This window comes from Rhinolophus hipposideros (assembly GCF_964194185.1).
Source record: "Rhinolophus hipposideros genome assembly, chromosome: 22".
NCBI lineage: Eukaryota > Metazoa > Chordata > Mammalia > Chiroptera > Rhinolophidae > Rhinolophus > Rhinolophus hipposideros.
The window spans coordinates 12,547,266-12,792,903 of record NC_138068.1 but is presented as its reverse complement, the minus strand read 5'-3'; the positions used below and the strand labels follow the sequence as shown (position 1 = coordinate 12,792,903).

The window sequence follows — 245,638 nt, the reverse complement described above, 5'->3', positions numbered from 1 at the left end:
CTGTTAAACAGTCTCTTAAGGAAGATGGGTCACTCAACTGCAGGACTCTAGTTTCATTAAGCCAGTTATGCAAGTTTGGGGCCAGAGTTGAATTGCTTGTTGCCACAAGGAGCCTTCCTTCTTAGCTCCACCTTCATACATCACCCAGTCTCTCTTCTAAACAAATGTTGAGCAAACATATGTTTAAAAGCAAAAAGAGACACTGAATTGTTAGCTGCTTTGGGCACCTACACATCTCAGGCAGGCAAGGTGTGAGGGAAAGGGGTAGTCAGATAGCAAGTGGTCCTGGCAAGAATGCAGCAGATGCCCAAACCTAGAGGAACCAGGAAATCAGGTAGATCACCAAGGTGGGAACTTGGGAATGGGGACCAAGGACAAAGCCCTCCTGTAGGAACTGTGGCCCATGCATGATAGAACAGGACTTCTTGAATTGGACCAGAATTGGGTACTGGTCCAATTATTGAAGCACCGGCACATGTCCCAACAGAAAAAAAAATGACAAAAGACATGACCAGGCAAATTTCCAAATGAAGAAAAACAAATGGCCAACATACAAAAAAGAAAATGTTCAACCTCGTTAGAAAGCAAAACAATAATAAGGGATTTATTTTTTTCCCTATCTGATTGGCAAGGTTTATTTTTCTTTTCCTTCTCCTTGTTCTCTCTCTCTCTCTCTCTCTCTCTCTCTCTCTCTCTCTCTCTCTCTCTCTCTCTCTCTCCCTCCCCCTCTCTCTTTCTCTCTCTCTCTCTCCCTTCTTCCCTCCCTCACACTCATTTATAAGAGAGTGCTGAGAGGGTACTCTCACACACAGCTGGTAGTCCCGTGAATTGGCACAGCTTATCTGGAGGGTGATTTGGCAGACTGTATTTAAAACCCTAAAGACAAGCACTGTTTTTGATCCAGCAATTCTACTTCTAGGAATTTTTCCTAAGGAAATAATTAGAAGTGACCACACAGATGAATAATAACAGCATAACATTTACTGGGTGTTCACTCTGTGCCAGGTAATATGCTAAGCACTTTACACTTCACTCATTTAGTCCTTACAGCAACATACAATGAAATGAATATTAGTGTGCCCGTTTTCAGGTGGGGAAACTGAGGCTCAAAGAGGTGTTGTAAGTTGCACAAGTTCCAACAACTGGTAAGTGACAGGTTAGGGCTCAAACCCTGGTCTCTATAAATCCATCTCCGTGCTCTGAACTACGGTGCTATAGAACCCTCTGGAAACTGAAAAAATGATGCTCCACATCGTACTGTTTAAAATAGCAAAAATTCAGAAATAACTTTAATGTGCAAAAACTGAGGGATAATTAAATAAATCATATAGAATCATATGGTAAAATACATAGCCATTAAAAATAACTTTTGAAAGAATAATGATATGGGGAAATAGCCATGATATATTAATTTTAAAAGACACGACATAAAACAGTTACGTCCCATTTTAATTTTAAAAATGCATCTATGCCATTTTTACAAAGTTCAAAACTAGGAAAGACTAGTTGATGGTGATCAAGATTTTGGGGGGTGGTCATCAATTTGGAAACCTGTTGGGGTGTTCTAGAAATGTTCTAGATCTTATTCTGGGTTGTAGTCACATCGGTGTCTTCAAACATAAAAAATAATCCAGTGTGTAGTTAAAATTTATGTGCTTTATAGAAGTTTATCTATCTCACTAAAAAAAAAAAAAATACATAGAAAAAGTCCTGGAGGAAAAGAACAGAAAAATATTAGCAGTGATTGTTGCTACTTATAATGTTCATTTTAGTCTTCACACTATTCTGTATTTCCTTTTCTTTCTTTTGTAACAATGAGCCCATATTATCTTCATAATTAGGACAAAATAATGCCAAGTTCATTACAGTGCCGAGCTCTGCTTGGAAGGAAAAGCTGAGTGAGATGCCCTGAGGTGTCTGGCCTGGGATGAACTAGAAGCAACTCCCTTAAGACAAATTCCTCTGACTTTAAAATCCTGCTGGGCAGGTGCTACACGAAGCCATCTTTCTGCTGCCAGTCAGATGTCTGCTGCTCACTGGCAATGATCAGGTCTCCAGAGAGGACATTGACTGTGAATCAGAAGCCATTTCTGACAGCAGTAAGCCATCTCTGCCTCCTCTGTCTTTTAAAGGGATAGCTTCTGCCCAGGTAAGGGAAGCAGGTTTGGGCCACCTTGACTCTTTCCATTTTATGTCTGAACCAGGGAAGTGGAGAAATTAGGGCGTGCAAGCCAGGTTTCTAGAGATCCCTGCCTCAGCTCACCCCGACAATGAAATCCTGCCAACCAAGAGGTGGATTAAAAGAATTTAAGTATAAAGAAGCTTTGGAGCTTTGCGCAGTGGCAGTATCGTAGCCAATGAGGTTTATCTGAGGCGCGATTATTGCTAATTAAAAGAAGCTTTGATATATAAGATTGCTGTAAATATCAAATGTATTTAAATATAAAACAAGAAAATATAACTGTAAGAATAAGCAGTTAGTTATTCCTTTCTTCCTTACTAAGAAATAACAATTGGGGGAAGGGGAGGGGGCGGGCGACAAATGTGTCTAGTAAAAAACAAATCCCACTTTTTCTAGCCTCTGCTGCAGCTTGGGGTTACAATAACGTAGCTATGGCCAATGATATATAGACTAGGAATTTGTGGAAAGCTTTCCTTTCTTATTAGAATCATTTTCTTGTTCTTCCTTGGTGGAACAAGAACGTGATGGCTGGAGTATAAGCAGCTGTTTTGCAATCATGAGGAAAACTCCAGAAGAACTGCAGTGAACACAATCCTGACATCCTTGAGGTACTAAACAAGGTGACAGCAACTGCCTAACTCTTCACTGCTTTTTAAGCTACTGTACATTTAGGTTTCCTGTAACCCATGACTAAAAGCAATCTTTCACTGATTCACCCAACAGTGTAAAAATATAACAGAGCAGGATGGTTAGGGAGAAGAGATGGGAAAAAGCATAGTGGTACAAATGTTTCATTGCAGATAGTCACCATCTAAAATTTAAATATATGATTAAAAGTGAGACGGCTGCAACCTCTTGATTTTTTCCTGAGGGAATCTTTGAGGAGCTAATATCATTTTTGGTGGAAGGATAGCTATCTAACATTCAGAAATTCTTTACTTTCAATTTGAAAAATTCTGTGAGATCCAAGTAAACTAAATACCTTTCAAAATTTAAGAAGAATATTACAATATGAAATAATTAAAATTATTTCTGACTATTCGTATAGATGCATTGAAAGATGTTTGGCATGACATTCATCTCATTTGAATTGTGTGAAATTCAGGCTTTTTTGTTTGTTTTTGTTTTTAAACTCTTAAAAGATATTGAAATGATTGTAGAGTCACAGAAAAGTTGAAAGATAGTACAAAAGTACTCGATAGTACAAAAGTACTCTCTTTTTACCCTTCACCAAACTTCCTCTAATGTTAACATTCCTCTAGTGTTACATAAGCATGGAACATTTATCAACATAAAGAAATTAATTTGGTAATTGGTATACTATTCACTACACTACAGATTTCATTCTGATTTTCCAATTTTTCCACTGATATCTTTTTTTCTGTTCCCGTTTCCATATCAGGACACCACATTGCTTTTAGATGATATGCCTGCTTAGTCTCCTCTGGCTTATGACAGTTTCTCGGTCTTCTCTTTTGTAATCTTGACACTTTCAAAGAGTAGTAGTCAGATATTTTGTAGAATATCCCTCAATTTTGGCTTGTTTGATGTTTTCTCATGCCTAGACTGAGGTTAGAGGTTTGCGGGAAGAAGACCATAGGAGTGATGTGTTCTCATCACATCATATCAGGGGCACATGATATCAGCATGACTTATCGTTGGTGATGTTGACCTTGATCACTTGACCTTTTTTACTTACTTTCTTTTTTACTTGACTTTCTTTTTTACTTACCATTATGTACTTTTCCACAGTGATTTAATTCCTATAATGAGCATGTGAAAACAGTGAATCTGGAAGTGCTTCGTAAGCCGAAGAACTCCACAAATGTGAGGGTTAAATTTTTTATTTGAAAGAGAGAATTGATGTCCAAGGCTTGGCTGGAAGAGGGAAGAGAAGATAAGTATAGCTACCACATCAATGTTTAATTGGCCTGGAGGCTAGCCAGAATGGCAGGGAGAGATAGAGATGACTTTGAGATTTATGTAACTGCTAGCAGAGCAAAGAATTAGGGTATCATCGAGATATTTTTAATGTAATTGATTTCCCCTTACCCTATAGCCCTGGATGAGACTGGAGGCCACCCCAGTAGTTAACTTGGAGATGACGTAACAGAGGAGAACTGATTCTGCTCAAAAGCTAGTGGGCATGGAGACACTAACTAAGCACCATTTGTGTCCAGGTGCTTCACCTCATTCATTTAATCTTCATAATGCTGCTAACCAAGTATGATCATCTCCATTTCACAGATGGGGACATTGAGACTCAGAGAAGTGAAGTGACTTGCCCAAAGCCTCTGCCAGTTAAGCTTCCTTCAGGCAATGTATTGGGTGGGCACAGGGGAGTCACTGCTCGAGCCTAGATTTCTGTGACATCAAACCTACACTATGTGTCTTCCACGTCACACCACCTGCTGCCCAGAAGAACTGTGAGTGAGTAGAGGAATTCCAGTCATGGGGAAAGCTGATTAGCTTTGGCGACTATCCCCTACCCATAAGGTTTCTCATATTCTTCACAATCTCTCTCTCTCCTCATTGATGAGAGTCACCCGGCATGAAACCCCAGGTTTGGGACCACACTGCCCTCTGAATGCCTTAGACAACTACCCTCTGCAATCAGAATCAGACAGGGTCGAGGGCACAGGATAGCTGGGACAATGTCCCCCCCACCCCTCCTTGTCTGGATGTCAGTATGCAGAGAAAAGCCAAGAAAGAGATGGAGAGGAGAGGGGAGAGGGGCAAGTGGAGAGGAAGAGGAAGAGGAGAGAGAAACAGCTTGGTTTCGGGTATCAGACTCTTCTTCCAATCAGCCCTATGGGCCAGCCCATTTCACACCCCTCCTAAGGATGGATTTCAGCCAATGGAGAATTTTTGATCAAAGCTCGTTCAAGTTTGATTTCTACAACTTGAAACTTACATATCCACATGAGCACATTCTACTTGCTCCAGTTTTTCCTCCCACGTAGTGTCACCGTGCCTGTGATTTTTGTCTTTCTAGGCCCCCAGATCTGCTTCCTGAGTAGTTATAACTACAGGCCCTGGAATCTGAAGCTGGGGGCAGTCAAATTCCAATTCCTCCACCAACAAGCGAAGTAGCCTTGAGCAAGCACTTTAACTCCTTGAACTTGTTCAATCTGATGAAAAGGGCTGATAATATTCTTTCAAGGGGTATTACAAGAATTACACAAGATAATGTATGTAGCACAAATGCTTAGTACAACACAAATTTAATTTCGCATTCAATAAATGGTAACTATGATCGTTAGCATTATTCAGCTCTCCTTGCCAACTGACCAAAATTTATTGATTTCTGAAGTCCATGAGACATCTACTGGCCTAAGCCGCCAGGCCACATAATTCATGTGCCACTGGTAGCCTGTGGATAAGTCTCCCGAGGGTAGGAGTCTGTCTCAGCTCCTCAAGTTATAACTTAGGGTTAGAATTCCAACAAAGGTTTTGAATTGTATGGTGGCCTGTGCCCAGTAGTAGACTGGTAAATATTTAACAACCAGAGCTCCAAAACAAACAAACAACAACAACAAAATGTTTTGCCAGTTTCCATGGTGCAAATACTTCCATCATGGCAGATTTCAAGCTATCAAGGTGACGTGACTGAACACAAAGTTGGGAAGAATGTGTGCAACGGGTCCTTATGAGCTAGAGCTGGCCCTGTGCAGGTGGAATTTCCCCAAGAAGGGAATACGATCAGGAAAAGCATTCTAAAACATGTCTCCTAGAGCAGCGACTAAAGTGGTGGTAGTGTGCGTTAGATTTGGTCTCCCTGAAGCAAAGTCTGAAATGGGATTATTGCACGAGTGAGTTATTGAGGGATTTCTCAGGTGAAACCTGCTAGGGGATGAATGAAGCAGACTAGGACAGGGGAGAAAGCTAGGTAAAAAAACAAAAAGACATTGTGCTGAGCTCTAGCCTCAGCCTGATCCCCCAGAGAGCTCTGGAGCTGAATACGACCACAGGGTTGTCCCCGCATGAGGCAAAGAGGTGGGGGATTTATATATCCCAGGTCGTCATTGGGTGCAGGCTGCGTTCCGGGCTGTAAATTCCTAGGCATTTCCTGGCAAAGAAGTTCCTTTGGCTGAGGGTAGTTCTCAGGAGACAGGAGTAGCTGTGACCTGTGAGTGACCCACTGTCACAGCAGCCGGGGGCATCAGTGTACCAGCCTGGAGAAGGGCCTCCATCCGGTGGGAGTCCAGTATCATTGACTAGGTAGTGATAACAATGCTGAGAATGTTTAGAGTGAAAATAATGGAGATGGGGATGCTTGAAGTGGTAACAGTGATGGTGGGTCCACAGCTGCCTGCAACATTGGGCTTGGTTGGTTTACGGGTGGTAGTTGGCGGCCTGGTGGGGATGGTGGTCGTGTGGCGGTGTTGTGGTGGTGGTGGTAGCTGGGGGCACGGTGATGTTGGTGTTTCTGAGGGTGATGATGAATACGGCGAAGGTGCTGGTTATCGAGGAACCAAGGATACCAAAGACCCTATTTCTTCAAGGTGTGTCTCTTTGTTTTATGCTTTGTATCCCCACAACTGCCCTGGGGAATGAAACCACTTAGAATTTCATCTTGTTAAGACTGGTGAATGAAAACATAACTGAGTTGAAATACATTTATTTCACCAGTGATGTCCTCCCGTGTGTATTTTTTTAAAAAACAATACACACATTCCCCAGGGCTGTCATTTACTCTATATGCCACTATGTCACGCATGGTTCACTGTGAAATGTTGTAGGGGCGTGGTGACTTCAGACTTCTTAACCCATCCAACAGATGAGCAGAGTTTAGCACCCCAACATTAGGTCAGGAAGTTCTGGAGGTTGCTGGAATGGATCCATCCTGCGCTCAATGTGGGATTGTTGTTTTCAGCTAAGCGCCTTGCTCGGGAGATGAGGGCAGAGTGACTGTGACGTGATGTAAGAAGGTCAGCGTGCTGGTGGGGAGTGTGTCAGGGGAAGAGACTGTAGAGTCCCTCTGTTTATCTATCTCAGTGTCTCCTAGCTGTCCCCCTCCCTCACCGCTCTCCCCAGAGCGAGGCGGTGAAGCAGGAGGGGTTGTTCCCCGCCACCCCAAGGACCTATCACATTCTCTTTGCAACAAAATAGCTCTCTACCTAAAAGGTATTGTGGGACAAATATAAAGTTCATTCACTCATTCAATAAGTATGAACTGAGCATCAACGATGAGCCATGCCTTGGTCTAGGGGCTGAGGATATAACCGTGGGGGGAAGACAAAAATCCCTTCCCTCAAGAGCTTCTATTCTCATGGGTTTAAGCATGTCTCATTCTCACCACACACAAATGAAAAAACTGAGACTTGCAGAGGTAAGTTGACTTGAAGACAGATAGTGAAGAACAGAGCTAAACTTTTAAATGAGTTTAGCCAGCGCCCCTTGACCGATTGTATACGATCTGCAGTGGACATATTTTTTTGTTTTGTTTTTGCCACCCAACATCCTCTTGCCATTCTTCTGGTACTTGAACCTTTGGGTCGCTTCAGGAAAACCACTCTTCCCAATACCATCTAGAGACACTCAGTCAAGGCACGCTGTCCTCCTTTAACTGTGGACTCATGACCCAAGCTATGTCATCACAGTGCTGCTACCCAGACCTCCTGGAACTATGGTGCCCTTTGTGTCCGACTTGGTTTTTCAGCCTGGCCTGCAATTCTGTGAGCCATATCCTATTCTTCCCCAATATTAGGTTTTTTCTCCCGTTATAGAGTCCGTTTCTGTTGCACACAATCAAATAACCAGTTTAACACGTGGTCACTCCAACCTCTGGCACTCAAGCAAGTTTTGTTATCTGCTAACTAGGAGGTATAACACCCACCTTGCAGGAGGCAGGCGAGAAGGTCTTGTTTCCTTGAGCCAGGCCTTGCCAACATCCCTGGTTTCTAGCGCCTTCTTCAGACACTCACTCAATTCCCTTCTCCCAGGAGAAGCTTCCCCATTGTTCACTGGGGCTGGCAGACATGCGGGTGCTGCACACTCAGCAGAAGCAGTGCAGGCGCCTGAGCTATATTTGAGCTTCCCTGAGAACACACAGACGCAGCCTCCTGTGCTCTGGCTGGCCAAGGAGAGTGTAATTAATGGTACTCTTCTTCCGAGCATGGACAGAACAGGTGATGGCTCAGCAAGTTCAGAATCACAGCCATGCCAGTCCCTCCTCCCCCCACGTCTATTTTTGGCTCACCACAGGTGCTTATTAAGGCCACATGTCAGGGCTACAGGGCAGACAAGAGACTTTTCTTGGAGAACTTGTCAGTTAGGATTGCATGGCGTTGCATATAACCTAAACCTAACCAAATACAGCTTTATTTTCCTCATATAACGAGAAGTCTAGGGGTAGGCAGTCCAGGCTGGTACAGAAACTCAAAGAAATCATCAAGGACTGAAGCTGTTTCTATCTTCCTGCTCGGCTATCCCTAGCAGGTCGCTTTCACCCTCATAGTCCCAAGATGGCTGTTCCACTTCCGGAAATCTCACCTGCATTCCAGGTGAGAATGAAAGCAAAGACAATGAGGAAAGTCAGGTGCCTGCTGAGTTCCCCCACCCCTTTGTATGAGGAAGACAACCGATTCCCAGGAAGCCCCATTCAAATTTCCACTTACATCTCGTTGGTCAGGACTGGGTCAGAAAACCACCCCTAGCTGCAAAGGATGTAGGGAGATATTTTTCAACTGGGCATATTTTATCCAAATGAAATTGGGATTCTGTTATTGAGTGAGAAGTGGACAATAGATACTGGTTAAGCAATTAGTAGTGTCTGATGCTAAAGGTGAGATGGGGAATAAATTATTGGAAAGGAAGCCATTGAGGGGCTGAGGCCGAGGGTCTCAGAAATACAAGAGATGGACTAGTCTCCAAAGCCCTAATGTGGAAAGTTAAGAAAGGGCAGGAGGGTGGCCGTAGAGTTATTCACACCCCACCATCATCCTCACTGTGATGTATAGACAAAACCAGGAGCAACGTAAATATGTCCCTTAAAGACGGAATTGACCTCCAAAGCACGTGAAGGTAGATGGGATTATCAAAAAGAGTCAACATTTCTGGTTTTTAAATCCCACGTATGCCAAATAGTGACTCTGTGACCGTGGGCAAATCATTTAACTTCTCTGGGCTTCTCAATTTTGTCAACTATAAAACAGGGATGACGTGTTGCATAGTTTTTATGTGGCTCAAGCAAGACTCTATGCATACGTTTTACATTATAGGCATCCAACAAACGGGAGTTAATATTGGTTTAAGTCCCTCATTTTCAAAATGGTGACAATGAAGCCCAGAGAGGGGAGGGAAGATGACCTAAGTCACACAGCCAGAGAGGGGCAGAGCTGGGACCAGACCAGCCTTTTTGACTTCCAACCTGGGCGTGTTCCATTTCACTACTGCCTCTCCCTGTTAAAAAAAATAAAACGTATTAACTTTCACCGAGGTGTAAAATTAGGTCTAAGTAAGTGGAACAAAGTAGCTGGCTCAGAATTTTTTTTTTTAACTGTGAACAAAGTGTTTTCAGATGCTTGAGGATGCCAAAAATTACTCAGAAAAGGTAGAGGAATCCTGGTGTGTGTGCTCCTTCTGGTGAATTCTGGTGTTTGTTATGATTATTGTGATTGGTATTTATCGAGCACCCTACCTGTGTGTCTGACATAATGCTGAAGGCCGCATCTAATGGCAAGAGCACTGTGTTAATTTTCTATCGATGCTGTCACAAGTTAACACAAATTTAGCAGCTTAAAACAACACAAAAGTATTCTCTTTCCGTCCTAGAGGTCAGAAGCCCTACAACCAAGGTGTCAGCAGGGCTGTGCTCCTTTTGGGGGCTCCATGGGAAAATCCATTTGCTTGCCTTTTTCCAGCTTCTAGTGGCTGCCCACATTTCTTGGCTCATGGCCCCTTCCTCCATCTTCAAAGCCAGCAGCATAACATCCTCAAATCTCTCTCTCTGTCTTTCTCTCTCTCTCTCTCCTGTGATTTTGTTGTCACAGCTCCTTTTCAGACTCTGCCTCTCCTGCCTCCCTCTTTCACTTATAAGGACCTTGTGATTATATTGAGCCCACCTGGATAATCCAGGATAATCTGCCCATCTCAAAACCCTAACTTATTCGCATCTGCAAAGTCCCTTAAGGTAACATTCACAGGTTCTGGGGGTTTGGGGTGGGCCATTATTCTATCTACCACAAACATTTATTACATACCTGGCACTGCTGTGAATTCATGTAACTCCCCGTTACAAACCTATGAGGTAGATGCCATTGCTTTGTCCGTTATCAGATGACAAGCTGTAGTTTTGCATTGCTGCCTATAACAAATCACCACAAACCCACTAATTCCCTCTTGCCGTGAAACTATAAACAACATATATGTTGTTTATAGTTCTGAAGCTTAGACGATCTATTTTCTGAGCTAAAATCTGGTTGTCAGCAGAGGAGCACCCCTTTCCGGTGGCGTAAGGGAAAATCCACTTACTTAACATTTCCAGCTTCTAGGGACCACTTGCATTCCTTGGCAAGTGGCCCCTTCATCTACAAAGCCATCAACAAGGAGCCAAGTTCTTCTCACATCACGTCACTCTGACCACTCTTCTGTGGTCACATCTCTCTGCTTCTCCCCTTCTGACTCCCTGTTCTACTTTTAAGGGCCCTTGTGATTATATTGGACTTACCTAGAAAACACAGGCTACTTTCCCTATCTTGAAGTCACCTGATTGGCAACCTTAATTCCATCTGCAACTTTAATTCCCTCTTGCCGTGAAACCTAGCATAGTCACAGGTTCAGGATTGGGTTGTGGACATTTTGCGGGGAGGCGCATTATTGTGTCTACCTCAGAAGCCAAGGCCCAGAGAGGCTAAGTAATTTGCCCAAAGTCATATGGCTAGAAAAGAGCAGAGCCAGACTCTAAATGTAGGATTCCCACACTGTTAACCATTGTACCACACTTCCCTATCTCGTTTTCCTTTCTCAGCAACTCTCTGGCGAGGTAGGTAGTATGATTACTACGTGCAGTTTTATAAATGAAAACACCACGACTCCTAGGGATGATATGACTTGCCCCAAATTCACACAGCTAGTGGAAAGAGAGGAGCCAGCTTTGCCAGACCCTGCTGAGAGAAGCACCCAAAACAAAAGAAAGCAAGCAATGGGCTGATGTGAGCTTGTGATTACCATCCTTACACCAAGATTTCAAATATTTTTCTTCAACCCAGCTATCCACTGCTGTATTGCCAGGGCCTGGCCCATAGCAGGGCCCTCAGTAAACATTCTTATTAATATGAATGAATGCAGACATGCGTGAATGGTTCCAACCTCAAGAGCCTTATCAATGAACTTCAGAATAAACAAATGCTATTAACTTATGTTTACGTATTGGGGCTCTTGATGATATTTCAACTGAGCAAAAGGCTTTCACAGATATGAAGATTGAGCAATATGGGGTCCGCCATGGTTTCTAGACTTCACTGGTCTTCAGAATTGAAAGGGACGTTTGTTCAAAATACCAATAGCCAGTGCCTACCCTCAGAGATTCTCACTCAGTTGATCTCAGGAGGAGTCTAGACATCAGTATTTTTTAAAGCTCTTCAGGTGATTCTAATGTGCCTCCATGGTTGAAATTTATAGCCCTGAACCTCCTAAAACAGAATCTGAAACACTGGTTCTCAACTCTGGTGGCTTTTGAAAATACTGTTGTATTTTGTTGTATTTGATGTTGGGGCCCCACCCCCAGAGATTTTTGTGTAATTAGACTGGGGGAAGGCCTGGGCATTCGATTTTTCATTTCAGTTATTATACTTTGCAGCAGGATTTCTATTTTAGTTCCTTTTTATCATTTCTATCACTTTTGATAGAATATCTCTTTTGGTGGAATATTGATATACTCATTCTATTCATACATTGTTTTTCTGATTTCTTTTCGTTCTTTATCCATGGTTTCCTTTGGTTCGCTGAGCATATTTAAGACAGTTGATTTAGTCTTTGGCTAGTAAGTCCAGTGTCAGGGCTTCTTCAGGGATAGTTTCTGTCAGTTTATTTTGTTCTTTTGACTGGACCACACCTGCCTGTTTCTTTGTGTGCCTTGTGATTATTTTTTTCTGAGAACTGGACATTTAAATATTATAATGCGTTAACTGGAAATCAGATTCTTCTTTTTGCCAAGGGTTTGCTGATCTTGATTGCTGAAGGGTGCAGTCATCCGTTTGTTTAAAGATTTTTCCAAACTATTTTACAAAGAGTGTATTCCTTGTCATATGTAGTCACTTAAGTCTCTGTTCCTTTAGCTCATGTTCAACCAGGTTTCCTTGAACACCAGGAACTAAAAACAAAACCAACCAACCAAACAAACAAAAACATAGCTTTCAGTATTTGCAGATTGGCTCTGTGCGGGGGAATGCCTTCAACACTTAGCCAGGCTGTTTACAATTCTGCCTTAGACTGCACTCCCTGTTTGCACTGAACTGTTTTAAGTTGCTTTTTTCTTGATTTAGCCTTCACTTGGTTGCTGTAAACCTTGACGGTCTTTCCAGAGTTCTGACAATATTGGTTCTGAATGTTTCTGCTTATTTTTTCAATATTTCCATGGAGAAGCTGAGAGCACTTTGTCTTAGCAGCAGTTTGGGCTGCGATGACAGAAATACCATGGCCTGGGTGTTATAAACAACAGGAATTTATTTCTCACAGTTCTGAGGGCTGGAAGTCCAAGATCAGGGTGCTAGCATGGTTGGGTTCTGGTGAGAACCTACTTCCAGATTGCAGATTGCCACCTTCTTGGAATCTCACGTGGCAGAGAGCAGAAAGAAGAAGCAAGCCATCTTACTACTCTCATAAGAGGACTAATCCCATTCATGAGGGCTCGGCTGTCATGACCTCATTTAATCTTAATTACCTCCTCAAAGCCCCACCCCATAATATTATCACATGGGGAGGGAGGTTAGGTTTTAACATATAAATTTCAGGACACAAATATTCAGTCCACCACACACCTATTCAGCCATTTTGTTTTTTAAAAGCTTCCTTGGTGATACTAACGTGTAACCAAGGTTGATATCCACTACGCTGGGAATGAAACCTTGGCATCACTGCTTCCAGCAAGCTCCTCAGGTAATTCTGAGGTAGCCAATCCAAGCTTCAGGAGCCCAGGGAGTAAATAAATCCTGGGACTGGCCTCAGGAAGTCCACCTTCTCTCACCTTCCTCTGGTTCCTGGGAGCCAGACAGGATGAAGAATTTCACTCTTTGTGTAAGTGGCTCTCCATCACCCACTACCCCATATGGACATGCCTAGTGGTGAGTTGCTGCATTTGGGGTTAATGAGAGGAATTGGCTCACTGTTCCCATTTGCCTCACAAAGGACTCAGACCGGAAATAAAGCAAGGAGCCCAGGATGTGCCAGATTCCCCATCTCTGAGTGTGACAGTTCAACTGAAGTTTTTCAGCAATCGATCTCTGTTGAGACTTGGCATGTGGGTCCCCTGCCCCCAACCTAGAATCCCCTGAAGTCGCTAAGACTTCAGCTATAATACAAGGTTATAAGCTTTCCGGTCAGTGCTACTGAAAAGATGAAGTCTTCTCAGTCCAGGTGAACCCCAGGGTTTGCCCCCTCATAGAGATGATGAGGTCCTTGAAGAGTAAGTAGCTCTGGAATGACCAAGAGATTTCTTCCCCTCTCACCAGGTGTGATCATGGACAAGACGTTAATTATCAGAGTGTCAGTTTCCTTACCTGTATGGTAATGATTACCTGCCTCAGTTCTTATTATTGCCGTGGAAAATACATATAATGTATTATTTGTAAAAGAATAAAAATGAAACAAATAATACATGTGTAGTTTGATCCTGTTTTTGTTAAAAACTATGTGTATGTCTTTATACACATACTTATCTTTGTATACGTTTATGTGTATGGATGAATATTGATATGTATACCCATACAGTGCTGTGGGGACAAAGCCCCCAAAAAACAGTTTCCAGGCTCTCGGCCTCACATAGAAAGGTGCTGGCTCGGGTAGTAAATGGCCATCAACTGTGATCAGATGGCCAGCAGCTGTGGCTAGTTGGCCGTCAGCTGTAACCCGTAGGCCATTGGCCACTAATATAACGGCTGTGGCTACGCTAGCAGAAAGGAATGGGGGCTAGCAAGAAGATGGTGGCTGGCAAGCGCGGACTGCTGTTAGGCAGATTATGTAGATCCTGCTTCCTGTGTCTCCAGCCCAGCCGCCAGGGAGAATATATTGGTTTAACTCCCCTATCTATGGCTCCGTGGGTGTTCCTTTTTGGCCTTACCGTGTCCTGCGTTCTTGGGCGGGGAGTGGTAGCTGAGACCCTGCACGACAAATGGCGCAGCGAGCAGGGTCCCCCGCGTGACAAGTGCTATCTGAAACAACATTCACTAAACAGGTAGTGGAACCAGAGGTGATTTTTGCTGTCCTCTTTGTACTTCTCTAACTTGTTGATGATGTGAATGTACTGTTTTTACAAAAGAAAGCTGACGTTTTGGGTCAAGAGGGCTGATTAAGTGCATCTGTTTATCTCTCCTCCCTCCAAATAGCCCACTGAAATGACAAAAGGAGCATTTCAAAGTCCTAATCAAAGCTATCAAAATAATAATACCTAGTCTTAGATTTAGAAAGTCTAAAATCAGGCACATAGTGCTTGATGAGTATTATCTCTATTCCCATGCACTTTTAGCTCTAAGAGAACATTGATACAGGGGGTTTTAACCCTTATTGGACCATGCGCCCCTTTGCAGTCTGATGAGTCTATGGACCTCTTCTCAGCATAATATTTTTAAATAAACAAACTTCCACACATAGGATTACAAATGAAATCATTTATATCAAAATGCAGTTATCAAAATATTTAAAAAACAAATCTGTCATATAGTAACATATGGGATTCTATATTAGACAATTTAGCAGCATGTCTAATAACTACCATAATTTCAAAGTCATGATGAGCACAAATGATATTTTGAGATAACTTCAATAGCACTGTGAGAGGAAAATATCTGGTTTCTAGTGGTGATGAAGCCACAGGAACTACTAAAACTACTGTAGTTTGTCGCTTGTGTTCATAAGTGAAGGAAGTGCTGGTTTTAGGTTGAACTTAGGGGAAATCCACACCATTTTTCTCATCCAACTTCATGGCCCTCCAAATTTAATAAAACATGTGTTTTTATAGAGTTTGCCTAAACCTGTTTATCTGTTTGTTTGGTTTCCTTCTCATTCGCATCTTTCCTCAAATGTTTGACTAAATTAGACTACAGTTTATTGGAAGCCAGGTGCCCATGAGGAGACCTTGTTAACTATGAGCTTCGGCATGACTCTCCATTAGGGAACCCCCAGTGTATCTTTAGGTCTTTCCTCCTGAGCCGGTCAAATTCTCCAGAGAAGTTTCTTCTAGCTTCTTTTTAGGAGTGTGTAATCCTCCCTGCCAGCATTCTGGAGTCTAGGTTGGGGGGAAAAACCTGAGAGGAGGAGGCTGAGCAAGATATCTCAGGCATCTACGTAAACTGTCACTTAATCCCTCTGCTTTCGGGATGATGCCCCACCTTGGGGATGATGTGTGGTGTTTCCCAGTTCCCACCTGTTATTGCCACAGCTGCACCATCCAATAGAGCAGCCTCTGCCACATACAGCTGTTTAAATTTAAGTGAATTGAATTAAATGAGAGTATTTCAGTTTGCTTAACAACTACATTTCTTAGTATCAATGACTACGTGGACATACCTGTTTGCCACATCAGTCCCACAAGCTGGGTAAACGTAATTTCACCTCTGAGAAAAGATATCAGCCCCTATGCCTGTGTAGAATCCATTAATCAATTAATTAAACTTTCAGGTCCTTAGTTGCACTAGCCATATTGCAAGCGCTCAATAGCCACATGGAGCTAGTGGTCAGCTACTATATGGGACAGTGCATGACATTTCTGTCATTGCCAAAAGTGCCATTGAACAGCACTGCATAGAGCAGAGGTTGGCAATTTTTTTTCTGTGCGAGGCCAGATAGTAAATATGTTTGGCTTTGCCCGCCATATGGTCACCATTACATCTACTCAGCTATGTCATTACAGCATGAAAGCAGCCGTAGACAATACCTGGAGCACGCATTGGAATACGTGGGGTGAGTGTGTTCCAACCAAACTTCAGCTGACACTGACATGTGAATTTCATGTCATTTGCATGGATCATAAAATATTTTTCTTTTCATTTTTTTCCCCAACCGTTTGGGAATGTAAAACTATTCTTAGCTTACAGATTTGGCCCTGGACCATAGCTCATTGACCTCTGTCTTACTGCTTTGTCTTTAAAAAATACCTCTGTGCTGTTGTTAGAGTAGGTTCAGAGAAGAAGCAGAGGCGAAAGTGAGCGGTCTTATTTGTTTTTGTTTTTTAAATACCTAGAAGTCTCATTATCTGTTCAGGGCCTGTCTTCTCCCTACAGCTTAAAATCCATGAGAGCACCGAGCCCCATCTCTCTTCCTCCCTATTCCACCGCTAGCATCCTGCACAATGCTTGACATGTAATAAGCTTAGTCAATATTGCTGAATGATCAAATGCTCACCAAGCCACCTTCCTTGTATAATTTGACTTTCCACTGAGCTCTGCCTTCAGGAAAGAATGTGATGACCATGCTGACGAGAGTATTCCAGTTTGCTTACCAATTACGTTTCTTCTTATCAGTGACTACGTGGACATACCGGTTTGCCACATCAGTCCCAGGAGCTTGGTAAATGTAATTTCAGCACTGAGAGAAGACATCAACCCCTACGCCTGTGTAGAATCAAACAAATCTTGGTTACAGAAGCATACGTCTCGATTGAATGTGGTAAGAAGACTTACAGAGAGGAGAAGTGATCTGGCAAAAACAAAGTACTTGGACATTTTCAATGCTGGGGTGACATTGCCTGCTCAGCAAGATAAGGAAGAGAAGGTTACAGAATGTTCACGTTGCCATGACTCTAGGAGGATAATATGCCAAGGGCATTCTTGGAAACCAATCAGATGGGGCAAAAGCCACAGGTTAGAGTAAAACTATACATGCCCCCAAACTCCTAGCAGGTGACAGGAGAAAACCTTGGGTATGGTGATGACTTTTTAGGTACAACACCAAAGGCATGATCCATGAAAGAAATCATTGATAAGCCGGACTTTAGTAACATGAAAAACTTCCCAACACACAATGGGAAGAGAATGAGAAGACAAGCTACATACAAACTGGGAGAAAATATTTGCGAAAGACACATCTGATAAAGGCCTATTATCCAAAACACACAAAGAACTCTTAAAACTCAGCAATAAGAAAACAAACACTCCGATTAAAACATGGGTCAAAGACCTGAGCAGACACCTCACCAAAGAAGATACAGAGACGGCAAATAAGCACATGAAAATATGTTCTACATCATATGTCATCGGGGAAATGCAAATTAAATGCAATGAGATACCACCACACAACTATCAGAACAGCCCAATTCCAAAACACTGACACCACCAAAAAGATGGGAATGATGTGGAACAAAAGAAATTTTCCTTCATTGTCAAATATGGTGTCTGAAGAAAATGTTCCTCTTACTTGGTGGTTTCCCACCTCCCAGTCTGCTCCAAATCAGATCCTATGACTAGAGATTCCCTGGTTAATTGATATATGACCTGTTTCTGTGGCGTGAGTCTAGCAGAGGTAAGATAAATATATGAAAGTGAGGGACAATGAGCTACACAGACGTAATAAACAACTGGACCAAGCCCAGCTACAGGTGGGGACACGTGACCTGGTCTTATCCACAGCTACATGAGGACCAGAATGAGCTCCTGACCTCCAGCCCAGAAGCGGTGGCTAAAACTTGTCTTTTCATCCTTTTGGTCTTCTACCTCAGAATCCTAACTGCATTTGGCTCTGGACAGAGAGAAAAGAGAGAGCCATTCGGGAGGCATTGAAACATTTCTTCCTGTGCAAATCGTTTCTTTCTGTGTTGGCAAGTCCAAGGTGTTCTAACAGAGGTCAAAAGTATTTATTTTCTTTAATACTCTCAGGATGAGAGTGAGACACAGAGGAAGCGGAGCCAGAGATGGGAAAAGAGAAAGGGGTGTGTTGCCAAATTTAATAGCTGAAAGAGCTTCTTGTTATCATAGGAAATGGTTGTCTTTGACCACTGAAACCACCTCTGGTTTGCTATCAAAAACAGCAGAAATTACAAGGAAGGAATAATGAGAAATCGTTGGACAGATAGATGGTGTGGTCAAGGCCATGGTGTTGTATCTGGCCCTGCCCATCTCCCCCTGGTCCCCACTTCCACGTGACACTTGAGCTTTGCCAGTCGGCTGAGTTCCTGACCACTGAACTCCCTGTACTCTTCCCTCTGACTGGACTGCCTGACCCCAGTTTCTTGGCCTGCTGAGTCCTCCTCTAGGACTCAGATCAGGTGTCATCTCCTCCCCAGGCCCCGCTGTGCTCCTGTGCACTCCTCACATCACGTCTTTCTGTCTTGGCATTGATCAAGCTGTGTTGAAATCTCCCAGATGCCCATCTGTCTCTCCCATTGGACTGGAGACCATCTACTGGACCCTTGGGTTCAGATCTGGCGTTCAGACAGAATCATGCTTTATTTGGTCTGCAGCACTTGGGCTCACATGGTGTTTTTCAATTTTTGCATTCATGGCCAAAAATTAAAAATCAAGAGATTTCACATAAAAATCCAGATTTCTGGCTTTCCTTACCAAATTAGAAATCCAGCAACATGCATGCACTTTTCCAACCTTGTGGCAGAGCAGAGCCTGGCTCTTCCATTTCTCCACAGTCCCCACCATGTCCTATTGTCTCTGCAAGAAAACCTCGTATCAGAGCCATTTGTTAGAACTCTTGCAGTATTGTTTTTTTCTCACAGTGGACTAAAGGAGAGAGTGAAATATTTACATCACCAGACTAGACCCTGTGGGCACCTGGGCTTTCCACCCATGCACTAGGTTGGGAGCTCATTGAAAACAAACATGGTGCTTTATTCATCTCTGTGGCTCCAACAGCAAACACAGAGCCTCGCTCCGAGTAGGTCCCCCATAAATGCTAGTTAGGATTATGAATGTCATTATTGCTTTCAGAAAAGAACCTCTTTCTAAATTCTTTCTTCCCTTTAGTCTTCCAGTCAACAAATATTTGCTGAGTTCATCTGTGTGTTCACTTTCCTGAATTGGTGTTCTCTTTAGCTCTGGAATCCTGGATCCTCTTGCAACCCCTAAATAATCAAAGCCTCTCTTCAGATTGCCGGTTTGGGTACCTCTTATAAAATCTTGCTCTTAGCAATGACATAAAAGAAGATCATAAAGAACCATTGGTAGTGATGGTATTACTAATAGCAATAAGTAGTTATCATTTATGGAGACCGTCCCATGTACCAGGAACTCAACATACATTTCCTCATTCAAGCTTTACAACAACCCTGTGAGGTGTCATTTGTCCTCGTATTAGTCAGGACTGTTAGTTGCAAGTAGAAAAAACAAAATAACCAATTCTCAAAATGGCTTAAGCCAAAAGGTTTATATGACTGAAAAATCAGATCTAGCATTCATTAAGCCACTATGTGGCTAGCTGACACAGTTATAAGAATTGTCATTCCTTTAATCTTCTAAACACTTTGAGAAAAGTACTAATAGTAGTTCCGTTTCACAGATGGGAAAACTTGAGTGCTGAGATTTCAATAATTTTACTATAGTCATCAAGCTAATCATGTCATTCTTTTTTTCTTTCCCAACATCTGAACCCCTTTTCTGTTTAAGGGCGTTGCCTACTTTATTAGACTCCTTGGAACCTGGAGTTCAGTTTCCACAGAGAAGGCAGAAAATATCAAATGTTGACTTCCCAGCCTCCTTTGCGTCTTAGACAAGAGCACGTCTTATAAGCTCTGCCCCCTAGCTTCTGGCTCAAGATAAACCATGGTAACAATTGATGAGTATATTTGCAGACTTCTCTCCAAGTAAACATAATCACACACACACACACACACACACACACACACACACACACACACACCCCTATATAGAAATCCTGCTCTTAACTCCCATTTTAAGGGACAATTCATTGGACAATTCAATGGTAGCATTTTGGGCACCAGAGATTGATTGTTGAGGGAGAGAGGGATCCTCCCACCCATGGAGGGAGCCCTTCTTGGCACCCCCCAAAATTGCCCCACTGAGGTGACCTTCAGGTAAGTTCATTCCCCCACAGGTCTGAAGTGGGTGTGAGAAGGTTGGGGTGGGCACCTGCAGTCCCTACCATACAAATAGACTTCGACTGAGCCCTGGGCTCATGGCTTCCAGGAAGCACTGCTGGCCTACTTGCAAAGCTGAGGGACCTGCAGTCACTTCTGTCTGGAGCTCCTGAATCCAGGCCAGCTAGCCCCGTCCTCTCCAAGCCCTTCAACACCTCCTTGATGGACTTCTTTCTTCTTTCTCCTACTCGGCAATTTTAACCAGCCCGAGGACCAACTGCTCTGCCCTCATATACATAGCCTCTGGGAAGGACGGTGGATGGTTCCTGGGGAAGCACCTTGGCTTTCTTCCTGACTCAGTCGGTCAAATTAAGCTTCTTCCGCTTTATTAAAGCAGGCTCCTTCGAGAATACGAGTTGGCACCAACCCAGAACTAGTGGCTAAGACTTATCTTTCCATCTCAATTCGGCTTTCCAGCAGCGTCTTGGAGTTTTATGTGTTTTCTTTTTTTATTAGCCACCATCAGGTTTTAGAAGGGATTTAAAGCTGCCTTTTGACTGGAGTTAAGTGCTCAGTAAGCATTTGTTGAAGAAAAGATGAAAGAATAAATGACAGAATAGTCAGCACTTGGTTAATGGTTGATGGAGAATCAAATGAAATAAAGCATGTGAAACTGATGTAAACAGTGAAAATTAACTGAGCCTCACAAGACTGCAGCCTTGTCCGCTGGCGCCATCTTCTGGAAATAAGTTAGCACAACAGGTCTGCTTTAGTGAGGCATGGGGACACTGGCTTCCGGAAATGCCAGCAAAGAGCTGTTAGAAGCGGTGCTAAGGGTTTTATGGTGCTAAGGGTTTTATATGCATTATTTCTCTTTCTTCTCACTGTAACTAGAAGAGACAAATACTATTATCATTACATCTTTAGATATTAAAAATCTGAGGTTTATAGAGACTTATAGTGGATTTATATTGTCTAAGGCCACACAGCTAGTGGGTATTTAGGATAAGACTCAAACCCAGTTCTGTCTCATTTCGGAGCCTATTGTGGGTTGGGTTCCCCAGGAATCAGATTTCAACATGGAGTATGCACACAGGAAGTTTATTGTTTATTGCGGAGTGCTCTCAGGATCACAGGCAGAAGGGAAAACTCAAATTGCAATGCAGTCAGGCATTTTTTTCAGCATCAGTGGCAGAGACCACTAAATGTCCCCTAATAAATGTCTCCCTTTCTTCCACAAAGCAACAAGAAACTCCGGGATCCCAAAAACCATCAGAAAACAGGGCTATAAAATCTGTGCCATCCCCAAAAAGGTGACACTAATGTCTATTAGATATGGCCATGAGGATACTGGACAAGGAAAAGTCTCCCTGAGGGAAGAACCAGGGGTCATGGAGCTTAGAGGACAGGGACACTCCTTCTAGAAAGCAGGACAACTCACCTGCCAGAGAAGGATGTATGTCCTTCTGGACTTTGAATAGTATTTAGAGGTCATCTCCCTTGTACTAGGCACATGGTCCCTTAAATCAATGCCAATTTTCCCAATCTCCCTATAGCCAAGTATGGCCATGTAACTGAGTTCTGTCCAATAGGACACAAATCAAATAATCACAGAGCAGATTCTAGAAACTTCGTTAAGAGATAGCCAGGTTGCACCCCATACCTCCACCTTTCCCCCGCCGGTCTCTTCCTCCTTCCTTCTGACTTGGATGCAGTTGTAATGGCAGGAGTTAGAGCAGCCATTTTGGAACATGAGGTGAGCTTAGAAATGGCAGCTATATCGAACAAAGCAACACCATGAAAAGAGCCTAACTCCCAGAAAACTTCACGGCACAAATGACCAAATCAGCCCAAACTTCTTATCTACAACTTTTACAGGAGAGGGAAAACAAAGGAACTTTTAATGTGTTAAAGTCACTGATATTTGGCATCTCTGTTATTCACAGACAAACCTAACCCTAATTGATACAGCATCCAACTATTGACAATTCATAGTCCCTACATTTAATTAGAAGGAAAGATACCTTTCTTTTTTGTTGTTGTTACAGTTAGTGAAACAATATCACTTTAAAATTTAGTTTGGAAATTATTCAGTGTGCTGGGGGTTAGAAAAAACTAAATTGGAGTTAGAAGATCCAAGTTCTAAAACCAGCATTGTTGACGATGAACTGTGTGACCTTTGCCATATTTCCCTCACCGGTAAAATAAGGAGGTTGGAAAAGGAAATATAATAATCAATAAACACAGGCAAAGATGCTTACCTTCACTAATAATAAGAGAAATGCATATTAAAACAAGCAGATACAATTTCACACCAATCAGACTGGCAAAATCAAAAATCCAGGTATTGATGTGGGTATAGAGAAAACAGTTTTCACACAATGCTAGTGGAAATGTAATTTGGCACAGCCAATGTAAATTACCCATCAGTGTAAAGCTGGAAAATGTGCATATCTTGTGATCCAGTAGTTCAACTTCTAAATGTACACCATACAGACACTCTGGCTAGTGTGTCTCATGAAATACTCCAGGATGTTTATTGCAGCTTAGAGAAAACAACCTATAATCTCAATGTGTATTGTAGAAATAAATTAGATAAGTACATTGTGGTACATTCAGGCAATGGAGTATATCACAACAGTGAAAATGAACCACATCTGTGAGTATGTTTAGTTCTTGAGAACCTAGGTTGAATAATAAAAGCAAAGTACACAATGATACATACAACAAGATGGCATTCACATAAAAATTTTTAAACCCACAAAGCAGTTCTATGCTCTGTTCATGGATATATACACATGTGGTAAAAGTATTAAAATATGGTAGGAAAAGATACATAACCAATCCATGATGGTGGTCCCTCTGGGAGAACAAACTAGGAAAGGATATCAAAGTGATTTCGACTTTATCTACAATGTTCTCTTTCTTTACTTTTAAAGTTAGAAGCAAAAATGAAATGTTTTTGTATGTTTAAACTTTTGAATGTATAAATAAAAATGAGAGTTGGAATACAGTGATATCTAAGGTCTTATTTAGCCCTAAATTTTTATATACAAAACATACGAAGCATGGTACGAGATAAAGAATGGAGTTCAAATCCCAGATCAGTTGGATGTCTTTCAGTTCACACACACACACACACACACACAAACCCCACTACGAACTAACAAGTGTCTGAAGCAAAAAGGAATTCATTGGCTCATGTTACCGAACAGTCACGAGTGACCTCAGGTAAGGCTTGATCCAGGACTCAAAAGATGCCACCAGATCCATTTCTTGGCTCATCCTCTCCACTGGCCCCCAATATAATGGCACAATGGCTGAATCAGTATCTGGCTTTTACATCTTCCCACCACTGAACCCTGGGAAGAAGAGACAATCTGTGTCCCGACATTATCAGTCGAAGTCCTCACTAATAATCAGGGCAACACAAATTGAAAATGCACTTAAGTACGATTTTTTTGCTTAAGGTCTTGGCACATAATTAAGTCATTTCCAGGATTGTGGGCGGGAGAGGGGTGCTCCTCCAGATTGGTTCTTTCCTCTCCACCTCCTGTGTCCCAAGAGGCAGGCCTGCCTGGGTTACATCAACAGGCTCCTTGGCCCTCTGTCATCTGGGGGAGGTCAGCCCAGTAGGAGACTGAAGAGAAAAGAGTGATTTGAGGCCTGTATTCTTGGCTCCTTCCAATGGGGCCACACTGGGCTGGCTTTGCCCATCCCTTTCCACATCACTGTTCTCCTCCTTGTTCTACTAACTGCTCTCTCCTCTCGTTCCTTCAGGCCCAGGGGAGTAACAGCCCCACTGTTACCAGCCCTGGGGTACTGCACTGTTTTGTGTAAACAGTCCTGTTATTAAACTCTCTTTAAAATTCTCCTAATGAGTGAGCCACACTGGGATACGGAGAGAAAAACTGGCCTAATTCCTTGGGAGAGCTATTCATCAGCCAATCCACTACTCTGTACCCACCCTAGAGAAACACTTGCACATATGCACAAGGGGCAAGTAAGGAATATTGGCTACACCCTTGTTTGCAATAATAAAAAATTAGAAACAATTTAATTTTTTTTCAAATAGGGAAATAGCTAGTAAATAAGCTATAGTACACCCGTGTTATGGCATAGTATGTAGCTGTTTAGAAAGGAAATGGATGTATTTGTATAACATGGAAAGACTTCGAAGACATATTTTTTGCTTGAAGAAAGTAAGGTTCAGGACTGTAATAAATTATACACTAATGATGTTTATATCCATAGTTTTATGCACTCTTCAAAACTTTAGACAAAAGCTCACTGCCCCTCCCTATGATTTTCATTCACCAAAGAAACATGAAACTGACATGAAACTTGCAAGCAGAAGTTTTAAGAGATCCCACTATTCCGTTTTTCCCCTCTGTTATGAGATTAGCATACTCTGCTTGCTTTTTCCACCTGTGCCCAGAGATACAGCTGAAGCCAACCCATGACAAACATGTAAGGAAATAAACCTTTGTTGTTGTAAGTCACTGAGATTTTAAGAATGTTTGTTATCACAGCATAACCTAATGCTCGCTTCTATGTAATTGATACTTGGTTACTTTCTGGGGAGGAGAAATGGTCTTGGTGGGGTGGTGATCACAGGGGACTTTAGTTTTTATCTTTAATAGTTTAGTTTTCTTACAATTAAAATATATTCATGCATCACTATGTAATAAAAACGCATTATTTAAAATGAATACAGCAGGCTGTTTTCTTACTTAAATGCTAAAAAATATCATTCTTAAAATACACACACACAAACACCCAATAAATTCATGGTTCTTTTTGCCCAGCTGGCACTCTGAAGAAAGAGACTGGAGGTGAATAGCTGTATGCACTTTCCAAAGCTAGAGGAAGTACTGGAGCATGACAACGCTGTGCCACTTTCTCTACAGGTAGAAATCTGCAAAGCCTAGACACACTGTGAAACTTATTTCTGGTTCAGCTATCACGAAACAGAAATACAGATTCATCTTTTGTTTTTACATTAATAATATCTACCTTTCAAATGACCTCATTTATATGAAAACAAAGGTGATTATATAGCCAAAATTCAATTCAGTGAGTTTGGAGAATGCTGGTCTCCTTGACACAGCTTACCCTTGTCTGGCAAAATTAGTGAGAACTATGGGAGCTCTTTTTCTGATACACCAATAGACCTCTCTGAGTCAGGATTTCAGCCTTTGTTCCATTAAAATGAAAAGCCAAAATTGGTTGGATGGATATCAAAAACCTCACGCAGGTTGACATGTCATAGGCTACCCTTCAATTTCAACTTCTTATTCAATCCAAACAGCAACCCTCTTGTCTTTGAACTTGACTTTGGCGCCAAAGGTCAGTGGCCAGATTCCCCGGTCCAGTGCCCAGTCCCCAGCTTCGTGTGATCAGGAAGCTATGGTGCTGCAACAGGAGGTGCAGTAGTAACTCTGACCTCTCAATCACAGCTATGGTGACTTTGAAACAAAGTCCCACCTGATTTAGGCAATTCTAGCTCTTCTAAAGAGTCCGCAAGCACCTAATTCCCTTTATTAAATCCTGTTCTGCTTGAAATACCTAGAGTGGTTTCTGCTTCTGTCTCCTGCACAGAACTCTGACAAATACAAGTTGGAAGACAATGTTCAGAAAGTAAAACCAAACACAAAAAGATTTAACAAAAATAAGAGAGAGGAAGGAAAAAACAGTATAATTAGAAAAATCATTCCAAGAGCTCAGATATCTGAATAACTGGGGTTCCAGAAAATGAAGACAAAGAAAATAGTGAGGTGAAGGAAAGAAATCTTCATGGAAATAAGCCACAAAAATATCCCAGAACTGAAAGAAATAGGTTTTCAGATTAAAAGAGCCCATTAGTGACAATTAGATATTATATGCCTCCTGGTATGAAGCAATAGGAAACATAGTCCCACCTGTAAAATTTTCTTGCCGAAAATTAAGCCAAAATCTAATCAAGTCTTTAGATATAACTACCAGTTTCTAGGACATTCAAAGGATAGGGTCACATTTTTAAAACTGCAAGAAACCAAATAGCCAAATTCAGACTGTGATAAGATAATTTACCCAATTTCTTCAACAAATCAATCACATAAAGAAAAAAGGAGGAAGCGTAACTGTGATGGATTAAAAGACATTTATGAGATTTAGCAACTAAATGCAATGCGTAGAGCTTATTTGCATCCTGATTTAAATAAACCAATGTAAAAAGTAATTTTTAAGACAATTAGGGAAAATCAAACCTGGACCATGTATTATAAGATAATAAGGAATTGTTAATTTCCTTAAATGTGATCGTGGAATTGTGGTTATTTTTAAAAAATTCTTACCTGTTAGAGCTACATATTCAATGATATAATGTCTGGAATTTGCTGTAAAATACTCCTAAAAAAAAGTGCAAAAGATAAATAGTAAAATAAAGCTGGGTGATGGGTACATGGAGTTCATTGTACTATTCTCTCTAATTTTGAGTTTGTTTGAAAATTGTCATAATAAAAAGCAAAAGAGAGGAAGAAAGAAGGGAAGAAGGAAGGAAGGAAGGAAGGAAGGAAGGAAGGAAGGAAGGAAGGAAGGAAGGTAGGAAGGAAGGTAGGAAGAAAGGAAGGAAGGAAAGAAGGGAAGGGAAGGGAAGGGAAGGGAAGGGAAGGGAAGGGAAGGGAAGGGAAGGGAAAGGAAGGGAGAAGAGGAAGGAGGGAGTGGGGAAAGAAGGACAAACTGTGGTACATTCATACAATGCAATAATATTCAGTGACAAAAAAAACAAGCTCTTAAACAATAAAGATATGGAGGAATCTTAAATCACATTGCTTTAAATCAGTAAAGGCTATAAACTGTATGATTCCAACCATACAACATCTGGAAAAGGCAAAACAAAGACAGTGTAAACGAAAAGTCACTGCCAAGGGTGAGGGGGTGAGGGCTGAATAGTGGAAGCACACAAGATTTTTAGCACAGTGAATCTGTTCTATATGATACTGTAACGGTAGGCGCCTGACATTGTCTATTTGTCAAAATCCATAGAATAGAATAAACCCTATTGTAAACTATGGACTAATTATTAATATTAGTTTATCAATTGTAACTAATGTACACTAATGTAAGATGTTAATGGCAGGGGAATCTGTGGGTGGGGACAGGTTGAGTCTATGGGAACTCTGCCATCGGGTTAATTCTTCTGTAAACCTAAAACTGCTCTAAAAAAATCGTCCACTAAATTAAAAAAAAAATTCATTATGGAATCCAAAGCTTAACTATCACCTCTTTCAGGAAGTCCTGCCTGCTCCCCCACCACATTCCCAAGATGGGTTAGGTGCCCTTCTCCCAGGCTCCCATAATACCCTGGGCATATATATTCCTATGGCTGAATCTGCCACATTGTATGTTAGTATCTCTTTGTGTCTCTGTCGGTTAATAGCTGTGGTTTGTTGACCAATGGCCTAGAATGCAGAAATGGTGAAAGCAGCTTATCCATGCAACCCGTTAGCAGGCACCCAGGGATGCCTGGCAAAGGGCACTTCTGTTCCCTCAGCACCCTGTTGATGTCGTCTGTGGTGTAACCATCATGAGCCCTGTGACCCACTAGGCTATTTTCTGGATGGGGGCATAAGGCACAGTCCTGTTACATGAAGGCTTATTTCAACCTGATCAGTCTCTGGATTACTGACCTTTGGTTTGCCAAAGATAGATCCCCATGGGGACGTTTTTGAACTGGGGAACTTTTCTGGGGTTCAAGCCATCCTGTGGTTTTGATGTCACATTCGTGCTGTTTACATTACACAACGCTCGAGCTTGCTCAAGTTAAAAGGTGGTATAGCACAGGAGTGGCAGGCACAAACACCTATATGACAGACAACATGAATGAGGAAAGCAGACTTGGTCAGGAGGGGACCCTGGCAACTTCGAAAAGTCCATGTCTGACCTAGAGTAGGCAGCCACACTCCTTGGCTTCAGCAAACTGTTCCCACACACAAATGTTGCTAGACAAGGCAGAGATGCACATTTTTGTTCACACAAAAATCTGTCTTTACAGACTTGGCAACTAACACACGATTTAGGAATACTGGACCTTATCTTGGGAGAAGGAATCATCCAGTTGAATTAGTTGAATTTTATGATGGGGGAGAAAGAGCAGGAAAAGGGTACAGGGTAAGGGCAATCTCTGGAGAACACTGATTGTCGCACTCATGGGGCCTACCAATTGTCTTCTAGGTCTGTCTGACTAATCACCGGAGGATTTAAGCCAGAAAGGAGCAGGATTAGAATGGCATTTTAAAAAGATCACTTTGGCAGTTGATGGAGGCAGGGCTCAGGGTAAGGTGATGAGCTAGAAGTCTATCATTAAGGTGAGTCGGGGTAAAGAAGAGATGACAAAGGCGTATTCACTTTGTTTTTTCTCCTACCAGAGTGTAAATTCCAAGACAGCAGGGCCCCGTCTTGTTCTTGCTGTGTCTCCAACAATCAGCACACAGCCTGCTCAATACACATTGAAAGAATGAATGAAAGGGAGGGCATGCAGGTGAGAGGCATTTCGAAGAACTGTGTTTAAGACTCAACTGCCTTGGGAGAAACAGATAAACGTTGATGACGGTGAGTGCGGTCCTGCGAGTGGGGGGCTGTGGAGGCCTGTTTCCTTCCCTTCAATTTCCTCTAGGAGCTTGAAAGGGGGGTATTCAATTCCGAGACTATAAACACAGGCTTAAAAAAAAGGAAAAAGACCTTCGATCCTCACGGCCTCTTCAGTCCAAACAAGAGGAAATGATAAGTACCTTGAAGGATTGAAGAGAGGATTAAGCAAAAATTTAGGAATGAGCGATTTCGGTCCATCCCCTAGATCCAGTATTTCCAAAGGACAGAGCAAAAGGGGACTGACCTCCACCTCTAACCCCACGGCGATTACTTCTAGGGTGGGGTGGGAACCCATGACCTCGGAATCTTTGGGCCTGGCCCTCTCGTGTTTTAGCCTAAACAGAGCGGGCCTCACGCCCGCCCTACCCCAAACCTCGCCCAGTCTTCCTCGTTCCAGCGCATCCCAGTTCTTGACCCTCCCCCCAGCCGCCCCCTCTCCTCCTACCTCCCCTTTCCGCTCCCCCGCCCCCATTTCCGTCCCCCACCGCCCGCCCCCTCCTTGCTCGGAGCCCGGGCTCCCCGCCCTCCGGCGGCAGCCGCGTCCAGGTCCCCTGCTCCGCCGCCTCCACCCTCTGTCAGCGCCCCTCTCGCGCGGCCGGGGCAACCCCGTGCCCCGCTCGCCCAATGAGGAGAAGGCGCAGGGGCGGGGCGGGGCTCGGGACGGAGCGGAAGTGGTGACCGGAGCGGAAGTGGAGCTGCCGCCACCGCCGCCGCCGATTCCGGAGCCGGGGTGCCTGCTGCCGCCGCCACTGCAGCTGCCGCCGCCGCTGCCGCCGCCGCCGCCGCTTGAGGAGTGGGCCTGGGAAGAAAGCGGTCACCGCGCTCGGAGCTCCTGTCGCAAGCGTCTTTGCCCCCTGCAGTCCTCCCACGGTGAGTGCGGCGCGGGGTCCGCCCGTGGCCCCCGGGGCTCAAGGCCAAGGCTCCCCCCCACCCCGGCGGCGGCGACGACGACCCGGGCGACCCCGCGGGTGGGCTTCTAGGTAGCGCGCACGGCCTTGTAGGCCCCGCGCGGCCGCCTGCGGCGCGGGCCTGGTCTCGCCGCGGCCCCTCCCTATTTCCGGGGCCGGGCCCTTCGCTCTCGGAGAGGCCCGGGCCGCCCTCGCCGCCTGCGGCCCTGCCCGGCGGGCGGGGTGCGGCTCCGTACCGGGCGGGAATGCACTTCCAGCCGCGGACCTCAGGCCCTCCCTCACTGCCCAGTTTCGATCCCCGCGCGACCCCTCCCTGCTGCTCGGGCGCGGAGATCCGACCTTTTCAGCCCTGTCATCCCTGCTTAGGACTTTCCGGCTTCCAACAATTAAAATTGAACCAAAGGCGGACGAGTTCTCGAGGCCCAGTGCTCCTGCTTCACCCCGCCTGGATGGGGAAGGGGTTTAACCTTGGCAGAGAGCAGAAAGAAAACCCCCTCCCACTTTGCAGGAAAGCCATTTCTTTCATCATCCTTCGCTGGTTTGGGAGCCTGGCAGAATCCGAGATTCCCTGGGAAGTCTAGGGTTGAGGTTTGAATCAAGAAAATGCATTTGTTGGAACCGGTGACTGAGTCAGGCCGGATCCCCAGGGGAAAAAAAAAATGTAAAAGGCTGAGTATCGAGTATTTTCCCACGGTATCTACCGTCATTGATGCCAGTGTCTTTTTGTGTCCTCGCCCCAAATTCCCTCATGCTGTGTGTTAGTATGTTTTTAGGACTGAAATTTGCCCTGATGGCCTCCCTGGTGGTGGGGAAGGGTAGGAGTGATTTGGGCCCCTTTTCTACCTAAGATGAGTACATCTTTGTCTATTGCAAATGGAGAACTCGGTTGCAATGGGGTTTTCAAAGGTGGCGGTATTGGTAAGACAATTTGCCAACCTTTCTGTAAAAATCCATGTCTCTTGTCCTTGCTGTCACTGCTTTTCACTTTGGTACGGCTAGATAGCGAGCATCAGGCTCTGGTTTTACTTGCTACGTGTGGGAGATGGAATTTGGAAAGATGATATTATGAACACGGCAAATTAGGTGGCAACAAGAGCCTGAACAGAAAGACGAAGTATTTGTAAGAATATAAAAATGGTCTGCATTTCTCATTGTCTTCAGTCGTTCATATGAAACCACACACAAGCAGTTTATAGAACAGGACACATGGTTACGCAGCTTTTTGCTTTTTCCTGTTAGAAATGTATAAGTGCTATTTAGTTCGTAGTGATTTTTCTCCTTGAACACTTGCAGTGAACCCCATTTCTTATTTAGGAATTGTATCTCAGTTCCCTGAGCCCTCATTTTTCTTGGCTCTATGTCCTTAGCAGCACACAAGATGGTGAGAGTAAAATCTGTCAGTGTTACTGGACCCAAATTAGAATTTTATGGATAGTCTTCAAAATAGAAGGCTAATAATCCAGTAGCAAATGCTGAATTATTTTCCTGGCCCCTCCTTTCGATGAGATAAGAAACCATTCACCCATCTTACAGATGGAGTCTTTATGAGAAGTGAGGTGATTTGGCCTGGACCACACACACCTGGTTTTCAGACTGAATATCTTCATTCATCAGTAGTAAATATTTATGGACTGTCAGTCCCTGGAGTATGGTATGGCTCCTACCCTGTAATCTTCTGGACGTTTCCCATGATGCAGTGCTTGTGTTATGTTGAAGCCATTTTAGAACTGGATCTCTGGATCAGGGAGGCAACCTCCATAAAACCAGGCTGAGCAAATTCCCATGATGCTAGTTCCCAAGGCAGAATCTCCAGATTTTTGGGCCACTGCAAAAAGTGCGTTTTGCCCATTTGGCTGTGGATATAGAAGCAGAAAGAGCACTAGACTTGGAGTCAGATCAATTTGATTCGGGTCTGGCCTGCAGCATTTTCTAGCTGTGTGATTTTGAGCATGCTGCCTAATCTCTGGTTCTTGCTTTCTTTATCTTTATTGTATGAGGCCTTTTTACAAACTGTAAATTGTTAAATTCAAGCTTTTGATTTTGTTTTTTAATCACAGAGTTCACTATTAATGGCTTTGTTTTTTCCTCCAGTTGCATTCTGATGAGACCCAACTCCTCTGTGTACGCAATTTGCTTTTTTTAAAAAATGACATAGTAGTATTATAGAACCTGATTTTGTGTATAGCATCTCTAGTCTTTCTGAGCCCATTTTCTCATGCAAATGGTAATAGTCTTTAATGTATTCTTGTGGGAAACTCAATAATTAAATAAGGATCTGGGCTGTACAATAGGTGTTGTGTAAAGGTTATTTGACCATATAAATGAATATACATATACATGTATAGATAAGATATGTGTATATATACTATATAGTATGAACACATATACAATCTATCCATTTGTGATTTATTCACCAACTGATGAGATTGCATCAAGCAATTAGTTTATAATAATAGCTACCACTTATGTTGCTCACTATGTGCCAAGCTGTGTTCTAAATACTTTACACATATTAATAATCCTTCATAACTAGCAATGATAGGTACGTACTGTTGGCCCCATTTTATAGATGAAGAAACCAAAGCACAGAGAAGTTAAATAATTTTCTTAGGGATATACACACACAGCAACGGTAAGTGCTGGAATCAGGAATCAAACGCAGGCAGTCTGGCTCTAAAGATAGATTTCTACTCGTAGTAAAACAACACGTGTATATCTTTTGTGTTAACATTATTTCATCCTTATTTTTTCTTTACATGTGTCTTTTTAAAATAAATGTGTTTGAACAGGAATTTTGGCTATTTTTGAAAATGATATAATGTAATTTATTGGGGGAGAAAATATATACATTCTGGTTTGTAGGGATACTACTTATGAAAGACCCAGGTTTTCTAATATTTGCTTCATACTAGGGAGAAAGTTCTTCACTTACTTTATGGCACGCTTTTTGATTTCTCCAATCCTAGGTTCTTCATCTAATAGGATTTAGTCAGGACCACCGTTATTAATTATTACTTATCATACTACCTTTTATGTGGAGTTTTAGATTATATTATGTTAGGGAGGAGGCGATAAGGAATATGTGTGTCTACATAAGGGGAGAGAAAATTCTAAATTCTAGCATCCTATTATGCTGCCTGCTCTTTTAGTGGCATCAAACTAAGCGGTTTTCCTTTAAATGAGGATCAGTACCTTAGAATGAACTAAAAAAATTTACTTGTAAAGGAACTTTTAAGGTTCCTACATTTTTCTAGGGAGAGGTGACAATTCATACTAAGAATTGTCATACTAAGTAGAGGGCAAGAAATTAATTGTATAATAGCAACTTTTAAGGTTTAGAACTATCTTGGTCTCCACATGAATATGGTCCTGGTAGTCATATATATGTCATGATGGAGAAACTAACACAGTTGGATTCGCAGGGAATTTTTCTAAGGGGAATACTTCGGAAGGAATTACTTTGTACTTTGTGATGTGTATGCTCAAAGCCAATCATCTTACTGCTTTGTCTGCTAAAAGATCTCATGTAGGTATCATTGTATATTTGTAATACTTACAATGATGAAATTGATTGGTGGCCCCAAGAGAACAAGTCATTCCCAGCTGACTTTAAGTCAGTGAGATGACTTATTTTTAATCTGGCCATTCCTCTATTATGTAACTTTGTGCCTGTACTGGTTAGTTTATTTTATTGTTTTCCTTAAGAGACCCAACAATAAAAGTTATTTCTGAATGGCCTTGACCAGGACAGAACTTGGAGGCGACAATAAAGTAGTTGTGAGCCTTGGCCATTGTTACTGTTTGTCCGCAAACCTTACCTTAAAGCTTGTTTGGCAGTCCAGTGAGTTTTGGGCATATGCTGTTTTTAACTGCTTGATTTGATTTTGGTTTTTAAAGCTAGATAAATAAAGGCCAGTTCTCAAACCTCACTGTAATAACTTGATAGAGCTTCAAAAAAAATTGTCCATTCTGTTTTTTCCTGAGTAAGCATTGAGACTCATAATTACTCTTTAGGAATAGTGAGTGCTGCAAAGAGCGTGTATCAGATATACCTGTGTGACCCTGGGCAAGTTACTCTTGGCATCTATAAAAGGGGACAACGATACCTACGTCATAGGGTGCTCAGGATTAAGTGAGTGGATATAAACCCTTAAGTGCCTTGCACATTTAGGCAGACCATAAGTGGTGGATTTTTGTTGTTACTAAACCATTCAGCCAGCATGACTTTTCGTATAGCTAACTGATTGGACTTTTGAATAGAGGAGATGGACAGAAAGTATTCCATGGGCTTGTTGAAGCTCTGTTTGAATCTGTAAATAAAACAATTGGTAGCTGAGAAAACGTTAGTCAAAAAGTATGGTGTTGTCTCCTGCTTGGGGCTGAGGTGGCTTTTTTAAAAATAATAAAAAGCAACAAATGAACACACAATTCATAGATACAGACAACAGTATGGTGGTTACCAGAGGGGAAGAGGAGCGGGGGTAAGATGAAGAGAGGAAAGGGGGTCAAGTACATGGTGACAGAAGGACACTAGACTTTGGGTGGTGGGCACACAATGGAATATACAGATGGTATATTATAAAAGTGCACACCTGAAACTTATGTAATGTTATTAACCAAGGTTATCACAGTAAATTTAATTTTTAAAAAAGAATGAAAGTAGTGTAAGACACCATATAAATGTAGACTATTTTATAGGCCAGGTGTGGTCTGTTTACTTCTATCCACGTAGGAAATAACAGCCTATTCACTTCCTTAAAAATGTGCATCAGTTGATGGAACAGGTTCATATTCAGCGTGGCAGGCATTGTGCTACATGAGGGGAGCCCACCGATAAGTCTGGGCTCCTCCCCGAAGCTCACAATCCAGTGTGGGAGCCGACAAAGGCCTTTACCGTAAACTGTGATAAGTGCTCATTTAGAACTAGGCATAGGTAAGTTAACATGTGCCTTTTAAAAGTCTTAAATTTGAAGAAAGCTATCTGGATTGAAAAGAAATGAGGTAGGTAGTAAGTGTCCCTTCACTGGCTGACCATTTGTTTGTTAGACGTGTGTGGAATATACTGCGGCCGCGTTGACTGCTTTTACAGTGTGCAGAGGCTGTGCTGCTAAATGTTTTGCATTGTGAACAAAAGTTTGTTCCTTACAAGAACCTTAAGTAGATTTGTCTATTTAATGCATAAGAAGACAGACAGAGATGAGGTAACCTATGGAGTTGGGGTGTGGTACTGGTAAGTTGGTCTGGGTCACTCCCATTATGTTGGTAGGCCCAAAGCTTTTGAACCCCCTTCATGAGGTAGACCAATTGGGCTGTCTTGATTGATCAGAATTAGCCTATTGTCTTTTTAGATTGATCACGTAAAGCCAAGAGATCAATTTATTGTCCTATCTGCTATTGATTCACATTGTGTGACCTTGAGCATATCACTTACCACCTCCATAGTTTTCGCTTTAAATTGGGCTAATTGGACATAACAATGATAGTCAACAACTGATGTGAAGGACGGAAGGGATTTCAGATCGAAGTACAGTTTCCCTCCACAATTCCAGTTCTCTGGACATCAGCGCTGGTGACTTTGTATTTCAGACATGCTGTGTTTTATTTTCTAACAAAAGAGCCTGCAAATGTTTGAATGGAATTAAGTTTATCACAGGACTTTGAATTTTATGTGTGGAATGGCACAGACATTTTTAGAGTGGGTGTTTTTCAGTGAGTAGTTTTCTTTAAGAGCCAGGAGTTCTTTTTCTGGGTAACACCCACTAACCACCTGGTCCCACTGACTTCCGCAGTCCCGCCTGCAGTAGCTGGGCACCTGTTTGTCCTTCAGCAGAGTGACTCCAGAACCGTAACTTAGACTTTATGGTGCTATGAGTGCTCTCTCTGGAATGGTACATCTGTGACACCTATTCAGAATTTACTACCAATTCCTCAACCGATGGGGACTCTTGAGACTAGATTTCTAAGATGTTCCTATCAGTTTCCTTGCTCCAGATTGATAACTGTTCTCATTTCTTTATCCACCTTGGCCTTTGATTTCTGTTTCATCTAGAGAAACATACACGCACTTTATTCATCCACTGTTTCCTGTGTCTACACAGTACATGGAGTTCCCTCTTTCTCTCCTATGTATACACCCCCACCCCCAACCAGTGAAGCCAGTCAGGACCCAGTCACATTTAAACTAAACCTGTTCCCTCAAATTCTAGCTGGTTACTTCTCCAAGAAGCTTTGTAACCCTTAGCTGTCTTCTCGTGTTCCTACCATGGAACTCCTCTCAATAACTAATCAAGAGGCCTTGGAAATACTGGTAGTGTTTTCATTTACAGTTATTTCAACATGCATTGAATCACATACATTACACTTGGGGAACTAGTTTAAGGATATTTAAATATTAGGAGCCTTTACTCTGATCAGCACTACCTAGCCATTTTATGTATAGCATCTTTGAGGAAACCGGAAGTTCAGGAACGTTATTTTAAAAATACCTAATTTACTTTTTAGAAGCTGAGATTTATTGTGTGTAGGACTTTCCTAATAACAGGTCCCAATCATATGTGTTTTATATTAGAGCTTTGGTAGTGCTGACATGTGATAATAGAATCCTCATTTTAAACTTCTAACAAATTATTAAACTCAAATTGAGGGTGTTTTTTTCCTTGAAAACAAAACATACGTGAAAGTTAATACTTCTAAAAAGCCACAGGTGTCATTATCAACGTTTTTCTTCCTTTGCAATGCTTTTTAAGGAAAATATGGATTCACGATGGCTAGTCTTTTATTTTCTAATTTTTCCTTATCCTTGGATGTCTGCTTCTGGCCACTGGGAAATGACCTCTCAGGATTTTGATCCTGACTAGAAAAATACTCCTTAGGCAAAGAATTGAGAAGGAGGTGCTAGGTTGTTTCATAGATGCTCTCATTTCAGCATTTACTGTCGGATTTAGGGTTTTATTTATTTGAAGGAAATCCTATTAATTCATTGGTATCTGTAGAATTACTCTTCTTAATGTTCTTTCTTTAGGAGACATTTAACAAAAATGAAATATTGTTATTCAGCTTTTTCCTCCTTTCTGTATCTTTAAGAAATACTTCTCTGACATTAAATCTCTTCTTTTGATGGCCATGTAATCTTGGGCCATTTCTCTCTTTTAACCACCCCACTGTTGGATATTCAGATTGTCCTCCATAAAGTGCTGCCTCTCGAGGCCTTCAGCAGCTGGACAGCCATGATAATGTGGCTGTGCTAGAGAATTCCTGTCCTGGGGCATGTCGGCGTCTTCCTGAGTTATGCCGGGCACAAGGAAGTCCCTTGGCCCACTGCAGGTAGACTTCCAGGCCTCTAATAAAATCGTCTCCTCCGGTATCTTGGTTGTGCTGCTAGTGCCAGGGCTGGTGATGAGACTGCAGCCTCTTACAGCTTTTTAAGAGGCAAATAAAACCTCTTGCCAGTGTTTATCTTGGTGACACTTGGGTTCAAAGTTTCAGAACTAAGTCCTGATTATAAACCATCACTACTTGGCATCTCCAGAAAATTCAACTAGGAACTAAGGAATACTGTTAACATTTATGTACATTTTGAAGACATTGAAGGGTAGAGTCTTATCTAGGAACTTAACAACATATCCACCTCCTATACAGGATTAATCTAGACTTGGCTTTTCCTTCTCCTGGCTTGTATATATTTTTTTTAAAACCCAAGCTCACATTTTGTGGGCTAAAACAGGGATATGTAGATAATGCGAGAGGACTAATAGTAATTCAGATTTGTTTTGCACTATGCATTTTTTTTAAACAAATTTCCTTATTTACTATTCTTTAATTTCCTGTCCCTCTTGACAGCACCTCTTCTGAGGGAGATGCTGTTGTCTACAATTTATAGGTTGGTTGGAAGACTGAGATCGCGCACACGCGTGCTGTTGTAATGGCAGGTCTTACACATTGTCGGGTTGCCTTTCTGGCCAAGTAGCCTGTGTTCTTTCTCCCAGTGATGATTTGTTGAAAAAAATCATAGATGCTTATTTGACTGGCTCAGCTTTAGGCATTACATGAGAAACAAATGTAAAGCTTTCCTTTGAGAACATGTACGTGTGAAACTGTTTGCAAAATGGTATACTACTCATCATCTGCACCATAGAGCACATAGAACGTGGGCGTAAAGATGCCCTAGACTGGGTAGTAGGCTCCAAGTATATTTGGATTCGTAGGCAGGGTAGATAAGTGGGGGCTTGGGGTATTCAGGGAATGCCTTCTAGCCCTGGATGGATGGATGGAGGTTTCATAGGCAGGAAGTAAAAAGGAGACCAATCTAAATGAAGGGTACTATAGTAATCCCCCCTTATGCTTGGGGGACATGTTCCAAGGTGCTGCTGTAGATTCCTGAAACTGCAGATAGTACTGAACCCTATATGTACTGTTTTTCCTATACATGCATACCTATGATAGTTTAATTTATAAATTAGGCACAATAAGAAATTAATAACAGTAACTAATAATAAAATAGAGCTATTATAACAATATGCTGTAATAAAAGTTATGTGAATGTAGTCTCTGATAACCTAATAACCAAGATGGCTACTAAGTGACGAGCGGACAGGGAGACCGCAGTTGACCGTGGGTAACTGAAACCGTGGAAAGCAAAACCGCAGATGAGGGAGGGCTACTGTACAGAAGCAATTTTATAGGGTATTCAGTGGTGTCCAGCCTGGGAGAAAGATTCATGTTGGAGAATAGTGGATGAGAAAACGCAACAGGTCTGGTCGGGAGGAGCCAAGATACGAAGGACTTTAAAAGCCAGGTAGAATTTAGACTTGATAGAGTAGCCAAAAGAGAGGCATTGAAAGTTACTGAGTAAGGGTGGAGGCACGACTAAGTAATTTTGAAGTAGGGTTCCAAAAGTACAAGGAATAATGAGGATTTAATGTGCTGATGAAGAATCGGTGCTTTGAATTATTTGAGAAGAGAGAACTCTACCAAAGTGGCAGTTTTACTAGTCTTTTCATTTTGGGATCTGTTCATTCACTCAGCAAATGTTTTTATTCATACCTATTATGTGTAAGGTGCTTTGGGAGATATGCCCTAAAGTTTATGGTGTAGTAAGGGATTTAAGGGATATGTACAAATAATTTTAGTACTGAAGACGTGATAAAACCTTAAGATAGGTGTAGATGCTTTGTGAGAATGTTTTCAAACCTTAAGATAGGTATAGATGCTTTGTGAGAATGCTTTCAGCTTAGAGTAGCTCTGTCCAATAGAATGCGAGTCACATGTATTATAAATTTTTCTGGTAGCTAACGTTTAAAAAGTAAAAAGAAACAAGTGAAATCAATTTTAATAATTTTTAAAAATTTAACTCCACATAGCCAAATATCACAGTTCAAACATGGGGCATTAGCCACGTGTGGCTAGTGGCTGTCTAATATTAGACAGCTCAGGCGTAGCAGCTTAAGAAAGGCTTCATGCAGGGGATGGTATTTGAGCTGTGCTTGGAAAGAATTTTGTATGCAGAGCAGATGGGAAAAGACATTCCAGGTAGAGGGAGTGGTTTAGTAAGCCGACACACTAAGACAGAAAAGCATACTTTATATGTAAGAAGACTGTTTCGACTGAGGTACTTACTTGTGAAAGGCATGTTTGGGGAATAGTCTGGGAAGGTAGGTAGGAAAGCTTTCACTGACAGGAGGAAACCTGACTGTTACTGGCAGTAGGGGACATTAAAAATCTTTGAACAGGAAGTGACTTGGTCAGAGCTTTAAGAGTGGGTCTGATAGCAAAGGCATGAAGGGGGCTAAAGATAATGAGAGACTGAGCAGTGGAACCAGGGAAAGATCATGCATGGGAAGTTTATTGTAGATGTAGAAATCGGAACAATTTAATTTCTCCGTTGTCTGCTGCCTTCCGCCAAACTGCTGGGTGTTGTGTAACCCATTTCCTGTTGAAATCGGTCTAGCTGCTTCAAAATCTATGTTATATAAGTCAAAAGTTATGTAAGCAGTAGGCATCAGGACACTTAGCTGTGGCTCTTGCTTGCTTGGTGTGCGTGCGTGCGTGCTTGCGTGCGTGCGTGCGTGCGTGCGTGCGTGCGTGTGTGTGTGTTTTAAACAAATGGATATTTTTCTAGGCATGTATTCAGTCCTACCATATCATGATGGTCCTCAGTCTCCAAGAGTTCTTGCAGTGATCCCAGAGAAGCTGCAAATATTGTTAGTTGGCCCCAAACCAAAAAGGTCACATTTTCTTTTGAGAAATAGGGCGTGTACATTTGGGAGGTCCCAAGGAGTGGTCAGGATTCTTCTGAGAGGTATGATTTAGCTTTTAATGTTTGGGAAGGGGAGGAGGCGGGGGGTGTCTGAGTTGGGGGGCGGGGGGGTCTAGTAGGGCCAAAGTTTCATGGCATCCTTGAGCAGTGTTGGTCCTTTGTACTTACTACTCTTTTATAATACTGCCTGGGTGGCTTAGCTCTGAATTGGCTTTTGGCCAGTACTTTCTTAATTGGAATCTTTCCTATGTAGAGTTGGACAGGTGCTCCTTTATGAACTTTGGAGTGGACCACCAAATGACTGCTAACTTTTAATTAGTTTACAGACTGGAAAATTGGCTTCTTTCTGCTTCTCACTTTTAGGAACAATGAAGTAGGGTTATTCAATGATGGAGATGGTGTTCTGATCTGAAAGACTTTATGGTCAAGAAAGTTAGACCATACTGACAAGGTGGATGATTTTATGATGATGAATAGTATATTTTTGACGTGCTTATTATTAGAATAGAGCTTCAGTTGCCTTAGTGGAGAATAAGAAAACTACTAACTCTCCATGGGCTGCTGTCAGGAATAAATCACCTAATCTACATAAAGACGCTTTGAAATTCACAACGTTATATGCAAATACCAAGCACTAATTTTGTACTTGGTGTATGCTGCGAAAGATATGAGTGTATTCAACACTTAAGCTCTCAGAGGTTAAGTTATTTGACCAAGGTTATACCGCATGTAAGTAGCAGAGCTGGTGCTAGGTAGAGCTGAATCTGCCTGCCCTGCATTTATGCTATAGTATGTTCTTGTAACAAAGTTAGCAAACTGCAGAAGATACGGTAAAAAGAGCGACTTGTAGGTGCCTCCTGCTGGACGAGCACTGCCACATGAAACATTTAGTCATATCTTTTAAGATGGATTGAAGCAATTAAGATGTTTTGCCATTTACCATGGGACAAAACCAGATAATTCTTGAAAAAAGTAAAGGCACGTATTTAGCATAAGTATCTAAAGAAATACTCAGAGATAATGTGGATGCCTGATCATGGCATTGTACACCAGAAGCTAAACATTAATGAATGCCAACTATAATTTTATATATATAATGTGATGGCTCGGTGTGAGGTCGGAGGGATAATGGATGGGGGGGAAGGGGGTTCACAGTGTGAGGGATATAAATGATGAACGTCTAAGTATTACCTTGTCTTGTACACCTGAAACTAATAAAAAAAAAGAAGGAAGGAAGGAAGGAAGGAAAAATAGTTAGGAAGCAGTGTGTATATTGAGGAGGCAGATTCGGGAAGTGGAAGAAAACAGAAAGCTCTAGAGGCAGATTTGAGCTTGGTTTCCTGGCTCTATCAGAGCCTGTCAGTGTTGCCCGGGGCACATTCCTTGCCTTTGCTGAACCTCCATATCTTCACCTCAGAAAAAGGAGGAAGGGACTGGTGTGAACATACCTACCCTGTAGGACTGTTGGGAAAATGAATTGCCCAAAATAATAAAAAAGACCTTGGCAAAGAACCAAAGTACCTAATCCTACAGGTATTCCTGGTCGGTTGCTGTGGAGGGCCTCTGGAAATAGATGTTTCACATGGAGGCATGTTTCTATCCCGGTGGTTTGGAAGATTCACACGTGCATTTCCTGGGCCCTGAAGCCTGACATTTGCTTTCTCCTTTTTCTCTTCCTCCCATTCTAGGGAATGACCATGGATAAAAGTGAGCTGGTACAGAAAGCCAAACTCGCCGAGCAGGCTGAGCGCTATGATGACATGGCTGCAGCCATGAAGGCAGTCACGGAGCAGGGCCACGAACTCTCCAATGAAGAGAGAAATCTGCTCTCCGTCGCCTACAAGAACGTGGTAGGCGCCCGCCGTTCCTCCTGGCGTGTCATCTCCAGCATTGAACAGAAAACAGAGAGGAATGAGAAGAAGCAGCAGATGGGCAAAGAATACCGTGAGAAGATAGAGGCAGAACTGCAGGACATCTGCAACGACGTTCTGGTGAGAGGCCAGTGTTTCCCTTCAAACACTGATTTCCAGATAGTCGTAATTTAATGGACAAATGCAGACTCTCAGAGCGCCTAGGAGAGGGAGGTGTCTGATACACTGGAAAGCTGCAAACCACTTGCAGCTAGTGTTTAAGCATCTGATGTGCTTTTTCTCACCTCTTACTTGAGCAGAGGTTGCTTATCACTTACGGAGTACTTTCCTCTCCCTTCAAAAAGACCTGTGAAAAACAGGAACGTTTAGTCAACATCCCTCCATCTGTAGAAATTGAGTCCATCCGGGTAGGTAGGATTTAGACCGGTGCAGCTGCAGGTAGGCTACTTTATATATTCGTCTGAATGATGATGTCATCTCCAGTGGGAACAGGAGCAGAAGGCTGAACTGCCTTACATCCTCCGCAGTCATTCCCGCACAGTAGAGTCCTGGTTTTGTCTGAGAGTTAGCCACGTTGGTCCGTTCGGGCCTGCGTTCCAAAGGCAAATCAACAGTGGTTTGGGGATCCTCCTTCCTGGTGTATAGAAGCCTCAGTCAGGTAATCCATTCCTACCTGCTTTCACTCTGGCCACCATCTTGGGTTGGAGGGAAGGGGTGCATGTCCTAGAGCAACTCATGATCCTGTTGTGTTTCCCTCACGTCCTGAGCCCACTGGGAACTTTCTTTTTCTTCCAGGTGAAATCAGGTAAAAATGAACGGTGAGGGCTGCTTTGAAGGGAAAAGGAATTCACTCTTGTGGATCTCTCTCCTCCCCTGCTGGGTTGCCTCTCCGAATTACTATCCATGACACCTTTCTTTTGAAAACCTGTGCAAAGCTTATCAGCCATCAGACAGTCTCCTCAGACCTAACCCATAAGGAGTTACACCCTGTCTGTCTGCCAAGGATGTTAAAATGACTACTGCCCTCGCATCTCCTCACTTTGATTGATGAAATCCCCTTATAACTAAGCTTTTGCACTGAGCTGCTCTTTTTGTTAAACTCATGGTGTAAGATGTCATGGCTAAATCTGGTGCCTGTTGGTAATTTGGGGGTTTGTTAATGGTGCACTAATTCCTGAATGTTAGGTACATCTGGTATTCAGATGAAGTATGGCATGCATTCCAAGGGCAAGAAAGTTCCATAATTCCTGAGAATGCAGACCAGCTTTTAAGAGTATCTGAAAGAATGTGAAGAAAAGCATGGTACTTACTGCCTCTTAACCAGTTTTTCAGGATGCCACATTCTAAAACAACTCTTCGAAAATATTGCTCTGTATACGAAGCTTGGACTCCTTCAGAACTGCTTTTGTTGTAAGCATAAATGTTTAAAGGAATTTATTATTAATAATAGTAGTAGCTACTTTCTGAGTGCTTACTACGTGCCAGGCAACATGTTAAACACTTTATGTACGTGAGCTCATTTCTCCTCATAACTACCCTAAAACGATGGCTATTATGCTTCCCTGTTGGAGAGCTGAGGAAACTGAGGCTCAAGGTCATGAGGTCATTTGTCTGGGGTCATACAGATAGTGAGCGGTAGAGGAGGGATTTCTACCCATGTCTGATTGATTCTAAATTTAAATTTTTTTGCAGTGTTGCTCTATTATTACCCTTTTCCTCCAAAAATGGAAAAAAGTTTTCTTTTTCTCTAATAGAAGTATTAGGTTGATGCAAAAGCAATTGCGGTTTTTGCAATTATTTTTAAACCGTTTAAACCACAATTACTTTTGCACCACCCTAATAACAAAAGTTAATCTTTTTTTAAAGGGAAAGGCAGAAGAGTATAAATAAGAATCATTTCTAATCCGATCACCTAGAGAACCATTAACATAGTGGTAAATATCCTTCCAGACTTTTCCCTTACATATTTTTGTGCATGTACACATGTATATTTCAATATTAAAATAGGATTCATGTGGTATTTATAATCTGCATTCTTTTTTTCACTCACACTTTTAAGAACTTTTCCATGTTATCAGTGTAGGTCTGCATCGTCATTTTTAAGGCTTGTGTGGCTTTACTTTAATCAACCCCTTATGGATGGTCAAAGTGATTTTTATCAGAAGAAAACAGGCATCTGCTCTTATGACCCGGGCTAAAAACCACATAAAAGCTTTGGATGAAAAATAGGTGTTTTTTAAATCTTCAAAAAAAAATTAGAAGTGGTAGTGTCTATCTTGAATCTCAAACATAGTTTTAACATCTTGTAAATAATATTTCCAGATTCTTAACAGAATGTGAATCATTTTTTAGGAGCTGTTGGACAAATATCTTATTCCCAATGCTACACAACCAGAAAGTAAGGTGTTCTACTTGAAAATGAAAGGCGATTATTTTAGATATCTTTCTGAGGTGGCATCTGGAGACAATAAACAAAGTAAGTAACATTCTTGTAAAAAAGAAATTTGACCAGTAGTGGAGCCAGTCTTCCTTCCTAATAATTTTAACAGTTTTTGCTTTGTCTGTTCATCATAGACACTAACCTCACAGTGCTCAGAATCTAAAAGACCACAGCATTGTGCTTACCTGGGTGCAGACGGGCTCATGGGGGCTGACACATCAGAATGTAAGGGGACGATAGGGAGGGCATGAAAAGGCTGGTGCAGTAGTGCATTTAAAGAGATTTTATCTTGAGGATTATGTGAGGGTCTCTTTTGAGAGGTGAAACTTGAAAAAGTTTGATAGCATGAAACTTCCATAGTAAATACTGAGGCATGTCTTTTATCACATACATGTATTACTGTGATGGTGATAATTATAGCTATGCTTTATTAAGTGCCTGCTACGTGCCACGTATTGTAGAGTTTCCTCCATTCACACACAACCCTAGGAGTTTACATTTTTCTACTAAGGAAACCAAGGCTCACGGAGGGTTTCACTTATTCCAAGCGACACACCTAGTGAATAGAGTTAGGAATTCAAGTTTGGATCTCAAGTCCATGATCTTTCTACTACAGCATATTGTTTTCCATGTTCTATCTTGTTTAAGGTTATTTCTGTATTTCTTAATTGCTTTATAGACTTTGTTTTCGCCCAAAGCATTTAATATAGTACTTGGCTTAGAACAAACATTTAACAAATGATTGGTAAGCAAATGGTGGAAACAGTGACCCCCTCATTTGATAGGTCATTTAGTCCAGCCTAGCTTGGTAAAACAATTTAATAGCGGTCCCGTGTATGATGTAGCCTATGAAAGAACCCAACCTTTAATGTTTTTTTATCTTTTAGCCACTGTGTCGAACTCCCAGCAGGCTTACCAGGAAGCATTTGAAATTAGTAAGAAAGAAATGCAGCCGACACACCCAATTCGACTTGGCCTGGCACTGAATTTCTCAGTCTTTTACTATGAGATTCTTAACTCTCCTGAGAAGGCTTGCAGCCTGGCAAAAACGGTGAGAAACACCCCCAGTGGTTTCTGATCCTAGTAAAACAGTGTTTGTGCTTTTTAATTAACTTCTTTTTGTTATCTGAATATTACTCATTGTCTTGGACTTTTTTGAAGATTTTCTGGGGATAGGAGTATATCTTTTATGAAATAAATGCAGACCTATTACTTTTGATTTCTTCTCAACACCTCCTAATTTTTATTTTTGTGGTTTGATTACTGTTTTTAGGGGTGGTGGTGGAAAATTCAGGGTGAAGGTAGTTTGTTGTTTCTTGTTGAACTTTGGGCTGTAGGCTCCGTGATACATTTATTGTGTTCCTGATACCACGATTTGAAGTGGTGGCTGTGGAAATGAAAGAAATAGGACCATGTTTTCTTCGTGTTCTGGGTTACCTCCGAATTTTTTGGTAACCCAGCTGCGCTTTTTTACATGTGTTTGTAGTCATTCCACATGCACACTTTCACTTAAAATTCTTTTAATTTGGAAAAAGTGTGTGAAATGAATTCTCAAAGTTCTATCACTTTATCAGATTTAGTGGTGTGAATGTCTGTTCTCCCTTTTTCCTTTGTATAACCTTTTGAGTTAGTTTTTTAAAAAAAAAATTACTAGAAATGTCTTTGGTAATTTAAAAATTACATGAATTTGCCTAGAACGAATGGGCTGTATTAACAGTAATGCCTGCTGACATACTAGGTGAAGTTCTTATCTGGGAATTTTTGACACTGTTGGTTGGTGCTTTATAAACATTTACTATATGATTGCTGAAACAACTGGCAAACGAGATAATACTGTATAGGAGTACTGTATGGGAAGTATAGGAGTACTGGATAGGAAGAGAAATGATTTTCACTTGTTAACAGAAAAAAAATGGGCCTAACTTGGTTCAAAGAACCTGTGACTTCTTTGCTAACGGCTCTTTGTTGTAGGCATTTGATGAAGCAATTGCTGAATTGGACACACTGAATGAAGAGTCCTACAAAGACAGCACCCTGATCATGCAGTTGCTTAGGGACAATCTCACTGTAAGTATGACTGATTTCAGTGACTGCTTTTGGAGGGTTTATGGTCTGCTCACCTACCTAATAATCCATGATTACCCAAGGCTCAAGAGGGGATTTGTGCCTTGTAAATACGTTCAAATTTTCAGTTGTTAAATTGGTTCTAAATGAGTGCTAAAATTTCGACCTTTGTAGCCCTCACTATCTGCAGTAATAAAGGAGGAATTTTAAACAGTTGAGTGAGTTAAGATGCTACAGACCGGGTCACCTCCCTGAGTAAGTTTCAGTAGCCCTCCTCTGATTATAGCTCTGTTTTTCTCTTGCAGCTGTGGACGTCGGAAAACCAGGGAGATGAAGGAGATGCTGGGGAGGGAGAGAACTAATGTCAGTCGTGCTTCGTGATCTGTTCAGTGTCACTCTGTACCCTCCACATACGTCCCTTTGTGCGATAAAAAAAAAAAAAGAATCGTACGTTGACTTTCGATTTTTCACAGCCTCAGCCTAGCAAAAATGGTCCATGGGATAAACAGCTGGTATTTGTATTTCAAACTCAGATTGGTCACATAAATGCCACGGCATTCTGAAGGTTTGATTTTTGATTAACATTGACAGGATTACTGTGTGTTTAATTTTAAAAAAAAAAAAACTGAACACTGTGATTATTGGGTTTTGTAATTAAGCAGAACTCTCACTGGTAGAAAAAAAAAGACCTGAATTACATGTACCTTTTTGGAAAGTTTAATCTGATATCAAAACAGTCACTGAAATACAGCTCATTGTAAAGTTGTACAGAAAGTTATAGATTATATTGAGGTGCTGGGACTTGGAGTAAGACACCTATCATTTCGCATTCGAGTTTGATGGTAATTCACAGTCATTCTGCCTGTTGTTCGGGGCTTATAGACACTTGACCAGTCCGGGCTGTTGCCACTCCAAAGTTCATGACCGCAGATGTCCATAGTGTCTTCCTCTGAGGAAACTCGAAGCCTGAAATTGAAATTCTTTGTTTCAGATAACTGGGTTATGGTACCATGAGAAGGTCCAGTGCTCACTTAACATAGGTGACTGAAACCCCTTTCCTTCAGCAATGTGTTACTGATTTGTGACTTGTGCTTCAGTAGTGGAATTTGTTTTCTTTGTAACCACGAGCTAAAGAAGAAAAAAGGCCGTGTAACTTATGAATGACCTTATCTGTCTCCTGGGTGATCCCTTTAAGGATACTGTTCTGCAGAGATTGTCCTTCACGTGAGGAGTACTCAAGTCTTTGGGGTCTTCTAGCTCGGGGCTTTTAAATTTTGAAATCTGAAGATTCTTTCCCACTGTCATTTTTGACTATTTGGTTTTTTCTTCCCTCTTTAAATTTCTGTCCTTCTGCTTCTTTGCACTTTTTTTTGTTCTGACTTTTATCTTTGTCTTTTGTCCACAGTTGAATACTATATGGGCAGGGATAGGGGGCCTGGAGGGAGTGAGGCGTGAAGTTGGTGAGCACTTTGGTGAGCAGGCATAGTTTCAGAGTTAAGAAGAGCTTCCAGCACCATAGCTCTGCCTTCCTCCAGTTCTCAGCCCGGTTGTTGCTCTTCAGTCATACCAAGACCTGAATCCAAAAAGTAGTTTTAAATATCCATGACTTCTCCCTGTACTGCAGCCAGCCCTGATAATGCTTGTTAGCACCTGTCACCAGAGCTCCCAACCGTACTCATCCAGCCAAGTTCACAGACGTGTTTAAACAAGCCCCTATTATGCAGGGAAGTTGCATGAACACTGCAATGGGAAGAATCAAGAATACCCAGGCCTACCAGTCTCACAGTAGCCTACCCTCCCTTTAACATTCCACGTAGCTGTAGTGTCCATCTGTTTGTCCATCTGCTGAAATGAGAATAAAAAAACATTCATGCACTGATGAAAACAAACCAAAAAAAGAAAAAAAAAATCCCTCCTTTCTAGCTGAACAAATGTGCAGTTAAATACTTGGCGCTTGAAAACGCAGTAGTGAATGTGGAACGAGCCTGTCTGTATATCTGGTAGCTCTTTCTTGCTTTGTTTTTCCTTACCAGTATTCTGCCTCACGTTTGCTTCTGTGGTGGTTATATTGCCTAGCAAGCACACCCATGGTTGTGAAAATAGTATAGCAAAAAAAGAAAAATCCCCAGTTATTGATGTGCTAGATTTGTGTATGTCTTTTAAACAGTTCTAGTTTCCACCTTACACGGAATAATCAGGAATAAGTGTACAAATTCAAACGTGAAATAAAAAATTTTATCAGTTAGTTGCCTGTGAATTGATGTGTGGCACCATCTCTATCACTACAGCCAGAACTAGCTAACTTTTTTGATTACACTTACTTTTCGGCTCTACTCTTTAAAAGTAGGCAACAGCTTTGTGTCAGCCTTTAGAACCAGAAGTGTCCTAAAGGGGAAGACATTACCATTAATTAACACAGAGCCTATCCACCTTCCACAACAAAGCATCCAGGTGTTAGGGCTTCTTTTGGGGCCTCGAAGATTTGGTCCAGTTATTTTGCATCCCATTTAAGTCGCGTTCCTCACCCCATTCTCCTTTTTAAACCCAGAGATGTAACCAAGTCAGAGATGGTTGGATAAGGCCTGGTCATCTCCAAGGTTATGCCAGTCTCTCATCTATCCCAGTACTTTATGGCAGTCTACAGCACTTTCATGGGATTTGTTCCTTTCTAAAAATGTCCACACTTCCACAAAGAAAAAAATCAGGATGGGGGGTATTTTTTTTTTTTTTACCCCAAGATTAAAATTGGTGCTTTCTTGCTACTGTCAGCTGGGCAATGAGACTAGTTCCTGCTCCTGGTTCCAGAGCTGCTCCACCTATTGAAGTCTCACCCAACCAAAGGGCAGTGGGAACCTACCTGCTTTGTTGCAGCAAGAAACAGTTCCTGAGAGGCACGTGAAGTACATCGCACAATGTATTGGAATTCACAAATGGCTACACCACCCATTGAGGCTGCAAACGCACAGGGGACTTGCTGCTCAGCTTGGGGCCACTGCCAAGACCTTCCTTCTGTTAGGTCCCCCTGTTCCCATAGAGGCTAGGTCACAACTAACTAGGTGAACCTTCCCGGTGGTGTGCAGGTGGACTGGATTTGTTATGGGAAAGGTTGGCAGGAAATGTCCCCCAGAAAGGTCTCCATATAAGAGCCAGGGCCAAGGAAGGCCTTGGTGGGCTCCAATGCTCACATACAGCCTTCAGCCCCAACTCACCCGGTACTAGAAGGGTGCCACTGGCTCCCGGCTGTCTCAATGAGAAAAAGACACCTTTCAGGTGGCTTGGTGCACAAGCTTTGAAACTGGTCATCTGCCTCCGAATTCTCCCGCTTTTATGTGAAACACACAGGATACAGCATTGTCTAATGCTCGCGAAGAGGAAGTTTACAGAGAAGGGAAGCGGGCCCAGAAAGGCAGTGACATTAGGGATTATTTAGAGCCCAAGTCTCCTGCCAGAGCTCCACCGCATCCCCGCGGCCCTACCCCAGGCCAGGTGAGGGCTCTCCCCGCATCCCAAGGCGGGGTCAGATGCCGCCCACCTGAGGCTTCTAGAACGCTGAGGGACACAGGTGAGGAGCAGGGAGGGGCCCTAGCTTCGGCAATTGGCCCGCGGGGCGGCGGGGGCGGTAAAGGGAGGGGCGGCTGGCCCCCGGGAGGCAGAGCCCCGCGCCCCCTGCGCGCCCACCGCTGCCTTGCTCCCGCCGGGGTGACGCACGCGGGCGCCGAGCGCGGGGCCGCGTTGCGGGCCCCTTGTTACCCCCTCCGCCGCCCACCATGAACCCCAGCGGCTCCGGCTTCCCGCTCGCCTCGCTCTACGTAGGTGACTTGCACCCCGACGTGACGGAAGCCATGCTCTACGAGAAATTCTCGCCTGCGGGCCCCATCCTGTCCATCCGCGTGTGCCGCGACGTGGCCACCCGCCGCTCGCTGGGCTATGCGTACATCAACTTCCAGCAGCCAGCCGACGGTGAGCCGCGGGGAGGGGGGACCGTAGCCGACAGCATCTCGACCATACGCACTTTCATCTCTGGCTGCATCTTCCATTTTGCAGCCAAGGAAACAGGCTCAGAGATACAGGGCATTGGAAGGGACCCTGCCCCCCGAGGCTTCTAGGGGCAGAAAGTAAGCAGTTAGTGTGCGCCTGCTGTATTTTTTACTAGTGCTCCATTTTGCAGAGGGGAGGTATTAAGGCTGAGTGAAAACAGGCCAACCTGGGATTAGAAAGCCAGCAGCTGTGTGACTTTGAGCAAACTATGTAACCATTCTGAGCTTCAGTTGCCTATGGAAAAAAGGGGGACCAGACCTTCCTGATAGAGTGGTTGGGAGGATGAGAAATTCAAAGCACCTGGTGAGGAAGATACCTGAGGTGACACAGGTGATGAGTGTGGGGAAGCCGGGAGAGCTGGGCCTGGGGCTCTGGCCTTTCCCGGCAGCCTGACAGGTCTGCACCAGGGACCTTCCCCTTGGGGAGCCCCGAAAAGCCACCTCCACTCCAGACTCCACAACCCGTTTCTCTGAGCTGATAGGGTTGGCTAGAGCTTGCCAGAGGGGTATGTCCACACTTGTGTTGAGAGTGGAGAGGATGAAGGTTAAGAGCACTGGGTTTGGCTCAATCTCTGCCACTAGGGTGTGAGTTTGAGGAATGGGGCTAAGGCTTATTCCCCAGTAGCATGGAAGAAAGGGAGAACTGTGTCTATGAACTGTCTCCAGAACATTGTAAAGGTTCAATGAGTGAGAACCTAAGAAAAGAAATAGTAGCTATAGCCTTGGGGTGTAAGACTAGAAACAACCCGAAAAGGCCCGACCTGCCAAATCCAAAAGAGGGCGTCCTTACTCTGGGTCTCCTGAGTGGATGGGGTAGGGAGGTTCCCTGAGCTGGGAGTTTGCTGGGTTGTTTCTGCCTGTTTCCCAGCGGGTGACGGAGCTGGATTCCAGGGAGACTTCCGCTTTGCTCTGCTTTACCCAACCACTGCCACTTCCTTCGTCCTCCAAGCCCTGCGTGATCTGACCTTTTGCAGACTTCATAAATGGGGAAGCTGAACTCCCGAGAGGTTTTGCCCCTGGGTGTTCATGGCAGGACTAGATGGAAAACCCAGACTTCTTGAAATGTGCTCCACTGAGGTCTGCACGGTTCCCCTCCATGTCTCAACCTAGGGGATTCCCTGAAGCAGGGGACAGCATATTACCTGGGAGGGGACAGGCTGTAGCAATGGCAGGAGGACCGGCATAGGCTACTGTTTTCAGACACACCGTGTTTGCCAAACACCTGTTTTGTGCCTGGCACAAAGGACAAGGTACTTTGCATATCTTATTTACTTTTCAGCCTATCTGACAACCTGGAGGTCGATGGTATTATCTCCCTTTGTTAGATGTGGAAGGGTGGGTCATGTTCTCATCATTCCTACTTTATAGGTGAAGAAACCAACTCGGAGAGGTGATGTGATGTTCATCTTCCCACCAAACCCTACTACCGTGTTTCCCCGAAAATAAGACTGGGTCTTATATTAATTTTTGCTCCAGAAGACGCATTAGGGCTTGTTCAGGGGATGTCATCCTGAAAAATCATGCGAGGGCTTATTTTCCAGTTAAGTCTTACGTTTCGGGGAAACATGGTACCTGGGAGCAAATCTCAACTCTGTTGCTCAGCACCTCTGAGCTTTAATTTCCTCAAACTGCCACCACCATTTGTCACAGGGACCCTTCTTTACATTTTTATCTACTCAGTGTGCTTTGGAGACCACGGTAGACCCGGCTCTGCCACTGATCTTTCACCTTTCTGAGCCTCAGTTTTCCCTTCTGTAAAATGGGGATAGGAAACCATGCTCACATAGCTACGGTGAAAAGTTGAATGAGATCCTAACTGGAAAGTGGGAGGAGTACCATACACATTAATTCTTCTTGTCCCTCCTGAGCCTTCAGGCTCTTATCTCCAATGAGACCCACAGACTGGCTCTTTTTTTGGGAGGGACTCCCTATTAAGCACCTTGGGGCTTAGGGAAAGAAAGTCCCCTTACCTTGTTCCTTTCGCACCTCTTCCTGTCCAGCGGAGCGGGCACTGGACACAATGAACTTTGAAGTGATGAAAGGCCAGCCCATCCGCATCATGTGGTCCCAGCGAGACCCAGGACTTCGCAAGTCGGGTGTGGGCAATATCTTCATCAAGAACCTGGAGGATTCCATTGACAACAAGGCCTTATATGACACCTTCTCCACCTTTGGGAACATCCTCTCTTGCAAGGTGGGTGTGCCTCTTGGAGGGGCCTGTGTCAAATACCTGTGTGGTAGAGGGGTATCAAGTGGCACCTCACTTTATAATTTACAAGGTCTTTTGAGTTCAGCTCCAGGTTCAACAAGCACCTGAATGGAAGTTATTCTTTCAGCTGCATCCTCATAGACCTGTCAGAAGTCATCTGTATACCAGTCAGCACTTGCTGTGTAACCACCCCAAACCTAGTCATTGTCAATAACCACCATTACAGTGGTACCTCGGTTTTCAAACATAGTCCATGAGTTCTGAAGCGTTTGAAAACAGCCGACAGCTAAGCCTCAGAATCTTGCACTCAGCGGAAGCCGTGTGACATGTTCGACTTCTGAGGCATGTTCGAAAACCGAAGCATTTACTTTCGGGTTTACGGCGTTCATAAACCAAAATGTTCATCAATGGAGACGTTCGAAAACCAAAGTACCACTGTATTTAGTTTATAATTCTGCAGTTGGTGATTTGGGCTGAGTTTAGCTGGGCAGTTCTTTTGGTCTTGGCTGGGCTCCTTCATATACCCACTGAGAGCTGGATGGCTCTGTTTCTAGGCAGTGGTTGGCTGTCAGCTGGAACATCTCAGCTTTCCCCCCCTGTGGTCTTTCACCCTCCAGTAGATGAGCCCAGGCTAGTGTCACGGGAAGGGCAGGGGCGCAAGAGACAGAGTGGAAGCTCACCAAGCCTCTTGAGATCAAAGCTCGGGACTAGCATGCTGTCACTTCCGCTGCATTCTCCTGGCCAAAGCAAGTCACAAAACCAGCCCAAAATCAGAGCTGGAGGACAGTAGAAATTATGGGATAAAGGGTGTGTGGCTATAGGAAGGCCGTTAATTGAGGTCATCGTGAAAACCAGTACTGACACCTTGTTTTTAAGATTTCTCGTCCTAGAATGGATGTTCCATAAGAGTAGTGATCTTATTCACCCTTGTGTCCCAGTACGTCGAATAGATGTGACACATAGTAGGTGCTCAATAAATATTTGTTGAACAAATGGCTGTATTATAATTTAAGAAGGGGGGGTCTGGTCATTTCCCTGACTTTTTAGGCAAGGATCTTGAGATTCAGAGGTTATACAGCAGGTCAGTTGGTCCTGACAGAAGGCTGAACCCTCGGTGTTTTGCCTCTAGATTTTATCTGTTGTATAGACGAGACCTGTGTTCAGTTTGAGGACTCTATCCCTCCTTTCTGTGTGATCTTAAACAAGTGGATTGACCTCTCTGAGCTTTCGTTTCCCATCTCTAACATGGAGCTGTTGTGTGCTATAGGATTGTCTTTCCCAGGCACAGAGCAAGCACTCAGCTATTGCTTCATATCTTGTCATTCTTTTCTGCCTGAACCCTCTGTTGAATGCTCTCCCTGTCCTTTTTCCTGATGGCCCAGGTGGTGTGTGATGATCACGGCTCCCGAGGCTTTGGCTTTGTCCATTTTGAGACCCACGAGGCCGCACAGCAGGCCATCGGCACCATGAACGGGATGCTGCTCAACAACCGTAAAGTGTGAGTGTTGTGGTGTGGGGGTGGGGCCGAGGCTGAAGGGACAGAATCATGGCATCACCAACTGGGAACTGACGCTACCCACCACCGTGTGACGGGCACCTGGCACTGAGCAGCAGCCAGTCTTCTTTCTGACAGCACGATCTCGGAGGAGTGGCTCAATCTCTCAGGGACTCCCTTTCTTCAAGTAAAAATGGGGCTGTTCCTATGCGTTTGAGGATAGTTCTGAGTAATAAGTGATGATTCTGAAATTCTAGCAGGAACAGCTAATGGCCAAATCACCAGTGATTTCCTGTCTTCCAGCCTTCTCGGCATGGCTAGGAATTTTTTTTTCTTAAGCCTTTGTGTTGTTTCCTGGGATTTTTGGGTGGGGAGGAAAGTATGCTTAGCCAGCTATCTTCATACATTTAAGTTTGGCATCATCCCCACTTCACAGATGGAAAAATTGAGACACAGGTGCTGGAGAGAATCTGCTCTGACAGTTTCCCTTGCCCAGTTTTGCTTCTGCCCATCAAACGGCCTATACCCATGCCCCATGTGGAGTGAGGCTTTGGGCTGGGAGATTCAGTGAGAGTCATTCTGTCCAAGGTTTCTCAGGGGAGGTTCCTGTCAATGAAATTGAACCTTTGCAGGCTTTTCCCAATGCTCAGAAGGATGCTATCTTTGTTACCTGACATTTGTCCAAGTTACCTTTGCCACTCAGTTTTCTTCCATTTTTAGGGCCAGCTAAACGTGCTATAGATACCATCACGTTTTCTTGTGCTTAGTTTTGTTTTGTTAATTGAGGATACTTTCCTAGATGTGTTGACATGACCTTGGAAATTACAATTTTTAAAATTGTATTTTAAAAAATACACTTTATTGTATTAAGTGACTTCAGTCCCTCCCCACATAGCAAGGCTGGCATGGATCATGTCTGGTTCTCTCACCACTGCTTCCCCAAGGAACCCAGTAGTGTTAAATGAATAACCAAATCCTTGTGGTGTGAGTTTGATCCCCAGTTTTAGAGGAATGAACACTGAGGCTCAGAGAGGTTAAGTAACTTGCCCAGGGTCCCACAGCTAGGCAACTGCAGAGCAAGGGTTCAAGTGTGGCTCCCAAGTTAATGCTCTTGAGAATCTCTTGTGCACTCAGCTGCCTGGTGTCTGGTAGGAGTTCCCTGTGCTTTTGCTGCACGAATGAAGTCGACTTGATGCTAGAACATCAAATCTTGGGTGTGGGAGGTGGTCAGTCCTTGGATGTGTTCCATCTAAGAAGTATTGCCCTGCCCCGTCTCCCGATGAGGGATACAGAGGCCTGGAGACCAGCAGCCGTTGACCGCAATGACCCAGGGCTACTGGATGGGCTGGCGTTGGGATGGGGATGGCTGATGGCTGGCAGCTGCCTACCCTGTCGGTGTGTCCACAGCTTCGTTGGCCACTTCAAGTCCCGACAGGAGCGGGAGGCCGAGCTGGGGGCTCGGGCCATGGAGTTCACCAACATCTATGTGAAGAACTTCCAAGTGGATGTGGACGAGCAGCGCCTGCAGGAGCTCTTCTCTCAGTTTGGTGGGCGTGTTTCCCGCGGGAGTTGGGGGTCACTTGCTCTTCTACTTCCTGGTCGTGCTGGCCGGGAGGAGGGGCCCTCCTTGGACTTCCTGAAGACTTGTGGGAAGGGAGGGGACCATCTTGGGGGATTCCCAAACTCCCCTTTGAGCCAGCTCGGTCCTTCCCAGGGAAGATGCTGAGTGTGAAGGTGATGAGAGATGACAGCGGCAACTCCCGGGGCTTTGGCTTTGTCAACTTTGAGAAGCATGAGGAAGCCCAGAAGGTAGGCGCCTTCCCATGGCCCTGTTTCATGGAGAAGGTACTGAGCCAGGACTAGGAAGAAGGGAGATGAGGGGCAGAGGGCTCCAGGTGCCGGCAGAGGGAAAGGAAGCCCCTCCCCAGCCTGGGCCCACACGAGCCAGGGCCCTTCCTGCTTGGACTGTGGGCAGAACGCTTCAGGCTCCTTCCAAGACCTGAGGCCGGCCTCTTTGCATAGATTCTTGCCCCATGGGAGGGAGAAGGGGCCTCCCAGACAGCCACTAGGCTCTTCTTGAATTGATGGTGGGATTGAGACCAGGGAGGGAAAGTGCTATGCTGTTTCTTCCTTCCAGGCTTTTGCAAATGCTGTTTTTCTCCAAACACTTCCCTTTCCCTACTCTTTAGACCAGTGTTGTCCAATAGAAATTTAACGAGAGCCACAGGTGTGATATAAAATTTTCCAGTAGCCACATTACAAAGGGTAAAAAAGAAATGGAAATGAATGTTAATAATATATTCAATGTAACATATTCAATTTATAGTCACTACCATGTGTATTCAATATAAAAATTGAGATTTTTACATTCCCTCTTTTTGTTCTTAATTCTTTGAAATCTGGTACTGACAGCACAAATCAGACTAGCCATATTTCAAGTGTTCAATACATGGTGACAAGTAACTACCATATTGGACAGTGTAGCTTTAGACTCTTCAGTGTCTGGCCTTTGGGTCTCAGCTTATCCTTGACCTCCTTCAGGAAGCCACCTCTTCCCGTCTTCACCTGCTTAGGACGAGGTGCCCCTTCTGCCTGTCTCCATCATTAGCACAGATCTCCGTGGGTAGAACTGAGGGTAGAAACTGGGTCTCATTTCACATGAAGTCTCCAGTATTGTACTTGCCATTAGGTACCAATTACATATTTGCTAAACAAGTGACTAGCACAAGGTCACACAAGTAGTGACCAAGCTGGAATAATAATGTCATATTCGGTCTTCCACCGTAAAGCTCTTTCCATGGCTGCTGCCCCATTGAGATCACTGAACAAAGAGCCCTGCTCATTGGGGATTCTGGTTGGACGCCTGGATCCTGGTGCCATCTTCATAGCAGCTACTTCTCACTGAGCAGTTACCATGGGTCAGGGACTGTGCTGAGGGGTTGTGCATACATTCTCATCTACCCCCAGCAGTGTGAGCTCTACGGCTGTTATTAGCTTGCACGGGTTAGCTAGTAGGCGAGATCCCTGGGATTAGAACCAGCTCTTTCTGACTCTGAAGTTTTGTTCTTAAATATACAGCTCCTTCAAAAGGTAACTTCTTGTGTGTCCTTGGACAGTGCTACCCTCGCTCTAGGCTTTGGTTTCCCCAACTGGGAAATAACAAGTTGGGGTAGATGGGTGAAGCTGCAGGGGTCCATTAACTCCAAGGTCTTAGAGATTTTGGTAATGACCTTTCACTGATATAGAACAGGCAGTTCCTGAGTCCCTGAGTATATTTTTATGTATTTACACATATTTGCATATTTCGGTAGGGAAGCAAAATTCCTCATTATGTGGAAGTATTTACTAATGAGCTGACTACTTAAAGTCAGTTCCCTTCAAATGTTTCTCCTCACTAACACCATTGTCTAATCCTAACCATTGAATCGATACACACAAGTCTGCCTTTGCTGATTTTTGTGGATAAGTCAGTGCTAATTCAGTTCAGCATAAATGGATGGTAGAGAGAAGTCACACATCTTGTAGAAGATGTAGGATTTCGTGCAATCAAAGCCACTGACAATTTGCAGTCCGGCAGGCTTAGACCAGTTAACTGAAAAGAAAAATCAATGGTGAAGACGCAAATTTTTCTAAAACTAAAGCCCTCCACCGTTAACAAAAGGGTTCTTTGTGCTGTGAAATTCAACATGAAGGGAAGGATCTGGGTTATGCTGTTATGCCGTTTTGAAAGAATTATGCCTGCTGGTTTGTTCAAATAGTCAGTGTGTAGTTAATTAGAACCTAATTGTTAAATATGGGAAACTGCAAATTTCCATTTCACTTTTAAAAATAGAGACAAAATCAATTTCTAAATTGTTTACGCTGAAATTTTGTCCCAAGTTTTTTAACAAGTGGATTCACTTTAAATGGCCTTTACCGTGATACTAATTATCCTCAGCTAATGAGTCCGGCCTGGCTGGCAGGAGGCCTCCTCTAGGCCTAGGAGATAGGACTGGAGGTCAAGGCTAAGGCCGGCCAGGGCCTCATGGGCTGGTTACCAAGCTCTCACTCCCTTTCCTGCACAGGCTGTGATGGACATGAATGGGAAGGAGGTGAGCGGGCGGCTGCTCTATGTGGGCCGGGCCCAGAAGCGGAGGGAACGGCAGAATGAGCTGAAGCGCAGGTTCGAGCAGATAAAGATGAAACAGGACCGGCTGAACCGTTACCAGGTAAGGGGCAGCCTTCTGGTGCCAGCTGCTTCTATGTGTGAAGGGCCCTGGATGTGACTTCTTCCTCTAGCAGTCCCATTTCTGGCAAGCTGGCTTTAGGGATTGTGGGAGCTCGAGCTTCCAGGTGATGGGCATGCTGAGTGATTGGTGGGGTGCATGGGTGCTGTGGGAGACTGAGAACTGGAAGCTTGGGGGCCAGGGCTTCCATTGCCCCATCGGCCCTTCCCCAGCCCCCAAGGCAACGTGGAGCTTGGAAGGGAAGGCACGTCTAGCAGTATCCTTTCCTTGTAGGGTGTGAACCTGTATGTAAAGAACCTGGATGATTCCATTGATGAAGAGAAACTAAGGAAAGAGTTCTCTCCCTATGGAGTGATCACCAGTGCCAAGGTGAGAACCGGGGTACCTACAGGGGATAGCCTTCTGCTCCCATCCTCTCACTGCCCACACACCCCTCCCTGCCCCGTGGCTTGCAGGGAGTTGGTCCTGAGCTACTCCTTTTCTTTTGGAGTTTTTGGAGGCTAGGTCGGACCCCATTGTAGCTTGTTGTCCATCTGCATCTTGGCCTGGGCTGGAGGGAAAGAGGGTAGACATGCAGTCCCAGTCACACTGCTGGATTTATTGGGGCTCACTGTAACCTTGGTTCATGCAATAAGCATTTATTGAGTGCCTACTGTATGCCAGATTCCAGAAATTCATGTCTCACAATTTCCATTGACCTTTGTTGTCTGACCTTGGCCAATGATATAACCCTTTCTGGGCCTCAGTTTCCCCATATGAAAAATGAGAGGGTCGGGCTGCACCATTCTTCCTGTGTTTTTCCCCGTTGACTGAGCGCCTACCTTGTGCACAGCCCTCCTAGCACCTGAGATGTGATGATTGACTGTTCTACTCAGTTGTTCTGTGACCTTGAGCGGATGTTCTCTGAGCCTCGTATATAAGATGAGGGTGTTGGGCTCACTGGATGGTTATCAACCCTGACTTCACTTTAAAATCCCCTAGGGAGCTCTTAAAAACACCCAAATCAGACAAACTGAATGTAGGTCTCTGAGGGTATTTTTAAAAGCTCCCCCAGAGGATTTTAAGATGACCCAGTGTTCTTTCCATAGTTAAGCACCTGTTGTTTCACCAAGCCCTTTGGGAAGCATATAGGAACAAGTCAGATGTGGTCCTTGCCCTTGAGTAGCTTACGGTCTAGTGAGGAAGTCAGATGCATTGCTAACTCAACTCTATTTTAAGGCATGTGTGGGGCAGGGAGGGAGTAAGTACTAGAGGCAGAGTTGTGGTAGCTCGGTGGAACAGGAAGGAGAGCTTCCTGTAAGAAGTGGCAGTGAGCACCATTTGATTTGGCTGTGAGGAGATAATGGAGCAGCAGGAGGGATTGAGGAACTTTCCAGAGATTGGTGTGGGTGATGGACTGGGGACCTGCATATGGGAGATGACGGTTGTGTTCTTAGGAAGTGGCCTAGAAATTCTTTTGCCTATCGACTCCAACTTTAAATGTCTTTCAGGGAGCCTGGTGTCTGGGGAAGAGGTTCTAACAACTTTTTGAGTCGAGCTTTTAAAAAATGTGACAGAAAGCCTGTGGGGCATGTAAATTAAGCACCAGTAAACTTTATTAAGCGTCATTAAAAGGCTATGGGCCCTCTTTCCCAGCTAATGCATACTTGTTGCAGTATTGTGGTTGAAAGATGGGATTTCAGAGTTAATCAGAACTACGCCTAAATCCCAGTCCTGCCTCTAACTAGCTGTAGAACCTGAGGGAAGTGGCTTTGCCTTGTGGACCCTGTTTGCCCATCTGTAAAATGGGAGTAACCTTCCCTATCTCTAAAGGTGTCCTGAAAACTGAAGAGCCTGCATGTAGAGCACCTGCCCACACTAAGCAGTGAAGTCATGATCTAATTATTCACACACATTACACATAATTTCAGGAGATTCACCAGCCTCCTTGAGGGCTGCTTGAATGAAGAGAATTGTAAAAATTTGGATAGCTTAGGCTTGAGGCACAACTATCTTGTTAATTGATTTTATATAAGTTTATATATATTTACATAATTGAATATATTATTTCTTAGTATATGAAATAGTGATTATGAAAATTAAATGAGTTAATGTATATAAAGTGCTTATAATACTATCAAGTTCATATAGCAAGCTCTGTGTCAGTGTCACTTGTACTAATTTTATTTTTTTACTACCTAATGTCAGTTCTTAAGACAATATTGTGCCAAGACAATTTGGCTACCTGACGAAGCCCATGGACTCCTTCTGAGACTATTTTTAAATGCATAAAGGAACATTCATAGGATTACAAAAAATTATAATGAAATAATTATCACAATGCTAAGGTGACAGCAGTATGTGCAGTAAACTATAAGATCTAGTGAAGTAGCAATTTAGCATAAATGATATTTTGAGATCAATAATTAATGTGATATGAAAATATTTTATTTCTCTTCCTGACAAAGGCACAAGCATGGCTAATACTATGGTATTTATTGTTGCCCATATTCAAAATAGAAGGAAATGTTAATGTGAAAATACAGATGCCATTTTTCCCCATCCAGGTTCACAGACCCCCTGAACCCGACCCAGGGACATCCCTGCAGATCCATGAACTCTCAGGTTAGGGCAGCAAAGTGTTGTTGGAAAATCTCTGATGTGTACATGGGCTCTAATAGGGTAGATTTAAAGGTTATCTCGCTCGTGGAGTGGCTGAGCCAGGCCAATGTCTTGACCCTAAAAAAAGGTTAAGAACCTTAAATGTAATATGGATTGGATCCTGGAAAAAGAATATTATTGTGTTTCCCCGAAAAGAAGACCTAGCCGGACAATCAACTCTAATGCGTCTTTTGGAGCAAAACTTAATATAAGACCCGGTCTTATTTTACTATAAGACTGGGTTTAGTATAATTTAATATAAGACTGAGTGTTATATTAATTTTTGCTCCAAAAGATGCATTAGAGCTAATGGTCCGGTTAGGTCATATTTTCAGGGAAACATAGTAGTAGCAAAACTAGTGAAATCTAAGTGAAATGTACAGTTTAGTTAATAGCATTGTAGTTAATAGCAAATAGTTAATAATATTGTCCCAACGTTCCTATTGTAGTTTTGACAAATGTCCCATGTTAATTTAACATTAGGGCAAGCTGGGTGAAAGATACATAGCAGTGCTGTACTACTTTTTCAACTTTTCCATAAATCTAAAGCCATCCTTCAATAAAAAGGTTTTTAATAAAAAGGCTAAGAACCTTTTCCCCAGACTCCTAAAGAACTTGGTGTAGAGCCTTGCAGGGGCAATGGGGGTTTACCAGAATAGTGCATTGGGTTGGAGTTCTGGCTGATACAAGATCCCCTGATTAGGTGACCCTGGAGAAGTCACTCATTTTTTTTATAAGAAAGACGTTTACTTTTTCTAAAAAGAAAATTAACAGGAATAAAGCACCAAAAATAGAAATTCAAATTATTTTCGTATTCCTTACAAATCTAACTCTTTATTGGAATCTCTAGGAAACATAGTTTAGAACATCTTTTTATGTCCCTAATTCACAATGAACTGGAGAATTGTATGAGGAGTTTAATAAAACCCAAGGAGTCGTGGAATGCAGATTGTTTTTTTTATCATGGTGACCTCTGCTGAAATGTTTATGATTGTGGTCCTGGCCCAAGAACCTTCCTGTTCTTAGAATTACTAATCCTGGACTACCATCTCACTTCATGACAGCCCCTCCGAGGAAGGTACATCCATTTAATTAATTGAAGCCAGCTTTCCATCACAGCTTAAGAAAATCTTTTCCAGAAGAAACTTGAGAGATAAAAATATATTCTGAAATGCATCTGGTCTCCCTAACTCTGGGGAATGGTCTATTCAACATGAGCCGTTCTCAGTCAGCAAGTGGACTATCTTGAAACAAATCACTCTTGCGCACCACTTTCTTCACCTATAAAGTAGGAGTCACAGTTAAAGTGAGGAGTGTCAAGTATCTGGCATGCGGTGGGCCTCAGTAAATGTGGGGGTGACAGGACACCCTCGAGGAAAACCTCGGCGGGTTTGTCCTGGGCCTGCGCAGGGCCAGGCTGGGCCCCGGGGAGGAGGGGAGTACGGCCCCAGGAATCTTCCTTCTCCACCCCCAGCAGCCCTTGTCTTGTCTTGCTTTTAGGTGATGACAGAGGGTGGCCACAGCAAAGGGTTTGGCTTTGTGTGTTTTTCCTCTCCAGAAGAGGCGACGAAGGCCGTGACAGAAATGAACGGGCGCATCGTCGGCACCAAGCCGCTGTACGTGGCGCTGGCCCAGCGCAAAGAAGAGCGGAAGGCCATCTTGACCAACCAGTACATGCAGCGCCTCTCCACCGTGCGGGCCCTGCGCGGCCCCCTCCTGGGCTGCTGGAAGGAGCCCACCAGCTACTTCCTGCCCGCCGTGCCCCAGGTGAGGGCTTGCCAGCAACCCCCACCGCACTCTGTCCCTGAAAGCCTGCTGGAGCAGGAAGATAGAGCTTCCCAGGCAGACATAGGTTTCTAACCTGCTTCTGCCAGAACAGCAGGTGGTTTTAACCCTGTCTCTGACAGGGTTAATAGTGTCGCTGTCCAAGAGTGCTTCCCGACCTGAGCGATTTGTGAGTGTTATGCTGAAAACGATTCTCTATGGTCAAATAAGTTTGGGAAATACTACAATAAATCAAAGACGCCTAGGTTTCTTTCCCATATACATTGTTCTACCCTAATATGCCAGTATGCATTCTGACTTGCCCAAACTGGCAGTATGTAGTGTTCCCCCAACTTAAATAGTAGATTTTGGGGGGTGTTTGCTCACCTCTCTCCTGGGTGTTAATGTGCTGAGTGGCATGGTTGGAAAAACGAGCTCATGTGCCCTAGAGGAAGAAGAAAGATGTCAGCCGTTAAAGGCTGCTAGGATAGGAAAATTCCTGCTCTTTTCAAAAGTTGTTTAAGCTGGCACAATTTACAGGAAGATGTGTCACCATGTTATTCAGGTCACTGGGCTACTAGCTCGGATAATAAGGGGCAAGCATTGAACCTGAGTTTTGTCCTGAAGTATTCAGGGCTAATGGACATCCTGACATGGAAGACAGGCCTTCATCCCAGCTTTGTGGGTCTTTGCTAACCAGTCCCCTAGAAGGGACAGTGGAGTTCCTGCAGGGATGTCCTTGAAAAGATGCAACTTCTTACTTCCCCTGCTGTAACCCCCCACTCTGGGTCTTCTCCCTCACAGCCTCCAGCCCAGGCTGCGTACTATGGCTCTGGCCCACCTGTGCAGCCTGCGCCCAGGTGGATGGCCCAACCACCTAGATCCTTGTGTGAGTGACCCAGCCCCTTCCGCCCTCAGTCTGACCAATGAGTGTGAGCCCCGTGTGTAGCGTAGTAGTTAAAGAACATGAGCTTTGGGGTCAAACCTGGCTCTGTCACTTCCCTAGGTGTTAATTGGGGCAGGTCACTTCACCTCTCTGAGCCTCAGTGTTGTCTTCTGAATGGGGGCCTGAATGAGACCTGTAAAGCAGCAAGCACAGTGCTGAGCCTGTAAAAGACTCGCAGTGTAGCCATTATCGGCAGTTAGCTCCAAAGGTTTGTCTGATTTGTGACTGAAAATTCTTGCAAAGCTGAGAAAATGAAACGGCTTCGGCTGTACTACTGGTGAATGGCCCTTCTCTAAGAGTGACGTTCACCTGACTTTAAACTGTTTGGGGGGACGAAGGTGTGCAGTTATGGTGCCTGTGCCTCTTGGGGCTCTGGGGAGACGTGAGTTGGTTTGTAATAGCAGATTTCCACGCCCCCGCTCCCCCCCTGGAGTTCTGGGTCTGCCTGGCTAGGTGAATTCACTCATCTCTCAGCTATGAATGCTCTGGTTCCCTTCCCATCCCTAAACTCACCCTGGACCCTTCAGGGTGCGGTGTGCCACTCTGATGATCATACTCTCTGCCCTGTTCCTGCCAACTTTTCTCTCTCCATGTGCTCTATGCCACAAGCCGCCTACCCTCCAGCTGCCTCAATGGCCCAGCCACCGGCCATGTCTCGGCACCCCCTGTCCCACGTCAGCAGTGTCCGACAGGTCTCCACCCAGGTGTCACACCAGGTGCCTCATGCTCGAAGAGTTGGTGAGTTTGGGCAGGGCCAGGAGGAATGGGGGCAGGGCTTGTTGCTGGGTTGGGCTAGCGGGGAGTCAGAGCTGGCGTCCCCAGTGATGAGCTTGCCACTCACCCTCAATGGAGAGCACAGCTGGTGTCAGAGGCCGTGTGGGCTCGAGTCCCACAGACCCACTTCCTGGGGCTAACTCATCTTGTGGCCTTGCTAAGTACTGTATCAGATCGCGTCATCTTTAAAATAGGAATGAAAACAGCATTTCCGTTTTGTTGTGTCGGGGAATGAGATCATACCTGCCAGGGCTTAGCACCGGGTCTGAACTGAGTAGGTTCAAAGCAGCAGCTGTGAACAACAGCATAGGTTTGGACCGTGGGCAAGAATGTCTGTGTCTTCATTCGGCAAATGTTTGCACATCTATGTGCTGGCACCATACCCAGTGCTGGGGATTCTATGTAACCGCTCGTCTTGATGCTTTATGGCTTTAGGTTGCTGCTAGGCCCTAACGTGCCGGTTTATTTCTTACAGCCAACATTGGTACCCAGACCACCAGACCTGGTGGGGCGGGATGCTGTACGCCAGGCAAGCCTCTCCTGACACACAGATATCCCTCGGCAATGCCCAGTACCCATGGGGTAAGGCTGGACCAGCTGCCATCTTAGTCTGGGCTCCAGAAGGCCTGGCTAAGGCATTAGAGCTCTCTGGGCCTTAGTTTTCTCTTCTTGGTTTGTAAAGTTTCATTTATGAACGTGTACAATCAACATGTTTTTCCCCCTTACTAATAGAAGGGGGGAAAGGGCCAGGGTCGTGTTCTTTATGAACCGTGATTTGCTTTGCTTGGGTTATTAACACGAATAATCTGGATCTCCTCTTTATGTGTTGAGCAGCAAGGATGCCATTCATCTGCAAAACAGAACCGAAAATATCTACTGCGATTAAATTTAAAGGCTGTATGACCTCCCTGCCCCTGCCCAAAAGTCTCCATCTCAGCATTTTCATCTCCTGTGTAGAATTTCAGTGTGTATACTGCCAACTATTTCTTGCCAAATGAACAAGAGTCGTCTTTGAACAGCAAAATGCTTTTAAAGTTACCAAGATGTGAAAGGGTCAGAAGTATGCTGGAGAAGTGGCCATAAAAGCTACTTGAGCAGAAGTGCTTTATTTGGCACAAAATGATTAGGATGGTGTGGCTTCGTTTGGCCGCACACATTGGGGGCCTTTAGATTCCGAGCGCCATGGGCAACATTTCTCTTCGAGTGTAACTTTGTCGTCTAGTCCATCGTGCCGTGCCCTTGTTAGGGACTGTCCCACCAGATCATCCATACCTTGTCCCCTGCTCCCCCCTCTTCCAGAGCCTTCCTGGAGGCCTAAGCTCACCTGACAGGGTTAAGTGTTTCAAGACCTTGACCATCCGTGGCGGTTAAGGGATGTGTCCCTGGCATCATGTGCAGGTCCAGGAGTCTGCTGTGCGCGTCCCCGGACATGAGCCCCTGACCGCGTCCATGCTGGCTGCAGCACCATTGCATGAGCAAAAGCAGATGATTGGTGAGTGGCCGGTTCCCCTACTCTGGAGCAGGAGGAAGGGCGCTGAGAGCTGGCTAGCCTGGTGGGAAACCCCGAGTGGAGGTCAGATGTTACGACAAGGTCCAGCTCTGCCACTGACCAAACAGCTGGGTGACCTTGCCCAAGTTGTCTCTGCATTCTAGGCCCCGTTCATCTTGAAATGAAACCAGGTGTTCCCAAGGTTACTTCAGCTCCATTGTTCTGACTTGGAGTTAGGCTGGGAGAGACCCCAGAGATGGGGAGATCAGGGGTTAGAGTGAGAGTATGAAGGGTATGGTGTTGAGTTTCTGCTGGGACGTGGCCCGTAAGGTGGGTATTGCAGTTCTCACCCCTCCCCTGAATGGGAAGAAGCTGTCAGCACATTTCATCAGCTTCCCAGTAGAGCCCATTGGAGGTGGGAAATGTGCATCGAGAAAACAAATGTTGCCCACTGGACCCTGAATTCCAGTTCCTCTCCATCCCCAATGGCTGACAGGCCCTGCTCCAGGGTGCCACCAACTTGAATGAATGAACAAGGTTGCTAGTGGTGGGCAGGTTCTTTTCTTCGTGGCCACTGAGGTCTCCTGACCCTTCTCTGTAGGCCCCCATTGCTACCAACCCATTGTCTCCTCAGCTCGCTAGGGGTTTTGCCACTTTACGACTTACCCCTCAAAGAAAAATTTACCAGTGGGCTTAATAGAGGCAGGAGGTTCTGTTAACAGTTCCCTGTAAACACCTTTGCTTTCATCGTGGGAAGACATGTCCCGCTCCCACTTAGGACACCCCAGCACCCCATCCTGGCTAGACCCTCCACGCATTGCTGAGATGGGCTGGCCCCCAACACTAGGCCTGTCACTAGCAGTACCTGATGGTGGAAGGTGAATTTCTCTGATGTATTTGGCTCCCCAAAGTCAAGTCCAGCATTATCATAGCCTGTCTAGAATTTCTGTGCGTCTCCTTGGAATTGTTTCTTGCCAAATGAACAAGAGGAGTCTTATAAACAGCACCCACCTTCATCCGCCCCTGTGCAGACTCCTTCCTGGGTAGTATCAAATTTGATTCTGCAGACTGGCCTCCAAAGCGGCGTTTACTATTACTATGCCCATGTCTCGGTCGGGGACAGAGGCTCCTGGTAAGATTAAGTAACACAGCCTGGGAGGAGCAGTTCTGGGAAGCCACCCAGATGTGTCACTGCTCCGTTCCACAGTAGCACCCCCGGGATGCTGGGGCATCAGCCAGGTGTGTGCATAAGCCATCAGAGGCTGTTCCATACAGGTGAGCGTCTCTATCCCCTCATCCACGGCGTCCACACCCAGCTGGCTGGCAAGATCACGGGCATGCTGCTGGAGATCGACAACTCGGAGCTGCTACTCATGCTGGAGTCTCCAGAGTCCCTCAGTGCCAAGGTGGGCTGGAGCCTGGGTGGCAGGAGGAGGGCTAAGCACAGAGCTGCCTCCTGTGTGAGCTAGCAGGCCGCCGCTTGGACCAAGTTTATCTTCTTAGTCCCAGCTGGTCCTGGGGAATCTTGGGGCGGGACAGAGTGGTGCTCTGCAGCTCCCTGGCGAGGTTTCGGCACAAGGAGCTGTGTTGATTCGGTACAAGGTTTTCCCGGCTGGCCAGCACTGTACATCTGTCTTGAGAAGGTGACCGTGGGTTTCTGTCAGGGGAGCTTACAAGCAGCAGTCAGACGAGGGCTCTGTGGAGACGCTGTGGAGGGAGATTTCTTAGATCTGGTGTGCCGAGGCACGTCAGGGCTCTCTGGGAACCCTGCTGGGGCAGCTGCCTACGCCCCTCCCACTGTGTCCCACAGGTAGAAGAGGCTTTGGTGGTGTTGCAGGCTCACCAGGTCACGGAGCAGACGACAGTGAACGTGCCTGAAGCCAGGTGGGTGGATGGGGGTGGGAGGAACGGTGACAGAAGTAGCTGAGCCCAGGAACTGTAAAGAACTGGGCAGGGACTGGCATCCAATCAGTGAGAACTACGTTGTCACTGGCTTTCTCTGATGCCCCAAGGAGGAGTTGGGGGGAAGCTGTGAGGACCAAAGGAGAGACAAGCTGTGTGGCTGGGACGGGTGTAGACTGTTGTACAAAGTGAAGGTGGCGTTCCCTTGCCCGCTGCCCTGCCGGGCCTCAAACAGAATAAGGTGGGCTTCCCCTGGGTACTGCCTGCCTCAAGGCCTGGCGTGGTCTAGTCTCCCTTCTTAGTTGAAGACCAGGTGTCTGCCATACTTCAGAAACATTCATTTTTACCCTTTCACCCCCAGAAAGTGGACTCCTCACTCCCTTGGCTGATGAGAACGGCGTGTCCTGCGCTTGGCTCTAAGGCCCTATGAACCGTAACTTATTTCCCAGGCAGGCTGTACCTGTACCAGAGCTCCGTCTGTAGAATGAAGGCTGGCCAGCCAGCCAGCCCGTTACCTTTTGCTTTGTGCATTAAAAGTGCTGCAAACTCTGGCTTGTCTCTCAGGAGGCCTTCTTGTGTGAGGGAAGTGGGACTGGGTTGGGGCTTCGGCTGCAGGGAACAGAAACCCAAACCAGGGGACAGCAGCACAGAACTGTCGGGAACCCAGCAAGACTGTGATAGCCCCCGAGGAGCAGCCACCCCCCCCCCAAACAAACCCTGCAGTGCAGGTAAACGCAATGTGCTGGGCTGCCTGGCGGGGTTTGTGTGACGTAATGAAAGAACCCTCGTAGAAACACTTTCGGTACCTTCTTGGGTCATGACTCTCCTCCCCTACAGGGAGGGAGAAGCCCTTCAAGTTGTGCCAGTCTCACTTTCTGTTTTTGTTAGTAAATCAAGATACTTGCCTTTTAGACCTCGAGAGGAGAAAAGGGCGTGAGTCGTGACTGGATGTCACCACTAAACCCGCCTTAAGTCAGGTAAGAGCCATGCCTGCTTAACAGGGGGCAACTGAAAGGGCACAGCTCCCCGCTTTGAAATGGTCCCGTCCACACGCACGGAGCTTGTCTGTGGCCTCACACCCGCTTCCGCTCAGAGGCCTGATTGCTCAGCAGAGACAACTCCTCCAGAGATTGGAAGCTGCGTGCTAACAGCTTGCTGCTGCTCAGCCCTGTATGTGACGGGGAGAAGGGGCGGAGGAAACCCCGACTGCCACGCTTTACGGAGTCATCACACTTCTACTCCATTAAGGGGAAACTAACTGAACTGGGAGGCGGCCCTGAGTGTGGCTGATCCTGAAGCACTCCGTGTTTTGGGAACTGGAGTGGCACTTTCTGATCCCTGTGCTCACCCTGTCCTCCCAGCTAAACGCCCACGTTAGGACTCAGTTCAAGCTTCACTTCATCAGGGACCCATTTCCCTTCATGGGGTCACATCTTCCCAGGTAGGCAGGGAAAGCATTGTGTGACTTGAAACACTTAAGCCAGTGGCAGTTTCACACCTGTTCCTGGATTAGCTCATTAACATCTGGCCATCCCCCTGGACTGGCAGTCCTCTGAGCAGGGACCGTATCTGTTCATTCACTGTTTCCCTCGTGCTGCACATGGGGCCTGGCCCAAGCAGACATGTTGGTAAATTTGTTTGGTCAATAGATGAATGCTCAATAAGCGGTGGCCTTTGTTGCTGCAAAATTCCAAATACAAAGCTGAAAAAGCATCAAGTACAACAGATATTTATATAGAAGAAAAGACGTTTAATATAATCACTTAAACACAGCTCAACAAAATCGGAATCAGTTCAGTTCAAATTAACTTCGTATAACAATGAGCCAAGAAGTCCGGAGGGGACCACTTTTGGGGCCGAAAGACAAGCCCCTGCCCAGAATGGAAGGAGACTCCAAGGAGACCTTTCGCCTATCCCACCCACCTTCAGGACGAGCGGCCACACCTCTGGGCTCTCGAAACAGCTTAGGCACCTACCCCTACGCGGGAGGCAGCACAGCCACAAAGCCCAAGGGTCAGGGTTCTGCACCCCCGCCCAAGTGGGGCCCGGCCAAAGGGGCTGCAGCTCAGAACACACAGGACAATGCCAAGGACAGCGCAGGAACGGCAGCCCTGAGAGCCAGCTCAACAGGCTGCTTTGGGTGGTGGTGGGCCAGGGTTTTCTAGTCCTGTGGCCCCCCTTTCCCTACTCCCAGCTCAGTTTGCAATGAACCAGTGAGGGGGCTGTTGAAGTCTGAGGGGCAGCATGCAGTCTGGAGCATGCGTGGGGCAGGGGCAGCCAGCCAAGTGCTCTGCTGACAGGCACTCATTTGTGATCCGCTAGCTGTTCGAGGCAGGGGCAATGGAGAACAGGGCTTCAGCTCTAGCAGGAAACCTTTCCAGCAAAACAATGTCTGGTTTTTGGCTACACTGAGCTTCATTTGAACAAACACAAGCCTCATAAGGGGGTGGAAGGCCATCATCTCTGAGGGGCAGAGGCGGCGCCTCAGAGCTCAGTCCGGGGCATTCTGGGTGCCAGGAACAGGCACAGAGGAAAGTTGTCGGACAGAGGTTTCCTGCTGCTCTTTGGGGTTTTAGTTTAAGTTCTGGTTAACTTCCTGCTGCAACTTCTGTGCAGGGCCGTTCCTGGGCTCAATTTGCAGGAGGCTGTTGATGTCTGCAAAGCTGGATTTATAGTCCTAATAGAAGAGAGAAGGGTGTGGGGTGGTGCTGTGAGGTTAGATCAAAGGGGGGGTGGGGACGGATGCTGAGACAACAGGGTTTTCTAAGCCCAGCATGTAGGCCTGCCCCAAGCTACCCTGGGCCCTCGGATGACACCAGAGTGTGGCAGACACCACCTCACCCTGACTACGCTCTAGAAGTGCCATCACAGGCACAAATGTCTATAGCTTAGTTGACTTTCGGTTGGGATCTTTTTACCTTGAGTGCCTTGTAGGCCTGAGCCCGTCTGTAAAATGCCTTCACGTTTTTTCCATCCAGCTTGAGGGCTTCTGTGCAATCCTTCACCGCTTCCTTGTACTGCTTCAGGACCAAATAGCAGAGTGCCCTGATGGGAGAAGACCGTTGCAGAGGTTTGTCACTTCTAAGGGGACACCCAGGGCAATGAGGTAGTTTGAGGAGTGATCCTAATTCGCCAAATACCTACTCTGCACACCTGACACCTTCAATGCTCACGACAACCCTAGCCCACTTACAGGTGATCACACTGGCTCAGAGGAGTGATGCGACGTGCTCAAGGGGCAGATTGGGGACTCCACCTGGGTTCTTATAAAGATGGTTCTTATAAAGATGGAGAAAGCCACAATGGATGGGAAATTCAGTTTTGTGTAAAGTTGTCAGTCTCCTAAATTTGTAAATCCAATGTCACCACAATCAAAAGCCCAACAAGATACTTTTTGGAATTTGTCAAAATGATCCTAAGGTTTAGCTAGAAGAGCCAACCTGGGAAGATAGCCAGGGATGCTCTGATTAAGGACGAGGAAAAGACCAGCCCTGTAAGATATTATAAAGCAACAGTAATTAAAACAGTGCAGCACAGACATATTTGCATGAAAAATAGTACTGAAACAAAACATCGCCCCCACATGTGGTAAATAACCAGGAAGACGGGTTAATAGAGGTCTCCAGCAGCCCGAGGTTAGCAAGGCCAGGCGGCCCAGAGGAGTTAGAAGGGGGTGCTGCACAAACATGGCACAGGCTGCAGTTATTTTCCAACTGTTAGCCTGGCAGACGGAGGCACCCTGCTCCAATCAGCCAGGAAAGCCCAGGTCCAAAATGGAAGCCTGACAACGGAGAGCTCTTTTCTACTCATGAGGCAGTAAGCCCTCGTGAACTGATACGAGACTAGTCTGTTTTTATACCACCCCATGTGAACGTGGCGTTTGCTTAAGTTTCACTGTAGAAATGCTACCAGTTAACTTCAGTAAGCTGCCCCAGACCCTAACTGTTATCTGATTCAGTGGATGAACCATATTTCCTTACTAAAGTCTGAAACACATTTTATCCTAAGAGTTTTAGATAAGGAACAGTGAGCATGTTATAGATCCAAGATTTCAGATCTAAAAGGTAACATGTGGTAGGGAAGGAGAAACAGATTGATAACATTTTATAAGAAATGTTTGGATCAGATAGGGTCCCTTGCTGAACATTTCAAGCTTCTGACAGTGAAACAAGCAAAGATCTCACTGGAGCCAGGTTCCAGTTCTGTCTCCACCATTTAGTGGCTGGGTGAGCTGTGGCAAAGCCCCTCCCTCACTGTCAGGGGACCACTAACAGCAGCTCCTGGTGCAGGGCGTCCTATGGCACCACACGTCTAAGCCCTCAGGCCAGGCTGTGCCCATCTCGCTCCCAAGCCAGGCGATTACTCCACACCCTGGGTTCTGCCCTGTGCTCTCAGACACAGTGCCAGTTTCTAACAAGAGGGTCTTGGACAAGCTATGGGGTGGGAGCAAAAGAAGATGGAGAGGCTACGAGACTTGTGTTGAGGTTGTGTCTGTGTAGCAAGCACACTTCTTTTACTGACATCGTCTGCTGATTTGGGTGGTTAATGAAAATTCGGGTGAGGCGGGAGGGCTAACAAAGCCCAGACTCCCCTTTGGCATCCCTCAGTTTCTGTCCCCTTAAGAGAGCAAATGCCACTGGCAACACCTGCCTCGCAGTGACCAAAACGAGTGTGAGTTTGTGTTCTGAGCTCTACCACTGACTAAATGCTAGGGGTGTAGAGCCCATCACAGTCCAAGAGAAGGCTACGGAACGTAATACCATCGTCCTGAAATCCCCAGGCCAGCAGCTGAGGGGAAGGTACCTGTTGCTGTACGTGGCGGATTCCAGGTTACTAAACGAGAGGCTTTCACTGTACTTCTCAATAGCTTTCTTATGGTTTCCCTTCTTTACAAGCTCATTGCCTTCTTCCTTCAGAACTCTGGCTCTCTCCACATCCTCAGCAGAAGGCACTAGATGCAAATTCAGAAGAGGGAAAAACCATGGAGCAGGTGCCGATGGAGATCAATGAGGTCTCTTTGGAGTCGTAATAATACACACGTGATAAAAAGCAGCCTGGGTTCTATCCTTGCCACTTAGTAGCTGGAAGGTCTGTGTGACCTACCTAGTCCGTTGGACCTCGATTTCCTCACCAATATGATGGGGGCAACACCTACTCTCCACAAGGCTACTGTGAATGAAATCTGAGAGTGCACGAGAAACTACAGAACCCCTTCTGAATTTAAAGCAGGGGAATAAGTATTTAAATAAACAAGCATCTGTTAAAGACAGGGTGTAGCTCCTGGGCTTTCAGAAAAGGGCAGAAGAGTCTACCATTCCTCCTGGCTGTTTTGGTCTGAGCCTGTGGGTACCACCTTCACCGGACACGTGCGGCCATGCCCCAGCTTTCCAGGAGATGGGAGATGAAATCCAAGCCGACCAACCTGGCCTTCTGCCCCAATTAGCTGTTCCAGCCCCAGCTCCTGTATCACCTGCTTTTTTAATTTTTAAAAACATCTTTATAAAATACTAAATATTTATGACAAGGGTAAGGTTTTAGGAGTAAAACTAACACCCTTGACTTCATCCCTCACCTCAAGAAACAACATTTACTAGGGCCCTTGAAGCTCTGTGGGTCCCTCCCCAAATCCATCCACCCCTGGAGGAAACCATTATCCCCACTTCTGTGCGCCCTTCTTTTTGTTTTTGATTGTTTATACCACAGTGTCTATAAACCATTTGTTTACTCTGTTTCTGAACTTCATGTAAAGGGATAAACAGTTCTATGTATTCTTCCAAGACCTGTTTTTCCCCCCTCAAAATTAGATTCCTGAGATTGCTCTGTGTTAATGCATGTACCTGTAATTCATTCAACCTCCTGCTGCCATACAATTGATTTTTCCATTCTCCTACTTGTGGAGACTTATTTCGTTTTGTTTTTTGCCATTATAAACATTCTGCTATGAGCATTCTTGTACATGTGTTCTTGTGCACACGTGCGTGAGTTTCTCTGCAAGAGCCGGTGGGCTGCAGTGCAGTGTGTACAGCTTCAGCTTTACCCCAGCTCTGTAACACCGTACTCTGCAGCCGTGCTCACTTCCGCTGTTCTGCAGCAACACTCCACGCATTCATTCAACAACACTCTCCACTCTGCCAATAATTCCCATCCCTCTCCTTTCCCATCTGAAGAACTCACCCTTTAAGGCCCAGCTCAACCTGTCACCTCCACTGCCACCTCCGTGAGCCTTTCCCCGACTCCCCCAAGCACACTTAAATCAATTCCTATTCTGAACTCCCCGAAAACTATAAAGACTCTAAAGCACTTGTTCTTCCTCCTGTATTTTGAAATGCTGTTTATGTGTCTCAGTCTCTCGTTAAAACAGTGCATCCTGAGGGCCAAGACTGCCCATCTTGTCTGTGTCACACTGCTTAGCACAGGGCCTGGAATACACGGCTCAGTGACTCTGAAGGAATGATGTGAACGCCGGGTGCACTGAAGCCACCTAGTTCATTAGCACCCCCACATTTTCACTCTGGGGAAGAGCGGGGTACACTGACCAAGCTCCCACAAACCTATGGTCAGATAGGTTTCCTCCTGGGAATGGAAGTAACTTCTGCCCTCGCCTAGCGCCATGCAAGGCTGCAGGCCTGACCCTCCTGCACGGCCTGTCCCCTACACCTGGCTTGCTGGGCTGGGACAATTCTCCTGGAACATTATAAGAGCCAGCGAGACCCTGCCTCTGTTTTACCGTCAGGTGGACAGTTTCCTGTGTAGGGCCACTTGGCTTTGATCTCCCTTCTTATTTCTCTTCTTTCAGGGACTCATACGTGTGCGTGTTCCTGGGGAAGCATCACCCGCTGGCTGTGCGGGTGGGGCTGATGGCTTAGGGCTGAGCTAATCACAAAATCTCAGCCCCTCATCACAGTGACTAGTTCAGAGAATGGCCTGTGACCAAAGAGGCCAGAATAAACAGAAAATATGTGAGCTATGGATTTGGGGGAAAGAAACCCTCTCGGACAAAAGAAGTTTTTCTCTTCCTCTAGGTCATGAGGTGTGGTACATGCATGAGACCTGGAACTACTACAGCCATTTTACTGTTAGGAGGAAAAGCTGCCCAAAGACAAAGCTGACAAACACCAGAGAAGAGCGCTGAGAGAAATACAGAGAAGTGGAGTCAGAACCTGAGAATATAGTTAGCTGCTGCATCAAATCTTGCCTGAACCTGAACTCTGGACTTTTCAGTTGTATGAGCCAATAAAACTCTTTATTATTTTTACCACAGTGAGTTTTCTATTCTTGCAAGCAAAACGTCCAAAATGATACATCCCAAATGCTGTCAGAAAAGAGAAGGGAACCAACACCATGTACCTATGTGCCAGGCTGGGGATTCACCTGTGTTACTCAGTCCTTACAGTTGTGGGGTAGATTTTCTCACCACCCTCATTATGGAGTTGAGGAGACAGTCTCTAAGAGGCTAAGTAAGACCTTTTTAAGATATTTTCATAACTCAGCGTAAACGAGGACAAGTTTTACAGGATTACTCTAGAGAGAGTGGCTAGAGAAACTGCCCAACACTGAGTAGGAAGTCACAGCTTACCTCTGCTCTTTGTACTTCTGGTTTCTTTGGATTTGCTTTTAGCTGTCTCCTTGTGGTTTTCCGGAGGCAAGGAATTCCACCTCTTCTGAGCTGAAACAGGTACCAAGGGGATGGAGGGCAGCTTCAGGCGCCACTCGGGCCCAAGTGAATCCATGAGCGCTCTGGTCATCCTGGAAAGGAAGGCAGGATAGCAGGGATGTTTCCGGCTGGGACAAGATGGTCCTCCTCTTATAAACAAAAAGGAGGTGTATGAGAGCCAGTTATCTTCCTTGGTTTGGACCATCTCTTTATATCCTCCGGACACGCAGCAGGAAAGGAACAGGAGTCGGCCACCCATAAAAGTCTTCTCACATCAGCCACCATCATAGTTCCTCCTGCTTGGCCCTCCCTGGTCACACTATGTTAACTTCAAAGTAATGCTCTGTTGTTTGTGAAGGGTATTTCAACCTTACCTTACCCCCGAAGGACCACACAGCCCCCAAGAGAGGACAATGCTTTATATTAACAGAGCTATCATACAAGACCATGCAAGCATCTCACATTTGATTAATGCTGAGAGTTTTTAAAAAAGTAAATCTTACGTCATTCTCAAATTTGAAAATCCTTCAATGGTTCCCATTTCCCGAGGCTAGCAGAGCCCGAGATCTGGTCCCCTCCTACCTCTCCATCTTTATCAGATGCCACCTTCCCTCCTGATCCTATGTTTAAAGCCTTTGCACATGCTTTGTCCTCTACCCAAAACAATCTGGTCCACTTCCCAGCCTCCCTTCCCTCCTTCCAGGCCCAGCTAACTTGCTTAAAATGCTGCTCAGTGACCGTGTCTGTTCTGTTAACTGGTCCCCAGCCCTGCACATCATTACCTGGCACCCACAATAAGTGTGTGTCGAATGAGTGAATAAAGCCCACTGTATACTTTTTCTGCTTTTACAACCCTGCTCCTATGATACCAGAATGAAAACACAAGGGTACCACTACAATTCAGTGTCTGAGCCCCCAAAGCTGTATTTCTAATCTGCCCAGCGATTTCAAACCTCGACCCTCCTCAACTCTGCTCCTAACCCTCCCCCTTTTCAGAGCAAACTTCCTCAAACTCCAAATACAAACCCACCTGCATGGGCACCCAACTGTCATTCAGGGTCTCAGCTCCCGCCCCCCACACAAGAACGCAGGATATGTTGAGGCCAAAAAGGAACAACAACAGAGCCCTAGATAGGGGCATCATACCACTATAGTCTCGAAGGTGGCTGGTCAAGACACAAAAGCAAACATCCGCCTGCACCCCAACAAGGGGTCTTCCTGCACCACAGTCTCGCTGGCGGCTGGGCAAGACAGGAAGCAAACACTCCCACCCCAGTTCCACTGCATGGTGGCATGTTCCCAAACAGTCAAGTGGTCCACCAAATCGGATGGAAGGCCATTCCCCATAATCTACAGTCATTCATCAAGGCTGTGAGTTGGCCTCACAATGTGAGCCCACTCCACGGGGCGAGGGCTCCAAGTCCTCCCCAACCTGGGGGTGAGGGACGACCTTGACCTCACCCGCATCTTCCACCAATGACTCAGCGTTTCCTCCTGGGACCACAAGTCCCGCACCTGCTGCCTCAACAAGCACTTCCCAGCTCACATGGCCGCAACGACCTTCGCTTTCTCCGGCCTATTGTGGTTGGAGAACCATCCACGTCTTCCCACCCCTCCATGGGGGTCCAGCTCTCCGGCAGCTGCTCCTCCAGATCTTCCTGAGACTGAGTGTTCATATGCACAAACTGCTCCACCGCCCTTTGGAGACCCTGGCTGACGCCATATGCTGCTTGCGAAGCTGAGCTTTCACGCATATAAACTGCTCCATTACCCCTTTGAAAATTCTGGCCAGCACCACATCCTGCTCGCTGCGCCACGTGTCTTTCAGAGTCTCAGCTCCCGCTCCCCACACCAGAACGCAGGATATGGTGAGGCCAAAAAGGAACAACAGAGCACCACTATATTCTCAATGGCGGCTGGTGGAGACACAAAAGCAAACATCTGCCAGTACCCCTATAGGGGGTCTTCCTGCACCCCAGTCTCGCTGGTGGCTGGGTGAGACATAGTAAGTAGGATCCACATGATCCACAATCCGCTATCCACGCTTGCTAACCCCACTTGCTAGCCGCAATCTGCCAACCAACCAACCAACCAAAGCCCTCGCCAGCGCAGCAGCGGCAGTTATATCAGTGGCTAATGGCTAACCGGTTACAACTGACGGCCAACTAGTCACAGCTGACGGCCATCTACTACCCGAGCCAGTACCTTTCCACATGAGGCCAAGAGCCTGGAAACTGCTCTCCGGGGCTCTGTCCCCACACCAACCCTTCCTATTTCTCTCGTCACAACAGAAGAGCTAACAAGGACCTCATCTCTTCCTGCTTCTCAGGAACCACACTCAGCGGGCATCTTCCTCTCTAATATCTTCAGCGTTTCTCTCTGCTAACTCCAACTATCAGCATTTAACTCTTTCTTCACTTAATAAAACCCACCTGGACATCCCTCTGCCATCACAGCTACACTGCTCTGCGTCCCCACAGCCAGACTTCCTGAACCCAATGCCATCTGGCTTCTGACCCCACTAAACTGCTTCCATCAGAATCATCAGGGACTTCATTCCTGAATGCTTAGTCTACCGGCACACCTGACATGAATGACGTATTCAGCTTTCTGGAAACATTCCTTCCCTTGTGACACTAACTGCTTCAAGTTTCCTCCTGTCACTCCAGCCGTTGTTCCTCTGAAGGTCCTTCCACTGCTGGAATTTCTCAAAGCTCCATCCTCTTCCCCCTATACACGGCTGTGGGGTTCTTCTTTTCTCCCACAACCTTAATTCACCTCTATGCTGATGACCTTTAAATTTGTATGTCTGACCTGTATTTTCCCCTTTGCTCCAAACTTAAGTGAATACCTGCTGCCTTCCTTACATCTTTAGTCTCATGTCCCACAATCACCTCCAACTCAACATGTCAACCACCTGGATGTCTTCTATTCTTCCCTCTCACCACCCCACAACCACCAAAACCTATTGAAATACTACCTACAGGTCCCCTGAAGTGGTCCCACTCTTTCCACTATCTTCACCGTCTCTTCTGGGTTACTGCATGCCCCCGTCCTATTCTGTTCTCTTTCAAGTCATTCTTCAACATGGCAGCCAGTGAATGAGCTGCTCTCTCAAATCTGCTCATGTTGCTCCCCTTTCACGATGCCTCACTGTCTTCAGATAAGTCCAAGCCCCTGAAAAGCAGGCCCCGCACGACCTGGCCTCACTACCTGTCCTGAGCTGAGCTGAGCTCCTCACTTACAGCACCATATGAAATGGACCCCTCACAATTTCTGTAACACATCACACTCGCTCACTCTTGCCCAGGCTGCCCTTTGTCCTTGCTGGTCTTTGGCCCCGATCTCTAGTCATCTCTCTCCACTCACCTCCCCTGCAAGCCCTCTCTGGCCTCCCCCTAGCTGGTTTGGGGCCTCCTGTCTGTCCTCATAGCCCCCCCCAGCTGGTTTGGGGCCTCCTGTCTGTCCTCATAGCCCCCCCAGCTGGTTTGGGGCCTCCTGTCTGTCCTCACAGCCCCCCCAGCTGGTTAGGGGCCTCCTGTCTGTCCTCAAAGCCCCCGGAGCTGCCTCCTAGCACAGCACTCATCCTTTGCAGTGTGCCTGCCTATGACTGACTGGTGTTCTCCACGAGACCAGGAGCTCTGTCAGGGCAGGAAGACATATGTCTCAGTTATCAGACCAGGCCCTAGGGCAAAGTCTGGTACGTAAGGGGCAGATAGAAACTAAAAGGAGGCAGAGAGAGAACACGTGAAGCCAGAAAGGGTGCACTAAAGACATACCAGGAAGTCCTGCTAAGGGTTGGCTATTAGTGTGGTGTTTGGCTTTCTAGCAGCCCATGCAAGGAGGGGAAACATGGGGCATCCATGAGATAAAAACAAACAACTGCTCAGAAGACCAGCGAGAAACGTTATCCGAGGGGCCTTGTGAAGGGGTCGCAGTACAATCCACTGAAACACATCCAGAAACAATATCCCTACAGCCTCGTGTCCCAGCTGCTTGTGCCTGAGTCTTCCTTTCCCCAATCTAGTTAGCTCTTGGAAGCAAGTAGGATTAGTATCTCTTTTATTTCTATAGTCCCCCTAAATCTGGCACAATACCTTTCACAGAGCTCGATAAATTACTATGTGTAAATGCATTTAAGCATTAATGAATGCACATTAAGCACATTTAGGCAACAAACAAACAAACAAAAAGCAACCAACTCAGTAATCCTGAGCCCTTGAACACCTGCTAAATATGACAGCAAATTCTCTTTCCACACTTTTGCTACATGCTCATGAGGAGTTCCTAAGCCTAGACCAAAGGGATCCCACCAGAAGATGACCAAAGCAATGGTCCCATGTCAATGAAGTGAAGGAAGGCAGCGTTCCAGAGGGACTGCCCGTAGTGACTCAGGCTCACCTGTTGAGGCCTTCCAAGGCTGATGTCACACTGCCATCAACCTGCAGCGCGGTCTTGTAGTCGACGTAGGCCTGGGGATACTTCTCCAGAGCCTCGTAGGCCGATGCTCGCCGCAGCAAGGGCTTTATGCCGAAAGGAACTAAGGCCAGAGCTCTAGAACAGGAGGCAGAAATGTCACCTGGCTTTTAAATCACCAGGGTTCCCCCCACGGCTCCTTCCAAGTCGGGTCAGCTACAGTATTCAGGATATAGGAGGTCATTTTTAGCAGACACTACTAAAAATGTCAAGCCTTAGAAGTGCGACTTTTCGACTTAGATTGAAGTGGAGAAGGGAAAGAGGGCAGAAAACCACGGATAATATAAAATCTGAGTGTACGTGCACCAATTTTCAGTTGCAATCCTCTCAAAATCAAGACAAAGTGCCTTGTAGCTTTCATGCTTCTTTGTGTTTCTACTTGTGGCCTGGTGGGAATAACAAACAGGCTCTGGAGTCAGATGGAGTGTTGTTTGAATCCCACCCCTGCCACTAACCATGTGACCCCACGCAAGTCACTCTACCACTTCAACCTTCTGCGACCCAGTTCTAGCCTGGGAAGAATGGTAAACTTTCCCTATAGAATGGCTATGAGCCCTCCAGGAAGGAAACCTAGCACAGGGCCTGGTACAAATCAACTTAGCACTGGCTCCAAGAGCATGCGCACCTCTCTTCTCTCCCATCTATGCCCAGGGCATGCATGACTCTAAGGCAGTGTCACAGGATATCAGATCTGAGAATATATTAAGGTATGTGAGCTAGTTTAGCAATGATGAAAGAAGGCTGTATCAAACTGGCTTGAAGAAGAAGTATGACAAACTGTTTTAAACGTTCCCTACATCTGGTCAGTGATGGATACCATTTTCTCCTTTCTCCTTTCCTGGCTATCTATTAAGCTCTATCCCTCTTTCTTTCCCTCTCTCCTTTCCTTTCACACACATCCACCCCAGAAGAAACCTGGGCATGCCAGTCACTAGTCTGCAACTCTCCCTCATCTCCAGGCCCCAAATCTCACAAGGACTTCAAGGCCTTTCCCTAACTGCCCATCCTACTTCATTTACAGCAGCAGAGCCACGACTCCAAAAACACAAGGCAGGGGCCACAAAGACAAATTAGAGCATCCTGTTTCAGTGACTCGGTGACAGTGACACTGCCTAGTATCTGTCACATATGTAACTGGTGGGATCAGTCCAAAGAAACACCAGGCCAGATAAACTCCTCTTCCGAGCCTCGTGAGCACCCCAAAGTTACCCTCGACTACTTACGACGTGCAATCTTTGATGCAATCTCCGCAGTTTCCATCTTTTAAGTGGCACGCTGCTCGGTTGGAGTAGAGAACACTTTCTTCTTCAGGGTCCGAAGAACCTGCCCAGGTGGAAGCAGAAAGCATGAGACTGACAGGTTGGGAAATGGATGCCTCGGGTCACCAGGGTACATTCACCCTCTGAGCTCTCTGGGCTTTGGTAAAAGGTAGCCGAGATGACTGTAACTTGATCAGAATTGCTGGTCTGATGGGCTGGTAAGTTTGTCATTAGTACATGGGAGTGAGAACACCAAGCATCTACTCATTCATTCACTCCACCAGGAAACTTGGTACCAGGCAAAAGATAAACATGAAATAGCTGACTTCTGCCTCAAAGAAATCCACTCTGTAATTACTTGTGTGTATGTGTGTTAATTTTATTACAAAAAGCATGTAAACCCAATAAAGAAAAATAAAAAGGTAAGAAAAATATGACAAATGGACTGAACAAGTGCTGTAGGACAATAAAAGACAAGAGACTAAATTCTACCTGGTCAAATCAGAGGACTGTGCCACGGAAAAGTCCTCTGGATCTGACAGGACTACAGAGAACGTAATCAGGGGAAGGACTCATGCTCCCCAAGGGGGAGAATTATCAGACATTTTTCTAAAGGCAGAGTAACTCAGGAATTTCAAAGCTCAAGTCCTTTATTCTGGCCACCATGATTTACATTTCAAAAAATAATTTTCAACCACTGCATACCCACTGGCAAGGGCCATGAGGAAAAAAAAAAGGAAACTATCAAGTGTTGACCCAGTTATTCCACTCCTACCATTTTTCCCCCAAAATAAGACACAGCCATGCCATCAGCTCCAATGTGTCTTTCGGAGCAAAACTTCATAAAAAACCCTGTAGTGTAGTGTAGTGTATTATATTATATTATATTATATAATATAAGACCGGGTCTTACATTAAAACAAGATCGGATCTTATATTAATTTTTGCTCCAAAAGACACATTAGAGCTGATGGCATGGCTATGTCTTATTTTCGGGGAAACACAGTCGGTGTGAAACATACAGAAAACAGATATTCAATATCCATCACTAGACTGAGCATACGTTATACTTGTTTCCAACCTTTTTCATTTTTGATATAATTGAAGCTCCACTCATCCCCATCCTTTTCCCTTTGCTCGGTCCCCAGGCCCCCAGATGTCACTGCAATCCTAAAGTTGGTATGTAACATGCTCATGCACGTTTGTCTACCTTTTGCTATGTATGTATTCACACCTAACATATCATTCTATATCTTTAAAAGCTTTTCCTAAATGACACCTTATTGCGTATTTTTCTGCAACTTAATTTTTTCACTAAATATCATGTTACCATATTGATGCATATCTTTCATTCAATACCAACAATAACAAACAATAACTTTTTTTTTCTTATTTTGCCAGACCCTGAATGAGACAGCAAGGTACAGAGATAAATACAAATATATCCTTGCCCCTAAGGAACAAGTACAAGTACTTAAAACTTGGAATCCATCTCAAGTCCCCAGGGCATGCATGCTCAGCAGCAGCAGTGATGTTGCGGAAAGGGCATCAGACAGAACCTACAATCCAGCCTGTGATCCCACACAAGTTACCCAATCCCTCTGGTCTCATGTGCTCACCTATCACATAACGATATCACTTCACAGACTTACTGGAAGGGTTCATTGTGTTAGGTTGCTCCCTGCTCTGCTTTCAAGATCAGGAAAACTGATCAGAGAAATCAAGGGACTTGCCCATATATTATCTAGAAAAGGATGAGAACCAAACTCTGGATCCCTACTAAATCCAGATACTAGGCCACCTCTTCTAGTGACCCAGAATAAATCCATACAAAAGCACAAGTTTTTCCAGGCCAGCTGGGGTAGAATGAAAGAAAAAGGCAGAAATATCAGTATCTCAGTGACGTCAAGTGAGGCTGAGATGAGCAGGTAGAGTGTTCTAGAAAAAAGGAGGCAAGAGTAGCTTAAAACTGCAAAAGTTCGAACAAAACAGACTAATTTCGAGAAAATTGGGGAAAGTCTAGCAAAAAGATTAAAAGCTTGGACTAGGGAAACAGACTCATATTCAAATCTTGCCTGTTACATGTGTTCATTGTGAAACCCCAGGGTAGGTAATTTAACTCTTCTGGACTCATCCATAAAGTGTCTTAGTTACAGGTTAGTATGAAGATAAAAAGGGATAATGCCTAGCACACCGTAAAGCACTCAACAAATGCTAGCTGAGAAAATGAAAGAGAAGGAAGGCAAAGGGAAATAGGTACTACAGAGAAGGGATTCCAATGAGGGCTAAGACAATTTGCAGAAGAGGTGGAGAAAGGACTGTGGTTGGTTGAAATGAGCTGGAGGCTGGAAGAACTGGTACTCCTGTTTAAAGCTCTCCAGGAGCTTCCCATCAGGGAATAAAACCCAAACTCCTTACGATACCGCCTATTGTGTAAAATGTCTACACAGTAAGGTTCTGCCTGTGTAACTGAGCTCAAGTCTTACTACTCTCTCCACTGGCTCACTATTCTTGGCTCCTGGAACACATGCTTATTCCTTCTAGGTGCCTTTATGTAGGCATACCCAGGAGACACTGAGGGTTCGGTTCCAGACAAGTATTAATAGTAACCTTTTTGCTGGAGGGTCTTGTCTTCCATTTGTAAAAAAGACACAACACCTGTGAAGCACAATAAAGAAAAGTCCAATAAAACGAGGTACGCCTGTAATTACAGTTCCCACCACCTGGAATGCTCAGCACCTAAACTTTGTGCAGTTGGCTTCTTCTCATTATTCAGACACCACCTCAAATGTCACCTCTTCAAAGAAGTGATCCTTGACCTCCCATTCTAAAGGAGCTCCCTAGTCAACTCTGTCCCATCACCATATTTGTCTTCTATATAGCCCTAATCATTATCGGACAGGTCTTGTTTACTAGCTTAAGATCCATGCCTGCCCACCCCCCAGCCCCCCCAAAAAACAAGAATGTACAATCCTTGAGAGAAAGGACCTTCTCTGTCTTGTTATATAATCAATACAATCAGGTGATCAACAAATACTAATTTAATTGAAGACGAATAGTTGTGAAGGAGGGTTGAGTATATCCTCGGGGATCAGAATGAAGCCTGAATAACAGGACATTTAAAAGCAGGCCGCTCACACCTATCAGGACAGCCATTATCAAAAAAACAGAAGATAAGTGCTGGTGAGAATGCTGAGAAGTTGGAACCTTTGTGCACTGCCAGCGGGAATGTAAAATGGTGCAACTATGAAAAACAGTATGGAGGGTCCCCCCAAAATTAAAACTAGAACTACCGTCTGATCCAGCAATCCCACTTCTGGGTATACATCCCAAAGAATTCAATCCAGGATCATCACAGCATTATTCACAACAGCTAAGAGGTGGAAGCATACAAATGTCCATCGATGATAAATGGATTTAAAAAGTGGCCTATCCATACAATGGAACATGATGCAGCCTTAAAAAGGAAATCCTGCCACAGGATACAATCCAGCCTGTGATCCCAGGAATTACAATGTCCTCAAGGGTGCTGCTACGCGAAACAAGCCAACCACAAGAGACAAACCCTGTATCATCTCACTCATTTTGCCGTGTCTAAAGTGGTCAAAAGTACAGACACAAAAACTAGGAAGCTGGATACCAAGGGCTGGAAGGGGAGGGGATTGGTGTTTAGTGGGTGTTGCGTTTCAGTGTTTCAAGACGAAAAAGTTCTCGAGATCTGTTACACAACAAGGCCAAAACCCTTGACAGTAAAAGTGCTCAACTCAGCACTTAAAAATGGTTAACATGGTCAATTTAACGTTGTGTTTTTTCACCATACCAAAAAATAATGATGAAACACCTCTTAACATGGAACTACGTTTCTGGTACGTCATTAAGTGAAAAAGAACGAATAATAAAACCATATTACGATTTCTTTTTTAAAGGCAGGAAGCAAGGGCCAAGGAAGTTCCTCGTAAGATGCCACATGGGCGGGAAGGGTGGTGGAAGCGCCTGGAGGGACGGTGGGCCACGGGGAAAGGAAGCCCCCGGAACCGAGGGGCAGAGCGAGGTCTGAGCTGTTCGGCTGGGGGGGTGGGAGGCGGGGAGACGAGAGAGAAGCAGCCCTGGCGGAGAAAAGGAGGGCCAGGGTCGTACCTTGCGCCTGCGCCACTCGCAGCGCGCGGCTGTAGAAGGTGGCAGCCTCGGCGAACTGGCCGTTGCGGAAGCTCTGGTTGCCGGCGGCGCGGAGCCCCTCCACAGAGTTGGAAAGTTTGGGGGCCATCCCGGGACCGGCCGGCAAATGGGGGGCGCGTCCGTTCCCGCCGCCGAGTCTTGCGGAAAGGCGTCCGGGCGGAAGCACAAGCTGCGAGTACTGGGTCCGACGGCCAAACTGACCCGGAGGAGGGACGCAGGTGGGCGGGGTTGAGGCCGCCGCGAATCAGTGGGCCGCAGCGCCGGGCCCTCGGCGCGTGCGCAGTTTGGCGTACTCGCTTCGGAAGGGCACTACCCCTGTGGGGCGGCCCGGGCGCCGTGGTGGGTTGTAACGCTCTGCGTGAAACAAAGAGGCGAAGTCCCTGCTTCCTCGGCGCTCACGTTCTGTTGTATTCTAGTGGGACCTGAAAGGCAATTCACTCATCAGCAAGTGAAGAGGATAACCTCAGAATGTTATTAGTGCTATAAGGAAAATAAAACACTACAAAGGGACCCCGTGGGGACTCTTTTAGATAAGGAGGATCGGGAAAGCATCCGAGGGACTAACAGCTGAGACCCGAGATTTAGGCAACGCCGTTGCAGAGAGGGATAGCGAACGCAAAGGCACTGCCACCTGTACACATTAATCCGTTTCTGTTTCTCTTGCTTCCTAACCTTTGTTTATGCTCTTCTCTCTTGGAATTATTTTTCAGTTTCCCTTGCCTTATCCTGACTCAACTCAAATATCTTATCTACAAACCTTTCTTGACACTCCTCCCCTCTTCCACTATGTGGACTTGTTCCCCCGGGTTTATCCCTAATTTAGCGCTTATCACTCTGAATGTCAAAGACTGAGCCGGCGCCTCTCAAGAAGCCTCAGCATCTCCGTCTGAGAAATGGGGGACCGGGACCGAGGCAGAGACGGGTTGTGGGCCTGGAGACCGAGTGTTTTGGGCAAAGAGCGTCGCAACGAGACAGCATCATGGAGTCTCGAACCTGACTGGGGACACAGGGTAGGAGCCTTCTGGACTCCACAGTTCCGGGTCCGCGCCCTGGTTGGCCACGTGACTCCGGCCCTCACCACGTGATCTAGGCCGGCTCCTCGCGGCCCTGCCCAGCTCCCCGCGCCTCACACCGCTTCCGGTATGGGCGGAAAGCGGAAGTGTGGGAGGGTCTGCTGGGCGGGCTCAGGGAGGTCCCGGGGGAGGATGGATCAGTGAGCGGGTCTGGGCGGCTGCTGGCAGCGCCATGGAGACCGTGCAGCTGAGGAACCCGCCGCGCCGGTGAGGGGCCACTGGCTAAGAGGAACGGGGTTAGGGAGGGAAAGGCAGGGGGCAGACACCTGTGTGCGAGCCCCGCCGAGGGGAGGGAACTACGGGGCGGGCGATCCGGCTGATGGGGCACCTGCTGAATAGGGGACCTCTGGCGGCTGGTGGTCCGACGGAGGGGAGCAGAGGGGCGCGGAGGGGGATAAAGGTGCGTCTGCTTAGGGAGAGCGCTTGCTGTGAGGGGGCATCCTCGGGGAAGGGGGCATCACTGAAGGGAGCAGCTGCTGAGGAAGGCGGGGACAAGTGCGAGAGAGCACCTGCTGCGGGCTGGGGCCCCTGGGGGAGGCTGTCCTGGGGCCTCGCTGGGATGGGGGAATGTGGAAGCAGGGTGAGAACCTCAGGGGTCCGAGGGACGGGTCTGGACGAGCAGAGAGGCAGGCTGGGTGCACTTCGTGAGGGAGGGAGCCCCACCCGTGGGGCACAGCGTGGGGGGGACCTGCTGTGGGGAGAGGAGAGCTTTGCTCCGAAGGCAGCAGGTGTGCCACGAAAAGGTAAAGGTCTAGCAAGGGAAGGGTGTGTGAGGGAGCATGGAGGAAAATGTTTTGGTCGTGACCCCACTCTAGCCTGAATGACAGACGGCGTCTTTTCATTCCTGATGTCTGGCGTCTTCCTTTTTTATTTATTTATTTTTTTTGACGTCTTTTGGAAGGTAGATCAGGAAATAAGAATATTTTTAAATGGGCAAGTTGAGGCCCAGAGAGTTGAGACACGCTCCTGTGTGTTGCCTTTTTCGCTCTCGCAATGGGTCCTGAGACCCGGGCCAGACTGTGCGCTTTGCAGGCCTCGCTTCTTGTGCTGACTATCACCTCCAGATCCTCCAGCTGCCTGGCATTGTTTTAAGTCAAGCTCAGGGAGGTGGCTGAGCCGAGGAAGTCTGCACTCCTGAGTCGGTGGCAGTTGTGTCATTGATTTGTTCCATGGACACGAAGCTCTGTGTCACGCTGCCACATCTGGAGAAAAATAGTTGATACGCAGGGAAGTCATGCTTCTCCGAGGTGCAGGGTAGTTAGTTAGCTTCTCTTTCACTGAGACCTCACTTCCTGCAGCAGAAGGAGCGCTGAAGTAGGAAGTGTTTAGTGTGTGGACTGCGGGGCAGTAGAGAGATGAAGGGAAGGGACTGGCAGCCTGGGCTGCACGCTTGGGGTGTGTTAGACGTGCACAAACGCTGCAGAAGGCAAGTAGCTGGTCAGGATGGGCTCATAATTCACCCTCCTGTAGTGTGCAGAGGCTGAAATAATAATGATTATTACACTCACACCGCACTGACTGCATGCCGGACGCTGTCCTCGGTGCTTTCCATGTCTCCTGTTGAACCACATGGAATTGTTGATATTGACCATTTTTGACCTATAACAGTGGTAATTTCACACGATTCAACTTACACATTTGATCCTCACAACACTACTATGAGGTGGTTATTTCTGGATGTATATTACCCGTGATAAAACTGAGACACAGAAAGGTTAGTGATTTGCTGGAGGTCCCACAGTTAGTAAGTAGCAAAGCTGGGGTTTTAATCCAGGCAGTGTGGTCCAGAGTCCATGCTCTTCACTGCATGGTTCTGATGCCTCTCTGGAAGTCTCCCTATTTCTCAGGGCCTGTATATGTTAGCGAAGATTTGCTATCGCACCATAATGAGCCAATTATAAATGTACACTGGTTATAGTTCTTAATGAAATAATGTTCATTCTTGCTCCGTGGTTTTGGTTTACTTGAAAAGAGAATTAGACATCTGAGTTTTGTTTCTTCCTTTGCCTCGTGTTGTATAATCTTGTGCAAAAGAGTGAACTTTTTTGCTTTTGACACTGATTCCTGTGTCTTTTAGATTTAAAAAAAAAATGTGTTAAATGTGCAAGAGAAGAGCCATGGCAGGGCCGAATTCTTGAATGATGGGTGCTTTCCTGGCCTCATAACTAGCGGACTGCCTAGTTTGCAGCAACGATAATACAAACGATAACTTTATCATCGTTTGTATTAGTTTCTTAGGAGTGCCATGTCACTTTCACAGACTGGGTAACTTAAACAATAGAAATTTATTTTCTCACGGTTCTGGAGGCTGGAAGTCTGAGATCAAGGTATCAGCAAGGTTGTTTCTTTTGAGGCCTGTCTACTTGTTTTGTAGATGGCTGTCTCCTTCCTGTGTCTTCACAGGGTCTTTCCTCTGTGTATGTCTGTGTCCTCATCTTTTACAAGGACTCTAGTCATATTGTATTAGAGCTCACATGACCCCATTTCACCTTAATTACTTCTTTAAAGGTCCTATCTCCAAATACATTCACATTCTGAGGTACTGGGGGTTAGGACTTCAACATGTGAATTTGAAGGGAACACATTCATTTTATTACCATTAAAAGAACTTCATCAATTTATCTTACGTATTTGTTGTAACCCATGTCAAGTTCTGTGTGGAAAGAGGGATAGGTATACGTAAATAAAATGCACCTTACTAGAGTTCTCAGATGGGAGAAAGAAGTTTGAGATGTAGCCAAACCTGTGAGTGACTATTTCATACGTACCCTTATTTGTGTTTGGAAAGGTACAGGTGTCTTTTCAGCGATTCAGCTGGCATGTGTTTCCAGCAAGGGATAGCAATCCCAATGCAGGAAATGCTCTTTGTGTTCACGAGTTTGACATTTGTGTGTGACTAAGTGAGTGATGATAGATTAAAGTTTATGGCTTACGTAGGAGCTTATAATTTTTAAAAGTGAGTTGCCATTAGATAATAGTGGGGCGGAAGATGTAGAGTGCATTTCTGGGATGCCGGCCGTCCACGTGGTCATCTGACTTAGGAGAGGAGCATTGCCGGTATTTGGTCCATGGAGGCTTGTGCTGGCCAGACCTGTCCGTTTATGGTCCGTTTATGAGTGAGCGCAAGCGAAGAAACTGCTTAGGACCTGGGAGAAGTCCCAGCCAACAGAGCTGAATTGTCACATTCTGGCTGTCAATGGTTAGAGCGCTTCTTCCATGAAGACTCATGGTATAAAATATCACTAAGTCACTTACTAAAAGATTTTTTTTAGAAATCTTATTTGTTGATAATCCAGGAATACTTTCTAAGGTATAATTCTCTTTTATTTTGAAAATCCACAAAGATTGCTGATAAAGGTTTATGATTCCCATCGTTATATTTGTTAATCCATTTAGCGAATACTTATTGGCCAATCTCTGTCCAGAGATAAAAAGATCCCTTAAGCCCGGACCAAAAACAAATGAAAAAGCACTTAGATTGTTTTAAAGAAGTATCGGAGCAGCCGTAGAGTTTGACTTGTCAAAATATTATCAGAGGCTTGCAGCTGTCTCTCTCATGGCAGTGGCAGTTTCCTTTGTTACGCTGTGGTCTCTATGTAATTGAAATAGTGAGTTTTGTTTTTTGTAAACCACAAAGTCAACACTTGGAAGGAACACATTTGGTCTTTCTTTATATAAGCTGTTTATAAAACTTTAATTATACTTGAGGAATGGGGTATTGTCCATTGTTTATATAGTTATAAATTTGGTGCTTCACCAAAAAGGAAAAAAAACACCTGATTTATGGGATGTCCTTCTAACTTCTGAGTTCATAGAAATTTCACTTCTGAAGTTTAAGAGTAGTTTCACTTCAACCCTTTTTGTTTTGAAGCTGGGAGTTTTTATGATGTCATTGGAATTTAATTTTTAGGACCTTTTAATTTTGAAAGGTCAGTGTAGTCGTTTTGTTATGTTAATTTTCAAGTTATACCAGTTATTGATATGGAACAATTCTCCATTTCTCTAGTACATAGTCTTTGATATTTAGAAAGCTCTGTAAGATTGTCTATTTGATATCAGCGTTTATTGGTAGATACACTTGATGGGTTTAGAGTTTTGTTTTTGTCTTCTGGTTTTGCTATTTTCTCTAGGAAGGTACACATTTGTGTGTGTGTCTGTGTGTTTTTTAAATTCAAGTGTGTTTTTTTTAAATTGGTATTGTTCAACTAGTTTAAACCTTTTTCTTTACAAAGAAATCTCCAGTGTGACTACTTCCATATTTCACCATTTCCTGAGCACTTTTCTTTGTTGTCCTTTGTAGTTTCAGGAAGCCATTGTGTAGAAGATACATTCAAATATTTTTTAGCAGCTCCTTCTTTAAACCCATTAATAATTTTCAAAGGTCTCGGAGTTTTTAAAAAATATTGTTAGTTTATAACCTCCCATGTTTGTTATCGTTGTCTAGCATAGTCAGAAAAATCTGGATTATCTAGCAGGTTGTAAGCAGCCGTATATCTTTGATTTTTGGGACTAGTCAGAGGTACGTGGCTGCTTGTGGGAGAGACTTAGTGATACTATTTGAAACTCCCAGCTGCCTACTTATTTTCACTTTTGATCATGTTTAGCATATACTTCCCACTTTCTGTTTCTGTGATACCTATGGAATCTCTGTGTTTTGACCTAATTACCAAAATCTTGCTCATGGAGAGCAGGGCTCTTCTATGTCTTCCTTGGCCTCCGGTTTAAGACTATGTTTCAATTCCTAGGTAACTTTACATTAAACCTCTTTTCTGAAGAGATAGACCATTTTCATTCATAGAATCTCAAGATTTAAATGGATTTTAAAGGTTACATCTAATGCTTGAATCCACTCTACGGCCTTTCAGCCGCATGATGATTCCCTTTCTGTTTAAATACTCCAGTGACGGGGATCTCGGGACTTCTTAAGGCATGTAAACCATTTTAGAACTATTTTATTGTTAGAAAATTCTTAAATCTGTTGAACTGAAGCTTGCCTCTTATGGCTGTCTACCGTCGGGTTCCAATTTTGCTCATCAGAATGACCCAGGACACATGTGATACTTCATGGGACAACCCTTCAGCTTCGTTTAAAAGTCTCTTAGCTTACCTTTGTTGTTGTTTACTAGGGAAGACTTTGTAGAGATATTCCTAAGATGCTAATTTTAAAATAATGGATTTTGTGTTCTAGTTGCTAGCAAGTAAAATGTAATTTTTGTTTATACTCATTCACAGGCAGCTGAAAAAGTTGGATGAAGATAGTTTAACTAAACAACCAGAAGAGGTGTTTGATGTCTTAGAGAAACTTGGAGAAGGGTGAGTGTACATAAGATATAGGTAAACCAGGAGGCCCTAGTCTTTTCCACCCACCACACTAGAAGGCTATGAGTATGAACCTTTCTCATGGCAATAATTTGCTAACCTAGGAGAGGAAAGGGGAATATTGCATACCAGCATTGCTCTGGGTGGGGTGGAAGGTAAATCTACAGCTTGAAATGCCCTTTCTCTCTGCCTCCCAGTCACTATTATAGACAGATTTAGTGATTCCTCATCTTTTTAACACCGAGGACATCTATTTTTTTTCTCTTGTAGAAACCATGGTTTGCGTATTTTTTTTTCTACTTCACAGCACTAATTAGTTTATAATTTTAAATTTTTATTAGTCAAACATTTTTATTTGCAGTCCCTAGCTTCTCATTAATATGCAGTAAGTGTGGCTTCAATAAAAAAAAACAACAGTGGGATGCAGCGTTTTAGTTAGTTAGTACAACATTTTGAAATACAGTAAATAAATCAAGGACTATTACCATGTTTTCCGGAAAATAAAACCGGGTCTTATGCTAATTTTTGCTCCAAAAGAGCATTAGGGCTTATGTTCAAGGGATGTCATCCTGAAAAATCATGCTAGGGCTTGTTTTCCGGATAGGTCTTATTTTGGGGGAAACACGGTACTACCTTCATAGCTTCTTAAGAGATCCAAAATCCCAGGCTGGGAACAAGTAGACTTCTTTTTGTTTATTTATTTATTTTTACCCCGCTCCCCAGTAAACTTGAAACACAGATTTGTGAATGAGTTTATAAAGTATTGATTAAATGATGTTAAGTAATAACCAGTGGCCATCACTGATTTTCATGGTGCAATAAAGGTTACATCATAATTTTTTGTACTTTTACATATCCTTTTAATTTAATCCCTGTGTGTTTATTTATTCTTAACTGAGACATTGAAATATTAGGGACACTCTTTCTTAAGTTTTTGTTGTTCATTTTTGAATAGGTAATCAATTCATATTCAGAATTTAAAAAAGCATAAAAGTACATACAATGAAAAAAATCCCTACCTCTACCTCTTAGTCACCCAGAAGCAACCAGTATAGCAGGTTTTTATCCTTCAGAGATAGTTTGCAGAGATCAGCAAATTATGTGGGTGTGTGTGTGTATGTGTATTTTTTTAATCTCTTGGGAGTACTTCTGGTTCAAGAGAAGACCTGAAATATTAACTTTAAAAAATGTCTATTGTCTAGTTAGTACATGCTCTTTAAAATCAGGTCTTAAATGTCATTGGATTATTTTGGGGTTTAGTGTTATTTATACCTAATACAGATCAATGATAATGTTAAACCCAGTCCTGGATTACATGGAATAGGTTTTTTTTCATGGATTACCTCCTGTGAACAACATTAGTCATCATCTTTTTGTAAGTTGGAAAAATACTCTTTGGAGTCAAGCAAGACATCCAGCAGAGAGGGGAAGTAAAAGATGACACCATCTGTGCTGCTTAAAAACAACTGCAAGATGAACCTGAAGACTGCAAGTTGATTTGGCGTCATGAGAGGTAGGGGAAAACGACCATCCCTGTACATCTCTTGCCTGACATTTTCAGCTCTAGCTTGGGATCCTTGCTGTTTTCCTCTAGGATATGAGTCTACAGCCCTAAATCTAACAATACTCACAGGTTACACTTTGAATAAGATAGAGAGTGGTAGACATAACTGACTATGAAACTTAACTTGTTTCTTTCATGTCTTAATAGAAATGTGTTTCAGTAGAAAAGGCATTGACTCTGAAGTCAGGCAGACCTGCGTGAAAGCCCTTGCTCTAATGTTTATTAGTCATAATAAATGATTAAGCTGGAGCCAATTGCTTGATATTTTGAAGCTTCACAAGCCTCAGCTATAAAGTGGGGATATTAGGAGGATCCCCCTCGTAGTCTTATGTCAAGTGTTACATGAGATAATGGGGGTGAAGTACTTAGTACAGTGCTTGTCACATAGTAAGTGCTCAGTAAGTGGCAATTTGTATTATTTTTTAACTATCAACTGAAGCATTTTTTTCAGACCTCATGTCAAATCAAAATTAAATCTTAAGTCTTCAGGTTGGTTTAGGTGTTCTTGAAGGGAACTCTGTTTGGGTTGATTGGATTTGGGGAATGTCAAAAGAAAACTACAGACTGTATCAGGACATATAATAATATAAGGAAAAATTAAGCTAATTTGATTATTTTTAATTGTGTTTTAGATCTGTGGATATCTTCATCTGTGGAAATTTCCCTATAAAGATACTACCAGCAAGAAAACACTTCAGATCTTTCTGAATCCCGTGTTATTACCATATTGTTCTTTTAAGGGATACCACAAATGCTTGGATTTCTATCGTCATGGTTGAATGAAACTGAACAAGCCTCATTGAGCAAAATCCTGAAGGAAGACCTTAACTGCACGTACTTTCTAAACACAAACTGCCATGCCATCCTTAAATTGTTCTGGAAAATGAGTGGACTGTGAACTCTCACTGACTTATACTTTGTGAAATGAGTTCTGGCTGAAGGACTGGATTGGATTCTAGAGGCTGCAGTCATTCTGCATTTTCAGGAGATTGTGTAGATCTGTGGAAGAATAGAGCTAAAGCTCCAGACCATGATTGGACAGCACTTGGAAAGTGTTTTGAGTCAGAACCTAGTGCCTTTTTCCTTCTATTGTACTTAAGGTTTTACACATTGACTCGCATAAGTGTTTATCATAGGATAATAACAAAAACACCGTGGTTTCATAGCTAGCGAGTGATAATGTTAAGACTAGTTCCTGGTTCATTTGCCCTCAGATACTGTATTATTTCTGTTTTTCTGTATTGATTCTTGTCTTGTATGGCTCGTGGGAGACACCTACTTCCCCATCATCTTGGGTCTCTGCCAGTTAAAATTCATAGAGTCACTTAGTTTTTATGGTGGGGAATCAGGTCCTAAAGAGCACAATTGCCAAAGCCTTGTGAATCCTCTCTAGACTCCTGTGAGTGCAGTAGGTGGAATCATGAATCTTCATTGCTCACAGGAGCTATCGGAGTTTTCTTTGCTATCAAGATAGCAGAAGGAGGCATGGAGAGTATTCTGGTCAAGATTGCTGAGTGAGTGTATGCAGAGACCTCTCCTTTCCAGTTCAAATACGTAAGAATAATGAATGAAAATTAATTTTTTAAATATAAGGTACCATAGCCAGCTATGGACCAGGGATAGAAAAATGGTCTGTTAAAATAAGATGAGGGTATAGCATGCCGGTCCCTGTCAGAAGATTGCAGGTGGGTTTCCTATATGAAGTTGTGGGCTGGGACGAGGCTCCACATCTATGAACCAAAGTTGAAATACATTTGCCTGATCACCACTAGGAAGTATCATTTGCCTGTGGCCTGGGGAAAAGGGGAGGTGCTCGTCTGACAATAGGAACCAGGCCTGGACTGCATTCAGATATGGTATCTTGAGGGGCAAAACCCCCAAACTCCTACTACGAGATCTTGTTTCAGTTGTATGCGTACAGCTTAGATGACTGGGCTGAGAGAACCATGAAACCATCATGACATCATGGAAAGCTCATGACAGGGAGCTTTATGTAGAGGAAAAGAATGCAAGACCAAAGGAAATCCACTGCCATGAGGTCATCAGCAGACCTAACAAATGCGAGAATGCACATCCAGTGGAAATGATGGAGCAAGCTGAAAAGGAATTTAACATTTGTGTTTGTTAATGATTTTCAAAAACATAAAAGGAGGGAATAACATCCTTACAAGAAGAACACCATATTATTAAGATGAAGTTAGCCCCGTGAAAAATAAAAACTCGGGAAACTTGACAATGAAAACTACACTTATTGAGAAGTTCTCAAAGCCCATTGAATTGGATAAACAGTAAACTAAACAAGCTGAAAAGAGAATTTGTGAATTGAAAGATAGAAATGAGACCGGTCACAAAATACATGACAGAGAAATACAGTGTTGGAAACCAGGAAGACAGCATGGATTGAAGAGGCTCAATACAGGTCCGATGGGAATTCTAGGAGATATTAGAAGAGATAGGAAATAAAGAGATAATGCTGAGAATTTTCCAGACTTGACGAAAGACATGCCTTCAGATTGAAGTTTATGAAGTACCAAATAAATCGAATCCTAGTTAAATTATAGTCAAAGTGTAGAATGGCAAGGATAAAGTGGAAATCTTAAAAGCTATACAAAGGGAGATTACCTGTGAAAAATGACAATCTGATGATAGCTTACTTCTGAGCAACGGTAGAAGCTGGAAAACTGCAGTAAAAATGCTGAGGAAAAGATTTTGTCAAAGAAGAAGTCTATATCCAGCAAAATTCACTCTGGGATGAAAATAACATAAAGACATTTTCCCACGTGTGGGAATTAGTGCATCAAGAATAACTTTGGATGAAAGAGACAATACCCAAGTGACAGTGGCTAACCAATAAGGGCGTTTAGTAACTAAGTAATAATAAAGGTGGGTTGAGAGACTCCAGAAAGTTATTGGTCTTGATGATGGCTTATCATTTGTGTAATTCTCAGAGTCTCAAGATGGGTGCACTAGTTTCAAGTGCCATGCCTCACATAGCAGTAACCAAAGCAGGAAAGGAAGTGGCAGGTATACTTCTCTGTTATCTGGGAAGAAAGTCTTTCCCAGAAACCCTTCAGCAGAATTCCCCTCAAATTTCATTGGCTAGAACAGCTTACAGCTAGTTCAGTCACTGGCAGAAGGCAATAGGATAGGATTACTGTGGCTGGCTTAGACCTCCATGCTTTATCCCCTGGGACCAAGTTTTCGCTGCCCTAACAAATTAGAGGGTTATCTTAGCAAGGAAGAAGGGACAGTGCTTGGGTCTTCTACACATAGTCAGCAGTTGCCTTTCTCTGGCAAGAAAAAAGTGTTCTGAAACATTTAAGGATCGTTATGTACTAGTTTTGCCAATATAAAGAATTGTGATGCTGTCGAAATTTTTCATGTGCTCTGCGTAGACTTTTCGAAAACGTTTTGTTATTTTCACATCGAAATGATTCTTGAGCATCATTTTGGCAGCTAGAGCACTCGCTACTTTGCTACATTAAGTGGCACTGTTATTTTAATTTCATCTTACCAAGACAGTATGAAGAAACAGGTGTGTTTGGGAAACATGAAAGACACTTTATTCATTACTATTTCACTGACAGCCATCCAAGATTTCAATGAAGATACAGTCTGTAAGATGATGATACCTCATTTGACCATCGCAATTGTCATATAGTTTGTATTGTCATTTTACAGATGAGAAAATTGAGGCACAGCAGGGTTAATAATATGTCTGTAAATGACAGCTAATCTGCAGTCATGGCAGGACTCAAATCCTAGGTCTTTAGATTCTAAGTCTAATGCTCTTTCAGCCCCGAAATTGAATGGATACATATGCTCTTTATTTATTTTGATAATAAACTCTTAAGGGAACATGAAATAAAAGGTAAAAAGAATTTGTATGTGTTCTGTTCACTTGATACTAGCATTTACAGGGGCTTAGATTTTTCATTTGTTTCCATACTATTTTAAGTATTGCGAGTAAGAGGAGCAAGGACTGAAAGACCTTGTGGGACTGGAATGCAAGAAAACAAAGACCTCCACTTTTGTGCCCCAGTAAGGATACGGAGAGAGCACAGGCTTTGTATGTAGACACACCTGGATTTAAATCCTGGACCGACCATTTACTTATTACTTCTGTGACCCTTGGGCAAGTCGTGTGACCTCTCTGAGCCTTTTCGCATTTCCCCGTGAAAGAAGGATAATGAGCCCTTCTTTGTTTTTTGTGAGGATGAACTGAGATGCACAGTTTCTGGCAGACCTCAGGTATGCAGTGCATGGTAGCTACTATGATACTGATTTTTATTTCCTACTAACATACTCAGTACAATTTAAATATGAGGTTTTTAAGATGTCATGTTGTGGTTCTCTTAATGACAGTTTTTTTCCAAAAGCACTTTAGCTATCTCAGTTTTGCAAGTGTAGCTAAGTCTACATATATATGAGGCACGTCGGATGTCAGAACTGTGAGTTTCTTGTGTTTTTACAACACTTTATCCTTTGGCTTGCATTGACTTTATAAATGTTCTCCTTCCCCCAATTATAGGTCCTATGGCAGCGTATACAAAGCTATTCATAAAGAGACCGGTCAGATTGTGGCTATTAAGCAAGTTCCTGTGGAATCAGACCTGCAGGAGATAATCAAAGAAATCTCTATAATGCAGCAATGTGACAGGTAAAGGCATGTGGTGTTCCTTTGGGGAGAACATGGGTTTGAATTTGCTGTGATTATGTAGAGTTGGACGCCTCGAGTTGCTTTTATTTACACATTTCATAGAAGGGAGAGTTTAGTGGAATCACTATGCATGTTCTTTTCAGAAAAAATGCATGATGAAAATGTTTGAGTGTTTTAGTGGCTAAACTTTTACAGTTTCTATTTCTGTATAGTTTTTTGTTTCGTTTTGTTTTGTTTTTAATAAGCCCTTTTCAAAATTAGGAAGAAGAGACAAAGTGGTTGGTGCTGGCTTTTTTTTTTTTTTTTTGATAATGATCTCTTACTTCCTATTGAGAAAACATTTCTACAGAGACAGCTAAGAAGAGGTAATTCAAATGCTTTTAGCTTTAGAAACCTTCGAATATCCAATAGATCTGTAAAAAGAGAATAGTTACTTAGGTATTACTGTTCGTTCACATTTTAAAGAAATTATTCAAGCTAAGAGTAGTGAAGTGTTTTCATTTTGAGGAACTAAGATTTGTCAAATGCTGTAGCAGGAAGTCAGGCCAGCAGGCGACCGCAGAAAAGCACGTGGTTTGCTCTGAAATTCCGTGACAACATGAGTGGTCAGTGATGAAGCAGGCTGCCCCAGTGTCATTTAGATTTGAGAACATTTAATGGCAGCTCTGGGGAGTTGAAAGGAGAATGAGAAAATCTAGCATGTGAAGCTGCATTCATTCTTCTGAAGCTCTTTTGGTCAGCGGACCAAGTTAGTACCTCCTATTTGTAAAGCTTCAACATTAAGGCAGGTGGGGCTACGTACAAGGACGTGTGCTCAGGAGCCCTGGGGCCTCACACACTGAATGCAGGCATGTTTTTCTCCCTCCCTCCTTCTCTTTTGTTCTCTGTAAGTTGGTGGTTGCTCTCAATGTGGTAAAACTCCCGTATTTCATGATTGGATTGACCAGAGGAAGGTAGCACTGTTTCTTTTTCCTCCTTCCTAAGATACATTATGGAAGCTCTTTCTAGTTGGCAAATTGAGACTTTGCCACTTTTGAGAGACTGCACAGGAGCCGTGTTCCAAACAGGGCATACAAATGTCTGTAATTAAAGAAGAGGAATTTTGAAGAGTCTACTCGTGCTAAGTACTCCAAGGAATACAGAGAAATACAGGGCTGAGTTCTGGTCCTCTGCGAGTCTATACCTAGAAACTTATTGGGCAGGCCAGGAAAATGTTGCTGACGATATAGGATATATAGAACACATTCCAACAGGAAGTACCTGACAGTAATCGCCTCGTAGATGCCATAATATTACAGGAATTTAAGGATGGGAGAGCAAGTGTGATGATATGCACCTTAAGAGACTTATTCATCCATTTCTTCATTAATATTCATTTTGTGTGGGGTTTTTTTCCCTTGCTGTCTTTGTCATTGGCTTGTTTCCCAAGGGTGAAGGAGCTTCAGATTCCAAGAGTTCATGAAGCTGAGTTGGTTTTAGCATCTTCAGTTATGCGACATTATTTAGCCCTCATAACCACCTAGCCAGAAGCTGGTAGCTCTCAGATGGCAGATTGTGTCATTTCAGTGGGATGTTTGACTTTTCTCTGTTTAGTTATCTCTCTTCAGGCTTGAGACCCCAAGTTTTTCTCTATAATAGGTTGTGGTGTTTTTATTTCTGTTTTCGTATTTCAAAGTACATGTGACTTCTTGGGAAAGTGCAAATAACAAGAAGAAAATAAAATCACTTTTCCCTTTGGAGAAATTATCATTGTTAAATACTACTTGGTGTAGGTGATGAGGGTAAAGGGGATCAAATATATGGTGATGGAAGGAGAACTGACTCTGGGTGGTGAACACACAATGGGATTTATAGACGATGTAATACAGAATTGTACACCTGAAATCTATGTAAATTTACTAACAATTGTCACCCCAATAAATTTAATTAAAAAAAAAATACTACTTGGTATACATATCCTTCCATATCTTTTTGTGGAGTTTCACTATGCTTACTAGTATGTAACCTGCATGCATGCACGTGTGTGTGTGTGTGTGTGTGTGTGTGTGTAAACAGGATATCTTGCTATCAAGTATTCTGTAACATTTCCCATGGATTCATGTTTTTTTCATTACATGGATAGACCATTATTTCTTAACTCCCTAATGTTGGACATTGAGATGGTATCTGAATTTTCACTTTTATAAACAGTACTGTGATAGTAACTATTTCTCTGTGAATATCTGTAATTCTTAGGATGAATTATATGCTTAGAAATGCTGAGTTGAAAGACGCATACATTCCCCCCCCCCCGCTTTTGTTATTTACTGCCTTCCCTCCAGAAAAGTGGTGCTATTTTACATTTTTATCAGGCAGGTGTCCATTTTAACCATAAATATGAAAATAATTGATCTTTTGAGCAGAGAAATTAATTTTGATGTATTTAATAGTATGAATTAATAGAGGTGTTTGAAGGCTATTCCACTAATTAGTTTTGTCTCTCTCTCTCTAGCCCTCATGTAGTCAAATATTATGGCAGTTATTTTAAGAACACAGACTTGTGGATTGTTATGGAGTACTGTGGGGCTGGTTCAGTGTCTGATATCATTCGATTACGAAATAAAACGGTAAGTTTACCTTCTAGAATAATGCTGCTGAGCTAGTCTTATGCCATCTTCTTTTCTGTGCCTTTTTTTCACATGTACTGTCCTGCTACCATATGTAGAGAGATGACTGTCAAATTATCTCCTTTCCATGGGTCTTTTACCCCTTTGCTTCTTACATGCGACAGTTGGACACCAACCCAATCCAGTGATATTTACATGCTTTACTTATTTCTTATTGGGGGAAAACAATGACTGTCCACTCTTGGCTAAGCAATGAATTTTAAATGTTTAAATTTAGCTTTGATATTCTTTTCCTACCCACAGTGTTCACAGGTGAACTTCTTCTATATCTTAATTAGTCAGAGCATATCTCTGTGAAGGGTTATTTGCTGTTACTGTGATTACATGATAGTCACTAGCCACATGTAGTTAGTGGGGACTTGAAATGTGGCTTGTCCGAATCGAGATGTGCTGTAAGTATAAAATACACACCAGATTTTGAAGAATTATTACAAAAACAGAATGTAAAAAAATTTAAAATTTTTAAATATTGAACCCATGTTGGAGTGATAATATTTTGGATAAGTATGCTTAAGTAAAATATATTATGAAAAATAATTTTGGTGGTTTTTCTTTTTTTTTCTTTGTTGAATGTGGCTGCTAGAAAATTGAAAGTTATATTTGTGGCTCACATATATTTCTTCTGGGCAGTTCTGCCGTAATGATTAGCTCAGCTGTTTAGAATAAGGTGTCAGTCAGTAAGCCGGTTGTTGGCCACAGAAGGTACCCCAAACTCTAGCTTGCTACCCCACCAAGGGTATTTGCTTGGACTTTAGTAAAAGCTCTATCATTTATTAGCTCTATGACCTTTGGCACAAATTAATTTGTGCCGCAGATTGATTATCTATAAAATGGCAATGATAATAATAGTACCTACCTCATTTGATTGTTATAAAGATTAAATGCGATTACAAAGATAGTGCCTAGTATTGATTAAATGCTTAGTAATTGTTAGCTGGTTTTAATGTTATTAGCGTGCCTGGCTTATCATAGATGCTTATTAAGTATTGATTGATTGATTGATAATGTAGTAGTTATTAAACCATGTGTATTCTTACATGCCTTATATCATTTGATTTTCATGACACTCTTGAAGAAAAGTGATGTTCCTATTTTAAAGACTGAGAAACTGAGACTAAGAGACAGAGGTTCGACAACTTGCTTAAGTCACACAGCTAGAAGATAGAGCCAAGAGAAATTAATATTTTCATTTTATGAGAGAAGCTAGGTCTTTGTATTTCCAAATCCCATATTTTTTGCACCACAGTATACTCCCTTCTAAATGTAAGTTGTTTGTCATAAAGGGAACTGAGTGAGAATTTGTTGGTCGATTGAGTTTGTTTAGGATTGGGACTGATCAGATAGTCTATGTCAGTCTCCAACATTCTTCTATTTGTTCATCATCATTCAACAAATATTTTTTTCAGGACCCTACTGTGTGTCAGGTGGCTTTCTTGGTTCTCAGGGTACAGTAGCAAACAGATCAAAGACATTTTTAAATGCAGCATATGTTTCCAATAGGGAAGACATTATTACATGAATAGGTATACGAATAGTGAATAATAAATCAGATGGTGATAATGCTGCCTTGACCAACACGATGGGGTAAAGAAAGGGGTAGAGAATGGTCTAGGAATGGAGGGAGCTAGGGAAGGCCCCTCTCATTTTCTGATGAGGTGACATTTGGGCAGGAGCAGTGAAGTTAGGGAACAAGTCATACAGAGGTCTGGATGAAGAGCATTGTAAGCAGAGAGAACAGCCAGTGAAAAGGCCCAGAAGTGGGAGTGTGCTTTGAGTGTTCGAGGAACATCAAGGAAGCTTACACAGCTGAAACAGAATGAGCAAGATGGATGGTGGTAGAAGAAGAAGGTAGCTGGGAACTAGATCATGTAAGAACTTAGTGAGGACTGGCTTTAATTTTGAATGACTTAGGAAGCCACGGGGGGTTTGAACAGATCTGGCTTACATTTTAAAAGGTTCCTTCTGGCTTCCAGGTGGAAAATACATTGTAGAGGGTCAAGGCCAGAAGCAGAGACCAGGTAGGACATTATTAGAATAGTTCAGCCAGGATATGACAATGGCTTGGACCAGGGTGATTGCAGACTGTATGTTTGGATGTGTTTTGAAGACAGAGAAAAGCCACAGCAACTGGAAGAATGAAATTACCTTTTACTAAGAGAGAGATTGGGGAGAGTAGAGAAGGTTAGGTGGGTGGCGAGGAGAGGGGTAAGGTTGTGGTAGAAATAAAGAATAAAGAATTTGAGTTTGACATGGTATGCTTATGGTGCTTGTTAGGTATTCATTGGAGATGTTCTCATGAATCTCATGTTTGGGGAGAGATGGGTTGGAAATAAAACTTTGAGAGTGGTCAGTGGAGTGATGTTTACTGGTTGAATAAGATCTAATCTTCTAGGAAAGGAGTTTGGATCTATTGTTTTTTTTCCTTTTTCTAATGTGCTGATGTAAACTGATAGGATTTTAACTTCTCTTTCTTTTTTCAGTTAACAGAAGATGAAATAGCTACAATATTACAATCCACGCTTAAAGGACTGGAATACCTTCATTTTATGAGAAAAATACACCGAGATATCAAGGCAGGAAATATTTTGCTAAATACAGAAGGACATGCAAAACTTGCAGATTTTGGGGTAGCCGGTCAACTTACAGTAAGTAAAAATGTTACTTGGACTGTTAACTTTCAGCTATGTCCTGAGAAGGAATTCCTTTTATTTATTTATTTTTAAGCTGTAATAATACTTGATTTAATTGTATTAGTAAAACAAATTATAGAATGTACCAAAGAGGTAGTAAGTTATTTTACATCCTTTCCTGGGATTCAGGTCCCATAGTTTAAGTTTGTTTAATTTTGATAAAAATAAAATTTAAAACAAGAAATGATAGAGTAGAAGTCTAAATACTATTGGGCTGTATGTACCATCACATTTATAAAAGGAAGAAAAATTAAATCCAAACTACTTTCCTTGAATAAGACGTAACATTTTCTCATTCAGCCTCCAGGTAGCAGTTGGCAGTTTTTTTACTGAAAACACTGTCCTCATTTGGTTCCAGGATGTAGCCTCTCAATTCTCCTCCTGCCTCACTAGTGCATGGCAATGAAAAAAACCCTGTTTTAAAACAGGAAGTCTAGAATTATCTGATTTTGTAAAATACATAAGTATCTCTGAAATATATATAGTAAAATAAAAACAGTTCTGGACAGGTATGTACTAAAATTTGCAACAAAATGATAGATCAAACAGTTTTCTTGGGTGGTAGGATATATATATATTTTGTTTGTCTTTTTAGAGCTGGTATTGTGTACAGTTTTTTGTTTTTTTTTCTTTTAAATCTACCTGGACTTAATATTCTCCATTGATCTAGTTGGGTTAGTATCTCCTCATTACTCTTAATTTTCAAAAAATTTCTAGTTACCCAAATATCCATTTCTAGTTAGAATCCTTGAAATAATCCTTGAAAACAACATTGACTACCACCATTTGAAAATACCCCTGCAAATTTCATGTTTCAGAGCAAAGGAAATGACTAAGCAGTAAGTTAGTTCCTGTGTTAATTTTTTACATAGGACTGATAAAGTGAGATCGATTTTAAAATATTACCTGTCATTTGCTCCTGACTGGCATAACCAAACTTAAGCCACAGGCATTTCAGAAGGAACATGGGTGATGGTGATGGGAAGTCCTGTTGCATATTTAGTTCTGTTTAAAATCCTTTCTAAAATACAGGAACACTAGGAAGGTTGTCCTTCATCAGGGCCGTGCCACTCTGGGGAAGTACGCAAGTAGTTATGGGCCCATGTGTACTATATCCATATAATGTTCAAGTACCAAACTAAGACCTTATGACATATATATATATATATATATGTATATGTATATGTATATGTATATATATAATATAAAAATATATGCATATGTTATTTTAAATTGTATATGTACACACATATGTATATATATGCATATATACATATATATATACATACATTTTTTAAAAATTTCGTGATTGCACATGTAATCTATGCTTATGTAAACCTTCAGAGTGTTTATGGGATAGAAAAGTAAGACGTCTTTAGTGATTCCACCTTCTAGATATAACTTGTCAATAGTTTAGTGTATATTTCTTGAGGTTTTTCTTTTTGTTATCCATATAACAACAATTTAAATTATTATTCTTAGTATTTCATTATTTTCTTTTACAAAGACAAAGGGTATGTTATAAATAATTTTGCGACCTAATTTTTTTTGCTTCACATCTTATACCTTTTTTCATGCCAGAAAAATGTTATCTCTCTTTTGTTTTTAACGTGATGTTTTATTGTATGGATATTTATTCTGTTTAACTTAGCCCCTTTAGATGGTCATTTGGGTTGTTTCCTTTTTCTTTTTCCCCCCTTTTATTACAAGTATTTCTACAATACTTGTGCATACATCTTGTGTATCAGATACATTTTTAGAAATAGGTTTGGATCAAAGGATATGGACTTTTGAGTTGAATAAATAGTGCAAAATTGCTTACGAAAACGTACCAATTTATACTCCAGTAACAGTGTATCTCAGTTCATGATTTTCTATGCTGTTAGCAGCAGTAGTTATTATTAATCTTTTACATTTTTTTCAATCTTATTTTAGTATTTTGTAAGTTGTTATTTTTTGTGTTTTAATAGCTGACTGAGACTCTTTTGTGTCTCTAGGTCATTTGAATTTCTTTTGTGACTTGCTTGATCGTGCCTTGAGTATGGTTTTTATATATATTTTAAGTGTGAGTCATTACTTATTGTTAGAAAAGTCTTTTTTCTCAATAGTTTTAATGCTTTGTGTTTCTCTCCCCTCTTTTTCTATTTTAGGATACCATGGCCAAGCGAAATACAGTGATAGGAACACCGTTCTGGATGGCTCCAGAAGTGATTCAGGAAATTGGGTACAACTGTGTGGCAGACATCTGGTCGTTGGGAATAACTGCCGTTGAAATGGCTGAAGGAAAACCCCCATATGCCGATATCCATCCAATGAGGGTAAGGAAATGGACCAAAAAACCACTAGAGTGATTAGTTATCATTAGAAAGTTAGTTAAACGACTTTCTTGGTCGTTTAATAAATCAGTTAATTCTATGTTATTGATAAGTGTCAGTCTAGGCTCCAGGTGATATTCTTTCACTGGTTGCAGTCTCTCATAATCAAGTGTGATCTACCTCTCTCCGTTCCAGAGGCTATGTGTCGATAGCCTTCTGGCAGGACATGCCCTCAGAAATGCTTGCTTTGACTTGTGCACTGTATTTTTTTTTAGCTTAGGTGCTCACATTTGAACATAACAACACTGACTGGAGCTGAGTAGCGTTCTTCTTCTTTATACAGGGCATGGGCTTTCTTCCACTTCGTCAGTCTCCGTGATTCCCTGATCACCAAGTACCAGTTGTCACTTACTCCAGAGTTTTCACTAATGTTTTTCTTACAGTAGTATTAAGAGGAAAGCAAACTAATTTACTGGACTCACTGTCACTTACACCCAATCTGGGTCATTTGTTGTCTTTTTCCCTCCTGGCCCTCATAGGTATTTAAATGCGTAAGTTCTGGTTTGTAGATCCGCAGACTCCCTTCAGATGGAGGTTCTGTCCTCTGCAACCTCCATCTATTTCTGGAGTGCTAAGGGCCTATAGGTTCACCCTCCACCAAAACTCCCTAATGCTGACACCCTAAGGGGTTTCCAGGCTTTGCCCACCTTCAGCACCCCTCATCATAGCACTGTTATATAAGACCTCGACTCTGGCTTCCTCGGGGAGTTTATAGTCTTACCCATATCTCCCAACCTCAGCTCCTTCTCTCCTCTGATCCGTTAGTTCTCCTACTATTAAAAGACTTAACAGTTTTTCGAAAAGTATTCACGTGCCCAAAGGTAAGCTCCCCTCTTTTGGGGGCGGGGGGCAGAAGTAAAGAAGGGTAGGAGGATTTACTGGTTATATTTTCAGATTTAAAGAATATAATTTAAGCTGCTTATTGCAAAGAGTTTTCTTAAAGAAACTATGGCTCTTCTTCTATTAGAAACTCAGTAAGCAATAGTTGTTTTTTGTTTGTTTGTTTTAACTAAGTACAATGTAGTGGACCAGTGTTTTTTTTTTTCAAGTATGTTGAATGGGCTTGGCTTGAATGAATCCGTTGTGATTTGGGGGACTTCTGGGTTTATGATCTCCTTGCAATCACTGCTCACATGTAGTGGTGGTGGTAATCGATAGGGAGGAGGGAAATTTGAAAACTGGGGCTCAGGTTATCTTTAGGCTATTGATGCTCTTGCCTTTTCACTTGGAAAGGCAATGTACTGTGGTTAGCAAAAATTAAAAAACAACAACCCAACCTTGATGGATATTGTGAGGTTCAGGAGACAAGCATATATACGAAAGAGGGAGGAGGAAAGGGAAGAAGAGGGAGGGTGGGGGGGAGAGAGAGAGAGAGCGAGATCAGGTTCTCTACCTGATATACTTCTTTCTTTGAATACTTAGACTTTTGTTGGAATATGGATGGGCTTATCAGTAGATAAAGGAAAAATCATTTTATCAAACTTCAAATGTATTATTTCTAGTTATATTTTTATTGGAGCATCACTTTTATTTTCCCAAATCTTCTTTTTTGTTTTTTTAACTAGGCAATCTTCATGATTCCTACCAACCCTCCTCCCACATTCCGGAAGCCAGAACTGTGGTCAGATAACTTCATGGATTTTGTGAAGCAGTGTCTTGTAAAGAGCCCTGAGCAGAGAGCCACAGCCACCCAACTCCTGCAGGTATGAGTCACTCTGAGATGCTGCCTCTCTTCTGTTTCATTCACACGCTGATTAAAATCACACAAAATGCTGTTAACCCACCTACTTAGAGATGGTAAAAGTATATGAGACATCCCCTCCTTCTCGGGAGGTTTGAATCTAACTGCTGTAGAAAAGACATAATCTATTGAATCATAATCAATTGAATCTAATCCATTGTAGAAAAGACATAGAGAAGAATGTTAAATCATTGAACAAGACAATAATGCAGTAAGAAGAACAGAAACCATTCCACATTCATGAAATACAGGAAAATGAGTGGTGGACACTCGCATAAAACAAATGTCAAGCAATAACAGACCAGACTTATTTGTATTTGATGAGAGGAGGGAAATAATCTTAAAGATTTCTCCCAGTGGAGAGAACAAGGAAATACAATGTTCTTGCAAATGAGCTGCGTCTTATTTCTAAGTATAGCGGCAAATGCTTTTCCTTCCTAGAGCACCGATGAAGTTTTATGGGAAAGATAACCTCCTCCTTTTTGCGATCCCACCACATGCTGAAGCATACATTCAATCTCTAGTACTTACTTTGGAGACCCCGTCTTTTGAAGGGTTGGTAGGGAATAGAGATGGATTGCAAAGAGAAACACTGGGGACAATATCAGAATAAGGCTAGAAAACAATAGGCAACTCCCCCAGAAAGAATTTCCATATGTAACTTTCACAGCATAGATTTCTTACAATTGTGCCACAAATATAAGCAACAAAAATGTAAGATGGTATTAATATCAAAAACCTGAAGCCATTTTTAGAAATGAAATTCAGCAATGCCCCTGTGTTTGAGGTGCCTTTGCTGATTGAATAGTAGTTGGGCCTCCATCTGTTACATGTTTGTGACCGGTTTTAGTATTTCTGCAGGAACTACACTTTTGTACTAACATCATTTTACCTAAATATATAGTTGGAAATGCTCACGTACATTGACTAGAAAGAATAAGCAGGACAAGGAAATCATTCAGGGATTTCTAAACGGTGTCTTTATTCCATTTAAGCCCCCACTCTAAAATTACCTCCCAAATTACTAGACTTTTTGCTTCTCTTGAAAAGTTTTTCGGTATTATTTATGAATGTGTACATGACCTCTGAGACATTTGAAAGATGTGCAGAAAGTGCCTGGTTCCTTTTTGTGCGGGGGGTGTTCCACACTTTGCGGGATTGTAGCATCCCTGCCTCCCACCCCGCCCCGCCCTGTTTGTGTTCTTCAACCATTGTAACAACTGCAAGCTCCCAACGTTACAATACCTCCTCTAGGGCAGGGGTGTCCAAACTGCGGCCCGCCCGGGATCCGTTGTTAATTGGCCCGCAACAAATTCCAAAAATAGTTTACTTAAATAAACCAGGTGAGGCAATACGTACTTCACCTCAAGTGAGTGGCCTGGCTCTTTGTGTATTTTACCACATGTGGCCATTGGTGAAAACCATTGAAAAAGTTTGGACAACCCTGCTCTAGGGCATGTTGCCACCCTGTTGAGAATCTCTAGATTTGGCAGAGAGAAATGGAGGAGACATTCCAGCCAGGCTGAAAAAGAATGTGTATCTGCTAATAAGTCAGACAGAAAAAGGTGAGAACCGTATGACTTCACTCATATGTGGGATATAAAACTGAAAGCAAGAAAGAAACAAGATAAACAAACAAAAATTCATATAGACACAGACAACAGTTCAGTGGTTACCAAAGGGTAAAGGGGGAGCGGGGTGGTAGAAGAGGGCAAAGGGGGTCAAATGTATGGTGATGGAAGGAGAACTGACTCTGGCTGGTGAGCACACAGTGTGACATATAGATGATGGATTATAAAATTGTACACTTGAAACCTATGTAATTTTGCTATCCATTGTCACTCCAATAAATTAAAAAAAAAAAAGAATGTGCATCTTGTCAGTTATGAAGTGAGCGTGGCTTTGCTGTTGTCCAAAGCATAAAGAGGATGTTTAGATTCACTGATTAAACAGATATTACCCAGTCCCCACTGTGTGCCAGGCACTGTTTGAGCGCTAATGCCAGATACACCATCCCCAGTGTTTTCCACTTTCTTGTTTAAGCACCCATTTGTCAAGAGTGCCAAAGGAGTGTCCATACTGCGGGATTTAATTAACGAAGCCATGGACGTGAAACTGAAACGCCAGGAAGCCCAGCAGCGGGAGATGGACCAGGAGGAGGAAGAAAACTCAGTGAGTGGCAGGCCTGGCTTGGGGCCTCAGGCATTCATGCTGGTTATTTTATGATTGCCGAGCCAGGTAAGACGAGTAGGAGAAGTTGGATCAGCCTGGAGCTGGAGAATCTTCTGGCGTGGCTGTGTCCTGTCCTGGACCCAGGCTTGCTAGCGGCTTAGTGCTCCTGTGCTTGCTCTTCTCACAAGGCTTCCTAAGACACTTTCAGGTTTTAATTCTTTTGCCTCTATATCTTTTATTCAATTTAACTTTTTATTTGGGAAAGAGAATGCGCAGGTCCGAGACTTGGTTTTTTCCATGCCTTTTTGGGGAATGTAGGATCCATAGCCAATGTGTAGGTTTTTCACTGAAGATACCCTCACAACCCTGAGATTCCAAGGGTGTGCTCCGCAACTCCTTAGATATATGTTGCAAAAACTCTAAGAAGGAGACAGGAAGGGGAGAGGGAGAGGTTCCGGTAGGGTGCGATAGGCTGCTCTCACCTGCGTAAATGTATGATCGTCTTTGGTTAAATAAGAGTGCTCTCAGTGCTTTCTACAAGGTGGGTTGAGAACTGAGTAAGTGGTAAACCCAGATATATTCGCACCAAGATGAGTAATAGTAATTCAGAAAAGTCACTTTTGATCAAGTTCGCCCCAGTTTGAGATTTTTGTCCTTTGACAGGAGGAGGATGAAATGGATTCTGGCACGATGGTTCGAGCAGCCGGTGATGAGATGGGCACCGTCCGAGTCGCCAGTACCATGAGCGACGGAGCCAATACTATGATTGAACACGATGACACCTTGGCGTCACAGCTGGGCACCATGGTGATCAATGCAGAGGATGAGGAAGAGGAAGGCACTATGAAAAGTAAGGCTCTGATTAAATCTGTGAACTTCTCAGACCAACCGTACACATTCCAGAGAAAGCAGGTCCCCGTGGTCAGCGTAGGCTCAGGCTTCTATTACAACCAAAGCAGCGAAAACACTGGAGGGTTGTGGCGGGGGTGGGGGTTGGGGGCAGGGAAAGCTGGTATGTGGAATCAGAGGCGAGAAAGCATCAGCCATGAGAAGGGACTCGCGTTTGAACCTGAGTGGCCATTCTCTCAGTGACAATTGTTGTTTTTTCCTTCTTTTCCTTGATTTGTGGAGGTAAGCACATACATTGTTTTGACGCATAATTCAAAGTGTAATGAAATTCTGAGCTATTGACTGTACGTCTTTTCAGTCTATGTTCATGATACTCTGTGTGTCTAACCCAGCGTTGCCAATACTCAGTCGATCTAAGGAGAACTGTACAAATTTAAAAGTCCTAGCAAATCCCTTCTGGGTTAAATCCATCTCCGCTGCTTTTCTCATCCTGCTGATCTTTTTTCTGGCTGTGACAGGCCCAACACCTGTGCTCAGCGCCCATCATAGAGTGCTATCCCCTCCCCTCTCCTCTCTTTTCCTCCCCTCTCTTCCCATCCCCTCCCTTCTTGTTTTCACTCCCCTTACTCTGTGCATTACAGACCACCTCACAGAGAGGAATTTGGGAATACAAAATGATCATAATTGAGTTGTATAAATACAATTTAGCCTAAACTTTATATAGGTTTAAAGCATTAAGTCTCTAGGATCCACAGCCCAAATCTGGCCCACCACTTGGTTTTGGCAATAAAGCTGTATTGGAACATAGCCACATCCATTCATTTACGTATTGTCTATGACTGCTTTTGTGCCACAGAGGCAGAGTTGAGTAGTTGTGTGTGAGACCCTGTGGATCCCAAAGCCTGACATGTTTGCTGTCCTGTCCTTTACAGACAGAAAAACTTCTCTAACCCCTCTGCTCTAGACCCTCTGCTTCGTGATTGATTAATTCACTTAATACATTTTTCTTCAGTGCTTACTGTATCCCAGGTACTTTGGTAGATGCTGAGGATACCGCAAGGAATGAAGAAACAGCCCTTGTCCTGAAAGAACTCATTGTCTAGTGTGGGGGACCGACCATTGGTTACACTTCAGTGTATGAAGTAGAGGTAATGTAGGGTGTTGTCGAAGCAGAGTGGGAGGGTATTTAACTTAGACTGCGGATTACTGAAAAATTCCTGGAGGAAATAGACAGGAAAGTTGGCAGTTGGTAGGGCAGGTAGAGATGTTCCAGCACAGGGAGCAGTGTGACAAAGTCCTAGAGGCAAGAGAAAGGCGGGTGAGTTCAGGGGAACTGCACCTGGTTTATTGTGGCTGGAATATGGTTCATAGGCAGTCCCCTCTCATTTTCACCTTTCAGGTCTGTGTGTCTATAATCAACACTTTATTTTTAAAGGGAAAGGGCTTTTTTTGTTTTGGGGTTGTTGTTTTTTTTTTTTGTCTCAAGGCTCATCTGTCTAGTTTTTCTTTCTTTTTCTTTTTTTTAAGTAGCCAGTGGGATTTGTTAGGAAGGTTTGTTTTGCAGTAATGAGCTGCTGACTTCTAGTTGTTTTCATTGACTCTGAGGGCCTTATCGTCTACTTGTTTTAAGAGCTTTAATTATGCAGATGATTATAATCACCATGTAATATAACTAGGCTGACCTGTTAACATGTATTGTGCGTGCACGTGTTAAGGAAAATCTGCCTTTTTATAAAGAATTAATTTTGTTCCAAATGTAATTTTCATATTTCAAGTGCTAATTAATTCAGTGGGTTGTTTGTTCAGTTTCTGAGCTTGGACAGATTTAGTATGTCTAATGAGAAACATGCATCTTTTATTATAGTCATGATAAAGAGAACCATTGAAAAGCCTCAGTCACAGATGAGTGACGTTAAATATACTCAATTCATGAACAATCTGCTGCAGGTCTTATAATTCAGTGTTTGGGTTATAAGTTTGACAGATTTGCCACTTATTTTGAGATCTTTACTCCTATTGTTTTAGGAGTTACTTAAATTTTCCATTATGGAAAATTAAAACATATACACAATTTCATAGAATAATATTATGACCTCAACGGACCTATCACCTGGTTTCAAAAATGATTAATTCACTGCCCATCATATTTCAGACCCCCCCCAAGAAAATTACAAGCTGAATTAAAGCACATCAGACATCAGACATCATATCATTGCTTCAGAATTGATTTTTAAACACTTAAAGCAGACTATTTGACAAAGTGTCTGACTCAGATACTATCTGTGTTGTGTTAGATTACAAGCTGAATTAAAGCACATCAGACATCAGACATCATATCATTGCTTCAGAATTGATTTTTAAACACTTAAAGCAGACTATTTGACAAAGTGTCTGACTCAGATACTATCTGTGTTGTGTTAGATAATTCATTTTCCTTGTATGGTCCTCAGTGCCCTAATCAGTAAAAGAATTATTGAATTTATCTATTTTCCTTGTCCCTCACAGCTCTTATAGTCCACACATTTATAAAAATCATATAACTCATGACTAATATAGAATCGAAGATTTTAGAAGTTAAAATAAAAAAAAGAGAAGTTAAAATTTGTGAAAATAAGTAGGTTTTCCTCTAGTGTCTTCTTTGAACTTGTATGAAATGTTCAATCCTTGAAAATTAAAATTATAACTGTTACCCTTTATAACCTTAACAAGAAAAGACATGTAGAAAAAGACACTGTAGTCCTTTGCATTAGTTTCGTAGAATGTAACTTTAGTTTCTATGTTTAAAGAACCTTTAACATGAAAATGAGAAGATTTGCATTCATAATTTATGTTTAGGACATCTGGGTCAGAAACTTTTCTGAACTTTTTTATACACTTTTTGATAACTGACTATATTTTAGAAATATTTTTAAAAATTTATTTCTTACCTTAGAAAAGTTAGACATTTCATTTGCCTCTGTATTCATTTACTGTATTAAAAATTGTTACACCAACAGTATTATAGCAATGTTAATGCACTAGAAAAAAAGAAAGTAATTCACCTCACTCCAACAAAGAGACCTTTTTTGGCCATATGCCGGTATAGTTCATATACAGTAACAATTTGTCTAGGTACTCTGTTTTCTGATTATTTTCCACTTATAGGCATGTGCATTTTTCCTGTTGCTGCATAGTTCTTTTTTATATTTATTACAGTTAACAGTGTTATTTAATCCTTACCCGTTGCCGGGCATTTTCGTTGCTTCTAATTTTTCACTATTATAAATAACTCGGCAGGAACATCTTACATATGAACTGTTCCTTCTTAGTATTCCCTAGGAAAAATTTCCAGAAGCATTTGAATAATTTAATGTGTATGTATTGCTATATTGTCCTCCAAAAGATTTGGATGACCCTTTTACATTCCACAAGGGTTAATGGCAGCTATCTATTCTTATCTTACAAATTATATTCATTTATCTCATTATAAATGTCTTGATTTTAAGTTATCTTTTAAAATTAATCTATTGTCTTGAGTTCCGTGCGTCTAATTTCTTCTGTTTATTGTGTCTGTTTCTCATGCTGTTAGATTTCTTCTTAGGCTTTGTAATTTTTGTTTATGAGCTTATCTTCAATAGGAAGCATCTACTTTTGAGACCACTTGTGTTCTTTGGGGTGTATAGGCATCGTTATTGGAGCCCTAAGGGGTAGTTCTCTCCAGAGTAGTCTTTAGATTATTTCTCATTTCCCCAGTGCGTTTCCCAGCCAAGGGAATTATATTTCTAGAAGTTGATTCTTTCATCCCTTACGTGGGCAGAAGCATTCCTAAGCCATGTTCTTGAGCTTGTGGGTAGAGTTGCAGCTCCTATCTTGTGCTGGAAATTGAGTTCTAGCTCTCCCTTTATAGATGTGCCTTGGCTCCTATCTTTATCCCAATTCCTTTCTGAAGTTCCCACTTCAGCTGTTAAACCAGTCTATGGTTTAGTTTTCCCAATGGGCCAGTGCTATGGGTTCCTTTCTTTCTTTTGCCATCTCCAGACTTTCCTGTCCTGGTTTTGCACACTTCAATATTTTGGAGTTGTTTTTTGGTGTTTTTTTTTTCAAGTCTTGAATTTCTGTGTGTTTAGAACAGCGGCCTCTACTGCTTCAGTTCATTCGATTATCTTGAGCTGTCTACAGCGGTAATATTTCTATACTTTCTCTCTAAGGGAACAGGTTCAGAAAGGTTGCTATTTGCTCATGGTCACATGGCTAGAAAGTGGTAGAGCTGGGAATTGAAAGAACTCCAGAGTCTGTGGAGTTCTTTCACTTTTCTGAACTGATTTGTTTTGGAAGCCAACCTTTACATTAACGGGGATTAGATCCATGATACAAAACTTACCAAAATTCATGGTAAAACCGGTGCCGGCTTCTGATGAGATTCCAGAGATACCTTTTTGTTTTTAGAAACAATTATTATGTTAAATTATTTATTTATACTCAGGAGGATAGATATTATAATTGTCAGTAATCATTAATGATTAGGCACTTAATATATAGCAGGCAGTGTGCTTAATCCTTTATAAGCATTTCACATATTTTAATCAGTACAACCATGCTGTGTGATAAATATAGCCACCCCCATTTTACAGCAGCAGAAACTGATTTGCACAGAGGTTAAGTTACTTGCTTATGATTACATAGTGAGAATAGAAGAGCCAAGACTTGATGCCAGATATGTCTGATTTCAAAGCTCATGCTCTTTGAATTATACTGCTCAGCAGAGCCCCTTTATTAAGTTGTTGGGGAACAGGACTAAGGCTTACAGGTCATGTGTTGGCAAGCCTCAGTCTGCAGTAATATACGGCTCCTTGCCGGTTGTTTGAATAACTGCCTGGTCTTTATGTTTTCCCAGGATTTTCAGAAGCAAGGGGGCCTGCCTCTGTTGATAGGCTGATGACATTACAGCTGAGGGCGGGTGTTTTGGTTGTGTATATCTGAATCTACAGTGAGGAATCACATTGCAGCTGGAGGGAGGGGATTAGAATGGGGTGAGATTTGATTGCTTTATTAGACACCTCCAGAACTCCTGTAAGAACCATTGAGTTAAACGATGGCCCACACTACTTTGAAAACGCATGTCTGGATAAAATACTACTTTGGGGATTTGGGAAGTCTTCTTCTAGTTTTCCTCATAAGTGGGTGTTTTCTTTTTTGGGGGGGGGGTCAGGGGACGAGGAGATAAGGCTATGGAAGAACTTTGCCCCCAAGAACAGAAGGGCATGTTCCTGAAGTGACAAGAGAGGTTCTATGCCAGGATTAGGAGCATTGTACTCCTGCTGGCCAGCAGAGGGAGCTCTGTAATAGGTTATGAGTTAAAATTGTCTTCCTATTTGTGTTCACAAATCCCCTTTCTATGGTAGGCTTCCTTCTAGATCAAGACCATTATGTACTTATTTTAAAATGTGTTTTAAGAAACCACAGCAACTCTAGAGCAATGTCTTTATTTTATTTAGGTAGGAGATTGGCTACCTCATACTTGGCAAAGTTCAAATAAGACTGGTCAGCCAAAACGTCTCAAAATAGTTTAATCTTTTCCTCCCTCTTCCCAGATCTCTCAGTCGACCTTAATCAAAACTGATGGTCTCTTTCTGTACCATGCATGTAGTTTTGAAATGATAATCAGCTAAAATTACCCTAACCAAGTAACTGAATAAATTTTTTGAATAAAACTTAAAATTCTTGTACAGAACTGACTTGGGAAAAGTTATTTTATGTATCAAAATAAATATTAATACTGACAATTTATAGCTTTTCTTGCCTAGCCTTTTTGGTTTTCGTCTAATTCATTTACATGTTGACTACACCAGCATTCAGTGCTTTCTCTGGGAATAGGCTCTCCCTTTTTCCTTTTCCTTTTTGTCTTTTTGTTACTGATTTGCAGTAGTTATTTATATATGGGGTACAAATTTTTTGTCAGTTATAAACATTGTAAATATTTTCTCCCAGCTTATGACTTGTACTTTAAATTTTGTAGGGTCTTTTCTTAAAAAGTAACTTTCATTTTCATGAAGTCACATTTATCTGAATTTTCTTATACAGTATGCTTTTTGTGTCTTCTTTAAGAAATTCTTTGCTGCCCAGATACCTGAAAAATAGTCTCCTGTTTTTTCCCTAAAAGTTTTAAAGTTTTACTCTTCATACGTAGGACTTTCTTTAATATATCAGAAATTTGTTTTGGTTTACAATATGAGCTGTAGTCATCTAATTTTACTTTTTCCATCTGAAAGACTTGCTTTCTTCATTCAGGTCTTTGGTTCTGTTATCTTTAGGCCTTCATAGACCATCTATCTAAAATAAATTCCTCTTTCCCATCTTTTCTTTCAACACAAATTACTACTTGAAATTTTAAATCATTCTTCCATATAAAATTTACCATCAGTGTATATCAAATTTTGTAAAACACTGTGATTTTTTCACTGAATTGCGTCGCATAATATACATTAGTTAGAATTGCCATCTTTATGATGTCAGTTCTTCCTGTTCATTAACATGGTTTATCTTTCCATCTGTTTGGCTTATTTTTTCAATCCTCAGATAATTACAATTTTATCCACAAAGATGTTTTAGATCTTTTTGTTAAAGATGTTTAGATCTTTTTGATTTTTATGGATTGTTTTATTTGTTGTAATAGGTTTTCTGGATTTTTTTTTTTAAATAAAGACAATCTTATTGTCTGTGAATTACAATCTTAATTGTTTTCCTTTTGATCTTTATACTTACATATTTTTCTGTCTTACTAAGACCTCTAAGGTGGTGTTGAATAATAGAGGTGATAGTGGACAGTCTTGTCTTACTCCTCACCTTAAAGAAAATTCTTCTAATGTTTCACTATCAATAAGTCTGATTTTGCAGCAGGATTTGGTATAGATACCCAGGGTCAGGTTTAAGGTGCTCATATCTATTTCTAATTTAAGAGATTTAATTTTTAAATTAAAGTTGTTAAATTTATGTTTTTTTGAGTTGAACACTTAGCTATTTAATTTTCTTGCTTACTGATATATTCAGTTAACATTGTAATATTTCCTCTAAATTCTGTTTTAGCTTCATCCCATAAGCTTCGTATATGAACATTATATGTATATGAACGTTATTTTTTTCCTCAGATTATGGTGCTTTGTTTTTTTTACGTATTTCTTTTTCAACCCATGAATTATTCAGAAGTGCTTTTAAAAAAAGCAAACGTATGAATTTTAAAAACTTCTTATTTTTAATTTTCAATTTCAGAGAATTGTGGTTAAAGAACATGGTCTATGTGATATGAGTTCTTTGGCATTTTCTTGAGACATTTGTGTCTTAGCACGTCAGTAGTATTGTTTGTGATACTGGTATTTTGTATTATCAAGGCTCACAAGTGTGATGATAAACAGACAAACTTTTACAGCTAGTTAGCCTGGTTGATCGAAGGATAAAATAAGTGTAGTAAAATGCTAACATTTGAGGAATCTGGGTGAAGGGTAATCATTATAACACTGTAGGTTTTTTGTACATGTGGAATTATGTCAGCATAACACATTAAATGATTGTTAATCTATGATTTTCAGTTTTTAGAACTAAGCCTCAAGAGGCTAATTTGGGATAGTTCATAAGTTGAAAGAGTTTCCTAGTTAAATGATATCTTGAGGTTGTTGGTTTTTACTAACTGATGTAGGTATTATTTCTGTCATTAATATTGATAGAAACGTGTGCTTCAGAAAATCAAGCCTATCACAGAGGTTTAGGAAAATGTTAATTGTTGGTAGATGTCATTCAAAGTGATGTATAGGGCACTGAAAACCGTTAGTGGTGTTGTGAAAATAAGAAAATTTTGTAGACATTGTCTTCTGTGCATTTTATATTAAATTATATGTTGGCTTTTTTGGTGTGACTTAATATGCAGAAAAATGCTTTCACCATTCCATTCCCAAGCAAATATCCTTTTTTAAAGGAAGAGAATTTCTTCTGTGTTTTATTTGATCATTATCTAACAAGGAGTTAATATTTAGGAGCTAAAATGAGAACTTCTAGTTCTATACTAGAAGTATAGAAAGAATTTAAGCTTTCAAAACATTTTAAAATGTTTGGGTATATAAAGTACATATTATCATACTTTAATACAATTTTAGACTCTATTTGAAAGCAAAAAAAGATTATTTTTTTTCAGAGGCAGCGATAACAAGTCTTGGAGCAACTGAGATTCCCTGATTTGCATAAATGTGTAGGTTAGCAGTTGAATGCTTTTGCCTCAGATGAGAAGATGACAGGCCAAAGAATGGCCACTTAGAATAATATGTACCCCTGCTACTAAAGATTTGACATGGAGCATTTCTCCCTCCCAAGGCTCATTGGCTAGGATGTCATGGCTTTCTTGTCTGTGCCTCATTCCCAAGAGACACATATCAGCTCTCCTTGTCGCCAGGCTTATTAAGGGGAAGCAGAAGTTGGATTACTAAATTGAAAGCTTGTTCCCACTGACTCAAGCCTTTCAAATTAGACTCAGTCAACGATTAATTAAAGGGAGTGAGTGGATGGTTTCTCTTTAATACTTGCACTCCATTCATAAATTTCTAATTTTTTTCTAGAGCAGTAGCTGCATTAATCTCTTTGAAATAGAATTTTAAAGCATAGTGGCATAGTTAAGTTAGGGCAACGCAGAAGCATGTTTTAGGTAAATTACCGTGATTGTATTATGTAGTAAAAACATTATGTATTTATAGTTCACCAGAAAGTACTCAGTCTCATGAAGACATCTATTGTTGCTGTGAGTTTCCTCATGTTAAAACCAAAGTCCAGGCTCTTGCTGAAATGTTTTTATTTCACCACCACACATCAGATACTAATTTCAGAGCTGCATAAGATGGAAATTCTTGACTCGCAGCCTATTTTCTTTCCACCTGCAGTTGTTTGAAAGGGACTGTTATAACATTGCCTCCCTTGTGTGTTATCTATCTTATTCTCTCTGACTCAGATGATAGCATTTGCAAGGACAGTAAATAGGACATAAAGTACTGCAGGTATTTTAACACTTCTTTCACCACAATAGCCTTACTGTTCATTTTCTGATCCCTAGGATGTTTAAAACTATCATGAGAGAATATTAAGTGTTCATGTACCCATGCCACTCAGAATCAGCATCATACGAGAGTTTCAGATAGCATTAGTGCAGTTATACATACCAAAGCTAAAACTTAAAACATTCAGATTTGTTAGGATCATATCTCTGGGTAAGAGTGAGAGAAAGAAAAAGGAATAGTGGGAAGAACAGTAATTTTTGGAATCAGAGTCTTTGGTTTGAAACTTGGCTCAGAGTCTTATGGACTGAGTCAGCTTGGGCAAGCTATTTCCTTTTGAGGCTCAGTTTCTTAGTCTGAAAAAAATGGGGCATAAAAATTTCTACCTTGTAGGATTGCTAAGATGATAGGAGATAATATATGTTAAACACTTACCATATAAATGCTCAAAAATGGTAGGTAACAGAATAATTATATGAGTCTTTTAATGTAGGACAGTGGCTTTTTAATTGGACCCAGAATTTCCTTGAACTAGAGTTATTTTTCTGCATCTTGATTTCTTTTCTCTTGCTAGCTAGGCTTTTACTTCTTACTCTTGGTACTAATGGTGTTTTGTAAGTGTCACCTCTATGTTTGAGCACTGGCAGGAAAATGGTTGGTCTAAAGGAAGGTCACTTGTCAGTTTCAGTAATGTATTTTAAAATGTGCTGGGGAGAGAGAGATCGTGTGTGTGTGTGTGTGTGTGTGTGTGTGTGTGTGTGTGTGTGTGTTTCACATTCCTTGGAAATAAAATGATAGATGTTTTGAAACTGTTAAATAGCTCAAAATACAAGATGGCCGATTTTAAAGAAGGCTGGACTTTGGATCCACATGAGCCTTCCTTTGTAGAGTTTCAACCTCTTATCTTAATACTGTGGAATGTATTACTGACTGGAATTTTTTCTATCCCTGAAAGATAATCGCTGTGGTTCATGGGGTATTTTTATCAGAAGCTCCCTCTTGGGTGAGACTTACAATAGAAGAGCAGACGGCCTGGTCCTTAGACTTTTCTCACAGTTGCACAAATAATTCAAGGCCATCATGCCAGAGTGGAGACTAAATCCTAATTGTTTATGCAGTTTTTCTAATTGTGTCCAGATGTTGGGCCCACTTTTATCTTTGGAAACCATTAACATTCTTGATTCTTTTGGGATGAGCCAAAAAGCACAGACTCTTGGTGCCTGAAAATTCATTCAAAACACCCTGCCAGACCACATGTTAGGATATGAAAGTACCAGATCTCTGTGTAACTTGGGTGAAGGGCTTAAGACCTATATTTCTGAGAAGATAAGGTGTGCCATCATAGTTCAGTCGTTAAAAGGAGAGCCAACAGTAGCAATGGGGAAAATATATTTTCCAAGAGAGGGCAGTAGTATGAAAGTAATGAAAAGCAAAAGAAAATGAGTCCCAAAAGACATACTTTGGCTCTTATGCCTAAGAGGCAGATAAAGCAGTTTTGATCAGTTCGGGGAATATATTTCTCTGGTGCTCTAAGCTATTTTGACCTGCTTACTCTTCCTTGTTCAGCAAAAAAATGGAGATGCATTTTGATAAATTTGAATGGATCTATAAAGAGAAAGTAAATTATTGTCTTATTTATGTTCTAACATATCACTTGGAATCAGTATTTGTTAAAAATAATTATGTAATACAAACCAAAAAGTATTTATTAGGTAGTCACTATGTGTCATGACTGTGTAGTGTGCAGAAACCAACTGAGACATTTGCTGCTGACTAGGAATTGATAGGTTAAAAGGGGAAGGTAACAGTGGTAATTGCCATTATCTAATATTTATGGAATGCCTGCTTTACTATAACTGTCCTTTCTAATTCCTTATATGTATGGAGCCTCACCCGGGTGCTTCAGGTGGTGGTGTTTGATGATGACCTAAGTTCATTAAGGCTACAGGCCATCTACATGTGAAGGTCATATAATACCTGGCCAAATGCTGGGTAAGTAGTATGGAAAAGTGTTGAAGGATTTGTAAGAAGAAAAGCAAAGACTTATACAGAAAGTCTGGGGGTGCATTTTCCAGGCAAGAGCAATGTCAGAAAGATAGGGGGGAAAAAAGAATATTCAGTTTGGCTGACGTGGGTGTTGACTAGATATTGGAGAACCTTGAATGCCAAAGTAAGGAGTTTGAACTTGATTCTTTTGCTGATAGTGTAGTATAGAGACATTTTGATCAGAAAAGTGATATAACAAAGTGGGTTTTTTAGGAGAGTCACGTTGGATGATAAGGAGTTTGAAAAGACCAGGAAAGGTGAGACCGGTTAGGAAATTGTTGCAATACCAAAGGTATGGATCATTGTCACCTGTACACCTTTTATATCCTTTTAGATGTGCTCCCTCTATTCCTCGACTTAGTAATCCTTTGAAATTTAGATTTAGATCTCTTTGAATCCACTTATGGCAGCTCCCTAGAATGAAAGAACGAGAGAGCACCATTGCCAGAAGTCAAGTCAGTTCACCTAGAGGCAATGACCAAAACTGGTTAACTGGAAGAGTTATTTAAGTTGGGTTCTAGGGAATCTTAAAACTTACAATTCCAGTAATCCTGAGTGGTTTTAAAGCACACTCAAAGGAATATTTATGGCCACACACAGCAACTTGAATCATAATTGTGTAATTAAATAAGTTCATACATGGAGGTGCCCAGCAAGCAAAACAAAACCAAAAACCACACACACACAATAAATGGTCAATTGAAAAATAAAACAAGCAACCCTATGTGATAAGGCATATTATTCCAAGGAAGGAAAAAAAGTTTTGCAGGATTACTCAAGTTTTTTTTTCTTGCAAATATTCATGTATGAAACCAAAAGAAAATGCAGACTCTGCCCAGTTCTCCAGTTTAAACAGAATTAATTACTATTAAGGGAGAAAAGAGTTATTGTAGAAATTAAGGTTTACTTAGTGACAATCTTAAAACGGAATTTTCAAATGGAAGGGCATAAAGTTTAATGTCTAGTAGATGGTCCTTCCAAAGGAAAAGATGGGCTTCAGACTTTGGTCAAGCTCCTTCCCAGTGATGACATCCTTAGCATGGTGTTGTAGCTTATACGAATCCAGAAATAAGAGTAAGTCGTAAAAGAAAGAGTTCCCCCTGTTTTGTTTTTTAATTGAATTATTGATATATCATTTACATACCGTATAATTTACTCATTAAAGTGTGCAATTCAGTGGTTTTTAGTTTATTTACAGGATTGTGCAGCCATCACCATAGTCTAGTTGTAAAAAGTTTATAATTTTTAAATTGAGATACTATTCACATATCATAAAATTCACCATTTTAATGCTATAATTCTGTTTTGTTTTGTTTTGTTTTTAGTGTATTAACAAGGTTGTACAACCATAACCACTATCGAATTCCAGACATTTTCATTACCCCCCCAAAAGAAACCACAATCCTGTTAGCAGTCACCCCTCATTCCCCCTTCCCCTTATCCCTAAGCAACCATTAGTCTGCTTTCTGTCTCTTTGGATTTGCCTATTCTGGGCATTTTATATAAATGGAATCATACAAAATACGACCTTTGGGTCTGGCTTTTTTTAATGTTTTCAAGTTTTATCCATCTCGTAGCATATATCAGAACATTATTCCTTTATATGACTGAATAATATTCCATTGTATGGATACACCCTATTTTGTTTACAACCTAGTTTTGGAACACTTTCATTACCCCCAAAAGAAACTCTGTATCCATTAGCAGTCATTTGCTATGGCACCCACTCACTCCCACCCCCAGCCCTGGGAAACCACTAATCTTTCTGTCCACAGATTTGTTTATTCTGAACATTTGATATAAATAGAGCCATAGAATATGTGGTCTTTCCTGACTGGCTTCCTTCATTTAGCGTAATATTGATTGAGGTTCATCCATGCTGTATCATGTATCAGTATTTCATTCCATTTTATTGCTGAATAATATTCCACTGTGTGGATATGCCACATTTTATTTATCCATTCATTAGTTGATGGACATTTGGGTCCTTTTGCTTTTACATAGCATTTTTTCAAAGAAAAATAAATATCGTCTACAGTTGCTTATGAATTCACCCCTTTGTCTGTGGGCTTGGACAGAGTGTCCATTTAGCTTGCCAGATGCTGCTTACAAAGTCAAACGGGCCAGTCCCAGTATAGGAATTCATGCATTTTCTACATCAGATAAAAGAATCACAGCAAGATGTGGCTATTTTCAAAGTTTGACTTTTCTGCTCAGTTCCATTCTCCCTATGGCTTCAGGTTTCTGGTATTATCATTCAATTGAACGTCTTCATTTCCTGGGATCCACCTGAAAAACTACCCTAGCTCACACTGGAACAAAAACTCCACCAGCCAGCTGAAGCCCCAGGGATGGCACTGGCTTTAATCAGCTTGGAATGATTCTCTTATGCTTTCAGTACTGACAGGCTGTTGTCCAGCTCACTTGATCATCTAGCTTAAAAGCGCTGAAAGAAAAGTTCAAAGATAAGGTTACTGGGAAAATTCCATTCCCTGCCCCCCGCCCCACTCTTTCCGCACTCAACTTTATGGCAGTTCTGACATGTCAAGAATTTTCATTTTGATTTTAGAGAATTTGCAATATGAGATGCAGCTACTCAGACTTACAACCTGACGATGAGGGTTCACAGTCTGTCCTTGATGGTAACTATGAAATATTAGGCACAATTCTCCCTTGTAAGGTAGAAATAATAATACATACCTCGAAAGATTGGAGGCTGAAGTGAAATAGCACATTGTCTAGCACTTGGTAAGTGCCTAGTAAGTGCACGTTCTCTTCCCTCCTACTTATTTACATGGTGGTCATGAAATTTGGATGAGAACATCACGTGAAAGCACCTGGGTAAAAAGCCGGAGACGTAGAAGGTATTCCATAAATGTAAGTTGAATTTGAACTTGAGGTCCCAAAGAATGGAACTCTTTTTATTGATAGAGTGGTGTTTGTGAGTGAAGGAGAGACAGCCAGACACTATCAGTTAGTTTTTGCTGCTCCAGCTCACACCCAGCTCCACACTTAGCAGTCAGCTTGGTGCAGTCGTAGCTGGGGCCGCTGATTTATGAAGGCCTCCGCTAAGACAATGTGTTGACTAGGGCCTCTCTCCACCTGGTATTTCACCATCTAGCAGGCTCACCCAGGTTCCTTTACACGGTAGTAGGATGTCCAAGCACTTGCAGTGTATGTGCTATTGTCTCAACAGCCAAACCAAGTCACGTGGCCAGGCCCAGAGTCATTGTGGGCGGGCAGTACTAAGAGCAAGGGTACCAGGAAGAAATAATTGAGGTCACTTTTACAATCTGCCTTAGATACTGATTGTGATAGCAAGACAGATCTGTTTACTGAGAATTATTATTGGTCTATGAAGTCAGACTGAGAACAGGTGCTATAATTTGACTGGTGTTACTAAGGATATGTTGGTCACAGCAGGAGTGCTATCTCCTCCATAGAATCTTCATCCACCAGTGAACACTTAGTTATTGAAAAAGACAAAGAATAATTGGTGATTTACCACCTCCAACAATATTAGAAATCTTTAACTGCGTTGGGAGGGGCTATTGTCATCAAATAAGAGAACTCAAATATAAATAAAGCAGGTGTTCTCATTTTCTCTTCCACACAGTGATAGAAGTTAGACAAATGATCATACTCTAGCTTAACAGACATTCCTTTGATTTTTATGCCGTGTTTTAGAATTAGACCACAGAAAAGTTATCTTTAGTGTTTCATCCCTGGTTTAAAGACCCAACTTTCTGAAATCCATCTGTATTGGCCATGAAAAGAATTAATGAAGCATCATAGGAATATATAGTACCAGTTATATAATTTTTATTTTTGGATGTGATACTGTCTTTAAAAAAAAATAATGTCTTTATGGTTTATGTAACAATTCCAAAGGAGATTGCATTTTTTTTAACTTACCTGTTATGAATTTGTCTAGAATTTGTCATTTTTATTGATGAACAAATTTCAGTCATTTTTATTTTTCTGTGCATATATAAAGATGGATGGATAAACAGACATGAAATGACAGAAGTAATGAGTGGTTAGTGCATGATATATGCAGCCTGCTCTCAAACATTCAGTGTGTATTTTCTAAGAAAGGAGATACTCTGTTTTGTGTGTATTTCCTAAGAAAGATGATATTCTCTTTTGTTACCATTATACAGTTGTCAAGTGGTGATTTTTTTCTAAAGAAGAGTTTTTCCCTTCTCTCCCCAACTTTCTTCACTTTCGGATTCTTTCTCTGAGCTCGTGGATTCTTTTTATTCATTGTATTCTTAGGATGTTCATTGTCCCAAAATTTACAAAGGGGAGCCCCTCAAGGTGACTCCTGTATCCTGTTGATATGTCCCCATCAGTTTTTGAGTATTTGCTTGCATTTTTTGACACAAAACGATGTTCCAGGCCCACCTTGTACTTTTTCTGCCCGAGACCTGGAATTAGCTATTTCTCTTCAGAAGCCTTAGTTCCTTTGCGTGGGGGCTGGTATTTAGAAACCAAGATCTGAGAACTAGCTGTGCTCATTGGTGATAGGGTGTTACTGCTTCAAGGCCTTTAATGGAAAAAGCTCAGAATTTTTTTTTAATAAACCATGAGTTCATGTTAATACTTGCAGTTCAAATATACCACCACAGGATTCTTCTGTACCTTCCCGGTTCATATTTTGATGTTTAGATATTGCCAGATCCCCTCCGTAGGGCCTTGTCCTGCTTTGCACTTCCGTTCAGCAGGTGTATGAGCCTTATCAACAAATAGAGCATTGGCGAGCTTTTGAATTTTTGGCAATCTGAAATGTAAGAAATCACATCTCTAAGTAGTTTTGATTTGAGTTTCTCTTATTATTGGTGAACCTAAGCATTTTTGCATTTTTTTTTTTTTTTTTTTGGTATTTAAGGACTGATTGGATATTTTGTGCATATACTATCTTTTCAGGTCTTTAGCCCATTTTTCTTTTTTTCTTTTTTCTTTTTTCTTTTTTGGCAGAACTCTTTATGTATTTAAGAGCTTATCTGCCTGATATATAAAGAACTCCTCATTTTTTAAAATTCTTTAAAAAATATATCATATTTTGCAAACGTTTTCTTCCAGTTCCTCATTTGTCTTGGCTGATAGTGTATGTGTGCTTGAGTTTTAAAATTTTGTGATGTTTTCTTCACACAAAAGGTTTTCATCTATCCATTTTTTATTGCATCTGGGTTTTTGCTGTTGTGAGAAAGCCTTCTCCACACTCAGGTCTTAAATGTATTCACAGATGCTTTCTTCAGGTGCTTATGGTTTCCACTTTTACAATTAGCACTCTTATCCATTTGGAGTTTTCCTGGTTTAAGGTATGACGTGTGGATGCAATTTAATCTTTGTCCAAATAGATATCCAGTTTTTTGGGGAATAGCCATTTGGGCTTTGTATTTTGTTTACAGTTTTTTTGTTCTGTTCAGCCAATCGGGGTATCTAGTAAGGAAAGTTTGTATAAAAGTACACTGTATACTTTATATGTCAGCAATTGGTAGCACTTTCACTGTTGCTTGGCTCAAGGAGGCTCTCTAAACACTCCTTTTTTATGTGTAGGATGATTGTGGGCTTGCTCCAGTTGGAGGTCCCAGCAAGGAGCCTGATCAAAAGGACTTAGTTAGCTTCCTGACTTGTTGGCAAATCCAAAACACTCCCATTTTTACAAGTTTTATTTTGTTGTAGTTCTTTCAGAATTATAGTATGAAATGCCTTAAATTTAACTTAAAAATTAAACACAATAAGCATGAAAAGCACTTAATGTTTTGTACCTAGAACAAAAACATTCAGCACATAATCATTGACCTGTCGGAGAGCAAACATTGTATTTAATCCCTAATAAGTGAAGAGGTAGCAAACAGTGACGTAAGCTATTGGCAGCATCCGGAAGTGGGCGGGCCTTTGAACTTCTCAATGGAGATAGTGAGTAAGATGACAAATATCTGAGAGGCAGTCAGGGTGCTGGCCTGAAACTGGACTAAGCAAGTGTCAGGAGATAAGATTGCGTGGAACAAGGGTGCCTGGAGAGAAAGAAACACTTTGCTGTTCTTGAGCTTCTAGACCCCTTCTCATCCACTTCTTAAGGCTCTGAACCTCCGGGTCTTTTTCTTCTGGTTACTAGGGCAATATAAACCCCCATGTTCACGGAAAGCACTAAATAAACACTGTACTTCCCAGTGCTAGACTACTGATCACAAGTACAAAGCTACTTCAACACGTGAAATAGGTACAGTCATGCCAGGTCAAATACTTCTTTTTGCCATTCTTATTAGTTGTAACTGTAACCTCTGTTGTATGCTGTCTTGTATGGTAACTGCTGTTAGGTAACTGCTGATTCTGCCCTGCTGTGTAACTGCTGCTTCTTTTCTTAGAGACCCTTTGAAGCTCAGCCTAAGCCCTTCTCTACCAGTTTTCCCTAATTAGCCAGCTTGCAGGATTTCTCCATCTTCTGGGCACATGTAACTTATAATCAGTTCTATTTAATACTTATCCTGTCCTAGCATCTACTAAAAAATGTTTAGAAGAAGTAAATAAAATCACCTGAAATCCTACTCTCAGAGACAAATCCTGTTAACATTTTGGTATATTTTCTTTCAGTTCTTTTTTCCCCTCTCGTGTATGTGATTTTACAGAGTTGATATCATACTGTATATGTAATATTGTATCCTATTGTTCCCCTTAAGTTTCTATTAAACCATTTGTAAATAGTATTTGAAAAGTTATATACCATGTTTCCCCAAAAATAAGACCTAACCGGACAATAAGCCCTAGCATGATTTTTCAGGATGACAGCCCCTGAACATAAGCCCTAAGGCGGTTTTTGGAGTAAACCTTAATATAAGATCCGATCTTATTTTCGGGAAACACAGTAGTATTTCATGGAGTGGATTGTGATTTACTTGTATTTTCTTTTTCATGCATATTTTTCTCATTAATCCAGGTAGATTATCAAAGGAAGTCACACTGTATCATCCCCCTTTCCTACTGCAATGCCTGTAGAGAATATTGTATATAAAGATGATTAATGAATATTTTTGCTTGTTCCTGTTTTCAGTCTAATGTAATAGGAACTGTTTGCTATAGGGAACCCAAAAATATAACTGCAGCTTACTCAGAGTCATTGCATCACCCAGATCTTTCCATCTAGAAAAAGGGACCCTGAGGAAATGTTTGTGTGTGTTTTAGGGAGGCAATGAATCCTCTGAAATCTGTGAGAAGTATTTTGTGTAAGCATTTGTGTATTTTCCTGTAGTTTTCATTAGATTCTTGGAGGAGTCCTTGTCTAGCAAAAAGAGCCATTGATCCAGAGGCCATAACCCATCTGGCGATAGATCTATTTATGAAACATATCTGAAATCTAGGATATTATAGTTCACCTTTTATTTTTCTTCATTTACAGGGAGGGATGAGACCATGCAGCCTGCAAAACCATCTTTCCTTGAGTACTTTGAACAGAAAGAAAAGGAAAATCAGATCAACAGCTTTGGCAAGAGTGTCCCTGGCCAACTGAAGAACTCGTCAGATTGGAAAGTGCCACAGGATGGAGACTATGAGTTTGTAAGTAGTGTTGGAAGTAAATGGCTGTGTCTGCTGGGGAAAGTTATTTGAAATATCACACACCCAATTCTGTCATTTCACGGAAAATGCCTGAGCATTTTCTTGTGTGGTTCTAGCCTGCTCTCACCACCCCTGGCAGCAGCTCCGGGGCTGAGGGCCTCATGACTTTTCGATGACAATATTTTGACTGACATTTGAGCAGGTCTGGGCCTCCCAACTAGTGGCATCTTTTTTGCTTGAAAAATCCTTTATTCACTTGCCTTTTTTCTTTCTTTCGAGTTTGAAATTGTTCATGGTAAAAGAAACATTCAGTCATTAAACAAAGATGCCTTGTCTTTAATAGCTTATTAGGGATTGTGATTTTATGTTTAAGAATTAGACTGGAGGACAAATAATGCTGTTTTGTAGTGTCTTTGTCATTTTGCTAACTATTATCCTAATTTTAGGCTCTCTGAGAGGATTATTTTGAATTTTGCCTGGGGATGACTATTAAGCTGTTCCAAAGTTTCTTATGAAAAACTGGGTGTGTTTTTCCTTTCTGTGCTATGGAACATTTCTCCCTCAGCCACAGACACTTGTTAATGTTCACAGCAACTTAATGAGTAGAGGCAATAAAAAATTTGGGGGGGAAAGTAAGCTAAGGAGTCAGCATTCCTTTTCGGAATATTTTTAGAAAAGAATTTTCTTTTTAGGAATATTTTATTTTTACCTTCTTAAATTTTCTCCCGATTCTGTTGTTTGTAAGAGCCTAATTTGGGCGTTGCATTTGCATTCTGGGAGGCCTTTCTAATCCTGGCTTTTCACTATCCTCCTGACTGACCTTGAGGAAATGATGTCATTCTTCCATAACCTAAGTTTTACTTTTGTAGAGTGGCAAGAACATCACAGTTTATACAGCTAATAACAGATCTTTTGAGGACCAGAGTCACTCATCTCAGGTTGTTTAACCAGTCACTAAAACCATGTTATAGAACCCAAATTCATCTGTCTCATCATCTATTTGTTCATTTCATTTATGTATTCATTTATTGTCATCATCTGTTTGTTTACTCATTTAATTATTAGTTTTTTGAGCACCAATATGTGCTTGACACTTTTCTAGGAATATTGTAGTGAATCGAATAGCCTAAAATCCATCCCTCGCAGAGGTTTCATTCTAGAAAATGGAAAATAAGTGTGTGCTAGTGGTAAGTGTTGTAGAAAATACGAAGCAGGAACAGGAGATTGACAGGTGGGGTTCAGGAGGGAGGGAGAGAGAGAGATTGAGAGAAAATGTGTAGCCCTTTAAAATAATGCGTTAAGGACGGTTTCTTTGGTAAGAAGGTGAGGGCGTGAACTACGTGAATATCCAGAGGAGGAACTTTTAGGCAGCTGGAATAGTATATGTAAAGGTCCTGAACTTGTTTAGTGTATAATATTTGCAGAATAGTGAAGAGAATGGTGTGTCTGGAATGGCATCGGGGTTATATAGCAGGAAACGAGATCAGAGACGTCATGAGCAGCCAGAGAAGGTAGAGTTTTTTGTGTAATAACAAGGATTTTAGCTTTTACTCTGAGTGAAATGGAAAGCTGTTGGCAAGATGTGACTTGATACTACTATATATTTTAAAAGGATTATTCTAGTTGCCATAGTAGAACACTTTAGGGAGACTAGATTTTTCTGAACACAGGTGTGGTGCTGTTGTCCACTATACAAAGGAGGCCGAATATGGGGCACATCTGCTGCCATTCCTCTCTTCTAGGTCTTTGCCATTCATGTTTCCCACAGAGGCAGGATTCAGTTTCAGAATCCTTAGCACAGTGTTGCCGGCTGCCACTGTCAATCAGAGTAGACTCATGAGATCTGAATTATTATGCTTGCTCTTCCATGTTGCCTGTGTAATTGTCCTCAGCATATTTGTAAGGCCTGATTTTTCTCAGTTTAGTGAGTCTTTAGGCAAAACTGAAATAACTTCTGGGTATCAAATCACATCGTCATTGTGACAGAATGCTTAAGAGTCCTAAAATCGGTATTCCTAGGTCCAGTATCTTTATTTATTTTAAAGGTTATAGAAGTTCCTGATCCTGAAACTCGTCCTTTTAATCTAATCATTACTTTTTGGGTCAGTAGTTGCAATTACTAAATTATTGGCAGATAACTTGTTTCAATGGGAAAGCTACTTATGCAAAGGGGCTTTAGTATTAGGTCTTTGGAGATTTTTATTTTGGAAGTCGCTGGCTGCTGGAGGGAGTGGGCCCATGAGCGCGGTGAACAGGTTAGCACATTGCCCAACCTGTATTTCTCCTGGCCCATCTACACCAGAGATTATAAACTGGCAGAATCCCATTAACAGAAATTTTTGTGTGACCTATGCAGTGTTGAAAAATTTTGTAATTAGTTGCTTCTGTTTAAAAATTGAGAGCTTTTAAATAAAATATTGGATCTCAGCTTTTTTTTTTTTTTTGAAAACTTGGAAATTCTAGCCATCATAGACCTGCATTACTAGATGCTGGTTGTCTGGAGCTGAATAGCAGCTGCCCTCTGGGGTATGACCTCAGTATGGGCCTGCTCCATTCATTGGTATTAACTGTCTGACCTGTCAGGCATTTAGGGGCATTTGATGTTGGGACTCTTGCTCTAAATCATTTGGATTTGTCTGTGTTCACGTTGGGCCTGAGCCAACGCATCCTGACACAGACGTTTTTACTCTATTTTTACCTTCAGAATTTCCAGAGAATTCATTTTTAAATTCTCTTTTAAACTAAGCAGCGAAAGAGAATTTAGGTAGGGTGTACATGAGCTGCTATTCCAAAAAGTAGCAACCATCAAATGAAGACTATTTTTAATGGCTTGATATTGTTGCTATATAGCTCTTACCTTCATCCTAAATCAAGCCTTTGAAATGATAGGCTAAAATTGTGTTTCTCAAAGTGTGGTCTCCAACCAGCTGTGTCAGCATCACCTGGAATCTTGGAAATGCAGTTTGTCAGACGCCGCCCCAGACACACTGAATCAGAATCTCTGGGGACAGGTGCCCAATAATCTGTGTGTCAGCCTATCTTATGTGATTGTAACCAACTAATTTCATGTAAGTTTCTTCTTTCTTTCCTATTAGGTATTACAGAAATTCAGAGATAAGGATGTATTCATATTTTATTAATATTGCCTGATTTTTTAATTTCCTTTTACTCCTCTTCTGAGTCTCCTGTACTCTTATTGGAAGTTTGAAAGAAGCATATCAAAAAAAGAAAACGTACATTTTTTTAAGTGATTCTGGCAAAGAAACAGCCAATCTGTTGAGTGAAGAAAGTATTTGGAATAATCTTACTAAGTTTAAAGAAGGGTGTGTGTCAGACTAGCTGACATATTTCCCACAACAGTCTCTTACAGAGAGACTTTCTAATTTCCCGACAGGCAGTATTTAATTATGGAAAAGATATTCTCTTTCTTCCAGTGAAGGCAGTTGCTATTTTGAAATGAACTTTTTGCCCCAAAAGGCAAATAGGAATTTAACCAGGAATGGCAGGATGTGATACTAACAAAAAACTTTATATTTTCATCTGAAACTCAACACTTGCTTCATTTCTAAAACTGAATTGCCTTATTTGCCAAGTTGAAAATGCAACAAAGATTTCCTTTAATGTTTAATATATATACTGTTTAAAGTGTAAATAAGAGGCGGGTGAGTATGCAGTATTTTCTAAAATTGGTATTTCATTTTCTAGACACAGATTGCATTTTTGGACATGAATGCTATGTTTGTGAGAATTCAGACCCTACCATTTTGCCATTTGCAAAGCCACAGAAAGCTGTAAACTTGAATCCAATTTCACTCATGGATCTTCCAAAAACACGCTGTAAGATTTTAGTTCAAGATGGCTAGAGTGCCACAAGTGATGAACAAGACAGAGAAAGCTCATGCACTCTTGGAGGTTACAGGGTGCTGAGGGTAACAGACATTAAGGCAGGTAATATATCAGTTTGGGGAGTAGTAGGCCTTAAAAAAAAAAAAAAAAAAAAAGCACAGTAGTGTGAGAGACAGGACATTCAGCTAAGACCTGAAGGAAGAGGAAGGTGGAGGGACCTTTGAGCTATGAGAAGGTGGAGGAACCAGCAAATACAAAGGCTCTGAAGCAGGCCATGGCGGGTGGACGTATGGAAGGAACAAGTCCACTATGGCTGGAGCAGAGTGACGCGTAAGGTAGCAGTCCAGATATAAGCACATCAGTAATGACGACACATGTGAGTGTGTTAAAGTCTCCCGTTAAAAGACAGACTCTTTGGACAAAAATATGAGTAGCAGTCAAAATCCAGCTACACACTGTTTACAAAATAAATAAAATATCACTGAAGAGTTTACAACACAGGAATGGAAAAAGATACACTAGGCAAATACTCACTAAAAGAAAGTAGGTGAAACAATATTAACATCAGATAAAATAGAATCCAAGGAAAAAAATTATGTTGGGAGGTATAGTATCATATTTTGCTATGTATAATGTGCACCCACATTTTTGGCCCAAACTTTCAGGGAAGAATGTTTCATTTTAATTTTTTAATTCAAAGTTTTATTTGTTTACATTTAGATACTTCTTTTGTATTATAAAGGAATTTTAGCATTTATTTTTAAATATATTATGATACAAGACATTTTATGTAACAAATAATTACAAAACACAAGAACAGATACAAGGTACAAGAAATTTTATGTACCAGTAACAAACTTAGATATTTACGCATCATAGAAGGCCAAGAACTCTTCGTTGTTGCAAGTTCATTGTTAAGTTCAACAAAACCGATGATTGTATTCCAGGGTATTATTTTGCATACTGGTATCGTTATTGATTTCTAGAGTTACCCTTTTAACTCATAAGCATAAATAAAAGAATTAAAAACATTTATGTTGATGTGGAATTAGTACTACCCATGTATAATGTGCACCCTTATTTTTTCCTCACAAGTTTGGGCAAAACAGTTTGCAGTATACATGGCAAAATACCGGGTATATTGCTAAAAGGTATACTTTATCCAGAAAACATAAGTCACGAACCAATATAAAGCATATATATTTATCCAAAGCTGATAGAAGTACAAGGAGCAATAAGGAAATTACTATCATAGTTGACTACTTAAACATTCTTCTCTCAAGAAGTGACCTTTCAATTAGACAAAAGCAAAACTAACACATTTAACACAGGTTGATAAAACAGAAAATGGGAACGCTCACTTTTGAAATATCCATGAAACTTGTAAAACACATATGGAATATCACAAAATCTGACTGTTTCCAAGTTTTTGAGAAGAAATCTCAACGAGAAATCATACAGGCCACATTCACTGACTTATACAATAAAATTAGAAATTAACAATAATAAAGTAACCAAAGCCATTTTTCTCATTCTCGGAAATGTAAAAGTGTATCTCTAAATTCTTGCTTTAAAGATAAAATCAAAATAGGAAATTTTAAACTACTTAGAAATGAATTAATAAGAATCCTACAAAATTCAGATCCCTGTAATTCAAACCTGTGGGATACAGCAAAAATGGTACTCAGAGAAAGATTTATAGCCTTAAATGTATTTTCTTTTTAGAATACAAGAAATATAAATAAAAGGATAAAGACAAAAGCAGAACTTAATGAAATAGAAGACAAAAAAGTTGACCGGTAAAACCAAAAGTTGGTTCTTTGAAAGGACCTACGTTTAGCCGATTTGATCAAGTTAGAAAAGGAAGAAGATACTTATAAACTCTACTACAGGAAAGAGGAAAAGAATGTTGCTAGAGATTAAAATGTTAGAATGATAAGATAATTTTTTATAATTGATATCATCGCATTTAAAACCTAGATAAATAGATGCTTGAAAATTATGCCATAGTTACTTCTATATGGAAGTGTAAGTGCATTAAAGTATGCAAGATGCTTTTGAACAGGAAGGACAATGAAGTTGGACTTACTTCCAGATGATAAAACTTACAGAACCACAGTAATGAAAGCATTGTGATATTGGCACAAAAATAGAACATAAATCAATGGAATGGTATCAACATACCTGTGTGTATATAGGAATTGATTATACAGTAGTGATAAAATACAAAATAATGGAAATGGTGTGACACCATTTGTGTAAATTTTTAAAAAGCCACAAACCATACTACATATTTCTATATATATGCACACATGTAACTACATACCGTGTTTCCCCGAAAATAAGACCTAGCTGGACAATCAGCTCTAATGCACCTTTTGGAGCAAAAATTAATATAAGACCCGGCATTATATTTATTATACTATATTATATTATGTTATGTTATGTTATATTTATTATATTATATTATAAGACCTGGTCTTATAGTAAAATGAGACCAGGCCTTATATTAATTTTTGCTCCAAAAGATGCGTTAGAGCTGATTGTCTGGTTAGGTCTTATTTTCGGGGAAACATGGTAAATTGAAAAAAAGAGAATATAAAATTACTTGATAAAGGTCATTACCTTTGAGAAGAGGAACTACTTTTAGCTGTTTCTGCAGACAGAACGTACTACTGTATTCACATATTACTTTCTTAAATTTTTAAAAAAGTGAGATACACGTTTTTAAAATTTTTACTGAGATTTTCCTGGTTTTAGTCTAAATAGAGTTAGCCAGAGAATCTGCAAGTCTAGAAGAACCACAGTACTTTTCAGTCTTATAAATATGCAAGTATTACTGATTATAAGCTCTTGATGTCCTTAGGTTTTGGAGTAGGTTTCCTCTTTATTCAAATGAATTTGTTTCCAGATTTCTTATGACTCATTCTACAAAAAGAGTCGATAGTAGCTGGCCCTCACATATTAATCCAATCTATTCATTGAAGTCCTCTATATAACAGGCATGACTGCAAGATCATTGTCAGCTGGGAATTCATTATACTCACCTTTGTGTTCCTAACACCTAGCAATTACCTGGCTTAAAGTTTGTACACGACTTTCAATTAAACTCAGACATAGTCTCTGAATTAATTCAACAAATGCAGTCACTATCCTTGGAGACGTCATAATGTAGCAGAAAAGATAATCAAATAATTTCGATATTGTGCCAATAATAAGAACTTACATTTATTGAGAATTTACTATGTGCCAAGCATTGGTCTAAATCCTTTATATATATATATATATATATAAAAAAGTTGACCGGTAAAACCAAAAGTTGGTTCTTTGAAAGGACCTACGTTTAGCCGATTTGATCAAGTTAGAAAAGGAAGAAGATACTTATAAACTCTACTACAGGAAAGAGGCTTACAGGGGGTAATTGACTAGGATTATACAGTTAGTAAGTGTCACAGCAGGGACCTGAACCAAAGCACTTTGCTCCAGAGCCCATCTTCTTAACCACCTCCACTGGAGGATGTCTCTTTAGGCTCTTCTGGTAAATTCTGTGCATAAAGTGCATATAAAAAGTTCTGTAGGAGCCCAGAAGAGGAAGCAAGAACTTTAGCAAAAACCCCAGGGAAGGCATCAAGAAGTCTCAGTTGAAGGGTATTTCAAGGATGAATAGGAATTCTCGAGCTAGAGAAGGAAGTAAAGGTCATTCTGGGGTGAGAGAGGAAGTGTGTCTGTGGAGGCGCTCAGGAATGCAGAATGCTGGAAGCACTGGGAAACAGAATTTGGAGCATACAATTTGGGGGTGGGGGGTGAGGAAGAGGGAGATGGACTGAAGGAGAGCCCTTCAGGTGAAGGAAATGAGTGTCCCGTGTGCACTTACCTTTTCTGGAAACGTGCAGTACTTTTTAGATTTTTCCTTGGTGAATCAGAGAAATTAAAAATAGAATGCTAATGCAGCACAGAGAGCTAACAAGCTACTATCCCTCCGAAGTTGGGTCCATCAGGATATAACACCTTTGAACTGTTAAGTCAAAACTAATGTGATAAAAGTAATGGAACCTGAATAAGAATGATTGATTGGATTCCCTGGGTAGTTATAAAGTTATAAGCCATTCAGATAGCTTTTTGTGGTAGAGAAGCGTCAATTTTAGCCCCGAGTTTTCCCCAGGAGGGTGATAGCCTCTGATTTTATGAAACTTTATCTTAACCATTCTTTCCTAGATCAGAACTCCAAATATGTTAAGTAGAGATTTCTTTGGGTTTTTATAAAGAAGTTTTACTGAATTATTAGGACATAGTCAATTACTCATTTTTGTTTTTAGGTTGCACTTTTTGTTTTCTGCTATCCACTTTAGAAACTTGACATTTGGTGGGAGGTGATGATTATTACCACCTTGTTTATAATTTAAAATCATGATTGCTATGGCAACAGAGATGCTTTATTTACTCATGTTTAAATTAATAGTCTCAAGGATGCATCTTGATGTTTTGTAGGAACCCAGGTATCTACAGCTTGAAACTTTATCTGCCATCTTACAGAAACAAAAGAAACACTCCCAGAATCTGCTGTCTTTTAATTTATTGTTCATTTGTTTCAAACTGAGTTTTAAAAACCTTAGTGCATCTCCTTAAATATCCCAGCCTCCACTGGTAAGCTAGAACCTAAAGAAGTTCTTATTACTCAGCTATAACTGTCATCAGCTCATGACTATTCTCCTCTAATCCTCCATTTCCGCTATTCCCTCCACTTGATTATTATGAAACAAATCCCAGTCACATTTCATTTCTAAATATTTCCATATATGCCTATAAAAGACGAAAGGTCCCTTTGAAACACATAAACACAATATCTTTATCATGCCTTTAAAAATTAAGGATAATGGTTCTTTAACGCCATAAAATACCTTGTCAATGTTCAATTGATTCCAATCATCTTTTTTTTCTTTTTTCTTTTTTTCCAGTTTTTTGAATTAGCACCATGCTCTAACGAACTGAGCTACTGGGCCAAGCTGGTTTGTTTGAATTAGGGTCCAAGTAAAATTCATACATTATAGTTGGTTGATACATCTCATAAATCGCTTTTTATTTATAGCACTCCCCTTTCCTGCCCTGCACACACACACCCACTGTTTGATATTATGGAAGAAATCAGTTGTTGTCCCATAGAGTTTCCCACATTCTGGATATTGCTAATTGCATCTAAGTGGTCTGTTTAATATGTTCTTTGAATTTCTTATAAATTGGCAGTTTGATCCAGAATAGGGGTTCTCAGGACCCCTTCACACTTTTAAACATTATTGAGAATCCCTACAACTTTTTTTTATGTGAGTTATATCTATTTATATCTACTAAATTAGAAATTAAAACTGAGAAATTTTTAAAAATGTATTTATTTAAAAATAATAATAAACCCATTATACATTAATATAAAGAACGTATTTTTAAGAAAAATAACCATATTTCCCCAAACAAAAAGAAACGAGAGAAGAATGGCATTATTTACATTTTGTTTCAAATCTGTATGGCTCAACACATGAGACAGCTAGGTTATTATACCTGCTTTTGCATTCAGTCTATTGTAATATATTTTGGTTGAGGTACATGAAGAAAGTCTAGCCTAAGATACATAGTTGGAAAAGGAAGAAGTATTTTAATAGCCTTTTCATATAATTGTGGCTATTCATTCTTCTTTGAGGTTACACTGAAGTGCAACAACTCCTGGTTTTCTAAAGGTTAGTTGCAGTGTGGCATCTGAAACTGTATCAATGAACTTTTCTTATTCTGAATATTAAAATCCATTGATCTTTCTTACACTTGTTAAAATTTAAGTGTAGTTGGTATACAATTTTGTATTGTTATATAAATTTGAGATATGCAATATAGCGATTCAGCATTTTTATACTTCACAATGCGATTGCCCCACTAATTCTGGTAATCATGTGTCACTGCAATGTTGTCACAATACTATTGACAATATTCCCCTTCACCTTTTTCCTCTATCCCCCCAATCCTTCCCTTCTGATAAGCATCCCTTTGATCCCTGTTTCTATGAGTCTGGTTTTGTTTTGTTGTGCTTGTTCATTCGTTTTGTTTCTTTAGATTTCACATATAAGTGAAACCATACGGTACTTGTCTTTCTCTGCCTGACTCACCTCACTTAGCATAATACGCTCTAGATCCATCCGTGTTGTCACAAATGGCAAGATTGCATTCTTTTTTGTTGCTATATGTCATTCCATTGTGTATATAGAGAGGGCGTCAAAAGAAATGTATACACATTTTAAGAAAGGAAAAGAACTATTAAAATTATAATAATATATACTGATGACAAAAGATAGATACAAGTCATGTGCGTGCATTTTTTGGCACCTCCAATGTATACACCACGTCTTCTTTATCCGTTCATCTGTTGACGAGCACTTAGATTGCTTCCATATCTTGGCCATGGTAAACAGTGCTGCAGTGAACATAGGGGTACATATATCTTTTTAAATTAATGTTTTCCTTTTCTTCGAAGAAATACCCAGAAGTATAATTGCTGGGCCTTACGGTAGTTCTAGTCCCAGTGTGGTTTTCATTTGCATGTCTTGCACTTCAAGTGAATTTTTATTCGTACATGATTTTGTAACATAAGTGCGTTGATCATTTGGAAGACATTGGTTCACTGAGTTACAAAGATCTTCCAAATGTTGGCGTATTTCATTATACAATACTTTAAAAACCACACTCCTTGAAACTGCCACCAATCTTATCAGAAAAATTTCTAAGTACCGTGTTTCCCCGAAAATAAGACTGGGTCTTATATTAATGTTTGCTCCAAAAGATGCATTAGGAGTTATGTTCAGGGGATGTCACCCTGAGAAATCATGCTAGGGCTTATTTTCCAGTGAGGTCTTATTTTCGGGGAAACACGGTATCTAGGTGAAGCTGTCAAGATCATAATGGCATCAAGTTTTCCAAAATTCTAATTTTTGTTTGAAAGTTTGAATTTTACCATTGGCAACAAATACTCTCAGTTGTTTTTCTTGAAATGACAGCTTCACTTTGTTAATTTTTGTGAAAAGTGTGTGCCAAATGCCAAAATCTGAATAGCCACAGTTTGTCAGTCATTCTTTCTAGTCAAAATGGTGTTCCATGGGATAAGCAGCGAGTGTGGCTTACAGCTCCTTCGCACAGGTGCTTTGCCTCAAGACAATCATCATATTTCAGTGTGTGGCAGAACTGCTTCATGCAAACTTCCCATTTCATCACAGATGCTGTTAAAAAGACATGCACTCGAAGGACGAACTTGAATAAAATTGGTACTTTTTACTACTTCTTCAAGGACATTGCTAAGGGAATTGTGTTTTGTCTTGTTTTGCTTTGCTTTGCTTTGTTTAGTGGATGGAGCCTGTGGTCATGAAGAATACAGTAACCACTAATACTATTTGGTGCCACTTACGGATTCATACTGCAGGGCTGGCAGTCTTACCCACCATTGCTTCTGTGCCATTCGTGCTAACGTCAACACAATAGAAAAGACAAGTGATGTCTTAGCATTAATAGGAAAATAGTTCGATCTCACAGGTTCCTTAAGAGGCTGTCAGGGATCCGTAGGCCATCCTTTGAGAATTGCTGATTTAGAAGCTTGAGTAGACTCAGGTTCAATTCTTTTGGGCATGGATATTTCATAGGTGATATGTGTACTTTCATCAGGATGTTCAAAATATCTGAATCCATGCTCCTGTCTCTTTCTGTTCTCAGCCTCTGAGGGCGGTGCCTAGATCTATTATTTCATCAGGGGTTGCAGAACGCTGATGTTTGATCATTCTTTCTTCATTTACCCAACTGAAACACTTTTATGGTGAAGCACTCCATGCATGACATAAATAATCTCATATACAACTTATGGAGGAAAAACAGAATATGTACTTAATTGTTTCCCCTTTGTCAGTTTCTAAAAGAATGAGTTAGTTCTTTAGCATCCTCCAAAGGTAACCAGTGATTTGTATCATTACGAATTCATGGATTTAAAAATATTTGATGCATTTTGATTCTTGCGGTTATTTAACTTTTATGTTCAAATTCTTCTTGATATGATCCCAGTAGTTTGTTCTTTTTTTTTTTTTAAGTCTGGTTTATTGAGGTATATACTCTCCAGTAGTTTTTTTTATAGCTTCCTTGCTTTCTAGTATGATGAGATGCTCCACACTCATCTTGTACATTTCCTGCTCTAGACCTGGAAACAACCTTTTATTTTTAACTTGACTGAGACAGTATTGACATATAATACATGTAACTTTCAGTGTACTATGTGATGATTGGATACGTGTATACACTGCAAAATGATTACCCCAGTAAGGTTAGTTAACACTTCTATTCCCTCACATAATTACCTTTTTTGTGGCGATAACATTTAAGATCTACTCTCTTTTAACAATTTTCAAGTATGTAAGTAACATAGTATTATTAATTATAGTTACCATACTGTACATCAGATCTCCAGAACTTACTCATCTCATAGCTGGAAATTTGTACCCTTTGCCCAACATCTCCCTATTTCCCCCACCCACCTCCAGCCCCTGGCAACCACCATTCTACTCTCTAGTTCTTTGAGTCTGGAGAGAGGAAATGGTGTTTAGAGACCACAACCTGAGTACAACGTGTGCTCATTGAAGTTAAGTCATTTTTTCTAGGCCTTTTCAATGGACAAAACCAGGAAGTATGTTTATTACAAACTCATGAGTTCTGATGCTATTTCCAGTAAAGATTGAATACCATAGGGTTTTTACTTAACCACATTGATCCTACATTTGTAACTCCTTTCCCTCGTGCCCAATATCTCACTTCCCATCATCAGTATCATTATTCTCTTGCCTTATTATATTCCATAATAATAGTGTCAGCCCCAGCATAGCAATACCAACACCTCCATCAACAACAGTTACTGAAAACAATGTAAGATTTGTATTGCAGTTCTCTTTGCCCTTGGGCCACGTCCCAGTTTAGCTCTATAGTCAAATTATTATATGTTAAAGTCATATGGTATAATTTCTCTCTATGTGGTTATGCCACACATTCAGTATACAGATAGATTTTTTTTTTTTGCTTTCTGCTTTTAGATGTTGCTTTTTGTTGTTTCACTTTATAATTATGCAAACTATGTGGTTCCAAAGGCAAGTGTACAAAACAAAGTTATACAGACTTAACTTCTGTCCCTATCTCTTCTACTGTGTCTCCTCTTTTTTTGTTGTTATGTTTGGGTTTTATTCATACACACACACACACACACACACACACACACAAATACATGTCTTTTTGTACTCCCATTCTTAGACAAGCTGCAGTGTACTATACACACTTTAAACTACCTTTCTGTTTTCACTTAACTGTATATCCTAGAAATCACTCCATAGCAATGTGTAAACATAATGCTCATACGTGTACCGTAGTTTATTCCCCAGTCCTCTGTTGATAGACATTTACGTTGTTTGTAGTGGTTTTAAAGTTGATCTCTTCATAAATAGAAAATGAAACTGTTTGTAATTGTTACTTTTGTTTTTCAAAGTTCATGCTTTAGCCTTTGAGTTTTAAGAAGCAAGTTACATACTTTAAGCTTGGGTAGCTTTTGTTTTGTAGTTAATGCAGATGGTGATGATGGTGGTGATCAATGAGTAGATTTATTGAGGGGTGTCTGTCTGCCACAGCCTGGTGCTGTTGATATAAACTAGCTCGACTCTAATTTAGTCATAACACCTGTGTCACAGAAGAGTGAGTCACTCCCTCTCCCTGTGAACGTTGTGAGTTAGATGCCCCAGGTATCAGAATGTGGCCAGATTGGTATTAATGAGTGAAGGAATTCCCTGCAGGCCTGGGATTCCGAACTGCTGTGATCACAACCTGAAATTCCTTAAGTTTGAATCTCATTTCAAGGCAAGGCAGGAGTTGATTCAGCTATTTTAATTTTCATAAATTTGAAGTCATAAAAGAAAAATAGCTCTTACGTTTTGTATTATTTACTCTTCATCAATCAGAAAGTCTGAAGGCTAAAAAATATTTTTAATGTAAATTAGTTATTAATCTAGAAAGCAGTTTTAAATTTTCAGTTGAGATGAATGTAAATTATTTTTACTGCTGAATTCACAGCCATGACTGAATTGTGATCTCATTCACCTTGACTTTGAATTGTGATCTCATTCACCTCGGCCTATCTTTTTTCACTCTTCTTCCTTTGAGCTGTCAAAGATACTGTCTTCAGTCTTTCTCCTCAGCTTCACCTCCCCCTTTTTTATTTCTCACATAGACTCTTGACAGTTCAGTAATCCACATTCCTGGGACATGAAACATTAAGAACACAGGGAAAAGATTTATGCCACTTTTCTCACCCACCTTCAAAGGAATAACCTCTATTAGAATTCTGAAAGTCGTATTTGCTTTTGTAACCTAGTGCCTTTGAAAGAAAACATGACGTGAGACTTTTCTCCTTACCTGAGATGTAATCCTTATATCATTTCCCTCTCCCAACACAGCCACCACATTTGCTGCATAAAAATCCTGATGTTCCACCACTCAAATGAAATACAACAGAATTGAGCATCTTTTGTCTCGGACAACATGTGTACTCCAAGCACCATAGTTCTGAATGGGAGGCATGTCGCTTTTCCTTTCTTCATCTCACTGTTGGAGTTCGATACTGGTATTACTGAGACTTCGAGCTGATAGTGGAAGGAAGAATAGGTATTGAGAAGATGCAGACAGGAGAAGGTTGATTGCTAATGAGTTAGGTTTGCTGCTGAGAAAAAGACCCAACTCAAGATATTGGTTGTTTTCAGACAGGAATGTGTTAGATTGCACATTTTTTAGAAGTTCTTATAAATTTGCAGTTGGGTCTATTTGTAAGGAACTATATTATGCCTACGTGTAGCTAAGTAACTGCTATTTTGATTGAGGCAGAGTACTTGGTAGTTAAGAGGCTTTTAGGGTTCCAATCCTGACTTCACTATTTACTGAGTAGATTTGGGCCAATTTGTTCTCTCTGTGCCTCAGTTTCCTCTTCTGTAAAATGGAGGTAATTCTAGTATCTACAGGATGGATTCTGTTTGTGTATGAGAAATGATGTCATAATGCATACAAAGTACCTTCAACATATAACTTCATAAATGTTAACTCCCTTCTCTTTCTCTCCACTCCCCCTTTCTTTCTTGAAACATTGCCGTTGGAGCAAATTTCAGTAACCTAAACCCCTCCCCCCAGTGATTTGCCATTCACTTCCGTTATAAAACCGGAGAGCCATTCCCAAAGAAATCTTGCTCCCAGAGACTGCTTTAAAAACTACTCTAAAAGAAAGGAATTGGAATTGTTACCAGCTGGGAATTGATTACCCAAAGTGGTCATGATATCATTTTTAGAACTTCCCAACACTTGCTTTCTTTCCCTTACATCGCTACTCCTTACCGTTTTTCTTTCTACCCACCTCTCGTATCTAATAGACTGTTAATGGTACTGACATCTTTCAGATCTGGAAGTTCTCACACTACTTCCATTGCAGAGCACAGTTTTGCCAGTAGATGCCGCCCTCGCACTTCTTGTGTGCCCAGTCTCCTGTTGGAATTTGCACACGGTACAAAGAGAACGATAAAATTACTTTATCAGCCTGGAAGTTGGGCAGCAGGTGAAGTTTGTTTCCTTGAAAATAGGGGTACCTTGTAACGTAGACCAGTAGAATGAACATTGAATTGTGTCAGAAGAGGGGTGCATGACCCTGGCTTTAGCCAGCACCTTGGATGAGTCTTTCTCCTCTTTGAGTTTCAGGTTTGTAGTCTGTAAAAATCAAGCGTCATACCACCTGTGCTGCTTTCCCCACGGTTAGCGGAAGGATCCGGTGAAGTGGAGGTTGGGGTCATTTGAACCAAGTCCGCATTTAGAACTGTAGTAGAATTCCACCGGCACAGAATTGGAAGGTTACTTATGTTTGTTTTAGGCTCATTGTGTATTAAGTGTTATTACTTATTTCATTATTATTTCACTTTCAATTTTGCCTTTGTAAAAAAGAAATTATTAGACCTTTGAATAATAACATAATCCAGAGACAGGAGAAGGCCACAGGAGTAAAGCCCAGACTTCTGCCATGCTTTTGTTTGCTACTGAAGGGAATATTCTCATCACATTAGGGTAATACAGCATTTAATAGAGTTAAAGTTGCATTCATATTTTGCTCCTTTGTTCGGAGATGCTTAGAGTATTCCTGTGAGGGAGGCAGGACGAGATTTCTTATCCCTTTTATAGTTTGAGGATCTGAAATCCAGAGACATCAAAAGGCCACTTTTTCCTACTTAGTTCCAGAATCAGGACTAGAAGGCAAAACCCCAGGTTGCTTCTTTTCTCATAACCATTGGGTGTTTTTTCACATGAAAAACAAAACAAACGGATGGTGAGCTCCTGGCACATACCAGGTACTTAATTAATGTTACAGAGCAGAACTTGAGTGACAGGGAAGAATGGTTTCAGGTGTGTGGTGTCTTGCTGGGCATTTCGTAGTGTTGGAGGAGTATTTATTATTGACGTGAATGGTTTTTTTCATGCTTAATCAGAACATAATGCAGAAAAGCTTTGCGTTACATTAATTACTACGTAAGTAATTCCCCTTGTTGGAACAATTGAATTTTTACCTCCTTTTGGTGTGTTCTGTTACTTACTTTGTAATCATGGGTTTTCCTTTTTTTTTTTTTTTTTTTTTTTGTTCAGGAAATGTCATGCTAACTACAAAGGCATTATTATTGTAAGAACTCTTTTGGTTTTGACCAAATAGAACTTCTGTGGAAACAAAAGCATCTATTGTACAGGAGTCTCCGGGCTAATGCAAACATTTGATAGACTTGAGTGATCTTTCTGTCACAGTGTGTCTGTCAGTCTCATTCAGGCACTTACTCCTGAATTTTTGCTCTTTCATACCGTTATCTACTCAGCATTACCTTCTCTGTAAATTTACTTTTCTTCCCGTAGTAATAGATATTGAACAGTTTTAGTAATCTTCATATTGGTTGCTGATTATCTTGTCTCCCTCCCTTTATTTTTACTATTATTATTATTTTTCAGAGAAAACCATTTAACATACGTTTACAACACAGACTTGTTAACTCTAGGCACATGTTGTACAGTAGATGTCTAGGGCTTCTCTCTCTTGTATACCTGACACTTTGTACCCTGTGACTAACAACGCCCCGCTTGCCCTTTATCTTCTCGTATTTTACATTTTATTGGCGAGGACACTGCTCTCCGAGGGTTGCAGAATTTGAGAAGAAAATGATGACAGTAGCGGTGATGGCGGGCTTATCGTGTGTTAGGTCCCTGTAAATGTTTCGTCCCCCTGGCCTCACGGTATCCTGCATATAGATCTTCCCACTCATTCGACACAGAGGCTCACGTAGTGTCCTGTCCGTGGCACACGGTGAATCAGTGAGGGAGTGAGGCTTTAAATCCACATTTTCTGATGTCAGGACCGTGATTTTTCTCAGAGTATCACGCATTTGTTGTGTGAGAAGTGTCACAGATGCTCTGATGGTGAGTTCTGTATGTGCCCTCATTCAGCTGCTGCATATTTTCTTTCTCTGATGGGCCCGGCTCTTGGCAAGTAGCCACACACAAAGGTGCTCGAAATGTGCTATTTGATTACATTGGTTGAGCCCATTGTGCATTCTTTGAAAAATTTTCCAGATCTTTTCGAATTTTCTTTTTGGAACGTCCATTTGTCTGTGTGTACAGGCGCATGTTAATTAGCTTACACATCTGACCGACATGAAGCTTGTCTTTTTCCCTCTCGGAAAATTGTTAGTACAAAACATTGGAACTGAAGTGTTGGGAATCGCCTAGACCCAAGTTGGATAAAACATATAAGGCATTTATTTAGCAAAGTGCCTGGCAGGCCTACTCTATTATTAATATCCTGGTTCCTTTAAGAGTGACAGCTTACAGTAAGCTGTCATAAAGTTAAAGAGAACAGTGCATTGGGAAACTGATCTCACCTCTGACAGTAACCAGCTTTGTGTCCTTAAGCAAGCCACCTAATCTTTCTGGGGCTCTTGTTTCTTTATCTGCTAAATAAAGGTGAGATTAAAAAGTCTTTAAGAGCCCTCAAACTCTCAGTCTTTGTTTGCTACTCTTTAAAATGGAGATAATACATACCTGTCATAGGGGTTATTTGAGCCTGAAAGAGATAGCCTGTGTAAAGCATAGAAAAGATGCTCAGTCTATGTCCGTTTTTTCCCTCATCCTTTTAAAATGCAGGGAGGTGCTTTGGACTCCCTAGAGACCAAAATGAACATAGGCGGCAGTATAACATACTCACCAAGAGCCAGATAGACCTGGATTCAATCCTAGCTTCACTATTTGAGAGATCTGTAACTCTAGGCAAGTTGCTTAACCTAGAATGAAGATGCTAATCACATTTACCTCAGGGTTGTTGAGAAGATTAAATTAGAAAAAGCTTTTAACTACTTAGCAGAGTACCTGACACACAGTAGGCATTCAGTAAGTTTTATTTACATGTGTAATATTTCAGTGGGAGAGATGAACTATCAGAGGGGAAGAGTTGAAGATAATGAGGTGGGCTGCCCAAAACAAGAAAGGCAGGAGGCAAGCCCAAACCACACTTCACGGTTTCAAGGGCCCTGCTGCAGCAGCTCCCACGTCCTCGTTAAGTGATGTTTGCTTTGAAGTATTGATTTCATAGCTAAGATGAGCTTAATTCTGCTGTGACTTCTTGTTCACAGGGTTTCAATATCAAACATACGGATGCAAATAGACCTTTTATGTTTTCTCTGATGAGATTGTTTCTCTTCTGCACCTGTCTGGGAGACATAAAATAGCTTGTGTGTGTGTGTGTGTGTGTATGAGAGAGAGAGAGAGAGAGAGAGAGAGAGAGAGAGAGAGAGAGAGCCATATCCGGGAGGCATCACCCATCGAGTGCCCCTGTTTCTGTGGCTGAGATCGCATGGCACACAGCACTGGCTCAGAAGGAGCCAGCTGCTGGAGGAAGGGCAACTCAGAACCACCAGTTACTTCCATTTGTTCCTTATTTAGGAAAATCATGTTAAAGACTATTCACACATGGATGGTTGGATATGTTTTTCAAAATCTTATTTATATTCCTTCTTTTTTAAACTAAACTTTTTATTTTGAGATAGTTGTGGATTCACATGCAGATTGTGAATGTAAGTGTTGATTGACATTCCTCCATCAAGATAAAGAGCAGATCCATCACCACTGGGTTCCTCCTTCCTCTTGGCTTTGGAGCTATACCCTCCCCCATTGGGGTGGGGAAAATGGGGTAACTCTAAGCAACTACCAATCTGTTCGCCATTCAATGTATCTATTTTGAAGTTTGAAAAATCTTAAGGGCAAAGTCAGGCAATTTGCTGTGTTCTTCCAAGTGCCCTTGTCCCCAGACACAGCTGGACCAAGCATAAAGTTATTTTCACACGTTGGGGAGAAGCATACCATTCCAGATGGAGGTGGAGATTTTCCACTTTTGAAGTGCTGTTGAGACTGTAATTATAAACTAGGATTAATCTGCACCAGTTTCTGGGATGAATTAAGATCTCATGATAAAATACCACATACCGTCAGTCACGTGATCCGTGGCAGTTCTCCTCTGTGCCAGCTTGGTGAATGAGGGCCGCAGCTGCCCAGACGTTTCTTGCTGAAGGAATGTTTAGCACTGATACTATGTATTCAGCACTTCCTGGGAGAATTTTAAGAAATAGCACTTGAGTTCCTAGGATTTGGTCAAGACGTGGAGCTTTACTTAGTTATAGAAAAGGTACGTGATGTATGTAGAAGAGTTCACCTTTTTTCATTCTCACCACGTCTCCTCCCCTCTCCATTTGGTTCTTACAGAAAATGAAAATCCCACAGGAAAGAAAGCCTAGTCCTCATTGCCTAACGACTGGTCCTTCGCAGGTCACTCTCCCTTTCCTTCCCCTTTCCCACCCTCCTGGGCCTGTAAAACAAGGCTGACTGACTATATCCTCAAGGGAAGCTCCATGTTAGCCTAGATGACCTCAGGGTTTTGTCCGAACCTGAGAGGTGGTGTTGCTGAGTCCACTGGAACATGATAGAATAGATGAGCATTCAGCATTCACAGTAAGGGGTGCTCCTAGGCTGGTCGCAGAGTACTTATTTCACGGGTCTGGATTACGCACCTTATCGGGGAGGGGAGGTTGGGGAAGAAGGAGCCAGTTTGGCCATAGCACATATAACTTTTACAATTTGAATTACTGAGATGGGTATGAGCTCTCCACTTTACCACAGATCACACCACTTCCTTTTTGTTTTATAACTGGCCTGTTGAACTTATTTTTACTTCCTGTGCCAGCCCCTGAAAACATTTGCGTTGTGACCCCTGATTTAACTAATCCCCAAATCTTGGATATTTAGGTGGCCTCCAGCTTTTTAATATTAAACACTGTTTTAATGAAACTTTGCATGATTTGTATTTCCTTAGAATTAATTCCTGCAAGTAGAATGCTTGGGTCAAACTGCTTATAAATTTGAAGTTGTGACACATATTGTCAAATTTCCCTGTTGTTTTTGGTGTCTGCATTGCCAGTTTGTGTGATTTATCTAATGATTAATGGAATTCTTATTTCCTTATTGATTTCAAAGAGTTCTTTAGGAACTGAGGCCTGGTGTTTGCTTTTGTGGTTGGTTTTCTGTCTGTTGAATGTGTGACTTAAGCTAGGAATTTAAACATCAGACCCTATATTCTCAGACTTCTGCCATTATGTTCTAGATTGTCTCCATGCTTGTTTGCTTATTAATCTTTCTTTGATGAGTTTCTTTTCATAATCCTGTGCTGGAAGAAAGATTAATGAAGGCCAAGTAGGGTTATAAACATATATGGTAAAGATACTTTCCCAGCTTTTTAAATCTTTATATATGGTGTCTGTTTAGATATTTTGAATTTTTATGTACTTGGATTTAGCAGCTTTTCCTTTGTGACTTACGGCATTTTATACCATGTTTAGAATATTTTCCCACCACAAGATTATAAAAATATTAACCCTTACTTTGTTTTAGATTTATTTTTCTTTTTTGGTATTCTGTCTGGAATTTTTCTTGGTGTAAAAAGTGAGGTACTGATAATGATCCAGCTTCACGTATTTCTAAACAGCTAGCCAATTTTCCTAACAACCAACAATTTTTAATATACACAGTGAATTTGGAGTTACCAAATCTTGATATCTTCTGGTATCTAAGAGTGGCTTGTTTTTATAGATAGAAAGTTTCCACTTCTACCTCTGAGTTTCAGTATTTCTGCTTTTAAAGCCTCTAGAAAGGAGCTGTGAACAGAACACCATATTGGTTTTGGCATTAACTTGAATGCATCTCAAATAGGCTGATTCCACAGAATTTGATCCAAAGTACTTCTATGTCCTGATGCCTTTTTGCCAAGCAAAATTGATTATTTCTGAAAAGGCCTTCAGTGCTGGACTGAAAAAAGAGTCAGGGGTCCTCCTAGGCTGGTGGCAGATACCATTTGGCATCAGGTACAATGCTTTCTATTTTTCTCATACGTTTCTTTCTCTTCTCTAGCCTCAAATGGTCAGTGTCTCTTGTTGGGGGGCTTTTTTTTTGAGGGTGGAGCCAATTCAAATCCTCCCCGACCAAATCCTACTATTGTGTCTTTAAAATGCGTGTATTTTTTTTCTCTTGGCCATTTGATGAATAGATACCAGGAGTCTTTCTTTGACAGTGTTTTCCAGCCTTCTCTGTATTGTAGAATTTAGCTGTGGATTGCATTTGTTGTACTGGTGTATTTCCACCAGTAGTGTGTGTGGCTCTTTCACAGATCTTCTCTTTATCACTTCAGTTAGAGGTGCTTTTCAGTTCGTCCAGTTTAAGAATGTACCTGAGCAGTGTAGTGCCTTGGCAGGTTCCTCTTTTGTAGCCATATTCTCCTAAATTATTGTAGTGTCTTTCAATGTAGGTTTTATCATCGGTGCTTGTTTTTAAGTCCAGCCTCCTGTCAGAAAGGCAGATTCTGCCTTGGGGTTGAGGCCGTATGGTTAAAACCTCCAGAGCCATTCTGTTAGGGTTCAGCCCATCTTCTCGACCTATGATGTCACCTGGCTAGCCTTCGATTTCCTTACCTATCAAGTATGGATAAAAGTCACACCTATCTCATAGGGCTGTTTTAAATATCAAGTGAGATAATGCATGTAAAGCACTTAGGACAGTGCCTGGCCTAGCGGAAGCACTTAATAAATGTTATTTTTCATCCTCTTTTTTAGAGTTGATTTGCTCTTCTAGGATGTTACAATGCTCTTTTTTCCCCCTCTTCGTTGTAAAAAGAATACGTGCCCATTGTAGAAAGTTTAGAAATTGAAGAAAAGCTTAGAGAAGAGCATTTCTCTTACAATTGTACCACCCCCCAGCAAGAATCACAGTTTTTACATTTTAATACATTTGCCTCCAGTTTTTGTATACTTACATATTATTGTACGTGCATATATCATAACATATATGACCGTATGAGATCATTTCATATGTGTAATACAATATCTTGATTTTTTTTCACTTACCGTATCTTAAACATTTTCTGATTTTATTAAACACATTTATACGATCATTACTTTTGTTGGCTACCAAATAGTCTATCACATTATATTATTTTGATTGACTTAACCAATCTCCATTTATCTGGTGTTTAGTATTTGGAACTTTTTTGGCTGGAGTTAGGTTGCCGTTAGATCATTCTAACTTACTAGGCCAGGCTGTCTTTCTTGTCAACCACCGGTTTAGGAGCTGAAGTCTAGTGTTTGCTTCTGTGGTGGTTTTTTTGTCGAGTGTGTGACTCTAGGATATTAAACATCAGACCCTGTATTCTCGGGCTTCTGCCATTCTGTTTTGGATGATCTCCATGCTTGTTTGCTTTTTCATCTTTCTTTGATGAGTTCCTTTTCATAATCCTGTGCTGGAAGAAAGATGAATGGAGACCGAGACGAGTATTTCAGTCTCCGACCCTCCTGTGGCCACGTGAACGCCCAGGAGCTAGCCAGGATAAACAGCAGTTGCATGTTAATGGACCTTTACTGAGGTAATAATCATGCGGAGGGCTTTCTGGTGAGAAGACTATCCTAAATTGTTCTTGACAGGGTATACTATTTTTGTTTCAAATTTCTTGTTTTTCCTGTAAAGCCGCGTTGAAAGTATGTTAAGGCTGAATTCATTTGTACTTGGGAATATAATGAGATCTTGTACTTTTCACTTTCAGAAAACCAGCCAAGAACAGCAGTCTGAAAAAGAAATATGTGTCTAAAACTGCCAGGGAAACCTGCTGTTGAGATATGCTTTCTGAGAAACCACATGGCACATGAATGTCGTCTTTGTCTCAAGTCACTGGCTCTGCTGGGTGAATCGTGCTGGCTGATTTGAGCTTGGTTTTTAACTTAGTTATGGAAATGGCGCTGACAGCAAGACTTAAATGCCGGTGGTTTGTGACCCAGGAGGTTGCTTAAAATGGCATCAGTCTGTGTGAGCTTGACCCTATTTCTCATTTCCTTTGTTTGGTTCTCAGACTACTTGGCCTCCTTTTTCTTTCAAGTTCACTCTTTGTGGCCAATTATTCTCTGCTTTTAAAATATAGGGTGATTTTTATCTCAAACACATGGTGAACCAAAGAGCTGAATCCAGACCTTGGGTGTTGTGAATTTGGGTAGACAATATGAATAGTGATAAGAAATAATTTAGATCTAGATAACTTAGAACAGAAGATCAGACATGGATCCTAAGACCTGCAAATAGTATCTTGGCACCCCAGGCCCTAGAAATGGCTGTCCCTAGGTCACTTCCACGTGGCTTCCCTGAAAGCACAGTTGACAAGTGGTGTAGGTCTTGAATTCCTAAAAGCCATCATCTCTCTCGGTAAGCTGTTCCAATACTGTGTCACTCATAGAAATACAGGCTTCCAGAACAGAACGGGGCCTTAACGGGCATGTGTTCTAACTCCTGTTACACCTCCAACAACAGGCATCACCCAAAGTTTTCTTGACCACTTCTGGTCATTGCCGCGAAGAAGGGGGAATTCCACAAGTTGGGAAATAGTTCCTATTGCTTAAAAGCTCTGCAGAAAGATGCTGTGTTTTTTTTTATTGCAGCCAAAATTTGGCCCCAGGAAACTTCTTCTACCCATGTGTTTATTTTGATTATTTCTCACAGAAACTCTACAGACAGTTGGTTGGGATTATCTGGCTTTTCCATTTTACAGATGGAGATGAGTATTATGGTAACGTGACTTGAGTAAACCTTGCCAGCCTTGCGCTAACTCATTGTTACCAAGGCAAGCAACTAAATCTTGGCTGATCTGTGCATTCGGTGCTGCTTTGCTGGTGTCTTTGCACATCATTCTCTCTATAACTAAGATTACAGGTGTGAAAGCACCGGACCAAGGGTAGATTTTGGGTGATGTTTCATTAAAAGTGCAGACTAGAGTCAGACAGAACTAGATTCAATTTTGGTCGCTGTCAATTGGGGCCTGAACCTCAGACAAATTGCATAATTCTGCACACCTCATATTTCTCATCTATAGAATCAGGTCAATCATTATAGCTGTAAGATTTAGTGAAAATCAAAAGAGATAATACATGGAAGAGCTTAACATAGTGGCCAGCTAATAATGCTTTAAAAGTGTTTGTAAATGCTGGTTTATATAATTGTTACTGTTACTGTAATCGTTATACAATGAGTCCTTAAATCCTGCCCACTCACCAAGCCACATTGGCAAGGCTTCTGCTCGTGCTTCTGCCCTACCTTTATGTCTTCTAGGTTGACTGGAAATAACGTTAACATTATAATAAAATGGGGTGGGCATACAATGTTTCTGGCGCCTAGAGACTTCCCTTTTCACAGGAGGAAGTTTGGGGAGTTATCTCAGTAGTCTGTCATGGCACCAGAACTGGGAATTGGGAGTTAACTTTTCTTTTCCCCACTGCTTATAGGGGAAGCACCATTGCTCAATATCATCATGGTTGTCTCTATTTTCAAAGATTATTTCATCCTCTGTAGCACTGTCATTTCAGTATACATTTTTAACAATCCAACTCCTCCTGCTTTATTCTTGTGGTCCAGAATTCCTGGTCCATAATCTTTTTGGTTTTATTTCAGATAAATCTAGGGTTGTTGTTGTTTTTTTCTTTTTTCTTCCCTAGAAATCTTGATTTCATCTAAGTTTTTTAATATTTTGGCATATTAAAAAACCAAAAATTTAAAGTTTTGGGTCTGAAAACTTGTAATTCTAGCTTGCCTTTCTTTCCTAATATATGTTTCTTTTTTTCCTGATCAAATTTGTCAGAGGTTTTTCTTTTTTTTTTTCACCCCCTGAACTTATTTGAGAGAACCAGCTTTTGGTTTTGTTGATCCTTGCCATTGAGCATTAGCTTTTGAATACATGAATTTATATTTTAAAGAACATTTTCATACCAGAGAAGCTGTGTGTTTTTAACTGAACTTAGATGAACATGCCACTAGGAATATGGTGATCACCCTTTCTGAATCGGAAAACGAGGACATGTGGTCTTGACAAAAAACTTTCCTGGTATAGATTTATACACGTTTGAAAAGTATCACCACGGAATAAATTAAGTCACATTTGATTATTCATTCTTGTTGAAAAGAATAAAGGGTGATCCCAAAGTATCTAGGACATATACACATTAACACTTTTACAGAATAGGAATGCACCATCTTTTTTAGGCAGTCTTAAATCAGAAAAATAAAAGAATCAGAAAAGTCCCTATTTAGCAGTTATGTGTTTCTGGTGGAATTGAAAGTATTGCGCGCGCGCGCGCACACACACACACACACACACACACACACACACACTTTCTCTCTCTCTCTCTCTCTCTCTCTCTCTCTCTCTCTCTCTCTCTCTCTCTCTCTCTCTCTCTCGCTCTCTCTCCCTCCCTCCATCCCTCCCTCCCTCCCTCCCATATTTATGTTTTTGACACGGCAGGGGACTTAGGTCCCAAGACTTGAGGCCATTGCAGAAATATTCTGATGTGCCTTGCAGAGAGCCCTTGTCTGCTTTTGTTGCAGAATTCCTTTCTCTCAAAGGATATTGAGAGAATATTTACTTTGGGGTCTTCAGGTTGTAAATCTCTGACCCTTCATTACATGGACTTTCCCAGCAGCAAGCAGGGCTTACTTACAGAGATTGTATACACTTTCCAGAAATTGAGTGCTGTTCCCTTACAAGTTTTCCCAGTTTAAGAAAGTCCAAACTGTAAAAATTTAGGCCCACAAAACAGCTTACTCAGGGAACTTTCTTTGGATTCTCCAGTTTTCTGTAAACATTTTGTTCTTTTAGTGTATTTAAATTGGATCCTATTTGGTCTGAAGATACCTTTTAAGACTCCCTCTATCAAGTAAAGTGAGATCAATTTGTTTTTTAGCTTTCAGGTTTGCTCAGGATTCTTTGGGCTTCTTTTATTTGGCAAGACAAGAGAGAAAAGCACAGCCTCTTTGTTATCTTGGAAATTTCCAGCCTGAGAAAGTGTCCAGAGGCACAACTTACACAGGGGTTCTTACGTGATCAGCTCGCCCTTTTCCTGAATTATTAAGCTACATTAAAACAGCAGCTTGGTGTTTAGGTTTTCTTAACCTTCTGAAAGATTAATATCCCCACAAGAATGATGACACTTTTGACGTCACCCTTGAGTGCTTTCAAATAGCAGGAGCTAACTGCTGTGTTCTTGTGCTCTACCTTCTTTAGACAGTTACAATTCCTCTAGGAGGTGTAAGTATTCTAAACTATGTGTTTTCTAACTTCCTGAAAGTTGTCCTCTCACAGTGTGGCTTTATCAAGTGTGATATAACGACACTTGTTCATTTTTAAAAACCTTTCAAATAGACTTTTTCTTCAAGAGCAATCATCAGCAACCAAGACTAGAATGAATTTTATGTCCTTGTTTTCCGTGTACCTTTATGGCAGTCAGGACACTGGATGAGCCGTTCATTTTGAGTTTGGAGTAATTGATGTAACCTTATTAATAAACTTATACTCTTAGGCTTTTTTATTGATTACGTATTTTCAAAGCTTCTGAAAAGTTCAGCATCTTACTAATAATGGAGGGAACCCAGTAAAACGTCAGTTCGTTTTCAAGTCAGGGCTTAATGATTAAGGGCATATTTCTTTGTTAAATATTTATTGAGAACTCTTTTCTGCTGGCCTGACACTCTGAAACTATATTAGATGTAGTTCCTACTCTGAAATAGCTCCAACTTTCGTAAAAGGAAAAGGTAGCCGGGAAGAGAGAGGAGCAGGAACTTGGGCAGGGCTGGAAGGTTGAATGGGCATTCCCTAAGCTAAGACAGGAGAATTATATTCAGCAGAAGCATGGAGGTTGAAAAGTATGGCACCTGAAGGAATTTTGAGTAGCTATGGTAATACTGACAAAAGAACCCAGATATCCTTTCATTTACTTAACCTAATTTTATTATTCTTTTATATCTCAAGTGTGGTGGTGGTTCCTTGAAAATGGAGATTTGCTCATTTGTAAAAATTCTACAGTTCAGACTTTTCCCCGAGTTAGAGTGAGTGGCCCTTGTTTGCACTCTAACTGTATAAAATGGCAAGATCTTTCTCTCAGAAGCTCTGACCACAGGGGTACCTCCTCTTATCGCCTGTAGCACATGTTGCCTTGACACGGAGTTGGCTCAGGTTTTGCAGTCGGACGTGCTGAGGCTCATCTCTAACTCAGCCACTTACACTTCCTGGCTCTGGAGCCATGGGCAAATTCCTGTATCCCCCTAAGCCTCAGTTTCCACCTCTGTGGGATGGGCTAATACCACTTCACAGAATGTTCTAATGCTTGTAAAGTGCCGAGCACAGTACCTAACCTCTGGCGCTCGGTCAAAGCAGCTCTCCTCACTATTAGCATCGTCAGGTACTTACTCAGCAGGCCTCAGGTGGGAGCTTGTTTTCATGCCTTACCTCCCTCATCTGTCTCCACTTCTTAAAGGGGTCCTGCTATGTATACTTTTTTGGCCCATACGCACCCTGACTCACCCACCACCCCTATCATCCCTACTCCTGCCCCCCGGCAAGGCCTAGCACACGTGTCTGACACAGAGCAGGTACTCCCGGCATCTTGATAATTAAAGATGGCCGCCACCCTCATGACCTCATAGATGACATCAACAGTGGTGCTGTGGAATGCCCAGCTAGCTAAGAACTACAAAGGAAAATATTTCAATTAAAGATCATTTGGCAACCAAAAAAAAAAAAAGAAAAATATTTAATGTTATGTAGGAGCAGTACATGCATCGTGAGACCCATTATTCTTTTGTATTTGGGGTATGAAATTTCCTACGGGTTTTTGCTGAGAAAAGCCAGAGTCGTCGTGGTAGGAAAAAATCTTGCTTTGGCCAAAACTTTATTACCTTTGGCCAAAGGCTATTAGAAAACTCACAGAACAAAAACAAAATAGTAACAACAAAAGAGCAGGTGCGTGATGAGTAAGTTGTGAAGGTTCATGGCAGAACAGAGTTGGAGTAAATTCTAAGCGTGCAAAAGTACTGCTTCAAAAATGAATTTTGTCATCTGAATTGAAGGATAATTTTCAATAAATCACGTCCATATTTATTATTACTAACAATATGCAAGTAATATACTTTCTATTATAGGTAAACCTCATAGTTTAAAGAAAAAATCTTTTGCTTTTTGTCTTTTTGTTTATACCATTTATTAAATCATACACTTCAACACACACATACAGAGAGCCCTCTCTAGGTGGGAGACCGTCTGGATTCAGTGTTCAGGTTGGTTGAGACCAGTCGTCGGGCCCATGTCCGAGCTCTCGTCCTATCACCAGGCCTCCCTGAGCCAGATATCTTTGTTTTACCCAGGCTTTCAGTCTGCGTTTCATTCCAGTCTTCTTGGTGTATATTTTATGTAGAGGCAGTCATGTTTTCTTTGGTTGGAATTCTGATAATAGTTCCATGTATTGATTTGAAGTCATCATAAACTCAAAATGGAATTGAAGGAATCTCTAATTGATAATGGTTTTATAACTTTTCTTCCTCATTGGAGAAGCATGAGGGGGATTTTATAAGGGCCTGATGACGAAAGCATAATTTGGCATGACCATAATTTGAATCAGAGGAAATCTCTCATTAACATTCTCACAAGGTTCACTTAAGGAGCAGTATCTTTTGAAACTGAATAGTTTGGTATTTACTTAATCCACGCAAGTTGTGATTTAATAGTCAGCTTCCTTGCTTTTATGCTTGACTATCTGCTCACTCATCTGCTGAGAGATTATTGCATCACCTACAAATCTTATCTTACTGGAGTCATCTCTCCCCAGTCTAGAATCCACTCCTAGACAGAGACAAGAAAGAGTATCTTTGGTGGAACTAAGTCAATACCCTCGATGCCTTTTGACTGACCATTGTACCTTCTCTCCATTGCCCACCTTCTAGGGCTGGTGTGGAAGGTATGCATGGCATGTTGGTGGCTTCACTTGAGTTTTTAGCTTCTGTCAAGCTTCCTTATCATCTTGCTAAATTCCAAAGGTGTGTTCTTTCCTTCTTGTTGGCCACCGTAAAACATCTCTGTGACAGGGCCTCAGCTTGACTCACCTGTCCAGAAGGGTGTGTGTTTAAGAAACCCTGTTTGTGACACTGGACACAGAATGGTGAGTGTTCAGTACAGTCTGTATAGGGTGGAAGCTTGTCCTTAAAGCTTTGGCAGGTCTCTCGTTGATGGTTTTTTAGGAGCATCTCATGACACTGCTTGCACGATAGACTTCTGCGGTGAGGGTTTCTAGCAGCAGAGAAGCAAAACTTTGAAATAGGTTTAAACTCTGTACTGGGATGAAGACCAGACCTGTTTGTTCACTGTGGGCCTTGAGGCCCAGGCAGAAGGAAGCTCTGCTACACATTCTAATGTGTTCATTGTCAGTGTAATTCCTGTGAGTTACCTGTCACTTGTGATGAAACATCAGCCAGACCTTCTCAGTTTTTATCCAGGCAGTTGTGCAACTGTACGGTGTCATTCAGAATTTCACAGTTCCTAAAGTTACGTGAGAAGAAATCAGTTCCCATCCGCCTTCTGTATTCAGCCCAGTGCTGGAATCTGAGATTTTGCTGTGGTCTGGCCCGGAGGAAACAAGCCAGAGTCATCTGATGTGGGGTTTCTCACACGGAGGTCACGGCTGACTCCTCTGTGTGTGGTGTGTGCCCTGCACCGTAGCTGGAGCCCATCAAGCTCAGTGCTTATAGCAACAGCAGCTACTATTTATAATTATTACTCCATTTTCCGAGAAAGGCTTTAAGGTGGTAGCTCCCACTTATCCACTTTCTTTCTGGTGTCAATCAGACACTACGTTAATACATTTTGCCAATACCGCCAAGCCTCACAGCTTCCCTGTAGGACACGTACTGTTATTGTCTACTGAAAAATGGGGACCATGAGGCACATGGTAGATGACTTACCCAAAGGCATCCCGCTACCGAGGGCAGAGCTCCCAGGGAACCCAGGGTCCCTCTGACAACGCCAGTGCTCCTGCCCCTAAACCCAGCTGCTTTTCCAACAGATACCTCCTTTTATTCTCATGTTACCCAACAGTGTTCCTGGCCTCGTGGAGCTGCCGGTAAAATTGGTTAATTAGATTTGAATCGTGTTCAGCAACCTTGAGTTGAGTCACGGCGCCTCAGTTTCAATGCCATGCACATAGTAGGCACTTGGTATTTTTACATGAGGAAAGGCAGCGTCATTCATCCCTGGTTTACAGATGAGGAAACCAAATCGCAGAGAAGTCACGGTACTTGCCCCAAATCACCGTCATTGCCAGCCGTGGCATTTTGGAATGTGAGGGACAATCAGGTGTAGTTAATGTCAGCTAAATTTGTAATTCTCCCAGTTGCCCCACATTTGTCACTCACACACACCCATTTCCAGAAACCCTTCCTGTGGGGATTATAAGTCTCTCCCAATTCCTTGCTGTGTCACTTTGGGGAAATGACTTGCTCGCTCTAATCCTCATTAACCTCATCTGTGAAAGGACAGTAATGATAGTTACCTTACAGATGGGTTAAATGAAACAGTGTCGACAAAATGCTTGGCTCAGGGCCGAACACATGGCATGTGCTCAAGTAATTAACATATTTCTCCATGTCTCTGTAGAATCAGTAACAAATCAGCCCTGGATCTCTCTCTCTCTCTCTCTCTCTCTCTCTCTCTCTCTCTCTCTCTCGCTCTCTCTCTCTCTCTCTCTCTCTCCTGCACATACGTTGTTGCCTTTACTTGTTCAGACCTCCGACCACATCATCAGACAGGGTAAAAGGCAATGCTGAGTGAAGCCGAGGTGTCTGTCAGACAGCAGTGAGTGAGGACAACCGCCACATGTCAGTACCACCTGTCAGACTCAGAGCCCACCCTTTTCCATTTTCCCCCAGGAGTAAAGTGTTGATTAGCACCCAGGCGGTCAGGGGATTCTACGTAACCACGAGTAAGAGGCTTCTTTTAGTCTCTCCTTCCGTCTGTGACCTCTCCCAGGAAGAAGGGCCCAAAATCCCAGGGCGTGGTCTGTTCTCCAGCACAGCCCACCTGCAGCAATGAGCCTGCGACTCTGTGCTTGGCATTCAGAAAGATCATGTCTTGTCCAGAAAGATCACGTCTGTTTGATCTTCTTTCCATAGGGCGTTTCTTGTAGTAGAAGTTCTTTTTTGTCGGGGGAAAAAGAAATTTACACTGGACATGTCCTTTAGAGCTAAGCGAGGATTGGAGACCTGCTTTGTATAAAAACACGGAAATTTTAATCAAGTGAAGAGAGACTTCTTTTGATTTCGAAAGAATGCTGAAAGGATTGTCAGCTCCTTGAGGGCAGAACTCACTCCTTTGTTCCATTCTGAGTCTTCTGAGCACCTCAGGGGGCGCGGGGCCTGTTACCTGAGGTGGTGCTACGGGCGGTGGGGTCGCCTACTCCCTGGTTTCTGTGGCTTCCTTTACTGTTTGACCAGAAATGAAGGGCGATCGTTCCTTCAGGCCGTATTACACTCAGCACAGTGACCAAGACAAAGTCGCAGCCTTCGTAGAACTTATATCCCAGTACGAGAGACGAGCAAAAACATCAACAGTGATGGTTCCCATGGGCCATGACTGTTTTGAAGGAAATTGAACCAGGGGTCAAGATGGAGAATGATGGAGAGGAGGCGACTTTCTAGATAAGATGGTCAGAGAAGGCTTGCTCGAATTCTCTGAGGAGTGGACATCTGAGCTAAAGCCTAAAGGACAATTTAGGCAGAAGGGTCATTAACTGCATAGCCCCTGAGGCCGGGAACAGAGTGGCCTGTGTGAGGAGCTGCAATAAACTTGGCTAGCAGGTCCTAAGCAAAGGGGAGCGTGGTAGATAACCGGTGAGAGGGACGATGGGGCCAGAGAAGTAGGCCTTTTTGTTGGATTTTATTCTAAGTGCAGTAGGAAACAGGAGGTGATGTGATCTGGTTTATTTCTGTATTTTTAATTGTTTGTTGCTGTGCGATGCTAGTGGGTTGGAGGTGGAGATGGAAAAAAGTAGTTGTTGGATTTGAGTTGTACCAGTATTTCAGAGATTAGATCCAAGGATTGGATGTGGGTGGGGGAAGGGGAAGAGTCAGGGATGATTTTGAGCACCTGGGAGGATGGCGGTACCTTTCCTGAGATGAGGAAGGCTGGGAAGTAAGGGGAGGAGGTTTGGGGATGAGGGAGGGGTAGGACCCAGAGCTTTGTTTTAGATGTGGTAAGTTGCAGATTTATAGGAGATCATCAGAGACCGAGATCCAGTAAGAGCTGATCTGGACGTGTTCCCAGGGGACTTCTGCTCTAGAGATAAATGTGGGAGTCACTGTACAGAGAGGATGTTGATCCTGGGGGGCTAGGTGAGATACTAAATGGTGGTATTGCCTGTCGCTAGCGAAAACAGCTCACGCTTCCTACGTGGCTGGTTTGAGAATTTGCTCCTTCAGGGTACAGGCTGTAGCAAAACTGTAGAACCACAGTTATTTTACTACAAGATAGCCATTTGAAATGTATTTACGCCACCAAGGACCAGGAAGGTGAAATGCTACACTTGGTGCCATAAAAGCATTCTCTGAGCTTGTTTTCAGAAAAATCCATATCTGGATGGTGTGACCCAGTCATTAGCGGTGACGGGCTGGCTGTGTTCTCATCGGTCAGGTGTAACTTAAGCCTCAAAGGCCTTCGGGCAAGTCAATTAGCCGGAAGGTGGCTGGGTGCTTGTTGGTTGTGCCCCCAGATTAGAATCAAGGGCAGAAAGACTGCACAGAAATCGGAAACCTAGAAGAAGCAACAGGAAAACAATCAGGAAGATGCAGATTCATGCTTACCAATTTGAGAATGGATAAGAAACACCCGAATGCAAAGTCCTATGCCTTACTTCGTGGGGCGTCTGATCAAGTAGCTCTGGGTTGGGGCTCGAGATTCCGATGCAGGTTGACCCATGGTTCATACTTGGAGAAACAGTGAGTCTGAAAAACTAAAAAGACCTGTGAGGTCGTCTAGGCAGCCCTCGCTTACAAATGGGGGAAAAGGCCCAGGGAGGAGAAGGGGCTGGCCTTACGCTGCAGAACACGTTGGGAGGCCAGAGCAGTTCCAGTCACTCCCGTGTCTTCATTTTACAGCTGTCTCTTCATCCTAATGTATGGATCAAAAAGCAAGTCTCCCTCCCAATGCCCCGCTCCCCTTCCTTCACTGTATTTTGTTCTTTTTTTCACAGCATGTATCACCTAATGTAAGAGTACTTTGCTAACTTACTGTGTTGTTATTTGTCTTGCACCACTAAAATGTAAGCTTCACAAGGGCACTGATTCTTGTTTTTGTTTGCACTGAAAAAAATACTCCCGCCTTCCTTCAGAGTGTGGGATGTGAATGAGTGTGAAGTGCTACGGGGCCTCCCCAGAAATGGCTGAGTGACCTGTCACCACAGGAATTTTCCTGTGTGTATCCTATGTGCCTTGGACAGTGCCTGGTCCATAGCAGATATTCAAAGAATATTTCATAAATGGGTGGATGGATGGATGAAAAATACTTTGTTAAACTATAGATAAGTTAGTGGGCATTGTAGCAAGTGCCAGCCCTGAGGCACTGTTAACCCAAAATAGAGTATCTTCTTTTTCACTTGTTTGATTCTGGCTGGGATCAGAGGTTACTGGAACAGCTTGTTAATGAGAGGTGAATAGAGACTTTTTAATAATAATAACAATAACAACAGTAACAGTTATTAATAACAACAGACATAACTGCCATTTATGGAATGCTTACTACCTGCCAAATATGCATTATGGGAAGTTCTAGGTGAAGAACGTTAACTCCTCTAATCCTCATGGAGGAACTAGTATTGTCTGTTTTCCAGAGAAGGAAACCGAGGCTCAAAGAGGTGAAATTATTTGTCCAAGATTACACAGCCAGTAGAGACTTAGGATCTGGGGTCCTACAGACGAAGTCCTTCGCTACCAGTAACATTCAGTATTAGGTTTGGGGTGTTCTCTCTTCGGAGAGGAATTGGAAAAGCTAACGACGAGGCAAGCATCACTTTTTGGGGTGTCTCTGGGCCAAGAATACCAGCCTCCTAGATGGTATAAAACTACAGGCTGGAAAGAAAAAGGCATTTTTTTTTCAGCCAGAGGTTCCAGCATTTCCCCACACTCTCAAGTCTTTCCATTCTCAGGTTACAAAGAACCTTTCGTCTTGAACTGTTAGGCTTTTCTCACTTCTCAGACAACCTCCCTGAAGCGGGCCAAGGAAAATTCCTGTGGTGACAGGTCACTCAGCCATTTCTGGGGAGGCCACTTAGCACTTCACACTCATTCACACCCCATGCTCTAAAGGAAGCAGGGACAGAAAGAGGCCCCTTCACCCACCTTCCTGTACCACTTCCCTGTTGGGGCCTCAGGAATGGGCTGAGAGATGTGATGATTCTATAAATCTCTCCTAAGACTTGAGGGAGCCTTTTGAGTTCTCGGAACACTGTACCTATTAAACTGGCTGTGAGCTCACAGAATTTATCACCACCTGCTGAGGACAGTGTTGCATTCATTCCCACCCTGCCAGCCAGGACTGGCCTTGCTTGGATGCAGTGAAGACCCCCATCCATACGACACTGAAGCCACTCGCTGGCAGCCGGGGACACAGCTTTAGTGAAGAGGGAGGTTGTCACGGGTAGTGCCATCTTTATGCACACAAGGTAGCAGGCATGGTGCTAGCAGCTTTCCAGCCCTGATCTCATTTAAGCCTAATACTAAACCTGATGAGGCACGGCTGTCCCACTTCTGTAGATGAGGAAGGCCTGGAGAGATGGGGAACTGGCCTGAGTCAGTTGTAAAGTTCAAGAGTTGTGCTCCTTCTAGAAAGCGATGCTGGCGGAGAATGTGGACTCTGGGTTTGAATCTTGACTCTGCCACTTATGGCCGCGAGACGCTGGGCAAGTTACGTAGCCACTCTCTTTGTTGGCTTGTTCATCTGTAATACCGGGATAATAACATACTCAAGTGAGGATTAAATGAAACAATATACGGAAACATATCAGGATGGCTGGCACATAGAAAGGACTACGTAAGTGTCAGTGTTATTATATATCAAGTCCTGTTTTCTTCTTTGGATGATGGAACTCTTAGCTCAGAAGGTTTAGGGTTTCTCCATCTCCGTACCCCCACCCCCACCCCAGGGTCATGTCTATATTCCCAAGACACTTCTGTAGATAATCCACATAGAGTACTGAGCGTGGCGCCTGGCTGATGGTTAGCCCCCAATGTTAGTGATGATAAGCATGACAGCGCCAAGAATTGGGGGACTGGGAAGGCAGGGGTTGGGGGAGAGCATCCGTGCTCCCTGGTGTGGTGTCCAGAGGAGGCGTGGTCCCTGTCCAGATGCCCATCTCCTGGGTAGCACAAGAACTAGGAGGCAGCCGTTATTCTGCATACACTGAGTTACTGTTATTTTAATGCCCTAACAGTGAGTCCATACGTAATTAATTTAAAAGCTAGGGGAGGTGCAAGTTCCCAGTCAAGGCGCTGTCAATCCGAGAGTAGCACTTCCGAACTCTTCCAGGGATACATTGTTTCAGAAAAGCTTGGTGATGTGCCATTTATTTGAATGACCTGTCATCGTCCACCGACTGCCCACGTGTCCTCCTCTCTCCCTTCCCTCCGGGTGCCTGCAAAGGCTGATGTCTCTACTGCTCTGCTGCTCACCTGGGCTGTGTCATGAGCGTACTTTCCACTTCTCTTCTAGCTTAAGAGCTGGACAGTGGAGGACCTTCAGAAGAGGCTCCTGGCCCTGGACCCCATGATGGAGCAGGAGATTGAAGAGATCCGGCAGAAGTACCAGTCGAAGCGGCAGCCAATCCTGGACGCCATCGAGGCTAAGAAGCGGCGGCAACAGAACTTCTGAGCCAGGCCAGCTGCGAGGGCCCCGCTTCCAGCCGGCCCTGGGCGACCTGAAGCTTGTTAGCCAACACTTCTACGCCGTCACTGCTCCACAGCACCTTCGCGAACTCAGGAACGTGCGCCAGTGGGACGGGCTGCCTCGACGGTCGGCGTGCCACCTGGTGTGTGGGTGTCGAAACTGGGCAGGTTGCTTATTTCACAGGACTTCTCTTGGCGCTTTTAAACTCAGTTTTAAACCCCAGGAACAGAGACTCCTAGTTGAGTGATAGCTGGGAAAGTTTTACATTGTCTTTTGTTTTCCTTCTCCCAATAGCTTTCAATTGTTCTTTCTGGAGGACTTTTTTAAAAAATATAAATATGCATATATATATAAATTATAAGTAGGTCCCCCACGCAGTGTGGTGGCATCTCTGTACAGGTACAGTTTTAAACCGATGGCCTCTTTTCTGTAAGATTACGGTACTGTGCAACATGAGGGCAGAGGACACCGGGGGCCGCTGGGTCACCCGCTCCCAGGAGCCAAGCTCTCCTGTTTGCAGGGCTGCATTTAAATACTAGGTTTGGGCCAGTTTCCACCACGGTTTCGGCCTTGTGTGGGCCATCCCGGCCTCTGGAGCTGTTGGTGATGTCCAGGGCAAAGCCTTGAGAGTTGCGTTTACTTTGCGGGTCCCAGGAGAAGCCTGGTGCCTTCTTTGCAAATTGGCCTTTGCGGTGTCAGCATCTCTCATCCACCTCCCCTCTCCCAGCTGCCTAAAGTCACAGCACAGATACTGGCCCAGTGCCTTAAGAAGAGACATGATCCACTGAGGGGACAGGCCTACCAGGAGCTCTCCGCACAGGCGGGGCTGTGTCCAGCCCACAAAAGGGACAGGGTTTCCCAAGTTCTCGTCGTTCCCAGGGCATGTTGTTCCCCACTCCTTACAGACCAGGGTAGGGGGCCTTGATTTTATGACCCACATTCAAGTACGTGACTGTTTTTTTTTTTTATTTTACTGCTAAGGGGTCTGGAAAGGATCCGTGACTATCAGACTAAGATTTGTTCACCAGGACGCTCAACCCAGACACGTGGAAGGCCAGAGCTGGAAGGGACCCTAGACATCATCTGATCTGACTGAGGCTTGGAGAGGGCAAGAGACATAGCCTAAATCACAAAGCAGGTTAAAGTAGGAGCTGGGACTAGGCCTCACGACTCCCCACTCCTGCCTCGCTGAGCCACACAGCCCCTTCTCCTCAGAAGCAACTTGTGTGTGTTTTGGTTAGGTTGTTCCAGGAAAGCCCGCTGATGGAAACATGCCCTTGCTTTGTCTCTTCAGTGGGTGGCTATGAAGAGATTTGCGGGGGAGCCCAGTCATTCTGTTTCAGCCATTCCCTGGCTCTGCAGCATCTGCCGGATCGCAGCCAAGCCTCATGCAGGCAGCTTGAGGGTGAGCCCTTCCTCAGCCTCAGCTCAGCCACTTGTCATTTAGTCCCTCCGCACAGAGGAGACAGTGGGGAAAGTCAAATGTGTTTTTATTTTCAAATGAGCTCTTCCTCTCAGATACAGGGCTGTGACTAGGTTGTACCTAAAGATACTGTAATTTGACTCCATAATTGCTTTTGCTTCCCAACCTGGGAATCAGTAGAAAGGCAGGGAACGTTCCTCTTCTGTGGTCACATTCTATTCTTTGCTATTAAAGCAAGTTTTTAAAAATGCAAGAGGCAGTTGTTGGTCCACAAGCCAGTTAAGCAGCTACCGTGTTTCCCCGAAAATAAGACCTAGCCGGACCATCAGCTCTAAGACGTCTTTTGGAGCAAAAATTAATGTAAGACCCGGTCTTATTTTACTATTTTTCTTATTAGATAAGACCCGGTCTTATATTAACGTTTGCTCCAAAAGATGCATTAGAGCTGATGGTCCGGCTAGGTCTTATTTTCGGGGAAACTGTGTATGGCAGATAGAGAGAATAGAGGACAATTTGAGGATCCCACTAGAATAATAAATGGCAGCTACCATTCGTTGGCCACTTACGATATGCTAGGCACTGAGCTGGGGAGGCTGTATGGGTCAGCCTCATTTCATAGATAAAGAAAAAGATTTAGAGAAGGAAAAAAAGTTCTTTCCCAAGGCAGTACAGCTAGTCAGTAGTAGAATTAGGATTCAGAGCACCACATGGGACCAGTATTAACAGGGAAAAGGAAAGTCGCAAGTCTCTTTAAAAGGAAGCAACCACCTTTTCTTGTACAGATTAACTCCTCACGGGCATTTTTAAGTTGGGAAAAAACTGAATTAGTAGTCAAGTCTGACAGCCAAGTACGTGAGCTTTAGAAACCAATGCATGGAGCAGCCATTCCCCACACCGTGTGCTGTGCTAATTAACAGTCCTGCTTGAGTCCCTTTTAAAAAGGACTTTGCACTTGGCCAGACAGGAAGGGAATGGTGTTTTCTCCCTTCATAAGCTAGATCTAAGGAAAAGAAGGTTCAGTTTTTCCCCATAAATTTTCTTGGGTCATGAATCTTGATCTGGAATTTATTTTGTTTCAAGCATGTGTGCACCCAACAGGCTGGTCCAACAGAGTACACAGTCTAGCTAGACAGAGTCCTTTGCCAGAAATCAATTTCTTTTGGATCAGACAAATTTCCTGACAAGGTGTATTTGTTTTCTAGTGATAGGAAAGCAGAGGAGCAAATCCTAGTCATTTTTTTTCCCTTTGAATTCTAAATTCAAGATAGGTCAGTTTGCTTTCCTTGAGCCCTGAGTGTTAGTCATTGTTTGAGCATTTGGGACTCAAGCTTCCAGGTAACTCTTAGCCCTTCACTTATTCTCTCCTAAGAAACGATGACCACCCCCACCCCCAAATTGTGTCTTTAAAAAACTTGAATTTTCTAAGAATATCTTAATTGCTTCCTCATCAGTAATTTTGAAGCAAATTTCTGGTTTTCTTTTTCCATTGCCCCTTCTCCCAACCAATTGGATTGTTGGATGAATGTTTGGATGGATGGATGGATGGATGGATGGATGGATGGATGGATGGATGGACAGACAGAACCAATTATCTGAAGCAACTTAAGCACTATAGCCTTAACTCCTTGAGACTATAGATTCTGATCCAGAAAATGTTTATTGAGCACCTACCAGATGACAGAAATTTATTACACCATTTAAAACTCAAAAGCTTTTACCAGTATCAGGAATGAGAAAGGTGACATCATTATAGATCTTACAGACATAAAAAGGCTAGTAACAATATTATGAACAACTTTATACTAATAAAGTTGTTTATATGAATTTAAATGAAATGGACAATTTTTTTTAAGATACAAACTACTAAATTCACTCAAGAAGAAGATTCTGAAGAGTCCTGTATCTATTAAAACATATTAGCTCTGGGTGATACAGGTATTATTGTCCTCATTTTACAGATAAGGAAACTGAGGCTCAACAAGATAAAGTCCATTCGTAGCTAGAATATGGCAGAGCCAGGATTCAAATCCAGTTCTCCGGATTCTTACTCTAGTGCCCTTTCTAGCATACCATGTTGCCTCTAAAAATTGCAGCTCTTATTTACTAGAAAATTGTTCCTGCCCAATCTACACCCTCCCACCCCATCCTTTCTTAAGCACTATGTTTGTGTTTTCATCAGGATTATATCCGTTGTCTTTGGAACCCATGTCCTTATTTGTGTTTGGCGAAAATAAAATCCTCTTTCACCAGCTTACACTCAGACCAACTTTGAAAAAAAAGCATAAATGCTGTTGCAGATGTACAACTGTAAAATGTGAAGTTTGTAGGTTTTAACTTTTTGTAACAAAAACTAATAACACTGGCTTCAGTGCTGATTTGAAATAGTATTTTATAAGGTTTGAATGTAAATAATCAGTCAAAGTCAGCAGTTTGTATATGTATGAGACATAGCTTCCTCCATTGCTTTTTTTTCCCTTCATTTGAGATGCTTCTTATGTGCTTTTATGTTGGAATTGTTCTCCCTCCTTCGTTCTTCCTACACCATGTTACCTTTGTTTTAAATAAACTGTACTTTGGACCACAGACTATCCTCTTTTTAAAAATGGGACCCTCCATCTATAGCCTGGATAATGGTGTTGTGAACCTTCATGACATTGACTTGTGTTTATTCTAGAATCCAAAGCCAGCGAGAGGTAGGTAGGTAGGATAGAGAGTAAATTTGGTTGGACCCCTACTGTGTGCCAGGTTCTAAGCTAGTTGTCAGGGATATAATGGGAAAAAAAAACTAGACACAGTTCTTGCCAACCAACCAGTTAGGGAGTCATTGGAACACACGAGAACACAACCCTGGAAATACTATTGTAGGAGGAGGTACACAGCCTATGGATAGAGGAGGAGGGCGTGATCGTCAGTTCTGCTGGAGTGTCTAAGGAAGCAGGTAAAACATCCTGAATTTAACTGAGGGAGAAATGGCCAGGTGGAGAAAGGATGGGAAGGGAGGAAGAGAAGGCATCCTGGGCAAAGCGACTGGCCTATTCCAATGTGCGTCTGCCTGTAGAATGACCTTGAAGCCTCCTTCTCTGTCTGTCGTTACATGAAGCCAGGCACGGCCCCACCTTCTGAAGGAGCACCAGGAGCCTGCCCATCACATGGCCCGTCCTTACCCACAATAACTCCCTAGCCTGGCCCTGGGGGCTCTACGTCCTTCAAGTTACCTTCACAGCAGGGAGGGAACAGAGTTACACCAAAAAGTAAGTTAGGTCTCTTGAGTCAAATTGATCTACAGTATTTCATATAATAATTCTACAGTCTATTGGTATGATTGCCATACTATTCTGCCCACTTTTCTGCAAGTGGAAGTGATGTGTTTCTTGTTGCCTGATTTACTCACCTCGCTCCCTGAACTACTCAGTGTACCTTCCTTCCTGTTGCCAGGGTTGACGACAGATGTTCCCTATTGATCAGACTGAGATCCTATGGCCAGGAGGAGGGAAGGAGAGACGAAGTATTAGGTTGCTGCAAAAGTAATTGCGGTTGAAAAGGTTAAAAATAATTGCAAAAACCACAATTACTTTTGCACCTACCTAATAGACGTTTACTGAGCACTTATATGTCAGCCACAATGCAGAGCCTTTTAGGTGGTTTCATTTTGTCTCAGAGACTTTGAAGTACATAGTACTACAGCCCTTGTACAGGTATGTGATTCTCAGTGTGTGCAGTACTGCCCACTTGCAAGTGTTCTGGAAACGTGTCAGAGTGTTTTCATTGTAACGACAACTGCAGGGCCCTATCAGCATTTAAGGGGCAGAGGCAGGGATGCTAGATGTCCTGCAATGCTTTCTGAGACAGTCCGCCCAACAAAAAATTGTCCTGCATCCAGCACCATATTCGGGATGTCGCACTGGACACTTAAACGTTGGTGGGAAACTTGTTTTTTACAAAAGCACCTGATGCTAAAGCAAACCATTTACATCTCAACACAAAGTACAGTAAGACGTCCCTTCACGTCGTCGATAGGTTCTGCAATTTTAAGGGAAATAACGTGTACTGAAACTGGTGTTACCACAGGCAAACTGATGTCACCAAAAGTGAAGTTCCTGTGGCATCTCATTAACATTCTGACGAAAAGACGTTGAATGAGACGCTGTCACTTGAGGACCTGCTGTCCTTTTTCTTCAGGGAACTACTCCTCTGCTATCTGTGTCCTGTGAGACCATCTGTGATATTTCTCCATCTTTCCCCCAGCATGTGATGGGCATGTGACCCACAGCAGTCATTTAGACTCAGTCTTCAAGGAAGTCCTAGCTTGAGCAGAGTGATACATAAAATGGAGGCAGGTGTCACCGGGTCCCTTGAATTGCCCTAAAGAGGGGATGCACGGGCTCTATCCACCTCCATCCCTGGGTCCCCCTCACTCCTGTCTTTCTCAGAGCCTGGTGGTTTAATTTTGCTCTGATTCTAGCCGGTGCAGTCATTTTTGCTTACATTTTCCAGAGTTGGATTCTGTTGTTGGCAACGAAAGACACCTGACTGATGCAGCAATTGGAACTAGAGTGGAGTCACAGCAACATGTCCTCCAGGAAACGTGGGTATTAACAATGACAGAGCTGTCACGAGGCAAGACACAGCGAGGCTGCTGCTTGTGCTCTGGCCTGAGACACCAGCAGACCACGGACGCAGTGGGCGAGGGCCACTTCTGGTGTTAATGACCACCAAGGGGGTGACTCGTAGAGAAGGGGTAGTTTCTGTCACAGTCCAATCTTAAGGCGGTGAGGAATGCCCAGGCTGAGGGAGAGAATGTCTTATTTCTAACTGCACCGAATAATGTAAAGGGAAAGTCAACAAAGCGAGGCCAAACATAACTGGGGTGGGGGTGGCGGCCGGAATGAAACTGAGAGCATTTCTCTGACCATGGTGAAAGATGCTCTTCGGACGTGCAGCAGGGCTGAGATCTTCAAAACCAAAGTTGGCAAGGGATTAGGCAGATTGCTGAGTTCGCAGCCCTGCTACAGTTTGATGAAGTTAGGCATTGACAGAACGAGTGGGAGTATGACAAGTGGAATGGCTGAATGAGAGGACATGGGAAAAATCCAAGGCAATCTAAAACGCTGGGTGGAAGCAGCCCCCTTTCCTCCTTACTGGAGAAAGTCCCCAAGTGCCTGCTTGCCCCACCCCTCAAGGCTGCATAGCTGGAAGATGGGGATCAATTTTGACCTAGAGGGTGAAAAACAGAGTCTGGGTAGGAAAGAATCTTGGAGCCATCCAGAAGGGCTGAGACTTGTTAATTGATGTCATCAGAAATTTGGGGCATACTCGTGGGAAAGGATTTTTTGTGGCACTTGATGAAGGAAGGGGAAATGGTTTGTTGGACCAAGCTGATCCTCTAGGAGGCTTTGCATTCTCTGTGCCTGTGCCAGGAGCTGGCTGGGTTCTAACAACCGATGGGTTGGCCATTGCAGAGTTGGACCAAACACTGGCCCATGTGAAATTTTATTTAAAGGCCCCAAATCCCCTGGCATCCTGTAGAGGAAGGGATTCAAAGATTTCTGAAGCTGGGAATGCTGAACTGGGTATGCGTGGTGCCTCCTTCCCACAGACACCTCTAACCTACGGCCCTCGCGGAGCCCAGAGCACTTGACCCTCGCTTTGAGGAAAGCCTGGGGCGGGAGTGCTAGGTGGAGGGGCTCCTTGACATCAAAGGGCAGGAAGAATGCAGAGGTGTGGGAGGCCAGGTATCCGCAATGAACCCTCAGAAACTAAGTGGGAATGGTCATTGTCATGTTCAGCGGTCTCTGAATGAGGCAGGATCTCATGCCGGAGGGTCCCAAAAAGGCGATCACTCAAGTCTTACTTGATGTGTACAACCAACAAAACATAAGAAACAAAACAAAGTAAAACAAAAACCAGAAACATTTTCTAGCCCTGGCAAAAAAAAGAAAAAAAGTCCCAACTTAAGCCACCACGTTAGAGCATCACCTACCACCCAGGCTCGAGTTTGGTTACAGACGAAAGACCTCTGAATGAGGCAATACTACCTGCCGTCGAGGAAGGGCCCTGCTCCACTGCTGCAGAGAATGATGGGAACATTTCCCTTGCCTTCTCCGAAAGACCTGTGGTCACTTACCAGGGTCACTGGGGACTGAAGAAAGGGAAAGACCCAAAACTTTCAGAGAATCTTGGATGAAGACTTTGAGCTAATACCAATTTATTGGGTCCGAGAGTAGGTCCACTGGAGGTCCACCAGTCATGTGAAAAATAGTGTTTATTTGACCTTTGTCCCTGTCACTGGAGGTCTAATGGGATCCCAAAGCTGTCCTTTATCTCGTTTCTGAGTGATACTTGGGAAAGATCCCCACTTGGCTTCCTGACCCACGGAGGCCATTATAATACAAAAGGCCAATAGAATCCAACTGAGCAACTGTTTGGGAATAGAAAACTCAAGAACAGTACCACGTATTTGGAGAGGCTGCACAGATCACTGCCTCCACCGAAGACCCTTTAGGGCGCTGACTCCCATCTCAACACCGTTAATTTCCCGTTTGGTGGGTGCAAAATTAGATGGGTCTTGGAAAATGACTGTGGGTTATTTTAATCAAGTGGCAATTCCAATTTTAGCTGCTGTTAGACATGTGCTCCTTATTACAGTGCCTGGTGCTAATATGCATCTACTGGTTTTATTCTCCATTCCAAAAAACAGAAACCACTGGATGCATTTTCTATTAGCTGGAAGGGATAAATTTTCCTTCACTCTTTACCTCAGGGATACCTCCATTCTCTTCCAGCTCTGTATCAGAAAGAATTTGATTCCCTGATTCTCCCTATTCCACAAGACATCAAACTGACCACTGTGTTGATTAAATCACATTAATTGGGCCTGGAGAGCTAAACTGTATTTTTGGTTATATACAGGATTGTTTCCTTCTGTTAGAAACAGTCATAAAATGTGTGTATGGGAAGGTGTGAGCACATGGTGTGCTGGGCAGCCATGGAATGTACTGGACATCTACTATTTCTGCCTCTTAACAGCCCTCCCCTTTTTGGTGCTATCACATGGCCTTTTCTTTGGGTAATTACCTTTCTTCCATTCCACATGATCTGTTTTGGATGTTAATCCCGGGACCCTGCCCTCCGTCCCTACCAAGGGAGAGGATATGACACAAGCTAGGTAAATCAGCTTCTTTTCTGGGTCTGGGACTGTGAGCAGAATGACCCAAGGAAGGAAGCTGATTGGAGGCAGATTACTTGGATGACAGTGTCCTATACAAGGTTCTTGGGTTCTGCGACTGTGGTCCCTACAGCTCCCCTCATTCCTATACTTCCCGAGGCCTGGTCAGTCAGCTTTTTCTTTCGTCGGGTGAACTTCACCAATAGCCTTCCATACTGGGTTGAATGGCGGTCCCAAAGATATGGCCACATCCTAACCTCTGGAACCTATACATGTTACTTCTTTGGAAAAGGGGTCTTTATGCAGATGATTAAGGATCTTGAGATGAGATCATCTTGGATTATCGGCGGGGGGGGGGGGCGGACTAAATGCCATCACACATGTCCTATGAGAGAGGCACTGGGAGATTTGACAGAGGACAAGGTGACATGATGACAAAAGCAGAGTTTGGAGTGATGTACCCACAAGCCAAGTAATACCAGCAGCCACTAGAAGTGAGAAAGGGCAAGGGGAGAATTCTCCCCCAAAGCTTCCGGAGAGAGTGTGGCCCTGTGTGACCCTGCAGACACCTTGATTTGGGGTTTCTGGTCTATAGAACGGTGAGAGAATAAATTGTTGTTTGAAGCCATCACGCTTGTGGCAATTTGTTATGACAGCCACAGGAAACTAACACACCTTCCAACAAATTCATTTTTTTCTTAAGGTCGTCAGTTTCTGTTGCTTTGTAGCCAAAGAACTCTAGTTATTAACAGATGTTCATCACTTCAATTATTGAAGCTAATGAGTTACGCTTTTTGGCCAAGTTAGTTCCGGCTGGATTCCTGTCACCTGCAACCTGTGCCAAATCTAAGATTGGAACCAGAGAATGTGGATTCTGGGTCGTTCCATGCGTCACCCCACCCTTCCCCATCACCCAGAAACTACGCCAGGCAGCCAGCGCCATACAGGCAGAAACAGGTCTGTGGGCCCAGCCTCTTTATTTGCATAGTGGCTTTCACTGCTACATGGGAGTGGGAGTGAGTTGTTGCCAGGACCACACACAACCTCATGATGGATGCCAGACGACTCCCCCCGGAGCTTTCCCCACACCAGCTTTAGGGATTTGTCTGTGGGGTCAGAATGTCTGGAAGCTAACTGGCTCCTTTGTATGGTCAGCAAGACCATAAGGGCGCTGCATGCAGCTCTCCTGGTCCGTGCCCCAACCTGGGCAGAGCTGGACCTGGACGTGACGAGGTGAACGTGCAGGAGGGCTGGTGGTGCACGTGGTCAATTCATGAGCAGCCCCTTGGCTTAGCTCCAGTCTCTGCTCCAATCTGGAGACGGGAATCCATCTACATGTGGAAGCTTACTATGTGCCAGGACCCGTGTAAAACGTGAGGCCTCCACACATGCTGTTCCCTCTGCTTGGAATACACTGCTTCCCATTGGCTAGTTACTGTTTACCCGTATGATGGCAGGTTCAATTGTCACTTGCTCAGGAAAGTCTTCTCTGACCTCGGTTAATGGTCCCTACGACATTATACACACTTATAGTTCCCTACACTTAGGAGAGCTCATTATTACATATTTATGTGATTATTGGATTAAAATCCATCTCCCTACTAGTCTGTAAACTTCAGGACACAGGGATATAGGATTATATATTTTACTTGACGATGTATCTCTCGAACCTAATAAGAAGTCATTAAATCACAGGCCAGTGGGTAAAGTAAATCTGAGAAATGGTGGGGCGAACACAGGAGCGGCTGTGTGTGGGGGTCGGGGGCGCGATCGGGAACTGTAGAGTGCATGCCTCCCCCAAAGGCATTCAAAGTTTTAAAACACTCTAAAAATACTGTTCCGCTAAACAGAACCTGTCTTCAGGCCACAGGTGAAGCGCCAGCTTATGACTTTTCCAGTGGATATTTGTTGCAGGAGTGAATGAAGACTCGACAAGGAAATCACTGCAAAAACCTCAAAAAGCGAGGAGGAAGAGAGAGGCAAAAGTGCAAGGACCTCCTTTTCATTCTTACCCCCACTCTCGTAAGGGCAAGGTCCCTCGCTGGCACTTGCGTCTCCCCGCAGTGCCCGGCGCACACTAGCCGTGTGAGCTGGTTGATCTATTCAACATTTCCTAAATACCCACACCACACCGGGCCTGGGCTCAACCAGACAGTGTCATCCATCTTGCAGCTCAGAGGGATGGGACGCACAGCTAGTCCAGCAATGACAATACAGTGGTGGCGACAGTATGTGGAAGGCCTATGGGAACCCTTCCTCCCAACTTTTCTAGCAAGTAAACAGAGGACTCAGTAGGTGGGCATACGAGATATGCCCCCAGCAAGGAGGAGGGGGCTGGAGCTGGCCAAAAGGGACGGGAATCTCGAGCATGGGTCTGATGGTAACTCAAGGTACGGTTGGAGGTCTGCCTGCTGGGCAGACAGAAACTGCCAAGGTCAGACTGGGGGGACCCAGGGTGGGGCGACAGGTGTCCATGCACTGGCAGCTCCTTGCCACCAACATTTCAGAGCCAAGCTAGCTTGAAATCAGTGCCTCCCCTGCTCCATTTGGCTTTCATCTCCCTCTGGGCCCAGACTGTGATCATTTGACAGATGGGCTGAAATCCGGAGATGGGGCAAGGACTTGTTTCCCATATCAGGTCCCATAGCTGGGTCTAGACTTCAGGTCTCAGGCTCGGGCCCCTTTATCCGTATCTCAAGCCAGTCCTGGGAGGAAGCTACAGGATTCCTGCTTAGCAAATCTTGCACATCAGCTAAGGAGGCAGCTCCCTCTTCCTTCCTCCCAGACCTCACCTTGGAGAGCTGACTCCTGTTGGAAACTCCTGGAAAAGAACCACAGCTGAGGCCCAGGGCTCCTACATCTGAATCCCATCTGGTCCTTTCCCTAGCTCTAACATAGGGTTCTAACTCTAAGGATCAGCTCCAGGGATCCATGAACCCACGAAAACCCCACGTGAACTTTGTGAGGGCAGAAGACAGACAGGTTGGGAGGAACATTGTTTTAGCCGACCAACAAGCACACATTCCAAACCTGACTCCTAGTTGCGTGACATCTGGGCAAGTCAATGCACCTCTCTGAACCTTAGTTTGCTCCACTGTAAAATGGGGATAATTCTTATCCTGCAACATGGGACCAAATATGATCTGGTTAACAGACAGCAGGTGCTTAGGAACTGTTAGCATCCTTTCAGCTTTCTCCCTCTTGCTCATGCTGCTTCCTGGATGGCTTGGAGGTTTGTTTATAAAGGTCTCTGGGTCACTCTCCAGCCTCACGCAATCTAGGGTAACACTATCCTGCCCTGGGCCTTTGGAGGAAGGGACCCAGCCTCTGGGTGTCACTTCTCAGGCCAGCGTGAGTGATCCCGAGCGGTCATGCGACCATGAAGAACTGACGCAGGGGAAGAATCTCTGCTGCAGCTGACTGTCGGCGTGTGGGAAGGGGGACACGGAGCCCTGGTTTTAATAAATCTGAGCGTTTGGAGGCCCACTGGGGTCCGAGGCCTCCAGGTCTGCAGACCTTCCCTCCTGCGAGGTCTCGCGGGATGTCTCCAGAGACCCCTCTGACACCCCATCAACGCTGCTCAGCAAGTCCTCAAACTCCCGGTGGTCACTGTTGCGCACGGCGGCTTCCAGAGCTTTCTGGCGCCGGTAGAAATGGGAGAACTTGTTGAAGATGATGGTGATGGGGAGAGCTACCACCAGGATGCCCCCTAGAATGCAGCCCGAGGCTGCCAGCTTGCCGGCCACCGTCACCGGCACCACGTCTCCGTAGCCCACGGTGGTCATGCTCACGGTGCCCCACCACCAGCAGGCCGGGATGGTATCGAAGCCTACGTCCTCCTCCTTCTCGGCTGTGTAGGCCACGCCGGAGAACACGGACACACCCACGGCCAGGTACAGCAGCAAGATGCCCACCTCGCGGTAGCTGTGCTGGAAGAGAACGTACGAAGCCACGTCAGCGCTGGGTGGGCTTCCAGACGTGGCACTGGGCATATGGGGAAACTGAGGCCCAGAGTAGCAAGGACACGCTGGAAGTCACAAGCAAGGTGGAGCTGCTGCCAAGACCCAGGTCCCCTGACTCCAAACTAAGGTCTTTCAACTACAATGAGCAGCAAAACTCCCTGGAGCTGAACACAGGCCTAATTTCCGTTGTCCACGGTGCCTGCTGAGCCGCAGTTGTTTCTTCTAATGTGGGAGGCCCTGGTGGCACCGGCCAGTTAATGAAAAGCTTGTGATTTTTACACTGTGGCCGAATCAAGAGAGAATCATGGTTTGTATTCCACAATGCAGAGTTGGTTTCAGGTACCTTTGGCATTTCTGATACATACAAAAATATTTTCTGCCTCTCAGGGAAGCTGAGAGGATACGTATGGGGACACACACACACACACACCACACACACACACACTCTCCAGACCACCCACTGAATGCACTTGCCTAGGGGTGTATATATTTGTTCTGTCTCTAAGGCAATGGTTCTCAGGCAATTCTGCCCCACAGGGGCCATTTGACAATGTCGAGACATTTTTGGTTGTCACAACTGGGACACATGTGTTACCAGCACCCGGTGGGTAGAGGCTAAGCACACTGCTAACCATCCTGCAGTGCACAGGACAGCCCCCACAACAAAGAATGTTCTGGCCCCAAATGTTAACAGAGACTGAGAACCCCTAGGCTAGAGCAGGGCCTCCCAAACTGCAGTTTGCGGAGGAATCATGTAGAGATCTTGCTGAAAGGGCAGAATTCAGTTGGGGACGGAGATCTGGGGTAGGGCCCGGGATTCTGCAATTCTAGCAAGCTTCCAGCTAATGAGAAAGCGGCTGCTGCCAGGGGCCTCGCTTTGAGCAGCAAGGCGCTCATCTGGAACCCTCCGCCTGTGTCCTGGACCTTGGTAGCCCCCATCAATACTCTTCCCCCTCCTTGCAGAAAAGGCTGGTAGCACCGGGCTCCCTGTATGGCGGAGGCAAGGCAGAGTGCTGGGTGGAGGAATCGTCCCTGGAGAGCTGCTGAGTTCCGGGCGTCTGGCTAATGAAATTCTCTGTACCTGCGCAGCACCCTAGCATTCTGCCCAGGTAACCCTGCCTGCACCCAGCATCTTGGGCTGCCCTGCGATAAAGACGTACAAAAGGCTTTATTGGGGCGGCCGGATGGCTCAGTTGGTTAGAGCGCGAGCTCTCAACAACAAGGTTGCCCGTTCAATTCCTGCATGGGATGGTGGGCTGTGGCCCCTTGAAAACGGCAACTGGACTTGGAGCTGAGCTGCGCCCTCCACAACTAGATAGAAGGACAACGACTTGGAGCTGATGGGCCCTGGAGAGACACATTGCTCCCCAATATTCCCCTATAAAAATTTAAATATATATATAGGGTGGGGGGGAGAGGTTTTACTAAGCCATGGGTGGAAGGGAAATTTGAGCACCTTCTAGGAATGCTTAGCAGGGTTACACGGGGCTTTAGGAGAAAAAACATGAGGTGCTGGAGTCAGGCACAGCTGGGTTCTTCTCTAGGCTCTGCCACTTATTCACTGAGGAATCTCTGACAAGTCCTGGATCCTCAGTTTCCACATCTGCAAACTAATGACAATAATATTTGCCCCTGCTTAAATCCCTCATAGGCTCCCCTATTCCCTAGGGATAAAGTCCAAAATCCTGGGCCAGGAGTTCATGCCCTTCAATATTCTGTCCCACTCACCTCCTTAACCTCATCCACTGGTACCCTTCCCTCCGCGTTCCCCTCCCAGCATTCATCCTGTCCTCTCTTCTGGCCTTTTTCCAAGCTGCTCACATATCCTCCCACCCCAAACCAGGCTAAGTTCACCCGCCTAAGGGTAAGCTCCCCACGGCAGTGATTCACCCTCAGTGCAGGGCCTGGCACAAGGAGGGTGCTCAATACATTGCAACCAGGCTTAAAAAAGCCAACCCTCCGACTTCAGGTTCTTCATGTACGGGAAGGGAATAAATAATAGCATCTTCCTGAGGAAGTTGTCTTGAGGATGAAATCGATAACGGATATGAAATTGGCCCAGAATCAGCACTTAGTGTTCGCTCTGGAACGATTGCTAGACTTGGCCTATTAAGGGTGACCTCCGATGGCTGTGGTCCTGATAAAGTCAGAAGAAAGGTTCAGTGGAGAAGCCAGTTAGCATCTTGCTTTGCACAAGATGCTGGTCTGTATTACCCGGTGTTTGACAGCTAGATCAAACGTGACCTTTGTCTTCTTTTTTGTTGTTGTTAAATAAATACCAGCAACGCTCTGGGAAGTAGAGATAACCAGAAGCCCTTCCTGGGAGGGCTGTTGGGAAGGTCAGCCTGGGCCTGAAATGTCCAACTGTGCCTGTCCCTGTGCGTGGCACAAAGGATGTCGTTTCAATTCACTGTGTGCCTGGACACAGCGGGCCTGTAAGTTCACCTGCTAACCTGCCCGATGGTCACACCCGCTCCCCCCCGACCCCCAACCCGGCCTCGGACGCCCTACCTTGAGCGTGGCGCCCAGCGATCGCAGCCCAGTGGAGTGGCGCGCCAACTTGAGCACGCGGAAGATACGCATGAGGCGGAACACCTGCACCACCTTGCCCAGGTAGCCGAGCTCCTCGCCGCCCGCGCCTCTCTGGCCGCCGAGAGCCGCCCCAGCCACCAGCGTTAGATAGAAAGGCAGCACAGACACGATGTCGATGAGGTTCAGTGGGTGGCAGAAGAAATTACGCGTGCTGGGCGCCAGCAGGAGGCGCGACGACACCTCGAAGCTGAACCAGGCGATGCAGAAGTACTCCAGGCGCCGCAGCACAGGGTCGTCGCGCGCCTCCTCCGCGCTGCGGCCCGCGGCCACCGCGGCCAGGGCGGCCTCCGCCTCGCGGGCCTGGTACTCAGGTAGGCTGTGGATGCACATAGCGGCGATGGAGGCGAGCACCACGCCGATGGAGACGCAGCTGAAGAGTTTGCTGGGCAGCGAGTAGCCCGGGTTCTCCATAGTGAGCCAGAGGCGGCGGCGCAAGCGGCCGCAACGCGCCGCGCCATAGCGCGCCAGCTCGCGCTGCACGTCGGAGATCTCGCCGGGGTTCGGGTCCACGCTGCTCGGCGCGTCGCTGTCCTCGTCCCAGGCGCGCGGCCGCGCCACGCGCCGCTCCAGGTAGCGCGCGCGGCAGCACGTGGCCAGCGCGCTCTCGCCCAGGCCCCAGTAATCGGCCTCCTGACCGAAGGCGAAGACGCACAGCTCGTCGAGCACGTGCAAGCGGCCGGTGCGGTAGAAGTGCAGCAGCCCGAGGAAGAAGCCCGGGTGCCGGTCGAAGTAGAACTCGTGTGCCGTCGCGTCGTAGTCGTCGCACAGGCGCCGCGCCTGCTCCTCAGACGCCGCCGCCTGCAGGCGGCCCAGCCGCGTGCCCGGAAAGCGCGCCAGGGCGCGCGCGCTGAGCCGCCGCCGCACGCCGCCCACGTTCACGCGCAGCGCCTCGTCGCTTCGCCGCCAGGGGACTCGGGCGCCGTCCCCGGGGGACTCGCTCACCATGGCTGCAGTGCAACGGCCTGCGGACACGGGAGGGGCGCACTGAGGGGTCTCCCCGGAGCTCCCTTCCAGGAAGACCCAGTTCAACTCCTCTGCCCCATCCACCAGCCAGGGGTGTTGGAGGCTCTATGTGAAGCCTTTGGCATGCAGTAGGCGCTCATAGGTGTCAAGTGCTCTCTGGACTCAAGACTCAGGCTTGGGTTTCACTAGCGCTCACTCCCCAACTGGGGGACTTTGGCCAAATCAGCGGCCCTCCCCACCCCCTTTTCATTGGCACAAAACAAACGCTGCGTCTACCTTGGAGGATTGTGAAAGTGGTTGAATGGCAGGATGTCCTGGGAGAGTGTTCAAGCAGTATGCTTCCCCTTTCCAGACAAACTCGGATGTTCGCGTCCCAGAAGTATACGGTGGGATCTTGGACACGCCAGCACTCTGACCCTGTTTCGTCCGCAGCAAAACGAGGATAGTGATACTTATTTACCACCTGGGATTGCTGGGAGAATCACTGTAGACCAGTAGTTCTCCGAGTGTGTTCCCTGGGCGAGCAGCGACAGTATCACCTGGAAGTTTGTCAAAGATGCAAATTCTCAGCCTACTCTGGACTTGCTGAATCAGAAACTCGGGGATGGATCCAGCGGTCTGTGTTTAAGAAGCTTGAAGGGTGATTCTGAGGCATGAGAGCCATTGGCTTAGACTATCTGTAGAGTCAATCACATTGAACTTGGCCTTTCTTATGTGACCATAGGCAAGTCATGGCTCCTCTCTGAACTTCTGTCAAGTGGAGATAAAAATACCCACCTCCAACTGTGGTTAAAAAGGGTACATGAACTAATGTCTTTATTGGGCCTGGCTCCCAGAAGAGGTTAAGGAAAGTATCCACCTGTTTCACTGTCTCCTGGAATCAGGCAAACCTGGGTTTCTCTCCACCCTACATGCACCTGGCGCCTTGAGGAAGCTAGTTTTCTCCAGGTCTCAGTTTCTTGCAACATGGATAGCGCCTGCCTTCAAGGAACGCTGGAGGAGTAAGGTAGGTTCTGGAAGTCTCAGCCTTAGTGGATACTCAGGAAAGGTTCGATCCTGCCACTGCCCACTGTTTCTAAGCTCTGCTGGAACTGAGGGTCAGTGACTCACCTCTTGACCTCGGTAATGTCATCTGCACTGTGGATTCAGTAATGCCTGCTTCCCGGGCTGGAAGGGGAATGAGTGCACATAAAGCAGTTGGCCCAGTGCCTAGCAAGGAGCGAGCGGCCTGCCCTTCACTTACCCTGTGCTTGGCATTAAGCAGGTCGCGGTTTCATCCTTAGCTCTGTCACTCGTGTGACCGCAGACCAGTCTCAGTCTCCTCCGGCTCTGGGCTTTCACTCTCTTATCTATAGAATGGGGACAATAGCACTTCAGGTGAAGGGTTTTTGTGAGTATGTGTGTAAAGGCACACTGGAGGTGCTCAGTAAATGTTAATCTTTGCATGTCTCTCTGGTCAGACCTGGGTTCCAATTCTGAGTCTGCCGCTAACTGTTGACCTTGAGCTGATCCATGCCCTCTTCTGAGCTGCAGTGTCCCCATCTGTAAACTGGAGACCATCATCCTTTCCATGAGAGATTATGAGGGTTACTGGAGGCGAGATGTTTAGCAGCAGCACAGTCCCTGGAATGTAAACTCGGCACACTAAACACGTGTGTGCCACAGCTGCACGCCGACCCCTCCGCTTTCTACTCTAGTTCCCCTACCCCATTAGCTGCTGCACCATATGCAAATCTCCTTCTCTGTCTGGAACGCACCTTCCTGCTCTGTGAAATGGGGGAATTAATTCAAACTTTCCCCATCAATAATCTGAGTATCAGTAAGAAAGAGTAAGTGATTTGCTCAAAATTATGGAGCTAGTCCGTGGCTCAGGCGATGCTGGAAACTAGGTTTTGTGATTCAAGACTCTCTCCACACTTATTCTGATCACCTACTGTGTGTTGGTGGTCATTTCACTGGGCAACATGTGCTTTTCACTGAGTTGAGCCCTACCCCAGCCCTGCCAGGGAGGTTTTCTAATCCCATTTTACAGATGCACGAACAAGACCAGCCCCAAAGCATGGCCATCCCACATTGCCGCCTCCTTGGGGGTCTCATGAAAGGGGCACCGGCACCAGAAACCGGCGGCATCCTCCGCCTCCCACTCTCGCAGCCCCCTCCCCTTCCCCGGACCACGCCCCTCCTGGAGGGAGGCCCCTTACCTGTCGCTGCCCGTCGGAAAGCGCCGAGGTTGCGGAGCCGCTGGCGCCCCGGGGCTGCTCCCTGCCCCGGCGGCCCCGCCAAGCCTCGCTGCTGCGGAGGCCCCGCTGCCCCCTCCTTCCCTGTCTTGCTCCGTCCCCCGCAGCTGAGGCCGCATCGATCGCTGCAGGGGAGGGAGGGAGCGAGGGAGGCAGTCGGCGGCAGGAGGCTGTGGTTTCTATTACTAACTAGGTTGGGGGGTGGGGGGACCTGGAGCCAGGGCCCTACAGAGGGGCATTCCCCCAAGCCAGGGCCCTCCCGAGGGGTCATGTAGGGGAGGAGGGTCCCCCCTAGAGAAGGATTTCAGCCGGAGCTTCGCTGGCAAAGGAACAATAGCTTCCAAGTTGGTACGTGCCAGGCACTCTGTTTCAGGCGACTTATCTAAGTTATTGCGGACACAGACCACAGGGAGAGGGTCTTCACGTTTCCCATTTTACAGGTGAGGCCCAGTCTCTCTCTCAGGGCTCTTCGCTACGAGTTGTGGACCCGGGGTTGAACTCACCTCCAAAACTGGGGGAGGGCATCGGCATTAGGGAGTTGGAGAAGATGGCCTCGCCACCCCCCTATATACCCCCCTTCCCCCCCCCCCCCCCCCCCCCCGCCCCCAGGGTCCCCACAGAGTCCTAGGCTCTGCCTGAGCAGGACGAGACCGGGTTCTTCCCCTGCTCTCTGTGAAGCCTGGCACAGATCCCTTTGCCCCTGAAGTTCAGTCTCCTCACCTGCCCACCTACCCGTGGGTTCCTCATTCCCACCTTCTGAGTGGATAGTGAGGGTAAGGAAGAACTGTGCCAAAGAGCTTTGTAAATGTTGCATAATCTGAAAGCATTTATTGAGTGCCTGTTGTGTGCCTGGTTGGGGAGAGGTGCTGGAGGTTAGGGCCCAGCTACAAGAAAGGATTCCTACTTTACAAATATTAATTGTTATTAATGATAATAAAGACCAACATTTATTGAGCACTTATCTTGGGCCAAGTATTCTAAGGGTCTCATCTCATTTAAGCTGCACATATAGCTGTGAGGGAGGTGCTATTAGTATTCCAACCTCACAGATAAGAACTGTAAGGCTTGGAGAGGTGAAGTGACTCTCCCAGGGTCAGATAGCTCCGTTCTGAGTCCTCTAGAGCAGCTCTGTCCAATAGATATAATGTGAGCCACGCATAATTTACAATTTTCTGATAGCCACATTTTTAAAAAGTGAAAAGAAAACAGATGAAATTAGTCTTAGTAATATAATTTATTTAACCCAGTATCCAAAATGTTATTATTTCAACATGGAATCAATAAAGAAATTATTAATGAGTTATTTTACATTTTCATTTTTGTCTGAAGTCTTCAAAATCCACTGCATTCGTTTTTGTTTTTTTTTTAAATTGCTGTGTAACACATTACCACAAACTTAGCAACCTAAAACAATACAAATCTGTTATTTCACAGTTTCTATAGGTCAAAAGTCTGGGCACGGCATGACTGGATTCTCTACTCAGGGTCTCACCCAATTAAAGTCAAGGTGTCAGCCAGGCCTGTGGTTCTCTTCCAAGCTCACAAGTTATTGGCGGAATTCATTGCTCTGGTTGTAGGACTGAGGTCCTCTTTTCCTGCCAGCTGCCTGCTGGGGATCCCGCTCAGCTTCTAGAGGCTGCCTGTGGTTCCTTGCCATGGGCCCACAGGTATTTCACAAGGTGGATATTTGCTTTCTTCCAGGCAAACCAGACTGCTGACTTTCTCTTCTGTGACCAGCCAGAGAAAATTCTCTGCTTTTAAAGGACTCGCCTGCTTAGGCGAGGCCCACCCAGGAGGATCTCCCTTACACTATAAAACACACATTCCCAGGTTCCACCTACATTCAAACAGAAGAGCATGACACATGGGCAAGGGTCACTGGGAATCATCTTAGAACTCTTTCGACTACATTCACCCTACAATAAATCTCAGTTGGGACTAATCACATTTCCCATGCTCAGTAGCCACGTGTAGTTATGACTACCATATTGGACAGCTCAGCTGTAGGCCGTGTCACTGTAGGTCTTCCCTAGGAAGAGCAGGAAGGTGCTTAATGATAACCTTGCCCAATTCCATCATTTTACCGACAAGGAAACTGAGGCAGATCTGCGGAGAAGCAGGTCTCCCATTTCCTGGCCTACTAGTCTGTCTGTAGCCTTCACTACCTCCAAAACTCAGGGAGATCCCCCTGGCATTGGAGACATTGTTTCCAAAAGAGAAAAGGTAGACCTGTTTCCCAAGGGCAGGAGAGAATGGAGCCAGGATATGGTTTTTGTCCCCAGATCATTCTGTGGGAGGTAACTGGAGTTTTAGATGAATTCATGAGTGATAGCAGTGGGAAGAGAGGCCCACGGGGCTAAAAAGGTATCAATGCCATGGATGGGCTGCCCCCCAAATTCTCCTTCAGTCCCTGGATCCAGATGGACATCTGAATCCATGGAGTTTGACCCTAAAGAGTAAGCTTGATGTTGCATAAAGTACAGAAATTTCTGGAATTAAGTAGGACCTGGGTATGGCAGGCAGCTTTGAAACTATCCCCCAATGATGTCTGCCTCCTGGTATTTACACCCTTGTGTAATCCCTTTCCCTTGAGTGAAGGCAGGACATCCTGATTTGTCTCTAATGGACAGACTATGACAAAGGTGATGATATGTCACTTCTAGGACAAGGTTACATAAGACTGTGACTTCCTGCTGGCTTTGATGAAGCAAGCAGTCCTACTAGAAAGGCAAGGAAGTAAGGGCAATTTCTGGCCAACAACCAGTTAGGAGCCGAGGAATTCAATTCAGATGCCCTGAAGACACTGAGATGCTGCCAACAACCAGATGAACTTGAAAGGGGTCCTTCTCCAGCTGGGGCTCAGAGGAGACCCCAGCCTTTACAAGCACCTGCATTGCAGCCTTGAAAGACCCAGAAGCTGAGGACCCCGCTTAGCTGTGCCTGGATTCTTGACACACAGAAACTGTGAGATAAGATGTGTGTTGGTTTGAGCTTCTACATGTGTGGTAATTTGTTATAGAGAAGTACATAACTAATACACTGGGTTTGAATCCTGCCTTTCACCACTAAGTTGCTGTGGGCCCCTGGGCCAAGTGATGTCTCCTCTTGGATTCTGATCTTCATCATCTGTAGATTGGGAACAGTATGTACCTTTCAGGATTGTGGTGAGGAGTAGCATATGCTGTTTCCCCTCCATGAACAACTCTTCCTGCCCTTTCTGTACCCAGTACAGCAGTTAGGATTTAATTTAGCTGCAAGAACAAAAGATGAACTATAGTGGCTTAATCAGAGAGGAGGTGACTTTTGTGGAGGAGTCCAGAGGTGGTGCAGCTGCCCATGAATGGTATTGAACACTTGGTCTCCTTGTCACTTCCTCGTCCACTAGCCTTGTGTGGCTTTCATTCTAGTAGCAGATGATGTCAGAGCTTTGCCCATATTCCATCAGATCCCTTTACCACTTCTGTGCACACTGGCTCTTGGCATGCTTTCCCTCCTGACAGCTAGTATCCGCATCTCTTTGTCAAAGGACTTCTGTAAGGCTACCGGAGCTGGCTATGCCCACACACAGGGAGAACCTTAAATTTCTGTCCCCCAACCCATAGTCTTAACTGATGACTAAGGGGTTCAGAAGCATAAATGCTCCAGCACGCTTGTCCCACAGGGACAACTCAGAAGAGTCACCTACACTTGTCCCGAGAATCCTCCTGTGAGACTTTGCTTGATGTCACACCTTACTGGCCTTCTTCCTTTCCTGGTGTACTTCTCCACTCCTAAACCCATTTTTCCTGGGAGCATTTTCAAAACATCACCATCCTATGAATCTTTATCTCAAGATTTGCTTCTGAAAACCCACCTAAGGCAATCCTCAAGGTCACCAAATAGCTGTTCTAGTTGCAGCAGCCATGTTCCAGGAAGGATGAAGGGCAAATGGATGATGGGCAAAAAGGCTGAACCTGTCTCATTTGTTAGAAAAACAATAGCTTTCTGGGAAGCCCCTCCCAGTAGACTTCCCCTAACTTCTCATTGGCCAGTCCTGGGTCACATGGCTATCCCTAGCTGCAAGGGAGCCTGGAAAGGAAATGAACTTTTTAAAATTTAATTTACTTTTTAAATTTGAAATATAATGTTCTTATAGGAAGCTGTACAAATCTTAAATTATAGCTAAATTTATTTTTTACAAATTTATGCATCCCTTTGACTGCCACCAAGGTCAAAATATAGAATGTCACCAGCATCCCAGTAGTTTGGGGGCAGAGGAGGGCAAATACCATGTTTCCTGAAAATAAGACCTAGCCAGACAATCAGCTGTAATGTACCTTTTGGAGCAAAAATTAATATAAGACCCAGACTTACTTTACTATAACATAGACAGGGTATAATATAATATAATATATAATAAATACCAGGTCTTATATTAATTTTTGCTCATTAAGCATTAGATGCATTAGAGCTGATTGTCCAGCTAGGTCTTATTTTTGGGGAAACAGGGTATTTCTAACTGGAGACATTGCTATCGGTAAGGAAGAAGGGGAGAATGGATGACTAGCAGTGTCATACTTGGCTGACTCCTACTAAAACTCAAGGTCTAGGTTGCTATCACCTCCTTCAGGAAGTCTTCTCTGGTCCCCAGGCTGAGTTAGGTCCCTCCCGGCCTCCCAGGGTCTCCTGGGTTCCTCTAGTCTGATACATATAATGCTCCTCGTGAATTAAAGCTTTGTCTCATCCTGTAGTGCATGAGTTCTGGGAAGACACAGCCTTACAGCCTATACTAAGTGCCCAGCAAACTTTGAATGAGTGAGAGAGGAAAACAAGATTGGAGCTTGAAGACCCAGGCTCTTGACTCCAGGGTTCCAACCTCCCAAGAGACTTTCCAGAAGGGCAATGGAGACAGGCAGTGGAGATGGTGCTGGATGGGCTGGAATTTGGTAACTGAGGACGGAGCTGGCACTACATGGACCAATGCATAGACCTAATGGAAGAGCTGGTGAGTTAGCCAGGAAGCTGAGCAGATGACTCTAGAATGGACTGTATAGATGCTGCCACCTGTAGCCAGAGAAGCCATGACCTGTGACGTGCCACCTCCTGCTGCGGAAGGAAACTAGCCCAGAACTCAGGGCCTGAGGACAGCCCGGGGCCCGTTAGGAGCCTAGTCCTAACTGGCTCACCTGGGAGCCTCCTCCCGGGGCCCCTTAATTTTCTTCCTGATGCCTTTAAAGAAAGAAACCCAAAGCAATGAGCTGTGTACCAACAATTTCGGGTTCCAATTGCTTAGAATTGAGGCTGGTCCCTTAACCTTCTTGGGTCGTTGTATTCCCATTTTTCAGATGCGGAAATGGTCTGTAGAGCTGGAAGGAATTTTCAAAGACAATGTAATTAGTGTGGTCAGTTAAGGTGGTAAGCGTTGGTGTCAGACTCTTTGGGGTTGAATCACAGCTCTGCTAATTATAAGCTGTACGAGCTTGGCCAAATTAGCTTCTTTGTGCCTCAGTTTCCTCATATGTGAAACCAGCACAAATGAGAAAGCCTACATAGTAAGGCTGTGAGGTGTGAACGAGGTTATTCATGTAAAGTAATTTAAATGACAGCTGCAAGGTAAGTGTGCTGTAATTTTAACTGTTGCTGATTTTATCAGTCTCTAAGGAGGCAGATGGTATTGTTTCATCATGGCTATTTCACCTCTAACTGGAAATTTTGGACAAGTCACTGATCTCAAAGCCTCTGTTTCTTCAATTGTCAAATGGTTACAGGATGGATGCATGAAATCATGTTTTAAAGTGTGAGGCATAGAGTGGGCATTCACTCAAGGATAATCATTATCTGAATTAGACAAGCTCTTACTGAGATAAATCTGTAACAAACAATCCCCAAATCTCACTGGCTTCCGATCACAAACATTCATTTCCCTCATGCAAGTCTGAGGATTGGCTGGGGTAGCTCAGCCTGCCCCAAGTGTCTTGCATCCTGAGAACAGTGGCTTCTGGGCAAGCTCTGCTCATGGCAGAGTGTGACAGCTGCAGGAAGGCTGGTGCCTTGCCTTGAAACTGTCACACTGTCACTTGCTCCCACATCCCATCAGCCAAAACAAGTCCCCAGGGCCAAGCCCTACATCACTGGCTGTAGATGTATAATCTCCCCCAGGGAGGGCAGGGGTGATTGTGGGCAAACAGTACAATGTACGGTATAATCTGTTAAGCCCCTGAGTTTATAGATGGGGACACTGAGGCCCAGAAAGAGTAAGGGAAATATTCGCTCTCACAGAGAATCAGTGACCCTAGATTATTTTCCCCTCCTCCCTCCCACGCCTCACCTTGTATCCATATATAATTTGCATGTGCTGCTTTTGAATTAACAGCTTAGGCATTTGAATCCTACCAGAAGGACTGTGGCCCTGAGGAAGTAGACGTCTTTCCAGGGCAAACAGACGTGCAGAGTGCGGCTCACTTGTGACCACACGGCAAGGTCAAGGGAACGAGGAAGACCCAGGATGCCCAGCTCACCTCTACGGGTGACTGTCCAGCCCCAGATTCTATCAGGACACGAGAGGAGAGTCAGCAGGTAAAGTAGGGAGGAGGCTGCCGGCTTCCTTTCCCTCCCCCCAAGCAAGTCCTAGGTAAAAGGGACAGTTGTGAATCCAGCTAGCTGGGTCCAGAAATGTCCATTGTGGTGGCTGTCATGCCCTATCCTGAAGCCCTGACTACAGAGCAGGCCCTCCAGAAATCAAGGTGAATGAGGTATTGTCCAGTGGGGGAGACAGACCCTCCCCCAAAATAATGGCATCCCAATTGCTCTAGCAACATTTCCCCAAATGTGGAGCGATTTGAAGTGACCTTAGGGTGTACCTGGGTGCAACATTACACAACACTGACTCTTAGAGTGAGACAGTGCCTCTCTTTTCAGTCCTTCTGATTAAATATATTGTACCAGGAAGAAAGTCTCAGTTTACAGACCTGTGTCTTTAACATTTCAATAGCCCTTACCAACCTTCATTTATTACAACGGACAGAAAGCAGGCTTCAGCCTCGCAGGCTTGGCAGGTGGCAGCATCTAGCTAGAATGTAATAACATTATTTAATATTGTTTAATCAGACGTGATTTTAATGGAACTTAGCTGGTTTCATAGCATTTGCTTTTATAATGTTCATCTATTTGTGGCCAGTGATCCTGCTTATCCCATTTATAGTAGGAATATCAAGTTTTTCTTTTGAAGTAAGTTTATTTATATACAAAAGTGAGTCCATTTAAGGAAAAACATTAGATAGACAAATAGGAGTACAGGCAGTACACAAAGCATCAGGATGTTATCTTGCAAGTATGGTGAAAACAGTGAAAAGGGTATGTGAACAGACTGATGTTTGGGAAACTGCTAGAACATATATTCAGGGTAGCTGGGCTGCCTGGGGGAGGGGTCAGGACCCCACAAGGAGAGACCTACCCGAACTGAGCATTTTAGGTGGAAGAAACACATGTCCAGAGAGCTGTGAAAGTGGGTGTTGGGAAGCATGAGAAGCTCGGTGAGACAGTGGTACAGAGAGGAACCCCTCTGAGGTCTCACTATGAGCCTCGACTCCCAGAAGGAAAAGCCAGGGGTGGGCGGGCTGCAGGGGAAGTGACAGCAGATCAGTGTTTATCAAAAGGTTGGAACTGTCGCCGGCAGAGATTTGCTGTCTGGGTGGTAGGCTCCCAGGCCCCGGTGATCATCTCTTCCTGCTGGGAACCCCCTCCTAAGATTCAGAGCCATGGATCCCAAACCAGAATTAGCCTGAGGAGAGAAAAGGAAAGGGTTAACCCCCTCCCCTGCTAGGGCCCTGCGTTCTGGCCTTGATTGCCCATCCAGACCCCATCAGCCCAGCCCCAGTGGCCACGAAGGCAGGACTCCCCGCCCTCCTTCACAAGGGCAGACTGAAGGTCAGAGCAGTTTAGGGTTGTGGTCCAGGGGACACAGCCAGGTCGCTGAGAACCAAGGATCCCCAGTTTCTCCATCATCCTAACAGGACCCTTTCTACCCCATTTGCTTCCCCAATTCTGGTCACAGGGAGGCCCAGGTTTCTGGAAAGGTATCCTGCTGAGCTGGTTGAACCAGAAGAATACCTTAGAGCTGGGCCCGGCACACAGGAGCCATACCTCTGGCAGGGTTTCGGCAGTCCCGGCCGCAGGCGCCAGGGCAGCAGCGACGGTTGCCACGGCAATCTGAGTCCTTGTGACACAGGTGCTGAATGGGGCTGAGGCAGTCGAATCGGTCCTCGGGGCAGGTACCTAGCTTTACTGCAACACACGGGCCTGGGTGAGCCCTACCTGTGCCCTGGTCCTGGGGCTTAGGGCTCAGGCAGTCGGCAAGGTGGATTATACTCACCTGTAACCATACGGACACACTGGCGGAAGCAACTTTTGTAACAGCACTTCATCTTTGAGGGACACTGGCTGTCATCTATGCACTGGTCAGGCACCGACAAGAGGCAGGGCTCATCGTCCGGTGGACATCCCCCAGATTTCTCTGTAAGAAAACCCCCCAAATCTTGTAGCTGGAGGCAGTTCAGAGTGAAGTAATAAGCAATGACTTGGGAATCACAAGATCTGAATTCTCCACCCCTTACTTCTTGCCTGTCCTTTGGCAAGTTATAATTTTTATTTGGAGGATGGACTTGCTTTTATTCATTTATCTTTATTTAGTTTTCTTTTTTTAATTGAGGTATGGTTGACATCTAACATTATATTAGTTTCAGGTACACAACGTAATGATTTGGTATGTGTATGTATTGCAGAATGAACACCACAAAAGGTCTAGTTAACATTTGCCTCCACATGTTGGTAAAAACATGTTTTTCTTGTGACAAAAACTTTTAAAATCTACTTTCTTAGTAACTTTCAAATATGCAGTACAGTATTATGAACTATAGACACCATGCTGTGCATTACATTCCCAGGACTTATTTTATAACTGGAAATTTGTGCCTTTTGACCCCCTCCATCCATTTCAGCCGACCCCCATCCCTCCACTCTGGCAACCACCGATCTGTTCTCTGTATCTATGAACTTGGTTTTTTTTTAGGTTTTGTTTTCTTTGTTTTTTAGATTCCACACATACGTGAGATCATATGGTATTTGTCTTTCTCTGTTTGCTTTTCACGAAGCATAATGCCCTCTGGGTCCATCCATGTTGTCACAAATGCTAGAGAGTCGGGGTTTTTTCAGTTTATTTGTTTTTAAGCCTCTGTTTTCTGTCTGTGATGTGGGAAGCTGGACTTCTTCCTCCCGGTCTGGTTTGAGACTCAGATGACAGGAAGTTAGGAGAAAGCGAAGTTGTAAATCTCCAGCTGCACCAAGGCCGCCCATGCCTGCCTCGGTCCTCATCCTCTTCACTCTGTGGCTCCTGACCCTCTCCAAGCCGCTTCTCTTTGCAGGGCCTTGCTTCGGCTGTGCCCTTTGCCTGGCTCTGCTACACCCCATTGGTCAGGTCTCAGCGGAAACACCCACCCCACCCCACCCTACACACTCCCCAAGGAGCTTTCCTTCCGTTTGTGACTACCTCTATTTGTCTGCTCCTCTCACTTCGCTGGTGGCTCTGAGAAGAGCCCCTCTGCCGGCTGTCTCACCATTGGGCTGAAGCACAACCCTTGACGCAAAACACTAGGGGCTCAGTGACTATTTGAAAGGAAGGGTTTTGAAGGGAGAGCCGGCATCGTAAGTGTGTTAGCTGTTGGCATCGAGGTGCTTTGTCATAGCCACAGTCGGTCACATCTGTACCACATTCGTCACTGTTGCAAATGGCACAGGGGTCTGTATTTACTCGGTCTTTCAGGAGGTCTCTGAACGGCTCTAGAAAGTTCTGTCCCGGCGCTTACCTAGCTACTCTCCTTGTTAGGGTTTTGGGCGATTTCCAGATTTCATGCAGAAGGCTTGCAGCGGTGTCTTTCTCCATTGAGAAGGCGGAATCAAGGCCTAATTTAGGAGGACGGCCCTGAGTCCTCATCTCCCAGGCAGCTCCCTCTGACCTGCACATCCCTCCACCCTGGCTGCCCCTGAGCCCTGCGGACAGGGACGGTCCCGGGCCTTCACTTCAGTCTAGCCTCTGAGAAGAGGTTCTAGAACCCCCAGCAGCAGCTGGGTGCAGTGCTGTGACTTTACCTTGTGTCCACCTTTCCCCTCCCGCCCCTGACTGGGTACTGGCCACACACATAGTAGGCACCTTGCTTATTCGTACAGGAAGTGCTCTACGTCTACTTCACTTGTGCCATGTGGCTTAAACCAAATTGCTGCCCCCTGCTGGAGAAAGAGCAGCTTAGCCTGTGAGGGAGCCAGCCACACTTGAGCAGCCTCTCCTTCCCAGGCTAGGGAAGGGAGGGGCCCTGGGGACCAAGTGTCCAGGATGTAGCCCTGGCCAGAGGGTCTCAGGGCTCAAGGAGGGGCCCAGACAGAGCTGCCTGAACTCAAAGCAGGAGCTCCCTATGGGGGGTGGGGGGGATCAGGTCACAGCACCAGGGAGAGCTGCTGGCGGGAGGGCCAGGACCTCAGCCTTGAGGAACAGACAGACAGGCAGGAAGGGAAGGAGGATGAAAACTGGCATTTCAAGTGGGGAGAACTGGGGCAGCAACAGAGTGGCGGTGGAATAAGAGTGGGACAATGGGAGAGGGCCTGGGAGGTCACACTCAGGTCTTCGCCTGCCTTCCTACCCTGCCTCCAAATCCAGGTTCCACGCTCACAGACGTGTACACAGAGACATGGTCGTGTGTACACACACGGACGGCCGTACAGTACCTGCGTGCTCCTGGATGTGCTGACTCGGAGAATGAAAGAGTCCTACCCAGTCACAATTAAATATGCATGTTTATGCACAAAGACATACGTACGCATACATAGGGAAATATGCAAACACACTTAGCTTGAGCCTGACCGTACGGAATGCTGATATTCAACTTTTTTGATCTGCAAAAATAGCAATTTCATATGGTTTAACCCATACATTTGTTTGTATGTACACATACAGAGATATATGCAAGATTGATACATACATGTATAAATATAGACAGTCATAAGAACTGGACAGATGTACAGAGTGGAATATGCAGACACACTGCCATGTACACGTGCCTATACACAGAAACACACACACACAGAAATGAACACACAGTCATGTATGTGTGTCATAGTCATGTACGTATAAACACATAGCATACGTAGGGTGTGAAGAGAGACGTGAACGTGCATACACAATCATATACACAATTATATGCACAGAGCTACACCAATACAATGAGACCATTGAAAACACTGCTTAGACACATACTACCTATCAGGAGCTGTACCAGGCTCTTTATGTCAGAGACACCCAGACAGATTTGAGTGTGCGAGGGGAATCTTACAAACAGAGGTAGCCGTGCTTCCACAGAAAATAAACGAAGACTTCCCTTCACTCCACTTTGCCACTTTCCTCCACTGTTCGAAATTCTACGGAGAGCCAGGCTGAGGTCTCATGGGGAGAATCAGGAAAGGACAGAGATGCGATGAGTTTGGGGGAGACCCGCGTGTTTTATTCCTCAAGACACCATCTACTCCTGAGAGAGAGGCATGAGACGTCATTTTACAAGGTGTAGGTTTGGGAGGTGAGTCTTTCTGATTCCAAAGACTTGCCTTCAATTGCCACCTTTGACACTGACTCAGAGCCAGTCTTCGGCCTTGGGCAAGTGGTTGTCCACTAAGCCTCAGTTTCCTCATCTACGAAATGGGAATAAAAATAGCTGTGACCTCACAGCATTGCAGCGAAGAGGAATGTGGTGATGGCGTATGAATCACAGCCAGAATGGGATCTGGCCTTGGAACTTGCCAGCATCCTTCCCTCCTCAGCCTAGGAATTCTGAGGCTCTCCTCCCCAGGGAGAGAGCCCTGCATCTGAGAGAGGCATACGTTAGGCTAGAGGGGGCAAAGTGGATGCAGGGAACTGCTCCCAGGGCCCTGTGAGGACAGGACCTGTCCCCATCACTGTCCCCTTCCCGCAAGGCGGGGCCAGAGCTGCACAGGTGTATGTAGGTCACAGTGTTCCAGCCCCAGAAGAGGATGGAGGCAGAGGCCTCAGTCGGGTGGGGAGACACCTGTCTAGCTACTCCAGCAGCCCTGGCCTCCCAGCCTCCCTCACCTGTTGACAGGTCAGCCCCAGCCTTTTGGGGGAGGCAGGGAGGGGAGAAGGAGGTAGATCCTCCCAACAGATCCCAGGAACCACACCCCTACTCAATTTTGGGGTCCCTTCCACAGACTGGGCTGGGGGACAAGGAGGGTCTGAGAAGGATGGAAACAAGATGGACAGGCCAGACCAGGCACAGGCTTGTTGGCCACAAAAGACAACAGAAAGGTTCATCTCCCCGCCACATGGACACACAAATCCACACATCTCCATGGAGACAACCAGAGCAGAGGGGGTACAGACAGGTTTGCTCCCGCACCCCAGACGCACAACCATATACATGGACACAAAGACAGGCACCTGCGTGCACTCACAATCCCACACTCAGGTGTGAAGACAAGCACAGACGAGCACCAAGAAACTGGCAGGGAGACGTTTACAGATATAGACGTGGGCAGGCTGATGGGCACAAAGAAGCACAAACGAAATGCAAGCCGCTGGAAGCACTAAGACGCCGGCATCCACAGGCACACACACAGGCACACACTGCATTGCCTGCCTCCCCCAAAGCCTCATGCTCCCCGGAGAGGTAGGAGCCACCTGGTCCCTGCAGCAGAGGACCCTACACACACTCACCTCCCTTTCTCCTGCCTGAGGCAGCAGGCAGCTGGCTCCCCAAAGCCAGGAAGGCCACCAGGAGGAGGAGGCCATGGGCCCTCATGTTTCTGCTGCCGGCACCTAATAAGGTCAGGGCCCAGGGGCCCCTAAATTAACACCTTCGGCCTCAGGGAGGCAGCTGAGTAAAGGAAGGAAGGAGAGGGTGGATGGAGTGGTACGTGTTTGCCTCATCCTGGCCCCACCCCCCCTGCCCAAGAGCCTCAGTGTAAGGACGCTTGTGCAAGAATTGATGATGGGTGGGGACAGGACCAAGTACTGGGGGCTAGGATCCAGTCCTGCCTATATTGCTGACTTGGGCTGTCATCTTAGGCAAGTCTTGTCCCTCGCTGGGCCTCAGTTTTTCTCATCTCCTTAATGGGTGCAGGTTGTCAGATACACCCTTTCCTGGCTCTCTAAGGTCTTGAAGCCCTAGCCATGGCTTAGGCAGGGGGTGGACATCAGCTTTGAATGGCAAGGATTTGCAGAGTTCTGCGAGCCTACGAAGCATTAGGGTTCGGGTCAGAGCTCTCTGCTGGAGAAGGCTGGCCCAGGCTGGCACAGTGGGTGAGGCCAGCCCTGGCCTCTCCTCTTGGGTCCTCATGGACGGGAGACAGAGAGCTCCCTGCCTTTGAGGACATCACCTCCAGTGGCATCTGGTAGTACTGCCCTCTGCCTGGCTCTGGTTCAGCTGTCCGGGGTGGATGAAGCACAGGTTTTGGTTTGGCTAGTCACAAGTTGTAGGTGGCCTCTGAGACCCCCTTCCCTGGCCCTAAGGGATCCTGAGGAAAAAAATTATCTCAGCCAAGGACCCCACCTTAGATTTCACATCATTTGGCTCCTGTCATTTGGTAGAAGAGAGGCAGCTGGAGCTCAGGGTCCTAAAGGGCCCCAAACAGTAACCCCACTGAACCATAATACCTTACCAGGATGGGAGAAGGTCAAAACCACCCTCCTGCCTCCTATTTGAAAGATGAGGAAACTGTAGGCCAAGGACACACAGTTAATTTCTAAGCTGTGACTTCTGTCATTGCCTCCCGACAGTCCCCAGTCAGGTCCTGGGCCCTGGAAACAAGGCTTTACCCCACCTGACCCTGAGAAAAGAAGAGGACATTCCAGTGCAGAACCCTCACAGTTAGGAATTTCTTCCTTGGGTTTAACTTGTCTCCCTCAGGCTGTCTTCTAAGCTCTCAGGAAAGAGGGACCCTATATTTTATGATCTGATAATTACTTTTGGAATTTTAGCATTCCCTTGGCAGTTTTATTTAGAAGGAGAATTTTATGAGGCTATTTTTTTCCTGATGACAAACTACATGTGCATATTAAAGAAAGGCTTTTTCTAGACATTTCCTGGGTGATGAAGTATCCTCCAATATCACCATTTCTAACAGTAACATGGTATTTTGTAAGATTTATATGCCAAAACATATATATTTGTGAAACATACAGGTTTCCAATTTTTTTCACTCTAAGTAAAGCTGTGACAACAATCTTTGTACACATATTTTGAATCACATCTCTATTTTCTTGGAGTAAATTTGTCAAATTAGAAATGCTAGGTCAGTCAAAAGGTACAAACTTCCAGTTGTGAAATAAATAAGGTCTGGGATGTGACACACAGCATGGTAACTATAGCTAATGGGAGTGTATTGCATATTTGAAAGTTAATACAAGAGTAGATTTTAAAATTTCTCATCACAAGAAAAATAATTTACAGCTGTGTATGGTGACGGAAGTTAACTAGACTTACTGTGATGATCATTTTACAGTATGTACAAATATCAAATCATGTTATACACCTGAAAATAATATAATGTTATATATCAGTTATACCTCAATAGAAAGTCCACAAAACCAAAACCAAACAAACAAGAAATGCTAGGTCAAGGGCGGGAAAGTTTTCCAGGCTTTGAACATCCTGAAATTGCATTTCAGAAAGTAAATCAGTGTGTGAGCTTCCACCTGCTCTGCAGGAGACATCTCTTGTTTTTATCTGACCAGCATCCCTTCCTTTGGAGTCATAGCGCCCCACCCACTGTAATTCTGATTGGCTGCCAGTCACCAGGTACTTCCCCTATCACAGGTGAGGGCATTTAACCCAGGTAAGAGCCACTGGACTCTAACCTGTCCAACCCTCCATTCAAATCCTGAACAGAGGAGGCAGTGCTCTAGAGAACAGTCTAAAATCATTGTTCACAATCCAAGATTCTTAACAGATATACTCACCAAATACAGGATAGTAAAAAAAGAAGTACATAAAATCTTTGCCAATGGAAAACAGTCTCATTTTAATTTTCCTTTCTCTGAATATGGGTGAGGGAGAGCATTTCTTCATATGGTTATACTGACCAATTGTATGTATTCTTCTGTGAATTGCCTGGTTTTGTACTTTGCCCATTTTTATTGGGATACCTTTATTTATATTGTTGAGTTGTAAGAGCTGTTTACATATTAAGGATACGACTAACTTGTCAAACACAAGAAGCAGTATGGCAAAGTGGTTAATGGATGTAAACTGTAGTCAGGCAGACCTCATTTTGAATCCTACTGTCCCCAGGTTCTAGCTGTGACTTTGGACAAGTCACTTAACTTTTTTGGACTTCAGTTTTCTCTTCTATAAAATAGAGATAATAATATTTATTTTAGGATGGTTCTGAAGATTGAGTAAAGTGAGCTTGATAAATGCTTGTTTCAATCCTGTCCTATTTGTTTCCTTGTTTTCACTTTGTACCAAAGTTTTAAATTTGGAGGTAGTCAAATCAGTCTTCATTTGTATGTTCTCCCTTTGTTTCTATGCTGAAAAAAAGTCTTTTTGACTGGTGTCAGATAATTAATTATTCACTATAGTTATGTATAATTCTTTTGTGAATTTTGAAAAAAAAAACATTCATTCTTCAACCCATCTGAAATTCATTTGGGCAAAGGTATGAAAGAGGGAAATACCTTTTTTCTAAGTTCTTAGGCCATTGTCCTAGCATCATTTAGTGAGTAATTCAAACTTTTGCCATTGATTGGGAATTAGAACTTTATCAAAAACTCAAGTCTTCTATGTAACAGGGGCTGACTCTGGATTTTCTGTTCTCTTCCTTTGTTTATTCTCGTGCCACTACTGCTTTTGTAATTATTGCAGCTTCAAAATACATTTTAGTGACTGACAATGTCCCATTACTCTTCATTAATCTACATTTTCTTTTTTTTTTTTATTAATCTACATTTTCAATCCTCCATGTCACAAGTATTTTATTCTTCCAAATTAATCTAAAAAATGACTATTTTTTCTTAATAGTCATTTTTAAGTTCTAAAATTAAAGTTATTGTCTTTTTGTCAAAAATTATCATGGAATTTTTCAAAAAATACACCAAAGAACTTTTTTGCTTTTTTGCACCAAGAACATTGCTTTTATGAAATCCCATATGCCCATCACCCAGATTCAATGATTAACATTTTTCCCAGCTTTATTGAGATATAATTGACGTATAACATTGTGTAAGTTTCAGGTGTGCAATTTGATGATTTAATACACATAGGTATTGTGAAATACTTAACCACAATGAGTTAGGTAACACTTCCTTTGCCTCCCACAATTACCATTTTGTTGTTCTTGCTGTTAAAGCTCGACTCTGAGCAACTTTCAAGTGGACAATCCAGTAATGATGGTGATGACCAGGCTGTACTGAGATCCCTTTAACTTACTCATCTTAGAACTGAGTCTCAATTAACATTTTACAACACTTCTTTCATGTCTATTCCCACCCCTTCTTGGCTGAAGTATTTGAAAGTAAATCCAGCGCCTCTCACGTTTTACCCTTCAATCCACCAGTATGCGTCTCAAAGAAATAAGGACATCTGCGCACGTGACTACCACGCTGCTGTCATAGCTGACGAAATTGGCTGTGATGTCAGTTTAGATAAAAAGTTATCTTTCTATGATCTTTTCTGTTTCATTTAGATTTTTAAATACTTTGGCACGTGAATTAAAAACGATTAATGAACCAGTTGCACCAGGTTAAGAATATCATAAAGCAGAAATGCAGAAATCCCGAGCAGAAATGCTCAACAACAAGAAGTAACAGCCAGATAAGACAAGGAAAGGGTCCCACTCTGAGCTGTTTAGAGCACATCTTAGGATGATGAGTTAACATTTTTATTAGCAAACCATATTACAGACAAAGGACCTTTCTCTATAATATGTAAAGAGTGCCTAGAAGTAGAGAAGAAAACAGCTAGTGAATTTATAGATAAATGAGCAAAGAAAATGAAGTTTTCAGAAAAAAAGAAAATACATGGCCTTTTTTTTTAAGTGGCCTTTAATATGTGAAAAAATGTTTGCAGTAATGATAGAGAAATGCTAACTAAAAACTTCAGTGAGGTACCATATCTCACCCATCATATTGATAAAAATCTAAAAATTAGACACACTCTCTGTGCAAGAGGCTGGATATAAATGCATTTTCATCCACTACGGGTGGGAGTACAAAATGGCACGACCCTTATCGAGGGAAATATGACAATACTGTCAAAATTTCAAAAGTATTTAAAAATGGTGATGGATATGTTAATTGGGTTGATTGTGGTAATCTTTTCACAATATATATGTATGCCAAAACATTATGCTGTATGCATTAATACATACAATATTCATTTGTCAATCACACTGCGATAAGCTGGGGAGATTTTTCCAATGCATTTAACCTTTATAGTAGCAAATCTACTTCTAGGAATCTAGCTTACAAAATAATTCCAAAAGGCCACATGTGGTATAGTTTGTAATAACAAAGGATTTAAAGCCTCAGAGTGCAGTGCTACGGGTTTATGGAAAGCTAAGGTAATACGTAAATCATTTACCCTGCAGCCTTAACACACACACACATACACACACACACACACACACACACACACACACACACACACACACACAGCTGTGAAATCATCAGCCTGAGAACTAGAACATAATCAAAAGCCAACCCAAGTGCTTCTCTCCTATCCAAAATGTTTCTTCCCTCACTCCCAGAGTTAATCACTATCCTGATTTCATGTTCATAATTTCCTCATTTTCATTAACCCCATTTTGAGTGTTACTACATATATAAGTATGCCTAAATAATCTATTACTTAGTTTTCCTTAGTTTTGAGCCTTATAACAAGCATATAATTCTAAATATTTTGGAGGACTAGCATTTTTCATTCAACATGATTTCAATGAGTCACATTGTGACTATATTTATAAGTTACATTTATAAATATGTTTGTATAAATATGAAATGGGCACATTTGTGTTATTTTTACACTTACATAATATTTCATTGTATTAATATGTTATAACATGCTTACCTGGTATTTTTTATTGGTAATATGGGCTGTTTCCACTATTTTGCTGTTTTAGAAATAGTACTTTTGTGGATTCTTGGGCATGTCTCCTGGTCAACACGTGGAAATATTTATCTTAAGTATATGGTACATACTTAGGAGGATAATTGCTGGATCATAGGTTTTGCACATGTTCAATTTTAATAGCTGATGCCAAACTGATTTTCAGAAAGGTTGTACCAACATAGTAATGTATGAGAGTTTCTTTTCTCCATAAATCAATAAGAAAAAAAGATAGACTCGTTAAAAATGGGCAAGATATTTGAAAGGGCTAATTAACAGAAAATCCAGGAAAGTGGTTACTTCTGGGAAAGAGGAGGAGGGAAGCAATTGGAGAGATAGGACAATATACATATACAGAAAATATTCTCCTTATTTACCTGGCAGGTGAGTACACACTGCCCATTTTAATGCCATTCTTTAAAGAATAGAGTATGTTCTACACACTTTTTTGTTTGTATGATTTATTTTGCAATGAGCTTTTCTGTTTTGTTTTGTTTTTTAAGTAGCCAAAAGGTTCCAACATTTTAACCTTTGCTTATATCCTATATCTCCTTAATGTTTCAGCACTGGTGGGTATGTGGTCTGAGTCCAAAGAGACAAAGGATGGGGAGTTAGTCAACTGGTTTGCTATCCAATAATTAGTCTGCTTTCTTCCCTGTCTCACCTGAACTCAGCTGTCATTCCCACACTTCAGGTTCTGTCCCTGGTAACACCCAACTTCTGGGTATTAATTTCTATTACTCTCAACTTTGGTGGCAATGACAAAATACAAAATCAGACTGGCTTAGGCAGAAAGCCAACTTACTGGGTTATAGTCCAACTATAGAAAGGGTGTGGGAAGAGCTGCTCTCAAGGGAAAGGGGGATGGAGGGCAGGCTGGTGCCTTCTGAATCCCCTCTCACCATCTTTTCTCTGCTTCTCTTAGTGTACTAATTAGGTTCTTTTTTTTTTTTTAAATTAGGTTCATTTTTCTCGTGCAGTTGAACTCATTCCAGACTGGAACCACAGTGTCTGGAGTTCCCAGGTTCGTATCTAGCATCTTTACCAAGAGGGAGGATTTCCCTATTCCCCTTAGTGTCCACTCAAATAAAGGACTTCAATAGACCTGACCTGAGCGCCCCCCATACACACACCCTTCGTGATTAGCAGTCCCCATTAGACTCTTAAATTGATGGTACAAAGAAACAAGAATTCAGATAAAACAGGGTCCCGTTCTATCGTGTTTCCTCAAAAATAAGACCTAGCCAAGCCATCAGCTCTAATGCGTCTTTTGGAGCAAAAATTAATATAAGACCCAGTATTATATCAGGGTAATATAATACCAGGTCTTATATTAATTTTTGCTCCAAAAGACGCATTAGAGCTGATGGTTTAGCTAGGTCTTATTTTTGGGGAAATATGGTAAGAGGGAGGAAGGTATGCTGGATATGTGTACTATAGATGTCCACCTTACAGATGATTTCTATTTTCTTCCTTTTCTTTTTCTCTTCTTACTATGATTTCCAGGGCATACCTGCTTCCCCGTCTAGAATGCTCCCTTCCCTTTTACTTTCTTGGTGCATCTCAGAGGCCACCCGTGAAATGGCAAATTGCAGTGGTGAGCCATTAAACTTTCCAGGCAAATTTGCCTTTGAGAGTTTTCCCCTGGGCCAGAGGAGAATGAAAGAAAAGCTTGGTGCTGGGAGGGGTAAGCTGTTCAGGTGGGGCTTGTTGGGGCAGGGAGTCATGGTGGAACACCTCGGTTTTGAAATCAGAACAGAGGACCTATCACTGACTTGCAGAATGACCTTGGCTGATTTCTGTCTGTTCTCTGGATTTCATGTTCTTTCTACATATAAAGAATTTGTTTGTGATGGTACTGATAGGGCAAGCAGCTATGTACCTCCGTGAGAAAGTAGTAGAGCTCTTGGCAGCATCAGAGGCGATGTAACACATTTCTCTGTGAACAATCCTTGGGGAAATCCCCAAGGTCCCTCCCAGGATGGTGGCTATTTCCTGGTAGAACTACAAAAATGTAGGTCTTATCCCGTGTAAAATCAGACCCGCCCCTGGCACCAGGCCCAGCTGCCGCTGCATAAAACGGGCTGGTCTCAGCTCGTAGCCATCCACGTTCCTGACAACATGGGGTCCAGCAGCATCTTGGTCCTGGCGGTTTTCCTCGTCCTTGGGACGCTGGCAGCACAGGCAGCTGTCGCAGGAGGTGAGTGGACACATGGGCTAGCTGGGGCCAGGCTGGGTTGAGGACAGGCTGTCAGGGCAACCTGGACCCTGCACCGGGAGCACTTCTGGAGCAGCAGGCAGGGCTTGGGCCTGTTGGTCACTTCTGTTATACCCAGAAAAAGCAGGAATTTGTCCAGCGGACTCCACATGCTTTCCACCCCAGGACTGAGATATCAGGACTCTTTATGGGAAAAGCGTTGTTACGTGGCCTTGGTCCCAGGGATTGACACCTCTGCAGAATGGGCAATGAAGTGAGGCACCCCAGAAATCTGGGCCCTGGGTATGAAGTCTGTCCCTTGCCAGTCTGCCCCATAAAAGTACCTGAGGAATCAATTCTCAGAGAGGAGGTTAAGAACCCACGGGACCTCAAAATCATATAGTTTGAAGACTGCCATTGGACCAAGGAGAACATCAAGACCTAGAGAGGAGTGAGAAGTGATCAAAGCAATCTCCAGAGCCAGGAGGAGCTCAGGTCTCCCGGCATGTGTCTCAGGGCTCTTTTTCCCCTCCATTAAGTTTCCTCAGAGGAGACAATGTATACTTCTCACCTCTGGGAGTCACTCCAGTCTGGCATCCCAGGATTTGGAGGGAGAGAGAAGAGACGGACATCCGAGGGAACCATGGTCCTGTAGACCCTTTCCGCAGAGCTCAGGGAATAGCCTTCCAAGAGCACAGACCGCAGCTGGCCTTGGTGACCCACCTCCATCTCCGGTCATAGTTTGGGGGACACTGCAGTGAGCGGTGGCTGGACCTAGAGGCAAGACGAGATAGTTGAAGGGAGGACACTGGGTCTAGATGCGGGTACATTTCTTCTTTCACCAGTTCCTTATGAAGGTCACGAAAGTCTGGTCAAAGGGCAAGATCCGGTTAGAAGTCGATATCCAGTCAAAGGACGAGAGCCGGTGAAAGGACGAGAGCCGGTGAAAGGACGAGAGCCGGTGAAAGGACGAGAGCCAGTGAAAGGACGAGAGCAGGTTAAAGGACAAGATCCAGTCAGAGGTCACACTAAGCCTGGCTCCTGCCCCAGGGTTATGATGAAGTGCGCCATGATGAATCCCCCTAACGCCTGCATGACAGATTCTGAGTGCTGGGGGTCCAAGAAGTGCTGTGAGGGCACCTGCGGGAGAGCCTGTATGAGTGCCCATTGAGGTAAGAACTGAATGGAGGAAGAGGTGAGTCCTGAAGGCGCAGAGAAGGCTGAGTGGTGGGGAGGAGAGGATAGGGGGAGGCTGAGGGGTCTCAGAGGCTATAACTGGGCTCCTGAGGGGGTGGCCAGGGCTTCGACCTGCTGAATCACGTCTCCGGTTCTCCTCTCTCCTGCCAGGTGGAGCCTGTCTTTGCTGCACCTGTGAAGTCCGCGGGACTGCTGTCCTTGGTCCTTGTAGCACTGTGCTTTCCCACGCTGCCCAGACTTCCTCTCCCTGAGGATGCTCCGGCCTGGAGCTGCTTTTCTCAGTGATTTTCCAATAAAAGACCACTTTCTGCTCCATTTGTTTGGTTCCTATGACTCCTCTGTTCCTGGGAGGCCCGGGGAGGCGGCTGTGGAGTTGGGACTCCCTCTCCCCAGTGGGGGGTGGGGGTCAGAGAGCCCCACGGGAGGCGCTTCTGGTGTATGAAGGAGAGCAAGGGGCAGGAGCAAGAGGCCCATTCATAGGGTTTAATATTAGAAATCCAGTAATCAACCCAAGAACTCCAGTCTCTGTTTAACCAGGAAATGGAAATCTGGAAATTTTGCCTCTGGCCTAGGACCAGGGAAATGAAATGAAATTAAATAAATAAATAATAAATAAATAAAAATTGAAAATGTGCAAGCAGGTCCTCTCCTCTCCAATAACCCCTAGTCCTACCCTGGCTATTGCCAGGCCTGCCAGTGTGACCAACCAACCCTTGTGGCTAAACCTATATATAGCTCCCTCCCTCCTTTCCTTTAATGTTTCCCAGGGACCTCTATCCTCGCAAAAAGACAAAGAAAGATGGATGCTGGTAAGTTTCTGCTCCTGAAGCATTTCACCTGGTCGTGCCTGAGATGCCTCCATTGACACATAATTCCTTTGGGTTAAGCACTGTCCTCTCCCAACTTTCTATTTTACGATGTGAATGAGGAGGCAAAACACACCAAGTTGTAGTGTGAATGGTGAATAGTGTTCTCTGGAGACGTAAATTGGGAGGCAGGGTCTACTTTTGTAGTGAAGAGAGTGGAGGGTAGATATTGGGCAAACTGGAAGGAACTCATTCATGGCTCTGCTGCTGTCCCCACCCCCACCCCCCGCCGCGCTGCCCGTGGACAAGGAAGGTCTCCGGGAAAGCCAAAGCCACGGGAGGAGGGGGATGTGGGGTGGAGTGGGAAGCGCCCTGGCGTGGGAGTCAGTGGATCCGACGTCTGGTCCCAGCTTTGCCTCCCAACTCGTTGGAGGACCTCACACAGATCTCTCTCCCTCTCTGAGCCCCCGTTGTCCATTCCGTTTGAAGGGTTGGATGCAATTATTCTGGAAGCAGTCTGACTCTGACATTCTGGCCTGAAACAACTCTTCTTTTTGTGTTGGGCTCCTGCTGTGACTGCAAATGGGAGGCAGAGTCTTGGGGTGAAAGAACAGGGAGCAGTGAGCACCTTCTCTCCGGTAGTATACAAGCCAAGGCTTCTCTCTCACTCTCCAGGGGACTGGCTGGACTGGGCTAGAGCTCTGATACCAGGGCATCTTGGAGTCCAGGCGAGAGCAGTGCCTAAACTTCTGGGCTGACAAATACAAATACAAAATACACCATTGGCGGCAAGCATCATTTATGCACGTAGTTTTCTCTTTTCCAGGTCCTATACTAAGTACGTTACGTGTATAGTCTTATTTATTTCTCACAAAAACTCTCTCAAATGGGTATTATACACATGTCTAATTTTGTTAAAAGATTGAAGCCACGAGAGGGTCAGTAACTACCCAAAATCACATAATTGGTAAATGATGATAAATCCAATTTTTATTATAAACTAGCAATAATCAGAGTATGGAACAGCAAGAAATGCCCACTTATATATCAACAAAATTATACCATTCCTACAAATAATAAGAGGCAGAAATATTTTAAAAAAGAAACCGGTACACCTGTTTATGAGGTACATGAAAAAAGGCTTGAATAAATTCTCAGTGTGCTCCTGAATGGGAAGACTCTACAAGGTGAAGATATCAATATTTACCTCTTCAGTCGACTCTTGTCATTTTCCAGCTTTTTTGCAATAAACTGACACATAACGTATAATTTAAGATGTACAATGTGATGGTTTGATACATGTATATATTGAGAAATGTTTACCACAATAAGGGTAGTTAACATATCCTTCACCTCACATAATTACTATTTTGTTGTTGATGTTATGTGAGAACATTAAAGATCTACTCTCAGCAACTTTCAAGAATGCAATACAGTATTTAACTGTATTCACCATGCCTGCAGGAGATCCCCCAAACGTATTCATCTTATCAATGCAAGTTTCTACCCTTTGACGAATATCTCCACATTTCCTCCACCCCTCAGCCCCTGACCACCACCACCCTACTATCCGTTTCGATGAGTCTGATGTCTTTAGATTCCACATAAGTGATTTTATACAGTATTTGTCTTTCTCTGTCCGACTGATTTCATTTAGCATAATGCCCTCAAGGTCCATTCATGTTGTCAAAAATGTCAGGATTTCCTCCTTTTTATTGGCTGAATAATATTCCATTGTACGTGTACCACAATTTCTTCATCCATTCATCTGTCAGTGGACACTTAGGTTGTTTCCACGTCTTGGCTATTGTAAATGATGCTGAAATAAACTTGGGAGGGCAAAAATATTTTCGAGATAGTGATTTCATCTCCTTGGGATATACACCCAGAAATGAATTGCTTGGTCATATGGTAATTCTATCTTTAATTTGTGAGGAACCTCCATACTGTTTTCATAGTAGCTGTACCAATTTACATTCCCACCAAAATGCACCAGGGAGCCCTTTTCTCCTCATCCTTGCCAGTGTTTATCATCTCTTGACTATTGTTATTTTTTTGATAATAGCCTTCTAACAGGTGGGAGGTGGTATCTCATTGTGGTTTTGATTTCCAGTTCCCTGATGATTAGTGATGTTGAACACCTTTGTATGTATTTGTTAGCCATTTGTATGTCTTCTTTGGAAAATTGTCGATTCAAGTCCTCTGCCCATTTTCCAATTGGATTCTTGGGTAGGGGTGGGGGAGTTGCTGCCCAATTTACCCTTTAAGTATAACATATTCAAAACTCCAGTTGTTTTCTTGGGTGGGGGCTGGTAATGGTGGTGATTCAAGGAACTTAAAACTCATACATAAGTTCATATAGAAGGAAAAATTATTATGAATATCCATCGAAATATGAATATTTGAACGTAAAGATTCGTTTGAGGGCATTTGAGTCTCATAGCCTTAAAACTAAGTAATAACACATAATATGATGGTTTTATTAGAAAAATGAGGAGACAGAGAAATCAATCCAAAGAACAGAAAAATCCAGAAGCAGGGCTTATTGTATAGAATTTAATTTAGATCAATGTCGTATTGGAAATCAAGAAATAAAGCTTGGATGGCCTCAGGGTTTTTTTGAAAATTAATTTGGGGAAGTTATTCAATAATGTTGTAAAGATTTTGTTGGGTATCCGATGGACATGCGTCCTATTTGGGAGACCACCTCAGGGATACTGTGGATACCTGATCATGGCATTGTACACCAGAAGCTAAACATTAATGAATGCCAACTATAATTTTATATATATAATGTGATGGTTCAGTGTGAGGTCGGAGGGATAGTGGATGGGGGGAGGGGGGTTCACAGTGTGAGGGATATAAATGATGAACGTCTAAGTATTACCTTGTCTTGTACACCTGAAACTAATAAATAAATTTAAAAAAATGGGCAAACAGAAACAATAAAAGTTTTTTTTTAGAAAAAAACCAAAAACATTATTTCTGCAATAAAACAAAATAAAAGGCTAAATAAATTAAAAAAAAGAAATAAAGCTTGGATTATTAAAATAATAGGATTCAGACTGCAGGTTCACATTTGCAAAAATAAAAGAACCACCTCTTGTTCGAATTAGCACATAGATTAAGCTGATGTAAATGGCTCCAATAAGATCGTTTCTTTTCTCTCAGGAAGCAGTCTAGTGTGAGCAGTCTATGGCTAGTCAAATGGCTTCATCAAATGAAGACCTCTCAGAGACCCCGGTTCCTTCCACCTTGTTGCTTTTCCGTTTCCATTTTTGAATTACAGTCAATGTTGTCTGATATTAGTACAGCCACCTTAGCTTTCTTATGATTACTACGTGCATGGAATATCTTTTTGCCCTCAGGAACGAGGATTTGGCTCACGCCACCAGATAAGTCACTGAGAGCAGCATTGATGATAGTTGAGGACAAGGAGACTTTAGAATGAGATGAGGAGGCTGGTGAGGAGGAGCTGCAGCCCTGACACCATTTTCAGGGGCTAGAGTTGTTGTTTACCCCAAGGACCGCCATCCTCTATGGTTTCCTGCAGAAAGAGCGCCCACCAGAGTCCTGAAGGAGCTATTCCTGAACGTGTATGGAGACATCTGTGGATTTCCACAGCACAAGGGGTGCACTGTGTCTAACTGGGAGATGTGCAGCTCAGAACCCCTTCCAGAAAAAACTCGCTGCCCAACTGCAAGGTTATCTGTGGTTATCTGACCACTGACAGCAAATGCTTCTCAGGCACTACCTCCATGCTTGAGCTGAGATCACACTCTACCCAGGAGGCCTCTAGCCAGGGACAGAGTAAGGTTGTGGTCGTAGGGTCTTTCCTTTTATGCCCCAGGGAAATCTCCTCTGCTGGAAAACACTTGCTCCAGAGTTCCCCATTGGGCTGGTGGAGATGTCGTCAGACCATCATGGGAATGGTTCCCTGTGCCCAATCCTGCGTCCTCTCCTTTACTTTCACAGGTGTTGCTTTGCAATGAAACTTGCAGTCCTATCTCTGACTCAGCTCTCGCTCCCCTGAGAAACCAGTCTGAGAAACGTGGCTCAGAGAATGATGAAGACTCAGGCTCAGGGGCATTGCAAGAATGAGAGTGTTTGACAGCATGAGTACAGCCAGAACCACACCCCAACACTGTGCCGTGGACCTTTCTGCTGCAGTCCTGGACACTCCCCAGGGCCACCAATGTTTCTGAGTCACATGTTGCTGTGGTTGACAACACTGTATTGCCGAATGCCCCTTCATCCTTGGCGTTCTGGGTCACTCAGCAGAGATCTAAAGTGCCAGCTGGGAACATTGGATTTGCTGAGCGTCTTAGTGCAGCCCTAGGTATCAGAGGGTATAGGAATGTGACCCTCTGATTTGTTCAGTTTGTACAGTGGGAGACCAGCTCTCAAGTGTCAACTCAAATTGGGAGGTGCCAAAACATAACAAGGGAATGTCATATAGTGGGTCGTCAACAAACGTACCAAGATCCCCTACATTGCAGAGTTTCATAGGATTCCAAACTCCTCATGAAACTCCAGGGACTCTTTCCACTGGCAGTTGCAAAGGGAACTGCATAAATATTGCCACCTCTGAACAGAAGGCCACACTCTCCAATCACCATGGAAATGTCCCTAGGAAAATGCTTTCTCATATGGAGCCAGACAGCACGACGCCTCTTCTATCAGTTTCTCCGTCAGCAGTAATTTATTTCACAAGGTCACTTTTCATGAACCTGAATTACTTCCCTGCCCCTCATTTAATCACAGGTTACATTCTCAGCTTTTTCACCCTAGATGATAGTATGTCTTCCCTGTGTGCAGCTTGATGTTTTTATGGAGACACTAATTCGGCAATAATATCTGTCCCACCGTCTTTTACTCCCGAATCACAACAGAGCACACCACGGTGTTCTCTCTTGCCCTCTACCCACGTTCTGTCACATCTTGTCCAGCCAACTTTGTCAGAGCCTTGGATATCACTCCCACTCCTCTCCCTGGAAGTGAGATGCTGCCGCCATTGGCTTCTGGAATAAAGTCTAACTTCTGCCTTTCTCTGTGTCTGCTTCTTACTATCACCAGTCCTCACATCCATGAGGGTGTCTGTGCAGCTGTTGTTTGAACCAGGACACATGCACATGGGGTGGCTGCAGAAAAGGCAGGGAAGCAAGCATCTGGACTTTCCAGATTCCATGGGGGACCCAGGCTCAGCCTCATACTCCCAAGAGGTCTGCCAGAGTACGCCCTCATTAAAGCAATGGAGTATCAGCCAAGAAATAAAGCTGTCTAAGCCATTCTGATTTCCGTTGTGAGCACGAGAGCAGCTGCTAAGAACCCTCCCTTCCACTCTGTGTTCTCGCCCCACTTCTGGCCTATAGTTTAACCAGCTGTAAAAAGTAAGGGGATTAGAGCTAGTAGGGCTTCCAAGGCCTCTTGGCGGATATTCTCTAAATCACCTACGTCATAAAAGCATTTTCAACTCTGCATGAAGTGAAGAGGAGAGAGCAAGAATGATGGAAAAGGCTAGAAGTTCTGGGGTTGCATGCATGATATTAGTGAAATGACCCAGCGATGCCAGCTGAAGTGCTCAGGATAAGCACTGTCATCTTAAAATATATGTTTAATTGGGAACAGCTCAGCTACTACGTACCAGGCTCCTCCCAGAGACATAGCGTTCTCAGCAGAGTTTTGCTGAGCTAATATCCTGATGCCATATCTGCAGGCTCTGTGTGCATCCTGAGGGTTGAGCAGTCAGTGTCACTGATAATTTAGGGACATTCTCTGGCCACTTCTGAGGCGCTCATTGTCCACACCCTCCTTTGATGAGGACACTCTGTTCCAGCCAGCCAAATGTGTCTGTCCCCAGAAGTCCAGCATGACAAGGATCACGCACAGTAAGCAAGTGCTTCTCAGCTTGACCCAGGTGCCCTGAGCCACCAACTTCCACTGAATCTGGAGTGGCAAGTCCCCTCTGACATACTAGAGTAATTCAGACAGACACTCTCAGCATGCAGACAGGAAAGCTGACTTCCGGAGGCACCACTGAAGTTCACACTAGGAGTCAGGGGCAGAGCTGGGGCTGGGAACCACCTGTCCTGATATTATGCCTTTTCTCTTTCTATAGGATGTTGACTAACATCCTATAGGCTACAGGAGGACCAGTAGCCTTTTAAAAAAGACTTGTTGAGAGTGGCCTGGTGGCTCAGTTGGTTAGAGCATGAGCTCTCAACAACAAGGTTGCCAGTTCAATTCCCACATGGGCCAGTGGGCTGCGCCCCCTGCAACTAAACATTGAAAATGGCGACTGGACTTGGAGCTGAGCTGCGCCCTCCACAACTAGACTGAAGGACAACGACTTGGAGCTGATGGGCCCTGGAGAAATAAAACTTGTTGATCTGTTTGTTTTACCTGAAATCAAGTTCATATCAGGAATTCTAGGGTAATAGAATGATTGAAGCCAAGGAGTAGACTCAAAGATAACGTAAATAAAACCCAAATAAAAGGATTATTTGGGCAGGGGTTCACATTCCAAAATGATCTCAAGTTAGACTTTTGACCTTAAAAACAAATTAAGTTAATACAAAATCATGGAGACATAAAGACAGGAGTTAAAGCAGAAAATATTCATCACACAACTTAAACGTGTGTCTCTGCAGCTCACAGTATATTGATATTTTCCATAAATCTGGAAATTATCTTGGTAATGGCTCATTATCTTGGTGCCTGTGTGTTTCAAAAGTTCATTTATTCCAAGTAAACTCTTCAAATGTACCCATTTCTGACATCCGTTGGGAGGGGTAGGGTTTAAATTGTTCTGGATACGGAGTGAGAAGCTGGAGTACTTTTAGAACTGAGGACTGCCCTGAGAAAGACAATTCCCTCCCATTGCCTCCGACTCCACTGCCTAAAGAATTATTAGGGGCCAGGTCAGCCTTGACACTCCCTAAAAAAGAGGAGGAGCAGTTGTGGGCTCTCAGAAGTTAAGGTCCCAGAGGTTATTACAGCTCCTCTTCTGGGTGGGGGGCGGGGATGAAAGGAAACAGCTGATAGGAAAGGTCAAATTAAGGCACCTCTGACCTTGGACCCTGGAAACTACAGCTCCCCCTGCTGGTGAGCCCCCGCCATAGACAATATAAAAAGTCAGCCTCGTCCTTCACCCACACACTTTTCGTGGATTATGAAGCTGAGCAGCTTGTCTGTCCTCACCGTGGGCTTCCTCCTTATCTGCCTCTACGTGGCGCAGCCTGGATCCCAGAAAAGTGCGTGTGGGGTGTGGCGGTCCTGTGTGTTGTTGGGGTGGGGAGCATTTCCTCGGAGGAGTCCACGGGACAAGCTGGCCCTGCTGCCCAGCGACGACCCCCAGGGGCCCCCAACTCACCCTGTGGCCTTCTTCCTCAGATGTAGGTAAACCTGGATACTGCCCAGAGTTCTTGCTTTCCTGCCCTTTCACCCTGTTACCTCTGTGCCGGCGCGATAGAGGTTGCAAAGGGGCCAAGAAGTGCTGTTTCTACAATTGTAAACATCAGTGTGTGGAGCCGTGGCCGAGTTTGGATTGAGGTGAGAAACCCCGCATCTGCCCTTCTCCGCGTTGTCCCGGAAATGTTCCTCCGGGAGAACCAGGAGTCCCACGGGGAGTGAGAATGGCCAGTGCCCTTGGAGATCATTGAGGTCAGAGCTTTTAAATGGGGATCTGCCCTGAAACTTGCCCCAAGGACACTAAAGGCGGAGGGTGAGCGTTGGGGGCGTGGGGGGAAGAGCATCAGACCTCTTTCCTCCGAAAATGCACAATTGATTTCACCTAACGGGCCTCACTCTTCTCCTGTGAATGATGGGGACATTTGGATAAGTATTACTGAATTTTCACGATGATTGTCTTCAATTGCCATTGTTTTTTCTTCCAGCTTCTCATAGTGAATCCTTTTCCTCTTCACATTGAAATGGGGAGGTAAAGGATCATAAGATTATAATTCCTTAGGATGGCTTGCCCATTATTGCTGCCCCCCAGTGCCTGATTCCCTGGCAGCCCATCTCAGGGCTCCTGGGAGGAGAATAGCTAGTGGGATTCAGAGCACAGTGGTCTCAGGACCCAGTCTCTGCCCCCTGCAGGTTTGCACGGTCCCATAGCTCTGATTCTCTCTTCTCTCCCCAGGGAGAAACCCCTTCTTAACCAGGCCCGAGAAGACACTGGTAGCACAGGTCAGACGGATAACTGATCTCCAGGTCTTCCTTGTTCTCCTCGTCCCCAAGACCTCCTTTTATCAAGAGTTCAATGCTTCCCCTGAAACTAATTAAAAAAAAAAAAAGTTGAAGGCTGATTAATATAAAAATAAAGTGTTGTATATTCAAAATTACTGTACATGAAGATCTATGGCTGCTGGACCCCCCTCCCCCACCCCTCCATACCCCTGTCTCTGTCTTCAGCCTTTGAGGGAGATCCGTTTCCCATTTAGTTTTGATCAGTTCCTGCGCTCCTGTTTTTCTGATATGTTTCTCTCTTTCAGTGTTTTCTGACACTCAGAGTCTCTGTTGGTCAGATTCCAAACCCTGACCTTGGGCCCTGGGGCATTTTGAGTCGTATCTTCTGTGTTTGGACCCCATGAAATGTGTACACATTATCCTGAAATGGAGGAGCAAGCCTGTTTGCTATGTTTTCTCTGGTGCTACCACTGGTAGGCTCTCCACTTGTTGGAGTAGTATGATCTAGGACTAGATTTGGGACTTTGGGTTGGACGTGGAGAAGGACAGGCCTTAGTGCTAGGCTACATTAGGGTCTAAAATGTAGGCCATTATAAACCAAGAAAAGGAACTCTTGTCTCTTGCCCAGCTTAGCTACCTTGATTGCTGGTTTAGGAGTTGAATCCCTAAGTATTATTTAGCCTTATATCTTCTCACTGTCTGCTCTGTGAATCTGTCTTGATTATGCATTTCAGATCATGGAGTGTGGGTTTCAAAAGATGTATTTTTCTTTGACACGTACATCTTAAACAAATTTTTGAAAAAGTATGTATTCCTTAGAAAGTTTCAAGTTGACATTCAATAATTTTCATCATAATTTGCATAGTTGCAAGTGATAAATTTTAAGTCTATGATGAATATCGTCATTTAAATAAAATGGGGACTTCACTCTTTTTAATATTGCTAATGGAATCTAATTACCATCTTCATCTGAGGTAATATTTATTAGGGACAAAAACATGTTCTTTCTTTTTCTATTTTCTACTGTCTCCCCACTTTCTTTCCCTTCATTGCCTGAACAATTCAAAACAAACAAATGGGTAAGTGGGTTAGTTTGGGACCTCTGAAAAGCAGATGTCAAGACAAGAGTAGATAATCAAGAGTTTATTGGGGGAAATGCCTGTGAGGGGTAAATGGAAAACAAGGAGCGTCCTCAGACCCCAATGCAGGGCTGAAGAAAGGGAGGATGGAGGGCGGTGGAGAAAGAGTCTCAAGGGTAAGTATAGGAAGTGGTGCATTGTTCCTAAGGAAGATCTGTGGAGAAAGTGGTATATAAAACTGAAAACAACAAAGGAAAAAAACAAACAAATGAAGAAACAAAAACCCATAGACACAAACAATAGATCAGTGGTTATGAGAAGGTTGCAGGGAGAGGGTGGTAGATGAGGGTAAAAGGGATCCAATAAATGGTGGTAGGAGAACTGCCTGGGTGGTGAACACACGATGTGACATATAGATGATTACAGGTGTATTACAGAACTGCGCATCTGGAACCTATGTAACTTTACTAACAATTGTCACCCCAATAAACTTTAATTTAGAAAAAAAGAAGAATGCTTATGCTTGGACACATGGTGCTTTACCTGAGTGATAGTACATCTTTATGGTGAGCTATGTGAGATAATAGGCTTTCTTTCAAAAACATTTTCCTTTATTTTAATCAGAGTTATATAGACAGATAGACTGCAGAGTCACATAGTTTTACAAAGGTTGTTGTGCAAAACCGCAGTTGCTTACCACCACCACCACCACTCTCACCTCCAGAGGAAAAGGAAACACATTAGTTTATCATGTTGGCACTTACCTCCCTGTCCCTAAGTAGTATTTTTGTAACGTCACATCTTGACTTTTCCGTTTTAGATATAATCTATTGACTTTCCACAATTGCAAATGAGATTTTCATCTACCTCTTCCTTCTCAACACTTCTAGCCCATAGGCTCACCCTTCCATCCTCCTCCCTTCCATCAACGTTATGCAATAAATTTGATTATATCTGGACTATTGTTTACTTTATTATGACTATGGAAACATTTGTCACAGCTGAACTGGGCAGTAAACAATACTGTTTTTCTTTTCTGGCACAACTCTTTTATTTTCTCTGAAGTGAAAAATTGTTGAGTTTTACCTTTGCTTGGTTTTCTATATAGCTATCCCCTATTCAACCACAAATTCTCCTCCAGGTGCCAAAATTTCCTCTGCCTGTATTCATATGCATCTATTAATTTTACTTTCTAGAAGACGTATTTCCGAGACCCCTCTGACCTGCTTCAATCTGGGCTGGTGGCCGTGTATTTCTGGTACTCAGCTGTCACTTTGGGATTTTGTCACCAGCATCACAGGGGGAGGGGGTTGTCACTTCTTTTCTCCCCTACATTCTGTTTTCTGAATCCCATGCATTTTTTTTCTTTATTTCACCATAATAGGCTTGCACGCAGTTAATAGTCAGTAAATGAGAACCTTCATTATAATCATGAGAGAGCAGTGGACTAATTTGGGGATGTGGGAGAAATTTTTCAGCCTGTTAAATGGTGCTCTTTTTCCACCTGGCTGTTCAACTCACTGCTGAAAAGAGTCTTATTAGTTTATCTCAGAAAAATTGGCTCCAATGTGATTTGCTTCACATCAGCTTCACTTCCAATCACAATGCCAAGGGGTGGTGTGTTCACTCTCCTCAATGTCCTTTCCCTTCTTTATCTCAAATCCTTCTCGGTGACCTGGTCAGTTGTTATTACCCCCGCCTCACAGCTGGGAAGACTTAGGCCCAAAGAGGTTTTTATTGCTGTCCCCACTTCACCTGTTATTCAACAAGGACTCTTTGAGAAACCCCTTTGTGACCCGCAGTGCCTGGAACGACAGGTATTATATCAAAACAAGCCAGGAGAAAGTGAGTGAATGTGTCAGCTGACGCTTATGGAAGGGAGGGACTCTGGGTAATCCCTAAGAGTCCAGGAGTGTGGGAAAGTAAGGCTCATTGAAGGGCCACACCTCACTGATTGTTCCAGGTTTCTAAGAAGCTCCATCATGTCCCTCCGTTCTGCCCTTTAATCTCCCTTTCCCCTCCCCCTCTCACCCCAAAGGCAGGTGGTTCAGGGTTCTCTGAAGTGTTTGTGAATGGCTCCTGGCCATTCTGGTGATACGTTCCCCTCCAAGTTCTACATTTTCCTTCCTAGGCCCCAGGCTCTTGCTTAGAGCAGAAAAGAGCCACCAACACTCTACATGGCAAGGTCACTGTCTTTGCCTGAGTTTCCTGCTTATGAAATAGCAGCTGGGAGGGCCAAGACCATTCTGGTTGGGCCACACCCACAGGGAGAGGTATAAGGGCAAAAGCGGGCCCTGGCCACCTCAGCCCTACCTGCTCTCACTATGACGCCCAGCAGCCTGGTCACCTTTGTGGTGCTCCTGGCCCTCGGAATCCTGATGTTGAGGTTTGTGGAAGGGGCTAGCAAAGGTGAGTCAGACTCAGGCCATCCAGGTTCTCAGCATGGCCTCTTCCTTTTAGCCCAGGTGCTGACCTGGAAGCCATATTTCCAGTGGTCCAGCCCATGGCCCCTAATTTCAAGCATCTCTCTGAAGATTTCAACCAAGAGAGTTTCTGAGCTCCCAGAAACCCACCTTTCACCAAATGGACCTGTTGACCCCAGCACTTGTCTTACTGTTTCTTTCTCTACGGTGCCTTCTCTACTGTTTGGTCGTTTTCTCTGTCGGGTTCTTTTCGTCTCCATCTGTATCATTTTCCAACTTGTTCTCTTTTTCTCTTACTAGTTCTTTTTTGATGGTCACTTTCTCTTTCCCTATTTACTTATCGTTGATCTGCTCTCTTTCTTTCAATCTCTGATGAGTTGTCTCTCCTGCTATCACTGCCCCTCTCTGCATCCCTCCCAGTCAGGGTGTATCTCTCCCTCTACCTGGGCCAGGAACACCTAACCATGAGCTCTATGCAGCTGGGTCCTGGAACTGGCTGATACTAGCTTGCAATAGCTGACTGGTAAATTTTCAAGACTTTTGTGGGCTAGTTGACATCACATTGGTATCTTGAAATCAATTGTGAGGGGAGTATTTACACCATGGAAATTGGCGAACGCTACAAAATCTCCCTCCCTCTTAAAACATCTGCCAGCACACCACCATCCGTATCTTCTTCCCTGGGCCATTGACATGCTCTAGGTTGAGTGCTTGGCTGAGCTTGCCACTGCCCCACACCCGCCTTAAAACTGGAATCCTAACTGCTCCTTCCATTCTTTTGGGGTCAGCCACCTGGGTTAGGTTTTCTCTCCCCTCCTGAGAAGCTGGTTCCTTGTCCAGGATTGTGGTCATGACTCAGAATCAACTCTTTCTCCTTCCTTTGTTCTTACCCTTCAGAAAAAACTAAATATGGAGCCTGCCCCTTCATATACCCGGCGATGTGCCTTGTCTATGAACCCCCTCAGTGCCACAGTGACTGGCAGTGTCCAGAGAAGCAGAAATGTTGTCCGGACCTCTGTGGCATCAAATGCTTGGATCCTGTAGACCCATCAAAGCCAGGTGAGGAAGTAGAGTCCTGGAAAGGGGGACCAGGGAAATTTGACCGTGAGGACACGCATCTTGGAGAAGTGAAGGGGCCTTCTCTGAACTAGGCTGGATAATGGGGCAGAATCAGGCCTCGTCCATTCCCAGCTCAGTCTTCTCAGGTTTTCAGTTGGTCAGTAGGTAAGCCAGTCGCCATTGGCCAGTCCATGAGTCAACTCATTGACTGCAGTCAGTCAGTCAATGAGTCAATCTGTCCATCAGACATTTACAACACTGTTGGAAGCCTTCTCAGTGGGAAGGAGTCTTCTTCAAGACATGCACTTGACTCTGTTTGGGTACTGAGGTAGGGGAGGACCTGGTTTCCATGTATGAGATAGAGATGGGGACGGGAGCTTGGATGGTGTCTAGGGAACCAACCCTCTGAGTAGTGGCTTTCTTCTCACCAGTTGAGGTCAATCCTGAGAATTGTCCAGTAGTCACTGGCCAGTGTAAGATGCTCAACCCCAAAGATGACTGCCTGGATGACAGCCACTGCCTGAACGGTTTCAAGTGCTGCAAGGGGATGTGTGGGAATTCATGTGTCAAGCCAGTGTGAGGTAAGGAGAAGATCTGGCAAGTCCACATTCCCCCCCCATCCTAATACAGCCTCAAACTCTTTGTGCCCTTCCATGTAAAGGGGGACGCTTAGCATCTCCCCGCAGCCCGCACCACCAAGCAGATCCTCTGCCCTTCAACAGTATTCACTCCCTGTTCTCTAAACAGGAAGTCTCCAGGGTCACTTGTGACTGGTCGTGCTGGGCCCTGGGAGGGAGGGATTCTTGGAATGAACCAAGAGGAAGGAGCCATGGCACAAGGCTGCACGAGTTCTATCTTTTAATATCATCTCTGCCTCTGACTAACTGTATGACTATGAGCAACTGACTGTATCTTCCATAACTTTAGTTTCCTAATCTGTAAAATGGACACAATTACATTAGGTTGGTGCAAAAGTAATTGCGGTTTTTGCAATTAAAAACCGCAATTACTTTTGCACCAACCTAATATCCACTGAGATACTAACTGTGAAAGTACTTTTTAAGATTGAAGTCCTATGTGCATTGAGTATTGCTATGGTTGTGGCCTCATTTGGTTGGGTTGTCTGTACCCACAGGCAACCCTAGTATGATACACAGATTTGGAGGCCCAATGCCCGGATTTTACCAGAGGGAAGACTAAAGCAGAGAGTCAGTGAAAAGCCTGAATTTGTTCTGGATTCCTAGATGAAAGACCAGTATTGTTTCAACTATTCCAGCACCATGCTCTCTTGCACTCTATCCCAAGGGACTTAGGGCGTGGTGGCAGAATGGGAAAGATGGAAGGGGCATTTGGATTGTTCCTGTGCTGAGGCTCTGTTTTATTTTCTTTCCACAAATTTATTTTTATCAGTTCAAAAACATTATGATTTCCTGGTATCTGCGGTCTGGGGATTCCTGCCCCACCCCCACCCCGAAGCGTGGAGAAAATGAGAGTACTTGATGAAGATGTAGCTTTGTAACCAATCCTTCCTTGGGGTCTAAGCTTTGACCTGTTTTATCTATGTATGCCCAGCATCCAACATGAGGCTTGGCACACAAAAGGAAATGTCTGTTGGTTAATGAACAAATAAATGTACAAAGTTTTCTCTACATTTCTATCTTCCTTGACTCATTGAGTCTACAAGTATGATGGGTGAGGTGAAGAATGAAACATCTGCATGCATAGGGTTTCTCCAAAAACCTGTGAAGTAGAAAGAAGAGAGAGTTTGGAGTCAAGCAGATATGGGTTTAAATCCTGTATCTGTAGATTACTGGCTCTATAATGTTGGGCAAGTGATTTTGTCCCACTGAGCTTCAGTTTTGTCAACTATAAGATGGGAACGATAACAGCAATGCCAATTCTGTTGTTATGAGAACTAGAGGTGATAACATGTGAAATGAATAGCCCAGTGATTGTCATACAGGAGGCACTCAATAAGAGCTAGACTTATCTCGGGTAAAAAGGCTTTTTTAAGCGAGGCACAAAAAAATTAAGAAAATGGCCGAAAATTTGACTACATCAACGTAAAAAATTATAAACCCCAAAGAGTTAAAAGATAAATAATAGCTTTGAAGTAAATATTTGGGATAATTATAACAGACAAAGAAACAGAATGAAAAACATGTGAAGGATTTCTACATATCAGGAAGAAAATCAAGCTCTTAGAAAAAAAGGAAAATGAATAGATAAGCAATCAAAAAAGAGGTATTATTATAATAGATGGTTAATATCGCATAGAAGACCTTCAACCTCACTAGTTATCAGGAATAGCCAATTAAAACAACCAGAAACATCATTTTTCATCCATCGGAATGGTAAGAATTAAAAGTCTATAATATAGGGCCGGCCCGGTGGCTCAGGCGGTTAGAGCTCCGTGCTCCTAATGCCAAAGGCTGCCGGTTCGATTCCCACATGGGCCGGTGGGCTCTCAACCACAAGGTTGCCGGTTCGATTCCCACAAGGGATGGTCGGCTGTGCCCCCTGCAACTAGCAATGGCAACTGGACCTGGAGCTGATCTGTGCCCTCCACAACTAAGACTGAAAGGACAACAACTTGAAGCTGAAGGGCACCCTCCACAGCTAAGACTGAAAGGACAACAACTTGACTTGGAAAAAGTCCTGGAAGTACACACTGTTCCCCAATAAAGTCCTATTCCCCTTCCCCAATAAAATCTTTTTTTAAAAAAGCCTCTAATATAAACTCTCAGAGACTTTGAAAGTGTGCTGATAGGCATATAATTGGGACAGCCACTTAGAAGAATGATTGTTTATGCCTAATAAAACTGAAAATGCACATAAGCTATCATTTAGGAATTTTCCTTCCAGAAATGTAGGCAACAATAAACATTTGCCAATGAGAGCCTAATACACATATTAGGATCTTTATTACAAGATTGTTCCAAAGAATCAGGAACTGAAACCAACCTAAATGGCACTCCTTTGTGAAACGGTTAAATTTGCATACCTCGATATGCTGTAGAAAAATTAAAGTAAATTTGCATGAGTCCACATGGAGACATATCACAAAAACAGTTTGTTGGGGAAATCATATCACTGACATAAAGATTAGTATAAAGTATTGTATATATTTAAGAATCACACAAAATAGCAAGCTGTTTATGAGTATATACCAAACGATACACACCAAATATGAGATGATGGCTTCCTGTAGAGAAAAGGGATTGAAAATGGGACTGGTTGGGCTGGCCCGGTGGCTCAGGCAGTTGGAGCTAAGAAAGCAGAAATCTGGAATGTAGAGAAAAAGAATAAACTGGGTTTGAAGCAGAGAAGAGAGACTACAGCAAGAGAGAGAGAGACCTAAAGATAACTAACCCTAGTGTCCACCAATATTCACAGTCTTAGCTTTTTCCTGGGCACACAGCTAGATTGAATTTTCCATCTTCCTTTCCAGTTGAGTGTAGCTATACGATTGAGTTCTGGTCAATGAAGTGAGTGGGACTGATGTGTTCCAATTCTGGACCAAGGACCTGGAAAGCGGTGTAGCTGGAAGGAGCCTGGGAGCCTGAGTTTCGTTATGGATCACGGCCTCTCCTCCCCACTTGCCTGGGACTATGACGTGAGCAAGAAATAAATTCTTGTTGTGTTAAGCCACCACCATTTGGAATTTGTTGACGACATGAATACTACAGTCCTGAACACTGTTTGGAGACCAGTTTCAGTCCACTGTATGGCTTCATTTCATTTCCTGTCCTTGAGTTCTATGTGATGCCTCATTTCACCATGGATCCCACATGGAAGTGTTTGTCTCTAGTCCATGTTTGGGTGGGGATGGAAGTGGGAAATGAAAGGAGAAGAACCGGAAACCTCACTACAAGAATACCACGGATGAATAGATTGTTTTCCCTCTCCAGGTCCACTAATGTTAAGCCATTTTCTCTTGCATATGCTTTCAGTGTTTGGTGGAGGAGGGTGAACTCAGTCTTCAGTGTCTGTTGATTCTGGGTGATGGATCGGTGATGGCTGAGAAGAGGGGAAGGAGAAACCCATCTTTTTTGGCAGGCATAAGAGTGTCTTCCACTCTAGCTCAAGCTTACTCTCAGCTTATCTAAAATCAAATATTTGAAACACAAGGTTAATTTTTCCCTGAAAGACTCCCAAGTTTTATATGAAGGAATATGGTTTTATTCCATGGGTCCCTTAATTCTGACCGTACTGTGCTAAGAGAGCGTCTGCCCCTCCAATACTCTGGACACATTTTAAGCCTGTCTTACGGCCACTGTCGTGGGCTGTGCTCAAATCACTTCTTTCTAGTCTGACTCTTTTCAAAGAGGTTCTCCTTTCAGAGAAGTTAGCTTGAGGGGGTATCTCTGTCTTCCAACCAAAACAAACCTTGACTCAAGGTACAGGAAACATGGATATTGAGAAATCACTTGGCCACGTTTGAATAACCGAGGTTGATTCCTAATTCTGCTGCTGACTCAGTCAGTGACGTTGGACAAGCTCTTTGACTCCTCATTTGTATAATGAATGGATGATCTAGCTGCCCTTTAAAGTCCCACTTGGTTCTGCTTTTATACAAACTAATGATTCACAGAAGCACTTTGAGGGAAAGCTCTGGTAGGATGGGCCACCCATCGAGTTCTATGAACTCCCTATAATTCTAGGTTCTCCTCAGCCTTTTGGCCTCACCCCAGCCCATCCTCTGTAGTTGTGTGGTCAGCTTCCAGGGCACCTACTTACCTGGCTATTGTGACTTATGGGTGTCCCAATTAGCTGCAACTAGAATGTCAAAGGTAGTCTGTCCTGTAACACCCTCTTAAAGTACAGATGGGGAATTGAGGCCCCAAGAGAAGAATTGCCCAAGATCATTCAGTAAGTCAGTGGTGGAGCTGAGTATCCTTTATCTCCAAGCCCCATGCTCTTTCTCTTTCTTTTCAAGTTTATTTTTTTTCAGATTATAGAGTGGGTGCCGTGATGTGCTGTCCAGATCCCCTTTTAGGGCTGAGGTACTCATGCCTTCAGGTGCCGGGAGGGAGCGTTGGCTGCTGACACTCACAGCTCAGTCCCTCCCTGGGAGTTACCCAGGCCGAAGTGAGCTGCTTCACCCAAGGTTACACCTCGTTCCCAGGGCAATCTGTATCCACTGACTAGTTGATGTAGGGGTTCAAAGGCCTAGCTCCCTTGTTCAGTTAGGGACACTGAAGGTCCCTCCTCACTCCTGCGCTCCTCATGAAGTTGGCTGAGACTTTGTTGCAACTTCATCACAATTCCACTTCTCCCTCTTTCCAGCCATGCTTCTTTTACCTTTCACATGTGTTGCTCCTCAGACTACTCCCCAGAAAACCTCTGCACATAACCATCTGCCTCTGAGACTGTTTCCCAGGGAACCTCACCTAAGGATGATTAGAATAAGTCATCATTACCCAAAAATTCATTAAAACTGAAAACTACTCTTTGAAAGGCAAGGTCAAGAGAATAAGACAAGCCACAGAGTGGGAGAAACTATTTGCAAAAGACACATCTGATGAAGGACTGTTGTCCAAAATTCACAGCCACAACTCAACAGTAAGAAAACAAACCACCCGGGTTTAAAAAAAAAAAATGGTCCAAAGACTTTAACAGAGACCTCGGCAAAGAAGATGTACGGATGGTAAATAAGCATGTGAAAAGAGGCTCCCCATCACATGTCATCAGGGAAATGCAAATAAAAAGATCAGTGAGATACCACTACACACCTAGGAGAGTGGCCAAAATGCAGAACCCTGATGGCAGCAAAGGCTAAAAAAGATGTGGAGCAACAGGAACCCTCATTATTTCCTGGTGGGAATACAAACTGGTACAACCACTTGGGAAAACAATATGGCAGTTTCTTACAAAGCTAAACATACTCCTACTCTACAATTCAGCAGTCACACTCCTTTGTATTTACCCAACGTAGTTGAAAACTTACAGCCACACAAAAAAACTGCACACAGATATGTATAGCAACTTTATTCATAATTACCAAAACTTGGAAGCAACCAAGATGTCCTTCAGCAGGTGAATGAATAAATAAATGATAGTACATCCAGACAATGGAATATTCACCACTCCGGAGGGGGGTGTTGATAGTGGGGTCATATGTGGGTGTGAGGGGTACATGGGAAATCTCTGTATTTTCCTCTTAATTTTTCTGTGAACCTAACTCTGCTCTTTTTTTAGAAAAAAAACAGTCTTAAAAAAAGAAATGGGGAATCCAGTGTTATTTCTGGACTCTAAATATTTTTTAATTCATTGGTAAGAGCTTAATTTTTTTTGAGTGATCATTGTCAAAAATTAGATAAGTAGCAATCAACAGAAAAAAAACCTGCCATTGCCTTTTCAGCATGTGTTCTACGTATAACCCAGGCGTTTATCTCCTTCCAGGGCTCACTCTCCTTCCCCTACAAGGTGACACGGGGGCATGCCCCTGGCAACGCATTTCCCTGAGTCTGGGGAATAACCCTTGTGGGAGGTGAGAGAAGGGTGCAGCAGGGTGGTCTAGTGAGGTCTTTGGCATTCCAAGTTTCCCAAAATAATCCAGAGTGAGCATTGACATAACAGAATTCGTCCTTTTGAACATTCTATCTGCTGTGACTTGTCGACAATCATCTTTATTTTTCCAAATGTCCAGTGAGCATCAGTTGGATCAAGTGATAGGCAGGCAGACTTATTCCTATGACACACAGGCCCTGAAGGATAAACAGTTCTCAGATAATGCATAGCCTAAATCGGCTCAGAGAAAGAGAAACATTTTCCTAAACTGCCCATAATTTGCAAAGCTCCCCACAAAGGAGCTAGTGTTAACGCTATTTCACAAAGTATGCCTTTTGTTCCTTTCAAATTGTGACTCTTGCAATCTATGGGGAATAAGAAACAGTTTATACAGAAAACAAGGCAAGGCTTTAATAGGACTAGCATCCAGGAAAGTCATTTTCCTCCTCCCCCCTCCCTGTCTGGAGGGAAGGTGTGGCTTGTTCTTTCTCGTTCAAGTGCGTTTTCCCCCTTGATTATGACTATGCTGTACCTATAATTTCATATCCTCTTTTCTGGTTTATGTTATAACACAATCTCCCAATGTTATACAAACTTCATAAATATCTAGATCTTTATGAGAGCAGGGGCCGTGTTTGTGGGCTCTGTCAACCTTCTCCAGGGCATGCACTTGGCATGGAGGGGTTGCCCAGGAAACACTGTTTAGCTGAACTCAGCTAATGGCCATAGTGTTGCTCACTTCAGGGTTATATCATCATTTCTGTAACTCCACTGGACAAACCAGGTGCTCCCAGTTCTTGGTTCCTATTGTAAAGTCGGTGTATGTGTAAATCCTTACATGTGAATCATTTTTGCTTTATTTCGGGTTCTCCTGCTCAGATAGACGCTCAGATGAAGTGAAATATACTGGGTCAAAGAGTGTGCATATTTGTAAGGCTTTCAACACAAATCAATCTCACTCTCTGCTTCACCCGAGGCCTTTATTAAAAATCAAATGAGGCAGAGGATATAAATAATCGCGTGAAGAACTTACAGGGTGCCTGTCTATATAGTCAGCCCTCAGGAAACGCTTCTCCCTTTGAACAAGAGACACATCTCATTCACGTACAGAGACACACACAAACGTGCCTGCAAACACCCAGATTTGGAATGCAGACATGCCTGTCTGCTTAGCCCTGACCCTTTCACCTCCATAGATTGCACGCTGTCCTGGCTCCCTCACACACGGGTGCCAGGCTTGTTAAACTTTGATGTGCACAAGAAGCATAGACTGCAGATTCTGGCTCAGTAGGTCTTGGATGGGGTCAGACATGCCATATTTCTCAAGCTCTCGGCTCTGCCGATGCTGCTTGTCTGTGGCCCACACCCTGAGTAATAGGCAGGTAGGCCACAAAGACACAACAGGCACATAGAAACACATGCTGGCATCAGTAAAACCCACACACGCATTCGCATTTTCTCAGAAATGCACTGGGAAATAGCAGTCAGCCCTCCAACGGTAAGGATCCATGCTCCACGGGAAACCTGTAAACACCTGCCCCAAACTGCAAAAAGGAGCATGCTCTGTGAGTTTTATTGAAACATCCACTGCTTCTTGCCAGGAGACAAGGGGAAAGATAAAACAATGGCCAGTGTTTTGGGCAGTGCAAGGGTTGGGTGGGACAGAGAAGGAAAGGATAATCTGGGCAGTCTTTCCCTGAAATAAGTGCTGCTCCCTGAAATGGGGCTTGGATTTCTTCTCTTTGGAACCTGGCAGCCTTCACGTTCCCACTACCAAGCCTGAAATAGCAGCAACCTCCCTCCTCCGCCCAGCTCCTGTGTGGCCTGAGGGTCAGAAAAGCAGAGAGCGTCAGGGAGAAGAGCGCTTTGGAGGGGCCGCTCTGGCTCTGCTCCCACTCTTGATGTCCTGTGAAAATGTGGGCAAGGCCCTTCCTTTTTCTGAACCCCAGTCTCTCCATCTTTGCACTCGGGGTGGAACACAATGTCTTCTTACCTTCCTCTCTGCCATCTGCGACTCAGACATCTCGCTGGCGCTTCTGCATTTTGCTCAGATTATATTCCAGAGGTCATGTCACCCAGTCTCTGTGATGTACAGACAGGGAAACTGGGCCCCTTAAAGGAGAAAGTGCTGGTCCACATGTTTTGGGACTTCCTGTTTGGGCTGTTTCCTATCAGTGGACCTTGCAGCCACCAGCCAGGAATTCCCCTACCGTGAGTTTATCTAATAAAGAAGCCAGCGACAACCTGTGTTTAAGACACTTAGACTAGTCCCCCATGAGAGAGTATTTGCAGCCACTCGAGAGAATGTTTTCTTTTTCTTTGGGCGTGCATGTGTGCCCACTTTGGAGATTTTCTTCAAGATTTTTTTGACCAGTTTTTCTCTTTGTCAGATGTGAGTTCATATTTCTAATATAAATATTTTTATTTCCAATGTACAGACATTGATATGTAATTTGCCTCTATGTTCATTTGCATATCTTTTAATCCATCAGATATAACACAGGAAGAAAAGCATCTAAAACATAAATATGTAGTTTAATAAATTATGATAAAGCAAATCCCATGTCAGATCGAGATTTTAAAAATGTTTTCAGTGACTTAGAAGCCCCTGTATGCCTTTTCCCAGCCGTAAGCCCCGCCCTGAACCAAAGGGAACCAGTAAACTGATTTTTGTGATAAGCACGTCCTTGCTTTTAGTTATAGTTTGATTACATAATCATCATTCCCCCAAAGCTCTACTTTCATTCTGCTGCTTTTGAACTTCATATAAATGTTAATAGTCTGTATGCTTTCAATCACCATTATAGTCTGAGGTTGTGTGTAGCTGTTTATTTACCTTTACATGCAATCTGTGAATATACCATAGTTTTTCTTTCGTTCTGATTCTGATGGACAACTGGGCTGTTTCCAGACTTTGGCTATTTTGAATGATGCTGCTATGATCATTTCTGCTCATTCTCTCGTATACACGTGAATACCTTTATACTTGGGGATTGCTATACCATAGATTATGTGGTTTCTCAACTTGATTACATCATGACCGACAGTTTTCCAAAGAATTGTCCCAGTTGACTTTCCCACCGGCAGTGGATGACAGTTCCAATTGCTCCGCAGCCTTGTGAAAAACAACGCAGTGCTGTCAAACGTTTCCATGTTTGCCAATTCGGGGGATATGCAGTGGTGTCTCATTTTGGGGTTCTAATTTGCATTTCCCTGCTTAGCAATGAGGTTGTGCACCTCTAAGGTGATTATTGGGCATTTGCATTTCTTTTTTTTTGTGAGGAGACTGTTCATATATTCGGTCCATTTTTCTACCAGGTTGACTATTCTTTATGTATCTAGTTATAGTTCTTTTTTTATATACAGAGGGTGCCAAAAACAAATGTATACACATCTCAAGAAAGAAAAAAACTGTATTAAAATAGTAATACTCAATATGTACCGATAACAAAAGATGAATACAAGTCATGTGTATACATTTTGTTTGGCAGCCCTGGTACATTCTGGATGTGAGCCCTGTGGTGGTGACATGCATTGTAAATAGCTTCTCCCACCTATGGTCGGCCTTTTCGTGTTCTTAACAGTACCGTTTGTTAAACCGAAATTTTAAATTTATTGTAGTCAAATTTACCACTCCTTTTCTTCATAGTTAGTATTTCTGTGTTCTCGTTAAATAATGTCTCTCTACACTAAAGTCATGAAAACATTGTCCTACATGATAGTCTAAAATCTTTATGGCTTTGCCTTTTATATTAAGTTTACAACCCAGATGGAATGGGCTTTCCATATAATGAGAGATAGTGATCAAATTTCTGTTATTTCTTCTTTTTTAAACTATGGAATTTGTCCCAGGGCCATTTATCGAAAAGACTCCCTTTTCCCTGCTGGTTTGCAAAACAACCTGTGTCATAAGTCAAATTCCCGTATATGTAGGGGACTGTTTGGGGGCTCTTTATGCTATTTGTGCTAGCTTTCCATTTATTACCTGTCAGCTCCAAATCCATCCTTCATCGCTGGCCTGTAATGTGGGAACATTCTCCCTTGCCAGACAGCGCAATGTTAATGTTTTGTTAATAGTGAAAGAGAAAGGGTCTTCTCATCCTGGTTTTGGTGTGCTTTCCTTTTTCTTGCTGCAGCACTGGTGTATGATACTGCCAGTGTTGCTCACCCAGCAGACGCGTTTGTTGGAACCCCCACCCCCGACCCCCACACACACCCAGGCAGCTCCAAGAACAGTTCCAAGGACCACGGCAGGCTTCCTAAGTGTAAGTCCTGCATGCTCCCCAACTGCGTCCTGGTGACTTCCTGGAAACGGCTTCCCAGTTAGTTCAACAGCTCCCCCAGCAGGCAGCTTCCCAGAGTGTTTCTCCACACCCAAGCTAGCCTCTGCCCAGCTCGGGACTGTGGACCAGCTCAGGACTGTGGACCAGCTCGGGTTTGGGACAACCCAACGGCTTCTCTGCCAATAAATGGGTTGCCGCCACACCCTCTCCAATGAGTCTGCCTCCTGACCTATCTCAGGGAATACACACGCTTTCCCACATGCGCCCCTGGAGCACTTTAAGTCACACAAGCACTGGCTGCTTGACTCACAGTAATTGGCGGGGGTTGGGTGGGGGGGAGGGCAGTATCAAGCATCAGACCTTGCTCACAGACCGCTGGACACTCCCCAGGATTCTGGTCTGGTGAGAGCAGAGCCACAGGTCTGAGGTCTTGTACCTTCCACACCACATCCCCGCTTCTTGGATGCAGCCCCTGCCCCAGCCTGAGCAGGAAGAATCATCTCCTCCCCATCTCCATGATCACCACCTCCTTCCTGAGACCTGTGTATGCCTTGTGGGTAAGATCTGGCTCTCGTCTAAAATGAGGGTCTCAGTGAATGCAGGTGACCAGTTGTCCAGTGCTGACAGGATGGGTGGCTGCCACCTGTCTGGTTATCTGAATGACCATTACCTGAAAAACTGACCACCTGACAGTCTAGCTGCTTCACCAGCCAGATAGTGGCTTTTTCCTGTCCCAGGCAAGACTGTGAGGTCAACTAGCAGGGAAGGAATAGAAGGAGTTGGCCTGGAAGATGTCATCAGGCTGATAAGAAGGCCGTCTCTGGTGTTGATCTGAACCCCGAACATCATGGAGGCCCCATTATCCTAGTAGGTGGAAAGGGGGAGAAGAGGTCAAGTGCAAAGATGCTATTTAAATCTGGAACTGAAACTAGAGATGTGGACTTCTCAGCTGAGATCTCGGGCAAGGCACCCCTAATTCTCATATTCCTGGTCTCTCTACTGATTGCATAAGGTAATTTCCTTCTCAAAAGTTCAGGTAACATATCACTCAAACAACAATATTTATTTCCCAAAAATATTTGTATCATTATATCCCCAGTGCCTATTCCGTGCCGGAACATGAAAAGTGCTCACCAAAGAGGAAAACCAGCTAAGCAGTCACTGTAATCAACACTTAGCGATAGTGTGTCATTTGTGATGTTAGAGGAATGTGCTTCCTACTGCAATATCCCCTACAGACCTCATATGATAACAAAACATGACTGCTATAGATTAAACCTAATCTATGTGCTACCCAGTCCGCATAGATTGCCTCTATCAAGAGAGTGATGTTATCTCTAACGCAAAGCCCAAGCTCTTCCTCAAGACCATGTGACTTCTTGATGCTTGAAATTTCCCCATTCATTCCTCAAAGTGAAGGTTTGTGGAAATTTAAATAGACATGAGAGAGCCATGTGTTATCAAACGGTGAATTCTTCATGTGAACTCACTTTAAAAGTATTCTCCACCTAGACAGTCAACTGTCGACTGATCCCTCTATGCAGAAGTCTCTTAATGGTGTAAATTTTGGTAGGGAAAGAAAAGACAATTAGCATGCACTGGATAGATAACTCCGATAAGCCAGGTGCTTTCAGTCCTAGCTGGAGCGCTCAGTAGGGTCAATAAGAGAGAGCTGAAGGATCTGACTTCTACCCCAGGTAACATCACTGGCAGGTCAATTAGCTTGGTTTAGGTTCAGGATTTTGGTTCTCCCTTATACTGCCCAGAGGGCAATTTGATTCTTCTCACACGGGGATGAGAGTGGGAGAATCTGCCACACTTCTCACTCTGTTTCTTTCTATCTTCCTCGATGCCACACTCAAGAGCGTACCTGGAATTTTCCAAATATTTGCTTGTTAAAGAGTGAAAGGGAGAAATATGACAGCTACAGTTCTCTATCTGTGATTGATGATAGAAAGCCAACTCCTTTCTCATCAGAAAAGAGCCGTGTGATCAATTAATAATGTCTGCCCCGGCCACCACAGGAACATAATGATGCTGGATGGTCATTTCTGTCCTTCACACAATTGGTTCAAAATCCTTAATTCATAGACGGTTAGGATTCAAAGGATGTCAGAGATCATCTAGGCCAGGGGTCAGCAGACTACAGCCAGCCCCTGGGCCAAATCCAGATAGCTGTCTGTTTTGCTAAGTGCAATGTTATTTGAACACAACCACACGTGTATTAGTTTACGCGTTGTCTGTGGCCACATTTCCACCACAATGATTGAGACCCAATCTTCAGTTTGCAGCAAGAAGTTGCATAAGGAGTTAATTACACAGCACCAGACTGAGCTTTCCTAAAACTGGCTACTCCCCTGCTGATTCCCGGAACCTGTCTGGTTGTGGACACTCCCCTCCCCTAACCCGATCTTAACGCGAGATTGCTTCTCAAAGCCTACTTCACATACCCTCTATTGCCTTCTATTAAATGCTATAGATGCATTCATTCATTCATTCATTTAGTTCATTCACACCAAAATTATTTCATGAATTCTTACTGCATGCCAGGCTACAAGGAAGAAGACACACGGAGTCAGTACCATGTGGTCATCAAGAACCTAAACTAGAGGAGGGGGCAGGGAGTCAAATATATGGTGACAGAAGGACACCAGACTTTGGATGATCAGCAGACACTGCAATATACAGATAATGTATTAGAGAATTGTACACTTGAAACTTATTGTGGGGACAAAGTCCCAGAGAGCAGTTTCCAGGCTCTCGGCTTCACATGGAAAGGTGCTGGCTCGGGCAGTAGATGGCCATTAGCTGTGGCTAGTTGGCCATCAGCTGTAACCGGTTAGCCATTAGCCACTAATATAACTGCCGTGGCTACATTGGTTGCTTGGTTGGTTGGCAGAGAAGCAGATGGCAGGTTGCAGATCGTGTGGCTCTTGCTTCCTGTGTCTCCAACCCAGGCTCCAGCGAGAATATAGTGGTACGACACCCTTATCTATGGCTCTGTGGGTGTTCCTTTTTGGCCTCACCATGTCCTGCGTTCTGGTGCGGGGAGCGGGAGCTGAGACCCCGCATAAAACCCCACATGACACTCATATAATGTTATTAACTAATGTCATCCCACCAAAATTAATTTGTTAAAAAAAGGACCTCAATTCAGAGTCAGAGCTACCTAGGTTGGAGGAAAAGCAGTGGCACAGTGTGTGGCCCACTCAGTCTGGTGAACTATTATTCTTACTACGGCCGGGTAAACTGTACCGTAGGCGTACAGGGAGTCGAGGCTCAGTCCTCTCACTGCAGCCTCAGTCCTTGGGTCTGGGCTCCTCGCTCTCTGACCCATTAAATGCTTCCTAGGGTGTGTGGGGGTCCTGGCAAATATGTTGTACGGGGCCTTTCTCCATAGAAACAATTGGACTAAACAATATATCACAAAGTTCATGGGCCCATGTGAGGTACAGTGATTTATCCGTGAAGGTTTGAATAATGGTCGAGAAGAGATGCCAACGTCTTTACTTATTGTCCAACCAGAGCATGTGAAGACTCTTCTTCAGATCTTCCTCGACGGGTCCAGCAACCAGATTTCCATGTTCTTTAGTGTCAGATGTGACTGGTTTTGGATCTCCCAGCACAAAAAGATAACAGCCCTGTTATCACTCAGAGTGCCATAGCTCTATAGTCTGTGTATTACAAGATAGACCTTTGTGATGGTTAATGTTATGTGTCAATCAGGTTAGGCTCTGGTACCCTGTTGTTTGGCCAAAGACCTATCTAGATGTTACTGGGAAGCTTTCTTTAGATGTGATTAAACATTTAAATCAGTAGATGTCAAGTCAAGCAGATTACCCTTCAGAATGTGAGTGAGCCCTGTGTCATCAGTTGAAAGCCTTAACAGCAAAGGCAGAGGTTTCCTGAAAAAGAAGTATTCCTTAAGACGGAAACCTAGAAACGCTGCCAGACTTTCCAGTTCACTACTTTGCATAATTCAGGTGTAATACTGCAACATTAGCTTTTACCTGAATTCCTAGCCTGCCCTATGGATTTGTATCTGCCAAGCCCGAAGATCACCTGAGCCAATTCTTTACATAAATCTGTCTCTCCCTCCATCTATCTATCTATCTATCTATCTATCTATCTATCTATCTATCTATCTATCTATCTATTATATATATTGGTTTTGTTTCTCAGAGAACGCTGACCCCTAAAACTTCTTCCCTCTGCAAGTTTCCAATACGATCTATTTAATGCCATCATTCCTCCTGAGGCTTTAAGTTCCTGTCCTCTTGAGCCTTATATAAAATTAGGAGATCATATTCTCCTGAGACATTCTAGTGAGGGAGTTTCTATTCTTTCCAGTTGGCGGTGGGAATCAGGTTGTGGGAAGGAAATCAGGCCCATGTTTCAGCACTGGGGACCTGTTGTGTTTTCTTCCCACCCTCAAGGTTCTACGGGATGGATGGAAACTCAGAATGGAAAGAATATCAGCGTGGGGTGGAGAGAGACAAGTTGTAATCCTGGCTCTAGCTCACTCCCTGCGTCAACAACCTTTTCTGGGCCTCTGTCTCTCCACGCACAGTGGTCCCATAAGTGGTTTTCACTGGCAGTGTCAAAGCCGCGGGGGACTTTGGGAAGCTTACATAGGTGGTTTTGGATTTTGACATGACTGCAAAGGCCCACTGGCATCTAGTGTCTGAGAGCCAAGGACACCAGACATCATACATTGCACTGAAATCCTTCACACCTAACAAGTGTCAACACCTTGTACGACTCAAAATGTACCACTGGTGTGACTTGTGCTGCTATGAACATTCATGTGCAAATGTTTGCTTAAATACCTGTTTTCAGTTCTTCGGGGTATACAACTGGGAGTAGCATCGCTGAGTCACACAGTCATTCTATGTTTAACTTTTTAAGGAAGGACTGAACAGTTTTCCACAGTGGCGGTCTATCCACACAATGGAATATTATTGAGCCATAAACAGAAATGGAGTACGCATGCTACAATGTAGATGAATCTCGAAAACGTCATGCTAAGTGAAAGAAGCCAGATACAAAAGGTCATCTATTATACGAATTATTTTATGTGAAATATCCAGAATAGGTAAATCTATAGAGACAAAAGGCAGACTAGTAGCTCTCAGGGGTTTGGGGGTAAAGGGGACTGGGGGTGACTGCTTAATGGGTAAAGGTTTCTGTTTGTAGGAATGAAAATGTCTTGGAACAAGATACAGGTGAGGGCTGCACAACACTGTGAATGTACTAAATCCCACTGAATTGTACCCTTTAAAATGTTAATGGTTAAATGGTTAAATTTATGTTATATGAATCTCGCTTTCATTTTTAATTTTTTTTTAATGTTCTGATGGACATTTTGAAGGTGAAAAACATGTTTATCTGAACCTAGTATCAAACTCATTTTACATATATACAGAAAGTATTCTTTTCCCAGTTATAACCACTGTTTTCTTTTTTCTTTTTCTTTCTTTTTCTTTTTTTTTTTCAGGAATGAAACTAGTTGTGAATCCAGGGAAGCTTATCTTTGGTTCAAAACTTTATCAAGAACTGTTGACTCTTTTACAACATGATATCCCCATGAGGAACACTTGTCGCGATCTGCATTTGTATATATCACACTGACATACAATACAAGCTCTTGGCAACTTCATTGCATCATTACAGACCTTATCAGTGGGAGCAGAGTGGGGAACAGAACCTAAGGTTAGGACATTCCAGGACTCCCCTGATCTTACCAGATGTCAAGGCAACACATGACATGGAGTCTTAATTTGAGGTCTGCGTCACAACTCCTTGTGCAAAAGTGAACATAGAAATGCTTGCAGGGGCAGCCGGATGGCTCAGTTGGTTAGAGCATGAACTCTGAACAACAAGGTTACTGGTTCAATTCCCGCATGGGATGGTGGGCTGCGCCCCCTGCAACTAAAGACTGAAAACCACAGCTGGACTTGGAGCTGAGCTGCGCCCTCCACACCTAGATTGAAGGACAACGACTTGGAGCTGATAGACCCTGGAGAGACACACTGCTCCCCAATATTCCCCACTAAAATAAATAAATACATACATAAATAAATAAAAGAAATGCCAGGCAGATACCCCCCCACACACACAAAAGGGTAAACAGGCAGGTGATCTCTTATCCGTGCCCCAGGGTACCAAATGTTGTGATCATCAGTGGGTTGTGTTGTGTGAGATCAGCCACCTCTGAATCATTCACAATGGGATTACGTGCCTTCCCATACACACTCGCAGCACTGAAAATCACCTTAGCATTGGCCTTTCTTCTCAAAGTTGTTTGGGGGATTGGAGCGTCTAGATACTTCCAGGCCTTAATCACAATGGGAAAGACAAAGGCTACAGGTCAAGCCCATCTCTAGACTTCTATCCCACCACTCCTGTAGGTGCAACAGGGTCCGAGGATTGCCTTCGGGAATAAGCCATCCTCCTATTGGCCAGGGTTGGACTTTCCCTGCCCGTACAACTGTAATTTTAGTCAACCTCTGGTCTATTAGCTTCTACACAGTGCCAGGAATTTATAACTAAAGCCAAGTGTCTTATTGCATAGATGTTAGTTCGTTCGTTCTGTTCCACACTTGATGTATGCGTTCGATCTGGACACACATTCCTCGATTCTGGAAAATCCTCTCCCTTTACTTCTTTGAATATCTCTTCTGACTTTCTTTTTAGTCGAGATACTTTTATAAGTCTGAAACTATCTTACACTCACAATAAAATTATTTTTTGCTCTATTGGTTTAAAAATAAATCAACAAAGTATAACAATGAAGCAATTATTATACCATGATGCATGAGCATTTCTCAGAAACATAAATTTTACATATGCAAGAAACAGAACATGAAATGATTACAAAGTACCTATGGGAAGTTTCTCTCTGTGCAAACATGGTACCAGCCAGCTGCTTTGTTTAATGTTGCAGAGCAGAACGGGATGTACCCATGGAACCTGCTTGAAGGGTATTAGTGGAATCCAAACAGGTCTCACCACAGCCCATCATTTGTGTGTCAAGAGAGATTAGGAAATGGAATACCTCCCTTCTTAAAAATAAGGTTATAAGAAAAACCCTCTATGCATCCCCAATTACGCAGCCTTATAAAAGTGGCTATCTGTTTGGATTTTTAGAAAATAAAAAAAATAAAAAGAAATCTCTCAAACAGAGGGAATGGAATCAATAAGGTGATGACTGAATACTCTTTGAGGAGCACACTCAAGGCGGAGCAGAAAAACCATTTCACTGGTGTCCTAGGTAGCTTCAGCTCTAATGCGTCTTTTGGAGCAAAAATTAATATAAGATCCGGTATTATATTATATTATATTATATTATATTATATTATATTATATTACATTACATTATATTATTTTATTATATTATAGACCCAGTCTTGTATTATAGTAAAATAAGACAGGGTCTTATATTAATTTTTGATCCAAAAGACACATTAAAGCTTGTTGTCCGGCTAGGTCTTATTTTTGGGGAAACATGGTAGCTCAAGAAAAGAAAGTCTCCCTTGATTTTTGTCAACTGACCAAAACAACTTGCTTTCCTAGTATTATTTTCATGCACATGGATTCCCATTTCAGTGCATGGACTTGCCTAAAAGGGAAAGTTTCTGGTTTTGTGGTATCCTCCCTGGGCCCCCAAGGTCCCTTTAGGCCAGAACCAGGTTTTATATTAGCAGCTCAGAGCCATCCTGACCCGATCATAATTAGTTCTAAACCCTAAAACCATAATAAAACCATAATATGTTAACACCGGAAGGGGTCTTGAAGATCATCTCGGCCAAACCAGCCATTTCTCAGAGAAAGAAAACCAAGACTCTGAGAGGAGGGCACCTGCCAGGTTGCTGTCCCAGCACGGGCACTCCCTGGAGCCTGCTCTGTAGTGTCTTGTCCTGATCTGGCTCCTGGAATGCAGCTGAGGATTCTCCAACACTTCTTCCTAAGTCTTGTTTAGTCGTTCCGTCCCTCAAAATGTGCCTACTAAGTACCTGGCACTGCATCCTGGCCACCCAGGGTGCAACTGGGAATACGCACTTGGTCCGTATGGGAGCTACAATCCTCAGGAAATTATATGCAAATATCATATACACTTTTCAGAGGAGTGAGTTCATACCTCGATATCTTTCATCAGGATTTCAAAATGGTTTGGATTCCAGAAAGGTTCAGACCCATTTCTGGAAGCCTAGCTTATGCCTCTTATCTCTTAACCTCTGACCTCCTTATCTGTGTCAGATGTTCCTCTACTGTTACCCAACCTTCCCCTTCTTTTTTGCTCTGGGTTGTAATTACCTGTTAACTTATAGCTCTCTGCACTGGACTGAGAGTGCCTTGATTATCTCCATAATCCTAGTAACTTAACACAGCACCTAGCAAAGAGTAAGCCTCAGCAGTTATGGACGTCAACTTCGTGAATGTAGGGACCTTTCCTGTTTGGTTCGTATCTTTATTTTAGGTGCAAGGTATAGGACCTGGCACATAGTCAGTGCTCGGTAAACATTAGATGCAGACAATGATTTGTGGAATGAATGAACGAGAGAATGGATTTACTCCAGAAGAGACCATCCCAGTCTCCACCTATACCTGTCCCTGACTCACCAGACCATATCTCGGAAATTATAGTTGTCTTTGTTTTCAATTAAAAAGGATCCTTGCATAATGCTTAATTATACTGTGCTAGGCTTAAAAGATTAAAGGATCCACTCCCTACTCCCCCAGGTCTGAGATCAGAAGATCTGGGAGAATGGCCAGTGGTCTTCCTGGGGGTGGTGGCCACCATGAAGAAACCTCTGCAAAGATGAACAAGAAGGAGAAAGATTGGGCAAGAGTGAACACAAGGAAAGATCAGATCATTCAAATCTTCCTCAACGATCAATGGTGACAGTTGTGACTGCAAGATCTCCTCTGACCCAGAACACAGCTGGGTGGCCCAGCCACTCCCCAACTGGGGTTGCCCCACCTAAACCATTCCCAACTTGCACGTTTGACCTTTATGTTCACAGTGATTGTATTTCCTAGGATTATGATTCTATATAGACTGGTAAGGGGGTTCTTCTCCTCAGGAGTGAAATTCCTACAAGTAGGAGTTTGAGATCTTAGGGAAGCTGAGACCTGGAGTCTGGGACAAAGGCAGCAATGGGTTGTCAATGTAGTAGAAGGTGAGAGAACAGACTGACGATGGTAGAGTGTGAGTGCCTTCCCACCGATAACCCCTGCCAGAAATTATCTGGGAAGATGTCAGAAATATACCAGGGCATTTCTGGCAGTCCCCCCAGGGCTTAGGAGAAGGCATCCCATTTGCCAAATTGCTAAAGAAGGAAACTTCAATTATAGATAAATGTAGATATATAGATATGTAGATATCGATAAAAATTTCGCCACTCCCCACAATCCCAGCCCTAGATAGCCACTGATCTGCTTTCTTTCACTATAGATTAGTTTTAGCTGCTCCAGAATTCCAGAACTATGGAATCTTATTATATGTAATCTTGTGTGTCTGGTTTCTTGGGTTGACATAAGGTTTTTGAGATTCATCCATGTTGTTCCTTGTGTCAGTATCCCAGTACTTTTTATTGCCCAGTAATATTCCCTTATATGGATATACCACAATCTGTTTATCCATTTTCCTATCGATGGGCATTTGGATTGCTTCCAGTTTGGAGCTACTATGAATATTCTTTTCAAATCTTTCTATGGATATATTCTTTACATTCCCTTGAATATAAATGACCCCTAGGAGTGGAATTGTTGGTCATAGAGTAGCTGTATATTTAACTTTATTACAAATTGCCAAGTGGTTTTCCTAAGTAGTTGTACCATTTTGCATTTTCTCCAGCGGTGTGGAAGAATTCCAGTTGCTCCATATCTACACCAACACATAGTATTGTCACTGTTTTTATTTTATCTTAGCCATTTTAGTGGGTATGAGGTGATATCTCATTGAGGTTTCAATTTGCATTTCTGGTGATTAATGATGTCGAGCATCTTTTTATGTGCTTATTGGCCATTCATATAGCTTCCTTTGTGAAATATCAGTTCAAGTCTTTGGCCATTTTTGTGTGTGTGTGTTTAGTCTTTGTATGATTGAGTTGTACTTGTAGATGCTCTTTATATATTCTGATAGTTTATGTGTATCCTTTGTCAGATATAAATACCCCTTGTCATTTACATATATTGTAAACATTTTCTTTCAGTCCTAAAGTTTTCATTTTAACTTTTTTTTTCCTTTGAAAAGCGAAAGTGTCTAATTTAGAAATAATTTTCAAGGCTCCATTACAGCCTAAAAAAAAATAATAATAACAACTGAGACCATCTGACTGGCTCTCTTTGGCCCAGTTACAAAAAGAGGACAGGCTCTGGGGTCAGACTAAGCTGAGGTCTAAGTCCCATGCTGTCACTTAATCCTCACAGTAATCTTATGGAATTAGGTACTTTTAAGGTTTTATTGTACAGATGAGAAAACTAAGGCACAGAGACATGTTCTACTAAGATTTCTGTGGCCAATCTACCATCAAAGGAGAAGACCACTGGAAGAAGCATCCCTGCAGTCTTCCGGAAACGGATGAGGGAGACCAACACTTGATAGCCGCACCGTGTACCAAAAGGAACAATGGTAAGACCAGTGACCATCGTGTGCTAAGGACCAGGCTATTTCTCTGAGTGAAGGGTTCTAATGAACTTCCAGATGGAGAATTCCCCCAGTAGGAAGGATTGGTCAGATACAGGGGAGACAGAAAACAAGAACCATCCTGTACATGTAGATGTACATGTACATGTCTGGCCATAGGAAAAATATCTCCCTGATAGAGTAGGAGGTGAAAAGAACAAGCTTCAGGTAATGTGTAGAGTATGCTTCCATTTTAAAAAAAGAAAATTATAAAAATACATACTGAAATCACTAACGCTTACAAAGAGCTCCCCGCATGCCAAGCACTGACTGCTTTACTTGAATTCATTAATTTAATCCTCACAACAACACTGTGAGGTCGGTGCTATTATTAACTTTGTTTTACAGATGAGGAAACGGAGGTGACTTGTCCAACTTATTCGGCAAAGAAGAGGCAAACCTGGAATTTGAACCCAAGTGAGCAGGCTTCAGAGCACTGCACTGACTGCCTCCAAAAGCACCAGAAAGGTCTGGAAAGAATCACAAGAAACCGTGGTTCTGTGGTTACCTCTGGGGAATGGGATTAGGAGAGCCAGGGGATTCCCCGCCCCACACACTGGATACCGTCTGTACGATTTAAGTTGTATTTTAACAATGAGCCTGAATTGCTTTTATAAAAAATAATTTTTAACACAGAGGTCTTATTTACCAGATTTCAAAAACATTTCTGTATGTGGAGCTAAAAACTGCACCCGTCCTGTGGGGAGGAGAGCTAGAGAGGACAGTGAGCACTGAGACCTTCCTGCCGGCCGGCCATCGGGGAGCTCTGTAAGGGGTGAGGGGCTGTGAGTGAGAATGAAGAGCCGGTGAATGTCATCACTCTTCCACAGCTGCTCTCAAACTTGAGCGTCCATCACCACCACCTGGAGGGCCCGTGAAAACGCAGATCACGGGGCCCCACCCCCAGAGCCGTGAAGCAGAGAGCTGGGGGGGCGGGGAACCTGAGGATGTGCGTTCCTAACAAGTTCCAAGGTGACGCTGATGCGGCTGGTCCCGGACTGCACTCAGCACCACGGCTCTGCCCTTCTCTAATGGGCAGCATTTTGAATGTATGAAGCATTTGATCATCACCTAGTCTCACCTGATGCTCCCCGCTGCCCTGAGAGAGGAGGGGGCAGACCAGGCAGGAGCAGCCATGCCCACTTCATTGCTAAAGAAGTTGCCAGGCCCCAGAGGGGCAAATCCAGCAGGGCAGTGATGAACCCCCTCCCTGCAGCCTGCAAAGCCCCAATTATCTGCCCTCTGCACCCTTTCTATCCACCACCAACTCCCATCATGCTACCCTGCCCACTAAATGCCAGCCTCACAGGCATTCTGCCCACCCTGGAATCACCAAGCCAGCGAGTTCCCACCCGCCGGCCCTGCATTCACACTCTCTCTCCTTGGAACTCTGGAAAGCTGTGGCTCCTCATTCAGACCCTCAGCTCAAATCTCACCTCCTGAGGGGGTCTCCCCTGACCACTCCATCCAAAGTAATCACCTCTCCCCTCTCCAGGTGCTCTCTCTACTGATGCTGCCTGATACCGTAGCCAGTAACCACATAGAACTTTTTCACAATTAATTAGTCAATTAATTAATTAAAATAATATTTTACATTCAGTTCCTCGGTCACGTTAACCACATTTCTAGTGCCCAATAGCCACATGCTGGCTGCTGTATTGGACAACGCAGATATAGAGGTTCCTGTTATCACAGAAATTCTGTTGGATAGCACTGCTCTGTTAATAGAGCGCTATCCTCTCATCTTCTTAGTATTTATCACGACCTAAACTCTTACTCATGTACTTGTTTGTTGTCTTTCTTTCCCTCCTAGAATGTAAGTTGAAGACAGGGAGTGTGATTCTCTTTTTCACCATTGTATCCCCAGTGCCTCTATAGTACAGTATCTAACATATCTCTGAACTAGACATTCAAACAATACTCTCTGGGAAGGCATTTTTGAGCATCTGCCAAGATTAGGAATAGGTGCTGTCTAGCAGGGGACGGAGGCCCCCTGAGATTTTCTTGTTCATGTGGAAGAAAATGGACCTGGACTATGATCTGAATTGTAGTAATGGCGTTGTTACCTTTATCTGCCTACGTCCTCCATTCATCCCCACCCAGAGCCCCACCCAGCTCAGCTACTGGGACACTTTGCCCACCATGCACTTCCCTGGGGAACAGACACTCAGGTGAGCCACAGAAGGTATATTGCCCACTTTAGGAAAAAGAATGACCTTGGGCCTGGGAGAGGGCAGAGCAGAGGGTGGGGTGGGGTGGAGGTGGGACTGCCCAGGGTCGGATGAAAAGCAGAAAGAAACAGTGGTTCATGGACCTGGGAGTTTTACTTGAGCTACCCCTGAATGGACAACCAGTCCTCTGCCCCTCATCTCTTCCAAACCTAGGGCTTTGCTTTTGCCTGCCCCTTAAATTTCCTAGTAAAAGTTCAAATTTGTCCCTGATGAACCAAAGGATAGGAGTATGAACGGGCCATACTCTGGGATTGAGAACACCTGGGTTCAAATCCTAGTTTTGAAACTTTGTGGCTGTGGACAATGGGTCTCTTTGAAACTTGGTTTTCCCTTCTATAGGTTGAGGGGTTTAAACAAGATAATGCAGGTGTGAGGCATAGCATAGCCCTGGTACACTGTAGGTATTTCGTGATTGATGTTTTTCTTCTCTCCCTTTTCTTACTATCATGAGTGCAAAGAACCAGAAGAGTGGATAACCCTTGGAGACAGCAGCTGTGCCAGCTGGAGAAACTGAGAAGGGCTGTGAGCTAGAAGATAACAATAGAAAGGCCAAAAACCATGGAGAAACAGAAAGCCAGAGAACATAGAAAGGGGTGAAATTCAGAAAAGGAGTCAGGGTGACTGGCTAAGGTTGCAGGCCATTCCTGCCCCGGGTATTCCCACTGGTGAATATCTCCAGCACTCGTTACCAAGTAGAAGAAACAGCTCCATGAGTAACAACTCTGGCAATCACTGCAGAAGATACGGGCCTTTTAAATATTCAAATCGTCAGGGAACCAAGAGTGCTGAGGGTGCTGCGTTCCCTCCAGAAGACCTGGGCTAAAGAATCCCCCAAAATGTAAGTGTTCTGTGACCAGTCTTATCAGGATCTGGACACCAGGTGGCCCAGGCCCAGTGTCTGCTCAGGCTCTGTGCCTTCTCTCTGGCTAAACTTTCTTGGCGATGTCACTCTCCCCCCACTGTTACTTGGATTCTTTCTGTTCTTGGGTTAATGGATGTTTGTTTTTCTGAACCAATGAATCCTTTGAAAGTCTTCTATCCTTTGAAGTAGGAGGGGGTGTAAACAAAGAAGCAAGGGCTAGCTACCCGTATATGTGGGACATTATTTCCTATCCAAGAGGGGAAAGGGGGTAAGAGGAAAGGGAAATTAAAGAGAGGAGACAGAGATGGGCAAGGGAACCAGCACCTGTCAACAGACACACAGCTGGTAAGCAGTAGGGCTGGTCTGCAAATCCAGGAGTCTGTATTCAATACCTAAGGAACAGAAGTAGCTTCTAGCATGAGGTGGTGGGGTCTGCCAGAGTGGTGCGGGGGGGTGAGAAGGGGAAGGAGAGCCTGATGGAGAACAGCCCTGGCTCATGTGTCATATGTCCAACTGCCAGATGCCAAGTGTCTGAAAAGGCTGGGACCCAACTCCAAATTAGAGCTCCAGGCGCCATCCAGTGACCACTGGGGAGATTGCAGGAGAAAAGAGCAGATGAGAAAAGAAACCCTACAGAAAGTTGTCCTGGCCGGCAGGGAGGAGGCAGGGAGGGAACCTCACCTTTGTTCTCTGTGCCCCACCATCAGTTGAGAGCCGCGTTCCAATCACACCCCCCTCCCAGGCTACTGCATGACCCATGTGGGGTTCTCGCACTGTGTGATCTTGGGCATGCAACTCTGCCCGCTGGGTCTGGTTCTCCAACTGTAAAACAAAGCTATTGGGCAGATGAAGTCATAATAAGCCCGGCACTGTGCTTAACACTTTAGCTCATCTGACCCACAAGTCCAGGTAAGAGCTCAATCATCCCATCCCCCCATACTCCAGTCACTCCTGAACACACGTGTTCATGCTTCAGTCGCCTGTGAAATCCCCTATGGCGACCTGCAGAAATTCCGGCCATAGGTTAAGACTTGGCTGGAAGGTCTGCAACATGGGGATGAGAAGGGCAATAATTCCTAACTCACAAGGTTGTTGTGAGGATAAAATGAAAATGCCTGCAAATCACTTAGAGTAATGCCCCAGATTAAATATGTTAGTTATTATTATAAGAATGATGAATAGCTACCATTAATTGAGGGCCCAAGATGTACCAGGCAGAATGTCAGATGCCTTAGAATAATTTCCTCAATTCTCACCATCATTCTTGGGGTAACAATTTTCATCCCCATTTTACAGATATGGAAACAAACCCAGAGTAATTTGCCCCCAGTCACTCTAGGACTGGAAGCATATTTTTTTAAAAGAAAAATGTAGGGTTTATATACCCTTTTAATTTGTTTTTAAATATTTTTAAGGTTTAAAAGTGTTTAAAGTTTGTAATTTCTAGTAGGAAAACCTTATCTGAACAAATATCCTATGGCAAAGCGCTGTAAAATGTTACAGCTGCATTTGGGGCAGAGGGGTAGGGATTCTCTTCAAAGCACCCCAGCTTTCTTCGTGAGAAGGTCAGAGGTACACTGGTTTGTATTATTGCGACATCCACGACATCCACGGGGTGATCTACGTTGCTTTTCCTTCAGCAAGGGCTTTATTTGTCAGAAGGGCATTATGCTTGACCTCCAAATTTGGCCGACAATTTACTGAGGAGATTCATCACCTTTGGGTTGCTCTGATATTTTGACATATTTGCCCGGTTCTGGGCCACATCCTGGAAGGCCACCATAACTTCTAGATCCTGCACGGAAGCATTTTAATCTTTGTATTTTCTTACACGCACTTGGGGAATGGTACCAGTTTGTGTTCTTTACCTATAGGGGCTGGTTTTGTAGTGTTTAGAGGTTTTTTTGGGGGGAGGGATGGGAGGCAGAGCGTGGGACACAGGTTGGGCAGGCAGAGGCCTGCCTGCTCGGTACCACAGGTCCTGGCTGATACTCATCTTCCTACCTAGTGCAGAAGGCAGATAAAATTCAGG

The 245,638-nt window shown here is 43.4% G+C and overlaps 8 protein-coding genes and 1 long non-coding RNA gene across 11 annotated transcripts; 5 read left to right on the top strand and 4 right to left on the bottom strand.

The window, feature by feature from the left end:
* Positions 1-12,834: 12,834 nt before the first annotated feature.
* Positions 12,835-23,799, bottom strand: LOC308491314. Its single transcript, XR_013992332.1, has 3 exons — positions 23,587-23,799; positions 18,895-18,996; positions 12,835-16,950 (listed from the first exon to the last, which is right to left on the bottom strand). It is a non-coding gene; the product is annotated as an uncharacterized lncRNA (long non-coding RNA).
* A 5,312-nt stretch (positions 23,800-29,111) lies between these two features.
* YWHAB (tyrosine 3-monooxygenase/tryptophan 5-monooxygenase activation protein beta) lies at positions 29,112-48,792 on the top strand. Of its 3 annotated transcripts, XR_013992331.1 has the most exons (7): positions 29,112-29,879; positions 41,861-42,701; positions 43,368-43,453; positions 44,396-44,519; positions 45,371-45,534; positions 46,455-46,550; positions 46,853-48,428. XR_013992331.1 is itself a non-coding variant. In XM_081034685.1 (6 exons), the coding sequence occupies exons 2-6, from the start codon at positions 41,864-41,866 to the stop codon at positions 46,907-46,909; spliced, it is 741 nt and encodes a 246-aa protein (XP_080890811.1). In that variant the 5' UTR covers positions 29,531-29,879; positions 41,861-41,863; the 3' UTR covers positions 46,910-48,792. The 3 variants fall into 3 exon arrangements, 1 of the variants encoding a protein (XP_080890811.1); XR_013992330.1 differs by having other exon boundaries at positions 41,861-43,453; positions 46,853-48,792; XM_081034685.1 differs by lacking the exon at positions 43,368-43,453 and having other exon boundaries at positions 29,531-29,879; positions 41,861-42,163; positions 46,853-48,792.
* Positions 48,793-50,314: 1,522 nt separating this feature from the next.
* On the top strand, positions 50,315-68,519 carry PABPC1L (poly(A) binding protein cytoplasmic 1 like; the record flags this gene model as incomplete). Its single annotated transcript, XM_081034684.1, has 15 exons — positions 50,315-50,507; positions 52,585-52,778; positions 54,176-54,291; positions 55,696-55,835; positions 56,003-56,097; positions 58,353-58,496; positions 58,788-58,883; positions 62,655-62,921; positions 63,723-63,807; positions 64,474-64,602; positions 65,114-65,220; positions 66,037-66,130; positions 67,403-67,533; positions 67,938-68,011; positions 68,391-68,519. 15 exons carry the CDS (start codon positions 50,315-50,317, stop codon positions 68,416-68,418), a joined length of 1,893 nt encoding a protein of 630 aa, XP_080890810.1. The 3' UTR covers positions 68,419-68,519.
* A 1,241-nt stretch (positions 68,520-69,760) lies between these two features.
* Positions 69,761-85,791, bottom strand: TOMM34 (translocase of outer mitochondrial membrane 34). Its single transcript, XM_081034683.1, has 7 exons — positions 85,556-85,791; positions 81,383-81,482; positions 80,085-80,237; positions 75,606-75,775; positions 72,833-72,980; positions 70,948-71,074; positions 69,761-70,706 (listed from the first exon to the last, which is right to left on the bottom strand). The coding sequence occupies exons 1-7, from the start codon at positions 85,680-85,682 to the stop codon at positions 70,602-70,604; spliced, it is 930 nt and encodes a 309-aa protein (XP_080890809.1). The 5' UTR covers positions 85,683-85,791; the 3' UTR covers positions 69,761-70,601.
* Positions 85,792-86,742: 951 nt separating this feature from the next.
* On the top strand, positions 86,743-169,603 carry STK4 (serine/threonine kinase 4). Its single transcript, XM_081034262.1, has 11 exons — positions 86,743-86,874; positions 91,900-91,980; positions 98,082-98,210; positions 100,702-100,816; positions 103,357-103,521; positions 105,717-105,884; positions 107,507-107,644; positions 109,726-109,854; positions 110,518-110,704; positions 129,160-129,317; positions 165,424-169,603. Exons 1-11 carry the CDS (start codon positions 86,840-86,842, stop codon positions 165,580-165,582), a joined length of 1,464 nt encoding a protein of 487 aa, XP_080890388.1. The 5' UTR covers positions 86,743-86,839; the 3' UTR covers positions 165,583-169,603.
* A 5,592-nt stretch (positions 169,604-175,195) lies between these two features.
* On the bottom strand, positions 175,196-181,699 carry KCNS1 (potassium voltage-gated channel modifier subfamily S member 1). Its single transcript, XM_081033251.1, has 2 exons — positions 180,659-181,699; positions 175,196-178,114 (listed from the first exon to the last, which is right to left on the bottom strand). The coding sequence occupies exons 1-2, from the start codon at positions 181,682-181,684 to the stop codon at positions 177,644-177,646; spliced, it is 1,497 nt and encodes a 498-aa protein (XP_080889377.1). The 5' UTR covers positions 181,685-181,699; the 3' UTR covers positions 175,196-177,643.
* A 108-nt stretch (positions 181,700-181,807) lies between these two features.
* Positions 181,808-196,772, bottom strand: WFDC5 (WAP four-disulfide core domain 5; the record flags this gene model as incomplete). Its single annotated transcript, XM_081033359.1, has 5 exons — positions 181,808-181,858; positions 183,904-184,064; positions 192,061-192,201; positions 192,290-192,430; positions 196,688-196,772. 5 exons carry the CDS (start codon positions 196,770-196,772, stop codon positions 181,808-181,810), a joined length of 579 nt encoding a protein of 192 aa, XP_080889485.1.
* Positions 196,773-204,197: 7,425 nt separating this feature from the next.
* Positions 204,198-205,444, top strand: PI3 (peptidase inhibitor 3; the record flags this gene model as incomplete). Its single annotated transcript, XM_081033358.1, has 2 exons — positions 204,198-204,276; positions 205,119-205,444. The coding sequence occupies 2 exons, from the start codon at positions 204,198-204,200 to the stop codon at positions 205,442-205,444; spliced, it is 405 nt and encodes a 134-aa protein (XP_080889484.1).
* A 12,425-nt stretch (positions 205,445-217,869) lies between these two features.
* On the top strand, positions 217,870-219,607 carry SLPI (secretory leukocyte peptidase inhibitor; the record flags this gene model as incomplete). The annotated part of the gene is made up of 3 exons (XM_081033762.1): positions 217,870-217,954; positions 218,866-219,027; positions 219,459-219,607. The coding sequence occupies 3 exons, from the start codon at positions 217,870-217,872 to the stop codon at positions 219,605-219,607; spliced, it is 396 nt and encodes a 131-aa protein (XP_080889888.1).
* Positions 219,608-245,638: the final 26,031 nt, after the last annotated feature.

Coding starts and splice junctions, on each gene's coding strand:
- TOMM34 (XM_081034683.1), bottom strand. CDS start 85,682: ATGGCCCCCAAACTTTCCAACTCTGTGGAGGGGCTCCGCGCCGCCGGC. Junction 81,483..85,555: donor GCGAGTGGCGCAGGCGCAAG/GTACGACCCTGG, acceptor CCACCTGGGCAG/GTTCTTCGGACCCTGAAGAA. Junction 72,981..75,605: donor CAGAAGTACAAAGAGCAGAG/GTAAGCTGTGAC, acceptor ATTTGCATCTAG/TGCCTTCTGCTGAGGATGTG.
- KCNS1 (XM_081033251.1), bottom strand. CDS start 181,684: ATGGTGAGCGAGTCCCCCGGGGACGGCGCCCGAGTCCCCTGGCGGCGA. Junction 178,115..180,658: donor CGCTGGGCGCCACGCTCAAG/GTAGGGCGTCCG, acceptor GTTCTCTTCCAG/CACAGCTACCGCGAGGTGGG.
- YWHAB (XM_081034685.1), top strand. CDS start 41,864: ATGACCATGGATAAAAGTGAGCTGGTACAGAAAGCCAAACTCGCCGAG. Junction 42,164..44,395: donor ACATCTGCAACGACGTTCTG/GTGAGAGGCCAG, acceptor ATCATTTTTTAG/GAGCTGTTGGACAAATATCT. Junction 44,520..45,370: donor ATCTGGAGACAATAAACAAA/GTAAGTAACATT, acceptor TTTATCTTTTAG/CCACTGTGTCGAACTCCCAG.
- STK4 (XM_081034262.1), top strand. CDS start 86,840: ATGGAGACCGTGCAGCTGAGGAACCCGCCGCGCCG. Junction 86,875..91,899: donor CTGAGGAACCCGCCGCGCCG/GTGAGGGGCCAC, acceptor ACTCATTCACAG/GCAGCTGAAAAAGTTGGATG. Junction 98,211..100,701: donor ATAATGCAGCAATGTGACAG/GTAAAGGCATGT, acceptor CTCTCTCTCTAG/CCCTCATGTAGTCAAATATT.